General features: G+C 41.1%; 1 protein-coding gene across 4 annotated transcripts; it reads left to right on the forward strand.

Annotated features, from left to right (window-relative positions):
- The first annotated feature begins 41,316 nt into the window (after positions 1-41,316).
- Positions 41,317-205,237, forward strand: LRP5 (LDL receptor related protein 5). 4 transcript variants are annotated; one of them, XM_087745897.1, is made up of 23 exons: positions 41,317-41,530; positions 76,588-76,984; positions 95,660-95,857; positions 99,616-99,812; positions 101,798-101,929; positions 119,817-120,213; positions 120,742-120,913; positions 164,388-164,604; positions 166,182-166,471; positions 168,516-168,742; positions 169,078-169,262; positions 172,084-172,407; positions 174,620-174,822; positions 177,241-177,452; positions 179,429-179,619; positions 184,976-185,185; positions 187,452-187,577; positions 191,213-191,449; positions 194,570-194,680; positions 198,468-198,713; positions 201,104-201,243; positions 204,134-204,231; positions 204,878-205,237. In XM_087745897.1, exons 1-23 carry the CDS (start codon positions 41,446-41,448, stop codon positions 205,137-205,139), a joined length of 4,857 nt encoding a protein of 1,618 aa, XP_087602023.1. In that variant the 5' UTR covers positions 41,317-41,445; the 3' UTR covers positions 205,140-205,237. The 4 variants fall into 4 exon arrangements, with proteins under 4 accessions (XP_087602023.1, XP_087602025.1, XP_087602024.1 ...); XM_087745899.1 differs by having other exon boundaries at positions 198,468-198,704; XM_087745898.1 differs by having other exon boundaries at positions 194,573-194,680.
- The last annotated feature ends 23,883 nt before the right edge of the window (positions 205,238-229,120 follow it).

Raw genomic sequence — 229,120 nt, forward strand, 5'->3', positions numbered from 1 at the left:
TGATAGGGTGAATCCAGGCAATAGTGCTCTTCCTTGTAATTTATCCCTGCCTATGTAAGTGCATTCCTGTCTGTAGGAAGTGCCTTCCTGCATAAAGGGTCAGTGTTGCAGCTGTTCTGCCAGTGTTCTGCAGTATTTTTTTCTTTTTTAAGTTGCCTGAGCCATTTCCACAAAGGCAAACTATGATCATCAGACTTGTAATTGCTTATCCTGGAAATGGGGAAACTTTTGGATGAACTTTGCACTAAATCGTGGCCTTGTTTCTTTTGGTCTCTGTGGATCTCTTCAAAGACCCAAAGTTGGACACTAGATTCTGTAGAGTGGAGTGGAAGCTTTTGAATTTGCAATGGTTTTTATTCTCTTCTTTGAAGAGCTATTAGACTCCTGTGCTGATTTCTTGGAGGGAGTAGGAAGCAAAGGGAAAGGAAGGAGGCATTACTTAAACAAAAGTCTGAAAGCATTTTCTTTTCTAAAAACAGATACTTTCTAGGATTGGTTTATTAAAAACAAATAAAACTTTTCAGGGATAACTTAAGTGGGCATGCTATAATTACAAGAGTTGGAACTGGGTTACAACCCTATTTACAAGAGTCTTGGGGAGTTTCTCATGGACACAGTGAGACTATTACAACTACATCATGGCTAAAAGAAACCATCACCATAAAAATCTTTGTGGCTTCATAACAGGTTCTTACAGGAAGGTGAGTACTCATCAGAAGCTTGTTGCAGTTCCCACAGCCCTGGTATGTTTACATCCAGGTTTCTTCTTCAGGTACTGGCACAACCTGTCTTTTTTGTACTTATTTGAGTTACTGCACTTCCAGCTGTGAATTACTTTCTCAGCAGAAACTGAGCTTTTAAGTGTAAGGCTGAGCATAAGAGCAAGTCTTGCCTCAGTGCATTTCTGCACGCAAGGTAGAGATCTTCATGCTTACCATAGAATCATAGAATGGTTTGGGTTGGAAGGGACCTTTAAAGGTCATCTCGTCCAGCCCCCCCTGCCATGAGCAGGGACATCTTCAGCTACATCAGGTTGCTCAGAGCCCCGTCCAACCTGATTTTGAATGTTTCCAGGGATGGGGCATCTACCACCTCTCTGGGGAACCCGTTCCAGTGTTTCACCATCCTCACTGTAAAACATTTCTTCCTTATATCTAGTCTGAATCTACCCTCTTTTAGTTTAAAACCATTACCCCTTGTCCTATCGCAATAGTGCTCAAAGTGCAGTGCCAGCTGGGGAAATATCAAGTAGGTTTTTATTTGCATCCCAATGGTTTTGTCTCATACTAGCTCAGTTTAGGCATTAAGAAATAAAAATACTGGGCTGGAGCCTGGCCTCTGAAAGTCAAGGTGTGTTTTCTGGTTTGTACGTTGAAACACAATTGTAAAGTTTTGGCAGCTTTGCTGGTTCTGTTTTGTATCGAGCTACTCACGAGCATTGAAGAAAGAGCAGTGGGACTGCGGAAGGTGGACTGCACGTGTAGTCCTCTAAAGGGCTCTTCTGCAGCAGTGGCTTGATATGCAAGTCCGAAGCAATTAGGATTTCTTCCCTTCTGGCTCTTTTTGTGTTGGAGGTCACCAGCAGCAAACATTTACTTGGTTGTTTCTACTTCCAACCCATTGTTTCTGTTGGGGCTAAAGCCAGCCTCCTAGAATGGCTTTGCTTGTTTTGCTTTTGAGGCCACAAATGGTGGCAAAATCTATTGCATTTCATGGTGTAGTGTTGCAATAGTTAATAGTGAGTATGTTAGATGAGGAAATGCAACACCTTTGAAAGTTTGCTTCAGAATTCCCAATATAACAAAGATGGGGTCCTACCAAGTTATCTAGAAGAGATCTGCCAAGGGACTGCCAAAAACAACATTCCGCTGCTGTGAAGCATAGCATATCTGACGCACATTGGGTTTCAACCTGTTGCATGGCCTCTTTCTCAATAAAACACAGGAACATTCTGGAATTAAATTTAGATTAGGTTAATTCTAAATGCCACCTCCCTCTAATTTAATTGCCTGTATTAGAAGTATGTTGTTCTAGACAGCAGAGAAGAAAGGAGATAATGCAATATTAAAACAATTAAAGGAATAATAGGAATGAAGAACTTTTCTACTGTAAATGTGAGTTTGCAATACGCCACGTGGTGTCCAGAGGATTGGGGAGCATATGCAGAACTCTTAAGCATGAGCTTTAAAGCAGCTAATGCATATACTCAGAAAACACCCAGGGAGCTCTGGAAACAGGTATCATGGAGTTGGTTTCTCTGGATGTGTCCGGTGGCTGCTCATTTCTGCCATCAAAAAGGAAACCTGAGCCCTGCCTAAAGCATTTCTAAGGGCTTTTTCCACTGTGGGTTCTCTGGTACGCAGTAAAGGCAAGCTGACATTGCAGCATCGCCCCTGACCAGGGCAACTCTAGTTGTCTCCTTTCCATGGCCACTAAGTCTCATGAAACTGAATTACCTTTGTTGCATTTGGCTGAAGTTGGTCTGTGGGTTCAAAAGCAAATGCTTTCATCTTGCACAAAGTATGGGCTTCTAAGTTTGTGCTTTTCTAGAGGAAACCAGGCTAAACAACAGCAAAGCCTAGAGCTGTAATGATTCCTGTCTGCTAGAAGGCCTAAGTAGTTCAGGGTTAGGACTCTGCTTTTACTTTTTGGTCTTGCTGGATAGCTAGTTATTGTGGGTAAAGCTGGTCTTTGCTCTACAGCGTTTTGGGTCGACTTCCTTGTAGTTTCATGTCCTTGGACCTTGACCTTGGACCTTTTCTCTTCCTGTGCTGCTGCTAGGCTGGATAATGTATTTAGAGCAGTCCTGTCTTGGCTGAGAGATGCCAGCAGGTTGTGCTGCGGGGCAGCTCTTCTGGAGCTTGCCTGTTCAGCCTCCCTCTTGACAGGGAAACCCCAAAGCGTCTGGGAAAAAAAGAGTCTGCCTGATCTGGGGCTTCCTGGTTGATGTTCAACTTGTGCCTTGGCTGGAGTTATGTTTGAATTACGAAGCATGTTTGAAGGAGAGGTCCTTTGCTAGCACGCAGAACTTGCCCAACATCCTGCTGGTCCCAATTAAAAAGACTAAAGCTGTTTGGATGGGATTGTACAATCTGTTTGAAATAGCAAAGAAATAACTTTTCTTTATAAAAAGCGGCTAAATATTTTAACCCCTTCAAGTTGGGACAGGTGAAACCAATCACACTGGTTTGATGGTCGTAGACTTATGCAAGTGGTTCTTGTTCTTTAGTGCATGCAGATGAAAGTGTAGAACCCAAGCTTGTGAGTATAAACACTGTTAAATCTTCCCGCATAACTCTTATAATACTAAGGAATGGAGAAGAAAGGAGGAGGGATTTATTCAGCTTGAAAATGCTCACATTTAGAAGCAACTATTCATGGCTAGTTTAAAAAAAAAAGAAAGAAAATGTCAAGATTTAACCAAATTCTAGAGTTAGATTAATCATAAACTCTGCTCTAAGGTCTTGAGATTTCAGCCACTGCTGCAGATTAGAAAGTGAGAATTTTCAAAAGTATTTAAACAGGAACATAAAAACCCCAGAGTTATGTTGTGATTTCTCACATGTGTCCTCCTCCTGCTGTAGGCATGTTCCTGAGCAACTTTGCTCATCCTTGGTCAATGCAGCTAAGCCGAAGTCGGCAGCTGAATAATGATTAACATAAGCTGTACCATGGGGCAGAAGTTCCCCATGCTCTTGGGAAACTGAGACACATTTTATCACAGTAGGGGAACGGGGAGTTGCACAGTGGCTGCCAGCTGGTCCTGCACCCTTGTGGCAACAGGCAATAACAAAAATATCCTTGGTATGGTGTGGTACCTTGTGTGATCCAGGTGTTGCCAGCAAGCAGATGAGCCTGTAAAGTGCCAGAAAAGAGAGTTTGCTCAGGGAGGAAGCTTTGCTGATACTGGTGCACAGGACAGTACTGTTGGGGAGCAACTGAAATCCTTGCTGATAACTTTAATCATAACTAGGTAAAGCCTGTTATGTAGGTACGTGCTAATATGGCTATTCAAGGTACACAGCATAAATGGAAGAAACGCGTGCTCTGGATGAATGTGCTGTGTGCTTCTGATCAGCTAAATTATGAGGACCTGTTACTGGTAGAAGGTGGCTCTAAACTGATTCCTCCTGTGTGCACCCTGGTGAATATTCCCAACAGTGAGAGATCAGCAGCAGCGCTGTGTGCTACAAGCCAATGTCTACAGGTCCCAGGCAGAAAGGCTGTCTGATCGGTAGGATAAAAGCCAGCTCTTTGATCTCATTCTCCTGTTTGCTGGGTCAAAGTGTATTGCAAGGATGTTGTAAGAGCTGAAGGCATTTTTTTATTTTTCCTGATTTATTTATTTTTACATATTCCTACATATCTTCGGTATTTAGACTGTGCTTAGTATTGGGCCAAAGATCTTCAGAAAAAATGAGCTTCCCTGGAAATGGCACCCTGGAGTGGGTCAGTTTTCATTGGAGCTTTCCCCAAGGCCTGGCCCCCAGCTAGGGTTGAAGTCCCTAGTGTCTCACAGAGGGTCAGGCAGGTTCCTGTGGTCCAGAACTGCCTTGGAAATTTCTGTGGAAAGTTTTGCGCTTTCCTTTCTACTTCAGTCTACAAGGAGAAGTAGAGACTCTTGTGCAGGGGAGAGCAATCTTGTCCCCCAGCAGTTTGTGACATGCAGTGAGCATCCCCTTTTGAAGGAAATGGTGAGCCTCATTAACATGGTCTTCGTGCCTCTTCTGGATCACACGCAGCCCTGGGGTCTGTTTGTAGCCAAACATAAAGCTTTTTCAAAAGATGATCTCACCAGTTGAAAACCACATGCGTATGAACCAAAGCAGGAAGGGGAGCAGGGGCTGAAAGGGATGGAGGGCTCCACATGGGTAGCAGATGCACATCTCTTGCACTAGGACAATCCATGTGTTTCTTTCCAGCTGTGAGCCTTGGTTCTGCCATCAGTGTGTGCAGGGCTTGGTAGAGTGTCCTTTTCTTTGAATGTCTGCAGTTTTGTTAGCCAGTGGGGAATTCTGGAAAATGTTAGTGAGAGCTGTCAGACTGTGTAATGATCTCCCAAGGGAAGGAGTAGTAGCCCTACAGGACTTCAAAACTTTGCAGGCTAATGTAGCACAGGAAAAATCCTGGGGATGAATGGGATGACCTGAGAACTCTTCTGTGAAGAGGTAATGAATGATGGAAGAAATCAAATAAGCTGGAGAGAACTGTGTGCATACTAAAGGAAAACAAAGACCAGGCATTCCCATGAAGAACAGTCCTTTCTTAACTGGAGTGAGCTATTAGTCTTCGTGCTTATGGGTATACATGATTGCTGGCCAGATGAAAGAGAAATACACCTCTGCATGCATTTGTACAGAACTGTTTGCAGAAGGAATTAAAAGCCTGAACAGAAGCATTCTTTGAGGTACCTGATGTTAGGGCTGAAGAGATGTTGTTACCCCGTTGACTTGAGTTGCTAGCTGAAAATAGCGGGCTTTGCTGATCCATGTAGCAGGGTCATGGAGCCAGTTTCTGGCCACAGGACTGTGTAAAAAGTTTGCTTCATTACCTTGTCCTTTTCCTAGCTCAGCTTTAGAGCTCTTTCTGATTGCCTCTCGCTAGGGATAGAGCACTGCAGTGGCAAGGTGAGACTGCCTCATCTCCCTAGCAGGGTGTATGGATACCCACTGTGGCTGCTCCTTCCCACCCTGCAACATGTGTGCACGTGTTGGTCTAGGAACTGTCATCCCAGAACAGCTTTGAAGTAGGTATACTTCACCCATTGCCAACACAGATGTCACTGCTCTTTTCAAAGGAAAATGCAAGACCTCTCCTGTAAAAAAAGGCATGTGTTCGATGTCTCTTCCACATCTCTGAATCTGTTTGGCTCCAGCCCTGAAGCATGAGGTTCAATATTCCTTCATGTCTTGCCATTTCCTGCCAAAAATGACCAGCAAGGTGCCACAGGGAGGCTAATCCTTATTCTGAGATTTATTACACCATAACCCCCCCTTACCACTGCTAATTAAAACTAAGCTCCACTTATAAAGTGACCATGTACCTTTTGCAGGGCTGCCATGTGCTATCTGTTCTCTCTCCATGGGTTTCGTGGTCATTCCAGTGAGCTGAGGAGGTCATAGTGTAGATGAGACTAATAATAAACCTGCACTAAAAGCAGCTGCATTGTGGAGGAACTTTAAACCCCAAAGAAAAGCAAGCAGGGACAGTTTTAACCGCAATATGCTCTTTAATTAAAACCTGGGCTGGAGCTGACCTGCCTGCCTTGCAATACTGTGTGGGTTGGGTGGGGATGCAGTCTGCATTATTAACCTACTGCTGTAATATTTACACAGATGATTTTAGCCTCTGACAACAGGAAAATTATTTTCTATGCAACCTTTTGGCTTGGGCCACCCATGTGCTATGGGAGAGAGGAGGTCGCAGGAGTGCTGGCATTGATCCTTCTGCAAGGTTTTCACACTCCTGGCAGGTAAACAGTCACTGGGCAGGAGACAGGAGTACCTCTGGGGAAGGTGGATTTTATATCACCTCACCTTGTCTTTTGTTCATCCCCTAGCTATAGCAGCCTTGCTGAAGGCTTTTTCCAGTGCAGATCTGTCTTGTTGTGTGCTTATGTAGGCTTCACAAGAGACCCTTGCCTTAAAGACCCTTGCCTCTAACAGCTGGCTTTGAATTGCACTGGTGGAACTGTGCAAGGGTGTGGGACAGATGGAGGAACCTGTGCTGCAAGTTGAGCTGGGGCTGAGGTGCCAAGGCAGGTCACTGGAAGGCTGACTGCCTTTTTTTTTCTTTTCTTTTCTTTTTTTTTTTTTTTTTTTGTCCAAGGTTTCCAAAGTGCCTGGCCAATACATTTCAGCTACAGCTGTCATGTGTTGGTGATGTGCTCCAGCATCACCTACTTGAGCCAGCAGAACCTAGAGAAAAAGGGGTGTCTTAAGAGAAAGGCCATGCTAGTGAGGTCTCTGGGCTGATTTGCTGAAACAGCTTGGGCAAACGAAGACTTTGGGATTTCACTGGGACCTCCTGAGGTGCCACCTCATTCATCGGGAATCTGGACCACAAGCTAAAGCAGAAGGTTTCCTGAGCACAGCTGCTGCTCAGCCGTGAGCAGGGGTGAGCCATGGCTGCTGTAGCCAAGCAGCAGCTGTTTTGTGTTACTGGGGCCTGATAACAACTTCCTCTTCCCTGTGTGTATGTCGGTGGCTTGGTGCTTGTGGGGTTGTAGCTGCTGCCTGCCCTTGGTGCTGCTCTCCAGGTGATCTGTGTGTGCAGGCAGCAGAAGGGAGGGCGAAACGCTGATTTTCTAGCTTTGGTGTCAGGGCAGGGTTTCTCCTGTTGGCTCAGAAGAGAAGGGGCTAGGAGAACTGAAAATGAGCTGAGGGGGCTGCTGCTCCTTGCTTTTTGGCCAGCTGTTCTTGCTCTGTGGCTCTCAAAGCTGCATTCACCAGAGTCAGGGAAGAGCAGAAAATAGGAGTGTTCAGCAAGCTACAGTAAAAGAGGAGAGCAGGATGAAGAGGAGACAGGTCCTTGAAGTTTCTTACTGAGCACCCCGTCTCCTGAAATTTGGTGACCTGCTCCAAAAGAGCAGTCCTTGCATGGGCAAGCAGATGGAGAGCACCAGGTTCTCCTCTTGCTTGTAAGACTGGCTGGAGGCATGAGCCTGGACAGCTGGCAAAGCAGCGGCCATGGGATGAGTGAGAGCATGGAGGGGAGAGTGGCTGCACCTTGTTCATCCTAGATACAGTGCAGTGTGATCAAATGTGCTGGTGAACCTCGGTTCCTGATGGCGCATTTGCCAGGATGTGGTGCTTGATGTTGGCAGCCTAGGGGATTTAGGTGTGCCTGAAAATGTCACTAGTAAGCTGTGCCATGTGTCATGATACAGCTGCTGTAGAGAATGCAGGGCACTTGAAGCCAGAGATGACCTTGTTGGCTTGGTGGGGTTGGAGCCAGGGCCAGTGGGTCACTTAGGCTCTGTAGTCTTGTAACGTGTTGTGTTAGTGGCACTGACAGTTTCCTGTAGTGCAGGTGCCTGGAAATGGGTGACAAGTGAATTTAAGTGACAAGAGCCAGCCTTGCTGCTCATGCTTTAGAACACCTTACTGGTGGTGTTCATTCTCCATCCTTCTGTGGCTGTCACCCAAAGGCCAGAGGTACTTTTAGATCTTGGGACAGAAGAGCAAGAGATGTTTCCTTAATGTTGCACTCTCCAGAGTAGCTGACAGTGGAATGTGCTACAAAGCATTTAGCCTTCAAGTGCATAAAAAGAAGAGAAGCTGACCAGCCCCTCCTATACAATATGGCTTTTATTAGTTGATATTTAATTATTTAAAATATTTTAGTCATGCTCCCCCTTGCATTAGGCTGGAAGCATACATATATTGAGATGCTGCCCATGGCTTGAAGAACTTGTGACCTGTACAGACTAGACATCTTTGGGGTAGAAAAGATAGTGAATGCAGAGAAGTGGCAACTAACTTAGGGAGGTAGAGGAGAAGAGTGGTGAAGTCAAGAGAATTAGCTGGGCCTCTGTTTTCCAGTTTACTGCTTCCTGCCCCATCCCTGACAATACAGCTTCTGCTTTTTTAATACAAGAAGAAGGATCTGTGGTAAGGGGGGAAAGAAACGGAAGCTGTCCTCGTCTAGAGGTAGTGTCAGTTCTGCTTTGAAGCTTTCCATGAGGCATCGGCTCACACAGCATGCCTTGAAAGGACCAGAGATGGTCTGCTGAGTACAAGGTCCTAAAATACACAGATTTTCATAAAAATCTATGTCTAGCCTTGTCTGAGATGTGGGTAGCCATGGCAAAACTAAAAGGGACTTTTCCTTGTCTACTATCTACTCTCCTTCTGCTATCTAGATAAGAGTCTTGTGTTGAACCTGTGGCTTCATGCTGCTGTTCTGTCAGCTATAGACCCTGTTTGAGGTGTCACTTCATCAGGCATTTGTTCCCCAGGGACTGCTGCATCTTCTGTGGTACTGATTCAGCTATTTCTGCTGCTCTGCTCTGTACTGAATTAACAGCATGACTTGTTGGGGGTGGGAGGGTGTTGCTTGCTTTTTTACTTTTTCAACAAAAAAAATCAGGAACAGGCTGTTCTCTGGCACCATCTTCCTCTCTTCAGATGTTGGATACAACATTTCCTTTAAACCACCTTCCTTTGACCTGAAGAACAGGCTCTGCAAAATGTATTTTCTAGTAGTCAAGGGCCATGACCTCTATCACCATTGCTGCTATTGAGTGGTTATTGCCTAAGAGCCTCATCTCTGGATTTGTTCCTGGGTTTTAAGTAGCGGATTCTGGGTAGGTTAGCTCACTATGCATTGATGTGATTCAGCTAATGTGAGATGTGTTTTCACTGGAAAACTAACAAGTGCATGTCTGAGCCAACTTTAAAAGTTCTCTTTTCTTGGTGAAGTGCGGGATTGTTCAAGACAAGGTGACAGAATATTTATTTTAACATTTAAATCATGGCAACAGTTGTATTTTTCCCTGCCTACTCATTGCCTTAAAACTAAAAAACAGCTGACCCAAACTTTCCAAAAATATTAGGCAGAAACCAGAAGGGCAAAATTCCACCTGAAAAGCTTTAAGTTTAATGAAGTTGCTTACAACTGAAAAAAGCCATTTGAGAATAGAAATGAGAGCTGCCCATATGTGCTTCTCCTCTAATATTAATAGTAATAAGAGTGCTAGATGGCCAAAGAGCATTTTATAGGTACTTCAGGTACCTAAGAAGATGCCAAAAGTCTGTCATGTTGACAGGTCTTAACAGTATATGTCAGCATTGCACAACAGCTCTTCAGAAGTGGAGAAAACTGGTTCCTGGTAAAAATTGAAGTAAGTAAAGGGAGCTATAATTACTCCAGCTGGATTATGGCCTGGCCAGTAAGACTTCTAAAACTTTGCCTGCTGTGAGCTGTGTCAAAAGTGGTCAGTTCTCCACTTTGCATCTTACGCAGAAAAGGAACCTCTGAGATCAAAGCTTTAGCTGGCACTGTGCAAAGGTACAGAGCTCAATCTGGGAAGGGAATCATCTAGTAAAATTCAAATGCCACCTCTGGCAGCACAAGGTATTTTATTGGCAGCTGTTTATTCAACTGTTGACTCAGCCTAGCTTTTGAGATCTGACAAGATCGAGAGCCCTAAAGGGCTATGGCCATGGGCATTAATAAAGCAATCTCATTAAGAGATAATTAAGTCACACTTATTAAATTCCTAATTAAGCAACTGTAAGTTTGTTAGGTGAGGAATTCTCAGTTGGGATTATTTGCTTTCCACACCCTAGCAAAAGGTTAAAACGGGAGGAAAAAAACCCAAAAAATCCCCCACCTTCTGGAATATAATTTATATTTTAGGTATGGTGCCTGTGGAGGAAGCAAAGACTAAAGCCTCTGCCCTGCTGCGATGGAGGGAGAGCATTTCCAGAAAGTTATCCTCCTTCTCCTGGGAGTGTTTACACAGTGGGAATGGATGGTACCGCAGCAGGAGCTCTGCATAGGTGCTGCTCCTTGGGAACAAGAGCAATGCAAATCTGAACATGGGAAGGGATCTCTGTTTGCCTCCCTTGGTGTCTTAGGTGGCTTGGGTTAAACTCGGCTCTGCTGTGAAACCATGACCTCTTCAAGTCTTAACTAAGACCACAACCAGACCTGAACTGCAGGCTATAGAATCTGGCCAGATAAAAGGGACGTGGAGAAATTTTGCTACCCCTGTTTAACAGATGGGGAAAAATAGTTCCTAAGAGGAACTGATGACATACCTAAGATGACCTAGGGAGACCATAACTGAAAACTCAACTGACTGTTTCTGAGCAACCTCCTTTAAATAGCATATCCTCCCTCTGTACTGTGAAGGCTGGCTTGTCCTCTATACAGAATCATAGAATCGTTTAGCCTGGAAAGGATCTTTAAGATCATCAAGTTCAACCATTATATGGGACACTTTGGGCTCCTCAACACAGTTTTATGCTCTTACTTTCCATTAGCTTCAGCTCTTCTTTCCCAGTGGGATCCCAATGGGTCAGTTTTTCTCCGCTTAAAGTGAACAACAAAAAAACCCTGCTGAATTGATATTTACTGGCTTGGGAACATGGGAATCCAGAAGAAAAATGTGCCAGTATTATCTTGGGTTTTTTTGTTTGATTATGCAGAGAAGAGGATGATGGGAGAGGGCTCCACCAGTGCCCATGAACCTTGCACAGAGCTGGCAAGGACGCTGCGATACCAGTGGGTTTGGCCACACCTAGGGGAGTGGATGGTAGGCAGCAGCATTTGGCCTGGGGCTCTGGGGCAGACTTCTAGGTGGAGCCTAATAACCTTTCATTCCTGCTCCTCCTAGCTACTGACAGCAGTCCTGGAAGCTGTGCTGGGTTGCTAATTTGCCTCCCAAACTGTGCTCCTTTCCTGAAAAATCTGTTGGAGCCTATTGCTAGGATAAATATCTTGCCACAGGGTTTACCTTCCCTCTCTCCTTTATATTGGAAAGAATGGATGCACTCATAGCTGTAGACAGCTTGTGTATTTGGACTGATTATAGGCATCTCTGATATTTAGTTTCTATTGTTTATCTGTCTGGTTCAAGCTCCTCTGTTTTCCAGAAGATGACAAAAATGCTGATGGAGTTATTGGAATGGTTAATAGTCTGGGGCACTGGATGATGTCCAGGTTTAGCAACTGCTAAACTGTGGCTCAGGGCAGTGAATTCCAGTCCAAGCTATTTAAACACCTGGCCTGGCTGGGAGGAGTTGTTTCTTTCAGCAGTCCCAGAGCAGCAGTTGGAGTCGGGAATACGAGATTTCCAGATGAAATGAGGATTATTTTCCTTTCACACACCCACCGTGGCTAGAGATCACATCCAGGGCTAGCATGGATCAAAATCGTGACTGAGGGATAAAAGTGGTCAGCATGTATGTACACAGCAATAAGCAGTTTATGAATAGTTTGCAGTCCTGTTTTGTCCCTTCAGCCTTTCCTAGTGCTTCTGTCTTTGCCTCCCATTCTGTTATAGGTTGCTCAGTCTATAACAGGACCTATAGCATTAATGACATTTTCAGCCAGAGCTGAGTCTTCTCCTTGCTGTCCTGAGTCCAATAGACTACTGTCATCAAGTTTCAGGCTTTCTTTGGCTTGCATAATTTTGGGAGGCCCCTTGCTTCTCACAGGCTGAGGTTTAAGGATGGCAGTAAGCTCAAGGTGCTCCAAGGCTCTTAAACTCTTAATACAGCTCACTTTTGTGAGAGCAAGTGGTGTGGATGGGCTTGTATAAACCAGGCTGAAGCTCAGAAACATTGGGCTTGAGACCAAGTTTCCAGGTAGTTTTATCATTTTCAGTATCTTTTGCCTTTCACCATTGTAGAGCGTGCAGGTCAAAGAGGGCTGGTCATGCTGCTTTGTTTTACCTTGCCCAGCTCAGGCAGTCTCAACAAAGATCTAGATTACAAGGTGAGTTGTGAAGATTAAATTCTGATGATGGAGCAGAGACACTGTGATGTGGAGCAGTTTGTGCTGCTTCATCACTTGTCAGTGATGAATCAACTTCATTTTATTACTTTATTTTTAAGATCTTCCATTCTGAATGAGTAGGAATCCATGTGGAGCTCAGTCTCAAGTGGAGCAGACAAACTTTGCAGAGAGAGGGAACATGACAAGTTTTCTTGCTTGCTTGCTTGTCTGTTTTCCCCCTGTACTTTGCCTGTCATGCCCACAGTTTTGGGGGACCGTCACTTGCCATGGCCAAACACTGATTTTAGTGAGGGCATCCATACTCTAAGATAGCAAATCAACTTCATCACTTAAATCCAGTCCAGCTCTGGATTTACTTTCAGACCTTCTTTAAGGAAAGCAGGTGTGGTCAGATGAGCTGGGCGAGGGACAGAACCTGGAATTAGAGGCTGAGACTATGCGTAACAGTTTCTGACAGACTTTTGGGGGTTGGCTGCAGCTGGAGCCACATGGTGCCAGGTGTCACCCATTTAGGGTGACAGAGATTACATGCAGAGCTGGACTGTGCCTTAAAGCCATTCACTTCAAATCACTTCAGGTGTTAGCTTCATTAAAAGGTGGATGAATGTAGACAAGGAGGATGTTTCCTTTTGACTTCTCCCTTTTTCCCATTCAAGTAGCAGGACCGTCACTCTAAGCAGTATTTTCTTGAGTATACTGTATGTGGGTCCCATTAGTACCCCTAGTACCCATTTTCATTTCAGCCAGGCAGGAAAGCAGTTAACACAGAAGTGAGAGCTCAGATAGGTTCAGTCCCTTGTCTGACAGCTGTTCAGAGTCAGAAATTGGTATGAGGATATAAAGTGCCTGCAAAATGGTCTATCAGTCTTGCCTCCCTTGTTGATCTAGGTCCATGGTTTGGTAGGAAGGGATGGTCTTGGGCAGCAGGCAGGGCCATCTTTGGCATGCCAGAAACACTAGCCAGAATGGAAGCCTCCCTTCATATGGACTTGAATTTGCTGATCTGAATTTGCACTGTCAGAAGCTGAGGGATGCTTGTCACTTATGTAGATTTATATTCACAAACACACATTCACTTCTACGTACTAATAATACTTTTTTCTTTTCCTTTCTCTTCTTTCTGTTACATTTGCTTTCTCCATGTGAATTCTGATTTACAGTGATGCTCTTTCTGGTTATTAAGACTCCTTTTCTTTACACCCTTCCTCTTGCCTCTTTGATAGCCTAAGCCAAAAATATTTGTATACCACAAGCTATCAATGCCAGATTTGTTGTGTGGGCAGGACTAACAGTGAGTAAGGGATAACAAAACAGAGAAAATTGATGCTTCACTAAAAATAGACCTGCTGCAGAAGGTAGAAACTGCTTCCTCATGTCAAAACTAAAGGATAATTAATTGAACAATTGGCATGAATTTGGAAAATGATCCTTGGTGAACCACATCCTTCCCACACTCAGTGAGGAGGCAGAGGATGATACAGTTTTGAAGCAAGCACAACAGTAGTGAGAGGGGCCATGTTTGCAGCTGTTGGTGACTAAAGCTGCCTATCGTTTGGCTTTGTCGTAAGAGGTTAGAGCATTATTGCCCAGGGTGCATGCTGGCAATTTTGAGATCTTCCTTTCTGAATGAGTAGGAATCCATGTGGAGCTCAGTCTCAAGTGGAGCAGACAAACTTTGCAGAGAGAGGGAACATGACAAGTTTTCTTGCTTGCTTGCTTGTCTGTTTTCCCCCTGTACTTTGCCTGTCATGCCCACAGTTTTGGGGGACCGTCACTTGCCATGGCCAAACACTGATTTTAGTGAGGGCATCCATACTCTAAGATAACAAATGCTACTGGTCCAGTGCTGCTGAAGGTAATTTAGACTTAATTCAGTGGTTTGCACTCTAGATCAAGCCCTGAAACTTAACTGAGCTATGTTATTGCACCTACTGAAGATCATTCCATAATTTAATCTGTTGTCCTGTAACCCATGGTCGCTGCACTATCTGACTCAAGTGATGTTTTCATCATTTTACTAAAACAGATTATACCAACTGATTCCGAAGGCAGCACCTGCTGTTTAATTATAGCTAATAGATCATTAGCTACAAGCACCATGGTTGCCAACATGGGGAAGAAACCTGTGCCAGAAACAAACTGTTCCTGATGCTGGGGAACTGGAGGCTGCTGGAGGACAGGGAGAATGCCCGGCTGAGTCTGGTGCACTCTTCTTTGAAGGTGATTCGCAGGGAGAGCAAGGGGAGAAATGACCTAAAATGTCCTGGGGCAGGGTTAAAAATGTGTACTCCATTGCTAGTCAGGATTTTAGTATGTGACCACTTGAGCTTATTATATCTTTGTCGGTGGTAATCGAAGGCCCTCTATTTTGAAATGTAGGTGCATCTAAGCTCGTGTCAAATCATCCCTTAATCTTCCATTTAATAGGCTAGAGGAAAGACATGTCCCGCTGAAACCAGTAGGTGAACCAGTCACTACTTGAATCATTTATTTCCTATGATGATTCCTATGATGTCCACTGGTAATAAATTAGGCAGAGGGCTTGCCATCATGATAGTAGTTAAGTGCCTATAAATTCAATGAAACTCCTGGGTAGGCAGAAGAGAGGAGCACAGATTGGTGCCCTAAGTGGGGAAGAGAACAGCAGAACTCAGCTGTGACACTGTCCCAGTCTGTGTTTTGCCAAACCAGCACAATGTGGGCTGGCCAGCTAGTACATGTGCTAGGCAGCTGGTCAGCCTACGCATAGCTCTTGACTAGCAGCAAAGCATTATTTTTTGCCTGGTGGGCATGAAACAGGGGAGCTGCAGGGTTTTTAACTGTGGAGGTCTCACAGTGAACATGGGACGTACATTGCTGGAAAGAGAGTTGTATCAATTCTGCTTTTTCCAGAGCAACTTATCATCAAATGCAGCTTTCCCTCCTCTCTTGCTGCTGAGTCTTTCTAAAATGGGCTGTAAGAATTGTTTTGAATATTTTCACAAGGTTTTACAAATACCAACTTGGTCAAATTTATCATTTCTAAGGGCAACTCTCACTCCCCTTGTCTATTGCCTGGTCTGCACTTTGCATTCTTTAGTCTTCACTAATTTTGTTCTTGGCATCTTGAATCCTGTGAGTCCTAGACATGCAGGCTGGTAAAGACTTGATAAAATCATGCAATTCTTCCTATGAACAGAGGTAACATCAAGCATACCTAGACCATCCCCTAGACCATACCTAGACTTTTTGACAATGATTTGTCTATACCTGTTCCTGAAGATCCTACATGAAGAGGATTCTACGATCTCAGTTGTCTACTATAATGCTTAACTAACTTCATAGTTATGAAGTTTTATTGCAAGGATTAACTGAACTCTCGCATATTGCAAATGTAACTTTTAATATTCTTTTCTAAGCAGAGAACAATTTGAACAGTGTTCTTTTTAGTTTAAAAAGTTTACATACTTAAGGTGTTTTGCCATATATTCTTCATTTTTTTCCTGTGAGGCAAAACCAGTGTGTTGTAACTTTTTTCTTGATCATAATTCCTAAACTATCAATATTATTCATTTTCCTTTAACTAGATCACATTTTGGGTGAGAGAGAATTGGAAGAGGTTAAAACTCTGCTGAGGTAGAGATCTGTAATTGTAGAAAAACACTTTAATGCCAACTCATACAAAACAGTACAGCCCAGTGTCAGGTTAAGCTCAATATGAGTGAACAGTGTGCTGCTGCAGCCAAGAAGGCCAATAGGATGCTGGGTTGCATCAAAAAGGGCATCACCAGCAGAGATAAAGAAGTCATTATCCCACTCTACTTGGCGCTTGTCAGGCTACACCTGAAATACTGTGTACAGTTCTGGTCCCTGTTATACAAAAAAGATGTGGACAGGCTGGAGGGGGACCAGACAAGGGCCACCAAGATGATCAAGGGTCTGGGAAGCCTGCCATATGAGGATAGGCTGAGAGAGCTGGGTTTGTTCAGCCTTGAGAAAAGGAGGCTTAGAGGTGATCTCATCACCATGTACCAGTACTTAAAGGGGAGCTACAAAGAAGATGGAGACTCCGTTTTTACAAGGAGTCACATGGTGAGGACAAGGGGTAACGGGTACAAGTTACTTTCAGGGACACGAGAGGTAAATTTTTCACAATGAGAACAGTCAACCATTGGAATAATCTCTCCAGGGAAGTGGTTGACTCCGCTACACTGAACACGTTTGAGACTCAGCTGGACATGGTGCTGGGGCATCTTGTCTAGATTGTGCTAGAAAGGTTGGACCAGATGATCCTTGAGGTCCCTTCCAACCTGATATTCTGATTCTCTGATATAGCCAGTAACGAATAGGCAAAATATAAAAATTGTGGTATGCTTACTCCATGAGGTGCTCTCAGCTTTCAGCAATCAGTGGTTTAAAAACTTCCTGAACTGGAGGTTACATCTATATCATCACATTTAATAGACCCTGATGGACTCATTCAATTGGCTGAAAAAGAGGTTAGACGAATTTTATGGTTAATCTTCAAAGCATCTGGTGACATTGAGTTCCTCAATTTACGTGCTATCCACACAAAAAACATATTTCCCACAGCTTGCGTCAGATGTGTTTGCCTGGCAATTTAACCACTGTTCCCACCCCCACCCCCCCTTATCCCCCATTTGCTCTTGCATTGTGAGAAATAGCAAGTGTTCTCCATATCATCCATCTTTGCATAGACCAGTGGCAGCATGTTTGTTTTTTTTTTTTTTCTAGTACCAAATGTATATAATTCCTAAAGTCCTAGAATAAGATTGACCTTCTCTAGACAAATTATGGCAACTGGTCTGCACTCCTGGCTCTTGTTTAGTTTGTGGTTTAGTCCAAGTCCTGACCTTTTTCTTCAGTGCCTTGCCTAGTCAGTTACTTCCCTTTTTGAATAGGTGTGTTTGATTTATTATTTTCCTTCTCCCTCTTTAGGGTAGCCCCTCACACTTTTCTTCACTGAACTTTGCTTTTCATGATGCAGACATTTGTCCTGCAGGTGGAAACCATTGGAAGCAGTACTGTGTGTCTTCATCAAGGGCAGAGCCCTGTGCCCCAGCACCAACACTCTGTGTCTCACAAGATAGGTGTAACCAACAGTTTGCTTTGGAGTTGTCTACTTCTAAAACATCCTTGTTTGCAGGAACAGAAGGAGAAGCCTATCTTCACAAAGAATCTAAACTGAGTCATTTCGTCTGTGCCTGGGAATAAGAGCATGCTTATGGACAGTTACTGCAGGTTAGGTGTGACAAGGGCCATGAACTCCGAGAGTTCAGGATTATTGGCTCTGCTAGACCAAGAACCTCTTTCATCCACTTTGCTGGTTCCACAAGAGAAAGCAAATATCAAATGCTGGGTCCTGGCCAAATTAGTCTGCCAATTCTTGCATTGTATGTGGTGTTTCACCTTAACAGTTCCTCCAGCTAAACAAATAAGATGATCACTTAAGGATCAAAACTTTCACCTGAAAGTTTAAGGCTGAGTAGATGTGCTGGGAAATATGACCCCTAATGACAATTAATAAAAAATAAAAATCAGTGGAAATTCATGATTTCTTGAAAGCTTAGGGAGGAGGTAATGCAGAAATTTGATTTGAGTAAATTGCATGTAAATTGCTTAAGTCCTTGCTTGCAAGGACTCGCTACCAGGAGCCAGTGACTGCCACCTCAGCACCTGAGCTATTGGGTTCCAGCAGTTGGCTGTGAGGTTTGGACAGTTCGATGATAATCTGCCTCCTGGTACCAACCTCAGCCTTGGTGTCCCCGCGCTACACTGTGCCACCAGAGGAAGATGGAGAGCAAACTTCTAGGTGGATCTGGTTTGGATTCTCCAGCTTCTCTGCAAGCTTTCCAGGGCACTGCTGTATGCTGAGGACTGCCTCTATGTGCTGCCCCAAGGATGGACAGGTTCTGCTGCAGGTATTGCATGTGTGTGTGTGCCTGTACATGTTAAGTTATAAAACTAGATGACCTAAAACTATTACAGCTGCAAAAGATCCCCAACACAGGTTATCATGATTTCTTACCTCTCTTCCAAACATGACCTGATTTAATGGCGTTGGTTGTTACCAAATAACCTCTTGCACTTTGGAGAACGGAGTTCTTGCGGCTGAACAAACCGGCATAGCAGTCATTCAGAGAAACATAATGGCCCCTTCTCTTTTTCCCCTTTCCTTCCTGGAAATGGTGGGTCTTTCATATTCCTTCTGTGTGTTTTATCATTCACTCTTACTTGCATGTATTTAATACGTATATTTTTCAAAAACAGCAGAACTGTAGAATCTGGCCCAAATGTTAGGAGGGATGGATCTGCAGGGCTGTGGCTGGACTGAAGTGACCTGCAGGTTTAATGCTGCTCTGGAGGACTGAAGTGCTAGCATTCTGTGCCAGGACAAGCCCTGCTTCATAGACTGTTGTTGGAAGAACATGATAAATATATTTTATGGGATTTTATGAGGTTTTAGGAAAGAGGTTGCACATTGGTTAATTTATGAGGGTAACAGAAGATCAAGAAGCCTACTATGATTACAGTTTGAAGTCAACAAAACTTTCTCATTTATTTTTTTGTCTTGACTATTCCTTGATCCATTCTAAAACTTTCCTGCAGAGAAGTGTCCCACAAACTTTTGTCCCAAAATACAGCAGCAGCCGCTCCTGCCTTTCTGCAACCCCACAAATCTGCTGAAATAGGAGGTGAGATGTAGCAGTTTCCTGCACAAATTAATCTCAGACATTTCAGCTGCTGAAGTAATCGCCTGTGGGAATGGACAGCATGTAATTTGAGAAAGGATTTTGCCTCCCCTACTGTGTAGAGGCTTGGCACATATGCCTGGTGCTGGGAACTCAGGAGGGCTGGGGAGTATGGCTGGCTGCTCCAGCACTCTGTAACCTCCATGTGTTCACATCATACTTACACAGACCTGCTCACTCATCACTTCTTTCACCTCAGTCATGTTACTTAGGATGCTGCTGTACTAAACCTTTGTTCTAAGCTGTTTACAGTCCCTGATCATTCTGTTTCAGTAATGTTACGGGTCTGGTTCAGTAAAAAAGAATTGCTGTACAGATGTCTCTATAAATATCATTAAAAGGTTTTGTTCCTCTTCCTCTTGCTACTTATTCTATGTATCTGATCTCAGGAAAATTACCAGGAATCTTCCAGACAGCACAGCTGGGTGCTGGAGGTGATATGTGCAGGCAGATGTAAAAACCATACAGTGGCCGTGCCTCTGTATTAAAGGGTGCTATAGTTGTGTGTAACACAGGAAATCATAGGCCAAATATTGACCACCGCATCTTATTTAGATTTAGATTTTGCTGAGACTGGCTTTGATTGCCAACTGGTGGCCAGAAACTCTCTCTGACTCAGTCATTCCCTAAGGCCACCCACCTGGTGGCTCAGAGGCACTGGAGTAGGCAGATTGCTTGTGGCTGCAGCAATGCTCTAGCCAGAGGTCAAGTGAGCATCTCCTGCCAATGCAGAATGGGCTGTCCTGATCCCATCTTATTGGTAGATTCGTATTAGGTAAGAAATTAAGTAAGCTCCATGTGCTGTGGTACTACAATGTCACATATATGTATACACCCCCTTCTACTGGAAGAGTGCAAGTATCAGGGTTTGACAGTAGTTTGTGAAAATCTGTTGGGAGGGCGGGTAGGAGGAACTATTTCCAAACCATCCCTCTGGGGACTTCTGCTAACAGACTCATCAACTCACTGCAGTAAATTCGCCAAGAACCCCAGTGGGAGGTGAACTTTGAGATGCTTGTGGATGGGGCTCGGGTTGCCTTACTTAAGAAAAATACAGCTGCAGGTACAAGCTCTATCGAGTCCCATGAAGGCTGGTGTTTGCTACTTATGGCTTCTAGGTACTCTGGTGAGACCAACCTTCCTGGAATATCTGAGTGATTTGCTGATTGTCTGGACTAGGGAGGATGTGGCAGGGGAATGATTGCTCTGTGGCGCATGATCTAGCATGTTGCCTACATAGCAAAGCTGCTGGGCTGAGAAGGAAAACCAGGCAGGAGTTAAAAGGCAGGAAAGCTCGTTCTTTGGCTGTCAGGCTGACAGAAGACTTGCCTTTCTAAGCCTCGACAATCCCAGATATGGAAATTAGTGCCTGAAGATAGCTTGCAGGAGAGCAAGCCTTGAGGTAGTCTTAATACATCCTGGCTATTCAAGAAGTAGTGTCCTCAATAAAGGTGTTGTGGGAGAAGAGACTGCTTTTTGACCTTTGCTTGGCTTTGCTTTCAGACTCTCCCTCACTTGTTTGTATAATGTTGGAACAAACTTTGGTAACTTAAATTGCTGGCCTTGAGCTCAGACAACTGGCGAAAAATGGTCAGGAAAGAAAGTACGGTGCTACTTCTTTCCCCTGGCTGGTGACTCCCCATCACTGAGGCTGTTGGTAGTTCAGGTTGCCCTTGTTCTTGTAACAAAGATTGCTGGATAGGAGGAGAATTGAGCAGCAAAAAGGCAGACAAGATCTCAGCTTTGCCAGAGCACATTTTAAGTCTCAGTCTAGACTAAAGGGTGAGCACAGCCTGCATAGGAAACCTTCTCTGCAAAAAGCTGCACAAATCTTGCCAAATATACAGCCCTGTGCTCCCCTCACCATTTCCAGACTGCAGTCTGTGGCTGATGGAGTTGAATCCTGCTCATGGGAGTCTTCTGTTGAGCTGCTTCACCTACCTCGTTCTTGGCAGAGACTGAGAAGAACCTTACACCTCTGCTGGTGCCAGTTGCTGCTGGGGGTGAGGAGGAGGAGCAGCATGGTAGTGGAGGGTGCCAGTTATCAGTCATGAGAAGAGAGGATGTGCAAAGCACCCTGTTGGGTACCCTAAAACCTATGTGAAGCCCCTGTATGGCAGCTAGGGGCTGTGTGGGATTCAAGCTAGTTCATTCAGAGATCATTCTAGTACTTAAAAGTCACCACATTACAACAGAATACATTGACATGTACTGCTGGTGCCTGAACTCATCCTGTATGTCTTGGCTATGTCAATGGTTTGCATATGGTTATTTTTTCCTCTTGTGAGTAGCAAAAATTACAGATGATAACTCTCCGGGGTTCATGGAGTGGTTCAGATCAATGCGTGTTGTCCCCAGGTTTCTCAGAGTGCAATCTACAAAAATCAATTTAACTGCTTTTGTGCTAGCACAGGCCCAGTTCAAGGCTTGTCTTTCACAGCCAAACTAAAGTGGTGAAATGCTCATTGGTCTTCTGTTCACAGTAGGCACCTATCACTTTTCTTCGTACTGAAACCTAAACTGAATCACCCAGACTTCGTCAGTTTCCAGAACTGGACCTGAAATATCCCAAGCCCAGGCTTTCCCTCTGAATTTTGCTGTAGTTGTTTCTGGGCAAAACTGCCAGAAAATAGGATGGAAAGTAAAACACAGGTGAGAGAGGAGAGGTGTTGACCACCTGCCTGTTTTTAAAAAGGGGGTCCACCTGGTGAGAATTTCTAGTATAGTTCAGATGGATTCTTGTTGCACCACAGTGATTTTCCTGTCTCTACTTCAAACCACCCTCTGCAGCCTTTTTCAGAGAAGGACGAATGTGCTACTCTGCTCCACAGAAGCTACTTATAGCAATGTTCATGGTGCTGGAGGGCTGTCAGCTTTGCTAAGTGGTGGGGCAGGGGGGAAGCAGGGACTCGAGATAAGAATAGTACGTGGAATCTTAAATTTGATGGGCCTGTCAGGGAGGAAATTACAGCTTGGAGGAGGAAAAGTGGTTGTGTTTTGAATTTTCTGTAGTAAATATAAAGTCTGGGGGTTTTGGCGGTGAGGAGGCAGTTCCACCAGGAATGTGTAAGGCTTTGTTTGGGACATGCTTGCCACAGCTGTTTTTCATTATAGGAGAGCAAGAGGAGGACTTGGTGACAAGGAACCCTTGTATGCTATGGTAGAGCTGGTGTAAAAGATGCAGAAAGGCAGGCAGGGATGAGTGTGGAGGGAGAGGGGATAGAGCCTGGAGGACACTGGAAATCACTTAACAGCCCAGGTGGTACCTGAATGAATTTGGCGTAGGGTTGCCCTTTCCTCCCCATCTCCACTGAAACAAAAAATTGCTGACCTCACCTGGCAGTAACTGCAGTGCAGTTCCCAGCTGTGCTGGGGCCGGGCGCTTGGCTGTTTATGGTCTGTGTTTAAGAATATGTTGCTTGCTTTTTAAATTATATTTTAAATCCTGCTCTCAGGCCAGCTTTGACTTGTATTGTGGAAGAAGTGCTAGGATTTATGCTGCTCTGCTGAGTTTCTGCAAAGATCTCTGCCAGAGGGAGTGGAGGGTAGAAGGGAAGGTGAGGGATGTGCAGTAGAGCTCTGCAGGTCCAATCTAGAAATATGCCAGCATGCAGGCATGCACCATCACCTGCTGTTCACAGGAGGCAGAAAGGTGAAACGATGTGTCCAGGGCCACACAATAGGCTGCTGTCAAAGCACAAGCAGTGCAGCCATGTCTCAGCCCTTTCTGTTGGACTCTGCACTTCTTTGGCTTAGCTGTCCTAGCCATCCCCTGGTCCTCCATGTAGAGCATCAGCTTCTTTTTCTGCAGGATGTGTCCATGTAAACTGAATGCAATTTGGAATGAAAACAGAAGAGAGATACACCTTCATCCTTTTCTTCCCAGCCAGGCTACTGAGAAGGTTTGGTGCTGTACTGGTAATGCCACGAGTGAAGTGTTGGGTGAAGGGAGGATCTGGGGCACCAGAAATGACAGTACTGCAGTCAAAGGATGTTCTGGTCTCACCTTTGAGGCAAACTCTCAGTGCATTCTCCTAGTGTTGGAACAAAGTTGTCCAGCAGGGCTGACACGGAGACACTCCATAGCAGTGTGCTGTGCTGTACAGTGTCCCCTGGATGGAACCCCTGTTTGCCAGCTCCTGTGCAGCTGCTTCACTGGAGTTCATTCTGCAACCTGTCTGTGAGCCATTCTCACCTCAGCAGGCTTGGGCTGGCTTAGACGTTTGGAAGGACCTTCCCCAAGGGAAAAGGGGACATTTCCAGATAGTTCACATGTTAGTGGAGTGGGGCCAGCTATCCTAATGCTACGAATACCCAGCAGCTGGGCTTTGTTTCTCAAGCATGACACCCAGGACCAGTCTGTCCATACTTAGCACACTGAAATGTTTAAGAAATCCAGCCCTTTATTTTGATGCTTATCTCACTGCCAGTCCAATTTAAATGCCTGGTGAATGCTGAAGCACATCTGAAAGTTGCTCTTTCAACAAGTCACCCTTGGATCTTTGTTTTAGTGTGGCTGTCAGACAATGGTTTATAAGAGATCTAGCTTGTAGTTGCCTGGGCAGAGGTGAGAACGAAGCTTTTCTCCTATGGATCTGTCTTTTAAAAGTGGAATCTTCAGTGCTTAAAAACAGAGAAGCTCCGTTTTGAAAAATTACCTAAATACGGGACTCCCATAATGGGTCTTGTCTTGTACAGATTCTCTGGTGTCTAAGAAGAGTTCAGGTCCTGCCTCTCCCTTCCTTTTTATGGGAACACTGGTAAGGTTTCTCTCTTCAACTAGCCATCTATTTTAATGGAACTTGTGCAAATTTGGTATCTTTGAGCTCTCTTTTCTTCTGTCAAGACTGACAAACAGATTTAAAAGATTTCAGGAGGAAAGAGAAAATGATGACTAGTAGACAGACACAGGTAGAGCATTGTCACATAAACTGAAAATACAGCTCTGTTTCTGACCACTTATGGCCATTTAAGAGGGCATGATGCTCCTCAGATTGTGTGTATAAGGTATCAGGATGTTTCACTTTACTCTTCCTAACTGCCCTCCTGTTTTAAGAGAGAGGGTGAATGATTTTTGTTTCTTTTCTAAGTAAGATTCTTAGTTAGCACTGATAATATCCCACCATACAGGAATACCAAGTTACTGATGAGCTTGGTCTTTGAATTCAAAGCTGTTTGTTCCCGCCTCTTCCAGAGTGGATTGTGCCCACAATTTGTAGTCTCTTTCAAAGTCCTTTTGGATGCTTTCTTACAGTTACAGAGCAAATAAAGGAGAGTTCCTAGTGCAGACAGCAGGGAAATAAAGGTTAGAGCCAAAAGCTGGCCTGCTTTCTCTGGACATGTTGGTGTGATAATGGAGAGCAGGGTAGCTGATGACTAACCCACGGCAGTGCCAGAACGCCAGCCTGATGACCACTGCTCCTACCAGGGGTCTGGTGTTGGCTTCTTACGGTGACATCATGGCGCCAAGAGCCTGGGCCAGGGGCAGTCATGGAGCCAAAGTAAATATTTAAGCAAAGGCTGATGAGCACAGACTGCCTCTCTAACATCATGGGTTTCTCGGAAATTCGAGTGCTAAGAACTTGATCTTTTTTCATTTCTGCCATAACAACAAAGTCAACTGCTCAGACAACCTCCTTCTTCCCTCCCTCTTTTCCCCCATGCCTCCTCTTCCAACTTTTTTTTTCCCTAGGTCCCAAATCACCATTACTGAGCACTTACAAGGGCTAAAAATAAAGGGGAGAGATGGGAACAGGTATTCTACTTTTCACATCCAGATAGTTTGGGCTGGAGCACAAGGTAAGCAGTGGGCTTCATGTCCTCGCTCCTGGCAAAGACAGTGCAGAGAGGATGTGTCAGTCATGTTGCCAAAGGAGAGGGTGGTGATAAGGCATTGCTGAATTTCAGGAGGATAGCTTTGAGAGCCTGGCTGTTGTTTCTCTAGGTCCCTCTTCCTTTTGGGTCCCCAAACAGGTTGCAATACTTAAGAACAAGAGCAGGTCTGGCTCCTGCTTCCCAGTCAGCTGAAATGCCACAGGATGTGGCTTCTCTGTTTTTCCTCTCTAGTCCTCCAGGGACAAGACCTTCATATTCCAAATACAGCCACTTCAGAGAGGAGGCACAGGCAGATTTCCCCACACCCGCCCCGCTGAGCCAAGTGACTTGCGTGGTCTCCCTTTGACCAAGCAGCAGTATACTGAGTCCTTTCCACAGCTTCTTGCTAAAGTTAACTGCCATAGATTTAGCTATCACTTGCTTCTTTTAATTTCAAATTACTCACAGACTAAGACATACCTTTTCGTTAAAAAATGAGGAGTCCTGATATTTTATACTAAGTAGACTCATGGTCATATTTCAGCCTGCAGTTTTTAGAGGCTGAAATTTGTTTTTTTCTCAAAGCCAAGCTGCTTAATAACCTGTTACAGCCTACGCCTACTAATGCTCTCAGACACAGAGCTATTGCCCCTTTATAGATTTTTTTTTTCCCTGGCATGCCTTCTTGAGGTTGATTTTTTTCAGTCTTGGCAGATAAAGTGCAAGCTCTTTGTTTGCAAGTAGCCACTTTAAACTTTCACTTTGGCTTGTTATTGCCCAATTGCTAAGAACCCTTCATTCCTGTTCTGTTTTCCCTTTATTTTCCATTTGGTTTTGGGTAGTTCCCGAGTTACGGTGTCTTGTCACAATAATAACAGATGTCAGCATGGCTTCTCTTGTGTAATAGACTGTATAGAGCAAAACAGTATTGCCCACTGTGCCCATTCATATGAGCTGGCAGTGCATCCTAAAAGTCCTTTAGCGCATAAAAGAATTTAATTGATTAATTGATTTTAATGTGAGGAAGCTTTTGCCTGCCTTGCTCATCAGCTGCTGAACTGAGAGTACAACCAGAATACAAGTCTCCAGCCGCTCAGACCATGCCCTACTCATTAGGCAATGCTGCCTCTATTTTCGTTCCCTCCCTATCCAAATCTGCCTGCTGGTGTCAGGTGTCCCATTACATGAACATTATGTGGGCTAGCAGGACCTCCCTGGCATTTCCCAGAACAGCCCTCCTGCAAGGCACGCTCAGGGGTCTCACTGGTTTAGGCATTGGCCCAAACTTGCCTCCTGTCTAAGCTGGGTACAAATCCACAATTAGACATGTGTGTGATTTCAGGGCAGCATTGGAGACTGTCCTGCTGAGGCCATGCTGCTGGTTGGACAGGGTTTGAAGAGCAGCTGTGGAGGAAGGGGGAGAAGACCTAGTGTACAGACAGTGAACACCTTTGGGAGATGGGAAGCCTGAAATCACAGGGGAAGAGTGTGTGCCATGCCTGGATGGACATCCTCTCACCTCAAATGCATAGAGCAACACCAGCCCTTTGAAGCATAACAGAGCCCTCCCCAGCCCTGTGGCTTCTCCCTCCCCTGTGTGGAGAGGGTTTATGCACAAGGACGATTAAACATGCCAAAAAGCTGTGCCTTGTCTAGGTTATTGCCTTTATGGCAGCCAATGTTGACATCTGCTGATTTTTCCCAAGGCTTACAGAGCAAATGGGGAAAAAAAATCCAAAACTATAGAAAGGTTTGGAATGTTTGCAAAGTTATAGCAGTGATGATGGATCAGGGCAACATGGTAATATAAGTAGAAATCTTTCTGAAGGTGAAAGAAGGCTTAAGAACTGCTCAGATGGGGGAGCATGATGAATCATTCAAGAGATTGCATGAAAAGGCATGAGATCCATCACAGAAAAAGAAGAAATGCAAGGGAGATCTGTGGGGTATGGGGAATCCTAGGTGAGGCACTGCAAGTCTTGCTCTCTCTCACAGAGTCCTGGACCCATTAAGTGAGAGGACGCTCAGGAGCTGGAGGGGGAAACAGCAGCACCAGGTCACTTCTGACAAGTCCTAGGTCACTCGGGAGAGGAGAAAGGAGGCTCTCTGGTCAGGGGTTGGGTACCTGTGTGTGGCTACTCTGGGGCACTTACAAGAAAGAAAGATGTGTTGGACTTCCAGATCATTCACAGAAATGGAGGAAAGAAATTATGGGAAGGTACAGTTGGGGAGTCTTGTATTTTCTCACCCCTCCCCTTCCTCCCTTGAATCTCCACTGTCCTCTAAATGAAAGAGAGAGTTTCTGAAGTCACTGAAAGTTCTTACAGGACTTTTTAAGGACTTATTCCTCAATCTCCTTTAGTATCTATTCCAGCTATCCATATCATTGTAATGTTTTTCCTCATATCCAACCTGGACCCCCTTCTTGCTGTGATTTGATCCCTGTACTTCTTGTGCTGTTTACCAAAGGCATGGAAAGTAGGTTATTCTCTTTACAAAAGCTAATACTGTTCTCACCTCTCCTCTTAGTCCTCCTTCCTTTAGACTGCCAATCCCAATGAATATTGCAGCTACTGGTGCAGTTTTATGATGAATATCGCAGCTACTCTGTAATATTTTCATCCAGACTATATTTTTTCTAGTTTGTTTTTGCCAAGGTCATGTGAAACAGTGTTAAAGCCTTCAGCAGAGTCAGTGTATGTGGTTCCTTGTGCTTGCCTTGTCTCTCTGTCTCTCTGTCTTTGTCATAAAAAGAAATTTAAACATGCTTCATTGGATCTGTTTGTGACAGATGTGGGTTGGATGTTATACCTACCTCCCGATTAGCTGGTAGGTGCTCCCAAATCATTTGTTAGTTTTGTTTTTTCTTGGAATTGAAGTTAAATGAAGCAAGTCTTAATTCTGCCTCCTCCCTTTCCCCTTTTCAAAGATAGACACTGTCTTTACAACTCTTCTGGAAATATGCTAGTCCTGCACAAGCTGTCGGATAGCACTGCTCATGGCTCTGAGGGTTCTTCTAAATTTCCCTTCTAGTTTTCCTTAGATTAGTTTAGTCCAACTAAAACCTATGTAGCTTATCTATTCTGTTCTTTTCTTTACGACCTCAAGCTGCACCAGATGGCCTCAAGCTGTGCCATCATGGCCTCAAGCTGCGCCAGGGAAAGTTTAGGTTGGATATTAGGAAAAACTTCTTCACCGAAAGGGTAGTCAGTCACTGGAATAGGCTGCCCAGGGAAGTGGTTGAGTCTCCATCCCTGGAGGTATTTAAAAGACGGGTAGATGTGGTGCTTGAGGACATGGTTAAGTGGTGGACTTGGCAGTGATAGGTTAATGGTTGGAATCGATGATCTTAAGGGTCTTTGCCAACCTTAATGATTCTATGATTTCTGAATTCCAGCCTGAGGTTATCCCTGATATTGCTGTTAATTCTGTTGCCTGCCTGACCCACAGTGATTTTTTAATAGACTGAAGCAAAAAATTCATTAAACACTGCCTGCTTGGTGATGTCTAATAAGAGCTTTCACTGCTTCTTAATAGATTTGTTCTTCACTTGTTTTTCTTTTACTAATGTTGTACCAATGCAAACTTGATCATCTTTCTTCTCTATGCTAGTTGTATTTTACTTTCTGACTTGGCCTCTCTGATTCTTATCTCTATACGTCTATACTATTATTGCTTGTAATTGTTATCTCTTTTCCCACAGTCTACATGCTTCCTCTCTATGGGGGAGGTTGGTGAAGAGCCTCATGATTTAGTTTCTTTCTCCCTGCCACTTCTATATTAGGACACTTTGTGTCTTAGGTATGCTTTGTTTAAGGACTGGAGACTCCTATGAACTTCTTTCCCATGGGATTTGAATTCTGTTAATTTAATTTCATGTTCTTTACAACAGCTTATTTTGCTGTAGTCACTCTTTCCTCTCTTAAGACTTTGAGACTTTATCATTTGCTCCTTCTCAACCAGCTTCCTTTCCTGCTTTGCCGTTTCAGCGCGTTTCAATGCTGTCAGCATCAAATAGGGAGGACTTCACTCTTCTGTGATGTGATTTCTCAGAATTTTGCATCTGCAGCATTTCTCCTCGCATATGGCTGAACAACCTGTGGAGCAGCCTGTGCTCTGTGGCATTTCTGTCTCTGTAGTCCCTTACTTCCCCTGGCAATTACAGGTAACAATTGCCATGTTTCAGTTTGGCTAAAGTTTAATAATTTGGTTTCTAAACTGTTTTCTTATGGCCTGAATTTATCTCAGCCATCTCTGCACTCTCTGTCAGATCTTATTCCAACTTACCAGCCACACTGAGGAGTTCTACAAAATCCCTCAGGGAAGATAGCAGCAAGAAAAGCTCAGAAATGCTGGACATGCGTGTGGTGAAGTGTGGCGGAAACTGGTATACCAAAGCTAGCTTCAAGGCTGGCCTGTTTCTGAAGTGAAGTCAGTAAATTGAAGATAGAGCTGATAGAAGTTTCTTGTAAAGACCCCATTTTCCTCTGGAGTGAAGAGGACCAAGACCTTAACTCAGGTACATACTCCTCTTCGGCAGAATGCTCTACAGTGTTGGCTGAAACAATTGTTTTGATCTCATAGAAGTCCAAGAAGTAATGAAACCTTAACCCTTCTGTTTCCTAAGCAGAACATCATGTGTTCTCTATTTTAATTGGATTGATGCCAGGCTGGTACTTCATTAGTACAACTACTAGCCTTACATAAATTCTTGTGCATAAGTTCTGAACTCTTGAATGGTGCTTCAGCATCACATTCCTGTGTGTGCCTGCTGTATCATTCTGTCAAAATTCATGTCTATTGTGTATTTGTGTTGTGCAAATATTGTATGTTTGATGCATACACTTCGTATCGGAGAAAGATAGGTGAATGTAGAGTCCAGAATATGCCGAGTATCTGATCATAGAATCATAGAATGGTTTGGGTTGGAAGGGACCTTTAAACGTCATCTAGTCCAACCCCCCTGGCATTAGCAGGGACATCTTCAACTACATCAGGTTGCTCAGAGCCCCGCCCAACCTGACCTTGAATGCTTCCAGGGATGGGGCATCTGCCACCTCTCTGGGCAACCTGTTCCAGTGTTTCACCACCTACACTGTAAAAAATTTCTTCCTTATATCTAGTCTGAATCTACCCTCTTTTAGTTTAAAACCATTACCCTTGTTGTATCGCAACAAGCCCTACTAAAAGTTTGTCCTCATCTTTCTTATAAGCCTCCTTCAAGTATTGAAAGGCTGCAATAAGGTCTCGTTGGAGCCTTCTCTTCTCCAGGATAAACAACCACAACTCTCTCAGCCTTTCCTCATAGGAGAGGTGTTCCAGACCTCTGATCATTTTTGTGGCCCTCCTCTGGACCTGCTCCAACAGGTCCATGTCTTTCCTCTAATGAGGACTCCAGAGCTGGACACAGTACTCCAGGTGAGGTCTCACCAGAGCAGAGTAGAGGGGTAAAACCACCTCCCTCGACCTGCTGGCCATGCTGCTTCTGATGCAGCCTAGGATATGGTTGGCTTTCTGGGCTGCGAGAGCACGTTGTCGGCTCATGTCCAGCTTTTCATCCACCAGTACCCCCAAGTCCTTCTCCACAGGGCTACTCTCAATCCCTTCATCCCCAGCCTGTATTGATACTGGGGGTTGCCCTGACCCAGGTGCAGGACCTTGCACTTGGCCTTGTTGAACCTCATGGGGTTCACATGGGCCCACTTCTTGAGCTTGTCCAGGTCCCTCTGAATGGCAACCCGTCCCTCAGGCGTGTCAACCGCACCACTCAGCTTGGTGTCATCTGCAAATTGCTGAGCGTGCACTCGATCCTGCCGTCTATGTCATTGATGAAGATATTGAACAGCACTGGTCCCAATACAGACCCCTGAAGGACACCATTTGTCACTGATCTCCACCTGGACATTGAGCCATTGACCATTACTTTCTGGATGTGACCATCCAGCCAATTCCTTATCCACCAAACAGTCCATCCATCAAATCCGTATCTCTCCAATTTAGAGAGAAGGATATTGTGGAGGACTGTGTCAAAGGCCTTACAGAAGTCCAGATAGATGACATCCGCAGCTCTTCTCTTGTCCACTGATGTAGTCAATCCATCATAGAAGGCCAGTGCATTGGTGAGGCAAGACTTGCCCTTGGTGAAGCCATGGTGGCTGTCTCAAATCACCTCCCTGTCCTCCATGTGCCTTAGCATAGCTTCTAGGAGGATCTGTTCCATGATCTTCCAAGGCACAGAGGTGAGGCTGACAAGCTGGTAGTTCCCAGGGTCTTCCTTTCTACCCTTTTTAAAAATGGATGCAATGTTTCCGTTTTTCCAGTCACGAGGAACTTCACCTGACTGCCATGACTTTTCAAATATCATGGAGAGTGGCTTAGCAACTACATCAGCCAATTCCCCCAGGACTCTGGGACGCATCTTGTCAGGTCCCGTAGACTTATGAATGTTCAGATTCCTCAGGTCTCAAACCTGGTCTTCTCTTACAGTGGGAGGGACTTTGCTCCCCTAGTCCCTGCCTTGAGGTCCATCCACTCAAGAGGTGTGGGAAGAGAGACTGCCAGTGAAGACTGAGGCAATAAAGTTGTTGAATACCTCAGCCCTCTCCTTGTCCGTTGTTACCAGTTTGCCAGTCATGTTCACTGGGGGGGGGGAGGTACGCTCTCTTTGAACTTCCTTTTCTGGCTCACATACCTATAGAAGCCCTTCTTATTATTCTTTGCATCCCTTGCCAAGTTCAGCTCCAGCCTTCCTGTCTCCATCCCTACAGTCTTCCCAGGATACCTGTCCCTGCTTCCACGGCCTGTGCATTTCCTTCTTGCCCTTTAGTTTGACCAGCAGGTCTTGACTCATCCATGCTGGTCTCTTGGTGTCCTTTCCTGATTGAGAAAGGGATGGGGACATGGGATTGAGACACATGGGCATTGAGAGCCCTTGTGCTCTATGGAAAGCATCCTTAAAGATCTGCCAGCTCTGTTCTGCTCCTTTGTCCCTGAGGACAGTTTCCCAGGGTGTCCTATTGACTAACTCCTTGAACAGCTGGAATTTTGCTTTCCTAAAATTCAGGGTCCTGACTTTACTCTTCACCTGACCCATATCCCTCAGGACTGCGAACTCCATCAGCCAAGGCTGCCTCCAATCTTGATGTCACCAATTAGCTCAGCTGCGTTGCTGACTAATAGGTCCAGTATCACATCCCCTCTGGTAGTGCTGTCTATTACCTGGTTTAAGAAGTTATCCTCAATGCATTCCAGGAATCTCCTGGATTGCCTACAGCTCACCGTGCTACTTTTCCAGCAGATGTGGGGGTGGTTGAAGTCCCTCAGCAGGATGAGAGCCCTGATCAAGACTTTCAGCTTCTCTTCTGGACACTAAAGGTTTGTGAGGTGCAAACTGTGTGAAGAACTGAACAGATGCTAGGAGCAGAAAATTCAGCCCAAAAAACAGTTTGTAAGAATTAATAGTTAGAGGGTAGAGAAGCTCACAGAAATAGTGTTGTCGTGTTTGCTTATCACTGTGGATACAGTCTAATCTGATGAGTTCCCCCGTGCTGTTTGCAACACAAATTCAACAGCCATCTGCTGGCACATGGAACTTTGAAACTGAAATGGACTCTAAAGTGAGAACAGGTTTTGTAGTTCTGTATGACCAAAAGTTTGTTCATTTTCATCTTGGACTCCCTGCAAAAGAAAAATGTACACTCTCTAAATAGTGTTGACAGACCAATAGGATCTCAGGTTTTGCCTTCACTAGACTCCTAACTTGTTGTGACTTATGACTCTTCCAGGAATAGCAGCGATCCTTATTATAGCTAGGTAGTGCCCATTGCAGTGAGCTCCTTATCACTGACCAGAGTTTCCATGAGGTGCTGAAATAGTTCTGATTTTGTTCAGAGAGCTATTGCTGCCACGCCAATGTGCTTTGTCCAACAGGGATGAGAGAGAAAATGCTAATTATTTTAAAAGCACAAACCGTGAAAAGTAAATTAATGATGAAAAAAACTGTTTTCCACAATTAAAGGTGCTACAAAAACTTCCTATAAAATTGTAGGTGTTAGCTTGGCTACATGAAGCTGTGGTTTTACTGGTGATACTCACCAATGCTGCCATCTACGGGTTGTTATTCTCCATTCCGGACCTTAAGGCACACTTCACGCTGTTGCACCACCATAGAAATATATTTATCTGTACAGGCAGGGTTTCAGTCATCTGATTTGCCACATAGCAAACTCAGTATAGGCATATTTATATATTTTCATATATTACAAAGTGCCGACTAGATACCGTTCAAGAGAATGTTAAATGCAATAAATGTGTGTGTGTATTGATGTCTAGTAGTACATAAATCTGGTAGGAAACTCTATCAGGACTCTTATTTTCCCCAGTTACACCTGTCTGCAACTCTCCCCCGCAGGTCACCTTCCTTTTTTTCCTTCCTTAACTTCATTCTACTTTCTGTGGCAGCTGACAGGAGCGCACAGTGTAATCTCAGCAAGAACCACTCCCAGTGCTGCCAGCAAGCAGATGGCAGGTAGAGTTCACGTAACAGATTGCATTCAGGATCGGTTTCGACATCCACCGTTTTAATATCTAAACAGTCATGGCACTGACCCATATCACGGGGCCTTTCCCATTGCGTACAAGAAAGATTCCCATCTTGCCGGGACAGCGCAAGTCTTGCCTGGCATCTTAACCACCCACAAAGATTAGTCAGATGGTAACTAGTCGAGCATGGCTTCACTCCTGCTTACAACATTCTTTATCTTGACCGGTTTTCAAAGGTAAAAGAAACTTCTTTTTCAAAGCTGAAAATGTCAAAGAAATTACCTCAGTCTGTGACTTTGTCTGTAAGCCAGTTAAGGGAGCACCTTACCACCAAGTTGTTCTGATACTAATTCTACATCTTCCAATCCTACAGTACTTGACCTGGTGATGCTTTTAATGGTGGAAGTGAGCTTTGTCACTTAACGTATGAATGAATATGACAGGCATGTACTAGTGCTAACAGATCACAGTGTTTTGCAATGTTTCTTCTGTACACCCAAGTGCTCACTGAAAGGGTAATCATACTAGAAAGGCTGCACACTCTGTGGCCCGCCACCCAGATTGTAACAGGTTACTATTATTTTACATGTGTGTATCAAGTGCAGTTGGTTGGGGTGTAAAGTGAGGCAGGACTTGCCTGTTATATGAATAAATGTTGTGTTTATTCTTCCTTCAAAAGAACCTTTTTTTGCTCTACTGGGCACCCAGACACCTGTGCAGTGCAGAAATGCTTGGAGCAGTGTAAGGGCATATAAAGGTGTTACCTTAAATCACATAATTTCTCCATGACCCATTAAGCAACTGTTCTTGCATTCTCACTATCTCAGGGGCAGCTCTGTCTGATTAATACTGCATTTGGAGAAGGCTTCTCCTGTTACCCTTTTTCCTCTGTCATTTAGGTCCCTGCAAGTTATGAACAAAGGGGAGTGCCCTGCTTTACAAACAGGCCTGCTTTGTTGGTTACGCAGATGCAGCTTAGGCTAGACAATGACCTCACAGTTTGGGGAAAGGAGAAAGAGGAGGCAGAACATATTTTCTTGTTGTGTTTAACTTTTTATTTTAATTTCTCTATAAGAAAAGTATTTCACAACATCCTTCGCTAAATTGGAGAGATATGGATTTGATGGATGGACTGTTTGGTGGATAAGGAATTGGCTGGATGGTCACATCCAGAAAGTAATGGTCAATGGCTCAATGTCCAGGTGGAGATCAGTGACAAATGGTGTCCTTCAGGGGTCTGTATTGGGACCAGTGCTGTTCAATATCTTCATCAATGACATAGACGGCGGGATCGAGTGCACGCTCAGCAATTTGCAGATGACACCAAGCTGAGTGGTGCGGTTGACACGCCTGAGGGACGGGTTGCCATTCAGAGGGACCTGGACAAGCTCAAGAAGTGGGCCCATGTGAACCCCATGAGGTTCAACAAGGCCAAGTGCAAGGTCCTGCACCTGGGTCAGGGCAACCCCCAGTATCAATACAGGCTGGGGATGAAGGGATTGAGAGTAGCCCTGTGGAGAAGGACTTGGGGGTACTGGTGGATGAAAAGCTGGACATGAGCCGACAACGTGCTCTCGCAGCCCAGAAATCTAACGATATCCTGAGCTGAGAGGGTTGGGGTTGTTCAGCCTGGAGAAGAGAAGGCTCCAACGAGACCTTATTGCAGCCATTCAATACTTAAAGGGGGCTTATAAGAAAGATGAGGACAAACTTTTAGTAGGGCCTGTTGCGATACAACAAGGGGTAATGGTTTTAAACTAAAAGAGGGTAGATTGAGACTAGATATAAGGAAGAAATTTTTTACAGTGTAGGTGGTGAAACACTGGAACAGGTTGCCCAGAGAGGTGGTAGATGCCCCATCCCTGGAAGCATTCAAGGTCAGGTTGGGCAGGGCTCTGAGCAACCTGATGTAGTTGAAGATGTCCCTGCTTCTTGCAGGGGGGTTGGACTAGATGACCTCCCTTCCAACCCAAACCATTCTATGATTCTATGATTCACTTACGGACCTTTTTAGTGTTACTTCAATACTTACGTTTGTGCTGACGTCTTTGATTTTTTGCTATTGCTTTAGATTGCCACAGAAATGTTGGCATTGCTTGTAATAAAAGATGGTCCTTCACAATTAACATAGGGCAAAGGAACTCTGAGAAGAGGACTCCTACTTTGAGACACTGGAGATGGTAATATCTTCTCCCTCCTCTGCAACTGAATTTCCATGGCCCTTCAGAATATTTCCTCTCTTTGATATAGAACTTTGGTGGCTAATAAGTAGACTTAAGGTGCAGCTCCAGTGCCAAGAATAGTTAATTTTACAAGCAGCTTTGCAAAGGTAGCTGTCATGGAGGTTTTAAAGAGAAACTCTTGCTTGCACAGTGCAGGGAAATGTGATGACTGCTGTTCTGATAGCTGTAGCAGGGAGTGTAGTTGTAACCAGAAAAGCATTCAGAGTCCAAGAATCACCACCAAAAAAACCCACTGAACTATTTTTATGTTTTCAGAACTTTTTATGGTGGCATGTTTCTCAGGCAGTGTCAGCCCCTCTGTTCCCGAGGTTGCTAGCCAGCAGGAGGCTTTGGAAACAGGCTCTTTACCCTTGCTGTCTCACTGACACAGAAAACCTTAAATGTTATTTCACATGATAGCAGTGGGACATTTTTCATTCTTTTTTTAATACTAGTTTTCCTCTTGCAAACCTATGTGAGCCATCTCTCTCCTTAAACTCACTTCTGCCATGAAGTCTCTGTCCTGTAGCACTCTGATCCCTTGGCTTGCAATGTCTCCAGATTTCCCTGTATTTGAGTTACTGACACGTGAGTCCTATTTGTCCCTGTTGGAGCAGAAGCTCTTGGCAGATGGGCCTTTCCCTGAGCATCCTAAGCCTTTCAACCTTTTTCAACCCTTAAAGCTTTCCCAATAAGCATAAAGAGTCTTGTATAGAAAATTTAAATGCACCAAGGTTTGGCTTGCTTTTCGTTGTTACTTTTAGGAGCATCTTAAAAGTAGCATACAAACCACAGGCTGAAAGATCACTGATTTTAATCTAAACTGAAAGAGTTGCTCCTTTTTGTGTCTGAATGGCAGATTGTGCTGGTTTAACTGTTCAATTCACATTAGAGTTTATCTGGGGAAGGGGGAGAAAGAAGAGGAAGAAAACTGCCATGTAGACAAAGTTGGGTTGCTGAGATATTTTGGGGAATAATTACTGTGAACAAAATCTGCTATTATCCTTGTGCAATGCCAGGGAAACTGCATGATACAAACAAAGGTATTATTTGCCTTACTGTCACCTTCTCTGTGGATAAGGAGGTGGTGATGGTAACATTTTCCCACTATGTCAAGCAGCTTAATGAGTGGCGGTGCAGTGATTTAGTTTTAAACATTAAGTATTATTTAGCACTTAAGAAGACACCTTTTTCAAAGCAGTGCCTAAAAGCCCCATGCAGCCTCAGGCCACTATTGGGCTAGCTTGTGCTGAGAAAGATGTTCTGAATGGGCAAGGCAGATAAAGGAAGAGTGAAAATACCACCTGAACAGGACAAATATGAGCACCTGATGTTGGAGGAGAAACCAAGTGGTGTCTATAGAGCCTGTGATGGATGGACCTGGAGACTAAACCCAGGTTTTCTGAAGCTTGTCCTGGTAAGTCCTTGACCAAACCCATCCCTCACTAAGATTACTTCAAATTTCTCCTCAGGAGGTGTAATCTTAACTATGGCTGTTGTATGTATATGTTTTCCTTAGTATGTCTATTTTTTGGAGATGAGGGAATCTTCTGTAATTTCTGACTCATTCTAGATTACCTGTAAACATTTTCTCTTGTGATAAAGGGTGAGAAAGAATAGGGGTCCCTACATGTATTTAGTTTGAGAATGATTCCTAGCTGAAAGCTGGGAGAGGAAGTGTGAAGAAGTATATTTGAGACACAGGGAAAGGAAAATGATGTTGTCTTATGGCCTTAAAAGTAGAGAAGGAAAATGTTTTGATGCTGTCTTTGTTTCTCACTGTTGACTTTACCTTCCCTTTGCAAAACACCAAAGAACATCCTCAGCCTATCTGGATCTAGTGACTTCATCTTGACTTAACAGTGGTGCCCCAGAGGAATAAAGATACATGTCTTGGTACTGATGTTCATCATAAAATAAACCTGGGTGTCATTTATAAGGCAGTAAATTCTCTTTAGGGGCTTCTGCAGTTGTCATTAGATGTTAGCTCTACAGGAGCTCAGACAGCTCTGGCAGCTGGGAGAGAAGGATGCTGTAAACTGGGGTAGGAGGGAGAAATCCAGGAGGAGTAAACATGCAGAAAACATTTGGAGCACTTCAGTCAAGCCAAGTTTCCCAGCTGTGGTGGGAAGGCTAGGTTATCCTGGAGGACATCTCTAGGTGCTCAGATACAGCTGTGCTCTTTGTTTTCCCTCCTACGTCTCTGCATGTCCCTCCTTTCTCCATCAGTGATGGCAATGGCAGAATGCAAGAACTGGCCTGCTTACAGCTTGGCAGGGGAGTACTGGGCTCCCAGTCTGGATTTCACCCTTTCCTGCTTCCTACAGCCAGGCCCCAAACTTGCTGCAACTTCCTTCACAATATACACAGAAAAGATGAAAGTTAGGAAAATTATTCCCCTTGCTCCTTTTATTGTAGGAGAAACTGAGGAAATGCTAGACTGTGACTTGCCCAGGATTACACAAGAAATCTTATGTGAAATGGGGTATTGGCTGTGTTTTTGCAGTCCTACTTGGGCCCTGGGAGCATACAGAAGTATCAAAAGCAATCCCTCTTTCTTCCATTAAGAGGAAGGATAGGCCCATGCTTTTGCCATTCTGGTAAATTTTTTGTTTGTTTTTGTGGTTTTTTTTTTAAACTGTTTTTTTGCTTTCTTAAAGAAAGGTATATATCAGACATTTCAGGAATGTCACAACTTTGCCTCCCCTGGTTTTGCTGGAGGAATTCTTGCAGGGCTGGAAAACAGGTGGAAGGCAACTTTCTCAGCACATGGGTGAGGCTTCTTTTCAGAGTTACCCAACTTTAATTTCCTCCAAATTCCCCCACAACATATTAACTGAGTTTAAGACGGCATCTTCCGGGTTGAAGGAATACTGCATTCCTGGCTGCTACTAGATTTGCCATTGCTTTAGATCATGATGATTAATGTCTTTTTAGCGGAGGTGCTATGGTCAAAGCCTCAAAGATGCATCCTGGTAAGACTTTCTTCCCTAGTTGCCTGCCTCCATGGCCTGGCCTCTCTCCTCATTTTGTTTTAGCTTTGAGTCTATGACCCAATCTGCTAATTGCGGTAGACCTAGTCAGGAAGGAAAGGGGGTACCAGGCAAGAATACTCCACTCTGAAAATTAGCTCTTATACCAGATCCATGCTATGGCGAAGAATGAACTTCAATGTGGTATGAAACTCTGCGGTTTATGCCTATGAATAGTCATCCATCGCAGCAAGGTTGGCGTGTGGCTCTGATCAGTCACCAGTGGATCTAACTGGTCTCAATATCTCTTCTTATGGTGGGTACCTTCCTTTGAAAAATGTTCTGTTTTGAAATCTGTCAGTCCAAATCCCTTTGTCAGTCAGTGTCATCTTTATCTCTTTTAGCTTCTTGGATAAAATAGTGCTTCTTTCTCCAGTGCAGCCGCTCACATGCTGCTATTTCTCCCTGTTGGTATAAAATGCTGCCAATCCTAAATTGCCTATGCAATTTGACAGGGTCAGATAGGGAGATAAACAAGCAACACTTGGATGGAGCAGGGATAGCAACAGCAATATTACATCCTAGTGTGGGACCTTGGGCCCCAAGATACGAAGTGCTGGGAGCAGCTGCCAGCCAAAAGAGAAGTTGCTGCTCTCCCCAGCAGCCTTATGGGGAGGCTCACCCACCCCACATGGCTTGACACTCTCTTTGGTACTATGGGTAAGTCATCTCAGTAACCGGTCCCTGGTCCTGTTAGGGTGAGGGGGAGGACAGAGCAGGGAACCCAATTGCCCTGGTGGCAAGAGGGACTCAGGTGGTGCCACTGATGCCATCACAGGACAGTCTGGCTCTCCGTGGAGACACACAAACCAGTTTTGCATATGGGTGCTGCTCTTCTCCCAAGCTGATGGGGGTTTGGGATATTGGTGGCACCACTGCTGCTCACTGCCTGCTGCAAGTGCAACTGTTTCATGTGCTCTTTCTCTGTCTCTGGCTTTAATTATCCCTAATTAATGCAATGCCAGGACTCCTGGGTAATTTCCACGATGCACGAGGTTTGACCCATCAAAAGTAAAGTCCAATCACTGTCTTCAACAAAGAAATCTTTCTTCCAGTTATTTGTCTGGTGTCGGGCAGTTTTTTTTTAACAGATCCAAAACAAAACCCTTATTCAGTTGCTGTTCACACAAAGTTTTGCCATTAATGATTTACAGCAGCCCAGATTTGGGCTCCAGTTTATTACAGACCTTCTATCAAGAAAGACCAACTTCTGGTTTTCCTGTCTTCCAGAAAGTTGAGATTTTTCTAGGTTTTAAATGCCACCTAAAATGCCACCTTTTTAAAGTACATGTTATACATTAAAGCAGCGGCAAGCTACAGAAGAAAACTTTATTATTTTCCTTTCCAGGTCAACTTTAAGGTCAGCACTATAAGCCTTCTGTAACTCCTTGAAATTTTAAACTGCTTTCTTAGCTAAGTTGAATACCACTGACTTTACAAACAAAACAAACCACTACGCTTTTTCCCCTTCTGAGGAAAGGAAGTCTGAGGGGAAGTCTGCAATGGAGTAACCAACAGGACCTAAAACAATTCCTGAATATTTGATCCTGGTATTTGAGATGGGCAGGGATCCAAGGGGCACCAAGAAGAAATCTCAGCTGCTGCTGTAGCACCTACAGCAAGGCAGATAAATTAGTACATGGCAACAGGGAAACCTAGAACTCGCTCATCTCTGAAATGAAATGAAGCTATTAAACTTAACATCCATTTGTTAAGTACTTGCTTGTGATTTACAGCTCCTGCTTGGAGACGTGCAAAAATGGTTTAAGGGGGTGCCAGGCAGACCCTTGTTGTTTCCATCTCTATACAAGGCCATCTAGCAACTTTTTTTCCTACTGTAAAATTGGTGTCAGTAGAAGGGAAAATGGAGACTCACATGGAAATTCTTGACTTATGCTGTTTCTTTTTATCCCTGCTAGGGAGGTGGGGGCAGTATCTGATGTGCGAAAGGTGCAGGATGTTTCGGTGTGAGCTGGGTGCTGCTCAGCTCTCTGCAGCCTGTCCCCAGCACTGCAAAGGCCTCACGTCACGAGGCAGTTTCTGAATGCGCCTGTTGTTGAATGTAGCTTTCTTTGTAAAGTAAGGTTTTGCAGAAGTGTGGTTTTATAAATCCTTTGTTTTGGTGGGAGGAGGAAGGCAAAAGCGAACCTCCATCTGGGAAGAAAACAACCACCCATTTTCCTGAAGACAGAAAAAGGGGCGGGCATCCCCACGCTTAACTTCTAAATCCACCAAAGAAACGTTGCTTTTTGAACACGCAGCAAGCCATCGTCTCCGACCTTCCTGGCTGGTTTTGGAGTAATTGCTCCAGAAGGAACGAGAAAAAAATAAAGAAGAAAACCTTGAAACCCCACCTCCTCCCCGCCTCTCCGGCCAGGTGTACCCACGCGTGGGGTACGCTGCGGCGGGACGGTGCGCCCTCGGCTCCTCCCAGGGCTGCGGGTGCGAGCGGAGGATCCCAGCCCCCTCCCTGGCGGCGGCGTGAGGAGGAGGAGGGTCGGTCGGCTCCAGCGCCTCCCCCCTTCCCCGCCTCCCTCCTCGCCGAGCGCAGCGCCCCGAGCATGGAGCCTGCCTGAGACGCTCCGTGGGCTCCGGCAGCTGCTGCGGCGGCACAACATGGAGGCGGCGGCCCCGCCGCTGCTGCTGCTCCTGCGGCTCCTGGCCGCCTCGGTGCTGCGGTGCGAGCCGGGCTCGGCCGGGGGTAAGCTCGCCGGGGCGTCGCGGGGCCCGGGTCGGCGGGGAGGCGAGCGCCGCTGTCCCTTTTGTTGTCGGACTTGGGCAAACTTTCCCCGGCGCTCCGGCGGGAGGGCTGCGGGGGCCGCGGCGGCGGGGAGGGGGGCGGGAGCGGGACCCTGCGGGGCTGGGGGCGCGGGCCGGGCTCCGGCGGGGGGTGAAAGGACGCGCACATGGACGAGACGGGAGGAGGGACGGGAGGCTGGATGGGCCGTCTCCCCCCACTGCCCCCCCCCTCCGAACTATTCCTCGCCCCTCTTTTCTGCAAAAGGGGGGCGCAGCAAGAGGAGGCCTCTCCTCCCCCTTCCCTCGGGACACGTCCCGCCGGAGGGGTGAAGCGGTTTCCCCCCGGGTGTGGCTCAGGTAAACGCGTACAGTTGCAAAAAGAGAGACAAAAGTCGCCCCCCCCCCCCCCCCCGTTCTTCCGCGGTCCCGGGCAGGGATTTCTCTGGGGTTTGGAGAGGCGGGTGTCGGGTGTCGCTCATCAAACTCTTGGCAGGGCTGGGGAGGGGGGGGGGGGAGGGCGAGTGTCCCCCCCCCCAGCTCCGTTTTAAGGCTGTAGGCGGCGGGGGGGGTGGGGGTGGTGACGCTGCGGCGGGAGGAACCGGCCGGCCCGGCTGCAGGCAGCGGCGGGCGGGGGTCGGCCCGGGTCGGGGTGCGGGTGCCCGGCTCCGGTCCAGCCCCGCGGGCGCTGCCGGAGCTGGAGCCCGGCTGCCCCGTGCAGGCGGAGCGCTGGGCCCCTCGCTAACGCGCGCCCCGTCCCGGGCACGGAGCCTGCCCTTTGCTTTCCCTTTGCGATACGTTTTTATGTGAATGTGCTAATACTTAAAAAGCACAAATAAACAGAGGCAGTGCTCTGCCTGCAGCATCCGTGGGGAGAGGACCCAGGTCCGTTCCCCACCCTTTCTCCCTGTGCCCTGCTTCGGTCCCGACTTCGTATCGCCGAAGATGGGGAGTTAGGGCTGCATGTGCAAGACTTCTGGTTTGTTGCTGCTGCACCTGATCTGCCTGCATACATCACCCCGCTGCTTCAGCAAGCTGAAGCCTATTTGTCGAGATTTCCTAGGTAGTTTAGAAAACTCGGCAGTGTGGCCAAGGCTGTCAGAACATCACCTCAGGGCCTCTTTTATTAGGCCACCCACTTTTTCAAACCGCCTGTAATTATTAGAACTGTCATTTAGAGCAAGAGAACTGACCATTTTCTGCTGGCATCATTGTTCTATATTTTTAGTTGGAGCTCTATGTAGGTGTGTATTATGTATTACTTATTCTGTCAGATCCTTTGCATCTCAGGATGCACCTTCTCCATACACGTTGCCTCAATCTTCTAAAAATGTTTCAGAAAACCTGAAGTGTGGCTTGTTCCTTTCTGAACATTTATGTTTGTGTAAAGATGTTCACGTTCCTACTTGATGGAACGAAGCTATGTAGCTTTAGGGTGAAAAAAACCCAACTTATAGGAGTCTTAAATGAAGAGAGAACAGGCTGATAGTGTTCATTGTGGGTTTCCTTACATTTACTTAATAGACTCTAATAGAAAGAAATATTTTTAAAAAGGGATAACTTTGCATTTGGAACTCTTAGGAAAATAAGAGTTCACAATAAAACTAAGAAGTGAGTTGTAACTAGGAGTTTGATTTTCATTCACCTCATTTTGGAGACAGTGATTCTTTTAATATAGTGTATGTTCTGTGTCAATAGTCACCATCCTTAATGTACCGTTTTTTAGTAATTAGCTAAAGAGTCTTGGTTATAAATCTTAATGACATTGCTTTTGTTCTGCCTACTTAGTAGGAAGGTATGTGGTTCTTTTGTTAGGTTGATCTGGATGGTACTTTTAAGGACAGCTTATCTGTCCTTTTAGAAGGAGCATGGATGTGCTATGAGACGCTCTCCATGTTTTTAGTCCCATTCCTGAGAACTCCCACTCTGTAAGCAGAAGCCTGACTTTAAGGGACTTTACCTCTTAAAAGTTTTTTCATGTGCTTATCTTACAAATGCGTAAATACATCTCTGCAAGATTGGGGATGTGCTGGAACTTCTGCAGTGTTAAAGCTTCTGGGAAGTTTGGCATGTTATAATGAATATGTTGTCTGTGAAATAATTTTGCTGTGAAGCTAAGTCCTTGCTCTATATGTGGTGCTGTCAGGAGTGGTTTTATTTATGTGGCTTGAAATAATGATAAACCTGTTTCAGATATGGGTTATACTTGACTCTCCTTTCACTGAGATAAGACAAAATGATTGTTGCATTTGGTGCTTCCTTGAAGGGAGGAATCTCTTGCCTGTGCAAAGTATTCAGGAACAAGATGGTTATGACAACAGCATGTTTTTGTCTGAAAATATTTTAAGTTCTGAATGTTTAATACTGCACAGCAGGTGTTTTATGTGGGGCTCTTAAAACCTGGAAGTAGTTGAGATAATTCTTGTTTAAGTTCTTGGCTAAGAATTATCTCAAGAATTATTTTTACTTAAACTCACAAAAACTTCGTTAGCTGTTGCTTGTCATGTGCTAGAACATTTCCCAAAATTGTGTGACTGTATCTTAGTTCTCTTTAATGGAACGACTATTTGCCTGATATTAAGAAACACAAGATAAAGGAAGGTGAACAGAGAAGCGTGACAGGATGGTTACAAAAGTTTGAAACTAGGGATGCAGCGTGAAATAAAAAATGCATTTGAGCACAATCCTAAAATGGCTTTTAATTCATACTGTTTTTCCTGAGGTAATCTAAAGCTAATGAAACCTATCACTATGTTTAAACGTAGAATGTAGCAGGAAAGAACACTTGCTAATTTTATGACAGGGAAATGTGCTATGTAGGAGTTCTCAACTGCATTTCAGTGCCATTTCAATCAGTCTGTCATTGATTTAGGGGGCTATTTTCCTAGTAACTACTACTAGCACGATGTGAGGGTCTGTCACAAATTATGGTCATAAATCCTCTTGAAATAGTGAGGAAATACTGAAACTCCAGACTGACTCTGAAGTTTAAGTTGATACTTTCAAAGCACTGAATCTTCTCTCTCCAGACAAAGGATAATGGCTTTAACTGTCTTTCAGGTATGGTGTGTGAATTAATTTGTTACTGTTTAATTTTAAATTAAATCTCTGGATGCTTTAAAAATTACTCATACTGTAGATGGATTTGTAATACATAAATCCACATGACACACAAAGTCAATACTTCAGAAGAGTGTGAAAGTATTTCATCAATAGCCTGGTGTAAATTCCACCATTGCCTCTTGCTGTTTTTGAACCTTCTTTTTAATCTCAGGTGCTTTAACTTTTATCTTAAGATTTTTTTTTTTACTTGTTTATAATGTAGGCATTAGTAAAATAGGCCATGGGTTTTGTTCCAGCTGTAAATTTTCTCAGTCCTGCATGTTTCTTGAATAATGCAAGCCAAGGTAACTTTTTAGCAAACACGGAGATTGTTTCTGGGAACTTCTTATCCTTTATTGTTATAGTAAGGTCTGGCAGCATAACAACAAATAAAGGTTACAAAACCTCTCCTGGAATATAGACACATGTGACTTATAAAGAGTGTCTAATGTAACTTTGCTTCTAGTTAAAGTTTGGCCAGCAATGTAAAGTTAAAAGTAGTTGTCTCTCTTTTTGTTAAAGCAGAAATAAAAGAAATTTCACTATTTGCGATGCTCAGAAATAGCTTTAATGACAAGGTTTAGTTTCATGTTAGATCAGTATTTTTTTGTGAACATACTGTATTGTATGAAAGCAACCTGCCATCTTGAGATCGAGAACAATAACTAGGTTTAAATTCTTTGTTAGAAAGAAGCTATTGTAGGAAACTTTATTGCTCTTCATTCTAAGAAATCCTCTTAATTTTTCTGCACGTCTTTAACCCAAGAGCTATTAAACATTCAAAATGTTTGGCTTTAAGTTCAGAATTTCTCGTGGGAGTTGATGTGGCTGAAGAAAAACACAGCACTGAGAACACTTGAAGGAAATAGTTGTTATTTTCTGCTCAAGACCTTTGTGAAGAACTCAAATAGTTATCAACCTGAGCTTCGACGGAAGACTGGCAGTAGAATAAGTATCCCCCCAGTTTATGGTACAGGCCAGCAATGACGCAATTCTACTATGCACAATGGAGTCAGCATTTTGTTTAGAGATTTTGAGGCATATGGATTATTTTCCTTTTTCGCTGTATTGCTTTCCACCAGGACATGTCCAACAACACTGCAACTTCACTTAGGGCAGGAGCAAATAATTAGGATACATTCACTGTAGGTGCTGGCTGGCCAAAGCCACGTGCTGTTTGGATGCTTGGGGCTTTCTGAAAAAGTCAAAGATGTGCCATCTCTTGACAGCCCACAGCTGGGACTTCTGAACTGGAAAAAATACTTCTGGAGAGTCCTACCCCCATTAGTTAGGCCATGGAAAGTCTCATGATAGAATCAAAGGATATTTTGAGCAGTTCTTGAGATTTTGAGTGATTAAACAGTTGTAGTGAGAAGAGGTAAGAAAATGGGAAGTACGTCCCACAGAGTACAGTTGTTTGTTAGGAGTTTGTGGGCCAAAAATTCTTTTGGTTCCTTCTCTCTTGGAAAAATCAGAATGTGGAGCTCACCAATGTTTCATCTTTGTGGTTTCTGTTTGTTAAAGATTGAAATAATTGTTAAGCTACAAAACTCTACTGAGAAGTTCCAAAGAGTGTAAAGAATGGGTGATGGGTTGGTAAGCGTGTTGAGGGTCCATGTAATAAACAGGATATTTAAGTTAGCTGTTGTTCCCTTTACACTTGCTTGACTCACGCTTTGCCTGCCAACACTGGCAGATGTAAGGTGTCATTTTGTGTTGATGTTAAATCCATGGGTGACTTCTGCAAGAATGCCAGTAAATTGACATAAGCTTGATTTAAATTGGTTCGTTTGCTCTGGATGATAAAGGGCTTAAGGCAACTTAAACTGCTTTTAAACTAATAAATACTTTATATAAGTTTTTTGTGTTATATTAGCTTAATGGGGACAATCTGCTGGGTGAAGGAATTTGCTGACTGTGAATCGGCTACAGTATTGTCTTCACAGTACAAAGGTTTACTGCAATTGCAAAAACCAATACTGACAGCAAATGCAATAGTAAGTTCCTGGTGTGATTGTCAATAGTCTGAGAACCTCAAATGTTGGCATATGTATTTAAAAATGTCCCTGCTTAATAATATAATAGTTGCTGAATACTGTTTGGCACTTTGGCTTTCTGAAGTGCTGTATGAGTATTAGCTAATTCTGAATATTCTGCTAACATAGCTTCTATTGTTTATCTTTTATATGTAAGGAAATTGAGCTTCCCCAGTTTAAGTTGACTTCCTTTAAACAGTAATAAAAGTTGTCTTTGTGGCAGGCAGGATTAAAGTTTTTGAACTCTGGTCTTCCTGTTGAGACTATAGAGGTAAAACAGGTAATTATTCAATAAGACTATGAAGTGTGCTGTTCCTGAGCTATGGTGAAAAATGATGCAACTGGAGAAATTAAGTTGCAAGTGTGTTAGATTATAACTCTCCCCTCTACTATGAAAAGCGGAAAGATGGAAATTATATTTCTGTCTTTGGTGTGGTTACACAAAGGGCTTTATTTTCAGTTTTTTATTATGGATTCTTGTTAAAGAGCACATGGTGTCCTGTGAAAGTGCAGTGCTCTTCCTTTGGTGGTTCTCTCCTTTTTCCAGGACCACTGTTGGCTTGAGTTTTGTCTGAGAGGGAGATGAATGAGTGAGTTACCTTGACGTCTCTTCATTTGGCTCAGGATTTGACAACATTTCGTGATGGTGATTCCAGAGGTTTTCTGTAGGCCTTTCTTGAGGTTGTCTTGAGTGTATGATGACTTTAATTTCACTGTGTTGTTACATTAAATGTGATTCATTAAACATTTATTAATACTTATTTTTGGAAGTGACCTTTCACACATGCTAGTAAAGGTGATAAATTAGCCCTAGGGGACTCTTGATCCTCAGCCTGGAAGAATTAGACTGGAGGTAGAAGGTGGCAGTAAGTGAAGACAGAAGCTTGACGTGTTCTTTCTGCCGTGTTTAAGAGCCAAAAAAAGCCAGAGAGTGTGAGCAAGTGTTGTCTGCTTTGTGTTTCTAAACCTCTTGGTGGATAAGGAGGAGCTGTGGATTGAGTGGACCTGCTTAGTTTCTTGGCTTTTGGGTTTGGGAATCAAACAGTATTACTATAATGTGATTTTGTAGACATTCTTTTTCTTTTCTGCTGTTCAGTGCTGGTTTTAACTAAATCAAGTGGAAAAGGAAAAAACATGATGAAAGTGTACCATGCTGCTATATTCTATAGGTTATTGATATGTCATTTGAGAACTTTTATGGAATACTGTATGTACTTATGGCTTAAGCCATATTCTCCAGGTTTTGAATTAGGGACAGATTATGCGTAACAGCTGTAATGCACTTAAATCCTTGTCAATAACTTCAATGTACCTTCTGTGGAAATTTCAGTTTTACTTGGATTCCAGAATCATGGATGCTTTGTCCAGTCCTTGTACTTTTTTTCATTCATTTTTCATTAATACATTCTTTTCTGTTCTTCCAAATTAAAAGTGTCCTAGCTGGACTTCAGAAGGAAAAAAAAAAAGTGTTTAGAAGACCAGAAATATAATTAATTTTTTTTTTTTTTATACAAAACTTCACGCTATAGAGTATGGCTGTCAAGAAGGTGGAGTTGCTTCCTCTTACACCTTTATAAATTGAGAGGGAGATATGTCCCTAGGCCTGCCTGGTGTACTTGTCTTTATATGAATTAAAAAAACAACAGCACAGAATGCCTAAGTGATAACATATCTTGTGAATCAACCAAAACAAAATGCTTTCGTGAGACTTACATTGCTTTAAATTAGCCAGCGTGTAGGATGTCCTGACCTACAGCTCTGCTTTGTTATGCCACATTTCTGTCATTCTCTTTTCTCTAGATAATTCTTAAATAAAGACTTGGGTTTGGCTTTGCTGTAAGAGATGAAATGCTTTTTCAGTGGACTCACTGTGACAGTCGTGGTCAGACGTACCCTGTTTTTGTTTTGCATGTGCTCCTCAAGTAAAGAGCTGGGCTGTCCATGGTGTAGGTAGGTGTTTTGCAGGTTTCCCACCATGGCACATCTCTGGGAGCTTTCTGGATCTTGGCTTAGGCCACCTGAAGCTTTACGTCTTAGTAGTGTGGAATTTTTTTTTTCTTGTTTCTCAGACTTCCTAAATAACATAATCTTTATGTCTGGCTCTTCAGGTAAGACTAAAGGATATTTTTTTGTGACATTGAGTGAGTGGTCTGCCAGCTACTTCATTGTTCTGAGTTTTTGCTCTTTCTTGCACCCTGTGGGGTGCTTGGGCACTTTGTCATGTCCTTTTCCATCAGCCTGTCATTTCTAGGATGCTATGTAAGCCATGGAATATTCCTATGTAACCATACTTTGTCCAAAGAGGCTGTTGAAGGTTGAAATCTCAGTGTGTTGAATTTTATAAAGTCTTCTAAGCTGATTTCTCTAGCTTTAGTTTTAGAAATGGTGCATACTGGATATTTGAGGTGATGTGAAAGGCCTTATGTATTTATTGTTCAAGGATTATTTCCAAATAATTGGTAAAGGACAGTTTCTACAAGTTTTTGTGCAGATATAAAAATAAGCTTTTTGGGGCAAAGAATGCTTGCTTTAAAAGGACAATCACAAAGCTGTGGCATTTGGAGTAACCTAGGAAATGTTGCTGCTGTGTATCTGTCTTCAAATACTGTTTTTAGTTCAATCACTTAAACCAGTGGCTTGGTGATGCCATAAAAATATATTCTGAAATAGAAGTATATTTGTATCTGTTTTACATTTGCTTATGGAGGAAGAGAAAAAGCAAGAGTTTGGCTCTTGGATAACAAGCTGTCTCTGCTGTTGACAGTGAATAATTCAAGGAGGAGAAAGAATGAGAGGTTATGACATTTATTCTCTGATGTCTAATGATAGGGGATGTCTGTATAACATAGTGTTCTTTCTTAGCACTTGTAGCTTAATACAAAAGCCAGAATGCTGTTTATTGAACTTCTTAAAGCAGCAGAATTTAAAAAGGAAAAACCTAATCCTTTGTTTTATAGAAGGTGTCACCTTTGACCACTGAGTCATAAATTACCCAGTGTTAGATGTATATTGATCACTATTTATATTTTGCATATAGTTTAAAGGAGCTTTGGAGGCTTTAATTTGCATAACTAGTTATTTCAAATAAAGTGTGGCTTACTTGTGAATTCTATCCCATTTAAGGAAGGTCACTCATGGCCACCAAGTTTCCTATTTTCTCTGTCACGCTTTTTTTTCATTTCAGACGTTGAAAATTTTCTGGTTCTAGAACAATTGAGAAGCTCAGAATAGAGCTGCCTGCCCTGTAGGAATGAATTTTGACATAAAATATGATATAAATGATATATGTATTTTTTTTCTTTCTTTGGATTTTTCTCTGATTGCTTCCCCTGCTTCAGAGTTGGCAGCTTGAAGTATGATGTGTTTAAATTTTTTCTTTTCTTCTGAGAGGAGGATGTCTTAGCCTCAGAAATATATATTGGTGACTTACCTGGATGTGTCTTTCACAAAAGATATGAAAGCAAATTAAACTGCTGTGTTAGTATTCATGTTCTCAAGTCAGAGCCAAGAGGATGAAAATGCACATGGGTAGCATTTTCCACTTAGAAGGTCTGCCCAGCTGTGGATGATTTAAAAAAAGTCTACACATTATCTGTGTCTTCAATAGCTGAGTAAAAAAAAAAAAATCTTTAGTTATGGAGAATTTTTGTCTGTCTGGGTTTTAACAGCATGCTTTTTACTGTCTGAGTGAAGTTGACTATTACTTACCCATGTTCTAAAACTCAAGTTTGCAGGTGTTCAAGTGCTAGAAAGTGTATACTCAGAAGGAGTTACACATCTGAACTTACTATTCAAGCTGCATAGTGAGGGTTAGGTAGGGTGTGGCTAATGCAGGCAAAACTATAGTGAAGCCTCAATGAATTGAACTTGAATCGTTTGCAAGTCTTTCCCTTTTACCAGCCTCAAAACCGTTTGTTCATATAGATGAACCTGGATTTTCATCTCATCTAATGTTTCTTCCACACCCACCCCACCCTGAGCCACAAAACCCCACTACACTTGGTGTCAGCTATGACTTTGCAATCTGTGCACAGGAGGAGAAGGTGTTTTCTATGAGGCCATTAAAAAGGTGCATTTTTCCATTGCAAAAGTCAGATATGGCGACTACTAGAAGGAACCATGAACCCTGTAAAGAGTTGGAGAATATTCCTGGAGACTTTTTTTGAACAGATAGATCAACTCTTAAGGGAGCTCAAAACTTAGTTTCTGTCAACATTGTAGCTAATGGTAAAATTGGGAGAAATGCACACACACCAGCAAAAATTTAAGCGAGTGTTGGATGATATTTGTAGTAAATAAGCCATTATCTGCAGGTGTTCTGTAAGAGTTGCAGACAAATAACTGAAGTGAGCTCTGTAGCTTGCATGCAGAACTAATTTATACCATTTGAACTTCGAATGGCGTGCTTGACACTTAGTATATTAACAGTCTGCTGCTAGATCTTATTTGCCTAATAAACTTTGACAAACAAGTTCTACAGATGGTTAATACTTTCAGAGGAATCGCTGTCTGTTCACAGCCAGTTTGTGGCCAAAAATGTGATATAGGTTGTGATTAATTTTCTCTCTGAAATGTTTTCATGGCTGTGGTCATTCCACTCATCGTTACCATCACATCTGACTGCAACTGAAAAATGAAAGCTCAGTTAGGAAGATTTTTAATTTAAATTTAAAGGGCAGAGAGTTGGCCATGGAGCTATCCTGGCTACTTTTGAACTTCCCTTCCTCTATCAGAGCAACAGAAAACAACGTTTGTCAGGATTGGGGGGTGGTAATCCTCCTACTTGAAAGAATCTTGGATGGTTGTGACAAAACCCCTGTGTTAGATGCCTGTTAATGCCGAGGTCATTCTGCTGTTTGCAAATTTTAGTGTTTTAAAGAGCCTTCAAGACATTTGTAGAAAGTGAAGCTGTTTTGCATGAGCCAGAGAACTGGAAAATGCCTGGATTTTACTTAGTGAGTGGTAGTTACTCGGAGTTTAAATGTGCTACCGACAGTGGTTCCCCGGATATGCTCATAGTTCACAAAAGTGCTGGCCTAGGCAGAAGTACTCTCTTACAAGGTCCTGGCTGAAGTATGTACATGTGGAAGGGTGTGAGATATTTGAAGGGGTGGGTGCTATTCCATGTATGTGTATGTGTGAGTGTGTATATAATATGTATGTATGTTCTCATGTGCTTAAACACCTGGTTAACCAGTTTCTCCTGCTCTGTTTTTTGCCTTTCATTCTAATGGTTGTGTTATTGAATAACCTTCTGTTTCTGAAAAAAACCTCTTCTTTTTATGTAGACTTTAAGTCCTGGTGTTAGATCTCAATATACAATTTTAAGGAGGAAAGTTTCACAGTCGCTAGGTATGGGACTGGAACTCAGTATACCTGGATTTGTTTTTGGTGTTGTTACTGAAGTATGCCCTTAAGCTTGTGAACTACAACTTTTCATCTGAGAAAAGGTGACAGCGATACATAAATGGTCTCTGAATGGATCTTGGAGTGTTTTTACACAAGAAGCACCTCAGAGTAATCTTTTCCTATACGTATGCTTTTTAAATAACCTTCTAGTAATAAACCTGCTTTGTTTGACTCCACTGTATTACTCTCTCAATGACTGGTGTTTCATTAGAGAGAAATGAAGCTGCAAACTAGCAGAATGGTAGGTAAAATATCCCTGAAAAGGTAGGGCAATATGTATTTTATTAATCAAAATTGTATGCCTGATTTTGTGCGCCTAAATCTTTGATCTTGCATAACCACTTTCATACTTTTTGCAGTCTTTATTTTACAATTCCTGCATGTTTTATCCTTCTCCTGTGTTGTGGTAGTATTTCTACTCTGCTTGAAAGCTCTTCTAGGCAGGGATCTTGTGTGTTGTTTTTCCTTTTACCTGCTTGCCTTGTGTTTTGTTCCCCCCCTCCCAAGAACCAAGATTGCTAAAGGCTGGAATGTCTGTAGGTGGGTAATTAAGAACGGTGGTCAAGAGAGCTCTTGGAAACTTGTTGGGTTACTTCTCTAAGTAGGATGATGAGGCAGCATCACTGAATGGAAAGAAAAAACACTAAACAAACCAAAAAAACCAACTGTAAACCCCCAAGCCATCCTCTTATTTCTGGCAGTTTGAAGAGGCTGCCTGCTGTCCCCTTAGCGTGTGGTTCCACTGACATTGTCTGCCCATGACAGAATTGGTAAAACTGGAGAATCTGCAACTTAGCCTGTGTTTGAGGATTGCTGCTTGGCATTCAGCCTACTGCACAATGGAGAGAAGATGAGCAGGTAGAAGTACTTTACACTTGTGACCTCTGTTCCATATTATCTCTTAACTTGCATGGTCCAAATTAAGGTCTTCATTGTTATCTGCAAAAGATTTAAGTGATCTAGGGTTCATTTACCTTGGGGGTTACCACCTTGACACATCCAGCCCTTCTCCATCCTACTACAGTAATTACAGCTCATGGAAAATAACTCTGGTTGCTGATCCCCAGGGTGTGGAACTCCTGGCATCTGGAGATAGAGCACATCTGGCTCTGATCCTCAGAGGCAGAATTCAGCCAGCCCAAAACTTATTGCATGTGGGGAATGATGCAAGTGACTTGTTTTCTCTGAACAATGGCTATGGGATCTTTGTAAGCATTGGCCTCTCGCCTGGTTATTCTGAGTTATGTTTTGGTTGGTTTTTTTGTTTTTGTTTTTGTTTTTTTTTTTTTCCTGAGGAAGTCTGTGTGCAATGAGGGAGGATGTGGAGTACTGCAAGTTCTAGATACAGCTGACTCAGTCCTCCAAGCCATACTTGCTCCTTGACTCTGGTGCTCTTACATATGCAAAATGCATGTTTAATAGCTGTTGTGCCCATCCAGAAGGCACTTGGTAGATACAGGTGAAGATTCTGGCATGCTTTTTTTTGTGCTTCCTAGGATTCTGTGGAGTCAATGTTGCAGGGACACAGAAAAAAGTTTTCTTTTTAAAGGAGATGTACTACAGTGAATGTACTTGGGACCTGTTAGTATCACCTTGCTTGTACAGATTATAAGACTTTTGTAGGGTAACAAAACTTGCTTTGTTTCAGATAGAATATGAATTCAAAATATAACAGCTATTCCACAATTACTTCCCCAAGAATGCTTGTATTTTGGAATGGTTTCCCCATGAATATCTGTTCTGGAATACTTTATTATAGTCCTTTCTCAGTCTTAGCCTTGGATCTCATTTTGTACTGTAGGGATTGAGACTGTGTAACAGGCTTGTGTTACTGAATCTGAGCAACTGCTGGTCACATCTTGATATAAACTGATTCATTATCATGGTTGTTTATAACATGACACCTGTCCATATGCTTGTTGACAGCCTGTTAGGACCTTCTTGTCCACAAATGCTATTTTCTGAGGGAGGATGCCTTCTTTTAGGTATTCCTTCCCTTAACATATTGCCAAGAGCCTATGAGAACATTTCAGGTCGTGTGGCAAGAGTGTCCTCCAGACACGTTTTTGGCCCTTGTCAGTGAGCCAGAGGTAGGTAGGAGGACTTGTTTGAATGGACAACAGGAAAAGTAATTTGCTTGGGAGTCCACACCGCAGGACAGGTACACTCAAACCAGTGTACTAATATGGGGTAGGAATTTGTTCTTTTACTGTTGTTCTTTTTAAATTACTGCTCAATTCTCCAGCTCTTCAGTTCCCTGGCCATTAATTGGGAGGAAGCTGCTTTACACGCTCTTTACTATGCTCATTTTGAGACTCTAGCAACAGTTCTTTTTTTAATTTTTTTTTTTAAATAAATAAAATCTTGGTCTATGTTGGGAACTAAAATGACTTCAGGTCTCTCTTCCCTGCTGCGTGACTGTCATTGCTGTTGCAAACCACTGTGTTGACAGGAAGTCATCACTGGTTCAGTAAAGCTTCATAGCAATTGAGAGACTATATACCAGTGCTAATGAAAAGCCTTTGCGTGGTTTCTGGAGGCTTGGTCATCAACAGGCACGTGGAGAGGTTGCAGAGATAAAAACATAACTTGTCAGCTGCTGTGCTCTGAATTACAGCTGTGTGCAGTGCTTTCTTCTGTGTAACTTGTCTGCCACTTTATTGTGAGGCAGAAGCAATATACTGAATTCTACAAAAACGTCCCCGCTTTCTCCAGGAACTAGAGTTTTGATGATTTTTATTTTTTTTAAACTGAAGTGTTTGTATGCAAGAATAGACCAGTCAAGCACAGTGGGAGATGGGTAAGCATTATGCGCACACACAATTACAAAAAGAAACTTTAGCACCAGTTTGTTATTATAAAGTCTGAACTAATGTTGGCTGTTTATAAAAAGGAATGGACTTTGCAGGGTTATTTTCCTATTTAAACATCAGCAGGACACTAGGAACAGATTACTGTGAGTATTTGAGTAAGTTGTGTTTGCTTAGTGTGCTTGGCAACGTTTCTTTCAATGAAAGTTTAACTTTTTAAGCTATCCAAGTTCAATTTCAAAACTTTGGCCTTCATCACGAAGGTGAGATGGCTGGAAAAAAAAATCAGTGTTTTTTTTATTTTCAGTTATTGATGTATATGATGTCAGTTGTCAGATCACTGTTGTATATATGCCCAGAAGTGAGTGTGTTTTATTATCTTTATTTAGAAAGACTTTGGAACATGGAATGGTAATTTATTCAAAACCCTGTCATAGATATTGCTTGTTCCTCAGAGGATAATTTTTGCTGGGATGATCCCAAAACATTAACAAACAGATCAGTCTACAGCAGATAGCATTCTGTGGCTTTGTCCCACGTTCGGCTGAGTATGTGCCAAATGTATGATCGGGCTCTTTTTGCTGGATACTACAGATCTTCCGACTTCAACTTCACCCGTTGCACGGCTTCAGCAATGCATCGGCAAAGCAATAATGATTTCAAAATGCTTCCCAGTGTCTGAAATGGCACGAAACTTTCTAGTTCTGACAGCTGTAAATTCATGTTAAAAACCAAGAATTCCTGAAACTTGTCTATTAGCAACCTCAAGGCACATCTTTCTATGCAGTTGTAAAATTGGCGCTAACAAAAAAAGCTTTATTTGAATACTACACAAAAGTTTACATGCAAACCCCAAATAGCCCCGAATTTGGTTTATCTGCAGCGTACTGTTTAGATTTTAATTTTTTTTTTTTTTTCTTCCACGGAGGCTGATTTGATACTTAAATTGAACTCAACAAGTGGTTCTCTTGTTGCTTCCTAAATCCTGGAGAAGTTGGTTTTTGGTTATTTATTTATTTTTGTTGTTCTTGGTTTGGTTTGGTGTGGTTTGGTTTTTTTTTAAATAATTTAGACAATATTTAGGCACACGTCACTGCAAATGAGGTTGCAACAGTGTCATGCCATTCAGTGGTTTTACTACTTTTAAATGTTCTAGAGTCTACTGGGAACCTTTTCATAACTAATGGTGCTGCTTTAAGCCTGAATGAAAAGGAAATTGTTTGCGACACCTGGAGTAGATTAGGAAGGAACTGTGTTTCAAAGGGATGTTTTGTCCAGTGGTTTTAGTTTAAGCAGCATCCAGCTTCCATACCATGCCCCATCCAGTGACAGCACAAAAATGTGTGGCCGTGTAGTAAACTAGATTAGAGGACTGGGCTGAAAGTAATCTCCTTAGTTACCTTTTGTTTTGTGGGATGTCTTTTCCTTGCTCAATTACTTTTAAAAATAATTTTATTTTTTCCTCTTCTCTCTCCTTCTCTCTGTTCTCCCTCCCCTCTCTCAACAAACATGTTGTTAATAAATACCTGCATCAGTGAGGAGAAAGAGAGAGAGGCTGCTTTATGATATAGGGTAAAATATGGTTTAAATCACTTCTCTAGCCTAATGAAACTGTGATACTGCCAAGATCAAGGATCTGATAGGTCTAACGTATTCAACTTTGAAGGAAGGATAATGCCACATGTTTCCATGCAATTCAGATGTTACACAGCCTATGATGTTTTATTCTCTGTGTTCTTTTTTTTTTTTTTTTAATAAATAAAAAACTCAGTGTATTGTTTTTGCAAGTCTTTAATTGTTTGTGCTGCACCTCATTAGTGACAAGAATAGCATCTTGGAGAATCTTCTGAGCAACACAGAAATGGAGCATGCGTTCGCATTTATGGTGTGATGTGATAGACGGTTAATTGTGTGGATTAACTGTTCTGCAGTAGTAGATGTTTTCTCCTTTGGTGGTGTGCTGTTCTGTGGTGTCCTTGGAAAATTACTGCATGAGATGAAGTTTTTAGTTTGAAAGCTTCAACTTAAGTAGCCTTTAGAAATGTTTGGTGTCATTCGATGTCAAGTCTTGTTACCTTATTAAGTGTGTGTGTATACATACATACATATATATATATGTATAAACATACTCTGCATTCTAGGGTTTTATAAAGGAAACAACATAATGCTGTAATCAGTGGAGCACATTCTTGAGAAGTTTTAGATGCCCTAACTTCCTCCAAGTAAAACATAAGAAGGTTGGTTTTTCACATTTTGGTAACGTAGAGGAAATAAAGTGCATCTTCTCACTTCAGAGCTTCATGGTACAATTATCGAGAAGTAGTGAATGGATGATAATGACTTCTAGTTATTGGCTCCTCACTGACTTTTATAAAATGAATTGGTTTTGAATCTTGTTCCTGCTGAGCCGAGATGTGTATCGCACAGTGCTGCTCTACATTGCAATTATTAGTCACAGCAAAGGAGACAAAAAAACCTGAGTTGTCCTCAAAAGTGAGTTACTTTCTATCGCCCAAGTGAGGTCTGTTGATGGCAAGGTTGACCCATATTGCACATGGTAATTAATAGAAGACTGACATGAGGAGGGAGTTCTGGATTTTTGGTCCCCTTTTTAAAGGAGAAAGAAATTTTCTATTTTATTTGCATCTTCTTTAGTCAATTTCTGTGTTAGATGAGCTTGATAAAGGAGTTACTTGTCTCTGGTTGTTCAGCCTTCTCTTTCAGCCAGTGCTTCAAAGGCTAGGTGGATGCAGGCACCACGTTCAATTTTCTTGCAATTCACTAATGAAATTTAGTGTCTTCTGTTTTTTGGGTTTTTGTTGTTGTTTGTTTGGGTTTTTTTAATTATTCCCATAAGGCTTACATTTGGGGCATTTTTTTAAGCAAGACTTCCATCTTTATTATGTAGGAAAAACAGCCCTTCTCCTTTACATGTAAATATGTGGGTTAAATTGCGTTCATAAGCCCCTGTTGTATTTTAAGAGGGTAGATGTCTGCTTCTGTATTTAGTCATTATCGTTCATACCTGGAGGGAGTTACTTAAATGCATGTGGTCATTTCTTGCATGTATTTCATGTTTATTAACAATCCACTGAAGGGTCTTGTTTATAAAAAGTTAAAATGCAGTTGTTAATTGCTGATGGTGTGGTAGTATCTGGCATGTTGAATGTGCCATGTTTGTCATGTTTCTGGATTGGCAATGTGGTTTTAGGCCGTGAGTCGTAGCTTTTTGTGTTTACATTTGTGTTCTGCAGTGTTTTTAGTTGTAAAAAAAAAATATGCATATGTATAATAAGGAGGGCAGAATCCAGGACATTTAAACTCACAAACAGTCTGCAACAACTGGAAACAGAAGAGGTGTAAAAACTGGTTGTAATAAGCTTACTGTGCTTAAAAGGCATTCACCAGAGAGGGGACACAGGGCACTAACACTTTGTCCATCTATGAGTGTGTTAAATGCTAGGCAGTGCATTGCAGTGGTGAATGTATAAAGTGTATTCTGCCTAGTCAGACTCCCAGTCTGGCTCCTGAAGGATGGCAGTATTTATTTCTTTTTCTCAACTATAACATAGGGTTCGAATAGTTGTTTGGAATATCATTACATCTGGAATGCCCTGGATGTTTTCCAGACACAAAGGGAGAAGGCTTCCTGCTCTTAAAGTCCTGGGTCATGTCTTCATTGCTGAAACAGGTGTAATTATTACACTGATATTGCAACCTTGACGTAAAAATCCTGATAGAGTCAGTGCAATTCCATGCAGCTGATAAAATCTCAGGTAGGAGTGAAATAATGACAGTCGCTTTTTACTTGAGGTAAAAGTTTCCTTTTCTCTCCTGGCGTTTTTACATTGAAATAGTGATCTCAATGTAATAGTTACATCTTTCTCTTTAGCAATGAAGACACAGCCAAATAGTGCAAATGAAGGGTGGAGAAAAGGGATACAGAGATGGTCACACATTGTTTGAATCAGTTTTGTTTTGGTGTAAACAAATGCACTTTGCTCTGTCCTCCATGATATTGCTTCCTTGTGCAATGCTAATAGGCTTGTACCCTTCTCTCTGCAGAAGTAAAGGGTAGGTTTTGGACAAAGTTAAATAAATATAAAACCCTGGGATGCATTTTGTTGCCTGAGTTCTTTAAGCAGTTTTAGAATTTGTATATTTTATTTTCTATGTGAGGGAAAACGTCTGCATTCCTGTTTTTTCTGTCTACCCTTCCAGCAGTGTACTGCTTATATTTGTGGACCTCTGATTTTGGAGATGACTACGTCTTTTGACGCCCAAAAATGGCAGCTAGGATTTTCTTTGAACTCGCGCTGTGGCATTTATGTCCATTTATGTCCATTTATTTATTTATTTATTTATTTATTTATTTATTCATTCATTCTGTCTTTGAACCATTTGCACTGTAGCATAGCCCTGGAGTTACTTCTTTTGGCACTTCAATTCGCTGCAATTGGAGCATAGAGAAGATGGAAAAACATTTAGTCACACTTCTCTAGATGTGTTGTGTATCAGGAGTCCAGTTTCTTATTTGCAGTACGCCTTGTCTAGGCTGCCAAGGATAGGAGAGTTGGGGTGGCTGAGATTGTTGCTAAACTGTTTGCCATAGTAAAATGTATGCCTGTTTTTACTCTACTACAATTTGTTTGTAAGGTAGTGTGACGGTATAAAAAGGTTGTAAGTTTACTCTGTCTGGAAAGAAACACTGGTTATGGTTCTACTTAGCGCACTGGGTTCTTGTCTTGGCTCTGCCATGGACCAATGTCTTGCCCATGGACAAGACCCTTAATCCTTGTCTTCTGTGGGCTTCCTTTCATTCTTTGCCTTGTGTATCTAGACAGCAAGTTTTTCAGGTGTGACAATCCTTCACAATGTGTCCACATTGTGTCTTTCAGGGTGCGAATCTCAATTCTGGCTTCTAGGTGTTACCATAATATGAATGACAACAGTTCATGTTGTATACAGTTTGTGTTTCCACCCCCGCTCCCCCACATGGTTCCTTTGTAGGGAACAGATTGACTTCCTTATGATTTTGGACCCCTTTTATAATGAACTGAAAGCTTTTTAGACATTCATTTCCTTTCTTGTTTGGGAAAGGCAGATATGTGTTGGGTTAAAACAATAATTAGGCTTGGCTGTTTATACAGGCGGGGAAACCGTGGGTAGAAGAAAACTGAAGAATTAAGTGTGAGTGAACTGGGAAGAAAAGAATAATACGTTTTTTTTTGCTTCAGCCTGCTGCTGAAGTTGAGGTGCACCATACATTTCTAGTACCTCTCCTACTTTGTGCTTCTGCAATATGAGAGTATCTGACAACTTTGTGGCAGCTTCTCTTGCATATGCATTGCCAACAGTTAATTTCTTATGCCAGTAGGATGTTACTGAGACTCACATGAAAATTTCACAAGGTAAATAAGCCTAACTTGAAAAATAAAAGATGACTAATAATTTGTTGTAGCTCTACGTGAAAATACTTTGAAATTAAGTTTGTGAGTTTGTGGATGGCTAGGTCTATGCTCAAAGCATGTGTGTAAAGCAACCTGTGCGTGCCACTGTATGTATTTTTTTTTTTTTTTTTTTTTTTTAAGCACAAACCCACCTATAAAGTTCCTTCCCCTGAGCATTGCGTGTACAAGACACAGTAGCACAGAGACAGTGCTCTACAAGTCTGCAGCAGGACAGTATTTTTGATGCAGCTGAGCTGGGCAAAGAAGTTGCCTTAGTACTTTTTTATCTATTTGCCTTTTTAAACCAAGATCCTTTTGACAGGATCGGCTCAAGGAAAGCAATTATGTGTGCAGTCGTGCTGGCAGATTTCAGGGCACCAAAACATCTGTGAGGTAGTAGGAGACTGGGGGATGGGGAGCAACATGCAACTGGGGATAGGCAGGAACAGGGGAGGGGAACTCAGCTTCAGGCAGAACAAAACACTCTGACCCAGCCCAATACAAAGGGCATATTTAAATCAAGATTCCTCCTAACACAGCGTAGCTGCAGCTCGATCTGTGCAGAGTTTATGGTTTGGCCTGAAATACTGTGTTTGTCAGGGGAGTATGTGCTACACCCTGCACTGCCCTGAGAGTTTGAGGAACCCCTCCAGCTGCCCTACCTTTTGCAGTTTTACAACCTTCCCTCAGTACAGAGCATTACCACTTCTTTGATATTGTTTTTAGTCTCCTTTTTGGGACCTTTATCCTTGATTACACATCACACTATCACATACATATCACACAATTCTGCAAACACCAGAATTCATCAGACACTGAGGAGAGTGACCAATTAATAACCATGAGATTGTACAGACCAGTAATTAGTCAGCTGCAAAACCAACAGAACAGAAATGTTAAACAGCTCCTATGTAACTCATCTTTTAAGGCCCCAAATTTCCATTCTCTCTCAGATTTTCTTCAGTTTTAAATAATTATCTAGACCCAAAGCCTTTTCCACAAAAGCAAATGAAGCATTCTGGGGCTCATTTCCAAAACACGTTTCCCTTCTTGCACACTCAAACTACCAGCCTATAAAAAATAGGTACAAGGAGACTGATACAATCTGCTTTCCTCTGAATATTACCAACAGAGGTCCAAATGTGGAGAGCGTCTTTTATTCTGGAGGCTTGGAAGTGACAACTCTTTTTTTTTCTGGAAATGTCCTTAAATTCCACATTTTGGAGGGACAAATAAGGCAGACAATTATTTTATGTTTCTTCAGCTAGGCTAGGATTTGTGCTTTATTGCTCTCTGATAGGGACCCTTTGCACACTTAGATAAAGGAAGGAACAATTTTTGCCTGTTTATGATCTTCACTAATTTGTGATGCAGCAGAATTATGAGTGAGCCACATGCACTTCCAATTTAAAAAGAAAATTTTATGGGGAAAACATCACTGAAGCTCTTCTGTCCAACAGTGACATACTGCCGAATCTTAGTTTGGTACTGAGTCCTTGGGACTCAGTATTGAAGTAAATATAGTCACAGGTGGAGACCTTACCAAAAATTTTTGAACCCAAGGATAAAAATGTATCACAGTTGCAGATGATGGCTGCCAGGTAAATGATAATAGAATGTGGTCTACCCTCTAAAGCAAGAATACCATCAGTTAATGAGTAATATTCACTTACCTACCTTACTCAGACAGGTCAATTCGAGCTAGCCACGTGCTTTGCAAGTATGTGAACTGCAACGCCATTGATGATCATGCTGGCATTAATTTACATTAACAGCAGAGTGCAGGCATGCCCCAAAGAGCACAGGATCCTATTCCATTATGTCCATAAAAATCATACACTGATCACCAAAGACACATGAAATCAGTTTATCAAAACAGCTGTATTCAATGGCATTGTGACACCCAGAAGAGTTGAATCTTTGACTCAATTTGTAATAGACTATGATCATTTTAACCCAAAAATAAAGCAAGTCATATTATTTTTTTTTCTGACCCTTGGCTGACTTCTGACAGAAACTGAAAGAAAAGTTAGTGAAATCCTGAACATGCTCTCTCTTCCAGAAAATATATTATTTTTGAACAAATGTTTGGAAAAAAGCTAATTTATCAAAAGTGCCATGTCTTTGCCTCCACAATACTGAAAAACAATTAGATTTATAGAATAATAATAATCATAATAATGAAGAGAGCAGACAATCTTCCTTTGTGTAGTTCCAGCAGGACGAATGCTCCAGATAACTTGCAGGACAAACGCTGACTTTAGAGAGACAAAAGGAGCCATAAGGAGTGAATTTAGTAATCAATGTTCTTTGCTAAAGCAGAATCATCTCCAGCAAGGAGCGATTTACAAAGATCGGAGCAGATTACTGTATTTATTTGCTACATTAGTGGATGCAAATTAAGTATTATCAGCGATATAAATACAAGCACAATATTACAGATTTCATTATCTTAAATAATCCTTTTCACCTCATCTTCTTTTTGCTCTCCTTCCTAACAAGCTCTCACAAAACCAAAATCTTGAATATTTGGCTGGAAGACAGTCACGAGACTTGCACAAAAATCAGAAGTCCTGTCCACAACTTGGCACTAAAAGCTTCTCTCAACTTCACACCCTCTAAAGCCTAGTATCATGTGGCAGGTTCCCTTTAACAAGATGGTTTCATCTGGGAAGATTCTTAACTGTTAGAAGAAAACCACATCAGATTGTAGAACCTACGTTTCACTCTTCCACATCTGACTTGACCACACTTTTCTTCCAATGAATAACATTTGCCAGCAGCTGAATCCAGCACATGCTATTTCTGAGTTGTTTTCTGCATTTTACAAATATATTACATTTTCAAGGGTACATATACGTTTGGTAGAGAGAGAAGTAAAATGTCTTTTTCCAGCTTTCTTAAGATTTGCGTCTTTTGGAGTTAATGTAACATCTGGAACTAGAAATTGGAAACAATTCAGATCAGAAACAAGCATACCTTTGTCAAGCCTATATTTGTTCAAGTCCTGGAGAATATTTGCAAGCCAAATTTTCCAAATGATGCAGAACCACTCTTTTATCCATTAAAAGTTTGGAACCATCACTGCTGCATAATCTGCTATTATTGGCCAGACAGTTGTCTGCCAAACCAAAGAGGAATAAAATAAACTGGGAAAAAAAAAAAAAAAAACAACAAAAAAACCCCAAAAAAACCCAGAAGAGAACCTTGCTCCCATTGGCATCCAGAATCTAAAAAGGGGACACTGCAAGGTTTTTTCCATTCATGGGTTGACCTGAACTGTTATTCACAACAAAAGTCATGTATAGATGCTCAAGGAAGTCACCCCTTTGTCTGCGTTCTTCTAAACCTGTTATGCAGAGGTAGGACAAATCCTCAGTTTCCTCTGCAGTTTTAAAACTCTACTGAGCATAATGTGGGGGTGGGGGGAAATCCATGCCTACTGCAAAATTATTGCCATGTACTCTGTATCACAGAATGTGAAACATCTAAGTATGTTTTTTTCCTGCCACATCTCCCATCCCTATTTTTAAGCACTGCCTTTGCACTTACCCGTTTTGGCAAAGCCCAACGGCTGTACCACGTAAGAGACTACTTCAATGCCGCTTATGCTAAAATCAGAAAATACCAGAAATCTCTATGGACAGGCTGTTTCCAATTTTTGTGGGTACAAGCAGAGTGCCATATTAATTCTCACAAAGCAAACCAACGTGAGTCAGCTGACAGATAGCTCCCGTGTGGTTTGAATATTGTAAACACTGTTACAGAATTGAAACTAGTGTCCTGTTGTATTAGACAAAATACAAGTTTGTACTTTAAAGAATCCTTAATCAAAATATGAAACCTTCTCACTGACAAGACAATGAAAGTATTTGGTATTACAGAATCAGTGCAAAGAGGAGCGATATTTGAACAGGGTGGTCTGGTAGAATGGAAATCAAATCCTCATCTGCCAAGTTCCTTCCCAGTACTGCCACCCCATGAACATCCATTCCTAACTCAGCTCTCTGGGTCCGACGTAGAAACACAATCCAATAAGGATTTCATGCACAATCCACCACCTTGCAAAGAGAGGTGAATGGGGTGGACTTTGCTAACACACTGCACGTGAACACCATGACTCATATCAGGTTGAAGCCGTTCATTTCTTAAGTTCCACATCAGAATAGATCGATGCAAACATGCTGTCAGAGCTGGCAATAAACAGATTTATTTTCTGTGTTTCAGTTAACCAGCCAAGATGTACAACAGGCTTAGGAGAGAGGTAAAGTATTTGTTCTTTAGTATCCGAACAGCTATGGGTAACACAAGTCTGAGTTTTTATTTAGCAAACGCTTCAACTAGTGCTGCAGTAGTGATGCCAGTGTATTCTCATAAAAGGGCCATGGACCAGCCCTTGATGTGAATGTCCCTGCCATCAGCAACTGTATTTTTATGATGATATCTTCTACGTGACTTCCTGAGTGACTTGCCTCAGAACTTCTGAGGCAGTACTCACAGGTTTCTGAACTGAGCTTCTAGCTGAGGTAGGGTCACTGTGGGCTTTTGCATGAGAGACAGTATAAAGCAATGCTTCTCTTCCCTCAGTGCAAGTAATTTGTTGTTAAAGATTGCCTGTACAGTTATTTTTTTGGACCCAGGGTTACAAATTGTAAGTGCTTACAGCATCTTTCACTCTTACAGATGGCAGCGTAAGGGCCATAGCTTTGCATAGCGGGAGGAGGTGAGCGTCCAGTGCTGGTAGTCTGTGGTGGATCTGGAGAAGTTTGCTCATTACGCCTTAAGACAGTAGCTGGTGTGTGAGGCCTGTGATAGCCTTCCTTGTATCACACTGTTCTTAATTTAACGTAGAGGACGTTTGGAGGCTGGCTGTGGTGTGGGTCAGTAGATTGCCCATGCGTATGTGATGAGTCTCCCTCTGCTATCCAATTCCTCTGTTTGGACACAGTGTCAGACTCATCCTAGAGCAGACCTGTGAGGTATTGCTGCCTAGTAATTCTTAAAGAGCAGGAAGGTTTTCGCCTTCCTTGTGGGGTTTACTGTCTACATTTAGACTGGGATTTTCGGTGGACCTTGGCAGCTTTGACTACTGAAGTCTGATGGAAGTTGTCAGTTTAACCTCCCTTGGAGTTCAGTTCAGATTCTAATCTCCAACCAGCACCAAACTCAACAGCTGACTTTTAAGATTGGAGGATGCTCAGCTTAACATCCATTTTCAAAGTGCTGGTTTTCAAAGCTTGTTTTTGGTGTCTGTCTGGAGCTAAAATGCCCTAATCCCTAATAGACAGTATATTTGCATTTAAGCTGTCGTGTGCATTGCAGTTCTTGAGTAGCATATTGCAGCAGAATCCTCAGAAGAATAAGCAAATTGTTGTGAACAGTATACTGCTTTTGGGAAAATCCCACATATATTTTAACCTCTGTAAAGTGCTCAGGTGAGAACCTGAGGTCAGGAAGATGTGGGGGTTCAGAGTGCAGAGATATTATCTGTTTAGTATTAGCTAGTCAGGATTGCATGAGGCTGCAGTCCTCACAACTGTTTGGCTGAACACCAGTTGTGCATTGCACAGGGAGAGATTGCCAAGAGCCAGTTTTGCAATAATGTTTAGAAGTTTCCTCTAACAAAACAGATCAGAAGAAAATTGCTTTATGCTCTAATGAATCTGTGTTCTCCTCTAAATAAAATGGTTAAAGTGCTTGCAAGTCTTATCTAATGAATATCTCAGCAACTTGATATGTGTCCCCAAATCATGGTTGATGTTCTGGTTTTTGTTTATTTTTTTCAGTGCATCTCTGAATATGTTCTGTATGCTGCTTGGTGGTCTGTGTAGTGTTGGCTGCTCACATGGACTTGGCTGTCCTCCTTTCCAGCTGCTAAACTGTGTTAAAAGAAGATGAAATATGCTGTTCCATGTAACCAATTTCAGTATTTGCTACAGGGGTATTAAGGACAGTCTGAGAGAGCTATTGCCTTGTGCACCAGGAGGGGAGTTCATGTGGCGTGCTTAATGGGTGGTCTGTGGGAAAAGACAGAAAAGTTTGAGGAACCCTCCTTTAAAATCATGTGTCCATAGAAAAGTGATCTTGAACACACATAACTTGCTTCCAGCTTCTGCAGAGATGGAATTGCACTAAATTATGCACACTGAATCCAATCATTTGGCTTTTCTGGCATGTGAAGATTTTTACTTGAAGTAGGTAACAGAACTAGGGACAGGACAAAACAATAGTTAATAAGTTCAGGGTGTGCTGTTGGAGAGTTTTAAAACATTTTATTGCCATCCTAGACAATCTGAACAAATCCTAAGTTTCATAATTTGTATAAAGCACCTTCGCTGGACTTCTTCAGAGCATGCTCTTCAGACAAATCCTTTGGCATCTCTTGACCAAGGGAAATGAACTAATTCAGGGCAACAGAGATGAAATGGTATATAATCAGTGCTATATTTTGTTGTTACTGCTAACATTATTATTTAAAAACTGTAGGCTGCCAAACAAAACCAACAGTCTGAAGTAAATCTCTTGTCTTCCTAAAACCCTGTCATTATTGGGGGGGAACCCTACACAATCCAGAAAATATGACAAGATCTTAAAAGAACTTACTGCTTGTTTATTTAAAAAAATAAAATAAAAGGTAGTTAGCCGTTTATCTAACAATATTTTAATGTTAGTATTTGATAAAACTACTAAATTCATCTGCTTCAGGAGGGCAACACAAACAGTGATGTGAGTATTATGTTACTGGAAGAGTTTTTAAAACTGTTTTGTGTAAAACCAAGCATAAACACAAGCAACCTCACACCCTTGTAATTTAGATTTTCAGTGAAACGGTATGGGGACTTCAGTCCACTGAGTTTTTGTTTTTTGGGTTTTGTTTGTTTGTTTTGGGTTTTTTTGTTTGTTTTTTTTCTTTGATTTCAAGACATGCAGATGAAACTCTTTTGCTGAGGCAGGAGTTAATTGTACAAAAGCCATACCTGGGGAATGGCTATCCAACTGCTATTAAAAATCACTTGTTGTAAGCAATTCTGCAGCTTCTGTAGTGTGCTCCAGTATCTTCAGAGCATGTTTCTCTCTGCATCATCCCTGCATTCCCTTCCCATCAATGAAAAATCCAAAGCCTAACCTGATCTAATTTGTTTGGTGTGTCCTTTCTCCAGTGGCTAAGAATAAATGATCTTCAGCCTCTCATAAAAGCGGTTACTAGTTGGACTGTTGTTTTACTCTTCATCTCACTGCCTTCCCAGCTCCTCTTGTAGACAAGAAGAACAAACTTCATATGTTTTCTAAGCCCACTTAAAACTTTTTTTTTTTTATACTTTTCTATGGACCCTTTCCAGCTTGCTGCTGCTAAACCAGATGTCCTTTAAGCTTACATAATTTATTTACATAAACCCTCTCCCCTCAACATATTTGTGGCTAAAGCCATGTCACTTCTTGTAGGTACATTGATGGATGAACAGCCTCCCTGTTTCTGTAGCCTGATGGCAAATAGATCACTGAGATCCTGGCTGTCTTCTAGTATTCAGCAGTGATACTCAAGATAACACTTAGCACATGTAAATAAAACTGGCACCAAATGTATTTCGTAATATGGGATACTAGTGTGGATTGGATTACTTTGCACTGTTTTATGCCTGGTGTGACGATGTAAACAATTTAACATATAGGCTGGTAAAGAGTAAAATTTACAAAAATTCCCTGACATCTGCATGCAATGTGTCTAAATGTTGGATGTTCTTAGTGATTTAAAATAACACTCCTGTCTCCCCCTGAATTTCAGACCTTGATTCTACCTTAAATCAGATAAAATGGAAATGAATCCTCCTTACTTGATAACCAGAACACTTTCATGGTTTGGAGAGGGAAATTACTATCAAACGGATTGAGCTGGAGGGTTAGAGGAATGGGATGGAATTTGGGGAAAGAGTATATTTTCCTCTTAAAGTAGTACTATAAACCAGCTATCACTGAATAGCTGTTCCTTCACAGCTCACTGACCCACACTCACTCCTGATTCACAGAGAGGAGAAGTCTTAGCCATGTCAGGAATGAAAAGCTGAGTGTGTCATGGAGCCTCTGCTGGAAGATCTTCAAGTGCCTTGCTCAAGCATGAGTAGGCTTCACAGCAGCCCTTTGAGATAATTAACAGCAGAAGGAAGGGTATGTTTGTAGCACGTGGAATGATTTTTACAAATCATTGGGCTGAAGCACCTGATCAAGTTTACTAAGGGGATATATGTGGGAGTGAAACTCAGGAGCCCTGATTTTTTTAGTCCTGTGCTCTACAAACTGCTGCCACCTACCTCTGTGTTGCAGCAAGAATATCCTATGATTTAGTAATTACACTGGGAATTCACCTTATCTACAAAAATGGGTTTTGAGGATGAAAGCAATAGCTCTCTATTCTTTGGAGGACTGTACCTGGGAAGTTAAAACTCGGGTTGAATAGGTGCAGTTAGTACAGGAAGATTTAATCTATCTTTTGAAGCTGGTCATTTCAGATTCTCTGCAGCAGCAGCAGCTGCCAATAAAAAGGTCCAGGGTCCAGAATGCAGAGCTTAGAGTATTTAAGAAAGAAACTTTTTTTTCCCTGCTAAATATAACAGTTGCGTTGAAAGAGTAAAATAAACTTATGTGTATCTGTGGGATTTGTACATGCTGTATTCCCTTCTTTCCTAGTGAGGTGTCAGACTGGGTTTTTTAGTTGTGCTTGATTTTAGGAGACAGGTTTGGCTAAACTCTTGATTACCTTCCTTTCTGTTCCATGCCTGAATCTCTCTCCTTTTTACCTTCTTTTCTGCATCTTTATGGCTCCAGTAGTGTATGTGTGTCCTGGCATGTGAGCTTCCTGCTGCCACCAGCTGCCGTCTCTCCCTCCATCAACAAAGCTGTGAAAAATGGGGATAACGCCCAAAAGGGTGACAGCACGTAGAATAACTTCCTTCCCTAAGTGTTTGGAAGGAGCCTTATGCTACACATCAAAGGTCTAAGCCTCTTTATGATCCAAAAGAGTTAGAGTGGACAAGAGGGATCACTTTGTACTGTAGAACCAGTTTCTCTGATTAATTTATGGCTGCTAGGACCCTACCTACATGATCTTGTTTCTGCATAGGAGCTATTTTTAAGTATAGAAGGCTGATGCATGTTTACTCCATATCCTGTCTTGGAGTTTCTGTAAGACTGTACACCCTTGGGTGCAAAAGTTTTGGCACGTTTGTTTTTTACCATCTTTGTGTGCCTGCGGTAGGGGTGGGGGGTGTGTTTTTGTTCCTTGGTAATGGATGTTTTTGCGGTTTGGGACATTGACTGCTGCAAGAATTATATGCTATTCTCTCTGTCCAGCAGTACAGATGGCTTAACCACAGAGGTCTCCTATGCATATGTTCAATAAGAATTGAAATAATATTTAAAATATAAGTTGTTGCACATACAAGCTGAAATAGCCATCCAAAATTACAGTATGCTTATTAAAATGAGGCCTTCATTTTATGTTGTGTACCAGGCTCCCAAGATCCTCAGTCATTTTTCTTAAAAGCGCAGTTAAACCTTTCCATGACCTTTAGCCTAGTTAACTGGTTTAAGAATTGTTAAGTAAGGCTTTTCTCCTGTGCTATACATAGGATTTGTGTGTGTTCTGCACTGCTGGTGCTTTCAAGAGTAGGAATCATGCACGTGCCTCAGTATTCTCATGTCTTTCTATTTTGGCTTTAAGGGGAAGGAGACAAAATGTAGGCATGTCAACAAGTATGAAGCAGTAGTATAAATAGAACTTTTTAAAACTCTTGTTCAGCTTGTCTTAGAACTGTTGCAGCTTTGCAGCTAACCAGCAACTGATGAGAAATGCTCCGTTGATTATAATTCATGATCATCTTAGTCTTAATATGTAAATGAGTTGAACACCATGTCGTGGTTTCAGCTGGGATAGCATTGATTTTTCTTCCTAATAGCTGGCACAGTGCTGTGTTTTGGATTTAGTATGAGAATGATGTTGATAACACGCTGATGTTTTAGTTGTTGCTAGGCAGTGCTTATACTAGTCAAGGACTTTTAAGCTTCCCATGCTCGGCCCAGTGTACAAGAAGCTGGGAGGGGGCACAGCCAGGACAGCTGACCCAGACTGGCCAAAGGGCTATTCCATACCGTATGATGTCATGCTCAGTATATAAACTGGGGAGAGTTGACCGCGGGGCAGCGATCGCTGCTCGGGGACATGCTGGGTATTGGTTGGTGGGTGGTGAGCCAATTGTATAGTGTATAACTTGCTTTGTATATTATTATTATTATTACTATTACTACTATTCTATTTTATTTTACTTCAATTATTAAACTGTTCTTATCTCAACCCACGAGTTTTCTCACTTTTACGCTTCCAATTCTTTCCCCCATCCCACTGGGGTGGGGGGAGTGAGTGAGCAGCTGTGTGGTGCTTAGTTGCTGGCTGGGGTTTGACACCCCATCAAACTGGTTTTCAGAACTGTTACTGAAACTAATAGCAAAGACTGTATAGCACAATTTTTAGTTGTTTGTCCCACATCACTTTGCTGGGGCTAACAGGTGCCCCTGAAGCATCTCATAAAATTTAAGTGCTGTAGATGGGATTGATACAATTAAACAAAAGATGGAAGTTAATGGCTGAATTCAGCACACTATGAAGCAGCACGCTGGCCTGTTCTGTTGGAAGGTAGTTACAGCTGGGCAGATGGCAGTAGACTTGCCATACTTCATAGAGCTTATGTTTTTAACAGAGATGGATGAGAAGAAAAAGAAAGATTATTACTACTTTGTAATGTATGTAATGTATGGTGAAGTGCAGGGAAGTCTAAGCCTCAGTGCATTTAAAAAAAAGGTTTTTTATATCAGTTATGAATGTGATAGAGATGGTGGTAAGGGAACTATGGTAGGCATGCTAAAACTGATACTGCTTATAGTGGTCAACCAAATGAATTGTACATAAAGTGTACAAACACTCCAGTCATATTATGTCTGCACAAGACAGCTTTCCCAATGCAGGTAGAACAATTAAAATTCAGTAATTAAACACAGACAAGGAACAGAAGATTTGCCCAAGAGCATTCAGGAGATCAAGAGCAAAGGTTGAAATTGAACCCATGCTTGATTCCTAACCAGCTTGATCAGGAGTGTTTCCTTTTCTCCAGTTAATAGACTGATGGAGAAGGTCTGTTTTCACACTGTTGTGCCATAAGCCTCTGTGTAGATAGCTCCATTATCAAGTCAAGGGTGTGTTTTCCAGTTAGCAGAAAACCACTGGAAAATTGATGCGTTTTTGAATAGAAATAATATGTCTTTCTAGAATGAAGTATTGTTGATCAAGTACTGCATGATCCAAATGAGATTGTAGAATTGCTGCAAGAAGTCTGTAACTTTCTACAGTTTAGTCTATTGTCTGTTTAGAGTTCATTTGATAATTTGTGGGATTTCAGGTTCTTTTCTTGCTTTGTCAAAGGATTGTGAACTCCAGCTATGTACAGAGGTTTTAAATACTGCCTATTATGGAAAAATATGAACTGTTATAATTTTACCAAAAAAAAAATACAGCTCTTTCACCACCCCCACCCCACCCCCCAAAAATATTGTGCTTTCAGTTGGGTGGTAATAGACTGGATATAAACAATTTGTCCTCCACATTCATCATTCATCCTGTTACTGTTTGTTCTTGTCTCTTTTCAAATCAGAAGGTGGTGTTTCCCTTTTCAAGCAATTTGCAGTTGTCGGGAGCATTGCTGATCAAAATAGAGCATAACACTAAGTGTTCCTTTGAGAGTCTCCTACCTTTCTAACCATGGAATAACTTCTCTAGCAAGGGATATTGCCTCCTGTTGTGTAACAGACAAGCTCATTTGAAGGTCAATGGTAATCAAAGTTGTTGCTAGTTTTTTTGGGTCTCCCACATCCCTCCATCCCTCTCCTCAGAAACTGCTGTTAACTGGCTTTCCAGTTTGCCTTGTCAAGAGTTGTGCAGTAAAGAATTAAATGCACCAAGGATAAGAGTGTTCTTTGGACCTTCAAGCCCACTTCAGTATTGAGAAGACAACATGATTTGAAAGGAGATTTATCTGCACATTCTTGGACACGAACCTTTGATTCTACATACACGTGGGATTCAAAGTAAACAACTTGCACCGTCTATCAGTGGGATGATCTTGAATCTCTAGGATGGTTTGTTGATGGCACAGCAAATAAAGTTTTTGGTCAATGCCATTTGTTTTGTTGCTTTTTGAACTTGCTTTGTTTCTCATTCTAATGCCTTAAAAAACCTGTTGGTTATAATCACATAGGGTATGAATGTGTCTTGAATTGCTAAACTGTTGAGTTTAATAATTCTATGAAACTAAATGCTATGCATCTATCCTTCTGGAAAGGCATCTGCTTTCTCAGTTGCCTCTTTCAGATTTACTGCTTACTAACTGGGAAAGTTGGAAATTTGAAAAGTTCTGTGAACTTCTCTTGGGACATCTTGGAGGTTGTATTTAGTCAAAGCTGCAGAGTTACCAGAGTTAGCTTTGCCTGCTAGTGAGCCATCACATTCTGACCTGATGTGATAAGTGCAAGGCCATGGAAACACAGCATTTAACTGCTCTTCTGAGTTTTGCATTATTTTTAAAGTTGGGAGAGCCTGTGTTTCTTCAGCAGCATTCCAGGCAAGAATCAGTCTTGAGAACCAGTTACTTGTTTTGATCACTGTTTTTTGGTTTGTTTTTTTTTTGTTGTTGTTTGTTTTTTTTTTCCTCTCCATACCGGTAATGCTTTAAAAGGGCTCTGCAACTATTTTTTTATAAAATGTGGACTGAAGAAAATAGGCTGCTGGGGAGGAGCAGAGAAGTGAATATGGTTTTCAAATCAGAGTTCTGCCTTATCTCTTTTATTTTTTTCCAAAGGAAATGGAATACTCATTTGTTCTAAAAAGGGATAAATTCTGGTCGTTTTCAATAATCAGTTAGTTTACGTCAGTGTGTAAACGCAGTAAAATTTCAACATGATTGCAAGCAGGGCAGTGTGATTTCCCCTCTAGGTGTTCATAGCCAACACAATGCAGCTGCACTTCAATCAGGATGACTCTGAAGCACAGAAGTGACAGAGAACACAGTGGTTAATGTGTTATCTGTATGCTGTTGCCCTACTGTGTGCATCAGTGGGGAAGAAATCTCTTGAAAGGGATAGGAAGCTGGGATAATATTGATAGTGATTGGATTAGACATTGTTCATGTCTGATCTGGTTAAGAAGCTGTTAAGTTTCTCTGCTGTTGATTGGACTTGATACTTCAGGTTCCTTTTTCCTTTGTAGTAGCATTAATAATGGCTTCAGCATGGAAATGTCTAGATGAAAATCTGTCTATTCATATTCCTCAAAACACATTTTTGGGACAAGATCTTTTAAAAATGTGTACATAGACTTTTTATGTCTTTGATCTTTGGCTGGATATGGGACTGGTTTTGTGAGGCAATGTGCATAACTTGAGAAGTTCTGTGCCCCAAAGAACTTGTGACTTAGAGCCCGCTAACATCAAACTTTCCAAGTGTTCAAATGGTTTGGTACTGTGCCACTTAAAATAGGCATGGTTATGGGGAACCAATGAGTTGCAGAGAGGAAAACAAGAACTTTGCATTCTAGACATTTTTTCTTCTGTTTTCAATAACTAACCTGTTGGGTTTTCATGATACTATTCCTAGTGTTTTTAAAGGTGACAGAGAGGAGGACTTGGCAAGTTAGGAAATGAGATAGGAGTAATACTGAGACTTCATTTCTTAAAAAGTAATTCTCCTCAAGCTGTATAAACTTTCTTGAGTTAAATATTGTACAAAATAAATTTATTACATTTTCAGTGAAACATCAATGATAACAATTGTCTGTGGCTTTGCTGTCCAAGATCCTCACTAAAACCACCAGCTGATTTAAATTTTCCTTATTACTTTCATCAGCATAGACTTCCTCCAAAAAGAAAAATAAAGCCATCTCTTTCCTGACTTGGGGAAAATAAAGGCATGATGAATAATAATAAAAAGGCTGAAATTTTTATGCATGTTTTTAAGTTCATCTGAAGCCGAGTTTTAGATTCTAACTGAGGTCCTTGGCCTGCACATCAATACATAAGCTGTTGTCAGAGATGTCCTTCACTTTGGCCCATGCAGTGGCACACACTCTCCAATGAGCATGTAGAGTTCATGAAAAAGGCAATAGCATGTGGCAGGGCTGCCAGCATAGCAGATCTGCAACTCAGACCTTGTATAAACCGTCTTCTTTTAAAAGTGCAGGAGGAATTGAATCTGAAAGACAATATCAAGAGCTAACTCTCATATACAGTAACATGAATTTGAAACTAAAGACTTTTATATCACAGGCTTGAAGCCATAGAAGAAGAAATAAAATATTTGTTGTTGCTGCTCTGTTCAGTGTGTTGTTCCTTGAGTTGAGTGGCAAGTGATTGGACCTGTGCTGGGTGCGCGCTGGAAGCAGCAGCATCAAGTGAAATGATTGTATATAAAGCTAGGAGTCAGCAGTTGACTAATAGAGAACTCCAGCAGCTGCTGCTTGAGTTAGAAGAATTGAGGGGAGGAGTGGGAAGGGTACTGGGGTTCAAGGTGACAAACAGTAGGGGCAAATGAAAATAGCTCTTCGTTTGATGACACAAGATCCCTACCAGACTTTGGCAATCAGAGGAGAAGCTGAGGGAGCTCCATTACTTCCAGCATCTACTGGCTTTTTCTGAAATACTGGCACCCTCCTTAACTGCCAGTGGTGTTCACAGTTGTGGCCAGTATGGTAGCATTGTTGTACTTGGCTGCTGCCTTCCCAGCTGTATCTGCAGATAACTATTTTTCTTGTTCACTGCTGGATGAAGAAGCAAGCCTGCACTTTTAGGAGAGAAATGAACTGGTTAACTTGGCCATCAGTCTGGCTGGTATAGTTGGTAAGGAATGTTCTGCAGTATGTCTACTTAATGTCCTCTTCTGGAAGAAGCAGTTGGTCTGAATCATGCCTCCTGCCCCCATAGTGGGTCCTTCAGAGGATCTTTACAATCTCCCTCTGCTAGAGTTTTGTAATATTCTGCGTAGGGAGCGGAGGAAGGAGTTGTAGGACTCAGACCTTTACACCTTTCTCTCCCTCTCAGAGTGTGGAGGGACAGCCTCAACTGCAAACACAGATTTATCTCTCTCTTTGAGTATAATAGCAGATGAGATCTGGTACGACAGGAAAGTCATCTTGTCTATGCTAAAATCTCTGCCAGTGTTACTGCTGCTTCTATGTGTCTTACTGTCAGATCCAACTCGATGCGGGTAATTTCCTTGCCTCTCATGAGTCTCTCTCTCCACCTCCTTCCTTTCTGTCTGTGAATGCCAGCGTCATCTGCCGAGGTCATGCCATTGTCCAGCTGAACCTTGCACACAAGAGATCTAGAACTTGTTCAGATACTGCTGGAATATCTCTATGGCTGTCATTTTGGCATGTCTTTAAGCTTCCCGTGCCTTTTGCATCAATCATAAGTTAGCTCCCCTTTCAAAGCCTGTTCCCTGTCATTCAGTACTAGGACTCAAGCTTCCACCCACCACCCACTTAGAGCTTCAAACAGCAAGAACCTTTGTCCTTTTGCTCTGGCTGCCTCTTCCAGCTAACAGCAGTCCCCACAAACTTCCACAACCCACGTCATTGTCTTCCTTCAAACTCTTCCTTGAATTTCTCTCTCATTGTGGTGCAGGGAAGAAGACAGTAGTTCTGAACCTCTGTCACAGTCTTTGCCATCTAGGAGGGCACTTGGTAGGAGCATTTCAGGGTGTTGTGTCTAGTACTGTTAGCTTCCAGCCTGCTACTAAAAGGCATCAGAACTTGCCTTCTGTGTGTTGTTACTACTTCAGTTTGGTGAACCAAGCTTTTAAACTATGAAGACTTATTTTGTTTTAAACCTGGGTTTAGGGATTGACAGAAGGTATTGTTGAAGGGCCTCAGTTTGAACTCTTAGATACAGAACTGGGACTGCTCTTCCCTCTGTCTTTTACTCCTTTGTCTGACATGTGGAAGGAAGAGGTTTTTGGGTAGTGTACATTTTTCTCTCATGTGAAACTTCCATGTTCCTTCTGCTGTAGTGCCTGCCCTGTTGATCTGGGAAAAGAAATCCTGCTCTGCCATATTCATACTTAGTGCTTTAACATCTGTAGATGCCAATAATATTAACATGCTTTTGTTTTTTTCTTCTGTAGCATCTCCCTTTTTGCTTTTTGCCAACCGGCGGGATGTTCGACTTGTGGATGCTGGAGGCACGAAGCTGGAGTCCACTGTGGTGGTCAGTGGTTTAGAGGATGCTGCTGCGGTTGACTTCCAGTATTCGCAAGGCATAGTTTTCTGGACAGATGTGAGTGAAGAAGCCATCAAGCAAACTTACATTAACCAAACTGGGAACGTGGTACAGAATGTCATCGTTTCTGGTCTGGTTTCCCCGGATGGCCTGGCATGTGATTGGATTGGGAAAAAACTTTACTGGACAGATTCAGAAACCAATAGGATAGAAGTAGCTAATCTCAATGGAACATCTAGAAAAGTCCTCTTCTGGCAAGACCTTGATCAGCCCAGGGCAATAGCTTTGGATCCTGCTCATGGGTAAATATGAATTTGACTTAAATGCTTAAATGGATACAGTGGCGATTTGAGTGTTTAGTTCTGAAAATGAAATATAGCCTTTTCTTTCAGTTTACATTTTCCCAAGGTATTTTTCTCAAGATCTGTAGCTGAACATGTGTTTGAGCTTAAATGTTTTGTGGCAATAAATGACAGCCCAGACATAGAACCAAAAAAAAAAAAAAATACAGCTGTTCTTAGGTGCCAAGCCAAATATTCAAACAGTATGATTGCCTAACTTATTCCATTGCCCTTCTGAAAAGTAATTAATTTTCCAAGCCTTTTTATTGTTATTTTCTCAGTTATCTTGTCTGGTAAGTTAACTTTCATTTGATATGTGATGTCTATTTAATGTATCTAGTCAGCAAGGTGTATAAATCTGCATGAGTCGAAACAGGAATTCTCACTTGCTGTGCTTTGCTAAACAAAATCAGGATATTTTTAAGTGGTGATGTTGAATAATCATGTTTGTGTGGGCAAGTAAAAGAATCCAGGTGAAACTGGGAACTCTAAATGCTGTAAAGTGACCAGGTTAGGAAGTAATAAGGGAGCAGGCTGGATCTGTCACTTCTAGTGCTCTTGAAAGTACTTGTATCTCTGTATGGTTCCTCCCTCCTTCTTCAATACTCTCTACCATTTCACATGTGCTCTTTGCTATCCCTGTGCACAAATAGTACTGATGTTGTGCAGTTTGGGCCCCGTATTCGTTGCAGTGATGATTGAAGATCTGCTGTGCTAGATGGACCCCAGGATAAGGAGAAAAGACAAGAAGTGAACTGCACTTCTCTTGTATGCACAAATCCATACAAGTGAGGTGGTTTACCACTAATCTGCTGCTGTTTTCACAACTCTCTCAGGGATCACTTTATCTTCCTCTTTTGTATGGTATGTGTAAGTAGGTTTCTCATCTGTAAGAAAAATCTGGTGTCAATTGACATTTTCACTGAGTCTGGCCTTTTTGCAAAGGGATGCTGAGTTAATACAAGGGCTTAGGATAAACCACAAATATAAAGTATTTTGTGGTTTATCCTGCACTGGGAGACAGACAGTCTCTTGAGAAACCACCTTCTTCAGGTGTGTGAGAAGTGAAAATTGAAACTAAGCAACAGAAGGCAACTTAAGATTGCCATGTTAGCAACTGCCATGCTACAGACTGGAACTTTGTCAGGTTGTTTTTGCAGTGGTTCCTGCATAAGGCTTCTCAGATGAATGTGAGGAGTTATGGGTACATTTATGATGAATAAGTAAAGGACATACAAGTACTAAATGAAGCTGTGTGTACCCAAAGAAACAAAATCCTTAGTTTTGTTGACACATCAAATGCTGGAGCTGCCTGCATCCTTCAGATAACTGGTGCAAAGGTACAGCCATAATCAGTAAAAGGGAAAGTGGAGTGACTTTGTTGGACCAAAGGAATTTTCCAGAGGGGACCTTGTCCCCTTAATCCTGACTTCACGATGGATGCCTTTAGGTGAAAGGAATTCTTCCCATAGCAAACTGCTGTATGGAAGTATTTTAAATAAATTAGCAGGAATCCTGTGTGTATCCTGACAGCAAGTAATCTATGCAGAATTAATTAATACTGAAGACTAACGTTAGATCTAGAGTTCAATAGTATAATGTAAAAAGGCAATATGATGTTAAATTGAGTTTTTTATAATGAGGTAGATCAGAGAGTGGAATGGCACTTCCCATGAAATACCAATGCCAGGTTGACATCTCGTGAGTGGATGCAGTTCCTTGCATTTTGACTATTTTTTTTTTTTTAAGGTAGCTTGAATATTGGTCGTGGCAATACATTTCATGCCATATTATGTGCTTTTTGACTCTCCTGTTTTGAAAAACTGAAGGGATTAACTGGGGATTACTGGTAGTATATTGCTCCTATACTACAGGAAATGTGAAATTATTATTTTAATGAAAACTGGATTAGAACAACTGGGAGAGAAAGTGTTGTTGGTACAGGTCAAAAGGAGAACTTTTTTAAAATAATCAGTGGTGATGGTAAAGTTGCAGTGCTTCTGCAAATCTAATCCTTGTTTGTGTTTGGAAGAAGGAGGGATGCAGTCATGGTTTATTTTGCGTGACTTTGAGAGGCAGTTCTTTGCAGCAATACACTGTGCAGAACAGATGTGCAGCATTTCTTAAACATACGCAAAATATCCAGTAAGTGTGACAACAGAAGATACCGTTTTGCTCTATGTTAGGTACCTTACCTTGGTCTTGCCTTTCCGTAGGTCTGTGGTAGCCTATTCTTTCCTTCCTGGAGGACTTCTCTGCTTCAAAGTATCTTGCATTTAAACCTCCCGGGAAGGTGTGCAAGTATGAACAGTTACTGTGGAATGGGTTAATATATGGAACAAGATTCAGTTGCCAAAAATGTACATGTCTGCATGTGAGCTGGTCACCTTGAGACTTTCTGGTATTGATCAACAAAATTGCTTGAGATGAGGAGAGAATGACAGTTCTTCTGACTTTTCCTTGTGATCAATTCCTTGGGTTGCCAGTGCTGCTGTCCTGAACGCTAGGTCAGTCTACAGGTTGATTTTTTTTTTTTTTTTTTTCTTCTTCCCATTGGGAGGAGCAGCTTTATATGAAACACCTCTATCATTTTTAACTTGTGGCAGAGATTTCTAATTGTTAGCTTGTTTGATTTGTGTATTAATCCAATGCAACAAAGCAACATAAATAAATGGTGTGTGAAAATGCATTATGAAGATACATGTATCCTTTATAATTAACCAGTTCTTTCCCACTATGGTCTATTAAAATCAGCTGCTCTTCTGGGTTATAGTGACAAAATCCAGTATTGCGCAAGGGTCCTATTGAATTAAAGGCAGGTTTGCCCAAATAACTATCCAATATAGTAAACTTAATAAACCAAAAAATTATACATCATGTATATTTGTGGAATAAAGCATTCAAATTTAATTTGCTTTTATAACCACTTCATTTCACATGGTAGTTCTGAAATATTTCATAGGTGCATCTGTGAAGTAGTGATCGTTACATCTGATTTCCTCACAGGAGGAAACCTGCCAGCAGGACCTCAACTCTGGATATGAGGAGAGCTGACTTCAGGCTGCTCAGGGAACTACTTAGTAAGGTCCCCTGGAAAAAAGCTTTTGAAGGTGCTGGGGTCCATCAGTGCTGGTCACTTTTTAAGTACCACCTCCTAAGAGCACAGGAACAGGCAATTCCAGAATGTTCGAAGTCAAGCAGGCAAGGTAGAAGGCCGGCTTGGCTGAGTAGGGGTCTTCTTCTAGAACTAAGGCGAAAAAAGAAAATGTATGGCCAGTGGAAGCAAGGTCAGGTGACATGGAAGGACTACAGAGATGCTGTTCACCACTGTAGGGAGGAAATATGTGCGGTCAAAGCTCAACTAGAGCTGAAGCTGGCCAGTACTGTGAAGGACAATAAAAAGGGCTTTTAAAAATATGTAAAGAGCAAAAGGCAGGCCAGAAATAAGATTGGCCTGTTACTTGATGAGCATGGTCACCTCACAAACAGGGACATAGACAAAGCAGAGATGTTCAATGCTTTCTTTGCCTTGGTCTTCAACACCGATGATGGGAGCCCTGGGCTAGAGAACCATGACTGTGAGAATGATAAACTCCCAACCAACCCTGAACTTGTGCGGGATTTGCTGCTGCAGCTGGATCCCTATAAGTCAATGGGGCCTGATGGGATTCATCCGAGGGTACTTAAAAGAGCTGGCTGATGCCATAGCGAGACCTCTCTCAATGCTTTTTCAATGCTCTTGGGAATCTGGAGAGGTCCCAGTTGACTGGAAGCTGGCAAATGTTGTCCCAGTCTTCAAGAAGGGCAACAGGGATGACCCTGGTAACTACAGGCCTGTCAGTCTCACCTCTGTGCCTGGCAAAATTATGGAGAAGATTATTCTGGGAGTTATTGAAAAAACACCTGAAAGACAATGCAGTCATTGGTCCCAGCCAGCACGGGTTCACGAGGGGAAAGTCCTGCTTAACAAACTGAATTTCTTTCTGTGGCAAGGTTACCTACCCAGTTGACCGAGGGAAGCCAGTCCATGTAATCTTTTTGGATTTCAGTAAAGCTTTTGATACTGTCTCTCACAGTATCCTCCTGAACAAAATGTCCAGCATGCAGCTGGATAAACACATAATGCAATGGGTGAGCAATTGGCTGACGGGTCGGGCTCAAAGGGTTGTAGTAAATGGGGTTACATCGGGCTGGTGACCAGTCACTAGCGGGGTTCGGCAGGGATCCGTCTTAGGGCCAGTGCTCTTTAATGTCTTCATAAATGACTTGGATGCAGGACTTGAAGGACTACTATCTAAGTTTGCCGATGACACAAAGTTGGGAGGAGCCGTTGCCACTCTCGAGAGCAGAGAGGCCCTGCAGAGAGATCTGGACAAATTAGAGAGATGGCAATCGTCAACTGTATGAAGTTTAACAAGGGCAAGTGCCGTATTTTGCACCTGGGACATGGCAACCCTGGATGTACATACAGACTGGGGAACGAGAGGCTGGAGAGCAGCCCCACGGAGAGGGATCTGGGGGTTCTGGTCAACGGCAAGTTGAACATGAGCCAACAGTGTGCCGTGGCAGCCAAGAGGGCCAACCGTGTTCTGGGGTGCATCAAGCACTGTGTTGCTAGCCGGTCGAGGGAGGTGATTGTCCCGCTCTACTCTGCACTGGTGCAGCCTCATGTTGAGTACTGTGTGCAGTTCTGGACCCCACAGTACAAAAAAGATACAAAGCTATTAGGGGAGTGTCCAGAGGAGAGCCATGAGGATGGTGAAGGTTTTAGAGGGGAAGCTGTATGAGGAGCGGCTGAAGTCACTTGGTCTGTTCAGCCTGGAGGAGACCGAGGGGAGACCTCATCACGGTCTACAGCTTCCTCACGAGGGGAAGAGGAGGGGCAGGCGCTGATCTCTTCTCCCTGATGACCAGTGATAGGACCCGAGGGAACGGCAGGAAGATATGCCAGGGGAGGTTTAGGTTGGATATTAGGAAAAGGTTCTTCACCCAGAGGGTGGTGGAGCACTGGAACAGGCTCCCCCGGGAGGCAGTGATGGTGCCAAGCCTGACAATATTCCAGAAGCATTTGGACAGTGCCCTCAGACACATGGTGTGAATTTTGGGGTTGTCCTATGCAGGGACAGGAGTTGGACTCAATGATCCTTGTGGGTCCCTTCCAACTCAGGACATTCTATGAGTCTGTGATTTAGGCACAGCAGGCTCTGGGTTTGATCTCCCCTGGAACCAGTTGTTCCTTGTTTACTGGTGTTTTCTGGGGAAGGAAAGTGGATGACAGTAGGAAAAAAGAACCGTTTAGTATCTTTTCATTTGTCTTGCTGTTAATGAGTTTTTGCGATTAGGTGGCTAATGCGGTTACTACAAGTGACAGAAGAGTAAGAATTTGTGCTAAAATAGAAGAGAACGTATTAGAGCACTTGAATAAGTTTATGAGTTTTTTGCGGATCACGAAATCTGATGAAATTTAGACTAGGATTCTTTAAAACTGATTGATGCAGTCTTAAAGTTGCTAGACATTTGCTTTCAGTCTGGAAGAATCTCCACAGATGTGATTTTGTCCTTTTAGCAGTTTCTTCTAGAGAAGTGGGGGGAAGCTTAGAAATTGAGGAAGAAAACTTCTTTATGTATAGGCCAGTCAACTTCCGTTTCCAGAAGAAAAATGGAACAAGCAAGCAGTTTGTAAATGCTTAGCTGATACTAGCGGTACCGAAACATGGGTTTGTCAAGAATGCTCTGTGTCAAAGAAATCTAATTTCCCTCTGTTGACAAAATAATGCGCCCTTGCGCAGATTGGTGACACCTTCCCTTCTTTTTTAGCTTTAGTAAGGCTGTTCTGCAGAGATGGATGGAGGATTCCATTTCATGTTGTGGTGTTTGCAGTGGGATGTTATGCCCAGTGTGGCGTTTGCCTATTAGGTTTTATTCCATTTTGAATGTGATTCTTCAAGACATAGACTAGTTCGAGAGAATAGAGGAGAACGTATTGAATATACAGTGATCATCTCTCCGGAACGTTGTAGGTGTAATGACCAAGCCTTAGGGCGTGGGAGATGGACTAGTTGACTTCTAGAGATTCCTTTCAAAGCCTGTTTATCTGTGATTTCCGGCTGACATTGAAAAGTATGATTTTTTGGATGTTTTGGCAGGCTTGCTAAAGAGTAAGTTGGATGTTTTTGGTGTAATGACATTTTTAAAGAATGCTTCATTGTTCCACACTCAACCTACCTTCCTTCTTTAAAGGCAATGCTTATCTGAAGGTTATAACTCAAAAGAGAGATGCCCTTGCCATCTCCCCCAACAATCATTCAGAGCGTTTCTAAAATTTCTTTTACGGCAAGCTGTGAGAGACTATTGTGGATCATCTGTGAGTCTCTACTCTTCCCAGAGCTAGTGAAAATCATTAATTGTACAGGATTTTCTGATGCTCTGAGACAGTATCATAATTAACAGGCAGCTGCTTAATATGTAACATGGCATTCTTTACCATACACCTTAAAGCTTTCTTGCTGGATCTACTATATATTCTAGGAATCAAAGGAGGCAGAATATGTGATAAACCAATTATTCTGCTTCCCTGAAATTAAGGATAAACTAAGCATTTTTCTGCAAATTCACTGACATTTTGTTCTGAACATCCAGATCCCAGACCTGGTGTAGGTTATGTGAAACTGAGTTTATTTAATGGAAGACATTAAGCTAAAATTCTTGGCACTGTTTTGGAGAACGTTAGCATTTATATACATTCTTGCTAGGTGGACCGCTGATGGGGAATTCAGTAGTGTTGGTGTTTTATTAAGTTTGAGTTCGCAGCTTTTGCATAAGTATTTCTGTGTTTTCAGGATAGCAGCTTCTAACAAAACTTAAGTTAGTGTATGTAAAGATTTTGCTCAAACCCAGCTAAAAAGATAGCTCAAATTCTGTGCAACACAGTGAAAAGAACCTAAATATCATGAACATTGTTTGAAGAAGCAGGAATGCATTTCAGAAGCAAGTCCTTACTGTGTGTCGAGGCAAGCAAACTTCAGTTTCCTGAAAAGAAATTTTCAAAAGAATGTGTGATTGCATAGCCAAAACAAATTAGTTAATTCTCAGTCTTGTAGGGGAGGTCTTAGATCTGAACAGCCTAGAATGTGTGTTGACAAGGGTCATTAAATCTAGGACCTCTAAATCTAAATCTCAAGGCTTGCTACCTTCAACCTGTAACATTGGGCTCTGATTCTGAGAAACTGTAGCATATCCATATTCCTCATATTTGATTTTCACTGCTAAGTGCCAATGAAGTAGTTAGTTCACATGATTAAAGCCTACAGTGTATTAGAAACATCTACTTTGGTTAATATAAATCTTGAATTTGCTGGTAGTTGTGTGATGGCTGCTGCGGTATCTTCTGGAGCAAGCTTACTGTTCAAGTTCAGGCTGTATTTTCTATGGTTTGGCTTATTTAGCAGACAGTACAGCTTGAGAAATTTCTGCACCCTCTGTTTGCTGAAGGCACAAAGAGCTGAATCTGGCATCTGTGAGATGGTTATTTTTAAGAAAAATAAAAATTGATTGCCTCCAAAAATACCATGCTGTCTTGTGGTTTTTTTTTTTTTTGTGTGTGTATAACATCAGTCTTCACTTCACTTCCTTGGGGTTGTTGAATTGGCCATACCTGAGCTGGCATGCTAACTCTGGTGGGGTTTGTGGAAATGATATTCATGGAGGAGGAGAGCCAAGGACCTTTGAATTTGTTTGACTGGCTGAAGGAAAGCTGCAAACCTCTTTCTACATTTCCTCCTTCATTTCAGTTCTTAAAATGCTTTTCCTGATGTGGTGTGAATCTGTTGGGGAGTGGCAGTGCCTGTGGACTAGCGCAGAAGCTGACTTCATTTATGGAGCAGTCTTCCCCTTTTGGAATAGCAGAGGCTTTGGGGGAAGGAACCAAGATGCAAATTAGAAAACAGCAATAAAAAAATTATTGAGTACAAAGGATAAAACTATTAATCATCAGTTTGGGCATTCTGCAGAATGGCCATTAGTTTAGAGGTTAAAACAAGTCTAATCAGGTTCTGAACAGTGTTAGGGAAGTGTGTGCCATAGCCCAGCCTTAACCATTGCTTCAGGTTGCTTATGGCAAATTAGCCAAAATCTGCAAGCAATGACTGTCACTGGCAAATTAGCCAAAATCTGCAAGCAATGACTGTCATTGACCTAAGGTATATTTGGCACTGAAGGAAGGAAAGAATTGGATGACTAAATATGACAAGTGGGATATTAAAAAATGGATTTAGAAGGAACAGCTATCAAGATTAGAAAGCTCTCAGTTCAGAGTCTAAAATTAAAAGTCTCAGACATGCCTAGTTGTTATTCCAGTGTCTCCTCAGTGTCACAGCAAAACCATGAACCAGACCTATAGCTGTTCTTGCATAACTCACAACTGTGTTTATAGCAGCACTTAAATAAAACTGCAGTGGTGTTTACTGCCAGGACCTTGGTCCCACACAACAGTATGTTGTGTACTTAAGGTTAAGCATGTTGGCTTTCTGTCTTGAAATCATTGGGATCTATATGCTGAAGCCTCATTTGTATGAGCTGCAGCAGACTGAGGCTTTGAATCTTTTGATTTAAATGACGGTGAATGGTGAAATGTTTTTAACAGTGTATCAAATGATCTTATCTCCTTTGGAATGGTTGGGAGGAGGGGAAATACTGAATAAAGACTTGTGACTGTTGCAAATACTGAAGAAGAAAAACATCAAACAGGGTATGGGTAAAGATTATGCTTTTTAGCAACTCTTACTTTCACTCATAGGTACTCAGTTAAAATGCAGAAGATGCTTGTTTTGAGTGAAACATGATTACTGCTGCCTTGAAAGCTAGAGATTAGTTTATATCCTGTGTGTCTCTAGTAATTAATTTCAAGTATAAAGTTATTTTGAAGCTTTTGGTTAATTATTTGAAACACTGTAATGAGGTTGAATATATGAGTAGCACAGTTGTTTTCTTAGAATGTAAGAAAAGTACTCAACGATAAAATTGGTTACAAGTCAAATCCAGTATCTTGGTATGGCTGTAATTTCTGGGACTTGGAAAGCTTTTGATATGTTGTGTGGCCAAATAGCTGCAAATAGTCTCATGCACGAGAAACTTGAAGTTCTTGTGGGAAATGTTATTTACATTTAACTTTCAGATGGATGCCCTTGATGGTGACAGCCTTTCCATAAATGTTTCATCGGTCTCTTCGGTTATATCTCCCTTTTCCTGCTCATAGATATGACTAAAGGGCATAAATTGTTCAAAGACCATTTGCTTTATTTGAGAGCAGGGCTGCCTGTTCAGGGATGGCAGAAAAAAATTATTTACTTTCCTCCCCTCCTCCCCCCCCCAGTGGAATTGCATGGGGAAGAGGTGGAACTGTGTAGATTTCCTTAATAACCCCTCTGATCTCGCTCTCCTGTTAGTGCTCTTTTTGCTACAAATTCTGTGATTCCTCGTATCCTGAGTCCTGGAGACTGAGGCTTCTTTCCCCTGTACACATTTAGTCTTCTTAAGTAGTTTGGAAATCATGGTATTCTTATCTTTTTAATTTCTACACCATTTCTTAAGGAAACAGAAGGAAAACAGGATGGCTTTGGTTGTCTCAGTGCCAGCGTTTGTTGCTTTTGTTTCTCAGGTGAAGTCAGGAATGTAGCTTTGGCTCTGGGACCAAAGAGATGGTGGAAGCTGGGATTCTCTTTGATTAGAGGACTTGATAGATGCAGTTTATAGCTGCACAGAAGTAGTGTGGAAATCATGGCATATACGACATGTTGGTCTGGCTGGACTGGCACCATACTGTTTGTCATGAATGGGTGGCTTTGGTTTAACTCAAAACATGTTTCTAATGTAAAATTAAGCAATAGTATAAGCTGAAGTAAGAACTTTTCCACATAACCAGTTGAATGTGTACTTAAAGGGGGGGGGGGTGTTGTGAAATTGTGTTTAAAGTTATAAGCGTGCAAATGAACACGCTTAGATTGCATGCCTTGACAAATTATTCACTGTCGTTTGAGTGTACTGTTTTCCCAAACATTGAGTTAAACTGCATCAGCACGCTGAAATAGATAAAACACATTGGCTTGAGCTAAATGTTTAAGGGCAGTTGTGAGATCTGTGGGTAAGAGAGCAAGCAATACCTTACTTGCACAATTGAATTACTGTTGTTCAGTATGCTTGCTGGACCCCTGTCCTCCACTAAGTCAGTACAATGTGTAGATGTAATTTCTTGGACCGTCCTGACACATTGGAACATCCAATGTTCCTTACGGAGAGAGAAAGAAATCTAGGCTTAACTTTAGGTAGAGGTAGTTAAGTCAGAGGTTAAGTCATGACTGGGTCTACCTGTAAACAGCAGAGGGTGGGAGGTATCTCATGAGCTGATGGAGAAAGAGTTCAACAGTTCATTCTGCACCTTTTGAAAGGAGGATCCCCTGAATTTGAAATTGCTGCAGTATGTCTTAAAGTGTGTTGAATGCAGTGAGATTTGGACTATTTTTCCCTTTCCTAAAACAAATCATATTTTTTGGAAGAAGAGGAGGACCTGGAGTCAATGAACTGAATATGAGCCAGCAATATGCCCTTGCTGCAAAGAAAGCCACCAGCATCCTGGGCTTCTTTAGAAGGAGCGTTGCCAGCAGACTGAGGGAGGTAAGCCTTCCCCTCTACTCAGTGCTGCTGAGGCCACCCCTGGAGTAGTGTGTCCAGTTCTGGGTTCCTCAGCACAAGAGAGATGTGGACATGCTTGTGTGAGCCTAACAAAGGACCACAAAGATGATTAAGGGATTGGAGCATCCACCAGCGAAGGTGGGGCTGATTGAGTTGAGATTGGTTACCCTGGAAAGGAGAAGACTCAGGGGATCTTATCAATGTGTATAAATACGTGATGTGAAGGAGTAAAGACAATGGAGCCAGACTCTTCTAAGTGGTATCCAGTGAAAGGACTAGAGGCAATAGGCACAAACTAAAATAGAGGAAGAATTGAACTCAAATGAAAGAAAACACTTCTCTACTGAGAGTGATGAATCACTGAAACAGGTTGCACAGAGAGGTTGTGGAGTCTCCAACCTTAAGAGATACTCAGAACCTGACTGCATGAGGTCCTGGGTAGCCTGCTCTGGTTGACACTGCTTTGAGTGGTGGGGTTGCAGTAGACAATCTCCAGAGGTCCCTTCCAGCCTCAGGAATTCAATGATTCTGTAAAAAAGCAGCCTTTTTGGTGCAGGGCTCATGACCTCATGAGGTCCTTTCCCTACCTTGTTTTCTGTGACTTCCTTGACCACCCTAGAGTGGTGGTATAATGCAGAGTTGATTGTGGAGTGCTTTCAATGTGAAATAATTTCTTTATATGTAATATTTCTTCACACTCAAAAATGTCTGGGAAGAAAAAGTTAGATTGCATTGTCTCTTGTACCTTATCTAGTGACCATGAGGAGCAGTTATGAGGGCTCATTTTATCTTCTTATAGTTGTTTTTCTGTTTTCTGTAGAGTTTTTGCATATGAATGTGCTGGACATTCTTTTAGAGGGGAAAGTGCATAACACACAAAGCATGTGCAACTCCCCCCGCCCCCCCCCCCCCCCCCCGGAAATCCTACCAGTGCAGTTTCTTTTTCTCAACTTATCAGAGGTATTTGCAGTAAAATTGCATACCAAGTTGAAAATTCTCTTCCTGACCCTCCTGAGCAGTGTTGCAAGTATCTCCTTACTGCTGCCCTCCTTCTCTAGCTTAATGTGTTTGTTCTCTAGCTTAATGTGTTTGAAATCTTCTTGAATCCCTCTCTCCGAGGATTCTTCAGCTTCACGGTGTCACGTAACGCGACTTTTTAACAGGCTGTTGAAGCTGTACTGAATGCATGCTTGTTTACCTTTGAGAAATAACTAGGGTGTCCTACTCCTTTCCATATGGGTGAACAGGGAAAGACGTGGCATATTTTTGGGTTTGATGTAATGTTTTTTTTCAAGAACATCCAGGTCTCAAAGTTCAGTGCTTAAAAAAAAAAAAAAAAAAAGAGGTAATTTGAGTAAGTAATTTGCAGCTTAATGCTATACAAGATAGCTATTCTTTTCTCTTCTGTAAACAATTACGGGTCTTTAATTTCGCAGTTGAGTTTTTGTACCTTTAAAGGTGCGATGGGGGAGGTAAGTTTTAAATGTGCAGGAATCTAAACTTCATAGCAATTTCCTGTAAACTCCTGTTTTGTGCCCTGGGCTTGTATAAGTTTAAGAACATTGTTGAAATTGGAGAAGTTTGTGCTGATTTACATCATCTGTACAACTGGCCCCTTTTGTGTAAGCAGGTTATGTAAGTTTTGGCAACCATACTGCATTTTGGGAGGTGGAAAAAGTGTTTGGGCAGTGTTGGCTGCTTTTTAGTATGTCCGTGATACCTTCCAGCTCAGATGGCTGATTGAAGGCTCTTTGAGGGCATGGCGGTGATTTCTAATCTTTGCAAAAATGATGACAAGAGAGATGAAGCACCAGGAAATAAGAAATGACCTGCAGCTTTAAAACTGAGGGGAAATATGGTCTTCATCCTGTTTTTGCTCCTGCACCTGGAATTTTAGAGTTAAGCAGGCAAAAAAAAAAAAAAAAAAAAAAAAAAGTCTGCTGGGGTGCAGTTTACCAGCTTTAAAATAGGGTTTTTTTTGCCAAAGTAGCTTTCAGTCCCATTCTTCTGGTAGTAGTACTGAAGCCCCATTTAAGCCCTGATTCAATGTGGTAATTAAGTATGTGCCAAAACCCAGTGACTTGCTGACTGCAGTTGAACTGCATTTGTTTAATTGCCTTCTGACTAGAAAGCTTGGTAGCATACTTGAAGCTACTGTGCTTACTGATAGAGCAGTAACTGAATTTTATGAACTCTGTTGAGTCCAGTACTTCTGGCTACTGGATGATGGACTGGATGGACTGTTAGTGGTTGTGTGTTTGGAAAGAATTATACATTTACATCTTCTCCATGATGAAGCTTTGGCTTTTGCTCTGCTTTGTTCCTGCTGGTTTCTTTGGTGTAGCAAAGTGTAATTCAGTTTAGGGACAGAATTGGTGCAATTGTTGCAAAATTATTATTAGAAGTTAATCTCTTCTCCCCTCACCTGCCCTTCCTTTTGCATTGGAAGTCGGGAGTTAAAGGTTAAGACCCAGTAAGGGAGAAGACACTTAAGCACGTCTGAAGAACTGAATGAAGTAACCCAAGAGTTTGTCCCAGGCCCGTTTTTTGTTCAGCGCTTCTCTAGTGCGGTTTGGTTGGGTTTTTTTAAGAGTATTGATTTGTGATAGCTGCTTAGCAGAGAATTTTGCTCACAATGTTTCTATTTTTTATTAGCTCTTTAGGAATTGATGTTTTCATTTTCTTTTATAGTCTCAGTGCTGTTACACTTTTATTGACCTGTTGCAGTCCAGGTGGGATACAAAACTTCTGGGATGCCAAATTTCAGTCCAAAAAACATGATCAATCTAATATGTGCTAAGATACCAAATACTAGTTTTGATATTTTTAGCTCCTTACAGTTGTTATGGTATGCCCTGGCCCAGGGATATTTAAAACTGTGTAATTTAAATTTAAAAACACCATCACCACCAACAAAATCAACCAAACAAAAACCTACCCAAATACCTATGTTAGGCTCTTCATTATTATTCAGTGTATATCTTTTCAACAGGCTTCCAAAACAGGGAGCATTTAATAGCACAGGTAGTACTGGACTGAGATTCATTGCATATTCTACTGAATTTTCCTGAAACCTTATCTGGGCTAAATATCCAATTTTTTTTATAATGAAATGAAAACAGCAGAGGTTGTTAATGTACTGGACACCAGCAAAAAAGGTTATTTTAAAAACAAAAAAAAATCAATCCTGAACCATCATCTGTCTCAGAAACATTGATGATGTCTAGACTGTTTCAAAGTGCTTGGTGTTTGTTGAGGTCAATAAGAAATGTGGACTATTGATGATGTTTTTAAAAAAACAAAACAAACCACACACACACCCCCCCCCCCACATAAATAATGTGTCAGTTTACCACTCCAGGCTCCTGAATTACATAATCTCAACAGGTTTAAATCTATTAATTAAGGTTAATTTAAATCAGGTTGATCTAAATCAGTTCCTTACATATAAACTGTTACGGTGTGCAGACTGATTTTTTTCTCTGAGAAGCCACTTCAAGCTTTTTGCATGTTCTCCCCCCAGCCAAAAGTATCTGCTGTTTATGTAAGAATTAATCCTGTGTCCTGGGGACATTTGGAAGATGCAAAGTGTAAGACACAATAGCTACTACTGGACATTACTAAAATGTTTAATTTCTCCACTGGTTTTCCTGTATGGCTCTTTCTCTGATGAACCCAGCTAATGCAAGCAGATTTCATTACTTTTGACAGGAGACTCATTTTCTTAAACAGATCCATGGGTTATGTCAAGGATTAGGTGTAAAGCCTTTGGCTTTCTCTTGATAACTAATCACATCGAGGAAGCTTGGTTGTGTCATTCTTTCCATAATAACCGTGGATTTTTTTTTTTTTTTTTTTTTTTTTTTTTTTTTTTAGGATTTATAACTTACCCCCAAATTTCTGTCTTCAGCTGAATCTCAGTGTAGGGTGTCTCAGTCAGGACACTGTTTGTACTTAATTTGGTTTGAACTAGCTTTGTCACTCAAAATAGAGGAGGGTAAAAAAAAAAAAAAAAAGAAAGCTCGACACTTTGTGCATTCTTGAAAATTCCACACAGGCATTTAAAATGTGACATTTTATGGATTATTGGAATCTGATGTCCAATGCTGATGTCCAATGCTGATGTCCAAGTTGTGTTGTGACCAAAAATGTCAAAACAGCCTAGATATTACAGTGGGAGAAGAGGGATGAAGGAGACTACCCTAGCTAATTGTAGAGTCTGAGGCCCTAATTTGTGAGTGACTTGTCTAGGGGGAGTTGGAAAGTAATGCCTCTTTCTCTGGGGAGATTTCATAGGTGGTTTCAGCTGTGTGGCTGCTGCCTTCATTTGTTCCTTCTGTTTAAGCACCGGTGCTGTGGGACCATTGGCCAGACTGATAGTTTGCTAACGTAACTGAAGGTTTTTGTTGTTGTGGGTTTTGTTTGTTTGTTTGTTTGTTTTTTAAATTATTGTAGGGTGCTAATGTCAGCACCATGGGTAGGAACCAGGGAAAGAACTGCTCCATGTGGCAGCAGCGTGATTTTAAATAGGCTTATGTAGACCGGAGGCTCCCACTCCTGCTGCAGGAACAGCTGATCTCTTCTTACATTGATATCCAAACTCCTAGTTCAAGGTCTTGATGTGTTAAGAGATCCCCAAACCAGAGCTGATTTCCTATAATTCATGGCAATTCAGCACCTGCTGCCTGCCAAAAGGGTGGAAACCCATTGGAAAAGGGGAGGAGGTTAAAGGGAGACAAGAATTGTTCTTGCCATTCCATTGCTTGGCTTGCTTCCCTGTGATGGACCCCATGGGGGCAATGAAACCATTACTTCAGTAGGTGCTTGATTACTGCAGAGACTTGATATATTCTGAAAAGTTCACCAGGAAGATCAGCTTTATGATACTTACGGGATTGCTGAGACACCCTACAATCAGGACGAGGTGGTGACAGGGTAATAATAATCTTTTATATGTTACATTTAAAAAGTCCAACTGGGAGAGAAGTGCTTTGGAAGAACGCTTGCCTGCATTCATATTGTTCTGCATGTTGTCTAAATGCATCTTCATCCCACTAGCCTTCCTTTGTGGTACAGTTACTTTGCTAATACTATGTAGTTTTAGACCTTTGAATGACACAGGCTTTGATGAGGATTGAGCTTGGTACCTGTTAACAAGTTGAAACATAGGGATGTCATTTTCCTGTGGGAAATTAACATGGGAAGTTGAAAGTACTACTTTTGTCGAGCAGTGTCTGTATGGTCAAGGATAAACACACATCACCTATGAAATTAGTTTTTTTTTGGGGGGAGAGGCTCTTGAGCTGGAGCTCCTTTAATATCATAGAAAAGCCATGAGGGCCCTTTGGCTTAGACCCTTTTTTTTTCTCTTCATCTGCATTGAGCTTCAGGGCAGGCTGCAATTTTAATGGGAGGCTTGAGGAGTGCAATTTTGCTCAAGGGTAATTTTGGGGATATTTTTTCATCCTTGTTATTTTAACCTGCTTTTAAGGTTTTATTTGACTTAGCTAGTTTTGTCTCCTTTGTTTTTGCTTTTAAATAACTGTCATGGGATTTCTGATTTTGGTCTAAGTTCCTTTTTAGTATGAATTTATACATTTCAATATATGAATAAGTGCAGGACTGTCATAGCTGTATGATATAGCCTAAAGTCACCTTTAATAGCCAGGTTTTTCTTAATTCAACACTCTGTCTTCTGTCCATCTTCATTCCTGTAGGGGTGGTTCAAGGTGTCCTTTGAATACTTCAAGCTAGTGCAGGTGAGCCAGATCAGAGAACTGATTTGACCTGACCAAAAATGAGTATTTGGCCGGATCAGTTTCACAGTCTGATTCACCAGCTGGTTGCACAGACAGTTTCTTTTCCGTCTGCTTTTCTCTGGCTTCTGTTGTTTGTCAATAGCTGCTTCCCCACACAGTTTAAGCTGCCACAAATTACAGCCTGACTTGTTAAGGAAAACCAAAATGAGTGGCAATTTACATTCATAGGTTGTCCTGTGAACTGGGGCAGCTAAGCTACTTCTGCCGCTTCTTCAGGAGCAGTCAGTCTATCCTGGCTGCTGGAGCTGAGATGTTTTGGGGAAGGCATCTGGGGACACAGCTCTGCTGCAGCCACTCTAAGGTGAACTGTCTCAGAAGCGTGAGGACTCATCTGCATGGAAACTTTAGCATTTCAACTAGAAAACTCCTTGTTTTACCCTCCCACACTCAAATGTATGTGTATTGTGATACAAGTGAGTCATTTCTGTCTGTCTGTATCTATCTATATTTTTATCTATATTCCCCTCTTCAGTGGGATAAACATGCTAATGATGATATATGCTGCTATGATCAGAATGGTCTAAATAGGTGCTGTGACTGTGCTGGAACTGGAGGTACAGCTGAATCGGGGTACAGTATGTCCATGGGGATCAGAGCATTTTAAGCCTAAGTGAGTTGTGAGAGATGTGCTGGGGATAACTGTACAGCTGCCTCTTCCTCCTTGGCTGAAATGATGGCCCCAGCTGCATGTGAAGCAGCTACAGAGCTATTGCAGTTTATGGAGCATCTTTTGTTGCGAAGGGGAGAACATCCTGCTGAGGAACATGACAGCAATTACAAATGTAGTCCCCCCTTCCTTCCCAAAGTGGATGGCACTCTCTTTCATAAAAGAAACCATGGAGCTTTTTTCCTCTGCGTGTGTTCACAATGCATGTTCGTTTACTTCCTTTGTGGTTCCTAGCGTGGTTGCATAGCCAGTGCTGTCTTCTTCAGGGGATCTGTGCGTCTGGGATAATCCAGGTTATGAAAAGTCTGGCTAAGCATGGGTTCTGCAAGACTGAATAGATACCTCTTTACCATGCTTTTCTGGACCTCCAGTAGTAGCAGGACTTAGCTTAGAAGGAGCTCAGTGCACCTACCCAGGTGGTGCCCATGCGGTTCTGCTGTTGATCTAATATAGCACAATGAACATGGAGTGCTGGAGAGTCCAGTGCACAGACACCTAACTTCGTTTGAGGGCTCACTCAGGTTAAAGGCTTCCTGACACAGACCATGCCAGAAATGGCTGTATTGGCATTGGGAAAGCAATATCGTTTCTCTGACTGGCCTGAGGTAGCTGTGCAAGAGGTCAGCTGTGTTGTGTTTGCACCCTTGGCATGCCGGATTTGCAACCTGGATATATTATGCTGGGTAATGTTTACCAGCTGGGAACTGACTGTCCTCTTTTGATCAGACAATTTCTCTCCTAACTGTACAGTCTCAACTTTTCATGCAGACGTTGTGTGATTTGCCACATTTTGATCTGGTCTTTTCCAATTCATAAGTGGTGTCAATGTCTCTATTCAGGCTACTTAAATTACCCACAGGTGGAGTGACAGGGAAATGGGACATGGACAGGAGGGGAAAAAAAGCACCCCAAAATTTAAAGTAATGTCATTCTAAGTCTGCACAGATTCATGATTTATTTATTGACAGAAACAAATTTCAGGGCACTTGATTTTATTCTTTTCTGTGTACAGACTTGTAAAAGGAAGTTCAGCTATGGTCATTGCCTGCTTGGGTAGGTAATTAGTTGCTTCAGAATGTGATTCAGGATATTAACTTGTAATAATTGGCCACACAAGGATGATACTCAGTTGTAAATGCTTATGACAATCAGGAGCTGCCCAACATTGAAAGAGAATGGTAATACATTATGCAGAGGCAATGCTTGTGAGAGATACTCTCAGGAAGGACTTTTTTTGCACCCTCTGGAACTGTGGTTTGATTTACATTAATAAGTATGTTAATAAGTTAATAAGTATGTTAAAGTTTTGGGGATATATATTTGTGTATATGCACCACTCTTTATATTTGTGTATATATACACAGAGCCCGTAGGCTTTGCAAAGAGCTCCTATCCCTTCTGTTCCTAAAGCTAACCAGCATGTACTGTGATTTAATTTGCGTGCACCTCTGCTTTCTTTTTCAGATACATGTATTGGACTGACTGGGGTGAAACACCCAGAATAGAACGGGCAGGAATGGACAGCAGCACACGAAAAATAATTGTCGATTCAGATATTTATTGGCCAAATGGACTCACAATAGATCTTGATGAGCAGAAACTTTACTGGGCTGACGCAAAACTGAGTTTCATTCATAGGGCAAATCTGGATGGTTCCTTTAGGTAAGTTTCCTTTATTCAATAATATGGTGAAAGTTATTTTTCACCTCCTGCATTCATTTTGAACTGAGGCGTTTTTTTTTTTCCCAGTAATCTAGAATAATGCCAATACCTTATTATTGTTCTTAAATGCAATTGTTAATAGCCTTGCAAAAAGTAAAATAGCCTTATGTCCTATAAAACTGATTTTAAAAGTAAGACTATTTGTATCAGTATTTCACTATAGACTGTTTATAGCCTTCTTGTACAGCAGGATTTTCCCTTTTTAGGCTCATATTTGTCTTGCAAATAGTTGGAGATACTTGTCCTTGGCCCTAGGCAATCTAACATTTAACTGGTCACTGGGATTTTACAGCATTGTCACTGTACCTTTTTTTCAACAGTAAATATACAGAGACACACTTGTCCTTGGCCCCATCCAAAGATGGCTTTTGTGGCATGCCTATAAATTAACCACATTCAGCTTATTTCAGACTGTGAGCAAGCAGAAAGCAGATTTTCCTAAAGCTTGATAGAAAGCACAGTATGGAAGTTTCGGTTGGTGGCTCCTGTCCAAGTGTGCTGTTTAGTTTTGGCTTTTGTGGACACAGAGAGGTGACCCTTCAGACAGGGCAGACCTAGACATTTGAGACTGCACGTTCAATTCTATGCAGTGGTCAGTGGGCAGGTTGTGTTGGTCCTGAAGGGTGAGTGTCATCTGCCAGTGAAATGTCCAGCTGAGGAGGCAAGTCTCTTGCATTCCGGTCTGGCTTTGGTTTTCAGATAGTTTAAAATGACATTTTCATTTTCATGATTTCATAACATTTTAAATGTATGTGTTATAAAATCATTTTGCTTTGGTAAAAAGTTGGAGGAGTTTTGTTTTACTTATATCTGTGTAATAGAACAATATACCTCCCCCCCAAAAAACCACTGTATTTTCCATGGTGTTTTTCAGTTTTTTTACTGAGGTGCATTCTGTGTTCAATTTTCACACTTATAAAAGAGGAATAACAATATTGACGTCCTTTATAAAACGCTCTTAAGTTCCTTTGAGAGCACTGTGTAAGAGCTAGATAATGGTGGCATTGTAGTAAGTGACAAGTACTGACTGACAGTCAGAAGCAGAGACAAGCGTAAAGGCCTTTACGGAATGGAGTGGTAGCTCAAAGGCTGGGTGCAGGTTCATAGACAGAAAGAAAATGCTCTCTCAAAATTCAAAATCTAAGAGAGATTTTCATACAATACAACAGGAATATATTTCTCTGATTTGAGGGTGAGTGGCAGAGGGTAAGATTTCCAGACTGATTCTGCAGTTATCATGCGCATATAAGTTGTATAAAATTTACTTGCATGTATGTGTAAAAGCTTAAAGTTGTAATTGGTAAGTAAAATTTATTTTGCTCATTTTAAGTTAGAGAAAGGCCACCTGAAAGGGAGCAAGCCTTTGAATACACTAATTCCAGCAACCTGTCCAAATGACTTTGTTATAGATTAGTGCATGTCCACCACCTCCCAAGCAATTTTCTATTGAACCATAAATGAAATAGTATTTTAGGAAAAATTAAGGTATTTTGAATTAAAAAAAAAAAAATTGCTCACTGGTGTACACTTCTTACATATTTTACTCAACTGCTGGAGGGTGTAAATGCACACTTGATGTCAGGATATTCCTATGCAGGATGCATTTTGGAAATTCCTTGTGTCTAACTGCACATGGACTTTCAGGCATTGTCCAATATAATAGCTTGATGTCATTTAGCTGTGTATATTTCATATTGTTACCATATGATAAAACTCCTTAAAATGTTATGCATATTAATAAAATTCCATTAATATTGATCTTAATTTTAACTCTCTTAAAATGAAATTTTTATTTATTCTTTTTTCCCTTCCACTGATCAGTTTTGAAACAGAAGTCTGTGAATTGGGACTCTTAGGTTCTGGTGTCAAGGTAGACTTCAATAATGGTTCAAACAAATGAGAACTTTGGAGGTTGCTTCTGTTCCTTAAACACAGAACAAAATAAGTTTCACCCAGACTTTTCAATAAAGAAATCTTGTGGTGGTTGAAATGCTTCTTCCCTCCTGTCCCAGAATCACTTCAGAATTCAAATAAAAAGGAAATTTGCATTCTGCATGGTGGATTAATGTTACTGGAGCAATCTGCCTGTTACATCTTAGAGAGCTTCAGTTTGCAAGCACATCAGCTGGAACTGTTTCAAGGGATGTAATTACAGGAGAAGGGGAGACTTGATATCTAAGAATGATGGAAATAGGGGCAATATATAGTGGAAAACAGCTGCTACGATACTAGAATACAGCCACTGCTGTTACTAGTAAAGAAGCTACAGCAAAGGTGAGAATGGAAAGAGAAAGTGAAATCAGTATTTCTGTTTATTCTATTGTGTTCTGTGGTGAGAGAAGTAGTGATAATTTGAACGACAGAAATTTTTAGAGCAGTTTCAATTTTATCTCTAGAAGAGAAAGAATAATCATAGCTTTGTTTTCTTTTTTCCGCATTATCTGGTTTGTACATGTATATGCAAATACTTGTTTGCATGTGTCAGTCTGTTTTAAACTTGTCCATGTCTGAATACATATGAAGAATTTTGGGGGTACTTTTTTTTTTTTTTTTAATATATATATCCCCCCCCCCCCCAATGCAAATTGTACCTATGCTGCTCAAAATGAAACAGAATCCTTTCCCTGCCAAACAATAGCTGTTTTTTGTTTTTTCTTTAATCTCTTCAATGGAAACAATTTAAATGCAGATACGAATATAGGTATAAGAAAAATAAGTTCCTCACTTTCCTTCAGGACTTCAGCTTTCTCAAAGCTGTATGATAAAAAATTTTGAGTACTGGTTTGCTGTGTCAGAACACTGGTTTGAAGGTGTGTGTATGCCTTTGTGTTTATGCATACATAAAATGCATGAATTTTGTGAAAACTGAGTTCATATTGTTTTGACTGAGGAATTGTTAAGTGTGTTTTCACTGATTTAGTGAATGTCTCCAAAACTACTGAATCTAAATTATACAAATTTATTGCAATAATTTGGGGATTCCCTGAGTTCAGAAAACGTGTTGGAAATGTGTGTTTTGTGGCTTTCAGTTCAGATAATATCCAAAGTGAAACTATATGCGTCCCCAGAAGAGGTGTCGCTGAATGAGGTCATTGAAAAACATCTGAAATATTTTTTATTTAAATTAATTACAAATATTTAGTCTTAGAAAAAATATAATTGACCCTTGCTCTACATTTAAAAAAACAATGTGAAAAATATTTGTTTCTACTGCTGACCAAGTTAAGAAGGGTAATTTAAAGGGACTCTCGGGTTGTTTCTTCCTTTTCCTGCTACAACAAAGGACTGAGTGCACCTGAAGTCCTGGGCAAAGATGTCCTATATTGCATAGGGGGGACAAAAATGTAATGCTTTAATTGGAGGAGCACTCTTCGGATCTGTGTTTCCTCCAAAAGGCAATTGTATTCCTTAACAGCCCTGTTAAGGAACTTTGGTGTGGGTCAGTGTGGAGACGAATCAGATACCGTGTCATTATGAAACCCAGTATATTTGTGTCCTTATTGCTATACAGGGGCAAAGTCTTGTTTTACATTTTTTCAGTCTGGTTAGCATTTTTATCATCAGGTGAATCCCTTGGTCCAGTGAATTTGTTAAAAGATGACGATTCCTATATGAGTTTTCACAAAGCCAGACTTTTTTCCTGTGTGGTAGCAAGTGAAAGCAATGCATTTTTAATCCTTGCTCTTTCTTTCATCTAGGCAAAAAGTTGTTGAAGGTAGCCTTACTCATCCCTTTGCACTGACGTTGTCTGGGGACACTTTGTATTGGACAGACTGGCAAACGCGCTCCATTCATGCCTGTAACAAAAGGACAGGAGAGAAAAGGAGAGAAATATTGTCTGCCCTATATTCACCGATGGACATCCAGGTCTTAAGTCCAGATCGGCAGCCATACTGTATGTTTTACTTTTCCCTGAAACTTTTTGCATGACTGTTATGTATCTGTCAGGAAAAAAGTTAATAATAAAAATGGTTAGTGTGATGTTGTAAGGTTTGGAACACTTGTCAAGGGATTGGTTGCTAAAGGTATAAGTACCCGAATCCTGTACCTTTCTTTGAAGATTCCAGCCTGAATTGGTATGAGCTCATTTATCATCCCAGTTGGTAACAAAATCCAAAATCCAGTGCCATCTTTTAATTTGGAATATCTGAATGAGAATGATAAAGTCTCACCTGACATCTTTTTAACACCATTATTTTAAAGACAACTGAAAAAAATGCATATCATTACTTTTCTTTTTAAAAAATAGAATTACTACAAAATATGTAATGTTCATGTTGTACTTAAGTGTGGTTTTTGCAGTCCAGACTTGATCATTTTTATCTTCAATATGTATGAATGTTTCAGTATGGAAGGGATTTAGTTCTGAGCTTTTATATGAAACATATACGTGCCTCTATTTTTTCTTTATGTATGGTGCTACTTCAAAGGAAGGTACGTGTAGAGAATTGAGAATTGAATGAGGCTGTTTATATCTTGTATATGCACGTGATTCCATGTGGTGGTTGATCGAGGGTTTTTTTAGGATTGTGAGAATGGGACTTAAAAGCAATAGTGTGGAAATGTATATAATTGAGTAGCTATGAGAAGAATCATGTCTTGCCTTGGGGAGATACTCTTGCCATTTGGATTGGCATCTTTATTTATGCCAACTGTAAAGTCTGCTTCCCTAAAGATAACATTTGTTGTTCCAGTAAAGTTTACAGGGTGTCAGTAAACAGGCTTGAAATTAAGCAAAAGGAGATTGGAGATCATCTTGGTGATAGAACATGTGCAAGTTTTCATTGAAGTTGTCGGGTATGCACAGCACCCTGGTTTATCTCACAGCTCCAGATAAGAGTTTGTCTATGCTGAATTCTTGTCATTGCTTTTAGCTCACTCAGGGAATGTCCCAGCCTTGGGTCATAGTATTTCTGGGTCAGTCACAATGAAAATATGGCGCAGAGGGAAATAGCATATGCTGAAAATAGCTCAGATGCCATTGACTTCATTAAGATCAGGCTTGGATTCCTTGCTCTCCCTTTTTTTCCTCTTTGTGACTGTGAGTGAAAGTAACACAAACCAAATTACCCAGAAATTTTGTGGTTTTATATTAAAGCAGTTCAGATGCTTATTCAAACTGTGATTGATTTTGGAGAGCTCTTGCACAACTTGCAATTTTTTTTAATAGCTGGCAATATTCTCCATAATTATTTATGGTTACAGTTTCATCTCTTGCTGCCATTTTTTTCCCATGTAAATGAAATAGGTGCGCACAGTTGTTGTGTGTCCGTCCCTGCCCGTGCCCTCCTGCCCATGGCCCCCCCGCCGCCCCCCTTTATGTTTTCAAAATTGCTGACTTTACATGTTGCTCCTCTGGATTTCCTGGTGATTCAGGGATATGTCTTGCTGTGAAAGCTTTGCAGTAGGAAAAGATATTTCCAACATGCAACAGTATTGTAATAGAGGAATTGTACAAATTGTTATGTTTTCCCTTGTTTCCTAGAACAAGTCAACACCCCACTCACACACACCACCACCCCCCCCCCCAGTCCTGTTTTCCATTTTCATGATGCTTAGCAGACCCAGCATCCACAAAGTAACTGATGTCCAAAGCTCTTAGCTGTGTTCAGCTTTAGAAACATTGAAAGACCTGTATAGTGAGAATGTGCTGAGCTGTAAGCTCTTTCAAAATCAGCTTTTGTGTGCATCTCAGTTTAGGTGCCCCTAGAAGTAAGATGGTGGGGAGGGGGGAATCAAACACTTTATTTTGTGGTTCCTCTGTCTTTTAGCACTAAAGCTTGTGCCAGTCATTTGGGATCTGTAATTTCTTCCTCATGGAGAAAAGAGGGCTTTCGGGGTTCTAGAAAAATGAAAATAAATCTGTCTGGTTTCTTGAAGTTCACACTCCATGTGAAGAAAACAACGGTGGTTGCTCCCATCTGTGCCTGCTGTCTCCAAGAGACCCCTTCTACAGCTGTGCCTGTCCCACTGGTGTGCAGTTAGAAGACGATGGCAGGACATGCAAATCAGGTAGGAGCTTGGCTTTTCTACAGTGACAGTGTTGACTTGGTTTGGGTTTGCCACTTAAAAGTTGAGCCTTGAAGAAGTGAGTTGAGAGGAACTGCCTGACACAGTGAAATGTTACTCTTGTCCTGATGAAGATGGCAGAAATTTTGCACCCAAATCTCCTGCCAAGCTACCAACGATGGTGATTTTTGTGAACTAAGTAATCCCTTGCCTCGGAAGTCAGAGAATTTTGACTGTATTTTGTGTCTTTTGACTGTATTTTGTGTTGCCAGTTTTCTGTAGGAATGAAGTAATTTGTGGAGCCCTTTGCAGAAAAATTTTATTAGAAGTAAGCTATTGTAGGACACCTTTCTCTCTGGACAATGGACCATGGACAGAGTTCTGCTCCCTCCCACTCGTTGTCCAGTAGTGGTCAATGATGCAGTAGTGGTGGCCAAGTTGTTGCCTTCCAGGTGCATCTCAAAGTTAGCAATATGCTTGAGATGTTTCTGCACACATGTGCCAAAAATTTGCTCAAGGCCATGTCCACATGCCCATGCACTATTTTAGAGATAACCCAGTGATTTGCCCCTGCTTCAATTAGTTTTATAATGCAATAATCTGGAATAATTCAAAATTAAGATTTAAACTAAAAATACTGTTTTTCTGGTTCTTAATCATCCCTCTGTTTCCCTTTGGGCTACTCTGTGGGAAGGATTTATGAGAAAATTTCACTAGAAATTTTTTCTTCCTGGGTCTAGTTTGTGTTTTTTGGACATTATATTTAATTTTAAAAAGTGAGGCAAGGCTTTGTGTGAAGAGGCTTATAAAGTTTGCTGCTTGAGATAATTAAGCTAGAGAAAATAATGTTCTAGGTGGCTGTTCCATGTCACAGAGAAGTAGGAGAGGTTTGTGTATTATCAGTAGAAAGCTGTTTAGGGAATAATAGCTAGAGTATATGGTTTAATTGAAAAGTATAACTAGATGCATATTTCGTATCCATAAGTTGAATCAGTGTAGTGGCATACTTTGAAAGCTTGGTTTTATCATTGATCAGGAAGCCTCTTTTAAAAATGCATCTTACAAAAGCAGGCAATTAACACCGATACGGCGGTAGGACACTAGGAGGCAAGGTTTTGGAGAATGTTCTGCCAACAGGCTAAAAGACAGTCTGCTGCCTCTCTCTGATACGTTTTCGACGAGTCTAGTCAAAGAGAATAGTTATTTTCTGATGTGGCTTGATTCCTCTGGGTACTAAGGCAAGCATAATAGATTCCTTTCATTTGTGAACTTGAAGCAGAATTTGAACACTGAACCTCCAGGGTTTAAGGGCCGGCTTTATTAGCTCATCCTGCTGCAATAAAGGCTTATAAGGTAGTTCTTGCAGCTGCTGAAAGTCCTTTCTCTTTCCTCCTTCCAGCTTTGGAAAGTTTCCCTTTCAGAGCTTTTAAAAAAAACATTGCTGAATGTTCAGGACAACCTTTTCAGGCATTCATATTGACCTCGTGTTTCTGGAAGTGGGAAAGAAGGTCAGCCTGCTTTTGGCATTTTGGTGGGTAGCACAAGCAGGAGTGACTGCTTATACTGTGCTTTCACCTTTCCATTGTCAGGCCAGACAATCTGTCAAGGGTATTCTGTCAAAGGAGGGCAAAAACGTGGGATGGGAACAGGAAATCTGGTTTTGCAGAAGAATGTGGCCTTTTCGTTCAGTTTTATGGATTATTTCTTTCCCAAGCTCCACTTCTTTTGTTGTCCTGTCTGCTGTATGCCAACATCCATCTGCTTCTCTATCCCCTTTTATTAATTAACTGCTCGGTTGCAAGGAACTGAGTTTTTGTTCTCTGCACGAGTCCTTTGTAGTAAAGTTGTATCAGGAGCTACGGATGCAACAGTGTTGACCACCTCTCCATTTTGTTCCCTATTGGCTTGGGCAAAAGTGCAAAAGTACGAAGTCACTTTGGCGTATCAGCTTCTTTGACTTCAGGCTTTTAAGTAAATTACACAAATGCTACTGGAGATTTGTCTGCAAAAGGAAAAAAACATTCTGTTCTTAAAATCTGTGTCCTCATGGGGAGTTTACTGGTGCAAATATAACTATATAATGTTACCGTATGTATTCTTGTGCAGAAAAGCACTGAGGCTCCTAGGGGATTTCAGCTCTCTTGGATATTGAAGAACACATATATTGGTAATGTTCAGGTATGAGAACTCTGTAGCTGTTTACACAGGGTGTTGAATGGTAATGGGCCTAGGTAATTCAGAAAACATGAATTCAAGGACAGGCTGTGCCACTGTTTGCTTTGCTGTAGGTTATGTCTGTATGCATTGAAACTCTGAAACTCTGGATTTTTACACTGTTTCTCAACATAAAACTGTTGATATGCTGAAGCCATAAGTATTGTGTCTGTGTTAAAAGAATAGTTCATTATTCTGTAGTTTTGGCTTTTAGTGTTGATTCATTCTTGCTTTCTCTCTGGTACTAAACAGTTGCTCTGAATAAATAAAAAAAATATCTCTACAGTAGATATCCATCACTAATAACAGATATTAAATATATGGATAGATTGCAATTGGCATCAAGTATAAGTTCCTTGCTGGGAATGTGTATGTGTTACGTGCAGGTAGATGCTTTGTGTTGCTTCCCTCCAGACGCATGATATTAAGTCTGTTTTCCTCTGTTGGCTGTGAAAATGCTCTGGACTTGCTTGAAGTTCCCATATCAACAAGCAGAGTGGTCATAAGTTTACACGTGACCATGTACACTTAGAAAAGTGAGCATTGAAGCCATGATCTTTGGAATTACTTAAGAAGTTGTGTTGGACCACTACTGTCTTGGTGGATGTGTCCAAATAGATGATTTTAGATAGGTATCTGAACCCAGTCTTGCCTGTGCAGAAGATAATGAAGTCACAGTTTTTAATGCCCATCAGAACCCGATGGCTCTAGTCTGAAGTGCCTGTGGAGGGTGGGCTAGTCAGTAGTAGCTCTTAGAACCTCCTAACTTCCAGGAATGACTGACCTCTGAAATTTCACGTTTCAAACCGGAGCTTCATTTCTTAGACCAGGTGGCTTTCTTCATTTGTGTGGGTTTTTTTTTTATTATTTGTGGGGGTTTTTTTGTTTGAAAGTCTTCTCTAAGCCAGCTTGAGCGATGGCATGAATGTTTGAGAATGGAACAAAGGTTTGGTTGCAGTCATTTAAAAAGGGATATGTAATTCTACCTAATTAGCTCTTTATTCATGCAGTCATACAGTTGTAAGCCTGCTTTAGTTAATCTTCAGTTTCTTGCTTTAGATGCTTTCTGATGCAAATAATCAAAATCTTAAGACCAAAGTAAAAATTATGTATGTTCTATGCATATTTTCAGGGAAGCAAAGTTTGGTTTGATCAACAATGGACAAACAAATAGGCCAGTTTAGAAAGCAGAGCAGAAGTGTGGAAATTTTAAAAGCTTGGGGACCTTCTTTCAGTCATTTTGCTGACTTAGGGCTGTCCTGAGGTTTTTCTTTCTTTCTTTGTTAAAGGATCACATTTATCTTCTTTATGAACAGAATTATTTTGATTCATGAGTCTTTTGTTTGTCTGTGAGGGCTGTTTTCAGGAAGTTGTTCCTTTTCCTTCTGTCCTGAGGTTTCCTTCCTAGGATTTTGTGAGTTCTGTTGTTCAGCTAGTAGTAGTTTGAAGTGTTGTGAGAAAGAAAAATGTATTAATAGCTAGTGTCATGTCTCCAACAGTAAACTATTTGAACCTTACTTACCTTGCAGGGCAGAGTCTTCAGGTGATAGCTGCATGTCATCTCCTTTGAGCAGCTTCACCTTCCTCACGCTTCTCATTCTTGCTTTCCTTGGTGCAAGTGAACGACATGAATTTTTCTGTTTCTCACTACAGCTCTGGTGCACCTTTGGTATAATTTGCACGACTTAATGTGAATATTTCCAGGCAAAACGGAGCCAGGGTCTTTCCATCCTGTTCTGCTTTCATGGAGCAGGTTTGCTTTGCTCTACTAGGTAGAGGTGCAGTCTCAAAATGTTGGCTGACTCCCCCTGCTTTTTCCTTCCCTCTTTGACTTGACCATGTGGTTCAGTTTAATCACGTTAAAGCAAATGTAGAGGTTTGTTGTATATCTTGTCAGTTAACTGTGATTAAACCGCGACCCCAGTTTCTTGTATAACAGCTATTTGTATGCATCCTTCCAAGATTGAGCCGGTTTCTGTAACCAGCGTTCAGCAGCCTGTTTCTCTTATGTTTCTGGAAAATATATAATTTCTTTCTGCTATATTCAGCGTTGCTGGCATACAGCTATTGCTGCAGGCCTTCTAAAAGAATTTCAAAAGCCTCATCTTTTTTCTTGGAAGTGGATATATTTCCCTTTAAGTAATCCATACCATACAGCATTGCGCACAGCAATAAAAGCTGGGGTAAAGAAGGAGGAAAGGGGGACATTTGGAGTTATGGTATTTGACTTCACGAGTCACTGTTACATGTGATGGAGCCCTGCTTTCCTGGAGATGGCTAAACACCTGCCTGCTGATGGGAAGCAGTGAATGAATTCCTAACGTTGCTTTTTTTGCGCATGTAGCTTTTGCTTTACCTATCTAAACCCATGAGTTTTCTCACTTTTACCCTTCCATTCTCTCCCTCATCCCCCTGTGGGGAGCGAGTGGGCAGCTGGGTGGGGCTGAGCTGCCCACTAGGGTTAACCCACAACAACTGTGCAAACAGTAGCTGTTTTCTTTACCTTCTCTGGAGTTTGGAGGGGAAGCTATTCATTTCTGTGAAGTGTTCCTTTTCATTTTGCATGATGTGTTTTAGTCTCTAATATGAGGGAAGTTCCTCATGATATTTTATCTGCTAATTTTTTGCTGAGTGATGTTCTCTGTTTCCTGTGCAACCTGTGGCAGATGTACTTTTTAATAGATCAAACATTTCTGAGTGTTATACACATTTGTTATATCTAAATTCCTCTCCAACCAAATTTAAGTCTCCATTAAGAGGAATCTTTTTGTGCTTGCTTCCAGAAAAAAACCCCAAACCTTTCCGTGCATTTCTGTAGGCATTGTTTACACTGAAATCTCTTGGAGATTTAATTTTGCACTGATTTATTTTCTTTCCATTTGTATTCGGAAAGATCATAGAATCATAGAATCGTTAAGGTTGGAAAAGACCCTTAAGATCGAGTCCAATGATGAGTCTGTTCCCTTTCTTGTACTTGAAAGCGAGATGAGAGACCTCTTGGTAAGAAGGCATGTGGGTGGTTGAAGTATAGGTGTATTTGCAAGATATGCAAACAATAGATGACAAATGTGACATCAAGTGCAACTTGAGCAAGTATTTGACAGGGGAAGCATTTAGTGTCAAACTGCATCAGCAGTCTTTCATCATAGCTAGACTACTCCTATCTTCTAGAGCTAAATCCAGGCTCTAATCTTTAACACCAGTAAGACCTTGATGTCCATCTATATGAGATATCCCTTCTCTGGCCATGACCTCCAAGTTTGCCATGCTCTCGGATAAATGCTCTTGGTATTTTGAAGCTTGCACAAAGGAGCGATGCCTGGAACTAAGGGCAATGCCAACTGCATTATATGTTCCTGTATGCATTGTATGTTCCTTTAATACACAGAGCATTGCTCGGTATAGATCTAAGTCAAGGAGCATCTGGACAACACTCTTAGTCATATAGTTTAGTTTTAGGTAGTCCTGAGAGTAACAGGGAATTGGACTCTGATCCTTATGGGTCCCTTCCAACTCGAGATACTCTCTGATTCTAAGTAGACACAACCATCTCCAGCAAGGGCTATAAAAACATAAATGATTTTCTGCAATAACTGAAGACAATGAATTTGGCTGCAAAAGCAACAATATAGTAACGGTACCTTAGCTTCTCCTTACCTTGGCATTATTACTGAACTAGGAAAAAGTAAATGCCTGTATACTGTGGACAGCTTTGTGAGCTTGATGCTATACTTGCAATGCTTGGTAATAGATTACTTCTATCTGGGGTCTCTTCCTAAAGGCTGTGTAAAAAAATTCAGCTGGTTAATATGTTAAGGATAAATGCTCAAGATTACATTTATTCCAACTAGTGACTTGCTTTAAAATTTGACAAAGGGGAAAGTATAGGGCAGAAATAAAGGAAATTTGGCTATTTGCATCCCTCTAAAGAGCAGAACCTATTAGATACTGCAGCTCAATAGAGATACAGAAAATCCTCTGGTACAATGGCAGGTGCCTGCTTGGTCCCCTGCCTGGATAAATGATACTATTTTCGTTGTTAATACATCTTTTTTCTTCTGTGGTTCTTTCTGGTTTCCTCTTCTCGGGTACTTTTATATATATTTATACATAAATGTGAGATTTTTAAAAGACCCTTTCAAGTTTAAATTTCTCATTCTTAAGCTAGAGATAATCTCGAGGTGAGTTGGTAAGTTGAGTAACGTACACTGAAACATGGTTTGTCCATTTCATGATGGTACTGAAAACCTGGCCCTACTGAGATCACAGGAAAGCTCCCATAAGTTTCCCTGGGACTAAGGATTGCATCCAAGATCCTCTTTGGATATTTTTTGATGCACTTTAATAACCCTAAAGTGTTTGTTGTTGTTATTTTAAATTCCTTACGTTGTCTGGAATGAAGGAGGATCACCTTTATTGTGTTGGGGTAAACTGGCTTACAAGTTAGGGTATGTTTTAAAAAGATATATAGCATGCTTAGTGTGTGCTATAAATGCTCAAGTGCAGGAACTTCTGGTGTTTGTATGTCACAGGTTACCTGTGAATGGTCTCTTGACATAGCTGGCAGGTTTGATGTTGAAACAGGTACCTGAATTCTCAGTTACATTGGTGGCTTCTTTAGCCCAGCAAATCTACTGTTACAGAAGCGAGAGTTTACGCTACTTGAGATGTGGAAATTAAACTCCTATTGTACGTCACTGTGAGCATTCCTTAAAGCCAGCATAAGAGCTGCTGCCATATGTTTAGCTTTGAACATAATATGAGTCAAACTAAAGAAGTTACTCATTTTCAGAACCTTCTTTTAGTTAATCCATGGCAGGAGGCTTGTTGTTTTAAAGCAGTTAGAAGGAGAATTTCTTCCCTCTTCTGCTTCCCCCCTCAAATGGGTAATGGGTACTTTCTAGAAATCTGGTTCCTTTAAGATATCTCAGTCTAGATGTTTAACTAGCCAGCTGCTTTTGCAGTAATCTTGTCCCTGGTATGTCAGAATGCAAGGGATCATTTGAGACATGGCATGTTGACCTCAACTCGCCAGAGACACATTTCTCCAGTTGAAGGCAACTGTTATTTGCTTGAAAGTGGGAGAGCTTTGGCTGTTGAGTCAATCTCATATGGTGGTAGGAGCTGTAGGGTTTCTGCCCGGAAGGTATGACAGCTGTAGTTTCTGAAATGAACTAGGAAATTCTGTTTTCTCAAATGAAAACCAGGAGAAAAAAAAAAAAGTTCATAATTGGAGAAGGCCCTAGCTTCAGGCGTTTGAAGAGTCAGCTTCCCTTATTTATCCTTGATCCTGTTGTTGATGCAGTTGATCAGGGTTGGGTAATATTCCCAGGGTCTTATTTCTCCTTGCCATTCTTCACAATGCAAAACAGAAAACAGTGGGTTTGGAACCTGCTGGCTAATACTGCAGGGCTTATACTGTTTTTTATGCAGGAGATAGAAGAGTACTGAAGGAAGAAATGTTAAGGCACTTCCTTCTCATGTCCCATTTGTTTCTTGGTGTACATCATGCATTTTAAAAGTTTCCATGTCTGCAGTCCCTTGGCTGAGCAATCATCAGCTTATTTGAGCAACTAAGCCTCCAAGCAAGACAAGCAGGCAAACACCTCCACTGTAAAGTATTTCTTCTCATGCGATTTAACCACCAGAGAAGAAGGTCCCTTTGCTTAACACGTCTTCCTGATTAATAAAGAGAAACAGTATGGACTAATCCAGACTTTCTGATTAAGTAGATCAACTACTAATTAGAGATGAACAGCCTCTTTGCGAAAGGGAAGGGCTAGGGAGACATTTGTTACTTGGGATAATTGCTGTAAATCAGCTCTTTCAAGTACCTGAGAAAGCTTCTGCTGGCATTGTGTGAATAACCTAAAAAAAACTGTAAGGAGTCTTCTGGCACTTGGAAGATTCTGGAAGAGAAATCTTGCATATCAGTAGATAAACTCTGATTATATTCTAGCATTTATTTGGGGCTGTATTGGAGCACTCATGTCCTAATCTGTTTGTCCTGAGGAAAATAAACAAAAGGAAAACTCCGTTTTCCCTTATTTCCTAGAACCTTGACAGCTGCCTGCATGCCTGTCTCTCCCCCTTGCCCACTCTGTGATTGAAATGCAACTGTGGGAAACCACGATCTTTTGGTTGCAAGATGCTTTGACTTCATAGGCATCTTCTGTCCTGTGCCTGGTGTCTGACTGCCATAGGGAGATGTTATCCAGAAGTTCTGGAGGACTTTTTTCCCGTTCCTTCTCTTCCTACTGCAATCCCAAAGGTGCATCATGCTTCTTTTGCTTATCAAGGAATTGTTGATTTCATGTTTTTCCTTTGTTAGGCTGAGACAGGGCTTCTTAAAGATTGCTGTGATCCTTCTCTGAAGGAGGGATTTGTGTAATTGGCATCTTCCTCAATGCCAACAGCCATGTTAGTTCCCTAATCATAGCGGTGTCTTCCCTCTGGCCAGCAAACTATCTACTGAAAGGACTGTGGGTGTTCTGCACCAGATGAGAGGGAAAGTTTGGATAATAGATCAAATGTACAAGTAGTCTATGGTTGTTCCTGAAAGGTGGAGAATTATCCAGATTCCAGGCTATGAAAATGAGATGCAGTGGGTTGAATGAGGAAATAGCATTTCACTTGCTGCATCTGGACCCATGTTATACTACGTACTCCGAACACATCGGTTCTTTAGCACTAAAACAATGGGCTAGTGTGTTATTTACTCAGTAAGAAATAGTATTATGTGGAACTCTATTTCACTGAGATACCTTTTCAATACACCAGAAAGGGTTGCAAAAACTGTCTAGCAATGGATACCTGACAATGTAGGAAATCTAGAGGTTACCTCTTCTATTTCTGTTCCATTTTATAAAAAATTCATGGGTAGTTTTTTTTTCTTTTATTCATGTGTAGATCTTGTTTGTTTTGAGTCTGTTTTCCCCTTGCTTTTGTTAGTATGCTATGTTTATGATTTTATTTGATACATATGAAAAGATTACATTACTTTGTAGCAACTTTTATCCTACTAAATGGGGAGTACTTTCTGTAGTGATAAAATGAAATAGCCTTATATGGAAAGGGCCTGGTTAATAATTTCATTGGATAAAAGCCATTAGAAACATGCTGTAAGGAAGAAACCTGGAGGGAGTGAGGAGCATTCTGGAAGGTCTGCCATATCATCTTCTAGCTGTGTTGTCAGTAGTTTTGCTGGGCTAGTGAATGAAACTCTCTCTTTTCGGGCTTTGGTGCATGTTTCAGATTGATAACTACTTTCCAGGACTCTGAAACAGTGTCTAGTTAGAGATGGTAACTAGCTCATTTTTGGGGGTCTCTCTCTCTCTCTCTCTCTCAAAGCGACACTCTCCCTTTTCAGCACTATTGAGTCTCTGGATTGATTCTGGTTTTATGCTGCAGGAGAACCACACCCTGGGTCTGCACTGAAAAGGTTTATGTGTAAACTTTGTTATCTTGCATTCACCATGGGCTAAGTACATGCACATGGAAAGTTACCAAGACCCAGTGATAGCTGCTTAAGCTGCTATAGCTTGACTACCTCTTCAAACATTGGGTGGCCAAGCTCTCTTTTACTGCATTAATGTAGCAACAGTGAGGTTTAGACACTCCCTAGATTTGCAAACCCTAATTTACAGTTGTTTATAACTTTTTTCCACGATGTTTACCCTTTGACAGATGATTGTGTTAGCAAAGAATTGAATTTTCTGTGGCTCCATCATACTTGGAACATAATAAATAACTCTTAAACTTCAAAGCATTATACAGCTATCAGCCTCAGAGAGGGCCCGTGGGATGTATTTGTTTCTGTTTGTGTAAAGGAGGACAGCAATGCAGATATGTTCAAGGTCTCTCGGTGAGTGGGAGATGTCTGCAATTAGACGTCAACAGAAGTGGGATTGTAGAGAAACTATGGTAAGTATTTCTGTTCAGTGGGTTGTTTTTAAAATATTAATTATGTATCTTGTTGGGTTGTAATGAATTTTTTATCATTGCCTGTGTGTATTTGGAGGTGTCACCACCAAAACTCTGTTTAACAGAAACTAGGTGGTAAAATGGCTGTCACTTCTAAAGTTGGTGATTCCTTACTCTGAGCCAGTGGGGTTGTATATCTCCTGCAGAGAATAGGTGCATTTAAACTTTAAAACCGTGCTTTGCAAGGAAATAGAAGAATCCAAAGACTGTCACCTCTTTCTAGCGGTGGGGATTTCTGATAGACTTTTTCTTGGCCCATCCTTTTTCCTGTGGCTTGCAATGAACTAAGAATTTTGTGCAAAGGAATGTTCATTTTTTTGTTAATAAAAAGTAGAAGTTGGGACTATGGTATCAGTAAACTAACATTCAGATTTACCACTTAACTTTTCCAACTTTCTCTTTCTTTAAAGCACATAAAGTATAGACATACCTCAGGGTGGAGGGGTAAGACTTAGTTGTTCAAGTGCTTTGAGGTGTTTGGGTGAAAACTGTTGTATAAGGGCAGATTCTTTGCTTGGTACAGCAATAGCCAGACAATGGTGCTGATCTTTGATTCTGGTTACTACCAGTGCAGTTATGACTGTTACACAAATGCTATTTTGAGTAGGTCTTCATAAGAGTTACCTACTCCTCTGTCAGTAGTAACTTTACAAAGCTTTGTGCTCACAAGTGTAGTACTGGGTATATACAAACTTAAGGTGTCTCACAGAAGCTCAGTCCTAAATGAGAGTAGGGTAACTATGACTCCTGTGTTGCAATGGCTTTCTCTGGAAGAAACATTACTTTTGTCGTAGTCAGCTGTTTTGTGCTAATGATCTTATCAGCTTATCAGCTGTACAAGATAGTTAATATTCTGTTTGAGGGTTTTTTTTTAGTGGCTGTATGAATGTGTCAAAACTCTGAATTGTAAGGTTTTTCTCTGGTTCAGGCAAAGTAACTGTTAGAAGTCTGCTGCTGAGATAATGGAAGAAACAGTAGACAATAGCTTTTCACTGTAACATGCAGACAGATATGATGTAATTTATGAGTTACGTGAGTGCTCTGGTATTTCCTTTCTTTGTCACAAGTGTTAGTTTTCCTTATGCCTACTTACCTTTCAGTTAAATCAAGTCCTGCCTGAACGTGGGCACTCAAAACATATGTTCAAAGAAACCTTTCCTGTTTCTAGTTTGTTGGTTACATACTCCCACCACACGCAACTCAGTTTTAAATTCGTGAACCTGATGTGCGTTGCATGCTCTCCCCAATCCACAGTGTCAAGTAGGAGAGTACATCGCCAGCTTTTCCCAGCCTGCCGCCATCACACAGTATGAAGCAGTGCCCCCTTCCTCTCAGACTGGAAGATAAATAAAGACCTGAACTGGGATGTGTAGTGCTGTTCATGTTGCAGCTGGCTCTGTTAAGGTACCCAAGGAGAATATATGAAAAGAATTTCCATTTATTTCTAGCTATTACCAAAGTTTGTTTCAAGTCCTTAAATATTTTTGTTTCCTGTGGAAGTTGAATAGCAGGAGTGGGGTTTTACACAGCGTTGTTGATTTAAACCTCTCATAGTGAGTTTCATTACATCATTTTTCCTGTGGTGTGAAGAGCGGATAATGCTAAACCCTTGTGCAAGATGTTGTAATTGTTTTGAATGTTGGCAAGCTTATTAAACAGCATGGCAACGTTACCTATTTTCGTACACTCCATACAGAATAATGAAGTTCTCTCCCACCCCCATATTCCACCACCACCCCCCCCCCGGCTTTGCCATACACTGAAACTTTGCCAGGTAATTCACTGTATTACAGCAACTAGCAAAATCCCTTGCTTTGCTGATAAACCTTTTTAGTTTATGAAGAGTGCTGAGATAGCTGTACTCAAACAGCTTGTAAAAGAGTTGCCTGCAGTCAAAGTACTTCTAACGCACTCTTTTCAAAAAGTGCTTGCTATTTTATTCTTTGGAGAAGAGGTCAAAGCTTTCTCATTTTTACGGTTTATCTGATTTTTTTCCCCACAAATACAGAGATTTCCAAAGTTGCCTGTAAATAGACTGAGTCTATACATGCAGATGCATGCACATGCACATAAAACTGGGGGAAGAGTCCCACAATGGAGCATTGTTCTAGCCTAATTAGCAGACAGACAAATGGGAAAGGAATAGCATGGCATTTTCTGGCATAGATTAGCAGAGGCAGCCACTGCAGTCTACATTTGTTTAGGTTGGGTGAATAAATTGGAGCATTTGTAACTGTATTATAGATGTCTTGTCACTTGTCAAATGTGAAGCAGGCCAAGGGAAGAATAAAAAAGGCTCTTGCCAAGCTGGTGAGATGGCCTGCTTCGCTGCTGTCAGCTCTGATTGCAGTTAATTTTGCAAATAGAATACAGTTGCCACTTCCAGCACTGAAGCATGAATGATTAATAACGAGAGCACAAATGAACCAAATCAAAGTAAACACTATACCTAGCATGGATGTTAAAAATAATTGATTACTGGATATGGGAAGAAAGCATCACATGTATGAGCAAAAAAAAAAAAAAAAAGTCTCTTAACCTATTTCTATAGGATTCGTTGATTGCAAAGAGAGAATATAGTCTTCAGGGAGTGAGAATAGTTGCCTTGAATGGAATTTTGTTGTTTTTTAAAGTCAGATATTGTTCTGCAAGTTAACCAGAACAGTTCATTGGCTTTTATGGATATTAGACCTACTGAAAAGTTCTGTGGAAGGTTTACAGAAAACTTCTGCTGAATAAAAAAAGACTAGAGAAAAATAAACAGTTCAAAGTTTAAACCAGTTGGAAAAATAAAACAACAATTTGAGCTTGGGTCTTTTAAAATGCTTTCTAAATGGAAACTTTAGAGGGACCTAATTCCTTCTGTTTTTCTGATCTATGGTTTGCATAGAGGACTTTACATAAACTTCTGCTGAAGTGTTTGATTGCTGCAATTGTGATGGTGGAATAGCTTGCATTCCCCGCTCCTCCCAAAAAGGGCTTTTGTTCACTGTATGGTGTTATATATGACCATGTTATAGCAGTTAGCAATTCTGCTGGGAATCTCTTAATCATGTGGTTAAAAAAGTGACTGCGGTGAGAAAGGTTTTTGAAAATGAATTTAATTAAATAAATGCCATAGCACTTTAGCACTAGGTAAATGCCTAGCTATAATGTATTAGACAGGTTCTAGGGTATCTAGGATAACACTAGGCAAGTCACAGCATAACACTTCTGTAGCCTTGAAAACATTCCTACCACGATTAATAATCAAAATACCTCCATGATACAGATAAAACTAATGAGCCAGACAAGCGTGTTTGTCCAGGTTTTTAGAGAGAGACGATGTGAAGTTCTCATCTCTTAGTGATGTGCTCAGAGCCTGCTGCCAACTATTTTTCTCTAGCAGAAATTTGTTAATAGAGTCAAATATGGTTATAACCAACACTGTGATTTTTAGACTGTGTTGTAATAAAAGCACCTATCAAAAATTACCCACGATAATGATCTTTTACCAACTTTCAAGCAGGGGGCAGAATGTAGTGAAATAACATTTTCTGTGTTAACCTTTTCTCTGTTCGTGTGTTTTCTAAAGTCCAAGGACGTAGCTGTATGTCTGTCAAAAGTCTTGTTGTGTAATAATTTGACTTAAGTTGAAGCATCTCTACAGTAGAAATTGCCAAGCAGCCAGAACTTTAAATTGGCCAAGTAGCTCGTTCACCTTATTATTTCTTTTCTCCATAAGTCTCAGTTAGAGGTATGTTAGAAATCAGAAGAATTTCCCAAAAAGCATCTGGTTCAACTACTAATAAACTGTCCCGGTTGTCAAGTGAAGATTTTTTTCTGGTCTGCTAGGTCAGTAGAGAAAAGTTTTCTTCTGCCTGTTTGTTTTTAGCCCTGTATGTCCGTGGGACAGAACTGAGATTGGGAATATTTCTACAGTAGTGTTTGCCTGCAGATAAAGCCAGAGCAGCTGAATATGTCAGAAGCAGGATTGTTTTCTTCCCTTTGCAAGAAGGTTGTAGTCGTTATGTAATTGCTGGTTCAAGGAGTCCTGGCTGTCCTGTTCCTGGTCAAAATATTATTTTGTATGCAAGTGAATGTGTGATCATACACACAGGTGAACATATGACAGAGCTGGATGAGATAAAATTGAGTCTGATTATTGCTGCTATGAGGAACTGAAGAGTGTTCTGGTATTGTAATATTTAGGGGGGGTATTAACAGTGTCTTTCAGGCTGTTGTCTATCCAGCATCTGTAGGCATAATTTGGGCCTTAGACTGCCAGTTCTGTCCTCTGGTACGTTCAACTCTGACCTTGTTCACAGTCAACCAAGGTGAAGCTGCAATCATTTGTGTGGAGGCAAAACATATGCATTTGATTCTTGTCTGTCTGTTCCCATGCAATGATGCTTGTAATGTTGGTCATCTTAGAAATACACGTAATATTGGTAATTGCTGTGGTTTTGCTAATGTAATGTTGGTTGTCTTAGAAATACATGTAATATTTGTTGTTGCTGTGCAGTTGCTGGGCATGTATTTGATGTTCCTCTGCTTCACACTACTCATACTTTAATATGATTGCAGACACATTAATATAATAGAAATTCAGAAGTTAAGGTGGATATGAAACTCACAGTGCTGTGGGTGGCTGAACAGTGAACAGTGCTGCTCACTTTTTGAGGCAGTTGAGCTAAAATAATTTAAAATTAATTTATAATTTAAAACTCTTCTGTGTTTGTAGAGCACTTGGGTGACCAGATACGTCCTCCTTTCCATGTTGAGTTTTGAGCCTGAATTTTTACTTAACTTGCACTAAATAGGAGGTTTTATTTTGACTTCCACAAGTGAAATATTTCAGAAACACAGAAGCAAGACATAAAACTTTGTTACATGAGGTATTTTTCTGCTGTAGTTGCTATGCTGTTGTAGCTTGCGCTCTGCCCTCTGCAGTTGCAGATCAGTATCCTGGTTTGCAGGTGCTCTCTCTAACAGTGATTTTTTTTTTCCCTTTGGCTATTAAGGTGTAATTTGAATTTGCATTAGAAAATCAAACGTTTTCTGTGTGTTTAAATGTATTAAGAAATAGGACCTTTTTCCTGTAGAGAGACTATTTGGTGGTGGACAGTCTGTACTTATGGAGGTAATATAAATCCATATATAATATACCATGGGTTCCTTTTAATTTTTGCTGTTGTCAAGTTAACATGCTCTCAGCAAACCAGTGTCTGTCTGGTGACACTGTAAGTTCTTTGGAGATGTTAATGTCAGAAAAAACAAGTACGTTTAATACTTAGCACCATGGGACTTGGTACCAGTTAAGTACTTCTAACAAAATGTCAACACAAATAAGTTAATGAAACAAGAGATCTAAAAGCCCTTCTATTTGAAGAGGCTTCATAAAAATACAATTTTTAACACTGCATACGTCAGTTTTAAATACAACCCTTTTACTATTTTGAAGATCCTCCCTTTCTGCTTAAAGTTTGATTCTCTCCATATTGTCTTGGTTTTGACTCATTTTCTAATCCAGAGATGTCAGCATAGCCCTGAGACTACTGTTCCTGGGGTAATCCTTGATGAGAGTGAGAACAGCATCACAGACTATGGACTGCTTTTGTTCCCAAATAGCTTTTAAAAGTAGCTGTCTGGGAACTGTCTTGCATTTGATGTACTCTGAAGTAGTTACAGTGAAGTAGTTGGCAGCGTCGCTTTTCATTCATGTTGTTTGCCATTATATGTGGTTAATCTTTCAAAGATGATTTGTCAGAATGTATATCTAGCAAAGAAGCATGGTAGAAGAGGAGGTATAAGCTATGTATTGGACTTCTGTCCACCATGGTCTTTTTTAAGAAAATGATTGATTGATTTTTCACTGTTCAGAAGGTAAACCAACATTTTTAAGCATAATGTAAAATATCAAATACTGCTTTAGGTATCCCATTATTTTTATTCAGTAAAGGTGCTAAAATCCAGGAGATTCACCTGGGGCTGTTCCCTTCTCAGCTTGGGCAACAAGTTACTGGTTTTGCTATGTCCAGAGAAGTGACCAGAAGTTTCAAGCATAAGAAACACTTCCTGAAAACCTGTTTTTATTTTGCAACCTTTGAAGTTAGAAAATCTGTATTCAGGAAATTTGAGGGTAGACACCTCTCTTGCTTTGCTGTCAAGAATGTGTGGGCTTTCCCTTCTCCCCTTTCTCCATGTGGTTTTTGAGCTCAAAGTTATTGTTGCTTTCCTTCTACCCAAGCCTTCCCTCAAAGTTTGTTGGTGCAACTGATGCTGTGGTTATCAAACCTTTTCAGCTAACACTGACTGGAAGAAGCATTCTTGCTGGGAGTCCCTCCCCGTGCCAGCACAAGTGTTTGTGGAGCACTGCAGTGAACCAGTCTGGTTGTTAACTTAGGCTGAAGGCTTTATTTCTGTTGAGTTAGTTTTTGTTTGGATCAGCTCTTCAGTTTGGTTTGCAACACACAGCTATACTGTTCTTGCATGTGAGAAGGAGTGGTACAGAAGTGAGAACGAGCACCCCATGTCAAGGAGAAGGACAGCACAACTTCTTTCAGGAGCTATGGTGACTTGAGGTAGTACAAAGTGCACATCAAACTACATCCTCCGCGCTGTGTAGCAAACTTGTTTGGGTGATATTACAACACTGCTTTTCTAGATCCTTTCCTTTTATTTTACACTTGCAGCCTGAGCACTGTTTCTTTTCAGAGCTTCTGAGATACTATTTGGAGACTAAGCTCTGATTTCCAAACCCAAAAGCAAATAGCAGCACAGTCCAGGTTCCAAAGTGAATGTGAATTTGGTTTTGATGTGCAATAGATTCAATTTCTGAGTTTCCAGAACTCCATATGCATGCCTAGGTGAGAATTATTTCTAGAAGAATATTCTTATGAGGATCTGAATTTCTGTTATTTTTGGTGGGCTCAGAAGATATGTCCCATGTGGGCCATTTTCATGCAAGCTGGGCTGTTGTTGGGAACTGGAAGTTACCATCTCCTGCTGGTGTTTGCTGGTCTGAATGAAATGTGACGAGTGACTTCTGTTCTGCTTTCCACTTTTGGAGTGTTGCTAAATGATAAAAACTCCTTGTCAGTTTTCAAACTACACAGCATCGATTTAGTAACAGAGTAGGAAAAAGACACATACTATTGCTTTTTTTGTGCTGAAGCATGCGTGGGTGAATGTGGGGAAAATGTGTTAAGCAATTGGATGTTTTACTGTGTGTCCTGTTTTTGTATTAATGTAATTTGTTTACAAAATACTCAAGTCTTCTGTTAGCCCTTGTCATTTATTATGTAGGGCTTGTGTGTGAAAACCACATCTAATGCACTGATAACAGCTAGTGGGAAGTTTGGCTGAGGTGAGGGATTCTATATAATGTGATGAAATATTTGGACCTACCCCCACCAATTTATTTACTTATTTATTTAGATTCTAGATAGAGATTGCTATGTTCCATATTAGTTTAGGAGGCCAGAAGAAAGATGCTGTCATTGTGAAATGAGTACCAGCACAAGTAGCTATCGAGAAGAACTGATAACTCCCTGCTCAGACAAGTCTATATTTCAATGAGAGTTTGATATCCTTATTTTAAGGAAATCTCTTCTTATTATAGTGACAGTGGCAGTTCACAGCCTGCTATGCTGTATTGAAGTGTTCAAATCAATAGCAAAGAAAATGATACCATGAATGGCTTTCTCCCCAGGTGCTGAAGAAGTGTTGCTGCTTGCTAGAAGGACTGACTTGAGGAGGATTTCCCTGGATATGCCAGATTTCACTGACATTATTCTGCAGATAGACAATATCAGACACGCAATTGCCATAGACTACGATCCTGTGGAAGGCTACATCTACTGGACTGATGATGATGTTCGGGCAATTCGTCGGGCCTACCTTGATGGCTCTGGAGCACAGACTCTGGTAACCACAGAAATCAACCATCCAGATGGTATTGCTGTGGATTGGGTGGCGAGGAACCTGTACTGGACTGATACTGGAACAGACCGCATTGAAGTGACACGGTTGAATGGGACATCAAGAAAGATCCTTATCTCAGAAAACCTAGACGAACCTCGAGCAATAGTGCTCAATCCTCTAATGGGGTAAGTTTTGTGTTTATTGATAGCCCCGTGATAGGTCTTTGGATCCAGTTTATGGTCTCCTGAAACTGAAAATCTGCAAATTGTGAGATGATGCGTGTATTATTTGTCAAATGTTCTGGAAATAACTGGTTTTCCCTTGCTTCATCCCTTTAATACTGTGTATATAAAACGTGACTTCTAAATATAGTGTTCTTCAATGAACCTGTACATTGTGTGTTTGGTTGAATCTTCTTTTCTCTGCATTTCCAGTGTTATCATAACTATGAAAGAATTGGTCCACTGCACATTTTCAATAGTTTAATTTATTTAATGCTCAAACTTTGTATTGTCATCGCTGATTACAGTTCGAGTTGGCTTATTTGCTGCAGTTGGGAAAGCAGAAAGTTAGTAAGTTCTTTCAAAAGCAGGACAGATCTTGACACTTTTTGTCTTGCATGTTACATGCATTGACTGTTTCCCCGCGTTTTTTTGTTTTTGTGTTTTTTTTTGTTTTTTTCTGTTTTTTTGTTTTTTTGGTTTTTTTTACAGCTACATGTATTGGACGGACTGGGGTGAAAGTCCGAAGATAGAATGTGCTTATTTGGATGGCTCAGAAAGGCGAGTTCTGGTGAATACGTCCCTAGGTTGGCCTAATGGCTTGGCACTGGATCTTGAAAAAGAGAAGCTTTACTGGGGAGATGCAAAAACAGATAAAATTGAGGTGAGTAATAAAGCCATACTTGGGTGCATTCTTAAAAAACAAGTGCTGTTCTCATGTGCCGCTTTGTCTTGGATACATTTATCCATTTTTGAGGAGTCTGTTGTTTCATTAATATTAACATGATATTTAGCATAACAAGACATATTTGAGAAGAAAGGAAACACATTCATGTGGTTCAGAAAACTTTTGCAAGAAATGTTAGGTTTGTTATGTCTACACTGCTACAAGTGTAATTTAATTGCTTGAAATCTCAGGTTTTACCTGAGGCTTTTGCAACAAATTAGGACACTCAGGTACAACTTCTTTAAAAGATGTTTTGACTTGTCTGTGGTGCTTGGAACTAGTATCTAAAATTGCTGCATGTGAAAGACTTGATGCAAGGTTTGTGTACAGGAGAAGGTGGATGTGGGGGCCCTAGAGAGCCATATTTCAGGACCTTAATGATTACGTGGTGTCAAGATGCATGGACAAGAAGTAATTTTTAATGTACTACCTGCTTTGAAAACAATGTAGGCATACTACCTCTGAATTTGAGGGGGGGAAATCCTCTTCACAATGTTGCATAAACATTTATGACAATGTTTAGTATTTCTTAGTTGAAAGAATGTCTGATAGAACATGGTGTGATTCCCTTATGTCCCCCTTTTTTGGGAAGAATTTTCTTAAAAATGCAAAAAATTCATCTTGTCTACCTATTTTCAAACACTAGACAAAGTTGGACAAATTATCTGCTCGTTTGTTATGATGTGCTCCCAGGAGTAAGGCAGTGAAGTATCTCTGGAGATTCACTGCTTTAAATTTAAAATGTGGTCAAAGCAGGCATGTGTACTGGTCTAGTCAGGGACATTGACAATTGCACCGCGGAGGCTCGAGATGTTCCCAGAGACATTCTCCTAAAGGTGATGCCTTTTTTTCCCCCGTTGTTTTTGCATTAGTATCCCATGATTAAATCTTAATCTAAAAGAATAATTGTGCTGCCGCAGAAGTGAAACAAGTCTTACATATCACTGCAGAGAACCGAGTCCCAAAGCAGTTTCACTCAGAGCAGAAGGTAATAAATAAAAGTTAGAATGGAAGTTTGGGGCAAGGATTTTTTTGGGCTTCTGAGTGTGTGTTCATGAGATTCTAAGGTTTCAGTGAGTTATTAACAACAGTATTTAACTGAGAGGAAAGTCAGGAAATTGGTAGAGCTTGGTAATATTGTGATGTAAAAGGACACATGGCTTTTGTGTAATCTAGGAATACTTATCAACAGCCATTTTATACATTTGTTGTGAATGTGTTCATGCAGTTGTGGAAGACCTGTATGTAGTAGTGGGCTTACTTGCACTAGTGTGTCCATTTAATTTGAGACAGCTGAGGATATGGATAGAGAATATGGATACAGCCAGATGTTGTGAAGAAGTCTCAGACAGTTACTTATGATCCTGTTGTGTTCCCCACCACTCTCAGTGCTTAGTTTCTAAACAAAATAGTTGTTTAAGAAGCACATCTGGTTACTGGCCACTTGTACTCATATTTCTAAAATGGAAAAGTTGGATTTTGAACCTCAATCTAAATTTGTCATGGTAGGTTATGATTAACCTGAGGGTTTGGGTGACAGCATGAGACGTGACCTGAGATCAGGCAAATTCAAAAATTCCTACTGTGTTATCATTAGATCATTAGAGTTGTCAGCCAGACAAATATGCCTTTTTAATGTCTTTTTAAGCTCCAGGTGACCAGTGGCCATAGGTCCCTTGACCTGGTTGTGGTATGTACTTAGTACGAAGTAACTGTTTATCTTCCACAAAGATGTCAGAAGAACAGTTTGAAAATTAAAGGTGCTAAATAATTAGCTCTGAGTATTTTAATTTGAAAAGGGAATTCTCCAGGGAATTTGAATTAGCTTCAAAGTAAGACGAGGGGAATAACTAGCTAATTGAAATAAACTCGTAAAAACAATTATCAGACCAGAATGTGAGAGTAAAGACCCAAAAAACTGTTTTTTTCTGTTTAAAGAAGTAATTAAAAATTTTCTTCCTATGGTATAAACTAGTTTGCTGAAGTTATGTTTTGACTATACTGTTACAACAGTCTATTTCTGTACCAACACCTAAGAAAAACAATATAGAAATTTTTTGCTTGGTCGTGGTCTGTGAAGTTGATTGAGTTTTCATGTTGTTTGGGGGAGTAGCATATGCAGCATTTTTAGATAAATAAATTTTGAGGAATAACTGTGCTCTCTAAAGGTTTTGCCCTCAGGAGGAGGGGAAGCAAGACTGACTGCTAGGTCCAGAAATGTAACTTACGTGTTTGGCAGTAGCTAAGTACCGGGCTTGATGACTATCAGAGAGTTCCTGTCCCCCTTACTTTTCATCCTGCAGGACAAGGAACATTCCAGATGCCACCTTTTATAGCTGGGACCATAGTTGTGCAATGCATTTCATGGGTTTAAGCGGTCTATGCAGTCTGTCTCTATTGTAAGGCAGTGAAGCCAGCAATACTGTTTGGTTTGGCATCAAAGTTTAGGAAAATCAGAGAAGCCAAAGTAAGCTTTTTATTTCCTCAGTTTTCCTTTTGCTTATTATACTTACTTTTTGTGGTTCTCTTCTATTTGCAAAAAGAGCGAGAAGAGGGTGGTTCACTTGGTTTTGCAAACAGAAGATATTCTTTACGTGATGTGGATTGTTACATCACTAGATATGTTGATTCCTATATATTGTGCAACCCCATTTTAATTGTTAGCACAAAGAGTGAAATCTCCATGCTCCTAGCAATGGATTCCACATTTTCTTAGTTTAAAACAGGTGTAAATATTCTCATTTTAAGTCTCTCTCACCCCTTCCCCCCCTTTTTTTTTTCTTTTTGCACTTTTTATGCTTGGAGTTTACTTTTTTTAGCTATCACGAACAGAATCCTGAGGCTGTATTTACAAATACCTGAATAGGCCCATATGATGGGGAAAAAATCATGTGTGTTTGCCCACAGTTCTGAACTGTGCTGTGAAGGGGTCTATTGTGGTCTGCTCTGACTGGCACAAGTTAAAACGGCACTGGCATGTTATCAGTAGAAATGGATGTTAGATGTCTACTGCAGAACTACCATTAGAAGATAAATTTTAAGTTTCCATTTTGGAAGATGTGCCACACATGTTTGTATATTCTGCTCACTTGGGAAAGAGCTGTGTGACTTAACCGGTCACTGACAGAGCTCAGATACTGGCCGGTTTGAGATTGGTCTCTAATAGAGCTTCTTTTCATTAATACTCTTCTACAAGATGAAAAAAGTGTGCTAAGGAAATATTTTCTAAAAGAAGCAAATTGATTTGATGGATTGTATTTCACATTTATTGCTCATCTTGCTATATTTGTAAGCTAACAGTCCTTTCCTGCAAGATTTCTGTGTTTGAGAGGTTCTGTCAATATCCTAGATGTTTCCAATAAGCCGTAGTTTGTGCTTCTCTGCTGGCTCCAGTACACGTGAAACCTCACTCTAATGGTGTATGAGGTGGGGCATTTCCACTTTTACTTGCTGTTGTAGTTATTCAGCGTAAACTCATTCTGTCATGCATGTGTTCTGTTGCAAGGAGCATGCCATTTAAGTGGCTTGCCAATGCAGCTGGTGTCTTGGTGATTTGTTCTGTATGTGTATGTATGTCTGTTGCATCCACAGCTTGTCAGAAACAAAAACCAGCTGATGGCAAGTCGAGGATATGCATTTATATTTTACTCAGCTAGGTCACCTATAGTATAGTAGGATTTTTCTTTTTCCCGGTAAACACCTCAAAGTACCTTGAAGCATGTTACTGGATAAATTTGGTTTGTGTTAACACCTAGGTGGGATAGTAACTGTAAGCTGTAACTCTATTTTGTAACTCATTAGGTAGCAAAAAAAAAAAAAAAAAAAAAGTTGATGAAGTTTTGGGTGGTTTACTCTGTTTCTACACTGCAAGGAGAGAGTTCTTGCTTCATCTAAAATGGCATTCAGATTTATGTTGAGTGCTCCTGAAGGAGGAAGACTTCAAGCAACTGGAGGGCCCCTGCGCCATGCAGAAAGTGGCACGCTGTAGCTGCACTCTACTGCAGAAGGCAAAGAAGGTGGCATGTGGACCACTGCATGCTGGCTTGTATGTGCTGAAGATGGGAGGCCGAAAAGCTGTTAGATGGTAATAGAGAGGGACAGTGGCTGGGCCAGTATGTTGCTGTGCATTGGAGTAGTTGACTGTTAGGGTGCATCCTCCCATCACCTTCTTTTCAGAGCAATTAGTTTCTCTTGGGCTTTTGCAGTGCTGTCACTTGACAGTTTTCTCATCTAAAAACTGCAGTCCCAGATTTCCTGAAGCAACTGGAAATTTTCCGGAGACCAAAGATCTGCAAAAGGCATAAGGTAAAGGAGAAAATTCCCATCTCCACCGTTTTCCTCTATCCATCTACTTTCACCTGCCTTAAAATGTCCCAGCTCACTGTGTAGAAATTGCAAAATAGAATAAACTGAAACCATTATATACATCTGCTACTGTGCAGAGCGTGGTTGGACTTAAAGCCTGTCAGGGAAGAAGTAATATTACGACTGATGCCCGATAATGTAAAAGGTGCACTGTGCAGGCTTTTCTGTAGCTTGCTGACGAACAGCTTGTAGAAGAGAATTGCTTTCATCACATAGCATGCCTTCAGCTGCTTTCCATATAAAAAAAAAAACAAGAGTGAATATAGCTTGTGCATATTTGTGCGTACCTTTGCTTGGTATTCTCCTCTGGTTGCTGGTATTTTAGATCTGCAGGGAGTCATCTTACTCTCCCTGGGAAGGCCTGTTCATATATGAAGTTCTTAAACAGTGACTGAAATTTGTACAGCTTGGAAATTTGAAGACATCTGTCCTATTTGTGCTGGACCTTGGGTTTGAAATGTACTGTAAATGTCTCTGGTTTTTATGTTTGTTTGGTTTGGGGGTGGTTTTGTTTGGTTTTGGTAACACATTCTGACATTACTTTTGCGTGCGCTCTTCCACAATTAGAAGAGAAATGCTGCAGAGCTGTTGAGGGTACCAAGCAGCATCCTGTACCAGGAGAGTATGTTCTTATTTGTGCATGTTAAACTTCATGAGGTGAAAACAGCAGTTACCCTTTCCTAGCAAAAAACCTTTCCTAACCTTTCCATCTGCAGCATTCAGCTGCAACACAAAGGGCTCAGTTACTTCACAAGCAGTTTGCATCCTGAAGAAACCATTTGGCAAGACTTGTCAAAATTTTGCGTGACAGGAGCCTATGGGGCTTTCGTTGCAAATTTGGCACCCTGTGGTAACATGGTTCCCAGCTTTTAATTTATTTTTTTAATTAGTTTGGCAAAGTATACAGCAAGGAAAAATATATAGCAAACTTTGGGCTGTATCTGTTGAAATCATGTGTTTGTCCGTGCGGCTTCAGCTACGAGTAAGGGGCATGGATTAATCCAACTGAACTCTGGATTTTACTGACAGAGAAAAGGTACTTTCCAGGAACAAACAGCAGATTAATGAGGATTACAGGGTTCCAGCAGAGAGAGAAGCAAACACCCAATGGCATCCACGTGTAGAGTTTCCTAAATCTCCTTAAAAACAATTTTGTGGTTAGCCAGGTTTTCCTATGTATTATTTCTTCAGCATTTGCTTAAAGTGCCTAAGGTATAATTGCATAATGAGCAATTGCTGAATTCTCAGGTGCCTGTTATTATGTATGCATCTTACTTAAGTTTGTGCAATGTTCTTGGAATAAATGTTATGCAGACTATCCCTTCTGGCAGCTTCCCCTCGTCCCACCACTTCCCCTCTATTGACATATGTCCTTCATTTGTCTTTGTAGAAGACTCATAATTATGTACAGTAATTCTTTGCAAGTTTGTAGAGTGTTTGTCTGAAGTGTAAGTCAGCACCAGATGACTATCCTGGAGTTCGCTGAAAAAATTTTCCAAGATGCAGTTACGTGGGCTGTCCTTGAAATTTGAGGAAACAATCTTTATAATTAGTTTGTTGTTAATTACATTCTGCATAAATAGTGACAAATGACATTTGGAACAATCTGCTACGTAAATGGGAGTAGGCTTTGCGGAAGTCAGTTGTACTGGGGAGAAAAATTAACAACTAAACTAATTTAAGGCTGCTTTTTCTAAACAAGTCCAAGTATACTTCAAATATTACACATTGTTTTCCAGTTGCTTGACCTAAAAAATGCAATATTTAATTTATACATGAGATGTTTTCTCATAACCAATACATTTTTGTGCATGTGTTTCTTTGCATTGGCATTTTTCACCGAAGGATTAAAAAGACTATGTAGTGTAATAAACCACTTGGGAGATATTCTGGACTGATTTACTGAAACAGGCAAATCTCATAGAGAGAACAACTAATTTAAACTTATCACCACATGCTAGTTAGATATAAAAAAACTCAAAGCCTCATTTTTCTATAAATATAAGTGTATTTCAGAAGACCTAGTTTATATTTATATTAATGTAAATAATCCCCACACTGCATATTTATATTAATACATGAGAACAGAAAAGTGAAATGGATATAGAAATAAGAAATACAGGATCTCCTTGATCTAAAGAATAGATAAGTACATAAACTGTCTAAGTAGACAGCTGCAGTAATAAAATCCCTTAAATTGATGATAGTGAGGGAGCCTTAATTTCAGTGATTTTTTTGAAACTTCTCAATGACATTTGAATTGATTTAGAACTGTGGCAGAGAAACATCAGCTGATGTAACTGTTAGAAATAAGTTATTAATTGAAGCTTATACTGTGGTCCCTAGATGAAGCATATATACATTATATCCTATATTTTTTGCTTCTGATGCATCGAGAACGGATAAAACTTACAAATGTAAGTGCTACGTATCTAAAGTGATACATATCATATTATATTGACATATAATATGTTAATGTTGAATAGCACATGTCGGAATTGGGCTAGCAAACCATATATACATCCCTGCTGTTCATATAGCTCTGTTCAGCAGTGTATTCCTGCAACCTGGGCTGCTCCTTTGAATGTTGCTGGTGGTGCCACTTCTAGTTTTTCTTTTTGTAATGTACTACTCTCCTGCCTGGGATTAAGCTGTGTTGTTGGGGGAGTGACATGTGTACATGTTTGTGGTCATTGGGTAAGTTTTTTTGTTGGAGCGTATGTGGTTTGTAAGCATTATATACCACTATGTTTTTATAAGTTTTAAATATCTGTTAGGCCTCTGTATTGCTATGTGTTTTGCTTGAAGAACCAGCAAGCATGAATGCTGTTGTAGGTGGATGGGGGTTTTTTGTTTTACTCGAAGGAAGCTGCTCGGCAAACATTATTGCATGAGAGCTGTATTTGTAGCAGTGTCCAAAGACCTGGAGTATAACTATCTTTTAAGGTTCTGAAGGGGAATAATCTATACTAGTGAGCTTGAGACCAAATTTTTACTAGCAGCAAGATAGTCATCGTAGAATGGATAGGAGGAGTCATTTGGAGGAAGGACTATCTTAAAATGTTGTCGCAGCGTTCTGGTAGTTCTTGGACATTGTTAAGACTGATGACAAATGAGTTATGATTGCTTTTCCCAGAGGGACATTGCTGGGGTGGAACATAGGCTTTCTGGGAGGGAAGAGAGCTGAATCTTTTGCTTCAGTGCTTTAATGATGACAATTATACATATCTGTGGAGAGTTGCATAAAGAATAAAACAGATTCTCACTAATTCTACAAAATTATATAAAGCCTGACAGGGCTCCTTCAGTGATAAGGGTGTGCACCTCTGGAAGAAGAAGGAAACCTGGCAGCTAGGGGAAGAGGGTCTTTTATTTTCTCCTCTTCTCTCATCTGCCTGTTGGCTGTTCTGCTTGCACTGTCAGACTCATCACCAGATTTGGAGTCAAGAATAAGCACATCAGTTCAGACTGGCAGGGAGTGTTAGTGAAGTCTTAACTTCCTCTGCTTTTTTTTGTGTGAACTTGAATTTAGTTTTCTGATCAGGCATATTTGGAATGATCTTTCTTAACTAGTTTGCTACCGTAGTAATGCAGTTGGTCCAGCCTTGTACACACCAGCCTGTAGTGGGGAACAGGGACTGCTGACATGACACATAATGATCTGTAATGTTCAGCAGATCAAACTGCTGAGTGATTTCAGATCCTAATGGTTTCTTATGCATTTAAACTCTTCTGGCCGTGTTACATGTTTCTAAACCCTAAACTCTGGTTCAGGATTTCCTGGTGTGAGACTACCTCTTTGTGGAACACAGAAACATAGCCAGCCTCTACCTGCTAACACACAATGGCCATATCCTGTTTAGGAGCATAGAGCCTTCTAGCTCCACTTCTAATTACAAGATCAAGTTGTCTGTATTTTGTTTACTGCTTAATTAGGAATTTCAGTATGTTATTTTATACCTTGCACCACATGAGCTTTATTCACTTTTAAGAGGACTGTTACCAAGTGTGGTAGCTGCTGAAGAAAGTCAGATCCAGGTTCACGAAATGAGATGCTTTAGCTGATCAGAACATAAGCGTCGCACCCTTCTGCTCTAAGCTATGTAGTAAGGAAGTGTTCACAGAACAGAGAGACTCATTGACCAAATGGAAGAAGATAAACCTATCAAGGTGAATTCCCTCCTGTCCCTTTTCAGCATTCTGAGATAGCTACCAGGTGATCCGAGCCCTAAGCAAGAGAAAGGTATGACAGTGTTGAAGAGGAAAGTGTTTCATATAAGGGACACATCCAAACTTTGGCCAGTTCCATCCTGTGTTCAGTAGTGCTCTTGGAGATATATATAATTTTCCATTTTTCAGCAGCCTTGAGTAAAACTTTTTCTGCTGTTCCAGATGAGATGGGATGGGGTGTGCCTCTGCAGGTGGATGATGACCTAGCCTGAATTAGTCTTGTCTTTATCACCTTTTGGCTGAAATGCAGCAGCCCAATAGACAGGGGTGTGGAGGCTTCAGTCCTCAAGGCAAATGTCCTGGACCAAAAACATTGTACCGTGTCTCCTCAGCAGCATGTGGTGCCGTGAGCATATTCCTAGTTCTTTAAGCTGAGATTTCCCAGATAACTTTAAATCAAATTCAAGATGCCAGTTCTTTTCTTCATGATCTAGGCCATGCATATGGAAAAGGCAGCTACATGTCTGAAGTGAAGACTGCTGTCTGGTGTACTGTTGAGCATAAATGGATTTTATAAATAATAATAAAGCCGAATCTTTTCTCTAGTAAGGATAGTTTTTTCTTAAGGGTTGTGCTGAGATACTGGATTAACCTCCCCTCCTCCCCACTTTTCCCAATTTCCAGGAACTAAGAAACGTCAAAAAGTTTAGTACTCTGTTCCAAGTGCAAGGTTCATATTAGTTGACCTTGCCTTCAGCATCATAAATAATCAGAAATGTTTGTCTGTAAAGAAGTAAAGCAAAACCCCATTGTGTGGAAGCAGTTGCAGCATGGGCTTCTTGTCCCAAGTAGAGGATACAGGAGATGATGTGGCCTGTGTTAGTCATGCCACTTAATGTGCTAATAGAAAACTCTCAAATAATGATTTGATTGAATGACCCTCCATAGGATGCTCTTGATCAGGGATTCTCCCAAACTTTTATATGCCCAGCTTGATACTGTATCCATTAGCTTCAAAGTGAAAAATCCACAAATATTGGCAGCTGCCAGTTTAAATACTTCTTTGAGTTTTTCCAGAGTGGAATCTGTACCAGTATGAACTTATTTTCATCTATAACAATTTATGATTTATTAGGGTTGCTGTATAGTCATAAAGACCTCTAAATCTTGTCGATTTTCCAGGGACTATATTGTTTTGTACTACTTTTTTTTCAAAGGGACGACTTAAAAAAAAAGCAACTGGCAGACAGCTTCTAAATTTGGTCTTTGTGGAGTGCTCAGGAATTACTTCTGTATGTGCAGCTTTTGCTATATTTATCAAGAGGAAATCCTGAGGATGTATTAAACTACAAAGTTGAAGAATTATTTGAGTGTTACATGCTTGAGACTCTCCTTTCTCCCTGAAGAATTATTTTAGTCTATCTGGTATCAAATCATCCTTTTCTGCTTGCTAGGGGGAGAACTCTGCTTTACTTCCCTTACTGGGATCAACTTCCTGTGTTTAAAAGAGGGATTTTGTATTTAGTGGTACGAAGGCTTCTGTACCTATGAAGCGTGGAAATGGTCCCCCCTTTATGAGAACCTGATATATTTTCTGGCACAGAATAAGTACGTCTTTTTCCAGTTGCTGAGAAAAAGGTGGCTTCTATGGAAGTTGGAGTAACTTGGAGTTTCTTTGTCAGACTAGCAGGTAGGATAGTTAAGAGAGTTTTTATCTTAGTAACTTTCTCAAAGTTAGTTGCTATATTTTTTGCCAATAGCTACGAGGAATTTTCTTTAAATACTATTCCATTTTTTGCATTTGTTTTCCTACTTTCTCCTGTTCTCTTCCAAGAATAATACTAAGCTTTGCCATACAGCTTACCTCTGACCTCTGGGGAAGGTGATTTGTGCTGCCCAGGAGTTGTGATCCCATGGATATTGTCTTATAGCAGTGTTGAGAGAGACTTGTTTCTCTGAGACTTTGGAGGTAGTTGTGTCAGTATGCGCAGTGTACCTATCAGGTAGGTTGGTTTTTCACCGCTGTTTGGAAACTCTCTTTTCACTGGCAAAAAGTCCTTGTCCTTCCCCTGCTGTTTTGGAAGGAAAGTATTGGAGATACTTGACCCTTCAGTGTCTGGAACTCTCTTTCTTGTATGTAATCCTTTGAACGCACTGGGGAGGACACTGCACCCTTCTTGGTGTTTAGCAGGCTTAGGTGTGAGCTTTTCAAATGAAGAATACAGAGTTTGTGCCACAAAGACAAATTCTATCTACCTTCTAGTTCAGCTGTGTTGGGTTTTTTAAGGCTTCTGCATTGGTGATGGTATTTCACAGCACCACAGAAGATAATGTTGGAAAGCACCAGCTGGATTGTCTTGAGCAATGCTGGGAGGGCAGGTGGTGGTACCACATGTGCCTATCGGCAGAAATTTCTGCAACATTTGGTTGTGAAACATGTGAACCTGGATGCTGTTAGAAACAGGAGACCTGACATGGGCTGGCCTGACGGCGTCCCCGTGTTTCTGAAGAACACATGCTAAAAATAGAGGTGTAGAACTTGCTTTTCGTGCCACGTCTTATTAGTGAAATTTTGAAAGCTGTCAGTACTGTTTTTAGACTCGTATCATCCAGCCCTAATGAGAAAGAAATCTAACAGACATACATGACAGCCACCACCAGCCTACCCTAGTTCTCCCAAGATTGCCTGCAATGGTGGGAACTTTTTCTGATAAATGTCAGTAGTGTAGATGAGACCAAAGGTTTTTGTGTCTATTTAGCCTTTCTAAAAATTCTTCAGTCTGCTGATGGGATAGCAGTCACTCAAAGGAAGACTTCCTTTGCTTGGCTTGATTGGCCAGAGTCATTCTGTGGGAAAGGATGCTAACTTATTCTAAACTGAAGGTGACCCTTGCCTTTTTGTAAGCAATAAAGACATAATAGAGGCCCAGTTAGGGTTCAGTGGAACCCCCACAGCCATCTGCACACTTCATTGGCAGAAGTGGCTTTCACTTGAACTTGCATTTGACAAGTGTTTTCTGTCTCTTTCTCATTCAGAAGGGTCCTTCAAAGCCAAGTAATTGAAATGCTCTCACCCCTCCCTCCTTTTCCTTCTTCCTCCAAACTTGCTTAAATTGCAGGGCAACTGATATTCAATGTTAATGAGTAAAAATGCATGCACTTCCAAAGCTCACACTTTTTTTCCTTCCTATAGGGAATTTCCAAACCCCCCCCCCCTCTTTTCCACACTCTCCAGCACCAGCTTCATAAAGGAAAAGTTGGGGGAAAAAAAGCGTTTCTGTTGCGTGTTGCGTTGCCTTTTCTCTCTCTCTCCCCCTCTTTTTTTTTTTTTTTTTTTCCCCATCGGGCTGGACTTTTTGAAATGAAACACAAATCAGGTCTCTGGAATAAAAGGTTGTGAGTATGCCTTGTGGCATTTGGAATGAGACTATTCACTGCCTGAATGACTATAAATAGAAAGCAAGGAGCTGCGTATTTCTCAGTTCAGACTCCCTGCAAAGAAGCGCCCTTCCCAGTTAAAGGGTGACTTTTTGAAAGAAACCTTGTTCCTTGTGCTGAATTGAATTGCTCCAGGAATTCTTCTCCTTGCAGCTTGCATAAAAAGGCATTAATCTCTAATTTATTTCTCCTTTTAAAAGGCAGTATTCTCCATCATAAATGTATATTCTTAGCCATGTCACCAGATATGCCCGTCTTGTCTGTACAGTGTTGCATGTAAAAAAAATTCTGAGTGCAGAACAAACATTGTTCTCGGCAATTTTTGTGCCTAAAAGCTTTCCTTTTGGCTCTGGGCCAGCTGTCAGCTCCCTTTTTATCTGGTATTCATTCTTCAGTGAGAAGGCTAAATTAGCAGCACTCAGGTTTTTTTGGATTTTTTTTTTTTTTTAGGGATTGAGGAACAGAATGGGAATTGTGATTGATTTTTATAATAAAAGATTTGATTCTCCCAACACACTTGTGATGTTGCTGACGGTAAGAACCCCGATAGCTTGCTGTTGCAGTTCTGCAGACAATTTGTTTGGCTGATTTGGCTGTTAAAAATGCTCATAAATCTCCTGTGTTTTGCAGTTATGCAAATTTAGTGCAATCATTTTTCTTTTGTCTCCCTTTTTCAGGAGGACTGTAGTATTAAAGAAAGAAGTATAGTGGATGGGAGGAAAATGTTTGATGGGTTTGTGAGTTGGCAATGTTAAAGATCCTACCAGTCGAACTGTTGGATTGGCTTTTTTCTCTTTTTTCCTTTTTTTTTCTTTTATTTTCCCCTTTCTGTTTTGCCCCCCCCCCCCCCTTTTCTTCCCTCCTTTCCCATTTTTCCATCCTAACACAGTGGTGTTTTGTGTAGTGTTATTTTGAAAGCTGCTTCTAATTTTCTCCTCAGACCTTTTGTGTCACATTTCTTTCTGCCTTCAAAAAACTAGCAGGGGCAGCCTTCTTCATAGAGTCTTCTTTTCCCTGCTCATAGTTTTTAAACAATGGGTCTATAGATTCCTTGCATTGCTCTTTGCGTTACTGATGGATTCCTAGTTGTGTGGGTTGTGGGTTTTTTTGTTTGTTTGTTCAACAGAGGAATTAAAAGGTTGACAAATACCCAGCTTAATTTTTTAAAGCTTAGCCTGTGCATGGTTTACAGTGTTTTTCGCATTAGTGCTAATGTAAAAATGAGAGCAACAGCGAATGGACAGGAAATTAAGGGAGTAATGTGAGGTTGCCGTTCATATTTCAAAGAAAAGGAGGAAAAAGCAGAAAAAGAAACGTGCTCTTCACCAAGCCCAGGAAAGCAGATTTTAAGAGGTCGCTAAGGAGAGAAGAGATTCTATAATATTTAATTTCTTTGTAGTTTTCTAAATTGTAATTTTCTTAGCGTGAAACTGATGGTCAGTGTCACTCTTAATAGGATTTTTCATAGCTGGACACATGAATAACAAACTTTATAGAGAAATGTATTCAAGTTGGTCATTTCCTTCTCTTGATCCTGAGTATTGGGGCACCTTGATTATCCTTGTTGTTTTACGCTTTTGTCTGTGTGCTCGTTTCAGTCTGGCGCATCGTATGTTTTCCTTGTCACCTTTATCGTGTGACTGACTTCACCTACGATGGGCCCTGCTGTCCTTTTGCATTTGCAGCTAGGGTAGGTATATCTGTCGCCTTTTCCCTTTCCCTTGGGAGCCTCTTGTGAACCATTGTACAAACACATTGGGCCCTTTCTTATCTTGCCTTGCCTCCATTGACTTTTGTCCAGCATTTAAAGCTGCTTTGTAGATGTCACCAGCCATCCACTCGCAGTTGTAAAATTTGCCTTCTACTATTCCCATCTTAGCTTATATTTTTACAGTATTTTTTTTCCTGTCTCTTAATTTGGAGTGACTTTGCTTCATGGGATGTTTTACCTTTATAAATCTCCTTGAGCAGAGCTCTTAGTTTAGAAAGACAAGTGATTGCTCAGATAATATTTTGCCAGTTATTCATCTGAGTTGCCTTTGAGTTCTTCACTTGACTTTAAAGTTTCTTTCTAGCTAAAAAACCCACAGTTTTTCTTAGACCAAATATTGCATTGATGTATTTTTAATTATGTTGCCCACTAGTTCATGATTATATGAAATTTTGGATCATGTGCTTTTTTAAACTTATCAGTAAGATCTTTTTATATATAGTGTTTATATATATAATATGTATATTTAATAATAATATATGTATACCCTGTTGAAAAGTAAAACATTATGATCTGTAAAGTGGGTGGCAAGCACAGAGCGCGTCTTTCTTCTAGCTATGGGTCTGTTCTTATTCCTTGTTAAAATATCAAACACTTTTGGCAAATTTAAGGCAAGAAGAAACATTCCAGGAAGGACATCATTAGAACCTAGCTAGTTGCTTCTAACATAAAACTCGCCTCTTTTCTGTCATATGTATTATTAACATTTTAGCGGTATTTTGAATGCCTGAAAACCCCATTGCTCTCACCTAGCAGGTAAAGCACAGGAGAGCACCTCTGCTTTAGAAACCACTAGTCATGAAAGCTGTGTCCTTGGAAAGAAGGCAGGTGAGATCTGTCTCTAGGAAAGCAGAACTGTTTTTTGTTTCCCTCTCCTGGGGTGTCTCCCTATTAAGCTGGTTAAAGCCGCAAGGCTGTAGACCCAGCTACCCTGTTGTCACTTTCCATTCCTATCATGAGTCCTTCTGTTTTGGCCCCAAGCAGTTAGCATAGATCTACATGAGGAAAGTCCCCACTCAAACCCCTTGTCACTTGAAAACATATCAGAATGGATCTTCAATTTATCAGATAATCAGTAACGATTAACAAACTCAACGCATCAATTTTACCAATGTCTATGGTGAAAGATCTGGTTTGGTTTGACGCCTCCCTCCCCTTACTCAGATACCAATAAGGAGGGTTTTACAAATTGTGCTCAAAGAGTGTGGATAGTCTTCTAGTTTACCTCCCCAGGTTCCTCTCAGCTCTTGTCATATGAGGTTTTCCTAACCCAGAAGCAATGGATGTTTAAGTCTCATCCAAATTCTGTGCTATCTGTGAACAATAATAGCTATGTAATTGCCTTTTCCAGTGATGTAAGGTATAAATAAAAACATTGCTTTTACTTTAATACTGCTTTTACTGGATTCTTCTGTATGTTCCTTTGTTTTTTCTTTGCTTTACTTTTCTTCAGTCTAACCTCATGAGGTAGCATTATTGTTAACTCTCATGGCTCAGGGCTCCAGCTACATGCCTGTAGGAGTCAGAAGTTTTCTGTCTCTCATGTATAACTGAGAAGACCTATTCACCTTGGCCACATCTGGAGGCATGACACTGAGTCAGTGGTCTGAGGTGAAAATCAGTGCAGAAAATCCTTTCTTAATAGGTACTTGGTGTGCCTTGTATGTATGTGCAGAGTCATAAGGATCTGGGGTTAGGAAGGAATATTCTTTAGAATATTCCCTAGAACTTGCTGTCCAGCCTGATATCTGATCCTCTTACCATTGTATAAAAGTGGGAGCCATGCGTTTTTGTGGCAATATTGGTGTCATCCACTTTGCCTGTGGCATGCTGATTAGTAATCTTCAGTGCAACTAGAGGGAGCTCAGTATGGAGAAATGTGTATGAAGGTAAGTGGACCCTGTTTTCTTAAATGGTTTTGAGATTGAAGTCTATGAGACATTTAATGAGTTGGTGATGGGGGGGGGGATGTTGTCTTTTTCTTTGGAGGGCAAAGCAACTGCTTTGTTTCTTTTTGGCAAAATTAGTTCTCTGCTTTCCACTGATAAATGGTGTTGTCATATAGCAGCACAGGATAATCTATGTATTCCCTGTTCTCATTGTATAACTGTTTCTGAAGACTGGATTTGCTGGTGCAGATTCGTCCTCACTGGAAATAATACAACTACCCAAGTCTGTTGTCAGAACAGAATATTAATGGGTGGCATATTACTAAATCAAATTAATAAAAATGCTTAAAAGAGAAGCTGCAACAAGCAGCTGAATGTAGAGCCGGTACTACCTGCATGTAGCAACATGAAGCAGGACCTGGACTGAAAACACAGAAATGAGTGTCTTTGTTAAAGTGTAAGTGAAATATTTGTCATGAGCATTAAAAAGAGAATTGCTTGGGTTTGTTTGCACAGCTCCCACAAAAATAATGTCAACTTAAGCAAATTTTTGACACCCAACTTGTCACTACCTGTGACAGCTTGTGTAGAAATCACTGCAGCTGGGAAATCTCATGCCTGTGAATTTATGCTTAGATTGGAAGTTACTCCTGAAGACTGTGCCATGCTTTGGAGATACCATTTTTGCTAGTCCAAACTGATAGAAGAGATGTACTTTGCTCTGCTGAACTACTCTAAAATGGCAAGGCCCAGCCTAAGGTGTGATATTACTGTAGTGATTTGGAAATATTGGGCACAAAAAGAAGGAACAATTAATGCCAGGTTCCATGGGGAATCTGGGAGGTGACAGAGGTCAAAACCAGGATGTTCTGAAGATTCTTCCAGAGTAGTAATTACAAAACTCCTGGGTTTTTTGTTTGTTTGTTTTTTTCCTTAAAGGCTGGTTGTGTTCTGATGGCCCAGCAGAGGTTTAGTAAGGCCCAGCCTTGGATTTGCTCCCCTAGCGAGATACTGTATTTTGCAGCGACTTTTCATGAGCATGCTGTGAGGCAGTGAAACCTAAGTACTTTCCTTTTAGAGAAGGATTAAACTTTGTGCCACCCACTTCTAGAAAGTTGAAGAGCTCTTGTAGGTAGGGAGCGTCATTGCCCTTCACATTACAGATTATTAAATTGAGACATGTTTCAGTTAAGTGAACTGCCTGGAGGCGGTTAGATTTGGAACTCAGGCCAGGTCTAAGAGTTGGGAGGGTTAGGAGTGTGGAAGAAGTCACGCCCCTCAGCCTCTTCTAGAGCTCGGAAGGTCATTTGCTCAGAGTACTTAAGTCATCCAGGGAGCACCAGCACTCCTTCCTTTGGTATGAGATATTCCACTGCTAGTGGGCGTTTCTGGCATAGCTGTACTAGGGAAATCTTCCTGCATAAAGCAGATCCCCAGGGGACAAAAGTAGGTCGTAGTTGTACCAACTTGCTGCAAGACCTTGGGTTGGGTGTTTCAGTTATTATGTGCCCCTGCAGCAGAGGAAGGTTAGTGTTTTCCAGCTTGTTGAAGTCTTACTAATTTAAGGTTTGTGAAATGCTGCATAAATGCAAAGAAATGGGGAGATTCAAGGCATCTTTGTGGAATGCCACTGTGTCTCTTTTGGCCCTCTGAGCTTTCCTCCCTATGGTTTGTCATAATGTTCTGACCTCATGAATCTATCTTTGAGGATTCAGTAGTAGACAAAATGTCAAAATTGTTCTTGGTACAAGCATTTGCCTTTCATCTTGGTTTATCAGTAGGCTTCTGGCATGGCCGTACAGGCAGCAAAAGGAATGTCTTCTCCTTGTCTGTGATACTTTGCATTCATGGCATTATGGCATGTAGGTCTGGAGACTTTGTATGGTGCTTATGCGTTAACAGGATCTCCTTTTGGTGTGAGCTTAACACCCTCATGACAGTTCTACCTTGTCTGTCACCTGGTTGTTCCTGCTATGGAGACAGTTCACAGGCAGGAGGAATCCCGTTTGTTCCACAGAACCAGTGCACTTGATGCCACCTTTGTGTAGTCAAGAGCTGCTCATCCATGTTTTTTGTTCTCTTCTACGGCTGAGATGGGAAGGATCTACAAGATAACTGGTCTTTTGTTTTCCTTCATTTTCATAGTTATCAGTAACCTGTTAATTGTGCTACGAGGTATGGAAATCAATGCTAGCTGTTACTTACCATTTTTAAGAACAAAGTAAAGGCTGCATTAGTTTCTGCCTCCATTATCTATTTCCTGTTTTTGGAAGTTTGAACTTGTGACTGTAATAGGGCACTCGGTAGCACAGGACAGCTTTGTCAATGGAAAGTTAAAGTTGATTTTGTTGGTGAATATCCCAGCTTGCTTAGATCTTGTGAAAGAAGTTGAAAACACAGCAAATGGTTCTCAAAAGAGAAGAGATTGCCAGTGAGGTTTGGGAGGGGGAGGACAGGCTGAGATCAAAGATAATTTGCTGCTACAGACTGATAAGAAAACAGAAATCATTTGGTTTTGGAGCAACAGACTAAGTTCTTAAACATGTCAGATCAGTCCTGTCCCCAAAGTGGAGTGGGATACCTGATGCTATGAATGAATGCTGGAACAGTTGAGATGATTTCTTTTTCTCCAAATTAAACTTGGTACAAATACACTTTTTTTTTCAGTTTTTCCATGCTGAAACGAGTATTTGGAGGAGAGGCATAGATAGAGTGAAGAGGTCCTATGCATCTATATACTTATTAACATCTGACAAGTTTATGTCAGCAGATGAGGCTCAAAGAGTTTATTCTGATAACATCCAGGTCTTTGCCCTTCTTTGAGTTCTTGAGCAACTAATCCATTGGTGAATCAACTTGAGAACTGCTGTCTTTTTCAGCCTTGGTGCTTTAAAGTAAATGGACTCGAGCTTCTCCGTTAGAGACCCCAGCAAAGAGTGAAATGAAATTCATTTCAGTAAGTTCTCAGATTTCTTCTGCTTTGGAGAGGTGAGTACTAGACAAGCCAAAGGCATGTCGCTTGTCAACTTCTCACCCTGGTATCTTTCCAAATAAGTGGGTGAAAGTTTTCACTCTAGCTTTTTGCAAGTATTTTCTTCTCCATGTTGCAGCTGCTTTTGACTTCCTTAGAGAACCAACTGAGTTGGCAGCGCCAGCTGTTTACGGTCAAGGGGTAGGTAAAAGTCTCTTGTGTTGAATATACAACTGGAACTCGTACATCGGTGTTAAGATACAGGCAGTGGAAGGTCATGGGAAGTCTCCGATTTCTGATCAAACCAGCTTCAGCTTCCTTTTTTAGAGGAACTTCCTCTGAGTATCTAATAGTTTACTATGTAACAGTTGCATAGTCCAGGCATTCCCAAAATTTGAAATATTTTTTGTGTGGAAATGATCAATTCTTTAGAAAAAGGAATTGGGATTGGATGTACTGAACAAATTCACCACAGGCAGTGTTTGAGTAAATTAGCTGATTTTTTACTTGCAGTTGGCACAAAATTGACAAATACAAACACTGTGATCCCAATCAGGAAACCACCTTACCCCTAATACAACCAACGAACCAAACATTCCCTCTATCCAGAGAAATCTCTCAGACGATAAGCCATCAAGTCTAAATACGGTCCCAAATTTAAACAGAAAACTGATATTTTTGTAGTCACAGAGGCTGCCTCCTCCCATGTCATCAGGCTCAAAAAAAGCATACATTTCTAACAGAAGCACAGAATGGTTGTTATAATTGCTGTTCTTTTATGTCAACCCAGTACCTCAGAGTAGAAAATTAATTATTTTGGTCTGTTTGGGTTACTCTCTCTGGTTTTCAGCCTTGTTTAATAAAATCAGGGGGAGAGGTCCTCCATGAGTCTGTACATCTGCTGACACACAGGGTTCTCTGCAGCACGCTTGTGACCTGGCTTGTCATCCTTGCTGACAGTGAGCTGGGAACTAAGGCTCAGACATGGCCTTAAGCCGTTCTCTGTAGCAGGTAAGACCCTGTGTGCTCAGCTGGGGTTATCGCAGTGCCAAGCATGCCAGGCTGGGTGGGTGTCCATCTCTCATTACTCTGTGCTCCAGTGAGGCACAGTGCCACATCATCTTGGTCAGTTGGGTCATAGGAGAATGATACAGTTTAGTTGTGTGCAGCAGCAGTACTGGGAGATTTTATTCAGATGGAGTTTGCATTCCTTAAATAAATGAGCCATTGCAGCAACTTAGAATATGTGCCACTCACTGGATCGGAGAAAAACTCCAGTTTTCTTACACACCCATGAGTGAAGAGTGCGGTTCTAGTGGCCAGGAGCATCTGGGTTCTCCATGTATTAACTATGAGCCATCTTCCTTTTGTAGTTCTGCAGTGAATCTGACTGTTTTCAGAAGATGCTGAAAGGTCTGTAAAAGTCCCCTTTTGACCAGATCTGGAGTGTTGTAACACTGTCACTCTCCTTCCCCTCCACTTCCACGCTCAAGATTTCTTTCCACCAGAATACTGTAATGATCATAAACAACTAAATTGGTCAAAACAAAACACTGAATAAATATGGAGACAAAGATATACCCTAAGCAGAAGTTTCATTCTGAAAAGGAAGCTTTGGAGAGTCCACAAAGTATTCTGAAAAGTTCTTCTCCCATTTCAAGTGGTCAGATATTAGAATTTTAAAAGATCCTCATGTTAAAATTAAATGTTTAAATGAGGCTAAGAGGAATTTGTGAAACTGAAATGATAGAAGCTCCTGCAGCACTCTCAAAATGACAACTGGGAGGCAAAACTCACTTTGTGAAGACAGATTTATTTTCCAGGCTTTCATACCGTAAGACCTGGTACTCAGTTAGGCTTTAATTTACATGGAAGTGAACTGCACCAGAAACTTCTTTTAATAACGTGTTCCATCCCCCCCCCCAGTCAAGGGCTTTTCAGCTTCCCATGCTCTGCCAGGTGCACAAGAAGCTGAGAGGGAGCACAGCCAGGGCAGGTGACCCAAACTGGCCAAAGGGCTATTCCGTACCATATGACATCATGCTCAGTATATAAAGCTGGGGGAGTTGGCTGGGGGGGCAGTGATCACTGCTCGGGGACGTGCTGGGCATCGATTGGCGGGTAGTGAGCAATTGTATAGTTATAATTTCCTTTGTATATTATTATTGTATTATTATTATTACTACTACTATTACTACTATTCTATTTTATTTTACTTCAATTATTAAACTGTTCTTATCTCAACCCATGAGTTTTCTCACTTTTACCCTTCCAATTCTCTCCCCCATCCCAGCGGGGGGCCGGCATGAGCAAGCGGTGTTTAGTTGCTGGCTGGGGTTAAACCACTACAATCTTCTCCTCAACTTTGTTCTTTCTGCCCTCTTATGCACTGCCTGTCAGGGATGTGAAAATTATGGATCCTTATTTCTGGTAGTTCCTGTGTGTTTTTTCAAAATGTGTGGGTGGCAGTGTCAATCTGGAGGCAGCAGTGGGTCCTGTGACTCTACTAATGCTGCATTAACCATCCATGTGACCTACAGCAGCGTGTGGCAGTGTCCTGACTCAGTTTCCTTGCATGCAAGGTGGGGATAACTGATAGCTTTCTGTACAAAATGTTTGGATCCGTGGATGGAAAGAACTGTGAAAGAGGCTAAGCACTGTAGTCTGTGAGTGGAAAACTGACCTCTAGTTAGCCTCCCCCTTCTTCTAAGTATACACTGTGTTTGTTTGATAGTGGAAATCTAATCCTTTGGGAAGCACAAATTCCTATAACAGCTCTGATACATATAAATAAAAACATATTCCTTGTTACAAACAACATCAAAGCAATCACAATATGGATTAAAATACACAACCCCCCCTCCTCCATACTAATGTGCAGCAATGCAGAGTTCAAATGAAGCCATTAGCAGTATCTCCAAGAATTTGGCAAAAGCAACCACACTTTGTAGCTACAGGCGATGGAAGTCCCTACTACAAAGAGGGAGGGACGGGGGAGTAGCCTGCACTGATCTAATATTAGTCAATGAGGCACAAAGTATGTAAAATCTCATATCACCAGGAAAATTTGGCTTGAATAGTAAAAGTAAAGAATATGTAACTGATTTGTCCATGGGTGGGTTATTTGTGTCTTTCGATCTTCCAACAGAAAACGAGATTTCTGAAAACGTATTAGAAACACACACATATGCACTTACATGCGCACACGTACAAATATATATATATGTACGTATATATCTGTGTTTATACATATGCACATGCATACATGTAGCCAGATCCTGAAACTCTTTCAAGCATGCTTTCATGAGAAAGTTCCTGATAGGGACAAAGTGAAGATTATTTTTCTGATTCCTAATGAAGACTGTGAATCTTGCTAATGCCAGTCACAGCCTGAAAACACAGTGTGTGGCTGTTCCAGTATTACTAAACCCAGACTATGGGTTTGACCCATTGCCACAGGCAGTGCAGCTCATGCATGAAACAGCTCTTCTCCCTAAAGAACATCTGCTTAAAACGCAGACTTAAAATGACTTTTTATAACTTGCCTTTTGCCCTTTTCTTTTAAGTCTTTCAGGGATTCATGTTACATTTTTCAAATTTCTCTGAAACCCAGAACACTTGAAACATTTATATTAGAATTTAAGCCAAGATTCCCACCCAGTCAGTGTCTCTCAAGAGCTGAAGATTTAAGTAAAATGCCAAATCTAAGTTACAAAAAACCCCAAACAAACAAAAAACAAACCATAACACCCAAGCAGCCACCCACCAAGCCCCAAAGCTAAATAGACAAAACAAAAGGGGATAGGGAGAGACAGAGGCACTGAAATGAAGAGACTAGTTCAGTCTTGCAGGTGGCCAGTAGCAGGAAAAAAGGAGGAATTCTTCCTGCTGTAGCATCCTATTTCTTCCACACATGGAGTAAACCAGGTTTCTGAGTCTCCAGAAGTTTGTAGAATCAGGAGGGGTGGGATTTGGAGAAAGTGATGAGTGTTATCACTGCAGGTGCAATTAGTGATTTAGTTCTTGTTTGCAGGATTCTTTAATAAATATTTAATGTTGGCTGTGTTCAGCTGCATTCCGTTCTGCCATTTCCTCCACTTTTCCGTGCTGACAAGATCATTTGTTTAATCCCATTCTTGAAGAAGTTGTTCCCATTCTTTAATTTAGATGTTAAAACCTATATTGACCTAGTCAAGTTCTTTATCAAAACAAAGCAGGGGTTATTCTTTTTCCTTGCTTGCTTTCTCAGCTTTCCAATGCGTCTCTTGACTATGGGAAATCTGGATGCATCTTATATGCTTCCCCTTTTGTCCTTTATTTCTGCCTACTCTGCTTCAATAAACAAACATCATTCTGGAACTGACATACCAGTGCACTGGGAAGTCAGGATTTTTGTTCCCTCTTTGATAAGTGAAGACCAAGGCCAGAAACTTCCTCCAGTTACCACTTAATAGGTAGGTACAGTGATGATAATTTCTGTAACCTGCTACAAGATCTGAGGGCACATTAATGGTCTTTGCAGCTGCATATGCAGACATCCTGTGAAGCACAAGAGGTAGTTATGCATGTTTAAAATGTGTTTCATCCCAATTTATGGAAAAACTGTTAGAGGAATTATGAACATCATCATTTCCCTGCTCCAGCTATAGGAAGCTTACCTCCCTACCTACTCTTGAGTGTCTGTCCTCTGTCTGAGGGAACAAGAGCCTTCCAACATGACAAGAGTATGTACAGCCTCCGTGTTCTATTGATCCCCATCCTTGTCAGTTGAAGATGGCCTTACCTTTCCTATCAGGTCAATAAACTATTTTCACAGAAGCAGCCCTTCTTTGTCCTGTTATGCAGCCTGTTCTTCAGGAGATGGCATCTTCTGAAAGGCAGGTCCAGTAGGTCTACTGGTCCCCAAACTAGACAGAACTGCAGCTGCTTAGCATATGGCCATCTGTCTTTGTGTCTTTATCTTCTCTGCCCCAGCCAGACAGTTAGGATCATTTTTGTTGACCACCTTTGCATCTGTCACTCTGGTTCTGCTTTGCTTCTCTCCCTTCTGCTCTGCTGCGACACAAGTTCTCCACCCAACTCCTCCTTTTACTCTGGTTGAGGAAGTAACATGGATCCTGGTCATATCAGAAGTGACTTGGTGAAGAAGAGAAAGATCTTGTAGCTCTCGGAAGTCAAGGTGAGCACAGTCAGATCCCACAATTCTGACTGGGTGTTGCTTGCAGTAAACTGGCAAAATAAACCCTCTTCCCTTCTCCCCAAAACAAGAAGCACATATCTGCTGGTCCCTCTCAGAGACTGCAAACTAACCAGGTCCCATCTTGAGCTCTTCCTGAGCAGTGACCACAACTTGCCATGTTAGAATAGAATCTAGAAAACAACAAAACTGTGTTGCTGGTGTTTAAATTTGAGCCTGCATCTGCAGAAAGAAAAAAAAAAAATTATACACCTGTGCCACTGACAATGGCACCAAACTAGCCAGGGATTATTGATGCTTCACAGCTACTTTGAGAATTCTCTGCTTTATGGGGAAGAACACACCAGAAGACAGAGAAGGTGTAGTGCAAGATATTTCCTGTTTTCTGGGACTAAATCTCTGGTCCTCAGTTGCCCTGTCTGATGCCTGTGTCTATCTACAGATTGTTTTCGTGTGACATGGGGCAGCCATATTTCAAATGCATTTATCAGCAGAAAGCATCCAAGTGTCTGCTCACACACACAAGTGTGGCTCTAATTATTCTGTTTCTGAACATACAAGTCAGCTTTGTCTTTCCAAAACTCAGATGATTGAAGTTCAGTATCACAGTGGAAATTACTTACTCTGTTTTTTCAGTCTGTGTCAGAGTACAAGTCTGTTAGGTCGTCTTTGGATTGCAGGTCCCCATTGACGTCGTTCTGTCAGCAATGGTGAAGGCACTAGGATTGCCTCAGTGGAAAATATTGAATCAAGTAAACTTAATTGCTGGAAGGCTACATGATACAATGACTTTCTCCTTTTTTAAGAAAGAATTCTGGTGTTGATGTGTATCACTGTTGAAGCTCACATCACGGATTAATTAGTAGTACTTGTTTTCTCTCTATAAACAGTGCTAAGCAGAACTATATCAAGATACAGCTGGCTGTAGGTTTTTCCTTCTGATAGGGTAATGGAGACCTTAAAATTTTATTTTATCCTTAGCTATTTAGAGAAGTAGTCTTTTTTTTTTTTTTTTTTTTTGGTCCCCAGAGAGCCTTCTGAATGGTTTGTCTGATTGGTGAATGCCTTCATGGCCATTTTATTGCAATTAAGAGTATGCGTTTTTTGGTTTTGCAGCTGTTTGTTTTTGTAGCTATTTCAGAGTGTTTTACAATGGAGTTGTAAACCATTACTGATGAAATGGTATATAGAAATGAATCCCTTTCAGCTAATTATAAATAAATAATATTAAATAAATAAACCCACAAAAAACAGATGTGCAGGTGGACATCCAAAGACCTAGCTTTTTGATGAGGCTGGTCTCATCCCTGAAACTCCTATATCCTTTCATTCTGTGCTTTCCACTGAATGGTACAGCAACCTTAAAGCCAGAAGTGCTGTGCAAGGTATGAGATCAAAAGCATAGCTGGAGCTAAAGCAGGAATGCCGAGCCCTTTTTGGAACAGGGGCAGAATGCTTCACAAGTGTTGGGCTCAGCACTTTGAGCAAAAGTTTAAATCTGACTTTAGAAAAGAAGTTGAATATTTGTGTCCATGAAAACTGAAACCAGGTCTTTTTGCAGGCCTGCAAACTTTGTGGAGACTATAATGAAAAAAAAAAAAAATTGGCAATTACTGAGGTTGCTAAATGAGCGATTACTACCATGTGGGGATGGCAGAGATCTCTGGTAAAGGGTAGAAGAGGTGTCTCCACAGCCCATTAATGTACTTCAGCTGGTACTGGGAGCATTCTACCTAGAGCCCACAGGTGGCATGTTTCCTGAGAGGTGGACCTTGGCAAGCGTTCTCTGAGGCTAGCCTTGACCCTTGAGTGAGAGGCTGGAGGGAATGATTTATACACGTGAAGTATGAATGCGTCTCATTCTGAATAGCTGGTGTGCTTTTGCAACAGATTTCTTAAATGAAAAGGCAGAAGGTAGCTAAAACAGTCTTTCTAGCCTTTTTATGAGCTGCTTTGTTTTAAAGTTGGCTGAAGGAATGAGTGGAGTATTAGCTGTGGTATGTTGAGGAAGACTGCATCTTGACTAAACAACCAAAAAAAGGAGCTCAGGTACTCACTCAGTACAGTTTATGAAGAGAACATGGCAAGTGCATCACCAAAATCAGATGTTACGCTTTTTTTTTAAAGTATGTTTGTTTCCTTATAAAAATAGACCTCTTCTTAGAGGAGAAACACTTTTACATTGTCCACAAGCGTATGCATAAAGGAGGTGCATAAGCCTGCAGAGACTGGGGGAAATAAGTCCTGCAGTGCAGTGAAGAGGGCACTGGGAGCCAGTGAAACCATGGTCTTGTGTTAGGAAGTTTGCCCCTGTCCTGCTAATCACGCACTTTTTCTATAACAGGGATCACAGGGCAGCTAAGTCACTTGCTTTCATTAACCAAAAGCTCTAGGAAGGGCAAACTTAGTGCTTTCCTAAAATTAATGTAAAATAAATACTAAGAGGGGGGTAGTGATATATCTGAGAAATATTTGTTAACCAGTAGTCTCTTCTCTGATCTTTCAAAAGCTGGATTTGATACCCATGTCTCAAACTAAGATCACAAGAGTTTCCTGAGCCCACCCAGTACTGAGCGAGAGAAATATCTTTGTTTTTCTCTTCAGTACCAGTCTGTTGTTGTCAAGAGGTTTTTTCATTACAATGGCAAAATGACTTCTGGATCCAGGACATCCTTGGTTTGAAGTATCCTGCTAGTTTGACATATGGCATGCAGGTTTGCCCAACTAGATGAACAATTCCTCAAATTTTTCTAATGTGATAAGGTGAGTTTTTTAATTGAATGGAACCACATAGATCTGACAAAAAGGAAGTCTTGATTAAATCTATGATAATAGTGCAGAGGTTCTTCCTCTTCTACTACTAAATGGTTCATAGAGTGCATGAAAAGATGGGGGACTGTGAAGGGAAACAGATTTCAAGAGTGAGTATGTCATCTATTATGGGATTATTACTTAAAAATATGCTTACAAACACTACCTAGAAAGATGCAGGTTCTGGCTACGTATGGGGGACTTACACCTATGGGGTGGTAATAACCTATAGATAGCAAAACCAAAAGAAATGATATATTGTTAATGATACCTACATTTTAAACAACACCCAGAAATATATCTTAGTTTACCTTATGAAACTAGGTTTTAAAAGACTTTTTTTTTAATCTGGAAGAAAAATTAGAAGTTCTGTAACTTAACTTACCAAGATGCAGCTTTTTCTTTTTCCTTAATCTAATTAAATCAATCTAAAGAAAAAGAAAATTCAGAGAAGGGTTTTTTTTTGTTGTTATGGTTATGTTTGCAGCTTATTAACATAATTGCATCAAAACTGGGATTAAAGCTTCTTGTTTTATAACAGCATTGCGGTTCTCAGTCACCACCACAGCTGGCAGATTGTCTGTTCGCAATGCATTCCATATGTGCTGGAGACCACAATGTGGAGGGATTTACAGGGTACAAGATGGGAGTGCAAATAATGGAGGTGGGAAGCACTCATCTCTGCTTATTCTTTAGAATGAAAAGGCTTCATAAAACAGCAGTCACACAGAATCACAGAATGGTTGAGGTGGGAACGGACCTCTGGAGGTCATCATGTCCAGCCCCTGTGCTCAAGCAGGGCCACCTAGAGCTGGTTGCCCAGGACCATGACTTTTTGGTGGCCCAGGAACAGATGACTTTTGAATATCTCCAAGGATGGAGACTCCACAGCCTCCCTGGGCAACCTGTGCCAGTACTCGGTCACCCACACAGTGAAAAAGTGTTTTCTGATGTTCAGAGGGAATCTCCTATGTTTCAATCTGTGCCCATTGCCTCTGGTCCTGTCACTGGTACCACTGAAAAGAGCCTGGCTGAGTGTTTCTTCAGTTGGACTTTAATCACACAGGCTACAGGTCACCTGATACCATACATTCTGGGTCAGGCAGGAGTGCTGTGTTTCTGATGCGTTACCCAGAGTACAACACACTGGTGTAAATTCCTTATTATGGTAGCTGTGGGAAGACAGCACGTGATAAAACTCACTGATAGAAACCTAGCCCTTCAGTGCTTCCTGAGTAAAATTGGTGGAAGAAAATTCATAAGAGCTCTTCAGGTGGCCATGGCATTTCTGATTTGGAGACAAAAGCCTTCAAACCAGATTTACACCGAAGTGTTGAGATTGGTTTAAGTCAGCTCTACAGCTGAGAGAGGACAGGAAAAGAAGTTAGTTTTACCCTGAATCAAATCCTTGGTCTAGCTGACTGTACAGCCACAGAAATGCATATGCTGGCGTAGAAGGAAATGAGAATGAGCTACAAAGGTTGATGCGTAGGAGAGGTTCTTCCAGTGGCTTAAAATGATCATGAAGTTGTGGGGCTATTGTGTAATAAAATTATAGCCTCAGCTTATGTTGAGAGATGTAAATGAGCATCGCAAACCTTTGCCTCTGGCTTCAATTTTCTCAACTATGTGGAGCCAAGCATTCACCTGGGGAAAAACAGACTTAACCCTTCTCATGGATACCTGTCAAATGACACTGGCTTTTGTAGCTCTTAATCCAAAGCAAGAGGAAAATCACACTGAAGAACTTTTTCCTAGGAAGCATATAAAATAATTTTGCACTAGTACCAACAAGAGCCAGGAGAAACAGTTTCTTGCCTTCACATACCTCTGAAAGAAGCAAGCAAAGGGAACTGGAAGTCTTAATGCACGTTTCTAGGGATACTAACTTAAGAAGAAATAATACTGTTTGAATTACCGTATTTCAATTTTTCTTGGCTAGAAAATGGTAAGATTTTGTTTTTCCTTTTTACGCAAGAATATTTTTCAGAAAACATTTTTTGATTATGTAACTCTTTTCACAGAAGCAGCTTTTAGATTCATTTTCCAGTAGAATGTGATTTCTTTTCTAATATTGGATATCTGATTCCTAAATGGACTTCTGTGAATACCGCTGCAACATCTTTCAGTTGTGCCATTGACCTCTTCTGAGCTGCGAATAGGCTCCTTTCTAATTCCTTGTTTGAAAAATGAAAAAAAGTTTGTATTGCCTTCATTCTCTGTAATTTCTTTTTGAAGCCTTAGTTTGGGCAAGGCTGACATAGCTAGGTTGGAACTGAACACAGGAGAGGTGCTGTGTCACTCAAGCAACATCAGGAGTGAATCAGCCCTCCTCATAGAATGACTTAAATTATAGTGTTGATCCCTCAGGACCAGATTAATGTTTTAGAATTCGAGGAACCAGCCTGGCAGTTAAATTAGCTGAGGAGTTCTATGAAATGTTAGTGAAGGCTGTCATTTCCAAGTAAAGATAACTCCCTTATAGCATTCGTGTTAATGGATGAGGCCAGCAAAAGAGACTGAGTTTAAAATGGCCTCATGGTTTTTTGCCTCAGTACCGTTTATAATTTTGAGTATGTGAAATTTGACTATTTTAACAAGGTTAAAATAATTATCTGTAGTGTACATTGAATAAATTGCCTTTAGGATTAAATTAAATGAGCATATTTTGTTTGCAAATCTAAGTATTTGTGGCTCAAATCCTTGTTTAGAAGTAACCTATTTTTGGTGATTGTTCACTTTTTTTGGTTTCAAAATATATTTCAGGAATTTCATGAAGAATTTTAGATTTTTTGGTGTGTTTTCATAGGCAGGTTACCAATGATTCCTTTAAGCTTTTTTTTATTGTTGCCAGAAGTTCCAGCAGGTTTAAATAAAGCTTAAGCATATGTTTCTGATTAATTTGTAAGTTTTCTGTAGAAATATTGGAAAGTAGACCAATAATATGAGTGCAAATATTTTTGTTTAATTTAGAATATGTGCTTTTATGCTGCTTTCAAAAAAATAAAAGCAGTGTAATGCCACATATTCTTAAAGATACTCACACAAACAAATGCTGTAGTAGGGTTATGCCTTTATGTTACAGTAGCAGGTAAAAGTTGCATCCAAGTTGAATGCTGTTGTGCTTACTGCTGTATGTGCATATCATATTTGGCAGAGTTCCTTCAAAGCCTTTAATATTGGACAGTATTTGCATTTGTCTCCAATTCTCCCTTACTTTCCACCTCTTATTTCTCTATCTATTGAAAGTATTATGAACCAGAAATGTCACGTGCAGTCTAGATGCAAACTCTGCATACTACTAATGAGAGACACAGCTTTGGTTTTGCATTAATCGGTTCCAACTATCTGTCTCTCTTCTTGTACTTGAGAGTTGCATTGTTTGAAGAGGCATTAATAAGATCTCAGCAAGGAGAAGTGGGTGTAGCTGATTATCTCCTGTGATCTCTCTCTTTTATTTGAGGGCGTGAGTACTGCTAAAATCATACTTGAGCTCAGGGGCAGAGAGGATTTTAATTTGGAGATTCTTCCCCTCCTAATTAGGATCAGAAGGTAGGAAACACTTGCTCAGATGATCATTTCCAGTCAGTCTTTCTAAGTCAACTTCTTGTTCCTTTCAGGACTTCCTATTACATTATTGAGTTAGAACTTAAAAAAGGGCATCTGGGGTCAAGCCAAAGTCCATCTATTCCTAGTATCTGACTCCAACAGTGAACCAAACCAGGTATCTACAGAAGAGGAAAAGCTGGGTATGCATACGCTATTTACCTGAATTATTCTCTCATCTTTCAAATATTTTTAAGCTCAAGGGTTTTCCCTTGACATGGCAGGGCAACTATTGATCCATATAGTTTGGGTGCCTGGGAGCTAAGAGTTTAGGGATCAGCATTTCTGTCTTTGCCCTTTACCTATAATAAAATGTACTGTTAGAGGAGTGTATTTGTGGCTTACATTAAATGCTTTATTTTTTTAATCTACTGCTCCATCACTGTTGTTCTAGCCTGGGCTGCCATGGTTGCAGTTGCTTGTATGCTACAGAAACAACTATTTTAGAAATAACCATCCTTCTAAAAACAAGCCCTCCAATCCAAAACCATAAAAATGTAGTTACTGGTGTTTCATTGTCCCTTTCTTGTAAGCCCAGTCTCCTGTAATATCAGGTTTTCAGTTGTGCCGGCCTTCAGGGAGGGAAATATTGTCATTAATGATTTTTTTTAAAAAATTTATAGTTCAAATTCACATAGATTTTCCTCCCTGCCCCTTTAAAATTGAATTCTAGTTTTCTGCTGAACCTTTCTAGGCTTAGAAACATCATGTTGCAGTCTCTGTTTGGAGAGATGAGGTTTTCCCCCAGTCCAGTGTTTGCAAGGTCAAGGCAATACAGGGCAGAAGGATAAATCTTGGAGTGCAAGCAGGTGGAATCCTTGCCTCCTTTGCAAGTTCAGGGTGAAATAGGCTCCTCACCTTTCATACATAAGAATTGAAAGTGAGCCTGGAGTTTTGGGTTTTAGTTATTGCAGGAGAGAGTAATTAGTGGGCAGATTACAGGTTGAGGGGTGGCGTTGGGTCCGTTTTTATTGCTTGGTTTTGCAGACATGCCCTATGGGTGACTCAGTCACATGTGCAGATTGTATTTTGCCCCTTTTACCTGGGATTGAGTGTCTTCAAATAGTGCTGGTTTCACATTAAATATGAGCTTTTGGGACATTTGGATAAGAATAAGAGCACAAGCTTTATGATTTGTTTCTAATTAACTGTCAGCCCTTTAAGGTACAATTATCAACTATATAACACATAAGTCTTCAATTATTCAATGTATTTATTATTTTAGAATATGTCCCCCAATTAATTTTAAGTATAAAATCATTCCTACTGTTTCAAAAAGAAAGAACGCCTCTTGTTACCCAGTGAGGCACGCTATAAAGACGTACTTTTCCTGTGGGTCTATTACATCACTGAAGATGGTGTCATACAAGTTCTTTGCATCAGTGCATGCATGCGGTCCCCGTCCTCCCTCTGTCATAGTGTGTTCCTGCTCTGTTCTGGCTGGCGTAGCAGTCTGTGCAGCCACATGGAGAACCAGAGCAGCGAACTGATCCAGCTGAAAAATAACCAGCCGAAAAGGTTTATATTTTTCAGTCTGATATGTTTTCTGCCACACAAGTAGTTGTGCTGACATGGCAAGAATGTGTTAGTGTGAATAGGGGAACAAGGGGCTAGAGGCAAGGTGGCATCTGCTTGAACTGGCGTGAGCAGCACTGCTGTGCTCTGAAATATATATTAGCTTTGCTCCTTTCTTTGGTATTGAGAAACAGTTTGAACAGACAAGGCAGGATTCAGAAAAGAGGGAGAAATTTTATGCATGTTATGCACATGGAGAAATAATGTCTGGAGAGATTTGGTGACTTACTTGAGGTTATACACTGGGATCCAACTTTGTCTAATCCTTGAGCCATAAAACCAAACCATCCTCCTGATACCTGAGTTAACTGCTCAACTTCAAATAGAAGGGACTTTTCGGTACTTTTCTTCTGGAGTGGAGTTCTTAATTATGATCTTAGACCAGCCTGATAAAGGCAGAGAAGAAGCTTGCAAGTTGCAGTTGACTGTAGCTAACTTCCTCAAGACGTTGTGTATGCCTGCTCTTCTTCTATCAGTAGATCCTAAATATACCTCTTGTATTTACTTATGTTGGGATACAGGAATCATGCCCTAAAAATGTGTCTTGTAAGCTAAAAGGACATCCTAAATTTCAGCTAAACTCTTGACTTCGCTATTTCATATTCCTTTGATCTACGAAGCTCTTGATGAACAACCTGACTTAGATCTACTCTCGGGACCCTTCTACACATCTCTCTCTGCTTATCAGGCCTAGGGCCTTGGATTGAAAATAAGCTGCGTGATATGGACTGAAGAATTTATATTCTCTTGAATGAAACCAGCCCTGTATACGAACGGGGGGGGGGACATGGACGGACAGACGGACGACTATTTATTTATTTTTCTTCCAGTAAGTGGAAGATATTGCACATTAACCTCACTTGAAAGGTTATTCCACCTGGCAAATGCTCTCACTTCCCTGAGCATGGGAGGGGAGGCACTGTGGTGTGGTGAATCCACTGTTAGGTTGCCCCATGAGTCTCTTGAGTTCTTAGAGTTGCTTGATGATTCAAGGCAACTACTTTCCTATGCCTCCATTGTCCTGTCAGGAGAACAGGATGGTGTTATCTTCCTTTTTGTTAAAGTACACTGAGCTCATCTGGTGAAAAAGCTGTTTAAGAACTGGGATGGGACAGTTCGCTCATACAGCCGTGAGATCTACATGAAAAATGTAACATTTTGGGCAATTCAACGGATGGTCTGACCTCCAGAGAGGGCTACTGAAGAGAGAGCAATGTAATGGAGCATCTTCCTGTGTTACGTTTACCCCACAAGAGAGTTTGAGTTTTGGCTGCAGAAGTAGCGGCACCCTCCCTGTGTAATACCACAAAACACGTTCTGTACCGTGGTCATTAGAGGCAGTGCCTTCAGCTGTGCAGGACTTGGTTTCCTGTGGTGACCCTAATGGACTGAGCTTCAGAACATCCTCTAAGGGTCTGTCTGAGCTGCCAGGCTTTGGCCTGAGAAGGAAAAGTAGCTTTATTTGAAAACAAATTAAGATTGTGCTGCCCAAAAGTTATGTGTTTTGCCTTTTTAACATTTGCAAGGAGTAGAGACCATCTGGTAACTACATTTTGTCAATAAACTCTCTGAATGCTACCTTGCATAACTTATTAATATTAATAGTGTCTCAAATAAATATTATTGATAGTATTGCTTATGCCAAGTGACCGTGGAGTGCAGGCATCTTATCAAGGCAGGAGGAGTCTTGCCACACTCTGTTCTTTCAGCAGATACATTTCAGCTGTGAGAGCACTTGCATGTGTCAGAGCTTGCTGTGCTGAGGTACCTGGCTTAGTTCTGCAGGGGCTAGCAATGTAGTTGTATTAGCACAGTATCTTAGCCTGGGCTCTGTAGAGCTGTCGATACTCCAGTTAACTGTGGACAACCTAGTTTAGGTTTCTGTGTGTGGCTTTTATTTGTGCTTTGTTGACATACACCCTACATGGTGGTAGGTAAGACTGGGTTTATTGGATTAGTCTAATGCCGTGTTTCTATAAACGGTACAAATAGGAGGGAATCATGATCAGAATGTGCTGTTTACTTGGGCCAGGAGGCTTCATGAGATGAGGAACTGAATGAATATTTGTAGATGCACACAGGAGTCCTTAGACTTTCATTGCCTCCCTCCAAGGAGGCATTGTATGCCCGCTGCCTTTGGTTGTATTCATATTGGATTAGTATTTCATCTGTCTCCCTCTGATAGAAGTATTTGTTTAATGAGAGAACTTTGATTCAATTTCTGAGGAATAACTAAAGGAGGGACATGAGACTTGGCTAATCCATTATTAAATGAGGATAAAAGCATCCATTCTTCAAGGTGTAGTGCCATGAATAGATGGACATGTCAACTAATCTAGAGTCTATTCTTTTAACCTTTGACTTCAAATGGAATTTCCATATGTGACATTTCTGGTGACTTAGAGCATAAAGGACTCATCGTTTGGCTCTCTGAAGCACTATATATGCCTACCACAGCACGAGGAGGATGTGAAGAGCTACAGTGCCTTCTGATAATTGCACTGTGGTGAGGTTAAGAAAATGAGAATGTTATGATTCTCCAAGGGAAGACTAAGAAGCTGAGTTCTGACCAAAAGGTCCAACTATGTTGGACAAAACACTTCTAGCTTAATCTTAGTTCACTGTGGACAGAGGTTGACTGCATGAGACCTAGCATTGTATGTAAAAAAGATGTGGAAAGAGCACAAGAGAGGGTCATGACTAGACCAGTGTTTCTCAATCAATTGTTCACGGACCTCTCATTGTCCGTAGGATAGCAGATGATTTAAAAAAAAATAATCCAGGTATATTTGGGTAAGCAAACAAAAAGGAGAAAAATAGGAGTAGTAAATACTACATTTAGCTTAATTTTTATTTCATTGCAAGTTAACATTAGCATGGTAACATTGGACAGGAGGCAAGTCTTTTGGAAAGGTTGACCAGCACTGGTGCCACTTTCTACATCAAGATCAAGTGTAGCTCTTACTCATGACATCCTTTTGACTTTTTAAGGAATTCTAGTTGGCTACTGAAATTGTTGATTAGTTTTTTTGGACTCAAAAGTTTACCACATTTTTTTCTCATATGAAGTCTTTTTTTTTTTTTTTTTTGTCTTTCCTTCATGTTTTACCTATAGGTTATAAATGTGCTTGCAGTCCCAATTTCATCAGCAGGAATACAACATAGAAAATATTTATATGATGTGCTATTTCCACAGACTTTTAGCACTCTGTAGCGTTGGGAAGATGTTTGGATTTGGAAAGGAGAGGGTAAAGATCTTACAGGACTATTCAAATCCCTTTGAAGAAAAGGGAAATTGGGAGAGAAGTAAGAAAAATTAAGATACATATGTTTTAAAAATATTATTGTAAAAAGTTTAAATTTTTCTTCATCTTTCCCAGACTAGTTAACTAGAAGTTGGAAAGGCATATTGTTTTCATAATGGATGTTAGCTAAATTTCAGAGTTGTCACATGCCCCTTTAAACTTAACTCATGGTGGTCAACATTTCAGAATGAAAAAGCATTTAAAGAAAGTAAAATTTCCCTTAAGTGTATTAAATAAGCGACTTCTACGTAAAAATAACACTGAAATACTAATTCAGTAGATCCTCTATGCTTTAGGGTCTAGCCACCAGTTGCCATAAATTATTTTGAGAATGTTTGTGTTTAACTTTTTCCCCTTTTAAGGAGTTTTGAAGCATGCCATTGTGTTCCTGCTTATGAAAGAAAAGTTGCCAAATTGACCAGCTGCACCCTTAATCCTTTGATATCCTGTAAGCAGAACAAAGTTCTGGAAATGTCAGGCTGATGTAGCTCATATGGAGAACATTAGCTGCTCCTAGATGAGGTTTATAATATATGAGCAGGTTCAAAATCACAATCATGTTAATACAACCTTTCCAACAAGAAGTTTATCCATCAATCAGTGTCTGTTAGAGCTTATTATATGTGCTCGTGTTTTGAAAAGTCTGTCTGAAAATGCAATACTCTCTGGAATTAATAAGATTTTGTGGAGTCCTAGGAGAAAATCAGATGTGGTGATTTGATATGCAAAAATACTAACAGATCAACATTGCAAATAAACAACCACTTCACATGGTGATAATATGAGCACAAGAATAAGAATATATTTTGTTTATATTATTCCCAGAGAAAATACGAGATGACTATAAACTACTACTTTTCATAACGTAAATTTATACTTTTGCATTTGGCATCTTTGTAGTGGTTAGGTTGTTTTCTTTTTAACAAGTCACTACTTAACTGTCTTATATTCATTTGTAAGTGTAGATTTTAATTTGTATGAAACAGAACAAATTGATAAAGAAAATGTGCTGGAGTCATTGCATTTGGAACAAACAGTTTTGGAGTATCCCATCAAGAAGCTGACATTGCTAGATTGTTGAGAATTTTGTGTGTGTGTGTGTGTGTGCGCGCGCGCGCCAATGGCTTTAATTTGGTATTACACACCAGCTACTTTGCTTTGCCTGTCTGTCTGTAGGACAGGCATGGCTGCTGTACCAGCCATAGCATACCACCATGGATGCAAGGCAGAGCCTAGCAGTGGGAATGGTTGGCTGTTACTGCTGTGCTTTAGGTTTAGGAGGCTGTAAAGGTACTTGTGAGGGAAGGCTGCCAAAAAAGCATACTGACATTTGATAATCCTTGGAATTCTCTTTACTGAGCATCTCAAAGTGGCTTTTGTATCACAAGTGAAAATATGACCCATATATGTGTAGCCATAGAGAAGTATCTTGTCGTGCTGTATCCTCGACAAGCTAAAATGACACGTTCTGCAGCGAGAAATGAGTCTCTTGGAGAAAGGAAGAGAATATGTAAGAAAAGGGTGGTGGTGTGTCACTACGTGTATTTGCAAATGGCAAATTGTTATCCACAGTTCATAGGGATGTTTCACTTAAGATGCTGTATAGATTCGTTCTCCATGCTCTCTTGGTTCATAGCTTATTCTAAATGTAGGTGGGTGCTGCTAGTTTGCAGTTGGCAACCAACACTACCACCTATGCAATGTGAGGGTCCAGAAAATAATAATAAAAATGTACGTCAACATCAAAGCTTACCTGAAATAAGAATGATCTGAAAGAAGAGCTACAATAGTACATGTAGGGTTAATCCATGAAATGTAATGACAATAGAAACGTGGTGAATTTTATTTATGAGGGGGCTTTTACCAGGTAGCCTAAATATTGTCAAGGTGGACAGAAATTATTGACAACAATGAGGAACTGCTTTCTGAATTCTTGAGTCTTACTCAAGTGTTTGAGGCAAAAGATTGCTAAGAGACTCAAGTAGTCTTTTTTTTGTGGAAAATGGCCAGATATGTCTGTTGTCCATCCATGCCCACCCTTTTTTGATATATGGGTTCTGATACTGCTTGTTTTAATGTTATTCTCTCTTCTGCTTGCCAGTGTCTGCCAATACATGCCTGGCATTAAGCCCCTTCACACCAGAAAGAAAGAGTTCACTTTTATCCCAAAGCATTGATGAAAGGTGGTTGTGTTTCAGCTGTTGGAAATGTTAACAAATGGCTTATACTCAGCTGAATATAGACTGTGATACAGACTGCTCACAGCTGCTTCATTCTTCTGTTTTTGGGGCAGGCTTCTTTACCCTCCAGAGTTTTCCACTTCTCTCCATTTTTCTTTGTCTTTTTCTTTCCCTGTTGACTGTCACCCACATGATTTGTCTCACAAGTACTTTCTCCAGCCAAAGACGACTGGGCATTGTTCACTTGAGATGCCTTTTTAGAGTCTTCTGGTGAGAATCATTAGAAACCATTCACAGAATCACAGAATGGTTGAGGTTGGAAGGGACCTCTGGAGGTCATCTGGTGCAACGCCCCTGCTCAGGGAGGACCACCTAGAGACAGTTGCCTAGGACCGTGATCAGATGGCTTTTGAATATCTCCAAGGATGGAGACTCCACAACCTCCCTGGGTAACCTGTTCCAGTTCTCAGTCACTCTCACAGCAAAAGAAAGTAAAGCTCTCCTCTTCCACAGGGGAAGAGGAATAGATCCACAAAAGAAGAGTCATAGACTCACAAGCCCACCACATGGGTCTCATAATATGGCAGTCATGTCATTTTACCCTTGCCAACCTGCTATGTCTGCTTACTGCTCACATAGTGATTTAGCTCAGCCCAAGAATTGGTCTCCATTTGATTACAGCTTTGTCTGTAGCAATTGAATAAATTTTGTTTTATCTTAATGAATTAAATGTAGGAGCAAGGTGTCTGAGTTCTCTTTGTTGTTCTGTCAAAAGACATCCTGTATGTATGCTGAATAGTTGTTTTTTTCACAGATGCACCTGAAATATAACTTGACTACATGAATCATGCTGATGTGTAGAATTTAATTGCATTGTTTTACTTTAATCTTCTTCAAAGAGCCAAGAGCTTTTGAGTGTTATATTTGGAAATATTTGTTAAATCATTTTGCATACACTGCAGCAGCATCTAAAAAAAAAAAAAAATCACACCTTATCACCTTATCGTGTTTTTTGTATAATTCAGTTCATTAAGGCGTTTGATGTTTATTTCATTTTGCCCACAACCGATTTTAGCTGAACTTGGTGGTGCCTCATTAGGAGATTTGTCACTGAAGTCTTAAGACTAATCAAGGGCTTTTAGTATGTGCCTCTCTTCAAGGGGCGCTTTCAGTGTTTTGTATGGAAAGCAGAGCAGATTTAGTGTTGCATTTATCCTTTGACCCAAGTTGAGATCCATTTATGAGTTATAGAAAGAGGAAGAAACGACTGAGTAGAAAAAAGCCTATTCTAGTCTCTTTGTGCTAAATGATAAGGAATGCACCTTAACAGGTTCCCTTTGGCTGCGGTTGGCAGGCTACACACCATTTCAGATACTAAATGATGAGTTACTACGTTGTTTTATTAGCTATGCCATTTTAGTGAAAGGAGTTGTGCTTTTGGCCATATTGTGAGGCCTATTTGTAGATTTTTATTTTGCATCCTCATAGTTTCAGTTAATATGCTAGAGAAGAGGTAAATCTCTGGGAAGATGGATGGCAGCAAAATTTGAAGTAAAGACTATGTATATGTACCTATATTGAACTGCATGCAACAGCTCACTGTTCAAGCTTTGCCCTGGCTGCTACTAGAAGATAGTCTAACGGTTAGTTAGCGTTTCCTGCCTGTTGCCACAAATTAGCCACTACTAAGAGGACTTGATTGCCCATGGCACAGAAAAATCCTCCAAGTCAGAGCTTCTGTTCTGCATCCAAGGGAACCCTGCTTGGATTCGTAGGTGTTCTGCCCGCAGGACTGGGGGGAGGGATGTTTGGGAGAGTGAGAGCAAACACTTATTCCATCACCTTCTTAGCCAAATCTAAACCATTAAGTATTTTATTGCTGTCTGATTCCACATTTTGGATCTCCATTCCCAGAGGAGAATGAACAGCCATAGGAATGCCACGACAAGGACTCCACAGAGTCTTTCTCTTCTACAGGCTGAACAACCCCAACTCTCAGCCTTTCTTTATAGCAGAAGTCTTCTAGCACTTTGAGCATTTTTATGGCCCTCCTCTGGACCCGCTCTAACAGATCCCTGTCTGTCTTGTACTGGGGACTCCAGAGCTGGATGCAGTACTCCAGGTGGGGTCTCATGAGAGCAGCACAGAGGGGGAGAATCGCTTCCCTTGACTGCTGGCCATGCTGCTTCTTATGCCGCCCAGGACATGATTGGCTTTCTGGGCTGCAAGCGCACATTGCCAGCTCATGTCCAATTTTTTGTCCACCAGTACCCCCAAGTCCTTCTCCGCAGGGCTGCTCAATCCATTCATCGCCAGCTTGTGTTGATACTGGGGATTGCTCTAATCCGGGTGCAGGACCTTGCACTTGGCCTTGTTGAACTTCATGAGGTTCATGAAGTTCAACAGCTTTGTGACTTCTGCAACATCCACAGATGTACGTGGATCTAAATAATGTGTGTTTCTACATCCTTGGATCCAATCTGTTTTATTTTAGTCAACAGCTCTAGTATTTGAATTATACTTTTACTGTCCATATCTGTAAAGGGAATTGGAAATGTGGTAGCTTGATCATCATCATCCTGCTGATGCATTGTTGTAAAGGAAATGGTGTCTTGTTTACTTAGTGTGGCACCAGTTTGGCTCCAGCACCTGAGTATGCATGATGAACTTTTGAACCTGCAGTATTGCCTGTGGGATTGATAATGTTTTAAATAAGTGAGCATTTAGGGTTTGCCTGGACATGATGTAATGAGATAATTGCAGAACCATTTGGCTTTTAACTGCAGATACAGCCTTTTTTTTTTTAATGTACTCTATTTAGCTTAACAAAATAAAAAGACATTAATCTTCAGTCTCTGCTACTTTATCAAGTAGTAGAAGGATTGTAGGTTGATGGACTGACACAAAACTCCCCTGAAACTTAGTTTTCAGGAATGCCAGTGTTATTTTTGACTGTCTCCAGCAGGAGGCTTTTTTTTCTGGAAGGAATCCAGAGGTTTACATTGTAGCATGTGTTCAAATTCACATAATCTGCCAGATAGTCTTCATGTTCAAGTTCTCATGAAGTCATTTTCCTCTGTGGTTGAAGACATCTGCACTCTAGCATTGCAAGATAGACTGTGTTATAGTGATGATTTTTGTGTATAGCATAGGTAAATAGGATGCAGTAGTTGACTGCTCACCTCTGCTGTTTGTGGTGGTGGCTGGAAGATCTAATGCGTGTCCCGTGTGTGTGGTGGGTTGACCCTGGCTGGATGCCAGATGCCCACCAAGCTGCTCTATCACTCCCCCTCCTCAGCTGGACAGAGGAGAGAAAATATAACAAAAGACTTGTGGGTCAAGATAAGGGCAGGGAGAGATCACTCACCAATTACTGTCACAGGCAAAACAGACTCAACTCAGAGAAATTTAGTTTATTACCAATCTAATCAGAGTAGAGTAATGAGAAATAAAACCAAATCTTAAAACACCTTCCCCCCACTTCTTCCTTCTTCCTGGGCTCAACTTCACTCACAATTTTTTCTACCTCCTCCCCTGCAGGCGGCGCAGGGGGATGGGGAACAGGGGTTGTGGTCAGTTCATCACATGTTGTCTCTGCCGCTCCTTCCTCCTGAGGGGGAGAACTCCTCACACTCTTCCCCTGCTCCAGCATGGGGTCCCTCTCATGGGAGACAGTCCTCCATGAACTTCTCCATCGTGAGTCCTTCCCACGGGCTGCAGTTCTTCACGAACTACTCCAGCATGGGTCCTTTCCATGGGGTGCAGTCTTCAGGAACAGACTGCTCCAGTGTGGGTCCCCCACGGGGTCACAAGTCCTGCCAGCAAACCTGCTCCAGCATGGGCTCCTCTCTTCATGGGGTCACAGGTCCTGCCAGGAGCCTGCTCCAGTGTGGGCTTCCCATGGGGTCACAGCCTCCTTTGGGCACATCCACCTGCTCCAGTGTGGCATCCTTCATGGGCTGCAGGTGGATATCTGCTCCACCATTAACCTCCATGGGCTTCAGGGTGACAGCCTGCCTCGCCATGGCCTTCACCACTGGCTGCAGGGGAATCTCTGCTCCGGCACCTGGAGCACCTCCTCCCCCTCCTTCTTCCGTGATGTTGGTGTCTGCATAGATGTTTCTCTCACATATTCTCAGTCCTCTCTCTGGCCGCTGCTGCCCAGCAGGTTTTTTTCCACCTTCTTAAATATGTTATCACAGCGGCACTACCACTGTCGCTGATTGGCTCAGCCCCCCCCCCCCCCCCCCAAATCCTTGCCATGCAAACCCAATACAGTGTGCTAGCATGTAACAATTTTTTCCAGCTAAAATTCATATAGCAAAATTGGTGACCACATCTTATTTTTGTTTCTCTAAAGGGGAAATGTGCCCAAATTAACTGTGTCATGGAACAAATGCATGTTGTATTCACAAGTTGGTGAAGTATTATAAGGTTTCAAAGCGGATATTTCATTTTTTAATTTATTTGGATATCTACCATGGATGTGCGTGAACATCCTGAAATTCACATGCTAATTTAGTAAGATGTGGTGTTTGTCATTGGTCATGTTAAAAAAAGGAATTGTAGGTGCTTCCACTGCTTACCATGTATGGACAGAGCCTCACAACTTATAATATCTGTATTAAATTGTGGTAAAACTGATAGTTGATTTTGACTGCCCACAATATTGTTGGGCATTTAATGGTTTAATATGACATTGCATTTAAGTTATAGACATTTTTAATAAGAAATAAATTTTGTTTAAACACTTAGCAATTTAAAAGTTGGAGGAATACAGTGTTGAAATGACCATAGCTGTCTTTAAATCACAAGAAAATAGAAATGAAGGCACAGTGAAGGCAACTTAATCACCTACAAGGTACAGGTTTAGTATTTTAAGTCTGAATAAACAAATAATTTCCAAATAATAGTAAAGAGGAGGCTATTTAAAACCTCAATCACAAGCTATGGTAGCCTTAATTAAAGCACAGCAGTTGTCCACCTGTGAAGCATTTCTAGCAACAAATGGAGATTTGATTGAATCACGTTGGAAAATAAATTGTCTTAAGTTGTGGTCTTTTGTTTTGGTTTTAATATGATACTGACCTTGATGCTGCTCACAGTATAAATTTTCAAGTAGCACCTTAAAAATATTGTAGTTACATTACGGCTACCAATTGCAAGAAGTAGGATGGTGAGGAATCTGGGGATTTGTCAGATAAATATTTTGCCTGGATCTTATAAATGTACACTCTTTGCCTTGGGTAAGAGATGGATGATTGAAAACATTATTGCAGTTTTTGTAGTAGATGGAGGTGACTTTAGGTGTGTGGCACGGGGAATTGTATGTGGACGTTTTAATTTCCTATCTTGCCCAATGATTGGTGATCAGGGTGAGACCATATGAATCTCTTTCCTTATGCCAAACAAAGTGGGGTAGCACACGATCATTGTAGCGATTGGTTATGAAATAATTAACCAATAGCGTATATATATATCTGTGGGGCTTATCCCATCTCCAGTACTATTTTGCTTTCTCTGCAGTTTTAGGAATACAAATTTATATCAGTCAATACTTATTCCACATTGTAAATATCTTGCTTACCACAACAGTGAGAAAAACTTCATTCTTTTATGGTAAAAAAATGAAATTGCAGAAAGTGCAGATTCTACATGGCCTTGTTGTGCCCTGAAAGAATTCTGATGGCCTCCATTCCCCATGATTGAGTGCCAAAGGTCACTCTAGCAATTCCTTGTTTCTGGCAAGAGAGTTCAGTAGTGAGACCAAGACGTGAATGGAGATAAAAATCTCCTGAACCTCACTCCTATCCCAAAACCCACTCCCTTTGCAGTGGTCTTTGCAGGTTTGCAAGTTAAATTCTTGCATCTTTGCAAGATGCAAGTTAAATTCATGTTGCTTAGGTTTTTCAATGGAGAAGGGGTGAGATAAGCCACTTTCAGTCTTGTCATTCCAATATATTTCTCTTTCAACAAACCTAAAGGTACATTCTTTTGAAAGAAGCATGCTGTGAATTTCAGGAGATTCTTGCGTAAAAATAGAGGAGTTGTCAAAATATGATTGATATTGCCATTTTAATTGTACCCGCATTAGAGAAGATTATTTTTTCCTTTTGTCTCATGCATCCCGCAGGTCATAAATGTTGATGGAACAATGAGGAAAACCCTCCTAGAAGATAAGCTTCCACATATATTTGGGTTCACGCTGCTGGGAGATTACATCTACTGGACTGACTGGCAGAGACGAAGCATTGAAAGAGTTCACAAGATCAAGGCTAGCAGAGACATCATTATTGATCAGCTGCCAGATTTAATGGGCCTTAAAGCAACAAGTGTTACCAAAGTATTTGGTAAGCGTAAGCAATCGTAGGGTGGATCTATAGTAGTTTCTAGATGGGCCTGCTTTCATTAAGCAGCTGTTGATCACTTGTAATGACAATAACTGTGGTCTCATATGTTTGAATAATTTTAAAGGAAAACTGCACCTATTGTTTGTAAAGTTGGGAAAATACAGTGTTGCAAAAGAAGTACGGGCTTCCAGTTTTTAGTGACATTTGACATGTCTTCCACAGCTTCCACCTACACTCTTTGAATTTTTGTGAGGAGAATTTTATTCCTGCCTCCCATCTATAAGAATCATTATTTCTGGTGCTCACAGAATTGCTTCATTTTCTGTTGTTCTTTTCTTCCAGTACAAAGTCCCAGTGATGTTCAGTTAGCAGAATGCTTTTTACTGTGTTGGGTGGTATAGGCAGAGTTAATGGCCATTACAATGTTGCCTCAAAGCACGTGGCACTTAAATATTAACTTTAACAACTAAACCATACTTAAATCTTAACAATTAAATCTTGCCCTTAGCATGGGATCAGCAGCTGGAGCTCCATGTTCTTCCACTGCATCTGCTGAAAGGTGCAGCCAGTGTTTTAGGTCCTCTGCTAGCATTCTGCAGAGGAGTATGTCACAGGACCTCCTGGCTTCAGTGGTAACCCATGAGAGGTGCGTATTCACCACAGATCTGTCTGCTACCTGGAACACTGGATTCTGGGCATAGCAATAAACGGATGCATTGGTCAGCTATTAAAATTACTGAGAATAGTTGCAGCAGAATCATGTAAAGTAGGTTGTCAAATTATACCCTGGCAGTACATGGATTTCCAGCCTTTCAGGAATCTTTACTTAAAGGATAATCAAGTCCTCAAGCTGCAAGTTACGGCATCAGTCTGAAATATGTATGCCCTAAAAAGGGAAAATTAAAAGAAACCTGGTTGAGACTGACCTTGGAGATTTTTTTTTGTGGTAACAGTCTTTAAATACCTAAATCCTTGGTTCCAGCAGATGGAGAAAGGCACTCATTTATCTTTTGGTCCTTACTTTCCCCTTCACGTTCTCTCCCCATCTGGTCACGGTTGTTCACACGAAAAAATAAATGTGAGATTGTGGTGATCTTGTTGGAACTGCTTCTGCTAATGAATCTTCTCAGCTTTAAATTAAACAGCTGGGAAAGAACTGCAGTTATCCAGCTCTTTTCTCACCATTTTATATCATTGAACATTTGTAAAACTGGTGGTTTCAAAGAGATACAGAGGTGGGGTACTTGGCCAAAAATAACCAAGCTGAATGTGTATGTAATTACCTGCCTTCCGTGAAGGAATTTAATCTTTGGGAAAACTAGAAGGATATGTTTGTAGCTGTTATTTGTACTATAGGAGGGAGACGACCAGCTTCCTAATCCTTGGGTAGAAGGAAAGAAACAGTTTTGAATGTTATTTTTTTTTTTTAGAATTCCCTGGTGACAACCCATAGTGTTAATTTATTTTGAAAAATCATAATTGCATTGTGTTTCCACTCAGCCTCCCCCCATCCCCTTTCCCCCCCTACCTCCACAATGCACCGATATCTGTTTTGTTTTGTTTGTTTTTTTTTTAAGGAACTAATTCATGTGCAGAGAACAACGGAGGCTGCAGCCATCTGTGTTTCTTTACACCCCAGGAGACCAGGTGTGCCTGTCCCATTGGCCTTGAGCTGTTGAGTGACATGAAGACTTGCATCATTCCTGAAGCCTTCTTAGTTTTCACAAGCAGAGCAGCAATTCATAGGATTTCCCTTGAAACCAATAATAATGATGTTGCTATTCCTCTTACTGGAGTCAAGGAAGCATCTGCTCTGGATTTTGATGTCTCTGATAACAGAATCTATTGGACTGATGTTAGTTTGAAGGTATTACTGACATGTGAATTCCCCAAATATAAAGCCACGCAGCAGTTACTTTGATCTGACAAAGGTCTCTGTTACATGATCTGTCCTGCAGTTGCTAATGTTGTCATTGAATTGCATCCAAGGAGACTCTTAGAGATGAAGACAGTTGCATTGTTGAATGCACAGTTGGGTGACAGGCATCTTCCTGCTTCAAATAAAAATCCAAAGTGGTGTCTGCTCATACTGAATGTCTTGGATGCTGCATGTGTTGCATCCATATATGTATCTATCGTAGAAAAGCCACTGTCACATAGTAGAGTAATTTGAACATCGAACTTGGCAATCCCCCGAGCTTTCTATCCTCTTCCAGTTTTGACTTGGAAGGCAATCTTAGTCAATATTAACATTTGGCAAGTGAACTTTGGATTGGTTGCTGTTAGTCTGTGGCTCCAGCTTGGCACAGAAAAGGCCAGGGAACTTGTCCAGTCCCCTCCACACTGCGTTAAGTCCCCATCTGCCCCCAGTTCTGTCTCAGTGTATTTCCCAGGAGTTAGACATTTCCTGTGACATGTTTGGTTCACATCCAGGTGCATGCTAAAGCGAGTGTTGTGCTGTTCATCAGTGTTACTTTGCTTTTTGAAGTGAATTAAGTGATGGTAGAAAATGACAGATTCACTTCACTGGAACTGAATTCCTCTGTTTAGCCTCTTAATAGGTTTGCCAAGAGCAATCAAAGTTTCCTTGCCAATGTGCCCAAGCCATAATAGGGAAAAGCTCACTTTTAGTGACTTCTAGGGCACATGCAGTTTCTGTAGCCTCTCGGTAAAGACTAATGAGGGTTGTGCTTTAGCAATAACAGTGCCGCTTGTGGTGTGGATACCTTTCCTTCAGGAGCAGTGCCAATGTAATAAATTAGCGTACTGCAGACACAGTTACTAAATCTCACGCAAGCACGTGGAGAGCTGGAGCTATGGTCGTCTTAACCATTTGTAGTGGAAAATACATTACTTCAGCTGTGTCAGTGCATAGATTCCAGTTTCACTCTATGCAGAACTGGAAAACAGTTTACTTGTTTGTGGCCTCCTGAATTATCCAGCATACTGTATTTTCACATACGTATCAGCGTATGATTCAGCATGTCTAGGTTTTCATTCCCCCTGTCCCCTCACCTCCTGCAGCTTAGCAGCAGGTAGTGTAACTTCAGAGCCCATAGTCATCTCCCTTTCCTTTGGTGACCACCACCTCCCTGATCTCTTCGTGCCTGTGGTTATATGACAACTCGTTTTCAAAAAGAGATTATAATTTTTCTGAGATGTGGTTTATACCTGTAAAAATATACTACATGATTTCTGGTTTTGACATTTACCTTTAAAAATAGAAAATGTCTCTTACCCTGATATGCTCATTTATCAAATTATTAAGAAATTAATAGCTGAAATATTAGCAGGCATGTAGAGTGATTGCTTAGTGTTGATAACAAGGATGGGTAATTGTACATTGGTCCTGGAAGTTACCAATGATTTACCTAGGGGTTGTTTCAGTGCTTCTTGTTGGGAGTGCCTTATTTATAAGTACATAGTCCGTGCCCTATGACTTGTTTTGTTGAGTGTGTATAACTAAAATGTAGATGGGATCAGCAAACTTCTCCAGGTGACTGGTCATGAGAAACAATTTAATTCAGATTTCTCTGAATTGAGATGTGTTTCTGAGACTTAAAACATTGCAGTGAATTAAATAGTTTAAAGAAAAACTTCTTGTGTGCAAATAGAAGAGAGGGAGAAGGCAAGGAAGAATTTGCAGATACATAGTGCTTTCTGAAAATCATATCCTTTTAAGATGTCTTAGACTGGTCATCAGAAACCATTAGCTTTCTGAAAATTCAGGTCTTTTTATCCTGTGAATATCTATATCTCTTTTGACAACAGAAATTTATTTTAAAAAATGTTACACTGGCTGACTTTTTTTACTAATTTCTTTTTGTACATAAACTTCATAATAATTATTCCTTTTTATTTCAGTGGGGCATCTGTAAACGCTGTAATATTTTTACACAATTGTTTTCTAGACCATAAGCCGGGCTTTCATGAATGGGAGCTCTGTTGAACATGTGATTGAGTTTGGGCTAGATTATCCTGAGGGAATGGCTGTAGACTGGATGGGAAAGAACCTCTACTGGGCAGATACTGGAACCAATCGCATTGAAGTAGCCCGCCTGGATGGACAGTATAGGCAGGTTCTTGTGTGGAAGGACTTGGACAACCCAAGGTCTCTGGCTCTTGATCCTACCAAAGGGTAAGGGACAGTGTTGTTTTTCAACTCTTTTTGTATATATTCTTGTACGTGACAAGTTAATTGGCAGTTTATATAGCTCCATTTCTTCAGGGTCTTTGAAAAGACTATGAACACTCCACAGCCATATGGGTTACAATGAAATATTAAGAATGGTCAATCATATTTTTCTGCCTTTGTCTAAAAAAGGAGTACTGTAATACTGCACATAACCACATGGGTTATTCCTCTTTTTTTTTTTTTAAAGAACTGAAAATAAATTTAGAAAAATCAAAGCATGCAGCTAAACACAATCTTACCTAGCTGATGTACTCTTTTTGTTCCACTTCTCATTCCAGATACATGTACTGGACTGAATGGGGAGGAAAACCTAGAATTGTTCGAGCATATATGGATGGAACAAACAGCATCACTTTGGTGGATAAAGTTGGTCGTGCCAATGACCTCACTATTGATTATGCGGACCAAAGGCTATATTGGACTGACTTAGACACAAGCATGATTGAGTCATCAAATATGCTAGGTAATCTAGTGTTATATTACAGCAGCCAGTATAGAAATAGGCACTGACCATAGTAAAGCAATTGAATAATGTGAGATTGGAATAATATAATTGATATTAAATCTGTGTGTCTATTTTTCTTAGGAGAGGAAACGGAGAGTTAAATGTTTGAGGAGATAGAAATAAAAGCTTCCTAAATTAATAACCATATGATGATTTATAATGATGGTGAGATATGTAATTTCTCTGTATTGATATGAAACTGCCTATGTTTTACCAAAGCAGAGATGACCTCTGAGTTTCTGAAAGTGAGGACAACTTACAGGTTCACTGTAAACCACCCCACCACTTTTCAGTCTGGATGCTAATTTTCTGTTGAAGTATTATCTCTGTTTCCAGCTTCAGACTGGTTGTATTAGTTCAAAACCAAAACAAAAATACTGCTTGCATTTCCTGTTGTCTGAAAGGTTGTGCAGCTACTTCTGCAGTGTATCATAACATGTTTTGTACACAACTTTACACATTTTCATATGTTCCATTGGAATTTCATTTATACATACAAGGGGTCTGCTAAGATTTACTAAACTTTCACATTGATATTGACATGATAACTAACTGGATAAAAGAAGGGAGTTTTGTTTTCTGCAGCTGACATAGAGCTTTTGTATCTTCCAGATGTTTTGTAAATATTAAATGGTCTTCAAGGTTTTAGCTAAGGCAGATATGAATTCTGTTTTGAGAAAACAGAGTTTATGCAAGTTTCCAAATGCCACACGGTGAATCAATGATAGGATCAGAAATGGAATCTAGAAGTTCCTGACCTGACATCCTGTCCCTATTCCATTTCCAAGGAGAGGCCTTTGTGAGATGGGAATTAATGCCTCTAGGATTCCAATGTAAAAATCAAAGTTTATGTGGCAGAACATAAGGTATTTAAGCAAAATCATACAGGATTGTTACAGCAGTGCTCTGATTGATGACATATATAATTTCCCTGCAGCTCTTTTTTTGTTTGTTTTCATCTGTGAAAAGCTACCATTGGGCGGTGGGTTAAGGTGTTATTGTGTGTGCATATCTTCAGAATACAGAGAATGTACTAAGCTCAGAAGAACAGAGAGAGCAATGCAGTTTTGGATTCTGAGGCTGTCACTGATTTCGCATTTCTTGTATTTCTTTCTTTGGTATAATAATTACTGGATGGATGTTACTGTTTAGAAATTACAGTAAGATTGTTTCTTTATCTAGAGTTGGGTTTTTTCATCCAGAGTGCATGATCTATCAAAGCTCTTACTAAGCTTCTGCATTATACTTAGAAAAACAAAATAGCTGGAGGCAAGCTTGAACTAGCAACTGATTGTGGCATTGAGAAGAAACACAATATTGAAATCATCTGTGGTAAATTAAACTGGTTCTAAAGCTGAAGCTACTGTTAACATTTATTTGTGGTGAGAAAGTAGAAGGATGAGCACTAAAGCTAACAATGTTGGATGATGTCTTTTTAGTTAGCAGATTATAAAGACTCAGGTAGACTTCTAGCAAGTGGGCTCATTGGTTAAGGAAATGTTATTAGACTTGGCCTACATTATGTAGTGCCATTCTCGTTCCCAGGAGAGATCTGAATGAGTGTTGGTGATAGAAGCATCTACCCCACCAGCAACGAATAAAGCACTCTTAAGTGGATGGATAAATGCTGTCCCAGGTTAATCTTGGGCATTATAAACATTACCCAGCAGAAAAAAAAAAAATCACTCTTTTGGGAGATTTCCTCCATCTACCGACTATCAAAATTCAATTAGAGAGCTTATCTGCTTCCTTCAAAAGAGCCTATCCCCTGAATTCATCCCTGTGGACCAGAATTGCTCTAAGAAGTACCTGAGAGTGTGCAGGACATCTGTGCCCCTAACTTGGACACTTCAGATGCCTAAAAGTAGTTGGGAAGGTTGCCTCTGTATTTAGTTCTGGTGGTTTATAGGGAAATGGCTTCATGTTCTGGTTTTTGGGTTTTTCATTCTTTCTCCAGTCTTGCCCAAACGCGAGAGGGCATGATGGAAAGTAGGTCAGGGGAAGAAAAATGAGGTGTTCTGTAGAATCTAGCATTGGACGTTTGTTTGAGGCAGGAGGAGATGATGCTGATGAAGGCTACATCTTCATTTGATGTAAAGTGGCAGAGATTCATAAAGATTTATGCTTGAAAATGTTTAGGAAGGTGATTTACGGTAAGACTTTATCTACTTTATTAGTGCATCTCTGGCAGAGGCCATCTAATGCTCTAGAAGGTGTTATATTTGTTGTCAGTGTTGCTAACAGAGCCACCGAGTGTGGGAGTATTGGGATTTCTGCCAAACAAATGGTTTCCTAATCTCTTGGGGTAGCTGTATGTTAAATTGCACTGCAAAAGACTTTTGTTTCTTGAGTGAAACACCATAATTTCTCATATCTGTTTCTCTGTGAATCTCAAGTTTGTTGTATGTTTTTGCTTTCATGCATATTAATTGGGTTTTTTATTGGCCTAAGTGATTCTTGGAGCTGATAGTATTCTTCAATATGTTTTCCAATATCTATTTGGGATGATAAGCATGAGACATATACAGTACGATTTATTTAAATGACAATACACTGGCACAGTTTCAAATTGCTCTGTAGGCAAGGATAAGGTTTTTGAATGCAAGTGTTTAGGTTACCTCTTGAGCAGCTACTGCTTAATAATGAAGCCCATGATGCTGACTTAGGAAATGAGGTTTTATTTTAAAAAGGGAAGAAAAAACTTTTTCTTGATACCAGTGACACTCTTCATCTCATGACTTGGGAATGGTCCTTTAGTTGATTTTCCTTATTTTTGCAGGACAAGAACGAGAAATCATAGCAGATGATCTACCTCATCCATTCGGATTAACCCAATACAGTGACTACATCTACTGGACAGACTGGAATCTTCACAGCATAGAAAGAGCAGACAAGACCAGTGGGAAGAACAGGACACTTATTCAGGGCCATCTGGATTTTGTGATGGATATATTGGTCTTCCATTCTTCACGTCAGGATGGCTTGAATGATTGTATGCAAAATAATGGCCATTGTGGTCACCTGTGCCTTGCCATACCAAATGGATTTAGGTGTGGCTGTGCTGCTCATTATACCTTGGATCCCAACAGCAGAAACTGTAGTTGTAAGCCTTTTTGTTTGCTATTATATTCTCCAGTGCTTGTGGCACCTAGGTGCTTGTGATCCCTTTCAGTATAGAAAGGGAAGGGATATCACAAGTCCAAATCAAAGGTTCTGGCTTTAAAGGTGATCTTTAAATATGAGGACAGAGTATGGAGTTTTATATCTATTTTTGTGACATGAATTAGGGCTGAAGACTTGTATTTCAAATCTTAGAAATAACAGCGCTGTCAAGTCTGGTCTTTCTTGTTTTACTAGAATTGCTTTCTAGGTGATTCAGCTGTGTGATTGAAGCTTTCCCAGTCCTTACCTAAGTATGTAGGTGGGTGGAAGAGAAATTCTAAACAAAAAATGTCTTTTTCTCTTAAGCGTTTAGTAAAGTCAGCAAAAATAACATCCAATAAAACAGCCTCCTAAGTAGTCTGCACAACATGCACGTGCACTTGAAGTTCATATAAGTTTGTTTTCCCCCTGTGTGTGATATTATAAGCCTGCCATTTCACTGGTTGCCCAATAAGAATTTAAGTTTCTAGTAAAAATAACAGATAAATAGAAAATGGACTGTTGACTTAAAAAAAATAAATCAACAAAGCTTTGGGCATCCTGGCACAGTAGCATATAAGGAAATTTTAAATGAATGAAAGGATAAGTTTATGAAAGGCAGGTCCTGCTTGACTAACCTGATCTCCTTCTATGACAAGATGACCCGCTTAGTGGACGAGGGAAGGGCTGTGGATATTGTTTACCTGGACTTCAGTAAAGCCTTTGACACCATTTTCCACAGCGTTCTCCTGGAGAAACTGGCTGCTCATGGAATGGATGGGTGTACTCTTCAGTGGGTAAAAAAAATGGCTGGATGGCTGGGCCCAAAGACTTGTGAATGGAGTTAAATCCAGTTGGCGGCCAGTCACAAGTGGTGTTCCTCAGGGCTCAGTATTGGGGCCAGTTCTGTTTAATGTCTTTATCAATGATCTGGACGAGGGGATAGAGTGCACCCTCAGTAAGTTTGCAGACAACACCAAGTTCGGTGGGAGTGATGATCTGCTGGAGGGTAGAAAGGCTCTACAGAAGGATCTGGACAGGCTGGATCAATGGGCTGAGGCCAACTGTATGAGGTTCAACAAGGTTAAGTGTCGGGTCCTGCGCTTGGGTCACAACAACCCCATGCAACGCTGTAGGCTTGGGGAAGAGTGGCCGGAAGGCTGCCCAGTGGAAAAGGACCTGGAGGTGCTGGTTGACAGCCAGCTGAATATGAGCCAGCAGTGTGCCCAGGTGGCCAAGAAAGCCAAAAGCATCCTGGCTTGTATCAGGAATAGTGTGGCCAGCAGGACTAGGGAAGTGATCGTCCCCCTGTACTCGTCACTGGTGAGACCACACCTCGAATACTGTGTTCAGTTTTGGGCCCCTCACTACAAGAAGGACATTGAGATGCTGGAGCACATCCAAAGAAGAACAATGAAGCTGGTGAAGGGTCTCAAGAACAAGTCTTACGAGGAGCAGCTGAGGGAACTGGTGTTGTTTAGTCTGGAGAAGAGGAGGCTGAGGGGAGACCTTATCACTCTCTACAACTACCTGAAAGGAGGTTGTAGTGAGGTGAGGGTCAGTCTCTTCTCCCAAGTAACAAGTGATAGAACAAGAGGAAATGGCCTCAGGTTGCACCAAGGGAGGTTTAGATTAGATATTAGGAAAAATTTCTTCACTGAAAGGGTTATCAAGCACTGGAACAGGCTGCCTAGGGAAGTGGTTGAGTTCCCATCCCGGGAGGTATTTAAAAGATGAGTGGATGTGGTGCTTAGGGACATGGTTTAGTGTTGGACTTGGCAGTGTTAGGCTAATGGTTGGACTTGGTGATCATAAGGGTCTTTTCCAACCTAAATGATTCTATGATTCTATGAAAATATAGGAAAACCTGTGACTCTGTGTTTCCCACTGTCACTGGAGTTACTTAAATTCCATATGGGGAACATTGTTATTTTATAATATTAAAAAGGAAATACTTTCTGGGTGAGGGTGTGCACATTTACCCTCCAGAAGCACATAAAGAAATATTTTCAACTTAATAGCAAAAGTCTCCGATTTTGAATTACCTTAGTTTTCATTGTGACTAGAATTGTCTCTCTGGGATTTTGTCCTAAATATTCTTTGTCTTCTGTGTGGGTGTATTTTTGACCGTGTGAGTTGCATTTTCTTATTCATTCTGTTTTGGCTTGTTTCAGCCCCTGACAGCTTCCTGTTGTTTAGCCAGAAATCTGCAATCAGTCGGATGATACCAGATGATCAACAAAGTCCAGATATCATCCTGCCTATGCATGGTCTGAGGAATGTCAAGGCTATTGATTATGATCCCTTAGATAAATTGATCTACTGGGTGGACGGACGTCAGAATATTATAAAAAGAGCCAAAGATGATGGCACTCAGGCAAGTTTACATGGTGTATATAGTTTTGTGTCAGTCTCTTTGTGTGCTTTGTACTTTATGCTTGACTTGCCCCTTCCATCTCCTGCACCGAGGAATCATCGGTTTAAGACTTTACTCTTACCATCACTTCTTCATGTATAGAAGTGTATAGAAGTATAGAAGAATTCTAATATAGAATTATTTATATGTGAAAATTACTGAAGGGTTTTTTTCGTTATTTTAATTTATACACAAAGAAGTGCAATAGAATATAGTTGGTCCTATGTATCTGAAACTACAAGCTTTGAATTGCAATCTTTAGTTAAGGATGGGCACTGAAGTAAGGCAAGACTCACTATTTACAGTCAGGACAGATAAATTGTATTCTGAAATCAATTTTGTGCATGCCAATTGTGTGATAATATTGTCATCATTGTAAAGCGCTCTCAGAATGAAAACTCTTAGCTATTCAAGCTGTAGTTAAACCCTGAGTGAATGTAGAGTTGGTTGCTGTGCCAGATAGGGATAGGCTTATCCATATGCTTAATTGTTTTACTGAGTTGGGGACATTATTCTTTTGCTCTAGTTGTTCACACAACAGTGGAAAGAAGTGTACTGTTCTTCCAGGCAGTGTTATGTGTTAACGTAGCTTAACTCCCAGGACAAGATAACAGATTCTTTAAACACTATGGTTTGAATAAGAATATAAAACGAAATGGACAATGGACAAGTTATATTTTCCTAGTTCTTGGGCAGTTGTATCTAAACAATATGACATGATATCAGTGGAAATGGACTAGTCTCTTCGTGCATCTAGGGACTCGGAGGTTTTATGGTTTCCTTTAAAGGAAGAGATGACAATTTTATTTTTTGGCCATTTCTTTTAAGATCAGGAGGAGGTATGTTGGGATGAGCAGCTAGATGGGTTGTGGATGAATTTTGAAGAAGTTTTGCTCTTGCTTTTTGGGATTATGCTGGGTGCTAATTGTTGTAGTCTAGCCTCTCTTTGGTACTTGCTAGGTGCAAATTGCAATGGAGATTCATTTGCTCTGTGTTTTCCTCTGCCTTGGTCACACAGCTTTGAAGATGCAGATCCCCTGCAAATTTTGACTTTCTAATTTTCACTAACTATATTTACTTAATTTTGCTAAATTGTGCTGTTTGGAGATGATGCATATGAATTTCATACCTGGGTAATGTTACCTTTGATTTCAGGAAAAGAATTACTTCTTTTTATTGCTAGGCACACTGTCAAGACAAAATGGGGATAAAGCTTTATATAAAAGGAAAAAGCCTGTATATCACTGTGCAGAACTTGGAGGCTTAAAAACAAATTGTGGAAATATAACTTTCACAAGTAATGCTGTGTTGGATAATTTATTTGACTTAAGCTGAGCACAGAATGGTGTCTTCAGCTTTCTTGACCTATATGAACTTTTTTGGTACTGTTTTTGTGTTTGGATTGGGAGCGCCACATTAGGACACTTACGGAAGCCACCGCTTTCCTCTCACCATTATCATGTCACCAGAAGCAGTCACCTTTGAAGCTACTTTGATGTTGGAAGTCCTGCCAGCAGTATTACTGTCCCAATGGCACTGGGACTGGCTGTACGCTAGTGGCACCTGTGTAACATTAAACAAACAAGAGAAAGATTATTTTCCTTTATGTTTGTTTTTTTTATACACTCTAGTGCTCTTCACAGAAATAAAGAATTGAATTCTATGTTAGTATTCAACATAGAGTTAAAAAGTGTAGTGAATATTATGTTAGTTAGATTGGGAGGGCTTGAGGATTATGATTCCAGGAACTTGGCAATAATGTCAAGCTTTGTAAGGTCCACCATAAAGGCATGAGGGTGAAAGCAAGGTAATGTTGTTAGTATGGTGTGAGGCAGAGCTGTAGCCATTTGACATATAAGCAAACAGAAACAAGTTTCATTAGAAGATTTTAGTTTTTAAGAGAAGCCAGGACTAAAAGAAAATCAATATCTATTACACTACAAATAGTAAAGTAAGGAGACTTTGGCAAGAGATAGAGATTTGGTCAGCCGACTATATCACAGTGTAGGTCTGGCCAGAAGGCTGCCTTGTTTCTTGCATTGTTTCATTCAAGATTGTTCCATGCGTGAACATTCATTATTGTTTTCGTCCATCTCCTGCTAATTAATTCTACTTAAAGGAAGCCCCACAACTGCTTTCTGGGGAGTTTTGCATAATCTTACAGATTTTGTCCAGATGTTTTAATCTCTAATCCATGGTTTGAATCAAATCTTTTTTTGTTAAGCTTTATTGCATTTCTTGTATTTGTTGTTTCCTTGTGGGTGGTTTTAGATGTTTCTGGACCATAAGTAGGTAAACCATGCTTTCTGTGCAATCAGTGTTCTTCAATCAGTAATCAGAATAATTACTGGAAATTGTTCCCCATATGTTGTCTTGCAGCCTTTCACTGTCATGAGTACTCCAAACCAAAGCCAGAACCCAGAAAAGCAGCCACATGACCTCAGCATCGATATATACAGCCATACCTTGTACTGGACCTGTGAGGCCACAAATTCAGTCAATGTCCACAGGCTCAACGGCGAGTCAATTGGGATGGTGCTGCGAGGGGACCACGACAAGCCCAGAGCCATTGTAGTGAATGCAGAGCGAGGGTGAGATTCCTTTTTGTGCCTTGTACAGGGCACTCTTGGGATGTATGTCAGCTGTGTGTGTGAATATTGTCTTGCATCTGTGTATTTTAAAAAGGAGAATTTTTGCATATTTAATTGTTGAGGATGTAGGTGACTGCTTGTCCGATTCTGGCTTTTAAAGGTATCCAGCTTTCTCTTCCTGTTCTCTCTTTTGCTGCCTCTTCCGGTGTGTGTTCACACAGCCATGTGGTTGGTTATAGTAAGGAACTAACCCAGGTGGGGAAAGCAAAACAAAACCACCTTATGCTGTTTGCTGCGTGAGTGCACAGCCCTGCCACCAAATAGGAAAAACAGCAGAGTTTACACTGTGCTTATATCAGCTGGGGATCTGGCTCATAAATGTTTGGTCATCATAAAGCAAATGTTTAAAGGAAAAAAAGGGGATCTCTCATGATACAACTATTCCTGCTAATATAATAGTATAAAGTTAAACAAACAAACCAACGAACCCCTTATGTTCTATACATTTTTAAGTTAGTTCTGCCTTGATGTGTATCTCAAAAAACTTCTGAAATGAATTAAAACAGGTAGGATGCACTAGAGTGATTTCCCACAGGAAGAAAATATGGTTTTTGCGGTAAAGCAGTTTTGGTTAGATTCAGCAGACCCCATCTCCGCTTCAGGTGCTTAGTAGCTTCATTCTTAGAGGTCAGAGATGGTCCTTTACTGTTCTCTTTAATAAGTTAGATGCTTAAATCCCAATATACTACTAAATGGCTTACCATGTGCTTGATAGATGTTGAATGACAATATTTTGTAACTGTGTGGATACAGTAGTACCCAGAGACTCTATCTGGAGCATTTATTTATAGAATTGGTATTTTATACAATACTCAGTGTACTCTGCACAGTTCAAAAGCTGGTGTGGGGAGAGGGGAATTAGAGGAAAGATTGTAATCTTATTGGGACTAAGTCACTTGGACATAGTTTGTATTTATAAAAGCTTATCTGCTTTCTCCATTAAAATCGGAGTTTGGGTTTGTTGATCTCTAAAGTGCTCAACTTTTCTAGTCAGGCTTTCAAATGATTTAAAGATAAATCCATTTTTAAATTAAAGGAGGAAAAGATGGGGGAGAGACTATGCTGAAGACTGTGTTTACCTGGGAGAGCTGAATCTGTGTACCTAACTTCTGCCTTAGTTCCAGAAATCCTTCATTCCACCTCTCCCTTGGCTGCACATTCTGACTGCTGTCTCTCCTCCTTGTGCCATCACGAAAGGCTATGCAGCAATGTAGCCCGCTGTGTTAGGGAGTTTGTCCATGCTATCCGCCACTGAAAAAATGGTGGACTTTTCCCTGAGGGAGTTCTCAGTTCATCATGTGGATGCACAAGCCCTTTTTTCCCTATGCAGGAGGAGGGCAGAGACTGCTTCTGTTTGCTGCTGAACTGGCTTAAGAGATATAAAGAATTCATGGAACTAAGACAGCAGGAACATGCCATCCTCAGTTGTTCTTCCTTCTGTGACCTTTGCTCCTCTCAAGTTTGGTAGGAACTTCTACTTGCTGAGAAGGAAGGCAACCTAGAAGGAGAGGAGGTGACAGTTCATGTTTTTTGTCAGAAGGAGCTGCTGGGTTTTGATTCACAGGTGGGGACAGCTTTACCCAAGGATGGTTGCAGAAAGTCTGTGCTAGTCTCTTACAGCCCCCCCCTCCACTGCAGTGACAGTGCTGCCAGCGCAGCAGTGCTGAGTGGTGAGGCATTTTACGGCCTGGTGTAGTAAGGACAAATGCTATTAATTTCAGGCTATCTCAATATGCCAGTTAGCAAATGTTTGGGGTTCTGCAGCTGACAGATCTGGATCTTTGCAGCTGGGAGCAACAGTCACCGCAGTCATCCCTGTGTAAACCATTCCCACTTACAATGTAGAACCTGGGTGCAAAGGTGAGTTGCCTCCCTTCTGAAGCTCTCAGTTAAGCAGCTGGTGTCTTTGTTCTCAGGTACATGTACTTCACCAACATGCAAGAGCGAGCTCCCAAGATTGAGCGTGCAGCCCTTGATGGCACAGAGAGAGAAGTGCTTTTTACAACTGGGTTGATCCGACCGGTAGCACTGGTGATTGACAACAAACTTGGAAAGCTTTTTTGGGTTGATGCAGATTTGAAGCGTATCGAAAGCTGTGACTTGTCAGGTATGTGGCATGCAGTTCAACACTTGGAGCGAAGTGTGTGTATGTATAGGACCAGCACTGTTACCCCCGTAACTTCTAGCTCCACTGTTGCCAGTTCTGTGTAGGCAGTCACAGATACGAATTGCTTGTGGGCTCCCATCTTTGATGTGATTGGAATAAACATGTCTGTAATGATTGCCACCCTCCAAGAGAGCCATTTGACTTTTGATATGTTCTGAAAGCAACTTGTGCAAGATCAGATTTAAGTAGGTGTTGCCAGTCATGGAACCCCTAAATCACCTCCCCCATGCCCTTTTTTTTTCTGTTATGGTTTGAAAAGTTTGCATAAGTCTCTTTCTCTGGCATTTACAGCTTAGTAAATCAAGGTAGCTTGAAAAACAAACAGAAGGAAAGGGGAATGGCTTTCTTCTAAGATGGATGATAAGGCAGCTCATATGGAATACTGGTGTTGCAAAACAGTGGAGAGATGTCAACTCATTGCAGTTTTCCCATATTAGTAAAATAAAGCATTACTCCACGTCCATAGCAATAGCATCACATGGATCTTAGAGAGCACTGTTCATCATTAACTCTTAAAAGCACTTGATAGTGCTGAAGAAGTGGAGAAATGGGCTCATTCATCTGGTGAGCAGTATAGCACAGAGGATCCAATGGTCCTACGTTCTGACTCATGATTTGTTCTCTCATCATCATCCATGTATCAAGAAATGAACCTCCTAAAGGAAGCGCAGAGAGAAGTGAACTACTGTAAGGGAGTAGAAGCTGAGCTGTTCTAGGGATTGGCATCTGCCGTAAAAGGCTGATCCTTCAATTTTTGGTGGCTCTTCTTGCCATGTAGTCATATCCTTCCCTTGTGTTGTAGTGAGGCAATGAACTAAAACAGGAGAAAGTTGTTCACTTTTTTACGAGTACAGTTCACTTTTGAGCACCTAAAACTGACTCAAGGTCAGACTAGGGTCTCTTCTGCCAGAGAGGGGATAAAAACATGAAGCTGGAGCAGGGGGTAAAGCAGCCCATGTTTTTCATAGTTATCAAGCTGGATAGGGGGCTATTGTCAAACTGCCTGTGTAGCCACAAAATGTCCAATCCAGGGTAGGCATCAGAGAACCTACAGAAATTTGTAGGAGAAAAGAAGATAGGAGGGAGACAAGACTTGACCTACGAAATAACCCATGTTTGAGAAGCAAAGGTTGACAGAGTGGAACACATAACACAAAATGCATCAGAGATACTGAGAGGGTTTTGTCTAGTGATGAAAGGAGAAGTGCTGTAGGAGGAAATCCAAAAATAAAAGGACAAGATGGAAAAGCAGCATATCATGCAGGTATCCACAAATGCAAGAGAGAGAGAAGAGGCACCAAAGAAGATTAGGTGGAAATCATATGGTTTGGGAAAGGGGGAATGTACCAGGGAGAAGTTAATGAATTGAGAAGGGAGGATGGGATCAATAACTAGTGCTAATACTGATAAAAAGTTGGTCCCCATGTAACAGGAAGCCGTATTACTTAATGAAACTGTAGCATACAGTGGACCTAGCTATGCCTAGGTCTTCTACTTGTATGTACATAAGCATCATTTTTTCCCCTTTGATTTAGCACCCGTGCAAAGTTGAGTCACGGCTAGCAGATGGGGGCAGGCAGGGGCCAGGTACTTCTTGCTTGTCATGTTACAGGTTGGAAGATGGACTGTGTCCTTACATAGTACAGCATAAAATGCAGAGGAGTCTGTTTATTGTTGTTTTAGATCTGAGTCTTGAATGAATAAGACCTGACAATAGGACTTAGGTAAACTGATATATGAATAAATCAGAAGCTAGGACATCACATGCTGGTGGTATCCTGTGTTTGCAGCTTCCTTTGTACTCATTCTTCCTTTTTGTGGCATTAAAACTCTATGTAAGTATATGTTCGCATACTGGATATATATTTTAATCCAATTCTTTGGATCTTTGGATGTTTTTACAGGGAAAACTAAACTTTCTCTGGTTAATATCGAACCAAAGCTTTTAGTGCACATTAATTTCATGGGGTCACAGCTAAAGAATCAAACCCTATAGGTAAGATAAAAGCAGGGGAAGGCTACAGGATTAAAAGAAAACAATGTTAATTAACTAGAGGATATGCATCATGTAGCCAGAAAACTATGGTTGTATTTGATCCAGCTGAGCTCATTGTAATTTGATTCACTGAGCTGTTGATTTTGTAAATGAGTTAACAGCATATTTTTATTTCAAAATATTTTGCAGTCTTGCATCACAACTTCAGAAGCAATTTGACAGTTAAGTTATGTTGGCTTGAATTAGATTCTCTAGAAAGTATTTTCTAGGCAAAACACTTTAAAATGGGCGTATATTAGCAAAAGGATTTTAGCGTAAACTGAGGCTGCTGAATAAATTGGACCAAACTTGTGTATAGCATCCTTCAAGCCAATTAGACTGGTCTAGACAACCTTATTGCCTCATAGGCCTGGGGAGATGGCGTGGTTATGGAGGTTTCTAAAGCTTGCACTACACCCTGATAACAGCATCCTGCTAAATCATGGAATAACCTCAGATGTCTAATGGTTAATTTTCAGAGAGGGATGAAAGAACTATAAACCTTTCTAACAGTTTTATTTACAAGGTTCTTGAATTTTTTGAGTTGTTGGTGCTTTTTAGACATTCATAAACCATTTGCAACTAACTTGTGTGCCACACCAGTCAATTTAAAAGTAGCGGTTTATATTATTGTTGAAGTGACTGGAAGAGCTATAAAATTGCTGCAGTGAAAACATGCTTTGTTTTCAATTAGAATTTTTTAAATAGAGGAATTGTGTGTCCTTCCAGCTTAATGTTCTTTACATTTAACTATTGATATCCATCTTGAAAAGACTACACATCTGTTTCATTTTGGGAATCGAAGTATTTAATTACTATGGAAATTCAACGCTTCTTTACTTGTAACATGTTTTCTCTTTTTTCTAACCATATCTGTTGAAAATATCCTTTTATTTATTCAGATCAAGTTTTTCATTTTGATCATTCTTCTAAACAACAATTTAATAGTGTTATCCTGTGCTATAGGTGCCCTTTGCCTCTCCTTTTAGAATTATTCATTAATAATTTGGACTGTCACTTACCAAATCCAACATAATTATAGTGTAGATTAATCACCTTATCCAGTGTTATCTCCAGCAGCTTCCCAAATCACCAATGTTTCGCTTTTTGCAGATGAGGGAGCAAAAGATGATGCTTGATGTACACCCCCAAAAAACATTAAATGTAGCCTGGTTTAGGCCTGGATTTGGGAGGCTGTTCAAACAGGCTAGGTTTCTTGCAGGACTGCTAGCTTGCAAGTGTCACCTGACACCTCGTGTGTTCATGATTTCAGGATGCCTTCATGATATCCTTCAGGAAACCAGCTTGCCTTTTACTTCTAAATGGATGAGCAGTTTAGCACTTAAAAAATCATGAAGGCAGAAGGAATTTTCTTTATATCAAGTTGAAATGAGGCTTTCCTATTCTTGTGGTATCTTGAATGCAGCTCAAAATTGTGCTTTTGGGTCAAAATGTGAGGCTTATTTTGGAAAAAGGACAGTTGTTGTTGAAAATCCAATGACACTGAAGTTCATAGGACCTAAGGGTGCTCAGCAGGTTGCAGGGCAAATGAACAAAGCTCCCTGTGCTTTGTTCACTGAGAATCTTCATCTCTCAAAATGTTTCCTAGTATTTCTAAATTTTAAGACCTGTTTAGGAGAAGACAAAGAACATCTCAGGAACTGCACTGCTAGAGAGTAGTACTAAGGGTCAGGTTTAGTGCCCATTTAGTGAAATTAGTGCAGGTGCATCTATTCTCTTCTTTTACTCTTTACAAGAGTAAAGTCTCTACAAGAGTAAAATTACTCTTTACAAGAGTAAAATCCAGTGGTACCTTGGAAGTGTGTACAATAATAGACACATCAGATTACAACCAGGACTGCACTGTCACATACAGTTCATGCATGTTTCTTCTGAAAGTGGAATGAAAAAAAGATGTCTTCCTCATTGGTTTGGAAACAAAAGAAATTCAGGGCTAAAGAACTAAAACCCCAATTGCAAGTCCAAGAATTTCTGATCTCTCTACAGCTAAATTTGATTTGAATGTACGCTGTTTGTCATGACAGTCAAGCAAGAGTCATTGCAGGTGGTAATTTTATGTGCAAAACTATTAGAATCTGTAATTGAAATAAATGTTACATTCTTACGCTTGGCTGAGCTCTACATAATTTATGCAGCAAATTAGTTGAATGCAGTGCTCATAGCATTTTTATTATGTATCCAGATTCCATAATCTAATTTTGTGTAGATATTCAAAAGTTTTATTTTTTAAGTGCAAACAGACATAAGGTGCTTATTCCAAAATGAAATATGAGAGCAGAAGAAGCACCAAGTTACGATTTTGTTTCCTCATTTTAAAAATCAAATATATCTAGTATACATAGCCATACACAGCCTCAGAGTGGTTTCTGTGAATTAATAGATTAATTTGGAATCTCTTGTTCACCCTAGACAAGCATAACAAAAACAACAATTAAATGCCACTAAGTTTAGGGTGGCACACAGAAGACTGCAAAGAGTTAAAGTTAAAAGCAGTCATAAATGCATTTTTACTTAACCTGATTTTTACACATTGGCTGAGAGCAGATTTTTACGCATTCCTCTAGAGCACAAAACCTGAGCATTTGATAGTGTTCCTGTTTAAGAGCATACTGAGTTACTTGGAGTTTGGGTTTTCTGGTTGGTCACTGAAGAAAAAAGAGAAGGTGAAGATAGAAGTGTGGCTGTTAGAATATGAGCTTTTCTTTTGTGATCATATCTGTGATTGTGATATAGCGTATGACAGGGTTTGTGTACTTGCCTCTTGCTTTGCATGATGAATGTGTTTTATGTGAGTAATGGCAGTGAAGTTAATTGGTTGTATTTCTCTCTTGCTTGTAGATTCCAACAAAGTGTACTGCTAGGTGTGTGAATGTGTTGTAAAAATTTTGGCCCAAGGGCTGAGTCTGTATCAGTGATACAGGCTTTTAGGGACTGCACACAGTTACACGTAACAGAGCTTGTCCACGTGAGGCTGATCATGGCTGGCTGACCAGCCAGTGTATGCAAGTGTTTCATATTGTATCTGCTTGCCCGCATGACATGGCAACTGGTTGCATTTACCTGAGATGAGGCTGAACAAGCAGAGGCTTGGTCTGCATAGACAAATGAAGCCAATGGCTTTATAGCTAACTATTTTCAGGGTTGGGTTGGGTTTGGTTTGGTTTGGGTTTGGTTGGGGTTTTTTTAAGAAATTAGTTAAAAGTTGACTGGTGTACTAGTCTTTGTTTTTGTTGATCTCAGGTGCTAACCGTGTGACCCTGGAGGACTCCAACATCCTTCAGCCAATGGGACTCACTGTGCTGGGGAATCACTTGTATTGGATTGATCGTCAGCAGCAAATGATTGAGAGAGTGGAGAAAATGAATGGGTACAAAAGGACTAGAATTCAAGGCCGAATTGCTCACCTAACAGGCATTCATGCTGTGGAAGAGCTTGATATGGAGGAATTCTGTGAGTTTATTTCAGTATCTGATGTCTCTTGCTCTTGGTCACTGTCTCTCAAAGTCCTCATCCAGCTGAATATTGTAATAACATTGCCCAGCGGGCTTCAAGTAAGCCATGGATTGCTTCAACTTGGCCAGTCGGGATCCTAAAAGAGGAGGCGAAACAAGTTCCTTGTTCTTGTCTAGAGGAGTATTTCTGCACAGCTAGAATATGCGATTTCCTGGCACTTAGTTACCAGCTTTGTACAAGCTTGCATGATATTGAATTCACTCTAAAAGCTACTTACAATTATGGTTGTTAATTTTTTAAGTACAACCAAGTAATAAGACTTGGAAAAACCTTTAAAAAGGAAGAAAAGGATTGTACTTGCCTTTTCTTCAGGGGTTTCAGACCCCTGTGTAAAGCATGACTGGTTTGACTCAGCACAATTGATGATGTAAAAGCCTCTAGTGAGGGACGGAGAATGGTCAGGAAGCTTCTACAATGAATTATTGTGGATGTGGAATTTCTCTCCCATCAGAAGTGGAGCCATTTTAGGTGCTCCCTTCTGAAAGGTGTCACAAATGCAGGACCTTCTTTTTCTGGACTGGTGGTGCAAGTTCCTGTGGTCTGAGGGAGAGTGCAGAAACCTCTTAAAGTAGGCACTCCTCAAAGTGACAACCTACAGCTTCTCCTGTTTAACAGGAATATAAAAGAGAATATAAAAGCACAAACAAGATGTGGGAAACAGAGGGCTAATGACAGTGGCCTATTTAAACTTTGTTGCCTGTGATGAGTTGTCTTATATAGGGAGGGTACATCTGTGTATAATGCTTTAATTTCCAGAAGAAACTATTCCACTTTGCACCCCTCTATGCCATGTACATTAGTTTCTGTGATAGCTGAAAGTATTTCAAACTTGCCTATGTGGGTAAGCTGTTACAAATAAGGTAGCGTAAGTATTTAAATTGTAGCAGATTCTATGTGCTAACCCTCATCCAGATGTTCTTTTTTCTTTCACAATACTCAGTTTTTCTTCTTCTGTGCCATTTCTCAGATTTTTGGTGTGTTTCAAAGGTAATACTGAATGATGCAAAAAGATTTTTTTTTTTTAATTCTCAGCACTGTTAAATTAAAAAAAAAAAGATTACTTTATATGCCGTGTGTTTTTTTTTAAAATGTTTATTTTTTTATGGCAAGAGTACTGTTTCTTCTAAGTCACACTTAAAGGAATCAACTTTTGCGACTGAAAACTGTCCTACATAGGTGACTTCTGTGACAACAGGGGAGTAAAAATATATATGCACATGTGTGCATGCCCACACAAGTATACATGCATGCACTTTTTCTGCTAGCAACCCATACCTCAAACAGTAGTGTCTCCAACACTGTATTAAATTAATGAATTTGTTAAAGGTGAAAGCAGGTTGCTGAGAAGCCTGAACAGATGGAAAACAACTTTAGCAAAGAAATTATGATATCTGTACCATTTCTTCCCTGTGGAAATTCTTGGTCCTTACTAGTAGTAAAGAATGCATTGTTCAGCAGCATCAAAAATAACACAGGCTATAGCCCCACAGATCACTCCAGCAGATGCTCAGCTGTCAGTTCGAATAAGCAGGCTGGGTCTCTTCTGACTCTGTTGGGCTGGGGTCCTCAGGCAGTGACCTCACTTCTCTGTGCCTGTTTCTTATCCACCTAATGTTCATTTGGAGTGATTCTTTTAGGAGCTCTTGGGTACGCAGTGCTTCTGGGTAACTGATTTAGGAACACAACCATGTAGCTTCCTGTCTTTAAAAAAAAAAATCAACTGTGTGTGCTTATATAGCAGTTTTGTGAGTAACAGGGAAGTGGAGGGGCTAGATGTTAAACACTCTTTAAGACTAAAGGAGAATTCCTGAGGGTTTTGGGGGTTGGCATTCTGCAGTGACGTATGTTAATTCTTGATGCCTGGCTACCCTAGAAATGCAGGTGGGATGTCTAGGTATGCTGTAAATGCGACCTTCTCAAATCTGCCTTCTCGTTCCTCTTCACCTGAGCTCCCAAATTCTTTTTAGAAGTCCTTTAAAGGTCTCTGTATCACTGTGACTGGGAGAAATGTAGTCCTCATGAAGCAGTAAATCAGCTTTTGAGCACTGCACTGAAAAATCCTGCATTTATCTTCCTGTTAATTTGTATGAAATCTTGGTTGCTCAAACAGAAGTGGTTTGTGAGTGGTTTTGTGAGTTTACCCTGATTAGGAGTAGTTATTTCTTGTATGCTGTCTAATATTCTTTTCTGTATGTTTCTCCAGCTGTGCATCCATGCTCCCGTAACAATGGTGGCTGTTCGCACATCTGCATTGCCAAAGGGGATGGGACTCCAAGATGTTCATGCCCTGAGCACCTAGTGCTTCTACAGAATCTCTTAACGTGTGGAGGTGAGTTATGTTGAACAGTACTGCTAAACAGTTTACGTCAAAACAGATGGGGGCTGAGGTTGCATTCCAGTCCAATATGTGGGTTTACATACAGCGTTTTCCTACACATGGTGTGTTGCGTCATGTGTTAAATTGACCTTTGATACTTCTACCAGCTGTTTTCTGCTTCAGTTTTTGGACATACGTGACTTTTCATTGTGAGCAGAATATTCTTGTTTGACCTTAAAATACTTGCGTCTTCTACCGAGATTTTTGTAATTGTATGATGTGACAGGTTTGTGCTTATAAGATGATGTTGCATCAACCTGTAATGACCTAGCAGCAGAAATGGTGCATATGATTCCCACAGTGTGATACTCTAGTCTTTCAAATGAATTTGGCCTCATAACATGAAACACTGTACTGTCTAGTTATGAAATGTAAGCCAAAAGCTCCATTGCAGTCCTTTTTAATTAGGGTAGCTCTCCTCTTTCCACATGGTAGACTTTTCCTTTAGACTTCCCTTTCACAATCCCAGGATTTTTTGAAAATTGTTATGTTACACTTGCAGAGGGGATGAAAAACAAAACAAAAACCCGTTGTTTCTTTTTGGGACACATCATATCTTAAATCGTTTGGCTCTGTTAGTCCTCTTGACTTCTTTTTATGTATTCATTTTGCTGTGTATTTCATTTTCTGGCTGAACTCTGACCTCCCATGGGACAGACATTTCCATTATAAACTGTTTTCTTTCCCATGACCACAACACACTATGCGGTTTTAGAGTAATGCGGGGCGGGGGGCGGGGCATCAATCTACTTACATTTCTTGCTGTACTGTTGTTGCACAACATGGCCAACAAGAGATTCTTACGTCCCACTCCTTCATTATCTTCAGCTATAAATCTAAAAATTAAGGGGCCTCCATTTCAGTGTCTGTTTTTTTTTATTCTAATCCTTCACTAAGACTGTAACAGCTTTTTAACCTGTTTTGTCTGCTGTAGCAGCAGCCAATAGCCAGTATTTCAAAACAGATTAATAGCTGTTTTGGCTGGACAACATTTGTCCACGTACCCTTATGAATCCTCTTGATAAGTTTTTAAATGCAAGCTTGTGTCTGCCAAGTGCAACCATAATGTAACATTAAATGTGGCTCTAAATGCAGAAGTAGTAATCTGTCTGTTAAATTATCTAAACAGCACGCTCATATCAAAATTTAATTCAAGAATTATCTTAATGTGTGTATCTGGCACCTTTATCTTACCTACTGCTGTCAGGTCACTGGCCTCATTTGTAATTCTCATATTGCTACACCAAATAATCATAAATCAGAAACTTAAAAGTTGTAAAATTTTCAAAACATCAAATGCATTTGTATTTTTATTTGCATTTTGTTTTTCAAGCTCTTGATTATACTTGAGTCCCATTCTTGAATATTTCTCCCTAACGAAGGAAGGACAGCAGCACTTTAAAAATGGTCTGCGTGCAAGTGCATAGCTCTACGATCTACACCACCCTCAGGATCAAAATACTCATACAGAAGTCTTGTCACTGGTTACAGCTGAGAACCTTTCCTTATGCTGGGTTCCTTGTGAAGTCCATTCCTGATCCTGAAAGTTAATAAAAGCTCATTGGGTTTCCAGAGGAGTGTTACCATCCAGTGTCAGAGCACACCTCCAGCTTGCTTAATATTGTTGTCATAGACAGGATATTGTTGTAGAAGTCATTTTTTAGCTCAAATAAGGATCCAAAGACCTGTTGAAGCCTTAGACTGCAAGCTGTGAACTTTCACCTAGATACACTGACCATGTACTACCACTGAACTCTTACTTAGCTGCATGAAGGAAGGCCCTGAAACTGGTGCAAACCAGGAAGATAAGGTAGCTGAAACAATCAGCAGAAGCTGCAGCTAATCAAGATAAGAAAAGGAATGACCTGCCCGGAGACTGGGAAAGGATCCAATAAGGAACAAGAAGACCCCAGACCCAAATATCACTATGGGACCGAACCATCACATGAGGGGAGGGCAACTTAGTCTGTAAGGGTATAATTGCCCAGGGATTTCTTTGTTCAGGGTCCCTCTCTGGAGGCACCCAGCTCGAGCTGCTCTTCACCACTGTACCACTCAATAAATTCGCCTGGCGTACATCATGTCGGAAACTCTGCTTCAGGGAAACCTAGGGTCGAGCCTGAGGGGAGAGAAAGCGCCTGAGGGTGAGCGTGTGTGTGAGCGAAGAGTTGAAAAGCGGTGCCCATCAGCTCAGTGGAGCTGCCTGCTGTGAAGGGACTCTGGTCCTAGCAGATGAAGTCTCAGGTGGTGTGTGTGACTCCCTGAATGGTGTGCGAGTGCTCGGGCAGCTGCTGCTCCCTCAACAGTATGATGTGATACTCTGTTAATCCAAGTGGTAAAGCATCTGCTTAGAGCATTAGCTGGCAACAGCAGCTGTGGGGACTAGTGACTGCCTCTGTTAACTGATTTAATTATGCCACAGGGATTTGAGCCAGCAACTTTTCAAATCAGTGGAGATCTATCTGTTTGCTGCAGCAGTGTTTTGAGATGGCCCCTTCATTTTGAACAGAACTGCTACTAATAACAACTGAAGGGACTTGCACATTGACTGTTTCTTTCGTTGATACTAATGGTGAAAAAGTGTGTGCTAATTTGCTGTATGTAAGAAGTAGGAGCAGGTTTTGCAATAGATTCTTAATCTGAATTGTCTTTGTCTTTTGACATTCTGAAGAAAGCAACTATGCATGCCTTATTACAGCATAATTGTTGCAGCTGCTGCTTGATGCTATCAGTGTGTGATTGCAACTTGAGCAACAGTATGGATGTGGAATGTATTTATACCAGGGTCTTGGGGTCCATGAAGAGTCAAATTTGAAGGAAGTCCCAGATTTCTTAGGTCCAACAAACATAAAAATGGCTGTGCACAAGGTCCAGTGTTCTGTCTCTGACCGTAGTGAAAGAATGTAAGATCAGGGCAGGCCTACAGCGCTCCTCAGACTACTCTCTGAACCTTCACTGACCTGCAGCCCAGAGACTTTCCAGCCAGAGGAGTTAGCTTAATGTTTAACAGGCCTTTACAGATATTTTTTTCTCCATTCATATTTTTCAATTCATATCTGACTTGGAAATTTGTTTGTGGAGAAACCACTGGAAAAATAGAGAAACAGATATTGTAGAAGCAGATGTTTTATGCTTTATGTGTATTCATTGCCAATTAACCCAATGTGCCAGGTTTTTTAATGAAGAATTGTTCCAGGCTAATATAATTGCAGGGATTAGAATTGTGTAGAATGTGGTTTGCAATCAGAAATTGAATATTCATTTGAATTTATGTGTATGACAGAGTCTTCCGAAAGGTAGCTGTTAGAGCCAAAGTAAGTATTTGTAGTTCCTGTCCTTAGTTCAGTGCTCAGCTGCTACAGCAAACTTCTTCAATCAGCATGCATCCAGTTTTTGTTATGAAGTTGGCAAAATTTCATTCCCTATGCAAAATCATGTTTTCCTCTTTGCTGGAATCTTAATATTGTCACAGAATAACTTCAGTCCAGGCATAAGTGTGTTTTCCTTGAAAAAGTCCATCACATTTTTACTCTGTTGTAAGGGCTAAAATTGAATATACAAATGTGATTTGTTTTCTCTTTCTCCAGAGCCTCCAACTTGTTCCCCAGACCAGTTTACCTGTGCAACTGGAGAGATTGACTGTATCCCAATGGCATGGCGGTGTGATGGATTTCCAGAGTGTGATGACCAGAGCGATGAAGATAGTTGCCCCATATGCTCTGCATCCCAGTTCCAGTGTGAGAAAGGACAGTGTATCGATGCACACTTGCGGTGTAATGGAGAAATTGACTGCCAAGATAAATCCGATGAAGTGGATTGTGATAGTAAGATTAATTTTCCTGAACTCATGGTCCTAACATAAGCATCAATTTGTGATTCTGACTGTTCTTGATATATATATATATATATTTAGTTTCAAATGGGGAAAAACAGCCTTAACCATAAGCCTAACTAAGCTATCCATTGATTCTGTTTTTCTTTCCCTCTTTCTTACTCTGTTGCTCAAATTAAACTTCTCTGTAGCTATATAGATTGCTGACCACATAACTATAGATATGGGGGAGGTTGGAGAGAGTATCTTTAATCTATATTCAGAGTGAAAACAGGAAAGAAACTGGCAGAACTTATCACATGCTTTTTTTTCCTGCATAATTACCATTTTGGCTTGCACTGTTTCCACGGTGTCCACTTCACCTTCGGACAGTGGCCACTGCAAAGTGCCACAGGGAGGATGAGGTGGATTTAATCCTGTGGCTGTACTGGGTGTTCTGAGAGTTCACTCTTGGCAAGCTGATGCTTATAATCCTGGATGTACCTTTCTATGAGAAATCTGTGGAATGACATCCAAGGAACTCTTGCTGCTGCAGCTGCTTTGTATGCAGTCAGCCTTAGGATCTGGGTCCAAGAGAGAAGCGTGGATGGGTGCATTTGCATGAGAAAACTTCCACGTTCTGTGTCTAGTATCAAGGCATAGCTGAAACAGACACTTGACTATGAGCTGGCACCATGGCTTCTTATTGCTGTACAAAATTTCAGGAGCCTATTCGGTAGCATGACTCTTGCCCTGTGAAGCCTGAGGACCCTTGGCTCTACCCACTCAATGGCTAACCATTGCCACAGGGCCAGCAGGGTAGATTTTTGTGGACATTTCAATGAGCAATTTTGTGGGTTTGCAATGTCTTCTGTAACTCTGAGCCTGGGCACCAGAACACCAGTACCTTCTTTGCAAACAAGAAGAGGATCAGCCATGTCCAAGTTCCCATCTTTCTTGTGGGAGGTGGTACTTACTACCTGTACTGCTTCATCAAGAGGCTCTGCTTTGTCCACCATGGAGCCCAGATGCAGTGTAACGGTGCCATTACCCACACACAGAGTCAAAGTGGAATGTGCATTTGGTCATCTCCCTGTGAAATGGTGGGCACTGCTAAGCAAACTTAATGCCAATGCTCCTGGCACTGTATGAACTGTAGGCACCTGCCTTGCCCTGCACAGCCCCTTTGAGGGCACAGATGAGCCTTACCATCTGGTCTAGAATAGTTGAAGATACGTTTCTTCAGAGGTTGAATGCTCAGTGGTTGTGTGCCTAGTTCTCTGCAAGCACTTGGGCCACGCAAGACTAGACTTTTGTCCAGGATGCTGTCTGACACTTCCCTAGAAGGGCTATGAACATACTCAGTGTCCAGGGTTAGACTGAGGGAGATGTGGCAAATGTGGCCTCTGTAGTCCTCAGGAATCTTTGAAGGCCAAGGCCTGAGTGGGTTCCTAAGAAAAATAAAACTGATAGGCCTTTCTTATCCTTTAGTGTGTGTCAGCCTATAGTATAGTATAGTATAGTGTATAGTACATTCTTGTTCTTTATATGAGGTTTATTAAGGTGGTGAGGCTAACTGGGCTTAACAGAACTTTTCTACTCCATGCATCAGAGGAATTGCCTTCTGGTCAGAGCAGTGATAATCACTGCCTTTCCATAGGTCTGAGTGCAATGCCTTGATTCTATCAGAAGCCACTTCTGTCCCCTCGTGTCCCAAGGCATGCTTTTGGAGAGTTGAATCTGAAGCATTGGCACAGGAGTTGCAGACTATGACTGAAAGTGGCCAAAGAAATGTCCCTGGATATGTTTGTGGTTCTTGCCCCACATCTTCAAGACAGTGACGTTCATCTTCTGGAATTTATTGTGGCACTGCTAGCTGGTCCTCTCATACCCAGTGGAAGTCACAAGGTTAATGGTCTCTTGATATTGCAACTGGATTACCATGCCACTGAAGAAGCTTCATCTGCTGTACAACACAGGTTCAGTCCTCCAAGTTGTCCATTGCTGGATCAAGAAGAAACAAGGAGTCCAACAAGGCAGGACAGCAACAGAAAATATGGCACATAAGAAGTGAAAGGATATTAAGACAGAAGTCTTGATGGAAGACAGAGGAGCAGCAGACAGTTACAACAATAAGTAGAGGGCTGGCGGTCATTGGCAAGTAGGAGAGTGCACGCAGAACTTGGCCCTTGTCATAGTGCAAGAACCTAAGTGGTGTGGTGGGAGTTCTAGATGCTTTTAGAGCCTTCTATCAACATGTGTGTGTTTTGTATGCACTGTAGGACCTTGTGGAGCTGCACCCAACTTACTGGGGGCACAACAGTCCAAATCAGGAGCTGATGCATTTGGAACTTCTAGCTAAGTTTTTTTTTTCCATAGATAATTAAATTCTCTTACATGAGAAATGCTCTGCAAACTGGACCATGGCAAAGTAAGTATGGCTATTCAGGAGGTCCACTTCACGCCACCACCACTGTTGTGATCCAAAACATGAATGTGAATCTTCTCCTCCAGAAGAAAAGAACCTTTCTTCTTTTTGCATTGAATAACCTATACTGTGAACCTTCCAGGATTGCTGGTTACTAGCCCTCGTAAGACAGTCTCTTTACTGATCATTTAATATGCTTTGACTTGATGGAGATTCCGAAGTTAATTAATAAGTCCTTGTTGCTGAAACAGAGACTTCTGAATATAGATAAGAAATTTAGCAGTTTATTAGCAAGGTTGTATTATATGGGGCTGCATACGATAATATAGACTATATAAGGTTTTATAATATGCCAAGTTACTACATTTTGTTAACATGTCAGGTGATCAGCTATACTTTCTTAGTTATTGTAAGAGATTCTTGCTGATTTGATCCCAGTTTGCCCCAACAGGACTGATTTGACAAAGGATGGGGAGTTAAAATTTTATTTTAGCCCCACTGAGTAGGATGTACAGCAACAAGAAGGAAGAACTGGAGACATGCAGACTTGCATTTTACCTACAGCAGCAAAGCAGGTGTTCTGGTGCCTACCTGGTCACAATATAAAATGCACTGTGGCTTCATGTCTCACTTCTTTTAGTTTTCTTAAGACACTGAAATGCTCCTATGCAAGTAGTACTTAATCTTTTCTTTCTTTCTGTGCAGCAGTTTGTCTACCCAATCAGTTCCGATGTGCAAGCGGCCAGTGCATCCTCCTGAAGCAACAGTGTGACTCCTTTCCAGATTGCATTGATGGTTCTGATGAGCTTATGTGTGGTGAGATGTCTTTCCTTGAGATTCAAGCGCTATGTTCAGGTGTAAGGTCCTACAAAAGAGTGTGAGCTTGCAGCATGGTGTAGCAATTCTGTAATGCTATTATTCCAGGTAATGCAGGAACAGCAGTAGTGAAAATGAACTGAAATCCCAGTGTTACTTCAGGCTAGTTCTAAAATGCTGTATGGGCTACAACACTGCCTTGTTTAGATGGGACTTCAGATCTATACCTAGGGGGACCTGATTCTACTATGCTCAGTACCTTGGAACTTGCAGAGCTGCTGATAAGCTTGGGGTGGCTTTTAAAAATGCGCAGCCCTATCCACTGCAATTACAGGGTCAAGCTGGAGGCTAGTTATGTGGAGGAACTAGCATGCAATGAGCAAGTGTCCACAAGAGACCACAAGCTCTCTTAAAGAGCAGGTAGGAAAAGAATAGAAGGAAATACCTTGATTTTTCTGGGCAAAATCTCAGGGCAGTAGGTAGGCACACGCTGATGGCAGTTGTTGTATTAGTCCTTAGCGGGGTCTGTTATTTTGCAGTCCGAAGTGGACAGTAAAATTCACTTATTTTGTTCTCTGCTTGCAATTTCCCTCTTTTTGCACCATTGGGGTGACTGGTGCATGAAGTTTTCAGGCAATGGGGCAGATAAAGGGAGCATTTAGTAGCTCACGAGTGGTTTAGCAAAATAGTTGGAACACATAGCATTTTAGAACAAAAGCAAATAGATGTGCTGATCTGTCAGTAATTCATTCTGAACAAATACCTTGTGTTAAGTTTGTGTAGAGAAATGCTGCACGTTGCTTAATAATGTTGCCTACAGGACCTTGGCTAATTGTAAGGTTTTTAATATCTTAGAGTCTTGTCAGGTTTTGAAGCACCAGTTGTCAGAAGCTGTGCCACTGCTGGGATGAGAGCAGGGGTCACCAGGTTTGGTCAGGGTAACCTTGTTTCTTCCTTCCATCGTCACAGTGGGTACAAGGAAAACTGTATTTCATGAGCAAGAGTGCTGAAAGGAGCCCAAGTGGTGAATAGAAAAGGCTAAAAGAATGGCGACAAAAAACATTTAGTTCTCCTGTTGGAAATTTCAGACTGAACATGCTCCTCATGCTTCTCCCACATCTTGCATTTATCTCTTAGCTCTCACCCAGTTCCCCAGTTCCCTGGATAATGTAAAGCCACTTCTTCTTTTTTTTTTTTTTATTTTATTTTTAGTTTTTCTTTGTGCACTTGGCAAACTTTTGTGCTGCCAAATTAATGCAGCTCTTTCCTGGTTGCACTTTGGGTCCAGTCCTGCAATTAGGTCTTAACTGATTTGAATGTGTCTTTATGTAGACATAAGACTGTCTCCTCTGGAGTCTCTTTGTGGAACAGCATTCTGTGGTTTCTTGCTTGACTGAGGGAAAGAACTCAAGTAGGGAATAAAAGTGATTGTTGCTTTCTAGATAAGGATCTTGCAGTCAAAAGAAGCTAGGTTTAACCAAAATGAGAATTTCGTGTTTTAAATTAGCTAATTTGGCAACATATCTTAATTTTGGCTTTGCTTTTTTCTGGTATTATAGCTGAACTAATCTGACTATTTGAAAGTTAGGGCCTTAGCTGACATAAAAGCTGTCATGCACTAATAAGTGTGAAAAGTAGATAAAGACTTTCAAACAGAAATGAGCTCTTGATGCTGAGCTGTTAAGAGTTTATTGGTAGATCTTCATATTTCCTTTATCTTCCCTCTCAAATTTCAGTTGTTTTTCATTCCCTTCAGTGGAAGGGAATGAATCCAGAACCACTGGAGAAAAATTTTATGAAGTGAAGGCTTGAATCTTACATGAACCGTTTCACTTCTTACAACTTCATTAAGGGGTTCATAGTTTGATCTGAACATGTAAAATTGATACCCTTTGGCCAAGTTTATTTTGATGTTTTCACTTTATGAATATATTTGTGTATGTAAAAAAAGAAAATTAAAAATGTGTGAATCACATGGAAAAAATCATATTCACTGAAGAATGTCACATATGCGAAAAACATAGAGGTATCAGGTTTATTTTGGCAAGAATTTTGAATGTGTTACCCATAATCAGGGGGAGATATGATACATAGCTCATCTCAAATACTGCAGCGCTTTTTATTATTTAACATTGGGCTATATAGGTGTGGTGAGTTGACCCTTGCTGGATGCCAGGTGCCCACCAAAGCTGCTCTGTCACTCCCCTCCTCAGCTGGACAGGGGAGAGAAAATATAATGAAAGGCTCGTGGGTCAAGATAAGGGCAGGGAGAGATCACTCACCAGTTACCATCACGGGCAAAACAGACTCAACTTGGGGAAATTAGTTTAATTTATTACCAATCAAACCAGAGGAAGGTAATGAGTAAAAACTAAATCTTAAAACACCTTCCCCCCACCCCTGCCTTCTTCCCAGGCTTAACTTTACACCTGAGTTCTCTACCTCCTCCCCCCCCGGTGGCACAGGGGACGGGGAATGGGGGTTGCGGTCATCACACGCTGTTTCTGCCGCTCCTTCCTCCTCAGGGGGAGGACTCCTCACACTCTTCCCCTGCTCCAGCGTGGGGTCCCTCTCATGGGAGGCAGTCCTCCATGAATTTCTCCAATGTGAGTCCTTCCCACGGGCTGCAGCGTGGGCTCCTCTGTTTCCACAGGTCCTGCCAGGAGCCGGCTCCAGTGCGGGTTTCCTGCGGGGTCACAACCTCCTTCAGGCATCCACCTGCCCCGTGTAGAGTCCTCCACAGGCTGCAGGTGGATATCTGCTCCACCATTAACCTCCATGGGCTGCAGGGTGACAGCCTGCCTCGCCATGGCCTTCACCACTGGCTGCAGGGGAATCTGTGCTCCAGTGCCTGGAGCACCTCTTTCCCCTTCTTCTTTGCTTGGTGCTTTAGTGCTCCTTGGTGTCTGCATAGTTGTTTCTCTCACATATTCTCACTCCTCTCTCTGGGTGCAATTGCCATTGCACAGAAACTTTTTTCCCATTCTTAAATATGTTATCACAGAGGCGCTACCACCATCGCTGATTGGCTTGGTGTTGGCCAGTGGCAGGTTTGTCTTGGAGCCAGCTGGCATTGGACATAGGGGAAGCTTCTAGCAGCTTCTCACAGAAGCCACCCCTATAGCCTGCCCACTACCAAAACCTTGCCACACAAACCCAATACAATAGGGGAAAAAGGAGTAAGAAGTCGAAAGTATTTGAGATATTCTGGATTGTGTTTTCCTTCCAATTTGTAAGGTTTTCTTTAGAAAGCAAGTCATATTTTAGAACGGAAAAGTATTCTATATTAAGGCCTGTATTAGCTAGGAAGAAATCCACTGCTTAATACATATGGTAGCTTAATGGTAAAATGTTTTAGTTTTTTAATGTTACTGCTAGCCCAAATGGCTTTTGAGAAAAGCAGATTCCTCTCTGATTAAGGATTTCATGTTTATAAGTGTCCTATATCCTTAACCTGTAGACTTGGTAGGAGGGAAGAAAAGGAAACTTTCTAGGCTGTTGTTATATCAAGATGATAAGTAATCATGTTATGAGATGAATTGCTAGACAGGAAGGAGAGTACCTTGCTAATACTGCTTCATGTGCATGGAGGGGAAAAGGAAGCATGAAGTCTTGTGCGTTGAATTGGAATATATGGAGTTATAGATGCCTGAGTTTGATGCAGGTACTTTCAAAGACATTGTGAATGACTGTGAGCTGACTGATTTGCTGCACAAGTTCCAGGACAGCAACATACATATTGCCCCATGTTTAATGACCTCCTTTTTTTTTTCTCCTCTTTTTCCAGAAAAAACAAAGCCAGCATCAGATGAGTCACAGCCACACAGTAGTGCCATTGGTCCTGTCATTGGTATAATACTGTCACTTTTTGTCATGGGAGGAATGTACTTTGTTTGCCAGCGAGTGGTGTGTCAGCGCTATGCCGGGCCCAATAGTCCTTTTCCACATGAGTATGTCAGTGGCACCCCTCATGTCCCTCTTAATTTTATTGCTCCAGGAAGTTCTCAACATGGCACTTTTACTGGTAAGGATGGTAAGGATCTTGCATCTAATCAGTACCATTACATTGTCTGGATTTGGAGTGCTAGATGCGGAGTTTTCGAAGAGCAGAAATTAGATGTTGTTGATCTGCTCATTTGGATCAGATATGCAAAAACTATTAGATGCATTTCATAGGCATCTTGCCAGACTTTCAAAGCAATTTTCGTGCTAGGCTGCATCTGGACAAGTATCTATCTTTTTGACAGGAAATCTACAGTATTTTGCCAGTGAAAACATCCTCTTTATATAGTTCATTCTGATGTAATAAAGCCTGGGTTTTGCATCCTACTTCCTACCTAAGGCCTGCAAAACGCTATGAAGAGTAGTGAACCACATGCAATACTGGAAACGAATAATGCATGTGCCATTCAGCGTTCTAGTGAGAGCTTTGTTGAATTGTTCTTTGTGTCTTGGACTCAGATGTCCTTGTTTCTGTCCTGTCCATCAAAGGTCTTTACACAGTTTTGTCCTGTCTGCTCAGGATGGGTAAGTTATTCCACAGTGGAAAGAAGCACAGGAAAGAAGTGAAGCAGCTTAGTTTAGTATAATAAAAAAAACCCAGGGGATAAACATCCCTCCCCAAAGTTAAAACAGCAAATGTGGAAGAACACTGCTTAGTCTGGGTGTGGTTTTGTAGTCTGGCTGCTCTTTGCCTGAAGTGTAATGAAAACATCCCCTTTGGTTTAGCCCATCTCTGAGACAGCTTCCCTGTTTGCTTTTGGACAAACTACTTATTCTCTCTGTGTCTCAGTCCTTCATGTGTAAAACAGCAAAGCTTCTCTACCTTCCAAAGGACTCAAAGCATCAATTCGGAGAAGTGCGTGCAGCTACGATGCTGAGATCGAAGGAGGACTTGAAGTATACATAAAAGCTCAGGATGTTCAGCTAATAGATAAGAACCCAGAAACCTCATACAGACATCAAAGTAAACGCTTAAATGATGTACCTCAAATTATTTTACAAATGTAAAATATACTTTTCATAGAGGAAATAGCAAACTCTTAACTACAAAGCCCTGAGAAGAAAGAATATCTCTTCATATTGTTCAGGAAGCTGGAAAGTAAACGTTCACCTGTAAACCTGCCAGGCAGGGTCAGAATACAACAAATCCATACTTTAGAGTGCTTAGAGTCTGCTTTTTATGTCAGCTGAAAATCAGATAGATGATACACTTTAAGACAAATGAAAAGATGTGGCACTTCTTCATATTAAACAAGTTTTTGAGATGTGCTAATTGTTGTTTTCTTCTAGCCATGGCTTTGAAGATAGCCAGATACAACTCAGGTTTTGTCTTTCTCACACTTTAATGACTGTGGTCAGCTGTTCCTGCTTAAATTATGGTTTTATGGCTATCAAGAGGTTTTTGTGGTAGGAAATAAAATTTGAGGATCAAATCATTGCAGGTGAAATCTTTGCCGTGGTGTTTTAAATTGGATTTCACGCTAAAGCTTTTTAATTAAAGCAAGTATCAGTGGTTTTCGTCTGTACCTCTGTAGGTGCTAAACTAAGCTGTCATTCTGATTCTCATTCGTATTTGTTAGTTTTTTCTAATCCGTATTGCTATGACAAGTTACAACAGCTGAAAATATTACCATTGATGTTAATTCTAAAGAAAAGACATAGGTTCCTAATACCGTGGCATTTCCAATAAAGATAAATAGTCATGAATCATGATCACAAATAGAGTCACTCTGCTTGTAATAAATACTTCCTGCATCTGAAAAATTTCTGAAAACTTCCCAAACTAAACACTTCCATTAGCACTGAATAGTCTGACAGGAAGAAGCTGAATTTATATCGTCTGATTTAAGTGTATATTAGAGTAAAACAGATTGGAGAATGTTGTCTTCCCTTTTCTTGTCACCCAGGTTTCCTTCCTTTTGCCTCTGCTGATTTTCAGTTTAAGCAGTGATCTTTTTCAATAAAAATAATTACTTTTTGCTGTTGTTCATGTACTGGCAATTGAATTTCTTTGGACGGAAATGGAAATGAAAACTTTGGTGGTCTCTAGCTTGTTTTTTCTTGTGCAATGCATAATGCTTTTTTTTGCAAATGCCTGATTTTGTTTAATTGGAAAATTTCTTAGTTTTGGGTGAAGAGTTTGGATCAAGTGTTCTGGAGATTCCTTTCTCAACAGAGTGTGAGAGCAGGTTGTGAGGAGTTTGGTGCTGCAGTGAGACAATAGGTGGTCTAGGGGTGAGATGTTTTCTTTACAAAATATTTTGTTCCTTGTAATCCTGAAGTTTTTACATAAAACACTTCCCAAAGTGACAGCCAGTAGTGTTGCACAGGTTTGCCAAGCTGTGAATTTGTTTTCTGTTTTGTATTGGTAGATAAAATTGTGGTTTACCTAACCGTGTTTTCCTCTCTGTCTCACTGCAGGCATCTCTTGTGGGAAGTCCATGATTAGTTCCATGAGTCTCATGGGAGGAAGCAGTGGTGCCCCCTTATATGACAGAAACCATGTTACTGGAGCCTCTTCGAGTAGCTCATCCAGCACTAAAGCCACTTTCTACCCACAGGTATGTCTTGAAAAATATACCTGTAAGTTAGATATCTCCCACTTCTAAAGAAAAGGAAGATGAAAATTTGTGCTACTAAATAGAATGTTAATAACAGTTGTTCTTGGGTGTTACTGTTTATGATACACAGGCCCAGTCTGACACCCACCAGACTTCACAAAAGGGCTTTGTTGTAGTGCATCAGGTTTACACAATGCTATATGGTGTCTAAAATGTTCTGTTATTAGAGTGATACTCAGCTGGGTTGTTCCTGGGCCCTTCTGTTCTTCTGTCTTGACTGCTTTGGAGATGCCACCTCTTTTGTTCCTTGTAAACTCTGATGTCAGTGGCCCAATGACATTTTGCACTGCATAATGCTGCAGGCACGCATGGAATAAAAAGACAAACAAGGCGCAACAGGACTGGAATGCAAATGCATAAGAAATAAGCTTGGCTTGCTGTTTAGATAGTGTCGATTGTTGATTCAGAAAACCAAGTGTGTGCACTGGGAGAAAACACTGGTACCAGCAGAGATTACTTTGCTTGGATTTTCTCAGCCGTAATTTAGCACCATTTCTGCTTTTACCTGTTGGAAGTGACAGAATTTTAGTCCCCATATCAGAGTTTCATGAATTCAAAGATGTATAGTATGAATGGAAATGATTCTCTAAGAATATGGAGCAGAGGCATACAAAGGTTATTCTTTGCCAGTATTTTGCCATATGACAGGTTTTTTTCCTTAGTGCTTCTGAGCAATATATACATTCAGCTGTTCACACAAGCTTGCAGAGTCAATCTGCTAGCTATTGATGTGATTTTTCAGTAATATTTAATCAGGAGCCCACGTATTATGTGGCTATATGTGCATTTGTGTTTACGTGTAAATGGTTATGCTATGTATGGGCATTTTGATTGACAGTGTTTTGACCAGTGGCAAATGTGCTCTCTCTCCCCTTTAAGAAGGACAAAGATGGAAAAGAGAGGCTTGTGAGATTATCTATTGATAAGGTAAAATTCGTTACTTATTTCTCGCATTACCTTCTCAATGAAGCCATCAAGAAGCTAGGTACAGCTAGCAGATGTTTGGAACTCAGCAACCCTCCTAATTTAGCCTGTCTAATGCTTCACCAGTGTCTCCGTAACATGCTGAACAATTTCATGGTAGTACTTGCTTGCTGTGTCAGTGCTACACTAAAAAGGATGAACAGAAAAAACTTAGCTGAATTTATATTAAGAAAACCTTATTTGAATAAATCGTGAAAGAGGAAAGAAGCCCGAGAGCTGATCTGGCTGTGCCATTCTGTGGGATCTGTGTTGGCCAAAAGATCAACTCTTCCGCTAGACTTCTGGCCTAAGCTAATCTGACTGTTACTGGGAATTCTTCCACACTTCCCACTCCGGGCTATGTCAGCCAGTGCCTGCAGGGACGATATCAGCCTTTCCTTCAGGAAAGGCATGCTGGATTCTGAGAAGGAAGCTGTTTCAAGGGCTTTGTTACATTAAAGTTACTGCTTAATCCAAATATTTTGGTCGGTTCTACCTGGTAGCTAATTACCCAGCTTTAGGTTAATAATAAAAAGGAGAGATCTGAGCATCTAGTTGTCTTGGCTTTTATGTTTTTTGTAACACATCTTAGTGGTGCTGAGAGATGGTACAGTGAATAGAGACGAGGAAAGAATTTATGTTGGTGGAGTTATGCCAGTTTACATACATACCTGAAAACCTGGCCACAGACATCCTGGCTGACGCTTTGTTAGCTGTATTTAATCTGAATGTGAAGTGGTGTTGCAGCTCAGGGTGCTAGTAGGAGAGAATCCAGAAGTAGCATGCAGTGCTCCTCCAAGGAAGAGGATTTCTGGAAGATACTCTTGGGGCAATTACTCATCATTCCCCACAGCTGGCAATGGGTGCTGTTCAAGCTTGTCTCCCCTCACATGAATCTGGATGCAGGGCTTGTCAGTATTAGTAATAATGAGCTCAACTCAATGGCCAGGAATCATTTTGCTAGATGCTGCACAGTGAAGACCAAAACAATGATCTCCACTCCAGTGATTTTACAGTATTATTATGAGAGAATAGGATGCTATCATAGTCGCTGTGGCACGCCATGGGTTGGCAGAATGCCCAGGACAGGCTGCGTACAAGATGCTCACATCAGTAGCAAGGCCCTACCATCAACAGCAATGTTGTAATTTTCCACATTGGAAGGGATGAAGCGCTCTCCTTGTTTTTAGGCCAATGTCCTGCTGGCCATGTCAGGGATTCTGCTTCCTGCTAGAGGAAGAATCCTAAAGGATTCTGAAGCATAATAAACTGTTTTCCTAGTGTGAGGGTTACCAGCAACTATGTATATGTACACACAGTCTAGGGCAGGCTATAACTATTTTTTAGCTTTTAGGCTTTTTGCATTGTGAACTGTGCCAAATGATATGTTTACAGAATGACAGTAAAAAGAATGGAGTTGTATTAGTTATAGTAAAGGAACTTGGCCTCCTGACCCTACTATTGGCTGGGTATGTTTAGAGGCTGGGAGTGGAACAGATTTTATTTCCCATTAGCATCTGCTGAGGATGGTATCAGTCCTTCTGTCCAAGGCAGTGCACTGAGATTGACCAAAACTGGGTCTAATTTCCAGCTTTACCCCAGCATTCCAGCAGAATAACAGATGTGACAAGGAAGAAAATTCTCTGTACTGTGAGAACTTTGAAGGCCTGCAGTGTACCTAAGCCCGGAGTAAAGTCTCGTAATGAACTTCCATGATCTTTAAAAATGCATTAACCCACCCAAGCAGCAAGGAGAAGAAACTAAAATAAGGATGAGTGACAGGATGAAGGCATAAATAATATTTTCAAAATAAGTAACTTGTATAACTAACCCAAACTTTCACACTGCTTTTTCCTGTTCTTCCTAGATCTTGAACCCACCTCCTTCCCCAGCTACTGATCGCTCCTTGTATAATGCAGAGATGTTTTATTCCTCAAACATTCCTTCAACCACGAGATCTTACAGGTACAGCTCAGATAAAAAGGTTTGATAAATCATCTGTTGATTTGTCCTTTAGTTTCGAATCTTAAGCAAAGTGTTCTTGTTCAGACTTTACCTTGTTTAAAAAAACCTTTCCCTCTCATAATAAATGACCATTCAAATGGAGGTTATGCCAGTTTTGATGTTAAACATTGGCTTTGTGTTCTTCTTTTGACACAACAGGGTTTAGCACCTTTCAATACAGTGTTGCTGAGTAATAATGCAATATATATATGTTATATTGCTATGTAACAGTCACTTAGCATCCTGTATAGACAAGGTTGGTGTTTACTGTTCAGTTCCTCAAGCTTATCTTAAAACTCTTTGATGAGTCAACCTATTTGTTAGTGACTGGGCTAAATGGTCACGGTGGTCTCCTCTGGCTGGTCAGGGGCTGGAAGAATGCACTGCTGCCTGAGGGTAGTTGTGCCATTCAGATTTAACACAGTTTAGGTACTTGTTGGGTTCCTACAAAAACCTGAATTAAGGCTTACATAGTATTAACGAGCAGGCATCTTGACTGAGGACACAGAGCTGTTCATTTTCAGTCTCTTTCTTTTTCTTTCTTTTTTCCTCAGACTGCAACTAATGCATGTGCTTTTTTTTTTTTTTTTTTTTTTTTTTTTTGCAGGCCATACCTTATACGAGGGATAGCTCCACCCACAACCCCATGCAGCACAGATGTTTGTGACAGTGACTATACTACTAGTCGATGGAAGGCCAACAAATACTATATAGATTTAAATTCAGACTCAGACCCTTATCCCCCTCCACCCACACCTCGCAGTCAGTACATGTCAGCAGAAGAAAGTTGCCCTCCGTCTCCTGCCACAGAACGAAGCTATTTTCACCTTTATCCCCCTCCACCCTCTCCTTGTACAGACTCCTCATGACCTCAACAGAAGGAACTTTTCCTGTAAATATTTTAAAATATGAACAGATTTAAAATATATATTTTATGATTTAAAAATAAATTGGGGTGGGAATTAAAAAGAAGAAATGTGAATAAAAATGGGTGGGAGGGATGGGGCTGTGAAAAATTGTACAGAGGAAGAATATTTATAAAATTGATTTTTTTAACTTAATTTCCATTCTTTTGTGCCATATTTGCCTTTTTGAAGTCATGAAAATGACTCAATCTCCAAAGGATTTGGGGAGGGAATGTTGAGCCTTTTTACATTTTTAAGTCACCTTTTTACATGCGAAGTGTATGTAATTTTTTTTTATTAATGTGAGACAAGAAAGTGAAGTAGCTTGTGGGAGGAGTTTATTCACAGAGAAGAAAAACACGTTTAAATAAAATTTTCAGTATCTCATCCCTTCACCAGCACTGAGAGAAAACATGCAAAGATGACAACCCTCAGATGCTCCTGTTTGCAAGTCAGCTGAATGCTTCGCAGCAGAACTTGTATGCTGAGACTTGGATTTCAAACCTCCCTCTCCATTTGCTGAGCATTGAACTGGAAGAACACTTCTTTTGGCCAAACTTTCCAGCTTAACTAGGCCCACATGCCCTACCTCATGTCAGTGCCACTCTGCACATGGCCAATTCTGAAACTGATTCAAGCTAAAAAAGATAACCAGCCCTAAAAAACTTGGTTTAGCTCCAATCAGTTCCCCACTTGACTGGGTGAATGGTAGTAGAAGCAGTTGTATTGACCTGTGGGTGAGAGCAAGGGGCAAGTTTAAAGTGGTATTTAAGCTAAGAGGAATGCCTGACAAACTGCAGATTTGGTCAGACTCACCATTTTAATTGTGATGAAACCAAGCTCCTTTATCCTTCCTTGTGAGACTTTGATGACTGTCTGGGAAGAGGCTGCTTCTCAAAATACAGTGCTAGTGCTCTTTTTCTCAAAAGTCTAGTAATTCACTGTGCCGTGTCTCTGAGATGTTCACCTGTGTTGACTTGATCAGAGGACTGCTTCATCTCTAATGTTCATTTTCCAAAGTGGAATGATATGGTCACTTGTATTAATTTAAATAACAAAAGTTGTTTGGTTTTTTAATTGGTGTTTGTAGAAAATGGTATCTGCATAGCTCAAAACAAAAACATCTGCCATTCAAACAGTTTAGTCATATCTCATAAAAATTTGCCACAAAATTAGTTCAGGTTTAGAAATAGACAGAAAAAGTGCAGGGGAGGAAGGAGAGGAAACAAATACTTTTTTCTAATTTTGTTGGAATAAAAAAGATAAACTCTCATACAAACTGCTGTAACCTAAGGACGTCATGATCAGCAAAGTGCTCATGTTCCCAACACATACCAAAAAAACCCCTTTGGGAATGGGGGGCTAAGATCAGTCCCTTTCAAAATACAGAAGATAAATTTTTGCTTTGATTGCTCTCTTGCTGTAACAAAAGGAAGTGGGTATTCTATGGCACTTTATAAATGCAGCTCTGGTGATGATAATGTGAGTGTCTACTCGGGACATCTGAGGGAAGTTCTGAATATGCAGTCTCGCACCTGTTTCTGCAGCTGCTAAATAACAGATGTGTTGGGCCTTTGACAGCCTTAATATTGTTGGCAACAATGAAAACTTTTTTCTTGTTTGAACTTAAATTGTACTTGGTTTTGGGTGTTTTTAGTAAGTTATTTGAGAGCACATCACAGGAACCCTACAACCTCTGGGACAGACGTCTTTGTTGTGGTGGTGGAGGGGCTGGGACCACGGTGTTCTGATCCAGTTTGTGTTTTCATATTTATTAGTCCAGATCTGTTCTTCCTATCTACATTGTTCAAGGATAGGATTTGTGCTGTCACTGGTGTGTTACTAAAACTCTTAAAGTAGCTTTTACTACCTTCATGTCTAAATTTTCACTTAAGAGGTTGAGCACAAAGAAGATTCCCACCATTTTTCATGGAGAAAAATACAGAATTGGAGAATACAGCATTGGAGTTTCAAGAATGGGTCTTTCCCCATCCCCTATCAACATTGGTAATTCTGTAGTATGCCAAGAAGAACAAGGTCATAGTTGGTTACTCTTAGAGTGACTTGGCAGATCTTTGAACCAGTGTTAATGATTTGGTTGAAACAAAGTAATTCTCATGTGATCATGTTTCAGTGAACAGTAGGAATCTAGATCCACAGGATATTTTATGTACCACATTTATCATATAAAGGAGTACTTGTTCTGCATTACAGCATTTGGTAGTCCAGTCTCATATCATATGTAATTTTGTGCATGATAACTATTCACCATTTATAATTCATTAGTTTAGTTGTTTCGTGTTACAGTTTTAGCTTAGAGACATACTACATTAACTTTCCTATATTCCTGTGATGACACTCAATGCAAAATTACATTGATTTTTTTTTTGTCATTAAACCACTGATCTTTTTAAAGAACCACAACTATAACAATCCTAACCACTTAATCTGAAGACTTGTATCCTATTACAAAGTTTGGAGTTGAGTCCAAGAAAATTAGCATTCTTGCTGAGAGCTAAACTGTTTTAAGAGTCAAATTCTTTTGGAGCTTAGGTATTCAGGGGGAAGGCAGCACTTGCCAAATGGGATGAATTAAGCGTGTACATTTTGATTTAAGTTGGACATTCATAGCCTCTTGCTTCTGATGTTTGCTGAGAAATTGCCTCCTCTGAGGCACTTGAAGTTTGGTGATCAGAATCTGAGCCCCACACTGCTCCATAATACTGACTTTAAAAGCCTCTTCTAAAAAGAATTTGTATACAAATTTAGCATCTTAACATTTAAATACTAAATACTATTTTTGATTGCTGTAGACTATATACTTTAAAAGGACTAGTGCACTCCTGGTGCTAGAAAAGACCAGAAAGAAAATTTGAGTGACAGGAGCTACTTCTCTCCAGAAATATCCTAAGTGTGCTCTTAGTGGTTTCCATCCTGTGAACTTTCAGGCTAAAATGTAGAAAATAGGTGTTATTTTCTTCTAGATCAGGATGAGAAAAAGAGTTGCAGGGAATTGATGAATGTGTATGCCAAGTTGTAGCAGTTATGGGCTGAATAGGAAATAAGTGGGGGAAAGTTGTATTTCAGTGAAGTTTAGACATAGTTTTAATAGTGCAAAACTTCTCTGTGAGAAAGCTGACTGAAATATTATAAGAGTTCTTCCCTGAGAATCTGCAGGGGGATGCATGTGGTTGAACTACCTGTGTGAGCTTGTGAGTACTTGAATGAGTGTTTTCAACCACTATTTTCCAAGCCCATTATGACTGCATATTAGCACTTGAAACAGCTCAGTGTGTAATATAGAACTGTGTCTGGAGAGTAGCTAGTAATGGGCAAAGAATATGGTTGATTCTGTCATGCATTTAAAGGACAGATGTCCTAGCAGGGAGCAGCTTACCTGTCTTTCAGTGCGGTCGTGAAAGCAGCTACTCAGGTCGTCTTCTCTTGTAGAATTTGTCCTATCTGCAGGACAGATGTAGCAGCAGTGTGAAGCTGTAAGGTAAATGGACAAGTCATGATCTTCAACAGTGAAGTATTCTTTAATTTCAAGCAAAAGTGTTATGTAAATTATAGCGTGACTTCACTTCAGCTAGACTGGTCAACAGCCACTGCACCCTGAAATTTGAAATGGAGGTAATTAATTTGTTCATTATTGCGGATGATTTTGTGGAATACTATCCCAGCTGTCTTACTGGTTCAGTTTTCTTCTGTCTGGACAGATCACTTAGCACTTAGGCTAAGATTAAGCTAAATCTGTAGGTATGACAAATAATGTTTTATTTAGGATAGTCTCAGAGTACAAAATGCCCCTTGTCTAAAAATGAGACAGTGCCATTACCGGCATGTTCTAAAAAGGAAGGCAGAAATGATTGGAAACAAGTTTCTTCATTTGGAATAATGGGTTTGATTTTCAGTAATAAGCCTTGATCTCTCTGGTTTGCAAAGGGTGCAAGCACTTCCCTAAAAGTTCTGATTCTTTTCAAAGTAACAACAAAATGGTCTCTTCCCTCAACGCCTCTTCTTCACACCTAGGATGGCCCTTCTGGAAATCTCCAGGTCCATTTATCCTAGATCTACTTTCTGTCTGATATCTAGAAGGGCATATGCTAGATCTAGGACTCGTCCTGTTCCCTCCATTTTTATGCCAACTGGTGCCTCTTGGATTCTGGGGCTTTTGAAATTCTGAAGCTCTGCACAGTGGTGAAAAAGGATTTGGAAGCAGGAGCACTCAGTAAGGGCTGGTCACACTGGGCTGATGTGCCAGTCACAAGGACATTCCTCCATTGCCTGCAGGGTCAGATCCCTTTGCTAGGGAGAGGTTCTGTGCTGCCCTTCATCAGAGCCTCTGGAGCATGTTGTACTACTTTACGAGTGTGGTCAGTCAAACTTCACAAAAGTTGTGTGTCCTGTTTGCTTCAGGCATTTTCGGAAGCAGATCTTTTCTGATGTCAGTCATTTTGTTGGGGTATATGTTGAGTCAGTCCAAATGAGTAGCTGTGCTTATAATTGTACAAGTGATATCCATTAATGTCAGGAAATGAAAACAGAAGGCAAGCATGTTCCCAATAATTAATAACACACAAGGGTGCCTGGCACGGAGCCCTGAATTAACATATTTGCTGTTACGCTGCTGAAGGGCATTTTATAAACATCCATGTTTGGACAGAGCCTTAGACAAGCCACAGTCAAAAGATGATAGTAATTTACTGAGCAGTTATTCAGTTGTTTCTATGTTTTTATTATGATTCCATTATGAATTATGAGTTCAGTCCCCACTGTAAATTCGGCTTGTCTGCAGAAGGTTCAGGGAAGGCTGAATCCTAAATTCTGAGAGGTGTCTGCTGTTCCCTTAGATATTGCAACACTTTCTGTTCATCATTATATGTAAAAAAACCTTTCTTCAGCTATTGTAAGTTTAGCTAAACAGCTTATTTACCACATGTTAAAAGAAATATTAATATACATAGATATTTTCAATCCTGTCATGTCTCCTAGCTCTCCTTCCTGAGAACACTTCCTCTAGTTTTTGTAAAGGGTATTTTTCTTTAATTTGTTTATTTTGAGGTTGGCCAACTATGCTGTGGGCCTTTTTACATAAGATCATACTCCGTGGAGGGAATAAAGGAAAAGTTGACTTTAAATCAATGTTAAGCCTGCTGATAGGAATGGTGGAAACCAGTCTGATACAAATGGCTTCTGGATTCCACAACAAAATCCTTCAAAATGCCATGTCCTGACATACTGACACTGCTCCCAGCCACCCGTGACAGCAAGCTGCCACATCCTGGCTGTTCCCAGCATGAACCACTTGTTGCAGCCCACCTCTGGAGTCGGGGGCTGGGTTCTCTCCAGCCAACACAGAATCCTGGTGGATGGAAGACCACAATGGCAATTCCTAAATGGGTCATTTTTTGTTGACAAAATATGTGCAGAGAATGTGCTTAGAAGGATTTATCAGAGGAGGAAAGCAAGTTTGACAGCTACAGCACCTAACAGACTAATCCACCACCGGCATTCACATCTTTGAAAAGCAAGTACTCCCATTGACGCATCTTTCTCTAAATATGGTGACAGCATTCCCAGGGTAGCTGTGTTTGACAAAGGGAGTAATATTCCAGTTTGATTTGTACAGAGATCCTGCAGTGTGTAAATAAGTACAGAATAGTTGCAACTACAAACACAATAGTTGCAAATGGAATTCATCAGACTACGGAGATTAAAGAAAAGCTGTTGAAAATGGGAGGACTGCTTTGCTGTTTTACGTGAAATTTGGAAGGCATCATAAACAAAACTCTAACCCAGACCGCTTTCTTACTTACCTAATTGTATCGTAATTGCTGCTATTGTAAATGTACATGAATATACAAAGAGTACCAAGAATTTTTATGATAAAACCCACACACAATCTTTTTTATATTTATATTAAAATGTGTATTCTGCAAACAGCCTAATAATTACAGCTTTATATGTGTATCATTTTGTAGCATTTACTACAAAAGACAACCAAACCCAATACTTCAGTGCCTTGCATATTTTAAACAGTTCAGCATATTAACTGGGGAAAAAAGTAAAGCCTTAAATCACAAGTGCCCCCCGAATCATTTGTAGGTTGTACTCCACTGGTTTTAACATAGCTTTGTATCGTTGTTAGGGTTCTCTTCAGTTAAAATACATACATCCACAAGTTGTGGAACTAACTGAAAGCTGACAATTTCTGATTTTTTTAGAGCATGCATGTCTTGAATTTGTAATATATTGGAATTTCTCTTAAATGCGTTATTTCAAGTGAACTTTGATTTATGTATTCATGTCTACTTCAACAGAAATCTTGATACCTGTTAAAAATACATAACATTTAAAAAAAAAAAAAAGCAAACAGTAACTGACGCTTATGTATTTGGGGATTAAGTTGATGCTATTTTCAGATTGTCACTTCAGTACTTTTCGTTAAAGTCATAAAATCTTTGTTGTGTTACAGAAAGTCTTTACCTATTATTTTTCCAAGCATGGCCTTCTAGCATACAAATGGACTTGTTAATGCTGTTCTAAGAAAAATTTCTTTGAGGCTTTCATCACTTCAGACCATTATACATTAACAATTTTCTGGTCATGAAACTGCAATGTTTCTTTATGTTAACAAAACCAAAGTCTTGTTTGAAGTAACTGGTATTTTGTATAAATATCTGTAGAGATAACAGACGCTGCATTTGTACTATAGATTATGTAGATTTTGTTTTATAATAAATACTTTTAAAAGATTTGATTAGCAGCCGTTTTTATGAGTGAAGCTGTTTCATCACCTACAGAGACAAACAGCCAGTATCACAATTGTTTTAGATCCTATTTAAGATATAGTGTTGCTGTCTCCTTGTTTTTAATTTTAAAATGTACAATAACAGCAAGAGCAAGGAGGTGAAGAGGTTGATTGGAAAAGTGATCACCTTTACAATTACAATTGTTAGCTAGCAATTACAAGTTTGTCAGCATCATGACCTTATCAAAAATGTTATACTCCATAGGAATAATATGTGTTTTGACCAGACCAGATCAGATCTGTATTTCTTTTTTTAATTGTATGGTGTCTATTAAATTGACACTATAGGATGTCAAAGCCAGCCTTTTAGCTAATGGCTTCTTTTTTTTATGGTGAACATACCTCAAAACTAGTTCCACTGAGTCTAGTTCGGTCTTGATTTCTGCAGTCAATATTGCTGGTCTCAGATTTGTGACATTTACCATCTTAACCTAAAAGTCAAAATAATCTTTAATCGAGATATCCTTTCTCCTGCATGCTGAGTCTCATCTGACTCAGAATGAAGTCTTTCTAAGCAGTCATCAGCAGTCCTGGTGATGTCCAATTCAATTTCTTTGGATTTTTCCAGGGTAGAAAAAAATATAGCATACAAACTCAGAGACAAGCTTCTGTTTCCTACAAAGTTCTTTCAGGTTTTATATTGTACTGAACCAGAAAATGTTGAAAAATTTTTCCTCTTAGCCACATTGCCCTTGCTAATAATGCTTAATATAAATGGACCCTGGATCAGCTATGTGATGACTGCCTAACCCTAGTGATTTATTCCATCACTATGATTAAGATACATTTGTAGTTTGGGGAAAAAATCTGAAGGATCTGGACTTCTGGTGCTGTGCACAGCCTGGAACAGGCCATCCATCATCATATTGTGTTGGACCAAATTACCCAGAAGAACAGAAAGCTTTTTAGGATTTTGTATGGCATGAAGCAGAGCAGCCCCACTCTTCTTCCCAGAACTCCTGGCTGTAGCTGGGCTTTCTCACCTGAGATGATGCACAAGGTCTTCATCTCTTGGAGTGGACCCTGACACAGTGGCTGGTTGCAGGGAGGTGTCTGAGACATGTATCCCACACAAGGAATACAGATCTCTGCATGGCATATCTATCATTCCTGCTCCTCCAGTGCCTTAATCCTAGATGTTTCAGGGTCTCTCTTGAAACTGGATGAGACAGTATTTTTTTTTTCTCCAGAAAAGCTTGCTCAGTTGTCTGACTGGATCTTTGTAGTCTTACACTCCCACAGCTTACAGATTCCTTAATGCATTACTTGGGAAATACAGCTCATATATCATTTGTCCCAATGGAATCTGAGTATGTTCCCAGGACCAACCTTGTGCTCACAGGGAAAGATGCCTAATTCTAAATCCACTGGTCCTGATCTTTTACAAAATTGTCCCAGCTGTTATTGTTCACAGCAGGGCAGATCAAGGTGTTTGGCTGATTCAGCACAGCATCCCTGTAGATTCAAGTGGATAACAAATTGCATCTGGATATGCTAGGAAGTGGCTAAAGTGGTCAAAATGCATTCTGCCAGAGCATGACCCACAGCTGTGCTGAGGAAAAGCCTGATCCCAAACTATGCAGCTATCTGGATCTCCTTCCATGCTTTATGCCAGCCCCTAAGCAACTAGGAGTGAAATGCTGCTAAATAGAGCAGTGTTGAAGCTATCATCTATTTTATAGACACTAAAAAAGGTAATTAAGTGTAACTGTGACTACATGCTGCCAAAAAAAACCCCACATAGAGTTATGGGACAAAGAAAGTTCTTCATGTGAAACTAATGTTTTTTAGGACAGGTATTCCCCAGGTATGTTTGCCTTTCACCCACCTACCCTCTGAGGGGTTTTACACAGGTTGTCCTGTAAGTGAGAGGCCAGGGAATGGTGGTGCAGCCTTTTAGGCAGTGCAGGCTGCTGTGGAGAGCAGGGTGGAGGGAAGGCAATCGAACATGCATGCTCTGTGGCTTCCACAAGAGCAACTGACCACAGCAGGCTGCCCACATCCCTGCTAACAGCACAGAGCACACACAGGTTGTACCACAACCTTTCTCTGAAGAGTCCAGGTGGTTGCTGGAATCTGCTCAGAAAGCACAGGTAGGAAGAGGGTTGGTGTGCACAGGAGCCAATGCTGTTGTAGTTTTAGGCAGTATGAAAGGGCCCCTGCCTATAATTAAGATTGGTGACAAAGCTAGCTTTTGGGAAATGAAGGCTTGATGAGCCAGGCTAATTGCTGGACTCTGAATATATTGCAGAAATTAGATGAGGATAGTAACTGCAAAGCATATTGCCAGATCAGCTGGCTAAGTTCATAGCTACAGTGAAGATTAGGACAAGCAGTTTACTTGGGTCTACCCAGTTTAGGTTTTTGATGGATTCCTCGTGGAACACAAGAATAGGAAGAGGAATGGCAGAGGCAGGATAAGGTCTTGAATTTCCTCTTACAATTAGTGATTGGTCTCCTGTCTGTAATTAACATGAATAGTAGGCTTGAGGCTAGAGTTGGCTTTTGGGATAGGAAGATACCAACAACTTACATACATTCTGGACAGCTTGCAAAGACAGGATCTGGGCTTGCCCTAATTGAGGCTAATGCCTTCTGTTACAATTTCCTGAAGGGAGAGCTACTTTGGCAATAAATCTGATTTAAGGGATAGCAACAACTTTAACAATCTATTACTTGAGAGTGATGTGTGTTACTGAACTTTGCATGGCCTAGAAGGGTATGAGAAGGACTGATGAGAACAGGGCCAATGCTTTCTCTTGTATTTAGCTTATTAGGCTATCATTGCAGGTTTGATTAGGGTTTAAGTCTTAGACCATCTCTCTCTCGTGTAGAGATCTGAATTCCTCCTAGGTTGTAAGAAAACAGATTTAGAGCTTACATTCATTTTACTGCAGGCATTGTACTACACATAGGCAGTCATTAAAAATGAGAAGCATTCAAACTAGAATTTGGAAATATCAGGCTCCAAAACTTACAGTCAGTTCCCACATTATACATAGCCTGCAGCATTAGGAAGGGTTGGTATCCTTAGCTTCTGTTTTCTATTGTAGGTTATAGTAAAAAAAGCCAATGTATTGGGAACAATAGTGTGGCAAGAGTTCAGATGCTAGATTCCCTGGAGCTACAGTTGGGAGAAATGCTCATGTAGGTAAGACTGTACCCTCGGCTTCTCTTGCACAGCAGGTGTCTATCCTATGCCTATAATTACAGGGAAGTGAGCAGATTCAGGGAATTAAAATAATAAACCTGTTGTTTGATTCAGCAGGATCCTGGAGCTGACTGATAGTGGCAAGCAACTGGTCTCTCAAGGCTTTAGGTTCCCTCGCCTAAGTGTTGAGAACTGATCATAACAAAAAAAAAAAAGAAGAAAACAGCTCCCGTTCAGTTCAATCTTTCTTTTTAACTCCTGATACGCTACAGGAGCCAACAATAAACTGAAGCTGAGGTGTTTTACATTTCTGAACCTGAACACTAATCCTATCCCTTACAGGAAGGCTGATCTGGCAGAGAGGTGAGCATCTCATGGGCTCCAGCCCTCATCCTTACCCCTTTTCTCTGCATTTTGGCAGGTATATCCAGAAAATTCTGAAATATAAAGTTGGGGAGAGGTATGCAAGTGTTCAGAGGGTCTGTTTGTCACACAGTTCTACTCAGTTCCTGGAGAACAGTGTTTCCCATGTTTGTTCACATACAGCATTCATCCCCTGGGTAGAATTAAACAGGGTTAGGGAAAGTTCAAAGTTTGGGAATCCAAAATGTAGAAAGTAAGTGTACTGTGTCTATACAGGATCAGGCAGTACACTTAAAATGAAAGCTAGACTGAATGGGAACCCAATTCTCTTTTTAGTAGACCTGCTTGGAGGATCAGACCTGAAAAATCAGGAATTGGTAATGAAAGAGATGATTGAGGAATATGTGCATTCTGGAGCCTACTGTCCTAACTTGGGCCTTGTGAGAGATAGCATTCACTGGAACAAGTCTTTTGTCTCTTTTTATAAGTTGGTATCTTTTTTCCACATACAACTAAGGCTAGGTTTTGTGACTTGAAGAGTCTGGTTTATTTCCAGATGGATTTCTAGAGATGCAGCCAACAAGGAAATGCTTAGAATCTCTGGGACCACCGTCTTCAATCTTGCTCCAGAAGTGCTTCTTAGAGGTCAGGCACTGTAAAGACAGCAACAGATGTAGGGACAAAAACTTCTCAGTCTTAAAACAGAAGATTGGATTTCATTGCCATAACTTCAGTAACACTTATGATTGCAGTTAAGATTGGGGAAGGAAGATTTGATGTCTTTCCAGCTTGCTCACAAAACAAGGGAGAGGGCAGGTGTCAAAGGGACAGCATCTTTTCTTCCAATTTTGCTAAAAGGTTATTTTTCTTCAGCCAGAAGAAAAATAAGTGACAGTCATTTTAAAAGAAATTTTCACTTCCTTCCTATGTTCTGTGTCATTCAAAGTTGGTTCAAGCACTTTGAATTACTTCTTTTGAAGATGGTTAGTGATATTTTTTTTTTTTTAATTGGAGCAGCATGTTCTCTCCCACATTCTTGTCAACTACTTTTGGTTTTAGGAACCTGTTGAATTCTATATTTCTTAAGATTTACACCCAGACAGGATTATTCTGTGGTATTTTCTCTGCAGAGGTGATATTCTGTAGCCTGTAATGCAAGAGATCAGACAATTCATACTTCCCTACCACAGGCATGAAGAGAGACATCCATCTTTCAAAAATCAATCGTGGGTGTCCAGAAAGACTGAAATCCTCAGTATTACCAACAATTTGTCTCATTTAAGTGAAGCTGGTTAGTTACAATCAGCTTAAATTGTATATAACAACTGGCTGTTGCCTTATTGGTCCCCTTTCTGTCTTTGTTACAAAGCCAGTGTCTATCCATGATGTCTACATAAATGTAAGTGAAGTGGCATTGAAACGCAGTGCGTTTGGTAAGCTTTGACAGGATAACACCGAGTTCTCAGTATTAAACACCACCTGTTTTCCAAAGGTCTCAGTGTGTTTCTGATTTAATAGAAAATAAATTAAGGATTTATGAGAATAATCAGTTCTGTTAGTTTGTAACTGTGGAGTAAGGGAGAACTGACTGTAGAACAAAGCCTAGGGAGAAGACATAAATCAAAAAGGAAAAGGAAAGACCCTGGGTGTCCATAAGATAGGTTCCTCAAAGACCTGTCAGGTAAGTCAACAAGCTGGAGAGATGCAGACAATCCCCCAAGATATGCAAATAACATCCATCTGAGATCAAAGCCTGCAGTTATGGCAGAACTGTTCTGCTAAAACAGACATAACTTCTCCCATTTCAAAGACTGGGATCACACAGCCAAAATACTTAAATCTGCTTACAAGCATTTAACATTTTAGATAATAATGTCAGCAAGTTGCATGTATTTAGATAGTGAGCTTCTTAGCAGAGTGATTTCTTCTTCCTCTTCATCTTTGAAAGAACAGTCAGAAATTAACATTATTCTGTAGTAAAAATAGCTCGTATCCTCTCACAAGTTAGTAGTTCTAACAACAAATGACATATTTGTAAAGTCTCTGGGTGTCAGCAATATTTGGAGTTACAGAGATGAGGATTTGGATTTCAAAATTCTCTAGCATCATAGTATATGAAACCCATGCCTGGAGACAGAAAAGTTACTTAAAAGGCTGGGGAGGGGGGTGAAACATGTGAGTAGGAAAGAACCGATTTTTTTAACAAAAATCAAGTTACAGGGATCAAAAGGGCAAAACCTATCTAGGCCAGAAATCTACAACCAACCACCCATGGACCAAATGCGGTATTTCAGCAGGTGTAGGGCTGGCCTGTGCCATAGGCATACAGAGGTTCAATGATTTGCCTAAGATCAGGTAAAACTGGAAGACCAGGAACAGAATCCAATCTCCAGGGTCCTGATGCAGAAACAATATAATTTCTCCTTTTGCTTAAAGGCTGGGTCAGCCTTGTTAGGAGGACCAGTTCATATTGGCACAAGCAGCAGGGGTAAACTTGTAATCACCACAGAGGGTATCCACTGGTGGGATTTAAACCCCACAAGTGGTTCAAAGTGATCTTTGATAAAACTTCCAGTGTGACGTTCAGTCTGGAGAAGGACAGTGGGAGGAAACTAGTTGTGTGATGCTCCTAGATGTCAACATGTGTCAATAGGAGTCTTACTTGAAAGTGGAAATTCTATCAGTAAATTCTGTAAATCTTTAAACATCACAAGGCATGGGAGGTTTGAAATACATCACCCTTTAAAGTCTCAGCTGCCGTGGGATAGATACATTCAAAGGTCAGCACACAGCTTCTCTCCTCACTGGCTGTGACACCTGGTGGCATCTGTTGATGTCAGTTTTTTTCTTCCTAAAGTTAGCTAATTAGAATGAAGAATTTCCTCCTCCTGGTAGGTAAGTGTAGGAGTAATTTTTTGTTTGTTTGTTTTCATTTCAGCTTTTCATTTTTGCTGCTCCTACTGTCTGTAATCAAAGTTGCCAAGGGCAGCCAAGCCCTCTGCTCACTATCTGGCTGCTTAGTTACCTAAACAACAAAAGGAGTTAATGGCAGTTTAATTCCTCCTGCCAGTCTTATGTGTGTCAACACTACTTAGGACAAGCCAGCAGCACATTTCAGAGAAAACAGACTGATCTTTGAGCGTTCAGTACCATTTGGTAGCACTGCAAGCCAAGAGACCTTGTGGCTTTTCTTCATTTTGCAATTGATCTGGATCTGTGACCTTACTTCACAGGTTGCATCACTTCTGTGTTGCTGCTGGCCTTTCCTCCCTTCATCTGACATGGAGATAGGGCAGACTGCCTCTATCCATGCACAGAGTCTGGTCCCAGGGACCCTCCACTTTAAGCTCAAGGCCATCGAAATAGATGCTGGCCTTTTCCTTATAGAACTCTCCATCTGTGCCCTCCTCAGATGCAGCAGGATCCAGCTGGGGCAGGCAGGCTGGGTGTCAAGGATGCACTTGCTTGAGCAAAAGCAGCATAGAGATGACTTGTGATGGTGCCTCCACTGTCAAGGTGCTAGAGTTTCAGGTGACTTCTATTAAAAAACAACTGCAGTGACAAAAGATTATCTGACCTTGAAGATTTCATGTTAAGAAGTACCAAGAATAAACTGCCCTGCCTCCCGTGTAGCAGACAACTACACATTTCAAGTGTTTGCCCCTCCCTTTAGGCTCGTAGGTTAAGTTGGGCATATGGGCAGACTAATATAGGATGGTAGGAACAACAAATGTAAAATTATTAGAGCTGGCTCTTGACTCCTACTGCCTTTCTCACAGTACTACAGGGCATTTTTTCTTGCTATTTCACTAGATCTGGCATTTACAGGGAGACATCCATGTCAAAAAATATAAATAAATACTTCAGACCTTAGCACTAACCAAAGCCGCAAGGTGGCAGAGTCATCTGCTGTGAAGCATTGCTCACCAAACTTCAATTCCTGAAGGAAACACAGCTCCAGCGCTGCCCTTTTCAACTGGGACTTACCCTGTCTCTCTCCTCTCTTGCACTAGGTTTCACAGAGTAAACACTGATGGTGGGTGTAGCTTTTCTTTTTTCTTTTTTTCAGTGAGATTTTTATTCTAGAATAAAGCCCTACCGTGGAAATCATTACATGGCAATAAACATTTTGCTGCTAGCGCTAATTTTCCTCAGCCCTAGAAAATCTGCAACAGTAAAGCCCCCTTTTTGCTGGTGGAAGCAGCATCTCTGCTAGACAGCTTTATCTGTATAGCTATAGCAGCAATTCGTTTGGTGCTTGACTTTGGCTTTAATAGCATGAGACCAATGCAGGTTTTTAGAACTTAGTCAATCTATATCTTCTGCATTTTCTTCTCAGGAGGGAAACATGGAAGGTATGGAAATCCAGTGATAAGAATCAGGAAGAGCCAAGAAGGATCAAAGGATCTTTTGGAAAAAAAAGTGGCTGTCGCTATATCCCTTTTTGCAGAGACACCTGCATGGGGCAGGAGTATTGGGAGGGTTTAGCATTGCCGGGAAGAAGCAACACAGTAAAGGGAATCATCAGCACATCTGTGTTTCCCTCTGTTCTTCTCACCAACAGTGAGTGAGTGCAGACACTTGGAGCTACTTTTGTTTGCAGGCTGTGTGCTGTTTGACAGCAGGTGGAAATAATTTATCTCATGTAGACTGTTTTGCTTGTCTGTAACAGCAAATATGCCAGTGCCTGACCTGCCCATGAACAGCCTGGTCCTTTGGCCCAGAGCTGCCCATGTTTTGCTGTTCACTTCTAACAGAAAGACACCCAGCAATGATGCATCTCTTGACTAGTGCTTGGTGTTTTAAACAGTTCTGACAACTGATCCTTTGGTGTTGTTGAAAATAGATATCTATCTGTCTATACATATACACACACATTTGCCTCCCTGTCCCTCACTTCTATACTGTCTCTTTTTTGTGGTTATATATATAATATCTCTACATATATTATATCTATCTAGATATATATTTATAATTTCTACATATGCCTAGATGTGAGTGCTTGGGCATCCTGGGGAATTAACTAACCTACTCCTTGACTCTGTCCAATTGAAATCAACTCCTGCATATACCTCAAGCCAAGCCAGATTCCCAGGAAGAAAATGTACATTTATTCCCCTGTCCATCGCTCCTGTACTGTCCCTTTTTTGAGCTTTGCTCCATGCCACAGGTTTAAATGGCTGTGCTGAGCCTCCTGTCCTTTGTGAAGGCTTCATGCATGGGGCAGATCGGGCCTGAGGGACACAAGTATGATTCTGTGGGGATCCAGGGCTGCTGCAGGAGCTGGCAGAGCTGGAGCGAGCCAGGCTCGGGTGCTTCCAAATAGTCTGTCTGAGCAAAGCCTGCTCTAGACTGTGCCGTTTATCATGCAGTTGCATAAGCCCAGAGTTTATTTCAACAAGAATGAGATCAAATTTCTGGAGCTGCTTTGCTTCTCCTTTCCAGAGGGCAGGGATTTGCTTTTGGCCTTTCTTTTTCTAACTAATGAAATAACTGAAGACTTCCTCCTCCTTGCATGGGAAATCAGAAGCTTGAAATGTCTATGAAGTCACACCCTGTGCACCTGGCATACAGCGATGCAGCATCCAACTCATTACTTAAATGAGAACACATAAGTAATTAGAGCCCAGTGTCTACTCCTGGCCCCTATTGTTATTTCCTTCTGTACATAGTGCAGGCTTTCACCATCAAACCTCACCAAAGGTCTAGAAAGCAACAGTAGTGTGTCAGCATGGGCAAATTCCAGTGGCAAAATGGGTATATTCTCACTCTATCCCATAAGCTGAGGTGCCTGAGCACCTTCATCTGGGCTGCTGTAAGGGGAAATGCTACCTTTCGCTTCCTGTTGGGCCATCACTAGCAAGAGGAGTTAGGACTGCCCAGCCAGAACTGACCTTTTCAGTTGGCAGCTTGAAGTTATGATGAAAAATTAGTGAAAGGGCATCTCTACTGCATTATTTCTTTCCCAATCCCTGTGCATCTTCCCCTGCCCCCCAGAGTCTGAGACAGAGCACTTACATTCTTGATCCAAACATGCCACCTGCTGTTTGTCAGAAGGGAGACATTGTACAGTCAATAAAGCCAGTGCATAAATTAACCGAACTAGAAGCATATTTGCATTGCAAAACCAGTCAGAGGACCTGGGTACCACAGGTTAGAGTCTGCTCTCCACCACCATGCAAGAATCACCCTGCAATACTATGCTCTTGACCTGCAAATCTGCAAATGCCGCGGAGCAGCAAGGCCAGAGCCTGGACAACCTTACAGACTACCACCATACCGTCCAGAGCCAAGGCACATAATTGGCACTGCCTGGAAAAGCCGCAATGCAAGCAAACACCACTGCTGCCTCCTGCTGAGGGTTTCTAACACAGGGAAGGGGCTAGCAGGGACAGTACTAACTGGTGTTGAAATGGATTGCAAGGCAACACTCAAGGGTGGCTTCGTAAGAGCGGTGATAGCAGAGGAGGCCTCTGGGAGGAAGCAGTGCTTCTGTAAAAGGGAAAACTCTGAATGGAGATACTTCATAACATGCTTTAACTTTTGGTCATCCCTGAAGTGGCCAGGCAGTTGGACTAGATGATCGTTGTAGGTCCCATCCCACTGAACTATTCTATTCTATTCATGAGAAGCAGGATGAATATTTGATTTTTACCCCATGGGTGCTGCTGACCAGACTACTGCTGAGCAAACACAGCATCCCTGTTCAGCATGGGGAAAGGGTGCCTAAGAAGTCTGTGGGGAAGGAAAAGTCTCTCTAACGCTGGGCCCAGGAACCTCCACTCAGGCAGAGACTGTCTCAGGGTCTAGGGGCTTATCTGAACCGGGCAAGGAGAGCCCTTCCCTCATTCCCAGGCTGCAGCCAACCCTGCAGCCCTCTCCTGTTCCCCCACCACCTCTCCTAACAGGCAGCAGCCTTGGTGCGTGGGGGGGGGCTGCATGGTGAGGGAGGGAGGGAGGGAGCAGCAAGGGGCTCCCTGCAGTGCTCTCCCAGTGCAGTGGGAAGCCGGCCATGCCCCAGGGCTCCCACCTTGTCACCCCAGCCCCACCACTGCTTCCTGGTGAGCCAGGCCTGGGAGGGACCAATGGCTACTGATGAACTGGAAAACTTGTCCAGTGATGCTGCAGGGCCAGCAGCAGGAGGCCTGGCTGGGTCACCAGCATGTGAGGGGGAGGCAAGGTGCTCCTGGACTTTCCAGCTGGTACCTGGGCCCAGACAGCTTTGGGGATGCTACTGGGATGACCTTCTGTGGTACAGGCAGAACTGCAACCCTCTTTGATGTTGTGTGCACCCCCACTTCAGCACTGCCTACTGGATTATCTGTCGGTCACTGCAGAGGGGTCCCCCCAGCCCTAAAGCAGTCTGCAGGACAGCCATAGCTCCCTGGAAGGGCTGGGAGACAGCAGATGCTCTGCAGAGAGGGAGGGAGGGAAGAAGGGGTTAAAGGACAGAGGGAGGGACAGGCTACAGTTAGCAGATGTCCAGGGATGAAAAGTAGGTCACCTATTTCTGCTTGGGTCCAGGGGATTTGAAAACAGACACTACATCAATGCACAAACAAAGCCAAGTAATACAGCAAGGAATAAAACTGAGTCTTGGAAGCCTGACAGAAATCCTCCAAGTACACACAGCTCCTCTAACACACCATACGTAGCTATTAATTAAGATTGTCTAATTAAAAAAAATGTATTTTTCCCTGCATATACATATATACAGTCACATGAGAGGCTAATGAAAAAAAAAAGTTAAATTAAAAAAACCTTCAAAACCTACAAACTCAAGAAAAGCAGAAATTCTCCTACTACCCATGTACAAGGCTTGGACAGATATGAACTTAATTCCAGGTTTTTCTCAGCAGCCTTACGCATATCATTCAGGCCTAGATTCTCAAGGCTAAGTACTATCTCCCGTTGATCCCTTTGTGAGTTCTTGGAAGACAGACACTTGCAAATACTTCTGAGGCTGTGGTCCTAGGTCTGCCTGTGTCTCTCTTAATATAAAAATGCTTAAACAGCATCACCCAAGCGGGTCATGAGGTCTCTGCAAGGCATTCCCTATCTCAGATGTTGGAACTACACGAACAGTTAATTGCAATCACGTACACGTTTTAGGAGCCTAATCCCTTTGGCACTCCTCATGTTTGCATACATGTACCATACTATGAAGGCAACAGGTTAGGAGAGATAGGAAGAGAAGGGGGCTGAGATAAAGAAATCATCTTCATTTTCCTAGAAGTACTGTGAAGGTAATTTCTCCACCTTGTTTTTCCTGTGCTCATTTAATCAGCTACCAAAAGATGGGCTAGCTGATTATAGTGGTCCTTTCTGGCCTTCAAACAGGGAAACATCTTCTCTTTCCTCTGTTCCTTCCTACCCAGTGGAACAAGGCGGTAAAACCAGAGTTTGGCTCTGTATTTCAAGGCTGAAGTACTTACACTCTGTACAAGTCTCCATCTTGACCAGTTTGGGGGATGACACACCCTTTTCTGTGGTGGAATTGAAGGGGAAGAAAGAGAAGGGAGACGAAGGCTTAAAGCAAAAATAAATTACAACTGCTGGTTATGACATGCACCTGATCAAATGACTATTCCCTGTGTTCACAAGTTTGCCTGGGTGATCCAGCCTGTTTCTATAATCTCTTTCAGTCCTGTGCTACAGTTTCACAGAAATGTGAACTCAGTAGTTACTAGGCAGCTATATCTTGGCTGGTTGGGAAATGACACGTGATATATGCACTTTGCACACTTGGAAAGCACCTTAATTTTCCTAGGAGAAGTACCATGAAGGTAATTTCTCTAACTTGTTTTTCCTCTGTGCTAGTTTAATCAGCTTAGCTATTAAAAGATAATATGGGTTTAGGACTATCATTAGCCCAGAATGGTCATGTGGTTATGCTGGTTAATTTGCACTGCTGCTGAACTCAGTGTTACTTTTTTTTTAATAGGTAACTACATAACAAAAACAGCACCTACTGCACATCTAAAGAGGCAAAAGAAAAATGAACACTCTCTCTCCCTGAATCTGTATTCAATTATTTGTTTAGCAGCTTTCTTCCTTTTTTTCTCCTCTGTGATATTAGTATCTATATCCACAGCATTTAACTGCTTGAAATGGGATTAAGACACTTCAGTCTAAAATTGCAATCCTGCAATCCTCCTGCTCAGCTGCTCTGTAAGCTTTAAGGTATAAAAAAATCCCTAGGAGGGCTCTGAGAGGGCTAAGCAGCTCACATCCAAATCATGATGCAGAAATTCTGTATTGCTTGGCCTGGGTCCCCCAAAGTTTAGTTTGGTCAGCATCCCAAGTCCTAGGCATGCTTCCAGGATGGTTGTTGCCTTTGTGGAGATGACAGTCCTGTTGTAGAGCTCAGTTGTTTTTCCTGTATTCTTCACAGTTAACAAACTTTTTATTTGCTTCCTCTCAAGGCAGACTCTCCTCTCCTACAGGGCTTACTGGAAGACTTTGATGCTAAAACAGGGGTATGTTTCTCCTGATATATTTGTGAATCTCTTTACTCTTTCCTGCCAAAGCAACCCCCTTGATCACTGTAATACTTTTTTGGGAGACAAGGCCAGCACCTTCTACTTCCCCATGTGCTGCTCATCTATGAGAAAGTTCAATTTCCATCACCCGCCACGTGCAATAAATTACTTTTGATGACTTCACAGCACTTGGAGCCTTAACTAGATTCTGCCTCAAACTCTCTTATCCTCTCAATAAATCTCAGCTGCCAGCTTCACCAGTCCTTCAGTGATTTCCAACTTTTCCATTTGCAAAACCTCCCACAGAGAGGGCATACATTCCTACTAACCTCGTGCAAGGAACAACCTTGCCCAGTCACATCCCGGACCCAAGGAGCCTGTAATTCCTGTAGGTTATTTCCTTTTCGGCTTCCCTCCACACACCTTACCAATCTCTTTATAATTAGGCCTCACTGCTGTGCCTTTACTTGCTCCCCAAAACTGCCCTTTCCTACCCTCAGACCAACACCTCCTCCAGCAGGAGCAGCACAGAGCTCATGCTAGTGAGCCCAGTTGAGCTTATTAGGGATTTGCTCAGTGCTTTGTCCATGCTGCTGGCACACCTTGCCAGCCTCCAATACCCTCTGAGAAAATGCAAGAACCGTCCTGCCAAGAGGGATGGGGTTGGTTAGCCAGGACAACTGTCCTGTGGGGCCACCCCACTCCTCTGGCCACCAAGCAGGTTCACACAGCCCATCAGTCTGCATGCTGTGCCCACACTGTGCACCTTGCTGACAGATCACCAAACCTAACAAGTTCTGTTTGCTTTTTGCTCCCAGGTGACATGCCGTGATTGCTAGTCCTGGGCAGGTGGGACAAAATACGTGAGGAGAGAGGAGGATGACCAGTACTGATATAAGCCCTCCCATGGTGATGGGAAGGGGATGGCTAAAGCACTCAAGGCTCAGGTGAAAATCAAATGGGTTTGTGCCAAAGCTTCCCTCCATGCCTATGCTCTTTCCAGCAGGGCCACAGGGATGGTATGGAGGTCCCATCCTACTCCCCACCAGCTTTGCCTTAGAAATGCTAATAGGATCAGTGATGGGAATGAGATTAGAAAACTGAATTTGAACATTTTGTTTCAACTTAATGGATTAACTTGTGGGTTTGGTACAGCCAAACATCCATGTTCACCCTCAGGAGCATAACCATGAAGTCATTGTTCAGAAATGTCCTTCCCTCTTCTTAAAGCTACTTAGTTTTCACAATTTTAATAAGATGTTGGGCTAAACATTGAGTATTAAAATTCTTTAAAGGGCTTTATTCTCTCCTAAACTATGAAGGGGATAAAGGGTTTTGTAAGCACTATGGTTAAATCAGAGGCATTTGTGTCTCAGCTGACCTTACTCTACAAATATTCATTTAGTGTTAACACAGCTGGGGACTCTTTGGTGCAAGGCACCCAATTCTCCCACTCTTTCTAGGTCTGTTTCCTAAGTGTAACTCGTCAGAGCTCAGAAGGGTTAACTACAATCAGATTAAAACTAGTTTAGACTATGGCTTCATTTTATGCCTGAGGGGATCAAATGGCCAGATGTCACCACTGGGGAGGTTCAGCTCCAGACCTGTATGCAGGTGCTCCCACTGCCTTGCAGGCATTGGTGCTTCCCTGCTCCGGCAGAGAAACCCAAGTTTAAAAGCTGGGCAAACTGGAAACAAATAACTCCTCACAGGGTCTCTCAGCTAGGTCACCCCCTGCCCTGGAGGGGCAAAGGGAAGACAACACTTTGGTAGGGACAGGACCATGGTCATCCTGGCAGAGCTGAAGCAGAAGCACACTCCACATGTTCACGGTCTGACATTATGGCTATGCAGCAGCAGCTAGTGGTGAAAGGCTGCTGAAAGGGCACAGTCCTGCCTCCCCTCCTCTGGTGTCACATCTAGCAATTGCAGAGGCAGGGCGTGAGCTGGCTTGGCAGGCTATGCCACTGTTTGGGAAGACAAGCTTGTTCTCCAAGGTGTGGCAGAGCTGCTGAGTCACAGCAGGCCCTAGCAAATGCTCCCCCTGGCACCTGTGCAGTGGGGTCCATCAGCCCCCACCGGCTTCAGGAGGTGATAGCAGCTATGGCTGAGGGGTTAATGGTGCACAGTGAGGAAACATGCTCAGCATTGGTTGATGGGGTGATGGTGACTGAGCAGGCTGATTATTTTTTTTATTTGCATACCACTTCATGTTGCGGAAGTGTCTGTCTCGAATGATTAGAGAAATCCATCAGAAGTGGCTGCCTCTGGAAGTGCCCCAGGCAGCACCCATCACAAAGTTAAGAGACTGACATTTGCAATACTAGCAACAACCTATTTAGTAAAACACTATCAAGCTTCAGGTCACAGACCATGACTGTAAGTTCTCAGAGTTTCCCTGCCAGCAATTAAATATTACAGCCACCAAAGCAGGCTAGGGCTTTTTTTTCTGATTTGCCTGTAGTCACAGATATAGGAATGGTGTGGAGGTCTTCAGATTTGCACACAAGTCCCAGGGACAAAGGACTGGGATTGCAGTATTTTGCCTCTGTTTCAGCTTGCTGTGTGACATTGGGCAAGCCACATAATCTCATTTCCCATAACTGTTCAGTAGCGCTTTGAGATCCTCCTTGTAGACATGGGGTGTTTCTACCTTGAAGCAGTAGCACCCTAGCATTACCAACTTATATGGTAATGGTAGTATCACCTGGACAGTTGTAGTTTTAAAAAATAATTACACAAAATCAAGATTTAGAAATATATTGACAGGAACTCTGTAAGACAAAAACAGTGTCTGTGATGTCCCAAACCTTTCCAGAATTGAGGTGGCAGTGATAAAGCCCTTGAAAATCAGATGTGTGGCAGCGCAAACATCATCCTGCCCCTTCTGAGCTGAGATCCATCCGTTACATCCAAGGCATATTTGCTCAGGATATAGGATGTGTAAACAGCAGCACAGTTTAATACTACTTTGTTATAAAAACAAGCTTTATGCTTACAGAAACTGTACTAGGTAGTTAACTATTTTACTATATTAGCTGTTCTACACTCAAACTATTAATTCCATCTCCAGATACTGCCTCTGATGCTTGCTAAAGGTTATAATCTCATCATCCTTTTAACAACCTAGTTGCTTGTCCTGAGAATGCCACTTAACATTGTACTCTCCTTTATCCATTATTTAAACCCATAGACCATTCTTTCCTATTATATCCCTGCTCACAGTTTCCAGTGCAATGTCTTTCCTACAGACTGTCATTGACATCAACCAGAACTGCCTCTACACACTTTATATTGTGAAATCTCCATTTGCTGTAGTCAGTGCAGGTACTCACTGCTAGAACATGCAAGTGGCATGACATAACACAAAACAAAACAAAAAACCAGATGCAGTGAAAGAAAAGAAAAAGGAGACAGCTAAAATAAATGTGGAACAAATACAGTCTAGAGAGCTTTCTGGACTGACCACCAGCTGAAATAATGAAAAAAGAAACAATGTCCCATTTCATGTTGATTGTTTTGAGGATAAACATTTTTTGTACATTTTACTAAATAAATCTGCTTGCATGAAAAAGAAAACAAAACCAGGCTCTACACTCAGAGATCTAACTGCGCAACTCTGGATCAGCAAATACATTTCATGCTGCTGTGTTTTTACCATATGTTTGCAACACATTAAGATCACGTGCATCCATAATTGCTGCAGCTCTACTAGCTTATTCAGGCAGAAAAAGGTGATCACGTGTCTGAGCTGGCAGACAACAATCTCCTAATGGAAGCAACCCACTGGGGCCATGGCTTGAGGAGGGCTTCTGTTTGTGAAATAAGGATGTGCCATCATATGCTGAAGGGTAGTGTGAGCAAGGATAGCTTAGTAAGGTAAACCGTGCTGTGACTCAATCTTTGGGAGAACCAGTAATGCCTACAGAAAGCACAGGAGCCAAAGCTTGGTCAACTGGTAGGAAAGATGTAGGAACAAAAAGAAAGCTGACACTGTGTCCAGCCTTTTATGCAATGGGCATTAAGAAACCAAGCATCTGAGCAGCTGGCAAGACTTTCTGCTGTGTGAGTGCCTGGACAAAGCACAAAAGCCAGGACATGTTAGCCTGTTTGCAGCTACTATAAATCTGAAGAC

This window comes from Nipponia nippon, unplaced genomic scaffold, assembly GCF_047370975.1.
Source record: "Nipponia nippon isolate SJK-2023a ecotype South Korea unplaced genomic scaffold, ASM4737097v1 scaffold_10, whole genome shotgun sequence".
Classification (NCBI taxonomy): domain Eukaryota; kingdom Metazoa; phylum Chordata; class Aves; order Pelecaniformes; family Threskiornithidae; genus Nipponia; species Nipponia nippon.

Bases quoted from the DNA above. Each gene is read 5' to 3' on its own strand.
- LRP5 (XM_087745897.1), top strand. From the start codon at position 41,446: ATGGAGGCGGCGGCCCCGCCGCTGCTGCTGCTCCTGCGGCTCCTGGCC. The intron at 198,714-201,103 runs GTAAGGATCTTG...GTCTCACTGCAG, and splicing joins CACTTTTACTGGTAAGGATG to GCATCTCTTGTGGGAAGTCC. The intron at 204,232-204,877 runs GTACAGCTCAGA...TTTTTTTTGCAG, and splicing joins TCAACCACGAGATCTTACAG to GCCATACCTTATACGAGGGA.